The 288,358-nt window shown below is 38.0% G+C and overlaps 2 protein-coding genes across 8 annotated transcripts in view; both read left to right on the top strand.

The window, feature by feature from the left end:
* ATP9B (ATPase phospholipid transporting 9B (putative)) overlaps positions 1–69,287 on the top strand; it is a 162,260-nt gene extending 92,973 nt beyond the window's left edge. Inside the window, exons 12-30 of one of the 2 annotated variants that reach the window (XM_081324421.1) lie at positions 6,843–7,003; positions 17,870–18,012; positions 29,146–29,258; positions 32,455–32,703; positions 44,662–44,823; positions 45,109–45,201; positions 48,188–48,271; positions 49,282–49,452; positions 51,460–51,558; positions 52,792–52,881; positions 55,400–55,544; positions 56,439–56,503; positions 59,547–59,702; positions 59,832–59,896; positions 60,008–60,116; positions 61,403–61,460; positions 62,828–63,031; positions 64,942–64,997; positions 68,727–69,287. In XM_081324421.1, coding sequence (XP_081180547.1) covers positions 6,843–7,003; positions 17,870–18,012; positions 29,146–29,258; positions 32,455–32,703; positions 44,662–44,823; positions 45,109–45,201; positions 48,188–48,271; positions 49,282–49,452; positions 51,460–51,558; positions 52,792–52,881; positions 55,400–55,544; positions 56,439–56,503; positions 59,547–59,702; positions 59,832–59,896; positions 60,008–60,116; positions 61,403–61,460; positions 62,828–63,031; positions 64,942–64,997; positions 68,727–68,810 — 2,307 coding nt within the window. In that variant the 3' untranslated portion in view covers positions 68,811–69,287. Of the gene's footprint in view, positions 1–6,842; positions 7,004–17,869; positions 18,013–29,145; positions 29,259–32,454; positions 32,704–44,661; positions 44,824–45,108; positions 45,202–48,187; positions 48,272–49,281; positions 49,453–51,459; positions 51,559–52,791; positions 52,882–55,399; positions 55,545–56,438; positions 56,504–59,546; positions 59,703–59,831; positions 59,897–60,007; positions 60,117–61,402; positions 61,461–62,827; positions 63,032–64,941; positions 66,324–68,726 lie in introns of those variants that run through there. The other variant, XM_081324422.1, reaches the window with a different exon arrangement.
* Positions 69,288–88,475: 19,188 nt separating this feature from the next.
* NFATC1 (nuclear factor of activated T cells 1) lies at positions 88,476–219,148 on the top strand. Of its 6 annotated transcripts, none has more exons than XM_081324038.1 (10): positions 88,476–88,928; positions 109,769–110,870; positions 122,299–122,458; positions 155,568–155,770; positions 159,862–160,034; positions 160,754–160,894; positions 175,450–175,505; positions 177,029–177,161; positions 192,227–192,907; positions 217,326–219,148. In XM_081324038.1, exons 1-10 carry the CDS (start codon positions 88,910–88,912, stop codon positions 217,370–217,372), a joined length of 2,715 nt encoding a protein of 904 aa, XP_081180164.1. In that variant the 5' UTR covers positions 88,476–88,909; the 3' UTR covers positions 217,373–219,148. The 6 variants fall into 6 exon arrangements, with proteins under 6 accessions (XP_081180164.1, XP_081180163.1, XP_081180165.1 ...); XM_081324037.1 differs by having other exon boundaries at positions 215,412–219,148; XM_081324039.1 differs by lacking the exon at positions 88,476–88,928 and adding an exon at positions 102,391–102,822 and having other exon boundaries at positions 192,227–192,606.
* The last annotated feature ends 69,210 nt before the right edge of the window (positions 219,149–288,358 follow it).

Raw genomic sequence — 288,358 nt, 5'->3', positions numbered from 1 at the left:
ATATGTGATTGTTGCCATTAGTACCATTTTAGATTATAGAGGCAATTATTGTGCTCATTATTCTACAACACCCCCTTTATAAAACTATTCTGTTTTGTACAAATTTTCCCCAAGAGATTAAAAATGTCCAGTTTCAAATTTCATTTTGTCATCACAGTTGTTTCAAACAACACAAAAAGTATAGTAAAAATTTAAAAAAAATATTCTACAGATATTGAAGTTAGTACTAGGATTAAATTTGAATTAAATTTAATTTTGATGAAGTAATTTGCTTGTTTTTGATAATTTAATACAGTATCACATGTTTTTGTAACCATTACAAAATTCCTTTTTAGTATGAAATATTTGGACAAATAACAACTTTTACAAAGTTAGACAAGATGGTATGGTTGCTGTTTGGCAGATCAGAAAACCTTCTGTGTACATAATAGAAATGATAAAACTATTAACATATGTGAATGGAAGAAGTGTTAGTATACATAACCAGTCATGTTAGCTAAGCAAATAAGTATCTCTAAAACCTTTTACATTAATTTTAAAGAGCACATAGACTTATTGAATGAGCTCCAAATTTGCATCCAAATCTATCTCCATCAATTAGGGAAGTTTTTATCCTTTTAGCTATCTGCATATGTGTACTCAGGGACTATGCATAACATTTGGGTCCATAAATGCCATTTCTCAAAGGAAACTTTGTATTCTTTTCTGTCAGGTTTTCTGTCTTGGCTTTTACAGTCATTCAGAGCTACAATGCATCGAGAAAAGTGTGAGGTACTGGTTATGCATATTGCAAGACAGTGATTCTTTATTGTATTACAAAAAAACCCCAACTCTAGAAGGCCAGATTAAATCATTCCTTTCACTTTTTAATGGGATTTGGATGAATAGAGTAAAATATGCACTTTGCATTCATTGATAGCATCTTTAGGTTGAGGTAATTGAATCTTTTTTCCCTGACTGAATGAATAATGACTTCATCTGATCCTCAGTGAGGCCTGAAACTTAGACTGCCTTTGTCAATGCAAAAAGATCAGGGCTTTGAAACATGCTCTACTTCCCTGGCTTAATTTTTCTTCATTTTAATCCAGAAACCTATTTTTCTCAATAATTCAAGCATAAACTATGTAGTAGTCGAAGCAGCGGAAATTGTAAGATATTTGTTCTCGTTGTGCTTGCTTTTTAAATGTAGTTGATAAATCAGCCACTGTGGTCTTCAGCTGCTTCACAGCTTCACTGTGGTCTTCAGTTCTCTGGGGAAGAGACTGCCCATAAACAAGAATGAATTCTGAACTTCCCAGAAGTATTTCAATGCTATTCTTATACATTTTTTTCTCCTTTTGGACTATTATGTCTTCTTGCTTTTTTTAAGAAACTAAATTTTCTCTGGTATTTCTGTGTGATATTATCTTGGCTATCTTATTGTAAAAGTGTCATTTAGAACTACATACTCAAAGCATCAATTGGTGTGTATTAGTGAATTAGTATGAGTTTATGATTTTTGAAGTAGAAGTATTTGAAATTTTTTACTTTTGTAAATCCTTTTTTAAAAGGTATTGATTCAACACCAGATATATTAATTCTAGATTATCTAGACCCGTACCAATCGGGTTTCAGGCCCGGGCACAGCACGGAGACGGCATTGGTCGCGCTGGTGAATGATCTCTGGAGGGCTCGGGACAGAGGGCATTCCTCTGTTCTAGTCCTATTAGACCTCTCGGCGGCTTTCGATACCATCGACCATGGTATCTTGCTGCGGCGTCTCAGGGGACTGGGAGTGGGAGGCACAGTTTTACAGTGGTTCTCCTCCTATCTCTTGGGACGTTCGCAGTCGGTGTTGGCAGGGGGGCAGAGGTCGACCGCGAGGTCTCTCATTTGTGGAGTTCCTCAGGGGTCGGTCCTCTCGCCTCTCCTGTTCAACATCTACATGAAGCCGCTGGGTGAGATCATTCGTGGCTTTGGAGTTGGGTATCATCAGTACGCTGATGATACCCAACTTTTCTTTTCGACCCCAAACCACCCCAGTGATGCCCTCAACGTGATGTCCCGTTGCCTGGAGGTGGTTCGGGTCTGGATGGGGAGGAACAGACTTCAACTCAACCCCGACAAGACTGAGTGGCTTTGCATACCTTCATCCCGGGTTTATTCGGACATTCCACCTCTGGCTATGGGGGGTGAACTATTACCCCCCGTAGATAGGGCTCGCAACTTGGGAGTCCTCCTAGATTCACGGCTCACCTTAGAAGACCATATAGGAGCTGTGACTAGGGGGGCCTTCGCCCAGGTTCGCCTGGTGCGCCAGTTGCGGCCCTATCTTAGCCGGGATGATTTGTGCACAGTCACTCATGCGCTCGTGTCCTCTCGCCTGGACTACTGCAACGCTCTCTACATGGGGCTGCCCTTGAGGACCACCCGGAAGCTCCAACTGGTACAGAATGCAGCCGCGAGAGTGGTGTTGGGAGTTTCCCAATACTCCCACGTTACACCTCTGCTCCGTGAGCTGCATTGGTTGCCAGTTGTCTTCCGGGTGAGATTCAAGGTACTGGTAACGGTGTTTAAAGCCCTTCATGGCATGGGGCCGGAGTACCTCAGGGAACATCTGCTGCCGGCATCAAGCTCCCTGCGCCCTGTGCGTTCCCACAGAGAGGGCCTCCTCAGGGTGCCACCGATCAGAGAATGTCGATTGGTGGCCCCCAGGGGGAGATCCTTCTCTGTGGGCGCTCCGGAGCTGTGGAATCAGCTACCGGTAGAGCTCCGGATGGCGCCCGATCTTCGCTCCTTTCGTCGCGATCTCAAGACATTCCTGTTTGTACAAGCTGGCCTAGCCTGATGGGGATCGGTGGGGTTGTTTTATCTTTGGTCTTTTAATTTTATCTTGGGGTTTTTAGAATTGTACTTCTATTGTTTTTAACTAGGGCAACTGTTTAATCTCTTTTTAATGTTTGTATTTGTTATTTTATTCTGCCCTGTGAACCGCCCTGAGTCCTCAGGGAGAAGGGCGGTATATAAATGTTATTAAATTAAATTAAATTAAATTAATTCAAGCGAAGATAGTTCAACGGAATCTAATTAATTACATTTGAAACTAATCTATTACACGTATTTCACCATATGCTGTTTTAGTATAACCCAAACATGAATCAGTATATTTTATTGAAATCATTTAACTCTTACATTAATTATGTTTTCTATAATAATCCAAGTGGATACGGAAAGTAATAAAATCTGCTAGGATTGAGTTAGGTAAATTTGTGGGGGAGTGGGTTGCAATTTTTGACATTGAATGAAGTTTAAGGTTGGAACCAGGAATAAAAACAATCACTAGAAATATGTTTGTATCTCCTTCATGTGGCTTGGGAACCATGAAAGAATAGCAGAAGCAAAGGCAAGCAACTTCAATCTGAACTAATTGCATAGGGAATCATATTATAATTACTTTTATTACAAGAAAACTGCAATCCATATGTAAGTTGGATTGTGCTTCAGTTTCTTGACTCTCATCTAATGCACTGGTAGGAATAGGATACAATTAAAAATACCCACTGCTTTACCCAAATTAGTTGAAAAAAAGAATAAAGCTGGTATTCACCTGCATGTCAGCACAACCACATTCCAAAGCAATCTCTCTCTAGAAACTTAATGTAGATACAGTATCCCATAACTCATGCTATAATGTGAAAAGGATAACCATATAATTGGTCTTTCAAATATGTTTCCATATTTTTTATGAAAGATAAATCTCAAATTGCTCTAATATTTAACCCTACATCTATTTAAATACTTATGGAAGTATAAGATCTTAGTACCCTGTACTCACTAATATATAAAATATTAGTATAATATATACAGTATTTAAAATTGTATTTTCAGGGACTTTTAAACTTAGGAATTCAATTAAAAATCATATTATGTATATAAAACAAACTTAAAAATGGTGAAATCATGCCAATAATCTTATCTATGATTCTTGGTTAAATACACAGCCATAATTTTTAATAAATGAAAAGTCTCAAACTTTATAAAGACATGAAGCCACATGATGTTATTATCTCTCAGATATGTATGTATGTATGTTTGTTAAGTATTTATTAAGTCTTTTGAATACCTTGCTGGTTAAATCTTCTTTCCTGTTTCAGCCTAACCCAAGGCTATCCGCAGGCTATAGTCACAACTTACGACAGTTCATTTGAATAATTTGAATAATATATATATATATATATATATATATATATATATATATATATATATATATATATATATATATATATATGGATCTTTGGTTATTCGGGGGTTTTCCCCGCGTAGAACTAAAGGTGTAGGGGCGACGTTTCGACGGAATCCCATCCGTCATCATCAGGCTGGAGGCTTCTGCTTCCTTCTTCTGGGAGAAGCATGTGGCTGTTTGTTCCTCTTTTTTAAACTGCCAGAGGGGGTGTGTTCTGTGGGTGGAGGTTGCTCTGATTGGGTGGGGGAGTAAGTGTGTTCTGATTGGGTGGGAGTGTGTTTTGAATGGTGGGTGTGTTCTGATTGGGTGGGGGTGTGTTTTGAGTGGATGGGCTGGTCTCAGCTGCCAGCCTTAGACCTGAGCTGGTGAGTTGTGCTGCTTTTGTTCGGCTTCGTGTTTGTGGTGGTCCTGTGGCTTAGAGGTGAAAACAACTGCCTAATGTGTAATCAGCCCAGGTTCGAATCTCGGAAGGGTATGGCTGACTGATGAAAACTAATAAGTTTGAAATGCATATCAGTCTCCCTTAATTCTTTGTTAGCAATTTAAAATTTACACACACACACACACACACACACACACACACACACATATATATATATATATATATACATATATACATATATATATATATATATATATATATATATATATATATATATATATATATATATATATATATATATATATATATATATATGTATGTATGTATTTGAAATCTGCAAAAATAAAAACGAACTGGGATATAAGAAAAAATTCTTTATTGCTGAGCTTTCGTCAACAAGCTGTTGACATCATCAGAGCAAGGGCTGAATGATAAGGGAGTCAGTACATACACTTATATGGTAATAATAATGGTCAAATTGTGGACTGTGGGTGTGGCCTACTCGTGACAAGCTTGCTCGTGTATAATCACAGTGGTTCCGGCTTTGTCTGACCGAGACCAGCTTTTCCAACAAAGCCGGAACCACTGTGATTATACACAAATGAGCTTGTCATGAGTAGGCCACACCCACATTCCACAATTTGACCGTTATTATGCTCAGTGGGTTAGGACGCTGAGTTTGTCGATCAGAAGGTCGGCAGTTTGGCAGGTCGAATCCTGAGTGCCGCATAACAAAGTGAGCGCCTGTTACTCGTCCCAGCTTCTGCCAACCTAGCAGTTCGAAAGCACGTAAAATTGCAAGTAGAAAAATAGGGACCACTACGGTGGGAAGGTAACAGCGTTCCGTGCCTTTGGCGTCTAGTCATGCCGGCCACATGACCACGGAGACGTCCTCAGACTAGCGCTGGCTCTTCAGCTTTGAAACGGAGATGAGCACTGACCCCTAGAGTCGGAAATGACTAGCACACGTGTGGGGGAACCTTTACCTTTTTTATTACCATATAAGTGTATGTACTGACTCCCTTATCATTCAGCCATTGCTCTGATGATGTCAACAGCTTATTGACGAAAGCTCAGCAATAAAGAAGAATTTTTTATTATATCCCGGAGTTCATAAAATAAAATAAAAACAATGAACTCTGGGATATAAGAGAAAATTCTTCTTTATTGCTGAGCTTTCGTCAACAAGCTGTTGACATCATCAGAGCAAGGGCTGAATGATAAGGGAGTCAGTACATACACTTGTATGGCAGTTATAACCACCACAAACACGGAGCCGAACAAAAGCAGCACAACTCACCAGTTCAGGTCTAAGGCTGGCAGCTGAGACCAGCCCATCCACTCAAAACACACCCCCACCCAATCAGAACACAGCCCCCACTCAAAACACACCCCACCCAATCAGAACACAGCTAACCCCCCACCCAATCAGAGCACACCTCCACCCACAGAACACACCCCCTCTGGCAGTTTAAAAAAGAGGAACAAACAGCCACTACCACACACTTCTCCCAGAAGAACGAAGCTGAAGCCACCAGCCTGAGGATGACGGATGGGATTTCGTCGAAACGTTGCTCTTACACCTTCAATTCTACGTGGGGGAAAAACCCGAATGACCAGAGATCTACATATATATATTTACACAAATATAAAATTTACACAAATATGAGCTGTCACCGGTGTGACTACTGCCTGTCGATGGCCTTCAGGATAGGCTGACACAGGAAATAAAAGATTTGTCCCATGTTTGGGGCCTAGCAAGGTAATCTAAAAAAATAGTTAACAAGCATTTGACATATATCTCCCCTTGCTTCTCAGCTAACAGAGCGAGAGAGATCCTGTGGCTTAGAGGTGAAAACAACTGCCTAATGTGTAATCAGCCCAGGTCCGAATCTCGGAAGGGTATGGCTGACTGATGAAAACTAATAAGTTTGAAATGCATATCAGTCTCCCTTAATTCTTTGTTAGCAATTTAAAATTTACACAAATATGAGCTGTCACCGGTGACTACTGCCACTAGCATTGATGATATTATTCTAGTCAGGTAATGAAACATCTGCAAGAAAACAGCCAAACTCAAAGAGCATCAATAGCTCCATAGTTCAACCTTGAGCTACACATATTCTTCTCTATTCTTGTAATTGTTTATATTTAGATATTTCAAATAAACACAAAATGTAAAAATGATTTAGCTATTTAGCAATATAGTTATTAAATATATATATTGCTTCCTTTTAGGTTGGTTTGCTGGATCTTGAACTGAATCAACTGACCAAATCACTATTCTTGGCTCTAGTTGCACTTTCACTTGTTATGGTAACCTTGCATGGATTTGTGGGACCATGGTACCGCAATCTTTTTCGGTTTCTTCTCCTTTTTTCTTATATAATCCCAATCAGGTATGTATAAAATGAAATAAAATATAGATATAACTTTTAAAAAATGTAGTTACAATTCTTATTGTGAATAAAATTGATCTAAAGAGGATGCTATAGAACAGAGGTTTTCAACCTTATCACAGATTGTACCACTTTTAGGACATGACAATATTTGAGTACCACCAGTGCTTAGCAAGGTGTCAAAAACTTGATGACTAAAAAAACCCGGGGGGGGGGAATTTGGGGTTTTACTGATTAGATTAATTTGTTGTTATAGAAATGGCTAGTTTATAATATTACGGAAAAGTAAAAAAGTTGAGGTTCAATGTTAATGCTTCCTTCTACTGCAATAGAGGAAGTCTGTTCTTTTTCTCTTCTCCCCCTCACTTTTCCCCCCTTTTCCCTCCCCACTGTGTTCTACTATTTGCTTTTGTATTTTTGTATTTTATTCTATATAATAAAATATTACAAAGTGTAGGAAAAAAGGGAAAAAGTACCAGTTTTAATTTCTTTGGTGGCTGTTCCTTTGTTGAATCACTGTCCCTTTGCACTGACAAATGTATGATGAATTTATCCATGTTTATTAATATGCATCACTACCAGCTAGCTCAGGGGTCTTCAAACTTGCCACTTTTAAGACCTGTGGACTTCAACTTCCAGAATTCCTCAGCCATCATGGCTGGATGAGGAATTCTGGGAGTTGAAGTCCACAGGTCTTAAAGTTGCTAAGTTTGTAGACCCCTGAGCTACCTGGTTGGCCCTTCTTAGCTCTCCTTCCACAGTGTAATAAGAATGCACATACACACCCAATCCCTTCCCTTTGCACAGGAATCAAGTGCAAAGCAAGAGAGGTTCACAAAATAAATACATAAACTCCAGGGGGGGGGAGTTTCTTTAAGCTGCCTCAGGGGTGTCACATTTCACAATGTTGCAACCCAGACTGAAAGGCTCCGGCAATTGCAAAAAGCTTTAGTTTTAAAAAAAACCTGTTTACCTTCAAAGAAAACTTTCTAAAAGCCATAGACAGACTCAAGATAAAGGGGTAAAACTAATTACATTTGTTTAAAGGGATTAAACCTATGGAAGTCAACACTTTGGACTCATTGCTAGCCTAAAATATAGACTAAAATATTCCAATAACCAAAGCACACAAAGGAGCCTCTGAATTACAAAACACTGTAAAAACTGTACAAAAATCCTTTTGGTAACCCAATCAAGCTACCAGCTGATCCAGAACTAAATAAACCCACCTCCTTTCCAACATGCCGGTTTTTCATTTCATCAGCGCTGTTTGCATTCTCCTGGCTAGAGAAAACGAATCAGGGGACCTTTTCTTCCAGCAACAGCTGCTGCTTCTCTGTCTTTGTTTCATCCCTGCCGGCTGACCTCTCCTTCTCTTTCCCTGTTGTCTTTTTTTTCCCTTTCCTGCCCAAACCACCTCCTTTTATAGCCTCTCCTCTGCTTCCCTGCTTTTTCCTCAGTTCACCTCCAGCTCCATGCTGCTTCCGGAAGCACCAATCAGCTGGAGCCAATCAGCTGGAGCCCTGCCGGCTCCTGGGGCTTCTGCCGAGCCCAGACAGTCCTGCAGCTGCAGTTGCCTCTCTCTCAGGCTTGGCTTCCTTCGGCTCATTCCCCTCCCTTGCTGCATTGGGCTAGCAGTCGCGTACCACTTGCCACATGGCAAAGTACCACAAGTGGTACGCGTGCCACCAGTTGAAAAGCCCTGCTATAGAAGATATACTATGTACTCTGTTAAAGGATCATTGTATAAAACTCCATGCTGTTGTATCTTTTATTTATTTTGCTGGAATAGTTAATCTATACTGTGCAATATATTTAGTTGCATTAATGTATTTTATATAACATAATCTTACTAGAAAATAAAATTTCTGGAAAGGTGTATATTTGGAAGATTTTATTTTAATTAGATACCTTAAATTTTATTGAATTAAGAATGTCTGTGCTTTACTTTCAGTTATGTTTAAAAATGTTAAAAAAGGAATAAAAGATATTATAATTAAAATCTTACTCTTTTCAAAAATAGTGTTATTTTATTAGGCAATGGTGCTTAATTTTGAATCTTTTTGACTGTTCAGTTTTCTGCATAATATGACCTAAAATATTATGTTTTCCACATAGTCCCAAAACTAGAAAAAGAGCACCCAATTAAACAGTTGTGTCAAAAACATTATATTGTTCATTTATTTATTGAAGAAAATGATCCAAAGCTACATATTTGTGTGTGGCAAAAGTGAACCTTTGCTTTCATTAACTGGTGTGCCTTCATTGGACAGCAATAACTGCAACTAAAGCTTTCTGATAATTAAATTAAATATTTAATTTCCCATCTTTATTATTTTTATAAATAACTCAAGGTAGCAAATAAACCTGTACTCCCACCTCCTCCTATGTTCTCCAGAACACCAAATTTGTGAGTTGCATTGGGCTGATCCAAGGTCACCCAGTCGGCTTTAATGCCTAAGGCAGTACTAGAACTCAGTCTCCTGATGTCTAGCTTAGTGTCTCTACCACTATACCAATTTGGCTCTCTACATATTTGATCAATCCTGCACATAACCTTAGAGGAATTTGGCTCAATCTTACAGAACAGCTTCAACACAGAACTGCTACAGTATCTTCCACAACACTTTTATAGGATTAAGGACAGGACTTTGATTTAGCAATCCAAAACATTAGTTTTCTTCTGCTTTAATCATTCTTTAATCATACAGCTTGTGTATTTGAGCTCATTATCTTGTTGCATGACCCACTTTCTCTTGCGCTTCAGTTCACAGACAGATACCTTGACATTTTCCTGTAAAATTTGTTGGTACAGTTCAGATCTTGTAGTTCCATCAATGAAGCAAGCTGTCCTGGTCCACAGGCAACGAACCAACTCCAAACTATGATACTCCCACCACTGTGTTTTATAGATGGAATAAAGTTCTTATGCTGGGATGAAGTGTTTGCCTTTCCCCAGTATAACATTTTTCAGTCTGTTTTGGTCTCATCCATTCACAGAACATTCTTCCAATAGTCTTCTGGTTTATCCACATGGTTTTTTGCAAACTGTAGGCAGGTAGCAGTGTTATTTTTAGAGTAGTGGTTTTCTCCTTACAATTCTGCTTTATTGTTCAGTGTTCTTCTGATGGTGGTGTCATGAGTGTGATATTCAACAGGCCTTTACTTCCTTAGATCAGGGGTCCCCAACCCCCAGTCCATGGATCAGTACTGGGCCACAGCATGCCAAACAAGCAAAGCCTAATCCGCAGGATGCAGGCAGCACATAAAACCACACCCCATCCGGTCCGTGGAAAAAAATCTCTCCACGTAACCAGTCCCTGGTACCCAAAAGGTTGGGGACCTCTGCCTTAGATATTACCAGAGGTTTCTTTGAGACCTTCCAGAGTATGACATGCCTTGCTCTTGATGTGATCTTGATTGGTCAACTCTAACAGTAGCGTTGAATTACCTCCATTTGTAAATGATCTGCTTGATAGTGGACTGATGGGGTACAATTTTTTTTGAAAACTTTTTGTAACCTTGTCTGGCCTGGTAAGCATTAACAACTGTTTTTCAGACTGCCCTCAAAAATCTCCTTTGTTCCATCCATAATACATTATCACATACAGTAATTGTGTGATAAAAATTAATCTTTGATAGTTGAATAATCTGAATTCCACTTTTTAAATTGAGTGCAGGACTTCTCACATTCACACCTAATTATCATCCCATTGATTAAAATGTTCCCTTCAAATGAACTGATAATCCTACATACATACACCTTACATACAAATGCAGTAGGTAGCTTTGGAATGTTTTCCTAAATAAGTAAATGAACAAGTATGTTTTTGATTCAATTGTTTAACTGAGCTACCTTTATCTAATTTTAGGACTTGTGTAGAGGACGGATCATGTTTTGGTCATATTTATGCAGAAAATTGAACATTCAAAAGGGTTCACCAACTTTTAAGCACCATTATATATTAAATAGAAATAGAGAAATTACTATATTAAATACCTGCTTTTTATTTGTTTTATATTTTAATTGTTGGTTTGATGTGAAGGTAGTGATCAGTACATCTAATATTGTAAAAAACAAATAATAGATTTTTACAATTATAATTAAAGCAACCATATTGTCAGCAATCAAAACAATAAGGCATTTTGCTCTGTGCACAGGAAATACAGCTTCTTAAAATATGAATCACAGCTTCTTGAAGTCTGTTATCCTCATTAGTTCTTGAGAAGAATTATAGCATCTTTCTGATCGTTTGAGATTATGGAATAATCTCTGATGTGTTTTAAACTCTCAAAGAAAAGATGGAGTGTAAATGAAACTAATTGATAACAAAAAAGCAATATTCAGCATGTAGGAGTCTTTAAATTTTGTTTTGCCATGCATAAAGACTTTCTTATAGTCCGAAGAAAAGACTGCAAATTCTTTAATAGCTATTGTTATTTAAACGATCATGAATTTCATTGCATTGCATGAAAGTAAACAATTTTATTTTATTTTATTTCATTTTATTGTAAATAAATTGTAAGGAGCTTTCATATTGTGCACTTCATTGCTAGCAAACATTATTTTGTCTCTTTTTGAGATCTACATATAAATTCTGGATCTACATATAAATAAACTCTTAGGGCACACAAATATAGTATTTTGAATTTTGAAATGTAAGACTTTCTTTACTCACTAGAATATATCTGATGAGAGAGGGCACGTATAGGATAATTCTCTTAACACTACAGGCAAGAAAATGGATGTAGTACAACAGATTTCAGCTTAATACTGTATGCTGTCCATTTCCTAAACATTAACAAAAACAACTTATATGGAATTGAAGTAGCATACAGAAATTTAATGCCAAGGGAGGAGAACTTTATAAACTGAAGATTCCCTGAGTAAACTTCATTATTTTCATGTGCAATGAGACCTTTTTGTGATGGCATGGTACAATGGACTATTGGAGAGAAAACAGTATCAGTTATAACAGTCTATTTTGGAATGGATAAGTGTTCAAGTGCTGTTGTTTCTTTGTCATCCTAACCTTGTTCCAACCATCCTGTGTCTTAATACATAAATACTACTACAACAATGTATAAGATTCAGAAGGACCATAGTGAAAACTATAGGTAAATTTGTATGAATGTGCTGGACTTTGGAAAGGGAGCTCAGTAGTGACCTAGATTCAAGTTGCCACCATGCCACGGACGTGCTCATTGGGTGGCTTTGGGCCCGCCATTTTCTCTCAGAATAAACTAATAGGCAGGCTTGTTGTGACAAAATAAGAAACGATCTCTGTGCAAAACAGGCTTGAGGTCTAAGAAAAAGATACAGTCTAAATCAAGAACAAATAAATGTCAGCGTGCTTAAGAAAGTGGTGGATTTTGGGGGGTGTTTGGGCTTAAGTGTACGTATGCAATTGATTAGCTCTGAATTAAATAAATAAATAAGGACACAATTGACTTTGAATGTGTAAGAGTTTGTGTGGTTTTTCATGTACGTGCCTTTGATATTTATGTGTCTTCAATGTTTTAGATCATTTCAACTCCTCTGCCCATTTTTCAGTACACCCAGGCAATTGTTTATATACTCAGGCATTTCTTTACATAACCCCACCTACATTTTGAGCACTGTCATTCACATGCCCCTAAAAGCAAGTCTAGTTTTTAATGGAGGGAAAGTTATGCATCCTTTCTCTAGTCCTAAAGCTAAAAGGATAAGAGCCAAGACTATGAGAGGTTCACCTTTTCTTGGCTTGCTCCACTTGGGAAGAAAGAGCAAAAACAGTTGCTGCAGCAGCAGGTACATTATCCTAACTTACATATGTGACAGATTCATTATTTATTTAGAGTATTCTAAAATGCTCAGTAACTGTTTAATGCATATTTTATTATATATTGTTAACAAAACAAGTGAATAGAGTGCTTCTGTTTGAGGGTTCATATTAATAAATTTAAAAAGGAACTTGATATTTTAACTTTAAGGACCTAGGTCCTCAGTGAGTTTAGAATCTGCTTGATTTCCCTTTAACCTAGGATGGCAATGTTCTGATTATATTTTTCAAGATATATTTATGGTGCATGGCTTTTTTGAGATTGTATCTTACTAGGTAACCTATAGTTGGCATTATTTCATAGATGCTTATTTTAGCTTCATGAATATTTATCAAAATCAAGTTTTGTCTACATTAGAATCTGAAAAATTACTGCTGTTGGGGAATATTTAAGATTTTTGAGTGATTATCAGTTATTGCTACACTAATGTAAAGCTAAACCACATGATCATATGAAGTTGGCAGTTGTTTATATGTAATCAAACATCTACAATTCATCAAATATTGGGCAGCAGCAAGTAAAATGTGAGCAATAAGGCAAGCTTAGTTAGAGATAAATGGTTTTTTATACTTCCCCTGTAATTCTTTTGCTACTACAGGTCAAAAATTCTCCCATGGAATTTTATTTGGGCTAAAGGCAGCTGGAAATTATTGTGCATGACACTACAAAACTATTCTAAGTAAATCATTGGGTGAAAGGATACTATTAACCCATCAGGAGATCAGCATTCTACAAAGCTGGCAAGGTAGTGACTAACAGGATAACATAACATTATTGTAGGGTCTTTCCAAATGACTTTTTTAGCACAGCTAATTGCACAGTTGTTGCGCATGATCCTGACATGTTTCTCAAGGTTGCGCTTTTTCAGTGATCTCTCATTTTCTCAGTTTGCAAGTTACAGTACTTCATGCTAAGAAAACAATATTTTTCCTCATCTAGTTTAGTTGTAACAACTCTGAAGAGTGACATTAGAGTCAGACAATTGTGAGAAATTTATAACAAGCATGATAGTTTACATTCTCATAGCATGTTCCTGATTTACATGATGTGGAACCTTTCTGTACTAAGAACTCCAAGTTCTGTTCATTGGGAAATGATTAGCATAGGGTCATTTATTAATTAGCATTCCAAGTTATCATTGGTGACAATTTCTATAACTTAAAAAGAAAATTTGATCAAGGTTTACATTCAAGAGTCGTTATTTAAAGAATTTCAAGATTACTATTCTCACTGAGAACTGTGAAATACCTTCTTGAAGGCAACAGATTTAGAATTTTATGAACAAGTTGCAAATTGTTGATTTCTGATTTATTGAACCCGGGAAGGAAATATGAGAGAGAGAATATTTGGATGCTTTGGACTACAGATTTCCTTCAGTTGGAGGTAGATGGTATGAATTGTAAAAAGACAGTGGTAGAAAATCAAGATAAACCAGTAAAAATTACAATAAATGTTTTGTTTTTATTGCCAAAAATTAGTAAAACTCTTTATTGCTTTGCTGTTGGAAAGGTTTTAGGTTTCCATTCTGAGATTATAAACACTCTATTTTTATACACTAAAGAATAAATATTGAATAATCTTGAAAAAATATTTAAAACATTTGAGAATAGTTCAAAATATTTTTATAACTTTTTCAGACTTTTGAACAGTTTTTTTTAAATTCCATATAGAAGGAAAGTATGTACTGTAGTAGCCCTAATTCTTTTTACTTAAACGTTTATATTCTATGTGAACATTAGTCACAAAATTTTTACTGATGAGGTTTTTTTTCAATATTTTCAGGATTGTACCTGCGGGAGATTGATTATTTATTTATTTATCAGATTTTTATCCTGCCTTTATTACTGTATAAAAATACCTCCCACATCATTCATGGATAGGTTACTTATTTGATTAAAGAAATTAAATTTACCAAACCCTCTACTACTCCAAACTTCTCTTTTAGATCTTGGGAACAGTTCGCATAAGATGTCCAAGTTGTATGAGCAACATTGTTGTTTTGCAGAATGAATCTTAAGAAACAGTGGTTTACATTACATATACTCTCCTTTCAGTTGATTACCCACAGTGTACAAAATATATACACTATTTAACTATGAGACATAACAATAATGCCTGAAATTCTTAATGATTGCTTTTGCTAGCCTGAAATTTCAATCGGTCTGTATTTGGAGATGTCTGGATTGTTTTCTCCAATCAGTTCCTATCCAAAACACAGAAGAAGTTTTGAAGACTGAGAAGAGTGTAGGTAGAAAGAGATTGCTTTCCTGTTATGTATATTTCAGCGTCAGTGCAGTAAATTATATGGATTCTGGGATTATATAATGACAGCTTCATAAACAAATTATTTGGAAGGGAAGTTTTGAACTAAAAGACATAAAGATAGACTTTTGCCCAAATGTATTAATACCTATCTCTCTCTGTACTATGATTGAGTACAATCTCATATAAATCAATAAGTAACCAATACATGGATAGCAATAAAGGACATAGTTGGTAACTCAATTTCAAGTCATAACTGCTCTTTCCCACTGTGTCAACATGAGCTCTCAAGGACAGAGCGAAATCAAAGATTACTTACAACCTGCTGATTGATGCTGAAGCCATGCACCAGCTTGAGCACACCAAACCACCATACTATCAGAAATGTCTAAATTAAATTTCAACTGGGTAGGCCACTCTAGAAAGATAGGTTTGGTATTTGAGACAAGCACCATATTCTGGATCACTATGTTCAACTCCAAGACCTGTTCTCATAGCTTTGGCAACTCTAAATTCCAGCTATTCCTACCTAATGCCAGGTTGCCCTGCAATAAACTTCTCTCATCTATTACTTGATTGCAGAGAAGAGCGTTGATCTTATTTGCATCACTAAAACCTGGTTGGGCCTGTGGGAGGGTCCCTCTCAGAAATGTGCCCTCCAGGTTATAGGTGTAGCACAAATCTACAAATTTGTGTAACCACAAATCCATAGCAGGGATACCAGAGTGGCTCTTCTAATATGGAGTCTTAGATAGCCTTTAAAAGCGCTTTCCCAGAGATTGAAAGGTATGAGACCCTCTGTGAGATTGAACCATATAAATCAGTTGGGACTGTTGTTTGTTTATCTTTCTCTTTGCAGTGTAGTGGCATCCTGCCCAAGCTCCTCAATTATGTGGCTAAGTTTGCAGCGGGGTTCCCCAAGCTAATATTCCTGGAGGACTTCAGCTTGACTTGTTTGGACCCACAGTTAGAGATGGCTTAGAAGTTTATGGCCAACATACAAATATGGACACAATCCAACCTCTTGAGTATTCAGCCCACAGTGGAGACCACACATTAAATCTAGTCTTGTAGCATTGGGATCAAGAATCAGAATGTATTAACTTCAGTCCCTTGCCATGGACAGCTGATAGCTTCTTGGCTCTGAAGTTTTCCATGTCCACCCCCACACACACACTGCAGGAAAAGGAGGCTTCTTCAATTAGCCTGCCTGGGCAACTGGTGGACCCAATTGAATATCAGAAGGAATTTGAAGTTTGGTTAAGACTTTGGTTGCAACTTGAAATGAGCATGTGACAAGTGCAAACAAAGAAGCAAGTTCACTTTTCCACTCATATTCTGTCTGCAGATAGCCAACTGGCATCCCTATTTAGTGTCCAGGCCCCTTCTGAGTAAGGAGGGGCCAAGGCAACCTTGCAAGGCTGCTCTAAAGAATATTCTTATGTCTGTCAAAGTTGTTCAAGTTGAATGTTAACTAAGTAACCTCTATAGAGGTTGTCTGGGAAGAGTTTGAGCCAATTACTCCTGAGAAAATAGACAAGATCCTTGGGGCTGTGTGTTTTGCCAGCTATGTTCTGTACCCATGACCCTTCCCACTTCCTGGGAAGTGGCATACAGTTGGGTTGGAACAATAATTAATGCCTCATTGTGAGAGTGAGTGGAGTTACTTGCCTTTAAGAAAGCAGTGATATGCCCTCTCCTTGTGAGGCTATCCTTGGACTTGACCATGTTGGACAACCTTTGCTCAGTCTCCAACCTTTCCACTTTAGAGGTGATTGTTGAGAAGGTGGTAGGCACTCAGTTCCAGTCCCTGGATGAAGTGGATTATATGGATCCTTTTCATTCAAGGTTCAGGCCAGATTACACGACTGACAAAGCATTGGATGATTTTGTGGGTGACATGTAGAGGGCTCAAGATGAGGGTGATGCATTCATCCTAGTCCTCCTAGAGCCCTCAGCGACAATCTGTATAATCAGCCATGGTATTTTTTTAGACCTGCTTCAGGTTTGGGAGTTGGAAAGTATTATTTTGCAACCATATTAAAAAAGAACTCACTTTAGAATATAAAATATAAAGTGCTTACAGTGAGTGTTTTTCCCATGACAAGTTATGACTTATCATAAGAGAATAATATGTCATTACAGAAGTCTACGATTAAGGTGCCAAGTATAAATAAAGGTAAAGGTTCCCCCGCACATGTGTGCTAGTCGTTTCCAACTCTAGGGGCCGGTGCTCATCTCCGTTTCAAAGCTGAAGAGCCAGCGCTTGTCCGAGGACGTCTCCATGGTCATGTGGCTGGCATGACTAGACGCCAAAGGTGCACGGAACGCTGTTACCTTCCCAATGTAGTGGTCCCTATTTTTCTACTTGCATCTTTACGTGCTTTCAAACTGCTAGGTTAGCAGAAGCTGGAACGAGTACCAGGCGCTCACTCTGCTACGCGGCACTTGGGATTCAACCCGCCAAACTGCCGACCATCTGATCGACAAGCTCAGCGTCCTAACCCACTGAGCCACCGCGTAAATTTAATTAATTATGACAGGACATACTTAACAATAAAGGATGGAATAGGTGAAAATAATATTGCTGATTTCAAAGGAAAAAAAATAAGGCATGGTTTATAGTCATTCTTAGTGATGAAATTCCAGTTTCTAAGAACATCTGTGTATTCTTTATTTATATAAATTAAATTGCAGATTTCATTGCACTATGTCCTTTTTGTTTGTTTTCTATATTCCAATTAAAGTTATAAAATTCAGGAGATTCTGTTTTCTTTCCAGTTTACGTGTAAATCTAGACATGGGCAAAGCAGCATATGGTTGGATGATTATGAAGGATGGTAATATACCTGGAACAGTTGTCAGGACAAGTACCATACCTGAAGAATTGGGACGCCTAGTATATCTACTGACAGATAAAACAGGTACATCTTGGAACTGTATTTTATGGATGAGTTTTATTCAGAAAATATACTAGTGTCAGTATATATTAACCAGTATATCTTGATTAGGTAAAGGTAAAGGTTCCCCCGCACATGCCTGCTAGTTGTTTCCAACTCTAGGGGCCGGTGCTCATCTCCATTTCAAAGCCGAAGAACCAGCGTTTGTCCGAGGACGTCTCCGTGGTCATGTGGCCGGCATGACTAGACGCCAAAGGCGCACGGAACGCTGTTTGATTAGGTGCTTCAATCTAATTGTCAAATTAGTTCCTCTTAATACTACTGTTTTTGGTACATTTAGGTGATTAACTGTGTAAAAAGCACAATATGGAATTTAACCAACCAGAATGTCTCTGTAGATGAAAAACTGCAGTATGTGTGCAAATTACAACACTGTGCTCAAAATGAAAGTAATGTGTAGGATTTTAAGCCAAAATTTCTAAGGCTGTTAGTTATCACTATTCTGTATCTAAACTGGTAGAAATAAATAGGAGAGATGAGAAAAGTTGCAATGGATATTGTTAAATATTGGATCTATTAGTATTTCCACATAGTTTCAAAGATACTTGAAGTATGCCATAGCATATCTAATTTCCCCATTAAAAGCTGGTTGCTTAATTTCAAAAGCTATGAATTCTTTCAAGCATTTCTATGAATGGTCTCTTGATAAGTTTATACCACATACCATGTGGGGGCTTGACTATATTGGAAATTTTACAAGAATAAAGTAAAAGCTTACAAATATCTTAGTATAGCTCTAGTTTCTCTTGAAATGATTAAGAATTATTTGTAAAGTCTAAAGTGCATTACATTACTAACATAATTGCAGGTAGTCCTTTGTATGATTGTAAATTGGGTTTGTGTTTCATCAATAAGCTTTTTGACAAGAAGCGTCCATCACTGTGGCTCTCTCATTTACCACAGCAGAATAGAAAATGAAGTATCCCAATGATTGCATTATAGTTTCCTTATTGTGGGACAAGAAAGCAATGTGGTATAATTAGGTTTGATTGGAGTGCATGTTTCCGGTAAGATCTGAAATTAATGATGTTGCTATAGTGACACATCTGCGGCCACCAGTGCGTGAAACATAAAGTAATTCATTCGACAAGAGAAGACATCTGTTAACCGCAAGGATGCAGAGCATATTGACACTGACCAGAAATACTAGACGTTATGTGATAAATGAACAAATGATGCTTAAACAGGAGGACAGATAATTTGTACTTAATCTGCTGGGAGAACTTTAATCTTCTCACTGGCTGCATTTGACAATACCATTGTTTAAAGAACAATGCTGCAGAGAACTCATAAATTTTAAAACTTAACTCAGGGTGCAGCCTATTAAAGCAATACATTAATTCCTTTGTTAGAGAGTTTTTATCTTCATGTAGAACAAAGCCATTACTAAAAACACCCACTAAAACAACAGGTTCTTTAGGACTCACATTTTAATTATAGCATCCATTACCCAAAGTGCCAGGTTGTTTGGACTTGAATCACATATAAGTTTGACAGAAAGGCGTCATCCATTATTGGGGGGAATGCTGTTTCCAGTGTTTTCCAAGGGCAGCTGAGCATGACATTTCAGTCTCTCTAGGGCATGAAAGTTCCTACAACAAAGAAAAAACAAAGATACTTGGCAATATTTATTTAATGTTTTTGACATCTAGAGTGTGATACTCCAACTTCCCTGCCCTTCCTGACAGCAACCATAGTATTCAATTATAACAAATAAAAACCATCTTCCAAGCACAGTTATTTACTAATGCATATGCGTGCATTTGAGTGCTGTAATTAACATTTTAGCGGCTGTGTGGACCAAATGAGATACTTAACACATGTAATAGTTGAACAGATGCATAGAGTAATGGAATTCATAATCTACTGGGGAAGCCCTGTAATAAGAAATAATGTGTTAACACTGGAGGTTTGCGTTTAAAATTTATCTACAGTTAACATATGTTAAGCATTGCATGGCAAAAAAGGGAATGTCCTTTCATGAAATTAATGCAGATGGTGAGTTTAGTATTTTGGATATCCAAGTAACAGTATTTGCTTATAATTACCTATAATTTGGAATATGTTTGTAATAACCTTCTATTTATGCATAAGAAGAAAATAGGAATCCGGGGTAAAGTCTTCTTTGTCATAATATGCCAATTGTAAAACTGTCATAGAAGAGGTCTGATTGGGCCATTGTATTTTTTGTTTAATTTTAATTTAAAATTTCTCATGGCTTCTGAGAGATTTTTAATGTCTTAGTTCTACCCATTGTCATTAAGTAGTATGTATGTATTTATATATTTATTAGATTTTTATCCCACCTTTATTGTTTCATAAGTAACATTCCTCCTGTTTTCTCCACAATTCGTGAGGTAAGAGAGAATGATTGGCCCAAAGTCACCCAGCTGGCTTTCCTGGCTAAGGCAGGACTAGAACTCAAGGTATCCCAATTTCTAACTTGGTGCCTTAACCCCTACACCAAACTAGCTCTCATTTTTTTGTTCAGTTTTCTGAAATTGTACCCTAATTTTAGAGTTTGAAACTATTGTATAGTCAGTGTTTATTCTTGGGCAAAGGAGAACTCAGAAATTTTAAAATATGTTTCTTATTTTTTTTTAATAAATACATGTTTATTATAATTTCTTCAGCTTATTATCTAGATCAGTGTCAGGTTTCTTCATATATGCTAAACCATATTTTTGTGGACTCTGGCATGCCTTCTGGTGCAAACACTATCAATCCCTTTATCCTGTTCATCTTTCTTTAGTATTGGATAATGTTGCATATGTTGCCATATTCATCTTGATACTTCCTCCAGGGAGCCCAGAATATGTAAAATGTTAGAAGAACATCTTCTGAGGAAGATTCAGCATGCCCCCAAGACTTAGACTTGAAATTCTAGACCTTTGCAAGACTATTTACCTGTTAACTATCTTTCTCATTTCATGAGGTATCTAAGGCCACATGACAATGGATTTATCAATGTCAAAAGTATGGCCATATGAGGATCTATTTTGTCAGTATTGCTTTAAGTCCCAAACTTATTCTAATAAAGAGAGGCATGTTAGGACCAAGATCTACTGGCCCTTCTGGCAATTCTTCCACTTTGATACAATGAAATGGTACACAGAGGTCCTTCAGGACTCATTAAAAATCCTTACAAATATTTATTAAAGATTCTTATACCAATTGCATCCTCCATTTGGGTGCCATTAAAATGTTTCTTTATATGAATTGGATGAGTGTTTATGTTTCCACATATGGAATGATCAAATGACTAATGCACTTTGCAAGGAACTTCAGTTTTCTTCATTTTTCACTACATTTCAGAGCTGGGAAAATGTTATAATAATCAAATAAAAAGCTGAGTCAATTTTACCTTTTAAATTAGTCATAACAAATTTCAGACCTAATTTTAGGCTACCAGATTTCCCCATCAGGCCATAGAAATCTCAAGGAAACCTAGAACATTCCTGAAATATTTAATCATATGTTACAGGCTTGCCACAAAAACGCTTTATCCTTCTTTTAGTATAGCAACCATGGATTTGGGAGAAAAATTACATTTCCTAGCCACTTCCAATTCAGAATTCCATTCTATCTTACTTTCATCAGATCCAGGCCTTCCAACATTTCTATATTTTTTTTACTTTTGTGTTTAATGATATAATTGCAGGGAAAACTATTTAATGCTATAGAGAACATGTTTGATAAATAGCAGTCTAGAAATATCTCTTATTAAAGTTTCTGGAGTTCACAAAACTAAAACATTAGTAGAATTCTGAAAACCTGTTTTAAAATGAAGCAGAAAATTCAATTATAACAGTTTGTTTTGTCCAAGCATATGTGATAAAAGAGCTCTGTTTTGGAGTCTAGAAGCTGGTGTTTATAACTTTTCCTCTATGTTGAGAAAATCTACATACATTTGCCTCAAGGTGGCAAGATATCAAAGGCCCATTTTTGTCACCACAGGAACAGTGTTGGGAAGTTATTCTGAGGTGTTTTTCTTCACAGGCGAACTATATTTTGTTACTTGAATTATCTAGCAAAAGACTCCTAATCTCTGATTTATTTTTGGTTCCTTTTACCAACTAAATTTATCACTGCTAGCAGTAGGCAAAATGCTTCAAATGCAAAAACATTTTCTGCTCAAAACAGCTGGCTCAAATGAGTTATCCCAACCATTATGGAAGTGCCCGAAGCAGCTCTATTTCAGGTGCAATTCTGAGCTTGAATTGGCTCCTAATGGTTGGAATGACCCATTTTGAAACTGACGGTACTATTTCAAACTTGAAATGTGTATGTTTCAGGCTCAAGTAACATTTCAAATTTATTTTGCACATCCTTAATTTCTGCCTTCCACCCTCCTACCAAGAAATTTTTGGCATTCACACCTGTTGGTGAAATTTGTTTTAAGAGGTAGGTTGACTGGTTGGATTAAACCATTTATAGGCTGCCCCACTCCCAGTGACTCTCAATGACATATGAAGATGTCTCACGCCTTATTTTCTAATGAATTGTTTGAAATTGTGGTTTATTAAACTATATTTTTCAGTACATGATGACTTTTTCACTTCAGCTTGAAGAGCTTACAAATTATTTACTTTGCACTCTGCCCCAGCACATGATATAACATACTAATTATTGTTTTTGCTTTTAATTAAGTTGAAACTTTTTTCCCCATTTATTTTCTTTTATCCAATGGATGATAACAAGTGCACTTTTTATACTTCTTTTTGCAAATGCTAAGCTTTATCTGAGTAGGTTACCATTTTTGTTAAAGTGAATTAAGATGACCAGGGTTAACATTTGTTAACATGTATCCCACTGATTGTTGCTGCCCTGTTGTTGCACATTGGAGGAAAAAATCTTTTCTTCATTTTATTACCTTTTCATAAGGGAAATAGGTCCCTGCCAGAACAGTATATGTAAGATATATATTTCCTTTTGTTCACCTTTCAACATTTTTCAGATTTTACCTTTTACAGGTAATCCTTGACTTATGACCACAATTGCACCTGAACTTCCATCACTAAGCAATGCAATTGTAAAGTGGCTCTCATCCAATTTTATGACCTTTTTTGCCTCAGTCATTAAACAATTTACCGCTGTTGTTAAACAAATCACATAGTCGTTAAGCAAATCTGGCTTCTCTCATTGTCTTTGCTCTTTAGAAGCCTACTAGGAAGGTTGCTAATGGTGATCATGTGCCCCTGGGATGTTGCAACTGTTGTAAATTTGTGCCAGTTGCCAAGCACTCAGATTTTGATGATATGACTGTAGGGACACTGTGACTGTCCTAAGCGCAAGAACCAGGTGTAAGACACTTTTTCAGTGTCATTGTAAATTTGAATGATTATTAAACTAATCAAGAACTATCTGTATATGACTGGAGGAGTATTTCCTTTGCCCGTTGAAACATATTACAAGATCCTATACTGTTTAATGTAATTAATCCTAGTACTACTGCTACAGGTTTACTTCAGTGTAGGGACAGTCATGAAATCAGCAAAGGTAAATGAAATATGAGCAACCACAGTCCTATAGACCTGGATTGGATCTCTAGCCATAAGCAACCACAGGAGGCAAGAGAGGTAAATGGCAAAATGTGCATTGCAATTTATTATGCAAATCACCTGACTGGAGAAGACATTAGTAAAAAGAAGTCATTTGCATTCTGACTTTGCAACGCACATTTTGTCATTTTTTTTTCTGTCACTGAGTAGCCAGATACCAGATACATATTTCCCCAGCTTTTATTGACCTGTTTTGACCAGATACTTTTACACGCAAAAGATGTTGGAACACAGCTTTTATAAATTCCGTGATATAAAAATAAAAGCTGTAGAATCATATATTCCATAATAGATCTTTTTATTTTAACAAAACTATTTTCATTAGTATTAAAATCCAAGTCAAATTTTCACAGAGTCTCAATTATAACCCATAACTGTTTCAAATTGAGGATAATTCAATATATGGGCAAATAGCAGAAAAATAAAGTCCTTTATATAAGAATTTATTAATCATTAACAGATTAGGTGAAGACTAGAATACTGATAAACCTTGACATCATCATCATCATAATGCATTTTTATAGTTCCTGACTCTGAGATATTGGTTTTTGGAAGAATACCATTTATTGATATATTATGGGTAAAATCTGTCTGATTGCCTTTAACCAGATTGGAAATTCTTAATATAGTAAGAATTCTACCAAATTCTTACTATATTAATATGTATAGTATATGGAGATGAAGAAAAATAAATAAAAACTTATTTGTAACTTTTATTTTCAACTAATTTCAAGTAATTATGACATATATTCCTCCTTCCCTATTGCAGCTGTTCCATTTCATCTGCAACCCAACCAGAAGAAATACTGTGTGGGTTGGTATTTGCCCTGCTCTTTGAAGCATAAACATAAGAAATATTTTTCTTCTTGAAGTTTATACTATTTTCCCCAAACTACAACAGACATTGAATGAATTAATTCTCAAAAATGTTAACATTTGTGATAGAAAGGGAGTGGAAAGGATTCTTGAGTTAAGACAATTAGTTCTTGGCACTGATGATTTTCCTAAAGGAAATCAATCCTGAGTGTTCTTTGGAAGGACAGATGCTGAAGCTGAAGCTCAAATACTTTGGCTAACAAATGAGAAGAGAGGACTTGTTGGAAAAGGCCTTGATATTGGGAAAGATTGAAGGCCAAAGAAAAAGGAGACGGCAGAGGATGAGATGGTTATATTGAGTTATTGACACAATAAACATGAATTTGGGCAAACTCTGGGAGACAGTGGAGGGTGGGGGCCCTGGCATGCCACGGTCCATGGGGTTGTGAAGAGTTGGACACAGCATAGTTGCTCAACAACAACAACTAATAATTTAAAAAAGAAAGACTCAAGCAGAGTTAGCTCAGTTGACATATCCATTCCCATGGACAAAAAAAAATGTTTGTCCTAGAATTAGAAAAAGTAGATTAGGCAATTGTGTTAGACTGTACTTTTAGATATCTATATGTTTTTTAATTTAATTTTTAATTTTAATCCCATTTATATCCCGCCCTTCTCCGAAGACTCAGGGCGGCTTACAATTTAAGCACAAACCAATGTGCTTAGCAATAGCCTTCATTCTATGTATATGCCTGCTTATTAGGGCTTTTGGGCCCCCCCAAGCGGCATTATTACAAAGTCAGCTTATTGCCCCCAACAATCTGGGTCCTCATTTTACCTACCTCGGAAGGATGGAAGGCTGAGTCAACTTTGAGCCTGGTGGGATGCGAACCTGCACTAATTGCAGGCAGCTGGTGTTACTTAAGGAGGCATTAGCCCACTGCGCCACCAAGGCTCCTTTATATACTGCTCAAAAAAATAAAGGGAACACAAGATAAGACATCCTACTATTAAATACATTACATTGTGTTGTTTAAGTGTTCCCTTTATTTTTTTGAGCAGTATAGTTTGGCTTTTTCTTAATAGTCCTTTTCAGTGAGTTTCATTATTTTATATGAAATTAAATAATATTACTACCGTATACGCAATCTGCTCTGCCTATTGATACTTCTTTCTTTAAGCATATGAGCCCAACTGTGTCCTGTTCTATCCAAACACAAGGATAATTATGCCCAATTAAAAGAATAAAAGCCCCAAGTAAAACAGATGTTGGAACTGTTACATCAGGAAGATATCCATTGGAACTTTGGGGTGGGAACTGACCTTGGAAAAAGTCTAGGTTTACCAGAAATTTAAAAAAAAGAGAGAGATGGTATGTGAGCCAGAGCTGCTGTTTTTGCCTTCTGCAACCCTAAAATAATAATATTTTCCCTTTGATTTAATATACAGCTCTCCCTTGATTTTAAATACTGTTTTAAATGTTAAAGTTTGTTCCACTGAGAAATTCAGCCCATTTCTGAAAAGTATATTTGAATTCAAGCGCATTCTGTGTTTTTAACCTGTAATCTTGTTTCAGTTCTGAAATCTTCATATCCCTGTTTAAATCACCTAATGAGACACCATTTATGCTTTCTAAGGAGTTTGGATGTACAAGTTGTTAGAACAGGTCTATTTAATGATAATAAGTTCACATATCTAAAAATCGTATGGCAACTATAAAGTTAATAGTGTATTTGAGGGAGTGGTAAAAAAGAGAGTAATTTTGATATCCCCATTGTCCAAAAAAAAAAGGCTTTACCCTTTTCTGAGTCTTAATTATTATGTATATAAACTTGCTTGACTGAATTAACAAATGAATCTTTCCACTGATGACTTCTTGACTCTGCCTTATCATCACACCCTATATCATCCACTCTTCAATTAAAGCTTTCTTGGAATCAAGGATGTCACTGTTGACAGTGGTGAACATAATGTCACTCCTTGACTGACACCCTGTAGTTTCTTACAGATCAGAAGTAATCACTAAAAACATACTATTTGTGTTGATTTTGAAATTCAAGGTTTGGCGCCAATTAACAGGCTAAATTTGTTGAAATGGGAAGTACCGTAGTTATAATTTTCAGTTGTCTGCTAGAGGTAGCATGCTATCTGCTTTACCACATGATTTTTTAAAAAACATGTTTCCCCTAGTAGTACATTTTTTTCTAAAGCAGTATAGTTTATAACTAAAGAACTTTTTTTCTGCAATTCTTGTTAATATTCACATGACACAATTAATATTGACAGTATTGAAAGGCTAGAAATGAGGTGCATAAGCATGTTTAAACAAAAAAATATGTCCCATTTTAAATAAGAGCCTGTAGAGTGGCATGAAGTCAGTAGAAAAGTAGAAAAAATAGTTGAAAAAGCTTCTATTAGAGGCCATTCCTTAAATAGAAGGAATGCTTGCCATCATGCCATGTCATATCATGTTACATGCCAGTCGTTAAAACTGAATGTCTTAACGTTTCAAACATTTGCAAATCCTTTCAATAAAATATTAGTACTATCTTACATTCCTTAGAGGATTACAGTATAGCTGCAATGAACAAAGTAAAACTGTTCTATTTCCTTCTGTATAGATCAGTTAAACTGAAAAAAGATAAAAGTTTTAAAGTAAGGAAAATAGAAGTTTGAGCAATAAAGGTTAAAGTATTTTTTTAAAAAAAATGTATTAACTGTGAATTGCTAATTTAATAAAATAGGTATATATATTGATCTAGAGTCATGATTTACTACTGGGAGAGTAGAAGGTATGATCATATTTCCTACTATATCCTACTATTCTTGTAGACTTATTGTAACAACTAGAGTACCGTACCAAAATAGTATTAGTGGCTAGGTTTTGGTCTGGTGTAGCATGTTGGCTCTTATATTCTATCAGGGACACTCTAGTAACAGAAACAAGAAAAATAATTGTCCTGACTAGGTGATTTTACATTCAGAATTGAAGTAGACATTATCAGTATTGCTTATCATATTTTAGCAATGTGCAAAATGTTTTGAATGTGGTCTGTATTACATTCAAAATGCCCCTCTTTGTGTGCAAATAAATTTTAAAATATGAAATAGTAAGAAACAGACTTCTATGATCATTTGGGTAGAGTTGATCATTTGAAATCACTTAAATTTAAGTTTAAAACATTCTTTAGCTCCAGGCACTTCCAGAATTATTGAAACAGTCCATTTTAGCCTCCAGCCATTTCAAATTTTAAATGATTCAAGTTAAAAATATATTGCACATCCTTATGTACTTAGTAATATCTTGATTCTCCAAACACTTACTCAGCAAATGAAGTCAGAATTTGGATGCAACGGGCAGAATTTTAGTTTTGCATTTCAAATCAGGACAAATTGTGCTATGTGCATCAGTTTATATAATTAAAATTATGCAATAGAAATATTTTTATATATTTATATCAGCTTTCATTATATGCATATATATAGTTAGCATTTGGGCATTGTTGATGTTGGTTCGTGTCATTTGTATAATTTTATTTAATGGAAATTCAGAGGGGAGATTTTCCTTTTTATTGAAATGTGATTCACAAACACTATCAAGTAACACAAATCAAGGATGCATAGAAAAAATAATAAATAAAAAAGAACTATTACACATAAGCATTCATATTTACCATATATCTAAAAATTGCCAGTAGAAGATCTTTTGCAATTAAAATAAAATACAAAGTCCAAACTAACTAATAGAATTGTGATTACTCCCTCTGGAGCTTCATTTAACTTTATGATATTTTCTAACATGGCAAATGAACATGCCTTGTTAAGCCACCTTTCATTTGTTAAATATCTACAATGTTAAGCAATTTTTTAACTGCTACAATTAAATAAGTTCCTTGTTTTTAAGCTTGAGGTTTGATCCCATGAATAAGTACAGTAACCACATCTCTGGGAAGCATTTAATTCTTTGTTTAGTAATGATGCTTATCTCCCCAATTTCATGCCCAAAGAGTATCACTTTGTCTCATGACCACCACAAATGAAGTAAATTTATAAAAAGCTGTTTCATTTCTGGAGATTCGGGGTTAAAAGGCAATAGCCAAATCGGTTGTTAAATTGTGATTTTATTTTAGTCTGTGTTATCAATAGTATGCCAAGTTGCATATTATTCCTGCGGCATTCTAAAAAGCAAAAATAGTATCTCTACAATCATCTTTATTTACAAGAATGCTTCTGGGTTCTGTGCAAGCATTCATTATTTGGAAGTATGCTTACCTGGAAAGAAAAAAAGGGGCATGCTGGATTGGTAGAAAGTAAACAATCTGGTTGGGATTAATTTTATATTCCTGTGTGCTGATAAGTTGAGTGTTTTGTGACTAGTCATACCCATTATGGCAACTATTTGGGGAGAACCCCAGGATCAACTTTCAAAACTTCCCTACTTGCCCAAAGGAATTCTGTGGTATATTAGTATAGTACATATGGTCAGAAATGTACAAATCATTAGAGATCTTTGCTTTTTAGTGTAAACCCTTTGAGAATGCTAGCATTTGATTCTATATTCCAAAAATGACTGTAATTCCACAATCTTTTATATATATTTGGATTATGCAGTATATCTTAAATACAAAGTAGGTCAAATGGATTTATTATAACTTACAACACAAATAATATTTTCATCATGAAACTTATAGTTTGCATCTATTCAATGTTTGTACTGCAGGTACACTGACCCAGAATGAGATGATATTTAAGCGCCTCCACCTAGGTACTGTTTCATATGGAACAGACACAATGGATGAAATTCAAATTCATATTATCAATTCATATTCCCAGGTATTTAGTTTTCATTCTTACTTTCCTTACTTACTATAAGTTATGTTTTTTTAAAAAGCCCAATACAAGAAAAGCTAGAGTGCAGGTAGACCTCGACTTACAAATTTGTTTAGCAACCATTTGAAGTTACAGTGGCATTGAAAAAAAGTGACTTACCACCAATCCTTGCACTTGCAACTGGCATAGCACAAAATTCAGGTGCTTGGCAACTGGCATGCATTTATGACAACTGCAGCATTCTGTACGTGGGCACATGTGACCTTCCCAGATGGTTTCTGACAAGCAGAGTTAAACAGGGAAGCCAGATTCACTTAACAAATGCAACAAAATTTGACACAACTCACTTAACAGCCGCCTTTCCTAGCAATGTAAATTCTGGTTCCAACTGTTGCAAGACAAGGACTACCTTGTACTGTAAAATAATCTCAGTGCAATTCATATTTATTTATTTTGTAAATTATATTTTTGATTACATGATGAAAAATATTTCAAATCCATGTGAAATTACCTACATGAAAGACTTAACTTGTATTAGTTCTCAGAGATAAAATTTCAGGTTCAGATTTGAATAGTTAAAGGATACAAGAATAACAAAGTTGCCTCAGAGAGAATAGGACTGCATAAGAATTACAAAATCATTTTGTCTGTTTTCAGTATAAAGATCTGCAAAGAGGCTGTGCCTCTTGGAAAACAACCAGTGGCAACAGCTCGTATATTTGTACCTCATCACATTTTTTTGTCAGTCTGAACTGATATGCTATTAATCAAAGGTCATCAAATGGAGTTTATACAGTCAACTTTGCTTCAAATGGAGTTTATATAGTCAACTTTGCCTCAGTATATTCTTGCATCTGAGTGGCATGAAATGTTCAATAAGCCCTGCACTTGTGTAACTTAAATGTCTGCTATTTCCCTGGACAAGATAGAAGCCAAGCAATAAAGTGAAGCAGGGCATAGGAGATTTCTCCAAAAGAATGCATCATATCATATGGCAACATGGATGGAGCTTATTCATTGTAAGATTTGCTTCATCCTCATAGTCTATGTGTCCATCATGTGCTACCATTTATCAAAGTATAGCAAACAACATTGTTTCAAGATATCTTTTTCTTGAAATAAGTTATATGTAAATGTAAAACTTTTTTGTAAAAATATTAATATATTTTCAGCGTGAATCTGATACCAAATAACTATATACCCACTTAACAATAAATGCAGTATGGGATATAAAGTATAATCCGCTACATAGATTATTGCCATGAGTCCGTACAGCAACTGTGTTAAATATACTAGTGTAACTTCCATGATAAGTGGTATAGTTGGAAAACAGATATATATACAAAAACACCTTTTACTCATAATAATACTGGCAAGTGTGTGAAAAAGCTAAGATACTATGTTTTACGCAGCATACTGAATTAACTTTCAAAATATTTAAACTAAAGACCTCTCAGCTTATCGCCTATGATTTTCATCACAACTGTAATTTATCAGCTACATGATAAGTTTTATTAGTTTTAATGATGTCTACCACACATTGCCTCTTGTTCTGCTTATTTTACTGAACTACAGCTTCCAGAATTAAAACAAAAAACAAATGTTGCCCAATGCACAAGCTTATATACATAAGGATATTAATAAGCCAAAATTATTAAAAAATAATTATGAATGAGTTAACATTTGCATTCTGTTCAACACATCTACATGTGAAAGACCAGTTGAGCTGTAATATGATTAGTAATATGATTCAATATTTTTAACACTTTTATATAATAATTTCCCCCATCTTTTTTAGATCACAATGTATCAGTTACAAAACTATGCAAGTATAAGTGACGAAGAGAAGTCACATTAATGGGGAATTAAGTACAAAATCTATTTAATTTATACAATACATTCCCATTATAAGCCTAGCACTTTGAAGTGAGAATACCACAACAGTGATACTAAATAGTAAAGCATTTTAAAAGGAGAGATAATTTTTTGCACTTAAGTAAATTATTTTATTAAATATCCCAATAATAAATTCATTTTTACAATTTGTTATAAATTAGGGGAAAATAATGTTCCATAAAAATAAATAGCTGTTTAATAGTTGCTTCAAAAGCAACTGTTGTGCATTTATTTACTTAAGCAATAACTATTAATGCAGCCAGTTATACAGTGGTTCTTGTATGGTATTGATTTTTCTCCCTTGTATGTGTTCAGTTTTATTAAGATGACAATAGTCAAGTAGGTCCCCTCTACTGAAGCACACAAATCTATTATAACCTGATTATATTTCCCCACTGGAAGCATTTTGTGACAGAGGGCATAATCTTTAATGGAATTTGTGTGAAATTAAATTACACAAGCATCAATAAACATAACATAATTCAGAAGGAGTATTTCTGCTTAATTTATTAGTAGTTGCAATGGCATCAGAGCTAGTAGATGGCAAAGGCAAAGGTTTAAAGCAACAGCTGAACAAAAGTGCCAGATGATGGGAAACTTAAATCTTTTATTAGACTGCACTGTAATTTGAGGGGTAAAATATTCTCAGTACCGTGTTCAGTATATGAAATTTTTAAAAATGCTTGCTTGCCAAACAGGATTTCAGTGTTATTACCCTACAGAAAATCTAAAGTTAGTTTTGATAATACTGGTGAGAGGACAGAGATTGTTTTGCAGTGTTAACCCAATATAATTCTTTTCCTAATATATAAGGCACATGTATTAAGGCACATGTTGAGAGTAACTTAAAGCTACAAGCTTTTGTAGATTTTCAACATAACTCCTAAAGGCACCTATGCCTGACTCATCTTTTGCTTCTTGGCTTCCTATTGTTCTTGAGCTGTGGTGACATATATTAGGAAAAGTAACATGAAAAGTTTCCCTTAAGAAAAACTCCAGATTATTCCAAGAATGTCTTTACATTAAAACAATTCACCTACCTATTTTATATATTCACATTAATTCAAACATGGTAAAAGTATTGTGTTCTTTCCCAAATCACGTATGAAAGGAAGCATATGGTTTTATCATGTTTCTTATTTGCACAGTCCTTTATAAGTGAAACACATAATTAAAGAAGGGAACATTTGTCACAAAATTTAAAATTAACAAAATATAAAACTTTATAATCCAGTTATTCCAGTCCGAAGGGAAATAAATTGGTAGTTTTGTTTTATCTGAATATTCTATTTATATTTCAAAGATGCATACACAGTCTAGTGGAAACAATACCAGCTCAACACCCTCCAGAAAGATGCAGCCCTCTGCACCTAAAGTTCGAAAAACGGTCAGCAATCGAATACATGAAGCAGTAAAAGCTATTGCATTGTGTCACAATGTTACACCTGTGTATGAATCCGGAACAGGAGTGACTGGAGAAACAGAATATGCAGAGGTAGATCAGGATTTCAGTGATGAAAATAGAACTTACCAAGCTTCAAGCCCTGATGAGGTAAGGCTGCCAAAATTTTAATTTGCACAATTGTCAAATGAATACAGCAACTGTTCTTAGAGTTTACAAGAAAACAAGGTTTTCTGATATGGCAGAATTAACAAATCATTTGAAGATGTGTTTTGTTTTGGGCAGTACTGTTCAAAGCAATGACATACTTCTGAAGGCTCATTGCAGCCACGCAAAATACTTTCCCAAATTATTGTGTTTGATCATATTTTCACATAAGTTCGTTCTGCTGGAGCCGATTGTTTAATTCACAGGGAATTATGCCAGTTATATACATTACATTTACTTGTGTCTATTCCATGTATTTGATTTATAATCATTTTTCACTTTTGTGGAATAAGCCCATATCAGGGATATTTCAGACATCTTTTCAAATATACCTTTTTATGTTGGGCTTCATAAGCCATTATTTATTTAATTATTTATTACCTTTAGCAAAGTGAAAATGTTCTGATCTGAAGATAGTCATTTCAGTGTCCCAAGCTTGAAACAAAACATGTGTTCTAAAAGTTTTCTTCAAACCATGAAACAGTATCAAGGCACATAAGTAGCAAAACTGTGGGCTGTTGCTTTGCTACTTGTATTTAGAACATTTTTTTTTTTGCCAAAGTTTTCCTGTCTTGCTAACTTAGACTAGATGGGCTGTTGTGGGAATACAATTTAAGAGGAAAGAAGCTATTTAATATAAGGTCTGATAGAAGAAGAATGCTTACAGCAGCATGGCCGAGTTATTTAGTGACTATGTGTATGCTCTATATCTTGTTGTAATACTAGTATTATTCATAATTAAAAGTACTAGAGACCTTGGGGATTTGTTAAAAAAAATTTAAGTCAGCCAAACAAAAACATCAGAAGAGAACAATGTTTTTGCTATGTATTTCTTTCCAGATTGCCAAGATTTAAAAAAAAAGTCAGTAAAGCCAAGGAGGTTTTTTTTCAAATTGAAAATATTGAGAAAAACTTGTAGGGACACATATTAATAAAATGAATGCTAAAAAGTTGTTAAATTTTGGGTTGGGTATTACAGGGGGATTAATCAAATTACAGAAACCTCTGCTTTTTGTTTTCTATGAGAACTGTTCTGATAATAGCTGTTATTCTAATGGATTTTTAGCTTTTGAGGCCATAATTGTATTCTTACTGTTTCTAGTGGACATTTATTTTAATGTTTTCATTAACTATATTTTACACAATTTGAAGGGTAGATAAGGCTGACTACCAGCCAGCCACTGTTACGGACCTGGGTGGGGGGGAAAAGGAACCAGCAACTGATTCTTAGTTTCCATTGTTAAATATAGCCAGAATGCTTAAAATGCTTCAAGAAACAGAACACCCAAAGCTTTGAGTGGCATTCTTTGTTCTAGTGATGAACCAAAACATATTTTTCTGCTTTTTGCACAGCTCTAATTAATCCCTCTTAACACCTGTGTTTTAATTTATTGCTTTTACCTGACTTTTTACATTGTTTTTGGATGTATAAACAGTTTTGTAGTCTTTGTAATCTACTATATTTTATTGGTCTTTGCAAGGCTTAATGTCTGAAAACTGATTTGAGGGAACTGGATCATAAAGTGGGCAAAAAGAAATGAAAGAGCAGATCAGTAGAGTGAGGTCTCCTGAATCTGGAAACTGAAAGAATACAGGAAAACCTTGATTTGTGGGTTTCTGGTTTAAGTCATGGCTGATTGAAAACATCTCACAAATGAGCAGAGATGACAATCAGTGTATAGAATGAAAGATGAGTGATGAGTGATTAGACCGGTCCTTCCAAATTCTCTAGAAAAGGGGAGAACAGGAGTTGACAATGAGTGCTCCTCTTGAAGCGATCTCCCATGAGTTTAAGCACCAAGAGCCAAGGGAAATGACATCTTTGTTGTTAGCAGTGGCAAAGTCGGTTGGCGACCCCCAAGGGGAGAGCCTTCTCTGTGGGAGCGCCAGCCCTATGGAACCAGCTCCCCCCTGAGCTTCGGATGGCCCCAGATCTCCAGTCCTTTCGCCGCGGCCTCAAAACACTCCTTTTCCACCTGGCTGACCTGGACTGACAGGGATTTTAATTATGTTTTTAATTTTTAACTCTTAATTTTTAATTTATTTTAATTTTAATTTTTATTTATTCTACAGGGGCCTTTAATTTTAATTTTTATTTAACTTCTGTATTTATTGTACATTATTGTTGTTAGCCGCCCTGAGTCCTTCGCAAGATAGGGTGGCATATAAGTCCCAATAATAAATAAATAAATAAAGTCATTAAATCCAAAGAAGGTAAAATCAGGTGTCAAATTAAGCTTGCCATTTTGAAAGTATGCCCTATAAAGTAGCTAAACTGAACATTTCCAAATCTGATTAGAAAATGAGTTCGGCTGGCACTCTGTTTAAAGCAGGGGTCTTCAAACTTGGCCCTTTTATGACTTGTGGACTTCAACTCCCAGAATTCCTCAGCCAGCGTGTCTGGCTGAGGAATTCTGGGAGTTGAAGTCCACAAGTCATAAAAGGGCCAAGTTTGAAGACCCCTGGTTTAAAGTCTTTTTAAACAGACACGTAAGCATTTAATATTGGCAATTGGCAAAAAGCAAAACAAAAAATTAATTTAAGAAAGTTTTACTGGGGAGACCCGAGACATTTGGAATCTTGGTTATCTTTGCTATAAGATTTAAAAACAAGCATATAATTAAATAATATACTCGAGGGAAATGACTGAAACAGAACTGAACCCATATTAGGAACTGAGGCTTGATGATGGTTGCAAATGGATGCTAGAGACAATTAAAGTTCCAGGCAGAAAGGAGTTAAAATGGTCAAGCTAGTTATAATCATTTCTTATTTAAAAGAGTTTTTGTAATAACTGAAATAATAGTAACTAAAATATTAGAAATGATACAGATTTCAATCAATAATTTTTTAGAAAATTGTGATATTTTTTTAAAAAAAAAACTTTTACCTGATAAATATATTACTGTGTTTGAAGAGATGGAAGACAACAAAATTGGTATTACCAAATTGGAAATGCAAAAGATGCATCAAGGAATGAATTTGGCATTGGAACAGTTGCAAAAAGAAATTTTGGAGGATGCCTCTTTATGTAAAGAAAGATTTGAACATGGAACAGATAAGACAAGATATCCTGGAGGATCCCTCTATGGGATTTACAATGTAGGCTGGTGAAAGCTTTGAAGATTCCACTTAAATGCCAAAGATGGATAAGAGATCAAATACTGTGATGCTGTTGAAATTATTTAAATGTTAAGGTTATGAGAAGCAAAAAGAACTATAAAGTTGGACTATTTGATTAAGGATAAATTATTCATTTGATATTTTTGGTAACTTTTTTGCAGAACAAGGACAGAAAAGATTACAATTTCTGGTTTGCATACAGATAAAAATTAAGTTATGGGGGGAAGATTTTTTTTATTTGTAACTTTACAAGAGGGTGAAAGCATATTAGCTTATGCTCAGCAAGATAAAGGTTAAAAGCCACTTTATTATTCTCTTTGTTAGCTTTTTCTTTTCTCTTATACTTTTTCTTTTCCTTTTGTTCTCTTTTTGCACCTTCTAATTTTTTTTTATTTATATCTTTTCTAGCTTAGTTTGTATTAGTTTTACAAGCTTATTAAAAACTTCAAGAAAATTATAGTTAAAAAAGACAGGCCTTGATTTGTCCTTACCATGCTTTGAGATTTTTAGGCAAACAAATTTTGGATTGTATATCTAATGACAGCACTTTATTTTCTTTCTGCCAAAACTTGGACTATTTAAAATGCAGTCAACCCAGCTTTTGTTCAATCCCTCCACTTACCCCTGGTTTTCTACTATTTAGCAAAATAGCTTCATTCTGTTCGGACAGGCATTTGTAGCTAATCTTGCCTGAACAGTCAATCAGGATTTAGATTGCTTAGTTGTGGACTAATCAGCATTATTTTGTAATCCATAAAATTAGTCTTCTAAATGTTTTTATAAATTTAACTTTTTCTAATGATTTTTCAAATTTTGTTAAAAAAAGGAAAAAGTTGCAGAAATTTTTAAAAGAGCCTGCAAGTCATTGCAGGAGTTGTTTTTTTAAAAAACTAAATTTAAAAGAACATGTCTTCATCTAACTTTTTAAAAAGGGCTATATTGATGCAATGCCTGCAAATTACTGGAGCCTAAGGAAAATAATGTAAATGGTTCATTATTTAGCTTTCTTGCAGTTTGGTTGACAGATGATGCTGGTGTTTCCCAGTCACACACTTACTATTTTAAAAGTAATTTTATTGAATAAAGCTGTGAATATTGGACCCTGGAGCTTTATTTAGCAAAACAGCTCAACTGATATTTTCTTTTTCACTGTATAAGTGACCTATCAAAATATGTTTAGTTAATAAACAACCTTTTAGCAAACTACTTTTATGCATTCAACCTTGAGTAATAAAATATCTTCAGTTTTATTTACTGTGGTATGTAATAATATTCTTAGAGTTTATAACATATAGAGTAATTTGCAGGATACGTTCACAGCAAACTCTAAGAAAGATACAGTTTATAATACAGCTGTTTCTTCCATTCCTAGAATCTATAACTCTAGCTATTCAAATGCACCCTAATCGTTTAAGAAACTTAACACCAAGGCATCATTATAATGTATATAGCTACTGTAGCTTCAGATTAGTAACTTATTCTGTATTCATCGCATGAGTTCTACTTATACCAGTCTCATTGTTTCTTATGGTAAGTGATCAATATTTCATTTTCTGAAAAAAATCGAGTTTCATTTGTCTATTCCTAATGCCCTCAATAGGATAGCAAAGAAAGCAAACATGTTGAGGACTCAAATAGCATCAGCAGAGTCAGTTCTATAGTGCAGGGCTTTTCAACCTTTTCACCCATTGTACCACTTTTAGGACAAGGCAATGTCCGAGTACCACCAGTCGCCCAGCAAGGTGTCAAAAACTTGACCCCCCCCTCCAAAAAAGGAAAAAAATGATAAAGTACAGGTAGTCCTCGACTTACAATTCACTTACTGACTGTTCAAAGTTACGACGGCACTGAAAAAGTGACTTATGACCATTTTTCACACTAATGACTGTTGCAGCATCCCCAGGGTCATGTGATTTACATTCGGATGCTTGGCAATCAATTCATATTTATGATGGTCACATTGTTCCAGGGTCATGTGATCGCCTTTTGCAACCTTCTGACAAGCAGTTAGTGGGGAAACCAGATTCACTTAACAATCATATTATTAATTTAATTTCTCTCTCTTTCTCTCCCCTCTCTCTTTCTTTCTCTCTCCCCCTCCCTCTTTCTTTCTCTCCTCTCTCTCCCTCTTTCTCTCTCTCCCTTTCTTTCCCTCTCCCTCTTTCTCTCTCTCCCTCTCTCTATTTCTCTCTTTCCCTCTCTCTATTTTTCCCTCTTTCTCTCTCCCTCTATTTCCCTCTCTTTCTTTCTCCTTCTCTCTCTCCCTCTTTCTCTCTTTTTCTCCCTCCCTATTTCTTTCTCCTCTCTCTCCCTCTCTTTCTCTCTCTCTCCCTCTCTCTATTTCTCTCTTTCTCTCCCTCTATTTCTTTCTCTCCCTCCGTCTTCTTTCCTTCCTTTCTTCCTTCCCTCCCTCTTTGTCCTTTCCTCCTTCCCTCTCTCCCATTGTCATTTCTTTCCTTCCTTCCTTCCAAATCCATTTTTACCAAGGAACCTGATGGCCACTTAACTCTTTATGAAGCACCAGAGGAAAGTTGGGGAAGATCTGTCAATGATACTTGGAGGTTGCTAGCTCATTTAATAAGCTTTATTCCAGCAACAGAAACACCTCGTATTCACTCAGAGTCAATCCATGCACGCCAACAATGCTGCTGTGGACCGTGGGGCAGGAAGGTGCCCTTCACATGGGAGACGTGGCCGGAGTCCGGGTGGGGGGAGACCCGGGGCTGAGGCGCACTCAGGGAAGCACACGCTAGCAACTCAAAACCAGCTGCTCTTGGGGGACAGAGGCACAAAGCCAGCCAGACAGGGCTCGGAGTGGTTGACCGTCCCGGACTACAGCTGCGCTTCCACCTTTCCCAGGGCAGTCCCCACAGCAGAGCACAGCGCAGGGCACCAGCATGCCCCACTGCCACAGAAGCGGCCCACCGGAGCAGCCCCAACTCCTTCACCCCCAACAGGCCCTTGTCCCAGAGCCTCCCGCTGCTGGAAACCTACGGCAGCGGCATAGCAGGGCTTGCGAAAAGCGGGGCAGGTGGTGGTGGCTGCTCCTGGCGCCAACTAAGGGCAAGCAGGGCAAGGCCGCTCCCTCTCGAAAGCCAGGATTTCGCTGAGGAAATCAGAATAATTGTACACTGGGCATAGCTATTATGAATGATTATTTCTTACAGTAATTTGTAAAAAAATGCCCTCCATCTTATTATTAAATATTAATGTAATGCAGAGGAAAAATTAAATGAAGAGCAACTAGGCTAAAAAGGAACATTAAGGCCTTTATTTAGTTATAGAAATGAATATGTTTAGAATAAATTACTTGGATGTTGAGACAGAAGGAAGAATTCATTTAAAGAACAGTACATTAGGTCTTTGAGGCTTCCCCAGCCTTACAAAATACTGCAACTTTTTGAGTGTGTCTCAACTGCTGCATCTATTTTAGGAGCAAGATATGTATTGAGTTTGCCACCTTTAATGGAAAAAAAACCTAGAGTAAAATTATTGAGTATGGCAGATTTAGTAGTTTTTTACATACCTTGTTATTTAAAGCAGGATAGAAAAGAAAAACAAAGATTTTGTTAGAGATAGAAGGTATATATAATTATGGCTAGTTATGAAAAAAAGAGATTGATTTGTTTGAAAATGGAATAATGGAATGGCTTAACTATTTCGCTGATTTTATTCAACTTTCTGTCAAGCATACCGGATCTTGTAAGTTTGTCCTTTTTTGTGTAGAAGCCTAAAACAGAAATATCATGGAATAATCAGTTTAGATTTGGAGCAGGGTTGACTGCTTTTGGGGCAGCAATCTTGGTCAGATTGGTCAGAAGGTGAATTGGTGTTCTCTTTTTTTTCAGGATGTATTGAGGCTAAGACTTAACAACGGCTACTATTTATGCCATGCTTTTCTTGAATCACAGAGGCACTAAACCTATGGTCCAAACTCATATTAGTTCTGGAACAGCAGTGGGATTAATGCATGTGATAATATCAGTGGGAAGGAATGTTTTATCTGCTTCTCTTTCTAATATTTCCTCTCATAACTGAATAATTAAGTAAAATAAGTAAACAAGTAAAAGGGAGAAGGGCAAGACAACTGAAGGCTGCACCAGCTTTGATAGTTAGAATGATCAAAATGGTACCTGTGAGCACTGAAGTGCTTGTCTCTAGTGTCTGTGGAGCAAGACTGATTCAGGTCACAATAGACTTGGGGGAAACCCTTCAGTCTGCCTGAAGGTAGTAATTCACAGCAAAAGAATTAAGATCTGATTTACATGTGCAACAGATGAGAAAGCAAAATCCTGAATTAGCTCTGTCATTCAGAAGAATTACATTTCTTAATTCTCTATGTATCATCCCTGTGCAAAAAATCCTAAGTCTTAAACCAGGCAAAGGAATTAAAGCTTTTATCTCTTTAGTGGAAGAGATATATCTGCTTCCAAAATGGTCTCTCTCCTCCCTGCCCTATGCCTATGCAGATCCTAGGTAGATTTAATGGTTCGGAAACCTGTAGAAGAGAGCAAGCTGGTGTTTAGCATTGAAAATAAATACTTCTCTTGTTGAATCAAAGAACTAGAGCAAAGGCGGAAAAGATGCTTCTAGAATCAGTCCAAATGTTTCAGTGGTAGTACAGTATTCAAAATAAACTAGACTATGGTCCTATTTCATGCTCATGAATTCTGTGAGCAAGAGAAAAAATGTGAGATACAAGGTTATATGTTTATATAGCCATTGCTCACATGATACAGTTAAATAGACTTGGAGTAGGATGCTGTGGAAACGTTCAGACCCAGTCTATTGTTCTGAAAACTAGCCCCAAAGGAGTAGTTGGAACCTGAAATAGACAATTCGGAGCCAAACTCAGTCAACCATGTCAGGAATTCAGAACTCTCTTTGCATTCAAAGCAGGAAAAAGGGGCCTGTCTGATTTATATGTTTTGTGCTATCAGTCCACACAGAAGAAGTTACAGGAAAGAGATGGCAAAAGGGTGGAGTCACAACTCCATACCTACTTTATCCGAGAGGCCATTTCTTTTTTAATTACTGAAAAAAAGAGACATTTTGTCTCCTAATCTCCTCCATCTGGGAAGATTCCAGAAATGGCTGTTATACAACTGACTGAGTTGTCTATGAACTGCCCTGCTAGCAGGAGAGTTGATTACCTCAAGGAGTAGCTAACTGTTGGGTTATCTCGTCAGAATTATAATATATTTTCAGTTTTAAGTATTTTTATATTTTTTAATATATTTTGTTAAGTGTTGAGTACTTAATTTTAGAATAACCTAATAACTACAAAAATCAGGTGATTTAGTTCCTTGATTTTTCTGTGCACACAGGTATAGCTATCTAAAATGAGGTTGTGCTATAAACTGCCAACTCAACCAGCATGTGAAGCCAAGCATAAACTAAATAATAAACAGATGTGAGTCACCAAATATAGAACATTCAAGTCCTCCGTTGCAAAGGGGCACAAATGAGATGATAGGGTATTAACGGAAAGATGCAATTTACAGGTCAGAATGTAATAGTAACCTTTCACAGTGAAAATTGAAAATTAACCTTTGGAGTATTGGATCATTTGCAACTAATATAGTAGGCTTCTTAAACTTTAAAAAGCATTGTTCTTGTGGATTCAAAAATGACATTGTAAACTATATTTATTTTGCTGTCTTCCTCCTATAGCAATCTTTTAACAAAATTGTAATTTAGAGATACTATATTAATGCAGTTCTGTGAAAAAGCATTTGCCTCCTTTTGGATATTGCATGAATATTATCAGAACTTAATGTATTACTGGTGTAAAGAGGGATCTGAGTGAACAATAACACCATAAATGGATTTATTTCATACCCAGATTCATCCAAATAGCAATATGCCAATATTATTAAATTTATTTACCTCCCATCTCATGAATCAGGGCAACTCTGAATGGCTTATAGTATCATAAAAAATATACAAATACAAAGATAATTATAAAAACAAATTAAAATTACAAAAAAATAAAACTAAAAATGTTGAAGCAAAGGAATGGAGATGCCTTCTCTATTAATGTGCCAGTCACTCCAGCCAGTAGCTTCTCCTTCAAGACCCAGTGCCAGTCATCAAGCCAGGTTTTAAGGCTTTTCCTAAAGGCTAAAAGTGGGGTAGGGGCAGATCTTATCTTCTGCAGCAAGATATTCCCAAGGTCAGGGGCCATAGCAGAAAAGCCTCCTCTGGATCCCACCTGCAGAAATTCCTTGGCTGAGGGAATTGATAGTAGGCCTCTTTTGCCAGCACAAATAAGCCAAAATTATTACCTCCGGGGGTCAGTACTTGCAATCAGATATTTTCCTGTTGCCATTGATCAGACTTTCACATCATTGTATGGAAATTTGGTTTATTCCTCCATGTAATAGAGGAATTCAATTTCAATTCAATACCTTCTGAAGGTTTTCTAGCATAGACTGCTCTTTTTAGACCCTTCCACAATTGTTGTTCAGGTCTGTGTCTGGAATGTAGCTTGGCTGTTGCAAAATACTGTAATCATTTACTGTACTTGTAGACTTGGCTTTTCTTTCTGTGTGAGCAGTTTGCATTTTAGCTTCAGCTGACAAAGAGTTTATATTTCACAGCTACCTGTCCATCTTTCCAAGAAGGACAGTTTTGTTTATGAAGTAAATTAAATAAGCACCAAACATTGATATCACTTTTTTTACTCAAATTTCCTTTATTGTATTAATAGGATCTTATGCAGCTCCAGAGTCACCTTAAAGGGAAGACGGACAGCATAAAAATTTAATTAATTAATAAATACAAATATATATGTTTTGCTTATTATCTAAAAGCTTTTCAATTACAGTCAGGTTTTTATTATCTAATTTTATCTGCCTTGAACTCTTCATTTGGATCAAATTAATGAGCATGTTTGCATATTCAGTTTTAATTTGTCTGAACCAGAATGCTGTTCTATGCTAGATATGCAGTCAGATAGACAATATGGTGGCAGACCTGAGCAATACATTTCTGATTTTTTTTTCATGCCAGTATATACATAGCTAGTGCATCCTAGTACTGGATCAATATAGTATTAAATTCTGTATCTCCTCAAACGTTGTCTCGGCCAAAAGAATATATCAGATTTTACTGTCCTACTTTGGAATAATGCTTTGAATATACAGGAAAAAAATCTAATATCAGAGCACTCTCATTGCCAGTATTTGGGTTATACTACCTAAGGAAAATGTCAGTAGTAAGAATTATGATTGAATAGCAAAATTATACAAAGTATGGCAAAAATGATATTTTCATTTTTACGGTATTAGAATTTAAATGAAGCTAAATACTGGAGAAGTGCTTTGAAAAAAGGCAGTTGCAAATTCTTTAGTTTCCACAAAATTAAATTGTGGGATATAGTCTTATATTCTTACTTAGTGAAGTCTGCCAAATTGAACTTCTTTAAAAGGGAATTATACAAATTTGTAATGATAAGATTACTAATGGTTACTGAGTTTTCCCCCTAGTTAATTATTTGTTTGCTGAGATTTATGTGCTGTTCCAGTGCAACAGGACTCTGAAGAGCTTACATTTTCTTCTTAAAATAAAAGGATTAAAATACCAAAAAAGCATAATAAAATGAAAAACAGTAATCAAAATGGCAATACAAAAGTTACTAAAACAGAGATTAAGCTTATGAGAACAAAGTGTCCAACCACAGCCAAGTAATTTTTACTGGATCTCTTCCTAGGGCTTTTTTTTTTAAAAACAACAACCTTGTTTTAATGGCTTTCCTGAAACATTTAACATTGTAGGAGTGAGTTTGATTTTGAGTAGTAAGCTATTTCAAAAAATGAGAGGCTACAAAACTGAAGATTTGACTTAGAGTAGAGGTGTCCAACCTTGGCAACTTTTAAGACTTGTGGACTTCAACATGCTGTTTGGGGAATTCTGGGAGTTGAAGTCCACAAGTTTAAAAGTTATCAAGGTTAAGCACCTCTAATCTCGAGTGTTAGTGAAATGCAACAAACAAATAATAGGTAAAGGTAAAGGTTCCCCCGCACATGCGTGCTAGTCATTTCCGACTCTAGGGGCCGGTGCTCATCTCCGTTTCAAAGCCGAAGAGCCGGCGCTTGTCCGAGGACGTCTCCGTGGTCATGTGGCCGGCATGACTAGCACGGAACGCTGTTACCTTCCCACCGTAGTGGTCCCTATTTTTCTACTTGCATTTTTACGTGCTTTCGAACTGCTAGGTGGGCAGAAGCTGGGACGAGTAACAGGCGCTCACACTGCTACGCGGCACTCGGGATTTGATCCACCAAACTGCCGACCTTCTGATCGACAAGCTCAGTGTCCTAACCCACTGAGCCACCGCGTATACATACAATAAGAACACTAATACATTACAATGATTAAAATAGATTAAAGAGAGAATAAATATATAAAAAGGAAACAAGGGGGGGGAAAGGAAGGGGAGATAAAAATAGTTGTTTAAGGATTGAATTTTATAGTGATATAAAATGGTCACTGGTGATGAAAGCAATATATTGTCTCTCACATCAGGGATAGTTTTTTGCTGTTATACATCAGTTGACAAAATGTACTTTGTCTAATAGTTGCTTCTGTCCAATCCAAATTGGGAATCATACAAAACAGCTATACAAAACACAATAGTTATTGATTGTACTGAATCTACCATCATTTTATATTGTATTTCTTTTTGCTTGTTGATATTTTTTGCACTGAATTTTATTGTGTTCATCTTGATTTACACGGGGTACAATTGACCATAGTCACTATTGTATTTTGATCTAGGTAGCTTTGGTTCAGTGGACAGAAAGTGTTGGTCTTACTTTGGTGAATAGGGATTTGACTTCAATGCAACTGAAAGCCCCCAGTGGACAGATTCTGACATACTATATTTTGCAAATTTTCCCTTTCACATCTGAGAGCAAGAGAATGGGTATCATAGTGAGGGTATGTATTGTTCATATTTTTTTTCCTGATTGGAATCCTGGTGAAAATATCTGATCTTGAAAATGTATATATGTGTAATATAAGCACTGGAAGAAAACATAAATGTGCTCCAAACTATTTTCAGAGTAGATTTTGTTTTCATCAATTTTCATAGTATGAATGGATTCATTTTCTAATTTTCATAGATTCTATATTCTATAAATAAAAGGAATAAATATTGTACATGTGGTTTTAGGTCTGCATTTGTTTCTTTTGAACTTATGTTATTGCTTTACTTATTTTTAGGATGAATCTACAGGTGAAATCATGTTTTATATGAAAGGTGCAGATGTTGCAATGTCTTCTATTGTTCAGTATAATGATTGGCTAGAAGAGGAGGTAAGAAATACTCCTAACAGTTGCTTCAATTTTGGAAAAAGCAAGTGTTTTACTTTACTATTAAAATGTATAACAGTGGAATTTATGAATAGAAACTGAATAATAATCTTTTCTAATCCAGTAATATCTAATTTTGTCTACATCAAATTAAAAAAACAAACGAGTAATGAATTTGGGAAATTTTCATCTAAATGTTCATCTAATAATTGAAAAGGAGACAAAAGATAAAAACCAATTTAATGAGTAATGTAAAATGTTTTTTCTGAAAGCAGTATTTATTAGAAAGCAAGGATATTACGTTAACTCTAAACAGTCATAAACATGCTCTCATATATGCTCAATCTGTTTTTGCTGACTTTTACCTTGGATAGAAGAAATGTAACTGAAAAATATATTTAAATTATGTATGAAAGCATATGTTTTTACAAAATAAGTGCATTATACTATATTGCTATACTGTACACCAGCAGTTGTCTTTATTTGACCTTACATACAGATAATATGGTAATGTGATAATCACACAATGCATGTTCATAATGGTATTGGCAATATAAATCAATAGTCGCTTCAGGCAGTTTGATTTAATCAGGGTCATGAATAAATTAAATTCCCTGAAGACCTAATAAAGTGTCATAAAAATTACTTTTGGTGATAATGATGTACAATTAATTGTAAAATACTTGTTTAATTTATTTAGCATTAGGAGGTCAAATCAATACACATTTTGCATTAGCATGACAGAATTTTGCTTTTTTAAAAAACTAATGGATCTTTTTAATTTTATTATTTTAATAGAGAACAATAAGCTTATTTTCCAACTGCTTTTATGATACAGTGTAGACATTTTCTGTGATAAATGTACATGTCAGCCTGAAAAAATAATTTTGAAACTATACTTTTTTAAAAAAGGAACAGATACTCACAGATGGTGATAGAATAGGGACTTTGGAAATCAAGTGATCCGATAAGTCAGGAAAAGAACCAAGGAGAAAAACAATATTTGCTCCAATCTGTGTTTATTGCATTGTTCCAGTATATTTATGTGAGATATTGCCTTCAAGGAAAGTGATTAATTTCTAAAAGTTAATAAGAAACCTCACTTCTTATTTACTCAAGGAAGAGTGCAGGATCCAAAAAAAGAGAAAGTGAGCATTAGAAATGTCTTAATTCATTTAATAGGGCCTGCCTATTAAATTCCATAAGGATTTTTTTTATTTATAGATGTGTTTCATAAATAATGTTAAAGCATTTTTTATCCTACACTTAGGACAAAATCTACAAGTAATTTAATAAAAATTCTAATGAAGAAAACAATGAAGCATATTTTTTAAAAAACCAGGAGAACAAAATTTGGAATAAGAGCAAAATTGGTGGAATGAAAATACTTTTTAGGAACTGTTTAAAACCCATGGTTCAAAGAGCATGGTAAAATTTTTAGCAGAAGAAATTCCCATCATTAGGGCATCAGTAAAATGACTGTCCTTTATACTCACGGCCTTGTTGATCTGAGCGGTATGCCTGATTAAGCTTTCTGCAGCTTAATGTAGGACACTGAGAAGTTTAAATAGGAAAAAGTTTTTTGTCATGTAACTTGGATCCAAATATTCCCATGGTTAATTGAGTTGAATTTGCCGGATTCCCACAAGCATATTGGCATAGAATTTTATGCTGACATTTTTGGACTTTAAAGGAACATTTAGAGAACCTTACAGTATTCTAGACTGGAGTTCTAATTGGTTTCTCTGCTAGATCTTATTTCAGAAACCAGGCTAAGCTTGTGAAAGGTCCTTCTAGCCAAATAAGTCACCTGTGTTCCAAAAGATGATACAGATTTCCATATGCTTTAGATTACGCAGGGAGAATGTAGACATTCCTCAGACTGATTGCAAATTTGTAACCAGACAACAGTTTTTATGCCAACAGTACATTCACCTCCAACTATTTTAAGCTTCAGTTAGTTTGCCTACATCATTTTCAAATGATAGATTGATAGAGACAAGAAAAACCTACTTGTCATCTGTAATACAGCCCAAATCTCCATGTAAGTTCCCTCTGTAATTTCCTGTATTATTAAAGGTCATGGACAAAAACCAGCACAGGCACTTCAGAGGCCAAGTGGCCATGGGATAAAAGAATCCCTCAGCACTACTTTTTTTAATTAGCCCTTCAAAAATAACCAGAGCTAATTTAATTTCCACTTGAAGGATGCAGAGAGCATAGGGAATGGCCTTGAAGGACAGGACGAAGAGCTACTACCAAGACCACGTGAGGTGTGAGCCCATTCCCAGAAACTAGTTTGAGTAAAGGTCTCAGGAGACCCCTCCCTAGTTCATACAAAGATAAAGGGAGGGGAGCACATTCAGACTTACAAGGTTCTGTTACTATAGATGTTACAGTAATTGTTATCTACAGTACATGGCATTGGTTCCTTAATCTGGTATAGAGATGACAAAGGGTCAAAGAAACATATAAGGCAAAACTGTTAATTCAAATATCAGGAGGTGGCAGGCGTCAACCATCAGGGAGGACGTAATTTCACAAGAAGTTAAGAACTTTAGATAATACATTCTTAATTGAGAAAGAATTCCAGCAACCGCTCTTTTTCAAGAGCAAGTCCCTTTTGAAGAATCAGTATTTTAAACCACCCTGTGCCTTTTTCTTTTGCCCACCAAATCTAATATTAAGATGCTTGGCTCCCTCTTTTGAGCAGGAGGTCCAGTTTCAAAGTTTCCTTTATCTTGTCAGTTATCAAATCTATTGTGATATTGCCTTTCTCTGGCAGTATGAGAACGAACTCCCACAATAGGAGAGTTACGGGGGCAGTTTAAGTAATCTTACTGTTGACAATATGTAGCTGGCTTGATGTCTCAAAAATAAAAGCGTGGTTGTGGATGAATGTACAACTTAATGTAAATTGACTTGATAACTTTTTTTCTTTTTGTATCAGCATGATTCATAACTATTTTATAATTATTTGCAATTTTAGTGTGGTAACATGGCAAGAGAAGGTCTGCGCACTTTGGTTGTTGCCAAAAAATCCTTAACAGAAGAACAATATCAGGATTTTGAGGTAAAAAAAAGTTGAAAGACAAATATTATACTGAGCTCCAGTAATGGCAAAAAAAATCCTATTTAATTCACATATCTAATTTCTCTTTACTGTAGACAATGATAGGTGAGCTCCACCATCACTGACTTCATCATTGCCTTAATTTCTACACCTTTCTTTTTCTGTTTTTCCTCACTTTCCTCTGCTTCATCTGAATCTTTTTCTCTTATTACTATGTTCATAAGTGTTTCCATTTAAGGGGGTGGAGATTTTTTTTATAAACACTTCATTCTTTCTAAAAGTTATCCATGCTATAGTAGAAAACATATCCTGCTCTGTATCCAGTTAAGTCTATAACAAGGTTTCAGTTTCACTCTTATATATTTTGTTGTCATTCTGTTCTCCATTTCTAATATTCCAAGCAATGTTATGATTAATCTACAAAGATATCATATAAGCAACACCTGAATTAACTCACGTGCCTAAACTCCACAAAACTTGCTTTTGCTTATCATTCATATTGACTAGTAGTGATACAAGCATGGCCCTCTTTTCTGATTGCAGCGAAGTTTGTAAATTAGAAGAGAATTGTCCCAGAAGACTTTATGTTTCCCTGTGACCTGTGACTTTTCCAGTTGCACCAAACTATAATTTTCTATAAAACCCTCCTTTCATGTTAATTATGTGCCAGGTTTTCAGGAATGCAGTAGTAAATCCTGAAATATTATTACATCTTCTCATGTGTGAAACTTCAGTCCAGATAGTGTGGTTTCTTTGATTCTATCAACTTCAAAAACCGAGATCAAATCTTGAATTTTACAGGTATAAACCATTTGGATATTTACATTTGTTTCTGTCTTTGGTATTATTTATGTTTGTTTACTTCTGTATGCACATCATAGGTGAAATTTGAATTTCAGATTCTAAAGTGAATCTGTGAATCAAATAACACGCTAGGGCTTGCATTTTGGACAACACAAAAATCTTTCTTATCTACTTGAGGCTACAAATTACATTTTGTTTTGTCTTAGAGTCGATATAACCAAGCAAAATTAAGTATACATGACAGAATGCTCAAGGTGGCTGCGGTTGTAGAGAGTCTAGAAAGAGAAATGGAATTATTGTGTCTCACTGGAGTTGAAGATCAATTACAGGCTGATGTTAGGCCAACACTAGAGATGCTACGAAATGCTGGAATAAAGGTACTAATATTTTTTTTTATTCTTCAGATATATATATATATATACAGTATATATATATATATATATATATATATATATATATATATATATATATATATATATATGCAAATTATTCAAATTGCTAATAAAGAATTTTGGGTGGCTGAGATGGCCATTTCGAACTCTTTATGTTCTCATCAGTCAGTCATACCCTTTACCTGAGATTCGAACCTGGGCTGATTGTATATTAGGCAGTTGTTTTTTTTAACTTGCTGAGCCACAGGTTCTTTCTCTCTTTTTATTAGCTAGAAGGCAAGGCTAAATATATGTTAAGTATTTGTCAAGGCTTTGTGAAAGCACCTTGCTAATTAACTCTTTCATTCCTGCTTTGGCCTGTCTCAAGGCTTATCCACAGGATATAGTCAACTATGACAGCTCATTATTTGTGCAAATTATTCAAATTGCTAATAAAGAATTTTGGGAGGCTGAGATGGCCATTTTGAACTCTTTATGTTCTCATCAGTCAGTCATACCCTTTATCTGAGATTCGAACCTGGGCTGATTGTATATTAGGCAGTTGTTTTTTTAACTTGCTGAGCCACAGGTTCTTTCTCTCTTTTTATTAGCTAGAAGGCAAGGCTAAATATATGTTAAGTATTTGTCAAGGCTTTGTGAAAGCACCTTGCTAATTAACTCTTTCATTCCTGCTTTGGCCTGTCTCAAGGCTTATCCACAGGATATAGTCAACTATGACAGCTCATTATTTGTGCAAATTATTCAAATTGCTAATAAAGAATTTTGGGAGGCTGAGACGGCCATTTCGAACTCTTTATGTTCTCATCAGTCAGCAGGAATGAAAGAGTTAATTAGCAAGGTGCTTTCACAAAGCCTTGACAAATACTTAACACATATATATATATATATATATATATATATATATATATATATATATATATATATATATATATATATGTTTGCGTGTGTGTGTGTGTGTTCTCTTAAGAATCCAATCTGTTTCATATGATAAACTTAAGCAACTAGGAATGTGTCACTGCTGGTCTAACTCCTATAGGTAAAAGGAACAGAGAGAGAGAGCATGACAGAAAGTTGATTTTTTTGTAGAATGCATTTGAATATATTAACTAGAGACAATTACTTTGCCTTATGTAAAAAAGTACAGAAAATTCATTTGCATTTTGATTTTATCAGCTCTATACAACAATACTTACTAAGAGGGACCATAACAATTTTTCTAAGAATACATCCACATATATATCTATTTACACTCTACTGATGTAAATTATATAACTGAATACCTTAGTATTTCATATGCACAGAAGCTGAGATGGAGCAGATCATATTATTAAACACATTAGGATTTGCCTTCCAGGGCGTTAAATTTCAGGGGATTTTTTTACATGTCTTATCTTACTTTTTCTTTAATGGATTTATGCCTTTTGGAGGACATTTAAATCTCTATTCACTATCCAGAGTTCCTTTGGTAGATGGACAGCCATATGAATTTGTTTATAAAAAACAACCTATTGGAACAATAATATTAGTTTATAACTTAGTTATTTCAAGGTTTAATTGGATAATATACATTTCAGATATTTGAATGCTTGTCATGAATAATAGTAATATGAATTACTATGATTTATAACAGGATTCAGAAAATAAAATCTTACAAGAAACTAATTATATGGAAACATATATTTGTGGAAAGAAAGTGTGAAAATATATTTTATTCCTTTTAACTGTATCTGTCCAGTTAATAGATGACCTGAGGAGCTACCATATTTGAATAGATAGAATGAGTTTAAATGCTGATACTTCCTATTATTAAATACTCGCTTTTCCCTCCATAGACCCCTACAGCTAGACTCTGCATCTATTTGATGTAAAGCAAAGCAAAAGCAGTAATTTAAATCTTTACATTTTTTTTCCTTAAGTTAATTTGAGAAAGATACGTGCACAGTTTTTAATATAATAAATGATTAACAGTTAAATTCTAAAATTATCTCATAGGTATGGATGCTAACAGGAGATAAATTGGAGACTGCAACTTGTATTGCAAAAAGTTCCCATTTAGTGTCTAGGACACAAGATATTCATATTTTCAGACCCGTAAGTAGAACTGTTGATATATTTTCCCATCATTCTTAGCTGCTATTGTCTTCTTTCCTAGAACTGAAAGATGTGTTGGTTTTCTGCACATTTGTTACATAAGATCAAAGAATTAAATGCAGAACAACATTAATTGCCAAACACCCAAATGTAACCACAAGGCACTGCAACAAGCATAATTTTGTGCACAAGCCATAAGTTCATTCTTTTAGCACCATCATAATTTCAAATAGTCACTGAATGAGTTCATAAATTGAAGACTACATGTGTAACACAGTTGTGCAGATAGTAAGACAAAATGGGCATGCATGTGGAGGTCAAAGGAAGAGTGCATACTATGCACACACTTCCCTGTAGCATCTTCTGACATGACTTATCCTGCTCATGTTGGTTGGGGTATGAAAAATCAAGGCTAAACCCAGTAGGAGTTCACATAATGAGTTGCAGATATTCATTTGGACTAAGCATCTAAAGGAGAAGTTTTAAGCAGCACTTAAAGTTCACAAATCCCCCCATTTTTATGATCCCATAAACACTTCCCCCTCCTCCCCTGTTCATTCAACCAAATTTTCAAACACATGTTTTTGGCTTTTTTTTGTGGAAAAGAATAAGGGAGGCTATTAAATATCCAGTAAATTTGTTCACTCTTTAAATATTTTGTTGTTAATATAAAATATCTATTTCATGTGTATTTCTCAGTGTTAAGGGGATTTGAAATGATTAAATTGAGAATATAATTTTAGCTACATGAGGCTTGAAATTATTTTGGCATAAGCATGTTGTGCTTCTGTGTTAAAGCTTGCCTTTCACACACTTGTCTTTTCCCCCAAATGCATCTTTCTTCAAGTCTTGAGGACTTGATTTCTGGATGGTCATTGCCAGAACTTTCTTTGGGGTGGGAGAGATAATCAGAATTTTCAAGTTTCTGATCTACAACACATTCTTTCTTTTTGAAGAACTCTACTTTAAAACTCTTTTGTAAATGTAATGTATATGAAACCAAGTGGGAGAAAATGTAAGCCTCCCAGTGCAATATAACTTTGATGCTGCAAAGGTTGTTGTTTCTTAATGAATTTTTATTTAAATCAACAAGTTGTCTTCCACCTTTTACAGCTTCTACGGTATTGGACTGAAATTCCATTTTCATAACAATTTATGTATCTATACACATCCATTTAAAAGTTGCCCTAACTCTGTTTTACCTTTTATTCATTCATTCATTCATTTATTTAGGTAACCAACCGTGGAGAAGCTCATTTGGAATTAAATGCATTCAGAAGGAAACATGAATGTGCTTTAGTAATATCTGGTGACTCTCTAGAGGTAATGGCCTAGCTTTCATCACTTGCTGATAATGTTGTTTGTGCAGGTAGGTAGGTTGATAGGTTTTCCAAAGGAGTCCCAAGCAGTGCCTTTGGTGAATCACATGAGTCACATTTGTTTTAAATCAAGTATTCTAAACTTCTGCGTATCTTTTCTTTACAATATTATCGTGTGGGTTTCCGTGATATATACAAGGGGTCTGAACAGAGAAGAAACACTGAAGTTTTGTGTGCTTGATACATGTATTCTGTGAACAAACTCATCCAATGTTCAGTGTACTACTATGGGAAATAATTGACCCTTTAGATGCAGTCACCAGTTGTACCATCTGTAACCATGCGTAACCTCAACCAGATTCTTTCTACAATGGATGTTTAGTCCTTCACATCACAACTCAAGAATTTTGGCCCATCCCTCAATAGCAAACTGCTACGAGTCCGTACCATTTAACTTTTTCTTTCATGAACTACTTATTTCAGGTTTGCCACCATTTTAGGGTTCTTTGAATTGTCTAAGTCAAAGTTTACTCTGTTCTTCTTTGTATATTCTCTTACGGACATTTGTATGTTTGCAATCATGACTCACTTGTACTTCATTTTAACTGATTCTTTCATCAGTAATGGCTCCTTGCTCAGGTCCTAGTGCAGCTAACCATTCCCAAACTATGACATTGCTTTCTCCATTTTTAACAGTTTGTATGGGCTTCTTATTATGCAGTAGTGTTTGGTTTCTATCAGATAGAACAATAGCCGTGCAACCCCCAAATTTCCATTTTTGATTCATCTGCTCATAGAACATTCCTCCCAAAGTCTGAAAGATCATCTAGGTGCTTTTTGGTAATCTTGAACTGAGCATCAATATTCTTTTTAGTGAACAATATCTTCTTGTTTGCTGCTATTAAGTTCCCCAACAAGAACTCGTCTTAAATTTTCTATCCCTAACTTTACCGAGCTTCAGCTGGCTGTGCGATTCAAACTCCACAGAACCCTCCTAGAGATTCAGGGCAGAATGCAAAATAAGAATCTAGATTACAACTGGATTGCAGCCATATTAAACAATAGATTGCATTCTGTCAGCATGAGGATACAGTTCCCTCTTATTTTTTATATATATGACAGCTGAAAAATTAATGACATCTCTTCCCTGAGAACAGCTGGCTCTCAGCAGCTACTCCATACTGAATTCCATTTTTTCCCAAATGCTTTTTTGATGATGGGATCACAAACACTGACTTTATCCAAGGTGAGAGGTGGGGATTACCTAAATTAAGCAGCAGCCAGTTCTAAAAGCAATTTATCATGTTAACCTTTGCGGCTGAAAAGGAGTAAGCCAAATATTTGGGCTAGAGAAAGCATATACAAAACAGACTTTCTCACAATTCTTGCACATCTCCAAATACCAATCAGGAAATAAAAGCATATTTAACAATTTTCAGTTTTAATTGAAGTAAATTCCAAGAGAATTTACTCTCCTAGCCGTTTTCAGACTGGAATGCATGGTTAGCCAAGAGACCTACAGAGCTGTGTGACAAGGTATCCTACTAGTAGCAGAAATGTCCATCATCTCCTAAAGAACAGCTCAAAAACATCACCAAAGAAAATTTGAAAAAAATTCTCAAACACAGTCATTTTAGCAGAAGAAATATAAGAAATTTTTAGCCGAGGAAAGGATATCAAGGAACATCTATTTAGCTGCTACTGTGTTTCCCCGAAAATAAGACCCAGACTTTTTTTTTCTCTCCAAAAGAGGCACCAGGTCCTATTTTCGGGGGATGTCTTCTTCCATAGTCTCACCTCGTGATGGTGGCACTGACAGCCTTGCCCAGCAAGCCTACTTCTGCAGCCACTTGCTGCCACTCGCGTGCATCATCCCCTGCCTCCATTTCACTGTCAAGCGCCTTCAGGAGATGCCTCTGCAGCTGAGAATAAAGCTCTGGATTGATGCGCATGGCTCTCTCTAGCCTCCATTTCGTCCTCAGAGGACTTCCAGAAAGGCCTCTACAGCTGAGAACCAAGCTCCGGATTGACATGTGCGGCACCCCCAGCCTGCATTTCGCTTATATTACGGTAGTCCCACCCCCAAAAATCAAGTTAGGGCTCATTTTTGGGGTAGGGCTTATTTTCGGGAAAACACGGTAAAAATTGTCACTGATAGCACATAAGGTATAACAGGTTTCAGCATAGTAACGTAGAATACTGACCTTGTATTTCATTCTTTCTAGTGAAAACAAGGAAATGGGAAAGTTGGAGGGGCAGCAACTATTGTAGTAAGACACAAAACAAGTGCTCAATCTGACCATAAAGTTTTCCTCAGTAGAGGAAATATGTGTCAGCCATTTTATTTTGGTCATTGATTAGCAAAACAATACACAAGAGTCACAACACTGATTAAAGTAAAACCAGATATAAAGTCATATGCCGCAAATAAATATTGTAAGCTACAAGCAAATACAAGTAAAATACAAATTGTAAGTTAATGAATTTGGGATGTAAAAATTAATATAGTAATCTTTTCATAGGTGTGTTTGAAGTACTACGAACATGAATTTGTAGAACTAGCATGTCAGTGTCCAGCTGTAGTTTGTTGCCGGTGCTCTCCCACCCAAAAAGCTCACATTGTAAAATTGTTGCAGCATCACACAGGAAAGCGCACATGTGCAATAGGTTTGTATCAGTTTTGGTTTCCTTTGGATTGTAAAAGTCATCAATTATTTGGCCTCCTAGTCACAATAATGAAAAATAAATGAATCTTTTAAAAAGATTGCCACAGTATCGTGTAAAAATAACATGATGATATGGCAGTCCTTTAAGAAAATGCTAAACATAATAAAGGAACATTTTTTTCACTTTGTTTTCTCAAGATTTTTGCTAAAGCAAATCAAGTACAATTAAATCTCAGAACAATGACCAGACAGAGTTTAAAATTGTCAGCCAGTATTTTTTACTGGACTATACATAGCGGTGGATTTGAAGGCCAAAAGTTACTTTTTTTCCTACATTTTGTAACATCTCCTTTGTAGTTAATAGGGCAGCTTTGGATATATCTCCCAAGTCATGGGGAAATAGTGATAATAAGAAGCAATAGCATATTTACTTTTTTTGCTTTCCACAGAGGGCCTTCTCTGTGGGTGCCCCGGCACTTTGGAACCAACTGCCGGTTGAGCTCCGGATGGCATCGGACCTCCGATCCTTCCGTCGCGGGTTGAAGACCCACTTGTTTGAGTTAGCTGGTCTGGCCTGAAGGGGAATTTGGGTTTTTAATTGGTTTTATTATTTCATTATTGTTATATTTTAATTGGGCATAGTTTAATTTTCTTTTAATTTTTGTATACCTATTTATATATGCCCTGTGAACCGCCCTGAGTCCCTAGGGAGAAGGGCGGTATAGAAATCCAATAAAACTAAACTAAACTAAACTAAATTGAAAAAATAAAAACCATTTTTAATTTAAAATGTAATTCAAATACCTTTATAGTAATACAAGGTGAAATGAAATGCAGCTAGTAAATATGAAACATTGCCAAACCAAACTTAAATATTCTGCACATGTTTTTTCAGGCGATGGAGGAAATGATGTCAGTATGATCCAGGCAGCAGATTGTGGAATTGGAATTGAAGGAAAGGTATATTTTCAAATTAGATTAAATGAGTAATTAATAATAATATTTTAGGATTAACAGATTCAAGTTATAAGACAGCGTAATTTGTGATAATTATGCAAACATACTTCTTGTATGTAATAGATCTTTGCATTCATTACCTCTTTCTTTTGGTCTCTAAAGTAAGCCATATGGTTTTTATAGATGTGCATAAAGTTATAAAACTTGAATTTCTTTCTTCAGACCTCACTACTTTATTATCACTATATACTGGTATGATTGCTGCCCCTCCCTGAATTCCTGTTTCTGACCATACAAAACTCCAGAATTCTCAGACTACTTTCTAAATAATTTTATTTAATTTGCTTAATGTGACTGACCTTTTTCTCACAGTTATTTTATATTTTTGTTTTATTCTTCTCTGGCTTTATTCTTCATGTTTACAAATGTCTTGTGAAGCCTTTTGCCAAACCAACCATATGGCCTCAGGCTACACTTCGAAAATGTCACTTATATAGTAAGGATTCCCTGTGTCTACTTTGTTTAGGTGAGCAGCCCATAATTGATTTGTACGTTCAGTAGACAGATCAGATACAGCAGCTCCTCAAGATTTCAACCCTCTCTCTGGAAAAAAGATTTTATACACCTAGCATGCCCCTGGAAGATTGCAAGGGGTGAGACATAAGTTGACATGTGTTGAATCCTTAAATCCTTCTGTTAAATAGTGCCCAGGAGTTTGCCCTTAAATTTGTTTGGCCCGGATCCTACTGGCTTTTCAAAAGTCCTTAATTTTCATGACGTACAGGCTGAAACTCTTCCCAGATTACGGAACAGGATCCTGATGATGATGATGTTATCCATTCAATGGAGTCTGACTCCTGACAATTCTGTGGGCCAAGTCTCTTCAGATCTTGCACTAATTTGAGTTCCTCTGTGTTCTTGCTGGTGTCAGCTTTGATGGTGAACAGGATCCTACCTCAGCCAATTCAGATGACCCTGTCTAGCCAGAGTCCAATTCAAGAAGGACCCAAGTGATTTTATCCATCCTTAGAATAATATTTTGTGAAGGAATTCCAACTAGCCTTAGGGATAGGGAAGGAATGACTGGACCTTTTGGGACACACTTTCACCCTAGGATGAAGATGACTCTTTGCTTCATACTGTGATGGACCCTCTCGTGGTGGTTGCTGTGCAAGAGGAGGGGAGGGCAGTTTCCAGCTCCATCTAGTTCTGCTTTGCCATATCTGCCCATTGACCCTGTCAAGTGGTTATGTCCAGGGGAGGGCCTGTGTGGAGGGTAGCAAAGGAGTGATTCCTTCTTTGTTGCTCTTGAATTGCCTGAACTGTCTTTCACAGAGAAGGGGGAAGTGATTTTGACAGGGGAGGTGGTGTAAAGGAATATAAATTTGGCCTTGAAAATGGGGGGAAGACTGAGCAATAATTATGGGGGATTTTCAGAAAAGATGACTCATTCCTGAGAAAGAGGAAAGCATAAAAATAACTCAAAATAACTCTGTAATAATGTGTTTGGTATAATACGGGTCATGGACAAACTCTTGACAGGCTTTCAAGATTCTGTTATTCTACTTTGCAACAATGAAGAGCATTTCTAGAATTCCTGTCATGTCTGTTTCTTGACACTGCCTATCTCAGAGGACTGACATATTCAGAACAGCCCTTCAGACATTCCTCTGGTTGGGACTCAGTCACTCTAAATAGGATTTCTGAATAGCATTCTGCAAACAGGATAAAAACAGAAACTAGTTGCATTTTGTTGCCTTCTCGTCATAGTGTAGTCCTGATCATATATCAGTTAAAGTGGACAGATTCCTTATTTTTCTCAAACCATGACCTCTTTTGGAGGAGTATCCTTTGTCATTTCATCTGCGAGAGTTCTGCTTTCTGACTGGGCAAGACAAAAACTGACATGCATGTTTTACTGTTTGTTGTAGACCTAAAAGACATGGGCTAAGTTTGTTGGGTCTAATCCAGGGGGCCTAGAAGATCAGCCTTTAATAGTGAGAATTGTTCAGCCCCCAAAGAGATGATACCCTCTAATGACAAAAGCTGATTACTATGGCTAGGAGATTGTGACTCAGATCATCTGCTATCCAGGCTACTAGGTATCTTCCTCAGTTCAATTTCTGCCTGTACCCAGCACCCAAAATACAGCAACCCCCAGGTCTAAATAGATGCTACATCGTTTGGTGAAATGTTAAGCCAATCCTGCAGAATATAAACAAGTGGAGCTTTTGATTTTATCAACTTGAGAATGTACTTTGGGAAACATTTGACCCATTTCATCAAGAAACAACTTAACAACAACAACAACGATGCTTATAAATCAGTGAGGATGAAAATTTCAGCTTCTATACTTGGTGCTACTATAACACTTTTCAACAGATGCAGGATGCAGTACATGGTCATTGTCTATTCCTTTTAGTATGCATTTTTAGGGAAAGCGGCACTGTCCAAATACATGATCTACAGAGAGAAAAATGTTATTCTTTCTAACTGAGCTTCTTCAAGTGATCTATAAATTCAAGTAACTTGTTCTTCTCTTCCTCAAAAGTAATATTTGGGTTTGGATTTTCATTTTGGCAAAAGCTGATGGAGATACAGAATTCATACCAGTATATAGGGCAATTCTGAAAATGCCCAATTTCTGCCAAAAAAAAAATCTTAGTTCTAGAACATGGGCGTCCAACCTTTTGATTTGCCTGGGCTGCCTTGAGTGAAGAGGAAGTGTCTGGGCCATATATAAAATATATAATACAGTTTTATAATATAAAATCACATAATAATGTGCAGTTTACAACCTTGTGAGCTGAATTACTAGCTCTCCAAAGCCACATGTGGACCCTGGGCTGCAGGTTGGACATACCAGTTGTAGAACATTTTGAAAGTTGTCCTCCAAGTTAATCTAAGCATTTTGAGAATATCAAGCTTAGTAAATTACCAATTCTTCCACTGTTGCTCAAATTTCTCTTTGTTTACATGTTTATACATATCCAAAGTGCTACACTATATTTACATTGATCATTTTATCATTTTACTTTTTATTTAGGAAGGGAAACAAGCTTCCTTGGCTGCTGATTTTTCTATAACACAATTTAAACACATTGGTAGACTGCTGATGGTGCATGGTCGAAACAGTTACAAAAGATCAGCAGCTCTAGGTCAATTTGTCATGCACAGAGGCCTTATTATTTCAACTATGCAGGTACCTATTTTTTTATTGTTGTTTATGTGGAAAACAATTTATAGAACCTTTTTTTCTAACTTTGATAACGGCTTCCACAATATTATATGATGTATAATAATCTCCGTGTAACTGCTTATATTTTTCTAGGCTGTGTTTTCATCTGTCTTCTATTTTGCATCTGTTCCCCTATATCAGGGTTTCCTAATGGTGGGGTAAGTAGCAATCACAATGCTTCAAACACTATTTCACAGAGAAGCAGTTTATCTAAAGACTCTGGCTTTAAACAATATTCAACTAGTTTAACATTGTTTTTCCTCTATAAGGTATGCAACCATATACACTATGTTTCCAGTCTTCTCTTTAGTGTTGGATCAAGATGTAAAACCAGAAATGGCACTATTGTATCCTGAGCTTTACAAAGATCTTACCAAGGTGAGAGCATTGCAATCATGCATGTAGCCAGCATTTTTTGAAGTACAAAACTGGAGACAGGACACAAGGCAAAAAAGAACAACTCCTTATTCCTGATGAAAAGTCTGCAAAGATTGGGTGGTTTAATGTGTGGCTTGTGCAGATTTAATAAATAACCTATGTGACTGATAAAAATTGCTTTTATCTTTTGTATATTTCCCCCCAAAAAAGTTCATTTTTAATTTCATGTTCCACAAATATGATTCTTTTAGTGCCTAAAATAAAATGTACTCAATCCGCTTAATCATAATAGTAAAGTTGGAAGGGACCTTGGAGGTCATCCAGTCCAACCCCCTGCTCAGGCAGGAAACCCTACATCATTTCGGACAAATGGCTGTCCAGTCTCTTCTTAAAAACTTCCAGTGTTGGAGCATCCACAGCTTCTGGAGGCAGGTTGTTCCACTGGTTAATTGTTCTGTCAGGAAGTTTCTCCTTAGTTCTAGGTTGCTTCTCTCCTTGATTAGTTTCCATCCATTGCTTCTTGTACTGCCTTCGGGTGCTTTGGAGAATAGCTTGACTCCCTCTTCTTTGTGACAACCCCTGAGATATTGGAACACTGCTATCATGTCACCCCTAGTCCTTCTCTTCATTAAACTAGACATACCCAATTCCAGCAGCTGTTCCTTATATGTTTTAGCTTCCAGACCTCTAATCATCTTTGTTGCTCTTCTCTGTACTCTTTCCAGAGTCTCAACATCTTTTTTACATCGTCTTTTTGGTTTTTTACTTCTTTACTTAGTCTTTTTGGTTATTGTTATTTTGTTAAATCACTAAAATAATGCTGCAGTGTAGTGTAAATGACTTACCCAGTATATTATAAAGCCAGATCCCATGTGAGTTTATCTCAGCCATTCTTTTAAATATGCATGGGCATTCATACATCATGAGGTAATACTGTCTCAAAGGTTTGCTGAACTCTGGACTAATACACTTAATCTAGAATTATCTTAAGATTAGCTTTCAACAACAAATATCTTGATTTTGGACTATATCTACAAAACTGAGAACATTAGTTGTCATGTCCCTGGCAATGACGAGCTTGATAAATAATTCTAAAGAAGTCAAATGTTTGCAACTCCTTTGTATTATTTTGGGTTTCTTGTATTATTGTATTATAGTTGTTGAGTTCTTAACAACTGGGAAGATTCTTAACGGGCCAACATGAAGATTGTTTCTCCTTTTATTTAACATGTCAGATGCCTTTTTCTGCAGTTGTAAAGTAACCTAGTCTTTGTCTTTTATTCTAGGGACGATCCTTATCATTTAAGACCTTCCTCATCTGGGTTTTAATCAGTATTTATCAAGGTGAGTTGTGCTTCGTATTTTCTGAACTAACAAACAGTATTATTTGAGTTTCACAATTACATTTTTTCATTTACATTTTTATTTTAACATTTCATTCACATTATTTTCAATGGCTGTTTAAAATCTGATACTGAAATAACATAAAACCTCTTCTTAATACCATATAGGTCAGACATGTCAAACACAAGGCCCGGGGGCCGGATCCGGCCCGTGAAATGGTTTCATGCGGCCCGCAAAGCCATCCTGGAAACAGTGAGGGAACGGCCCCCACTGCCTTGGCCCTGGCCCTGGCCCAGAGACCCTCCTCCTGCCAGAGACCCTCAGATCTGTCCCACTCCTGCCCAGGCCCCCATAGGCACCCTTGATGTGAACGATGTAGTGCTGGCCATGCCCACCCAGTAGGCCATACACACTCTAGCCACGCCCACCCAGCAGGCCACCCCTACCCAGGCCACACCCACCCGGCCCCTTGAGGGCAACCGCATTGCTGATGCGGCCCTCAATGAAATTGAGTTTGACACCCCTGATATAGGTCATTTGTATGTTTTTTGTTTGATGCAGGCCACTTTTTTAAAAAAAATTCCATTTATATCCCGCCCTTCTCCGAAGACTCAGGGCGGCTTACAAGCTTAGCAGTAGCCTTCATTCTATGTATATGCCTGCTTATAGTTTAAAATGAAGGAGTTTTTTTTTAATAAATTCCTTTCATGCATTCCCATCACTGCATGAAAAACTGAGTGTAGACATGCTTGGGCATTAGATCATGTCCCCTGAGTCCACATGGATAGTTGAATATCATAAAGGTGTTTTATGTGGTTTCTGCATTGTGTTCATATGTATAAATCTCCTTTTGAATGTATGAATGTCAGGGATATACTCAGCATCATAATGTGAGATCATGGGGGTTGGAAATATTTGAATGGATTTAATCAAATTCTAACTAACACAACCAGAAAAAATAGACACTTGAATTTCATATACTGCACAATAGTTTTGCACTCTAGAAATTATTTCAGGAAGTTTACATTGTAGTATTAGTTAAGAATATACTTTCTTTTTTTAACATATTTATTTTCATTTATCAACAAGAATAAAATGCAAAACAGAAAAACAAACATCCAATACTAACAATGAAAAAAAATCTTTCTTTTTAAGTTCACAAATAAATGAAAGCATGTTGTACCCCTAAAGTAACTTATTTCTATGATAGATGCTGGGAATGCATCTAGGTCTTAACATTTACAACACTGTTCTCAAAATGATTGCAAATCGCTTTTTACAGTGAAATAATGCAAAGTTGCAGTTGTAGGGCACATGCATGTGTACAGTGAGTTGGTAATAAAAATGCGTATGTCCATGTTTTTTAGGTGGCATTTTGATGTATGGAGCCCTTCTGCTTTTTGAATCTGAATTTGTCCATGTTGTTGCCATTTCCTTCACGGCATTGATCCTGACTGAACTCTTGATGGTTGCTTTCACTATACGCACCTGGCATTGGTTAATGATCGTGGCTGAAATCTTCAGTCTTTGCTGCTATGTAGCTTCTCTTGCATTCCTTAATGAATATTTTGGTGAGTAGCTCCCACATGTATAATATTTTTTAAAAAAATATGCATGTTGGAAAGCCTAATAAGTGCATCTAAAACATAAAGAGTAATTTGACACAGGTCTTTTAGGAAATTCTTTTCAATAGTACTGAATTTTATCAGCTATAGTGCTGAATTGCTATAGCTGTACAAAATTTATTAAAATAAATTTATTTAATAAAGATCTTAAATGTTATTTCAGAGGCTTACATACATACTAGGATCCTATCCCTTCAAGAGGTGAATTCAGACTTCTGCTGGGCTAACACATTTTCTAACACAATATAGATTTTAAAAATAATGTTCATTTATGCCGTATTTTTACTAAACATACATCTATCAATCTTTGGATGCTACTAATCTCTTTCTATCTTTAAGATCTTTCTAATAATTCCTTTATGATTTTATTTTCTCTTACTTTCCTGCCCTTCTATGAATCTGTCCTTTTGTTCTTCTGCCTGATTGGAGCAGGTATAGGCAGAGTGTCTTTTGGAGCTTTCTTAGGTAGGTATCATTGCTATTTCCTTAATGATAAGATGCCACTTAGGAAATCTTACCCAAAAGAAAAGGCAGCTTGAAGACGTTTGAGTTTGTGTGTATATATGATTTTTTTTTCTCTTGGTCTCTATACATACACATGTACACAAAGCTGAAGTACAGTATTGGGCCTGTCAAAAAGCCAAGAAAAAATGACTCAGTTTGAATCAATTTTCAATCTGTAATTAAAATTTTGATGGATCATCCATACTACTAGTAGTCCTTGACTAAGAGCCACAAATGAGCCCAAAATTTCCATTGCTACGCAGAACGTTTCTTAAGTGAGTTTTGCCCTATTTAAAACCTTTCTTGCCACAGTTGTTAAGTGAATCATTGCAGTTATTAAATTAGCAACGTGGTAGTTAAGTGAATCTGGCTTCTTCTTTAACTTTGCTTGTCAGAAGGTAGCAAAAGGTGATCATATGACCCTGGGACACTGCAACCGTCATAAATACATGCCAGTTTCCAAGCATCTGAATTTTGATCATATGACCATGGGGGAATGCTGCAACAGTTAGAACTAGGAAAAAATGGTCGTAAGCCATTTTTTTCAGTGCTGCTGTAACATTGAATGGTCACTAAATGAATGATTACCTGTACTTGATTTGATAAAATTATAGCCTTAAGAAATATATTCTGTGCCTCTGTGATGGTTATTGTATAACAAAAATGTTTTCTCTATTACTTTTAAAATAAAAATAAATATGAGGTAATCGTATTCAGTCTCTGAGCTACCAAACTGAACAAAAACAAAGATGCATTTATGTGTTATTTCTTATAAGTATATTGAATACATTTCTATTGTAATATACAAGAATAACATTTAGTGAAAAAGGACGCATGAAGAGATGTACATAATTAAAACATTATTAATTCAAAATTAATTTTTATTTAGCTAATAAATAAAATCAAAGCCACCTTTGATTTTGAAGAGCTGCCTCTGTTCTTTAGTGTATTTGCCTTTGAACAATGATAGAGTTATGTTTTCAGATTTGTCTTGATGGTTGTGTCATTCGGACTGCGGTGAAAACGAATGATGAAAAACATGTTTAGAAAAGTCACGTAACAACATACTTTGTTGTAAAATTAATCATGTCCTGGCATATATTTCATAATAAATGGTTTTGTGTTGAATCAAATGTCTCTCCTGCATATCCATGTACATTTCTTGGCAACACTGTCCTCTTTCTCTTTCTCTTTCTCTTCTCCTGATTTTGATCTATTGTAAGATTCTCTGCTAGTCTGCCATCCAAGCACAGTATCTAACCCTGAAGTCCTTCCTAAAACATGTCACAATGCGTCAGTGTCACTTGCCCTTTTTCCCCTGTATAACTGATGTCCTTTTTTTATTCCCATAGATGTTGCCTTTATCACAACAGTGACCTTCCTATGGAAAGTGTCAGCCATCACCGTAGTAAGCTGTCTTCCACTTTATATTCTGAAGTATTTAAAACGTAAATTTTCTCCTCCAAATTATTCCAAACTTACCTCGTAAATGTGACTGAACACCTGTGTTTTCCATCAGTACGACTTTAGCTAGAGATTGCTTCAAGCGTACTCATTCTACTTAAGTCTGTGATAGATTAAACAAACGAGGGAAATGATCACAAGAAATATGGAGCAAAACAGCACAAAGAAGATGAATACTTCTGTTAAGTATTACAGCAAACTTGATTGACATAACTATTGAGTACAAAAACTTCCATTTTGTATGTGGCTTTTTAACAGTTTGAGTTAACAGTGCTTCTGAATTATATAATTGCTACTATAAAGGGTTTATTCCTACTGCACTATTTTTCTGATCATGAATAGAAGATGTTGTTTCCTATAAATCTAGGCCTTCCTAATTTCTTTTGTAGAAATATTCACTCCCGTGTAAAGTATATCATGCCTAGAAACTGTAAAGCTCATTGTCTATACTTGCTGCTATATGTAACTCTGATATATGCACTGTATGAATTATGTACAGCTGTCTGTGTAGCACAGTATTTGTTTGGGATCAGTGGTCCTCTTTTTTATATATTCTCCGTTACTAGCTGCATTAAGGAATCTGAATGGCTGAGAAATCGACAGCAGCCTTTTAACTGCAAATGGAGACCGGGTTGCACAAAATACTATGAAAATAAACTTCTGTACATAATTACATTACATCTACCGTTCTGTACAGACCACTGTAAAATTAATGCTCAGCAAATGTTTTACAGGCTCCCTATCTGCTTCATAATTGTAAAACTGCACTCTAGAAGTGTCAGCACATTACTAGACTTTTCCCGTATAGAGGTTAATTTTGTATGAAAAGTTCAGCAACAGTGCGTCTGCAGCCTTCATTTATTTTACTGGCAGGATATACTAAAGCCATTTTGAATGATTGAAGGTTATTGCAGTGGCCATGCCTTAGAGATCAAGTCCAAACAATGAAATAGTGAGCAACTATGAATACAGAAATTTCCTCCCTCCCGATACCAAAAGAGAGCTGATTCATGTCTGTTCCTCCCAGGGGTACAAGCTGATTATTTTGGTTTATATGAATGAGGGCCCCCACACTCCATGTGAGTATAGGCTGCATCTAGAGCTTTGAACCAGACTAGTAAATGCACATTGTAATCTGTTTACGTAAGGTAACTCAGGTAAAAAAAGAATGACATGGGCCTAATAGTGGTAGAAAATCTTATCATCTTCCAGAATATGATTTGTGTACTTTTGAGTTTCTACAAAACAAGAATAAAGTAAAATGACTCTCCTTAGTCTAATGTAATCTTAATAGTTGTCTAATCATACGTACTGTATTGTTATCTAGAACACCTTCCTTTCATGATATTATTTTCTTTTTTCAAAAGCTACATGTACATAGCGATTCCATATAACCTGATACTTCTGAAATAAAGATATAAATTAGTTATTATATCATTTTTGTTAGCCCGATTCACAACAAAATTCACTGTATTTTCATCTTGTACAACCATAATCTTATGCCACAGTTAATTTAAAAGGATGTTGAACTGAAACACTCCCAGAAGAAGACTGTTGTTGAACTACTTGAGTTCTGATCTCCTTTGTTTTGAAGATATTTAATAGTTAATCTTGCTTTTAAAATGTTTCGAGCCATTCTTCATTATAAAAGCAATAAAAATTTCCTTTCTACCAAATATTTTTGGAAGTTTGTCAAATAAAATACGTTGGATAGCATTTATTTTATACCCTTTAATAGCCCTTTAATGGGTTAGAGAACAATCATTTAATTGCAACGCCCACTAGATGTCACTGGGAATTTGGGTGGGGTGGGGTGTTTGCTGGCACACTGCTTTTTACCCTGTGCTTTAACTATTACTGAAAAATGGAAACTGAAACACCCCTTGCTGTTTTAAAACCCTGATAAATAATTAGATACAAATCATTAGCCCTCAACGAACAAAATATTTTTAGCAATGCTATATGCAGTCTCAATATTATCTGAATGTTTCAATAACAGTAAATTCCCATGATGATGATGCTATCCATTCAGTTGTGTCTTATTCTCAGTGATTCTGTGGACCAGCTCTCTCTGCGCATTATCCACTCTTGTATAGCTTCTTTATGTTATGCTCTGGTTGGTATTGGCTTTGAAAGTTCCTTCTTCCAAACTTTACTCCGTTTTTTAAAAAATTCTCCCAAGTTCCAGCTTCCTCTGTTCACTTCAGGACACAGTTTGAACAAGAAAGATGCCACATTTCTTTCTCTGTCTTGAATCAATCAGTATTATCCTACGGGGTTTACACAGTGGCTTCCTGATTTGTGTACAGCAACTGTGCCAGCTTGACCAGATGTGTTGGCAATCCCAGAACATTTAGGGTTCTCCACAGCTTATCATGATAAGATTCAATGGAAGGCTTTCTTGTAGTCAATAAAGCAGATGTACATATTCTTTTGATGTTCTTGAAATATTTCCATGATCTATTGTAGATTTGCAGTACATAGACAGTGCCATGACCCTTTCTGATGCCAGCTTGAACATCTGGTAATGCCCTTTCAGTGGTCGGTGCCAAATGTTGTATGATCTTACGGAGAATCTTGCTAGCGTGAGGGATGAGGGTAATTATGTGGTAATTGGAGCAATGTTGGAATCGTCCTTTTTTGGCAATGGAATGAACACTGTTTCCAATCCTGTGGCCATGTGTTCATTTCCCACATTTTCTGGCACAAGGATGTGATGGTTGTGGGTGGTACAGGCCTTAACAATTCTGTGGGGATGGTATCGACACCTGGGGTCTTGTTGTTTGGCAATTGGCTCATTACCCAATTCCCATACTAATATACACAGTTCAACATTGGCAAAATAGTTGTTACCCAGAAAAATAAAATACATTTTTGGTGGAGTAAAATCCATGAAATCAGTCCCAATTGGATGGATGTAAAAGTTTTATTCAAGTATTAAGTAGTTTTACTCAAGTACACAAATATTCAAAAATATTTATGTATATTTATATAAATGGGTGGGTGGGTGTAAGACACCTATCACAAAACTTTTCTTCTCCAGTTCTTACCTTTCACAAAAGATAAAATCCAATTCTACAGAATAATTGTAAATGAAATCATATTTAAGCTGTACTTTCCAAAAAGCTAACGAACAAACAACTATATCTCATGAAATAAAATTGGAAAAAGGCGGAACCTTTTCTACAGCTCTTGTACTTAAGGTTACCTAGCTGCCAACAACCTAACCTAGGTGCTTATCATGTAATTTTCCAAGCATATTATAAAAGACTGGTGGAAGCTGCAGGATTACAGTGGCCAATTTATGCCATGATTTCACTATATCTAAGAGTGTAAACCATGGATAAATGTCAACAACCTCAAGATTTCAGTTTTAACAGCTATGATGATTATGCTATTTTTGTGTGAATAAAATCAGACTGTGCAGGACGTAATTTAACATTCTGTGTTCACCATAATTTCTTCCTTCTACCTGCAATGCCATTTTTGCTTTTCTCAAACGCCTGTTCTCTATGCAGATGCCGGTGTAAGAAAAGCTGAAGAATCAGACCCTGCTACCTGCAATGAGCTTTGTTTTAACAGCATTCTAGGCTGATATTACTATTATTATTATAACTCAGTTGAAAAGAAAATAATAATAAAAAAACCCTTCAATGTGCTTTCCCCCCTGCAGGGAAGAAAATCAGCAGCGGGGAATCTGAGAGGAAACAGTCCCAGCATTATATGTAAACAAACAGGAGGGTACAATATCTTTTAAGGCTATTGAAGATGCCTAAGAATTTCTCTGATAAACAAAACAGCCAGAGCTACATGATTCCCAACCAGTATTAACAACCTAACAGATGCCCTCAGCAGGGTTCACAGCTGTTAACTGTGCGAGTAGGATTTTGCTCAGCCAATTGTGGGTGAAAAGCTTCTCCTTCAGATGCAGAGCTACAGTCAAAGGCCTATTTGCCACTCCATCAGCTGAAAGCCATAGATTTGATGAGTGCCTTCCACAGCAGAGTCAGCACAGTCAGATGCCGGGCTCAGAAAACATTCATGAACTGTTCTACAGTCACATGTCTTTCCCTTCTGCTGTTACTTCTCTTCCAATGTAGGGTATTCAGCTATCTTCACTTTGTCTGTCTGTCTGTCTGTCTGTCTCTATCCATCTATCTAAAATTTATAAAGCTTCCCATCTTACTGTGTAGCTCTGGGCGAATAAAACTCTAGAATAAAACAAGCAATTAAAACACAAATAACCGTTGAAAACAATATAAAATACAGGTAGTCCTCAGCTTAACAACAGTTTGTTTAATGACCATTCAAGAATACAACAGCACTGGGAAAAGTGACTAATGTCCATTTTTCACACTTACCACCGCTGCAGTGTCCCCATGGTCATGTGATCAAAATTCAGACCCTTGGCAACTGACTCATGACAGTTGCAATATTCTGGGGTCATGTGATCCCCTTTTGTGACCACCTGACAAGCAAAGTTAGTGGGGATTCACTTAACAACCATGTTACTAACTGAACAACTGCAGTGATTCACTTAACAACTGTGGCAAGAAATGGGGCAAAACTCAAAAATATTTAGCAGAAATTTTGGGCTCAATTGGGATCGTAAGTCGAGGACTACCTGTATAAATGAGATCACAGGAGAATGCACCAACATTTCACATGAAATATAACTTATCTCCTGGACTCCCTATAATCATAGAATTCCCTGCTTGGAAAAAGAAAAACACGTTTTAAGAGCTTTCCAGAAGGACGTTTCATCTACATTTGCACTTGCCAAACTTACTTTGTACGTTGAGCTTGCTCTGTACGCTGAGCTTGTCGATCTGAAGGTCGGCAGTTTGGCGGGTCAAATCCCGAGTGCCACGTAACAGAGTGAGCGCCTGTTACTCGTCCCAGCTTCTGCCAACCTAGCAGTTCGAAAGCAGGTAAAAATGCAAGTAGAAAAATAGGGACCACTACGGTGGGAAGGTAACAGCGTTCCGTGTGCCTTTGGCGTCTAGTCATGCTGGCCACATGACCACGGAGACGTCCTCAGACAAGCGCTGGCTCTTCGGCTTTGAAACGGAGATGAGCACCGGCCCCTAGAGTCGGAAACGACTAGCACACATGTGCGGGGGAACCTTTACCTTTACCTTTAAGGAAATGCAATCACATATATTGAGAAGAAGGGGGAGATGAGAAAGCAAAATTTTACTAAATGAAAACTTCTTAATTTAAATTGTCAGAGAACCTCAGGTGGTTCTTCAAATGACTTTCTATCTAGATAAGCCTTTTTCTGCATGCCAGCACTGATACTTTTTTCATAAATAAAAGATTAGGGCTGGAAACTGGCTGGAAAGATTAGGGCTGCCCATGTTGGCTGGGAATGCAAATTCTGAACAGACATAATAGTTAAAGAGACAAAAATGGAGACTTCTATGGTAGAGCAAGTTCAAAGGGAAATAGTCTGCAGTTTGCATGAAAATAAAGCATTATAATTGGTTGTGGATATAATTTAAATGTCTCTGTCCTAATGTTCAGAAGTTAGTGCCTCAAATTCTAAATTGCCAGTAAAATTATCTGTCAAGTCTCAACTTTGATCTGTTTTAACTATCAGAATATATTAAGTTGGCCAAGCCAGGTAAGAAATAGTGGTAGACAAAATGCTCTGTTTCCTTAGGCATATTTCCTTGAAATCCAAAAGATATTTCATTCTATTCTCCTAAACACTTTATAGCAGGGGTATCAATCTGCCGGCCCACGGGCCAGATGCATCATGCTAAACCTGCACCCACCCTACTGCTGGCAATGGAAAAAAAAAGTTGTGATACATTGCGACATGTCACGTGACATTGCGAGTTTGACACCCCTGCTTTATAGAGTAGATCAGTGTTTCATTTCATTTCATTTCTCTCTTAGTGAAATGAAAACAAAGAAAAACAACTGATACCACAATTCTAGACAGATCACTTAATATAATAAGTCTTGGTTTTCATTAACATCAGTAAAGCTGTGCTGCACAATTCTTTGTCCGAATAAAATGCAATGCTCAGAGAAAACAAAGCAGTCTTAAGAAAAATCACATTACTTGAGATAAATATGAAGTAACATACATCTGATATGAAGTAACTAACATCTAATATGCATGAATTAGACAGGAACTCAAGTAACTTCAAAGAGGTATAACAAGGAAAGGGAGAAGAAACAAAAAAGGAAGAAGACATAAGATTATCCAGAATTAGGAAAGATTGAAGCCCACGGGAAGCAGCGATCTTGGGGATGTAAGCTGTGGTGATTTAAAAGATTGCGGGATAAATTGTGAAGGTATTGAGAAAGCAAATGAATCGGTGAGAGACTTCAGAAAATAATTAGACCAGCAAAGAATGGATGGAAAGAGAGATTAGAAGAGCAAATGTGGTAAGAGGAAATTCATCAGAATGGGACAGTTCCAAGATGAAAGGGAAAGGTGGGCGAGAAAAGACAACCAAGTTGGGTAGTAAATAATTTTGGAGACAATTAGATGTCAGTACTGTTGCCAACATTACTGGCAATGAATCACCGATTTCAGGTAATGCTCGTCAAGATGTAAGGCATATTGGATGTGAAAGTGGAAATTCAGGGGTGACAGCAGCGCAAAAAAAGATCCCTTAGGAATAGCATTATTAGGCATGATAATTATGCTTCCTATTAATCACTGGAAACACCCAGAACTTGCACAGATACATGTAACAGTACATGAACTGACGTCCACTTATAGAACTGCGAATCCCTCTTTTGTTGGGAAGTAAAATATCAAGTGGAGCATACTATATATATTATAAATTGCCACCTGGTTCAAGGAACACAAGGTTCGATTGACATATTTTTATGGTAAGATCCTTTCAGCTTACCTAGTTGCCATGAAAATCCAGCTACAAATTAGCTTGCACCCATTAAATCTTAATGCTTTCACCCCATTGATACAGCTATCACGAACTCTTGCTTGTCCCAGCAGCTGTGACAATATCTCTGTTTCATCTGATGAACAGAATTAATACCAGGGAAGGTCCATGTGCAGCTGAAAACAGGGAAAAATAATTCCACAGTGCTTATATAATACATAATAAGGAATAAAATGTTTTCCTTGAATACTGTACAATAATCATAGTATTCAATTTGAATTTAATTTAAAATGAATTTGTTCCAAATATCTGAAACTTTGAAGACCAGAACAGTCAAATATTTTCAAGCTAAAGACCTAAAGATCCCAGACCTTTATTCACAAAACAGGAGCTAAAATTGATTTGATTCAATTTAAGTATTTTATCATTAGATCAGCAGAAAACTGTATTACCACCATCTGTGCAATTGATAGTTCACCTTTTTGCCTTGACTGGGCTCAAAATATATTGTATGTTTGCTATCTGAGTGATAGACCACCATCAGATCCCTGGCTCTAGGCTAGACAAGGGAGTCAAAAAGACACCTTGGTAAGCATCTTCCTAGGGTTGTTACAAAAATCTCACAGCTGTGTCCGTGTGGTTTTCAGGAATCAAACTCAACTTTAGAAACATAGGATCTTCAATCTTATTTTTATCCCAATTTTTATAATGTCTCTAAAGCAGGGCTTTTTTTGTCATAGAATGCTCAGAACGGAGTTCCGGCACCTTTTCTGGATGGAACCTTGTAGGTAGGCAAGGAGGGTTGTATGACATGTGTGAGTTCCGGCACCTTTTTCTTTTACAAAAAAAGCACTGCTCTATATCTCTGAAATAATATTCATTTCAAAACAGTATGCACATATCCAGAGAGATGGGATTTCAAAATGGCGTATTATAATCATTTCAACTGGAAGGCATCTTCACTGGAAAACGGAAGGAAAGGCTGATTGTCCTAGCCTGCAGTTCTCTAATAGTTTGGCAGGAGGGCTCCATTTTAGAAGGCCTAATCCTAAACCATGCCCCTCAATGCTCTGGACCCAAGGGAGACTTCTGTCTAATTAGTCGACCACTGCATTTGGTATACAGTGGTAAATAGCACACAGGAGAGGGCTAGAAATTATGGAGAATGGAAAACAATAATATGCTATTAAAGGCTTTGTGATCCAGTGCAAGCCTCCTCTTCCACTTTTCTCTGCTTTACTGGCTGATGAATCATCTGCCCAGCTGCTTTCCCCTTGATAGTCTTGTACATAGCTTCTTGACTCAAGTATAGTCTCAGCCTCAGGAGAGTCTGTATCAGTATCTTTTATAAAAGGAAGGACAGCAAGAAATTTCCATAAGAATAGTCATCACAACATGGGATAGGAGAGGAGCTACAGCACTATGTCTTCATTCCAATTTTTTTTTTAACTTTGCATTTTGAGAAATCATTTTGGAGAATTTTCAACATAGTTTTATTTCCAAGGCCGCAATGTATGGTATCTGCCAAAGTAGGAATTAGTCGAGCTCATGACAAGATTCAATTAAAAATGAAAACAAAGATTCTTCTCGATAATATAAAGCTGCCTAAGTTTTGATGTTTTTACTTCTGACCCTTCAGTTTTTGTTAGTGGTAGATGAAGGTGCAAAACGGCTCACTCAAACACATTTTATTGCTAAATAGTAGCTAAAAGTGAAACCTATGGCTAATCCTGTGCGCTACATGATTCAAATAGTAGTTCAGTTTAGGTTTCAAGTATTGGTTTGGAGGTTTATGACCACTTATGACTATTTAAATTGCACTGAAAACATTCAGCAACATTCAGAATAAGTTACTAGTCCTTTTTAGGACTAAGCTCCTTTTTCTTCTAAGTTCTTTCAACTCAACTAGCTGGTAAGCTCTAGTGCAGGCAAATTCACTGGCAAAATTATATCAGAAAATGCCCAGTATGTTCCCGGGCCTAACATCCATGCACATAAATGCTCAACTCACTGTTGAGTCATCAACTCTTCACACATTTGAATGCATTGGAGACACATACAAATTTTTAAGCAGATGGAATAACTTTCCATTTTGTTTTCAGTGATATATAATGTTTACGCTGAGGTTATGTAATTAGTTTCTTTCTAAAACATCTTGTATCTGAAACAGGAGAATAAGAACATGCTTAATGTCTTCTCCGTCATTTTCATAAATGGTTGTAATCAGTAATGTGGCCTTTAGTTTTCATCTATTATATTATGCTAATGGAGCCAACTTATTGTAGTAATTTAAGTATTAAACTAGGACCAAGAGACCCAGGTTTGAGTTCTACCTTAGAAACACAAGGCAGCTGGGTGACTTTTAAGTCAGTCATCTGCCTCCACCTTAGAACAGGAAGTCAAAGTATATCTTACTGGCTGGAGAATTCTGGGAACTGAAGTCCATACATCTTCAACTTTGAAAAACTACTGCTGATCTATAACTTGCAGACAAGAAGACTTCATCTTGAAGGGATTGATTTGGGCTGGGAATAATGATTTTAATACTAGAGCAAAGTTGTAGCAAGTTTCCTCTAGGTCCCAAGCTATTTACTAATGATAATCAGAAAATGCAAGAAATAGTGAAACAATATGAATAATGCAAGATGTTTTGCTGCACAGTAGAAAATATTAGACAAGTGTAGAGGAAAACACTCATTGTTTTCTAAGCTGGTTATATGTACAGAATTTTAAAATGTTGCAATAGCTTCCAGGTGAATACATCTAACCAAATACACATATATGGTAGTTTATGTAGTTGTTCTATTACCCTTTTGTCGAATATGCTATTCAACTTTTTGTCCTTGTTCTTGTCTTACCATATGTAACCCAGAAGAGGGTGCTATACACAAGGAAATGATTTCAATTTTTTTTTTAAAAAAAGACAGCAGAGCAATTTCTGTTTTCAAGATCTTGGCACCACAGAAGTATCACCAGTTTGTTTTACTCGCAATATCCTTATGCTCAGAGGACTTTGTAAGTTAAAATAAATATGCATAAAACTGCACAAGACACATTAAAATAAAAAGAAGTTATGGGTGGACACTTCTCTACGGAATTTTGTTTTTAACTGTGTGGCATCACCTGTTTCAAACAGAAAGAAGAACTTTAAAATTGGTACTTTAAATGCTCCTGGTGTGTTTAGTATCTACATGTGCTTAAATCTAAAGCTGATTTGGAATTTTGCAAGATGGATGACAGTCAGAAGGTCGGTTTCTAAGTTCCAAAGTGAATTTTATTTTCCTCACCAATTTGCTCAAATAAAGAGTTATCCAAGATATGTTGCCAGTGTTGCTAAAATATATAAAAGTCAACGTTGTTTGCTCAAGAAACCAAGCCTGGGATTGCTGGCTTCTATAGTTTGTAGGAGGAAAAAAAAGGTTTTTTTAAATCAACTGCATCTTTGTGCTGCTTTTTATTGAAATAAATACATCATGTACAAGAGTATACAAGAAATAAGAAAAATGAAGTTATCTTTTTAAAAAATGTATATTTCAAAGTTTCTGTCCATGAAGATGTTTATGTAAGTAAAGGAAATCTATGTTTAGTATAGCTCAGCAATAGAATCAGATTTGAATAAAAGGATCCTTAATTGCACACATTTTGCATTGCTCTTTCTTGTTATCTCTATATATTTCTATTTCAGTAAACAGAATTTCTCTCATTTGCAAATATATCCCCTCCCCAATACTTGTAATTATTTTGTGGTCACAAGGTGGTGGCTAACAACTGAAACTGAATTAATTTTTTAACATGTGCCAGTTACTCAAGTGGGATATAAATTTGTGTCTGCATCTATAAGTATGTTCTTCTGTTTATGTGTGTTCTGGACATAAAGCAAATGATAATTTTGAGGGATGAACAAAGCAGTGCAACATGTGTGCTTTGCTTATGTTTTATTTCTAATAAATCTTTGGAATCTGTATCTTTGCAGCTGGCTTCCTTGCAAGGAAGTGTCTACATATCAGAGATTTGAATCTACATGTCAGCCTGATGTTGCAGTAATAACCTAGAGGGTTCTGATTAATTAAAAAAAGGAGCTAGAAATAAGCTTCTTTCAGTTCATCCCTTGAGTCTCCTCAATGCGACTGTGGTGCTCCTTGCCAGACAGCGGATCATATATTGACTAGCTGCCAATTGAGAGCTTAAACAGGAGGAAAAGCAGATTTTCTCCAACTAACAAATACTGTGCTTAATTGGATAAATGGCCTAGATATTAATATATAGAACACCATATCAACTAGTGTGCTTCAAAATGAAACCTATAACTTATATATAACTTCTTTACTTTACCAAATTGACTACACATTTCTATCATACATGTACCATGGTATTATGTGCTCGTTTTATATATTTTTACTACTGTTACCCATGTATTCTATGCCATACACTAAATATATAATAAATAAATTGGTCCTAAATGAGTTAACCTGCCCATCTGGTAGGCATAACAGGTTTTAGTTCCACTTTGCAATTCTGGTTGAAGAGATGGTTGTTCAGTTGATATGGTCACAATTTCATCATTTGAAGTTTTATTTCGATTTAGCGCCCACCTCACTCCAGGCCAAGTCAGAGCGGCTCTCAATACACAAAAAACACAGCATTGAATAAAACAAGATGGAAACTGGTTGCCCTAAACAAGAACGTGTTCAGCAAGGGCTTCCCTCCTTCTCATCCCAAGTTTTGGGAGAACAACTAGGTCTTCAAGACCTTAGGGAGCTCCAATAGAGTGGCAGCCACAGAGATTTCGGAGGCAGGGGGAGATCTCCTTTCAGATGCCAGGTGCTACTGGGAAAGATGTTGTGCTGCTTTGCATAAAGTCAAGAACTGCTCATGATACTCAGAGGAAAGTTTTGAACCCAAGGAAATTGGAGACCTACTGTTAGTGGGGGAAAAACATTACTACAAATGGCAAAAGATAAAGAGTCATGTTATTAAGAGGGATCTTTTCAGTGGTGGGATTCAACCGGTTCGCACCGGTTCAGTAGAACCGGTAGCTAAATTTTGTTGAGTTTGGAGAACTGGCTGAACCCATGCTGGTTCTTGAAGTCCGTTCTAGGCCTCAGAGGCCTGGAGGTCTCCCAGCCCTAGAACAACCTGCCGGAAGTGCGTTGACGTCACTTCTGGAAGTCTGTTCTAGGCCTCGGAGGCCTGGAGGAGGCCTTCCAGGCCTAGAACAGCCCACAGGAAGTGCATTGATGTCACTTCCGGAAGTCCATTCTAGGCCTCGGAGGCACAGGCCTACATCCACACAGAGAAGCGGGTGTTAAGGTAGTTGAATCCCACCACTGGATCTTTCCTTGAACTTTTGGCAGAAACTGATTTAATGCTCAGATATATGCTCTATCATCCTGTGTCCTACCTCTCTGATGGTTTTCAATGCCCACTTTTCTTTGCATCCACAAACGCCTATTCCAAACCCATGCTTAAATGTGTGGGCAAGCAAGCATCCACAAGAAAATTGCACTCCTTAGGCAGGAGGGCATAGAAGTATTGTGAATCTAAAGTGTGAAAAAATTAAGGATGTTGTCAGACAGCCTAAAAGGAGAGAGATTAGGAATGTCTCTATTGCTGTCTTCTCCGTTTTAAATCCTTGCAGCAGAGCCACAAAATCCCCCCTCTCTTTTTTTCGCTCTGAATCATCTGGGGTGGGAGGGTAGTTAAAGGAGCTTCCCTTATTCCCCCAACCATTCTATAAGACTCAGACATGTCAAACTCGCGACGTCGCGTGACGTTGCGCAACGTATCAGGACGGTTTTGCCATTGCCGGCAGTGGAGTGGGCGCAGCTTCCGCATGACCCATCCGGCCCACGGGCTGGCAGTTTTACACCCCTGCTATAAGTTATGTACAAAAACAAAAAATTCAAGTAGGCCTGGGGGCATCCAAATGGCGATGGGTCAACAAAATTAAGATGGTAAGAGTCAATTACACAATTGCTTCTTTACTTTTTCAAACTCCTACCCCCAGGACATCCCAGTCCAGTTCTATCCATTCACTGCCCTAATTGTTTAAACCAGTTGGATATCGTTCTGGCCTATAAAATGTATTTAGATGTTTTTAATTTCACATTACTTTAAAAAAAATTCCAATGCCTTGAAAAAAAAATTATGTTCAGATAGCTCTGCGTCGAAGTATTGAATATTTTTATTTGATGTCCTGTTTGTGGTACAGTAGATAATGAATACACGTAGAGAGTTAAATTGATTGGAAATGATTTAAGATGACTTGTAAAAATTCAACGGTTTACCTTCCGTGAAGCACAAAATTATAGCATTCTTTCAAAATTGATATAGAGATACATTGTTAATATATGTAAATTTTTATCAAGGGCCAATGCTGTTCAGTCTTTTAGGGATACCTAACAACCTCCTTGGTATTTTATTTCATCGGCATTCCACCTTATTTCCAGGCAATCCAGGATAATATATGTAGTATTCCCTCTTCCAATTTTTCTCTAGAAGAATCCTATGAAGTACTTTGGGCTAGAGGAGTAAATGGTCCAGGCTAGCCTGCGGTTAAGATCCATTTCCTTGTTATAGCTTAAGTCTAAATATCAGCCCCTGCAGAACAATGGGGTATCAATGGGGAAAACCTACAGAAGGGGCTGAGACTGGGCTGGGGGAATGGAACAAACTACACATGGAACAGACAAATGGGGATGGGGGGAATCCTTCAAATCTCTCTTTGTATGCGAAGACTTGCTTTGTTTCAAACTTTTAAACTGAACTGCTGGTCCAGACATAGAGATGACATCATAATAGGATGGGGATAGCTGATAAATTTCAGGAATGCTCCAGACTGTGAAAGGATTTGGGTACCCTTGGGAGATAGTGTGCTGGAATTTACTATTACACAATGGAAAATTATGTCTTAAAGGAAAGCTGATAGTGCATTTAAATGGAAAGTTAATGAAATGGGGAAGAGGGAGAACTAATCGACCGATGGAGTGAGCCATGATAAAAAGTGCAGGAATAACTATGAAGAAAATGGAATAGATGTAATAACATGCAGGGATAAAACAAATGCTTAAACTGGTTCAGGTTCAAGTCCTATGGAATATATGCTGAATTTAATTGAAAGTAACAGGACTGCAGATTGTAGGAGAGAGCACTCCTTCATGGAACAATGTCAAAAAACAATTAGGAATATTTCTTGGGGTAGATTTTCTGGAGATGAGTGACTTTGGTTCTTAAATGAATGAAAATAACTTTAAAAAAAAGTCAGATTAAAAAGTACCGGTAATCTTCAATTTAAGACGACAACTGAGCCCAAAATTTGAAAGCGAGATATTTGTTAAGTGAGTTTTATCCCATTTTACAACCTTTCTTGCCACATTTGTTAAGTGAATCATTGCAGTTGTTAAGTTAGTAACAAATGAATGAGGCTTCCCCATTGACTTTACTTGTCAGAAGGTCGCAAAAGGTGACTCAAGAAACAGCAACAGTCATAAATACAAGTCAGTTGCTAAGCGTCTGAATTTTGATCACGTGACCACAGGGATGCTGGCATGGTCGTGAGTGTGAAAAATGGTCATTGAGTCACTTTTTCAGTGTCACTGTAACTTTGAATGGTCATTAAACGAACTCTTGTAAGTTGAGGACTACCTGTATGTTATTTTACGAATGAACTCAAATGTTGGATTATTATTATTTGTTAAATTTATTTTCTGCCTATCTCAACATGAGGCCATTCTAGGTGGCTTACAACAATAAGAAGGAAGAAATGAAAAAACAGGAATATCTGAAATGGTATAGGGTTTCCTACCTGAGCAGGGGGTTAGACTAGAAGATCTCCAAGGTCTCTTCCAACTATTATTACTATTACTATTATTACTGTTATTAACAGGTAGTCCTTGACTTAGAACTGTTTGTTTAGTGACCATTTGAAGTTACAACGGCATTGAAAAAAGTGATTTATGACCAGTTTTTCACACTTGCAACCATTGCAGAAACACCATGGTCACGTGATCAAAATTCAGATGCTTGGCAACTGGCATGTATTTATGACAGCTGACATGGTGATGACATGGGATCACCGTCTGTAACCTTCCCAGCTGGCTTCCGATAATCAAAGTCAATGGGAAAAGCCAGATTCAGTTAATAACTATGTGATTCACTGAACAACTGAAGTGACTTACTTAACAACTGTAGCAAAGAAGGTTGTAAAAATGGGGCACAACTCACTTAGCAATGGTTTTGCTTAGCAACGCAAAATTTGCTCTCCACCGTGATCGTAAGTCGAGGACTACCTGTAAGATAATAAAACAATAAAATAAACAGTGCAACAATGAAAAAGATTAAACAAGGAAAGAAATTATAAGTTGGCATTAAGTACTGTATATCTGGATCCTGTACTGAAGTTTCCTTCTGCAATGCTGAAGTCTAGCTAGACATTATGAAGAAGCTTTTATGTTCTACAAATGCAAGTCCTCTAACTAAGCCTCTGAGATATGCTTTGAGTCCTGCTGGGCAGTCCTTCAGATGGCCCTGGTTAGGCCTGAGGGATGTTAAACTGCAGCAGCTCCCTTCTGGGACTCTCCACTCTAGAAAAGTAGAGTCCCACCGGTTCCACCTAATGTCTTTTAAGCTACCTCTGCTACCAGTGGCTTTGGCATCTTTCTGTTGAGAAGTAAAATTGGGTGGAACTGTTTGGATTTCTGCCTCCTAATCCCAGAGAGATGGTTGAAACTCTTTTGGGAAAAGGGCCCACAGAAAGTGAGACTATCTGATCAACACAGATACAAACATGGAGGAATTTGTGTAAAGCACACTAAGCTTTATTCCTCTGAACTACCAGAGTTGTACTGTAGCTTAGGACAGGGGTCTCCAAACTTGGCAACTTTAAGCCTGTTGGGCAATTCTGGGAGTTGAAGTCTTAAAGGTGCCAAGTTTTGGAGACACCCCCCCCCCTCTGGCTTAGGGAATCTTTCTGGACCCATTGCTGTTTGGGGAAGAGCAAATGGTTGCAGTACTACAGTAGGCACCAAGATGGATTTTGTATGTCAACTACTATCCAAACTCAGTGCAGGAGGCATATCCTAAATAATAACAACAACAACAACAAAATACTAAATTTATATGCTGCCCAATTTTCAGCAACTCAAGGGGGTTTACAAATTGTAAACCAAAGCAAGAAATGATACAAAAACACAAAACAGCAAAAAAACTGAACAAACATGGCAGAGAAAACAAAACTAGATGGGAACAAAGAAAAAAAGAAGGAAAACGGATGTCAATCATCCTCACCAAATACCTTCAGGGCTCTTTGAAATACTAGTAGAGTGAGGACTGTTCAAATCTGTTAGGCATATGGTGATAGCCTACATAGTTGGGTTGAAAATATATAAACTATGATGTTGTGACTTTAAGATGTTAATTGGCCAATGGGTGTGTAAGTGTGCTCATGGCCATAAGAGGGAGCTAGGAACGTAGCTTCTTTCTCTCTGAATTCACTGCTCTCTCTACTATTACTGTTTTGCTGTACTGTTGGTTTACTACTGTGATAAACCTGAACTGTGTTTTTGACCTGTGGACGGGTAAGAAGACTTTGTATTTGGAATACTCCTTGGACTGTTACTATTGTGTATGACCTGGACTGTTTTCTTTTTGACTGTGCATTTTTGTTTTTAAAGGTAAAGGTTCCCCCGCACATGTGTGCTAGTCGTTTCCGACTCTAGGGGCCGGTGCTCATCTCCGTTTCAAAGCCGAAGAGCCAGCGCTTGTCTGAGGACGTCTCCGTGGTCATGTGGCCAGCATGACTAGACGCCAAAGGCGCACGGAACGCTGTTACCTTCCCACTATAGTGGTCCCTATTTTTCTACTTGCATTTTTACGTGCTTTCGAACTGCTAGGTTGGCAGAAGCTGGGACGAGTAACAGGCGCTCACTCTGCTACGCGGCACTTGGGATTTGACCCGCCAAACTGCCGACCTTCCGATCGACAAGTTCAGGGTCCTAACCCACTGAGCCACCGCGTCCCTTCTTTTTGTTTTTACACCACCTCAAAAGTAAAATACTTTCTGTTTTCACAACTCACTGTACTCTTGTGGTTACTGTGTGACTCTTACTGCTCTCAGTACCCTTTCTTGTCTGTGCAACTCTTTGCTAGCACAAGGAGACCTCTGCACAATTTCCTAACAAAATCTTAGGGGGAACCTCATAATTACATCTAAGGTGGACTGTACTAATGCGCTCTATAGGCTTTTCTCACAATATGTCCCATCTCCCTCTCCCTCTCTCATCTACTATCTATCTATCTATCTATCTATCTATCTATCTATCTATCTATCTATCTATCTATCATCTACCTATCATCATCTGTCTCTCTCACTTTCTGTCATGTCCCTGTGATATTGTCCCCAGCCAGGCTTAAGTTGGCGTTAGCTGTAACAGTATTAGAATGGCACTTCTCACTTATTCTGACACTTTCCAAGTGGTGCAGTCACACATTACTTTGTATAATTATACCAATAACATGGTTTCATTCTGATTCAAATGTAGATGGCATTTCACTGCAGCAGCAGAGATTGGTCCAAGGTGAACTGGAGACCTTCCAGAACTCTGCTAAATATGGGCATAGCTACCTATATTACAGCTGAACAGATACACAAGCCATTTAAAGTCCACAATGGCCCTTCCTAATTAGCCTCTTCCCAAGATCAGTGTTGCTGGCGAACACTAGTGATCCGGGTGGGATAGACAGACGCCCTCCTCACCTTTGGAATGTTCTTCTAAGAAGCAAGTAGTTGATTCCATTTCCAGCTGCTCTTCTGATAAATCAACTCTCAGTTTGGCTCCTGGCAGTTACTTTAGAATTAACATACGATGACTGCTTTAGCATTGTATTTTGCTTGAACAGTTGTAATTTAAAGCAGTTTGCATGTAACTTTGTTGGTGTTATTTTATTCCATTGGTTTCAAAGGCAGTTATGAAATGGATTAAATAATATATAATAAATTAAAGCATCCCCATTTTCCATAATGACTCAAAGCTACTGCTTCAATATGCTGTCTAACTTGACTCTCCATTTGCTCAACTGTTCATTAAAAAGCCTGGATGGGAACAAAAATCAAAAGGGGGGGAAGCCCCAACAAATCTTCTGATCTTTACAAAGTATTCTCGAAACCCACAGATATAGACAGTGAATGGTTGTTTGAAAATAGTGGCTGCTTTATGAAACTACAGTTGAAGCATAGAAAGTGCCATAAACATTGCTTTAACCTATAATCTGATTTCTTTGGTTTGGGCTTAGTTCAACAAATGAACTCAGTCACTGGCTGGTAAAGCATAGTAGTTTATTAAAAAAAATCTCATTTTAAACAAACCACGGGTTAACGCTGGTGTACTCCATCTTTGAAAAATGCCATAGTCTTTCCTTTAAGGTTGCAACAAACTTTTAACAAATCAGCACTTAATACAAAACATTCTTCAGAGACCAGATACCACTATCCTGTTGTGCAAATACATTGTTTTTGTCACATATCTTGTCATTCTGGTCCAACAAGGCCCAGTCTCGCCTTGAGGCGAGTTGAGCAGCAAACAAATTTAATAATAATAAAATAATAACAATTCTAAAATCTTATGTGTGTGAGATTCCAAAAACCTTTGGGAGTCTGGGAGTACTGCTTATTGAATTTTCTCTGGTTTTCTATAGCACATGTTTTACCCTTGCTTTCTTAATAGAAAGTGGAGTTTTGATGAGCAAAGTTCTGTATGCTGGTTATGTCTATTTTAATTTCAGGTCACATTCAGCATTCAGCCTCTTCTCAATTTGGATTTGAGAATGACAAATAATGAAAATCTATCTCCAGTAGATTTTTATTCTACTGTACCAAAGATGAAAGGGGTATACAGATGTTCTGTACAGCAGAGATCACATCCAAAATACTTTATAAAATAGTCCCTATTTACAAAGGTGGTGGCCATAAACATTCATTGACCCTTTTTTATATTACTATATATAAAAGTGGGAAATTGATCACTTTTGTAGTTCCCACTTTTGACTATTTTAACATATGCAGGTCAGGGACAGTCTATACAGTAATGCAAGGTTTTGTTTTTTTTAAAAGTATTTTTGGAGCAAACCATTCCAGAATGCAGAGGTATCTATTCCAGAAGAGAGGTCTATTGAAAGTTGCATCTGACCCTTACATGATGAAAACAGCGGTGGGATGGTCATACCAAATTAAAGTAAGCCCAACTGTATCCATAACAATAATGTGTGGGACTTAGCAAGCTGATTCTGTATGTGCGTGTGTCACTGCGTTGTGTATGTGCGCGGGGTCTGTGGTTGTTTTTAAACGATTACATGTCTGCTGGTGCAAATCCAGGACAGGCCTGTGTATGTGTGTTGTTTCAATTAAGGTTGCAGCCAGAAGTAGCTGGCATCTGGAAGCGAAGGGAGCGCGCGGGGGGGGGGGGTAGATTCTACCCCCGAGCGACTGAAACAACAGCCCGACTAAAAATAGCGTTGTTTTCTGTCCTGCCGCTCCTTGCAACTTCGTTCGTCATCGCCGATCCCTAAAATAAAAAGTTCGGTCCGCAGCCTCTCCTGGTAGCCCATGTAAACAAACTTGGGGTGTGTGTGTGTGGAAGCAGAAGGGAGTCCCCTCGGCTTGGCTACGGCAGCCACCAGTCGAGCCAGAGTCGGGGCCGCCGGGGCCCAGCGAGCAGGCAAGAACATCTGGCGGTGGGGCCAGCGGCGCGCCGCAGCGAGGCGGCCAAGGTTAGTTGGCTGCAGTTCTTGCAAACTCCCTCGGCCTTGGAGCCCGGCCACGGTCGTCCCGGCAACGGCATTAAACAGGAGGCAACAGACCGGGGATTCCGTCATTCCGGCGCAGAAGGAGGCAGCAAAGAAAGCACTGAGAGCAGACAGGAAAGGAGGGAGTCGCTTCTGTCCCCGCGCGGCAAGCGATCCAAACCGGCCGGCGGCTCCCAGCCGCGGCCTCGTCCCCACCTTGCAGCCCGGCCTTGGGGAGGGAGGAGGACGGGGGGGGGTGTTTGTAGAGACGGCGAACGGCATGGGCTCATCTTGCCCACGCCGAGCAGTGCCTCCTGCTGGGGTTGCCCGGCTGGCATCCAGCTGGCTGTCTTCCCGCACCCTTGTGGGGATGCGAGCGCAAATTCGTGTTGGAAGACGCGTGCTTGCAAAGATATAGCGCCGTGGCCTTTTCCCACGCAAAAAGAAGCCAGGGCACGCCCGGCAACTTAAGAGGCGCTTGGACGAGGAGTTTAGAAAGGGGGAAGAGAGGGCGTGTGCACCCTTGCTGCCTATTTTTTGCAGCCTCGTTTCAAAATGGGGGTGGGGGAGAAATAGGATGGGCTCAACAGGCTCGACGGCGCGCTGATTGCAAGCCGCCCTCGAAGGACGCGGATCCCGAGAAGAACCGACTGCAACAGCAAGGGCGTGCGTAGACAGACACACGAGCGAGCACCGGCACGTTGGCAGAGCGATCTGCGCGGCCACTGTGCGCGCAACCTGTTACCTTCGGGTTTGTGAACCTGGCTCGCGAAACGCGGAAAGTCTCTGCATTCTTAGAAGTGCGGTAACCCCTTCACGCAAACAGGTCGCCTTTGGATGGCCGCCAGCTCTGCGCATTTAAGTCTTCTGACGGGGATTCAAAGAAAAATGAGCGGTCCTCGATGAAATCCAAAGCCTCACCCCAGGCGTAGTTTTAATCACGGGAGCGCGAATGTAATTGGGAATAAATCTTTCATCCATCTCTCCATCCGTAATAAAAGCATCTTTTTGCGAGCAGTTCAAGTGTGCTCTATTTGTTTCTTGTTCGCGAAACTAGAGAGGATGGAAATGTTGTGTAAATGTGTAATAAGTCTGGGTCCGCAGCTTTGGAGTGGTAATGATGGCAACTGGGCTATCCCGGCAGTGCAGGTGGCCAAGATTATGAACACACAGGCGGGTATAATAGTTTCTGCACAGGAAAAATACGGACAAGGAGGGGAGTGACTCGGTGTGCATTTCAATTGTGCGGCCCTTCCTAACTTGCACATACGTTTTTTGAACGTCCGGACTTACGTCTGCTGACTAATCCGCCGACAGTCAACAAATCCCTATTCTCTTTTGTAACTAAATTAATTGCTTTCTCTCCTCTTTACGTCTTAACAATTCAATGAATTGTCATTTTACTGCTCAAGAGTCAAACGCGTATAGTCAGTCGCCGGTTCCTCTACCTGGGAAATGTGGCGTATCATGTAATCTTGCACACGGAACGGGAAGTCCCCGAACTCTAAAAGAAACCAAAAACTAAATAGACAATTAGCGTTAAGCACCCACCCACCCCCATTTAAATCCTTGCTCATGTTTTACCCGCTCTCCGCCTACCCACAGGGAAACATTTTCACGCTTCCCCGAAGTCCTGAAAGTTAGCCGAGCAGAAACAGAAGATACTGGAAAGGGTGAAGCTACTTCCGACAGGCACACACTGGGAGAAGCTGCCTAAGAAGAGGACGGGGTGGGAGGGGGGGGGGAGGAAGAGAAACTGCTGGGAGACAGAAAAGCAGTATTGGTGGATCGTAGGAAGGACTCCGGGACGGTGCGTGGAAAGCTCACAGAACTACAACTCCCAGTGGCTCTTGCCAAGATTTTCTGGAGTTGCAACAAAATCAGGGCCACAGTTAAACCTGAGCCCTGAACTACCGGGGGCTTTAACCGAAGCAGTTCGGAAAATAAGCTAGAGATGGAACTATTAATTTTTATTGGATGCATTTTGTACTGTAGCCGTACCGCTGCCCAATGTGCTCTGCACAGGACCTAATGGCGATGGCGCGTCCTGTAGTTGGCTTTAACCACACAGTTGCCCACAGTTAATGCCCATTTAACTGTTAGGAGCGACAAAAAAAAAGAATTCGGAATCTGTTTGATACAGTGGAGACGAAGGCACTCAATTCACGAGTGGCCCAGATAATGAGTACAGCGCAAGCTTTCGCATTTCAAAGAAACCTATTCCAAGCGACTGTGATAGGACCCCGTTTTCTTCCCCATTTTCTATTAGTTCCTTCAAACCTGCACACGCCGAGAAACGCACACACGTTCGCCTTCTTCCTCTTCTCAACTGCAGGGGCGCTAAACTTTGCACAACAGCGCGCGCACGTGGCTGCCACGGCATGAACTCCTTGCAAGTTCAGCGCTGTGGCTACTTTCCTCTGTCCTCCGGAACTTTGTTTGGGCAAGGAAACGTCGCCCCCGCTACGATTTCCATTCCGTTCGGACAACCCTGGAAGCCGATGCCCGAGGTGACACCTTTTTCCGCAGAGCAGAAGTAAACGAAAATCCGACTTCCCTTTTCGTTGATTTGGCTTGCTTTCCTCTCCCCCTCCTTCCCAAGAAAAAGGCAGCTTCTGTTTTGGAACTCCAAGCGGCGGAGCCGGGTGGACATTAATTGATATTTTCACCGCCCAGATCTTCCTTTTGCCAACAGGAAAGGAGCCGCGAGCCTCCTTTTGACAATTGGGGAAAAGAAAAAAAAAACTTGATACAGTATATATAACGCGTGCACCGGGAGACACGCTAAAATAGAAGTGTGTGTGTGTGTGTGTGTGTGTGTGTATGGGGGTGGGGGGGGAAACTGACAGTCACTAACAGCGACTGCAGGCTCTACTGTCAATTTCATCAGGGAGGGGGCGGGCAGTGCCTTTACGTCGGGAAAAGCTGCAAATTTAAAATTCCGATCTCCCCGCTTCGATCGCACTGCTTTCAAAAGATTTACAGAACAAGAAGAATGTCAATTACATCTAATTGGTCGGGACCCTCCCACTCTCAATATTTCTACAGAAATGGGACTTTCCTTCCTTTTGCTTGCCGATTGGCGCTCTTTACCAAATTTCCAGAGAATTCGACTTTTCCTTTTTTTAAAGCCCCCCCCCATAATTTCAGCACGCGTAAGCTCCCAAACCTTCTTCCACCCCTGCCTCCCTCCCGTATTTACTGAAACGAAGGGAGTCCCCTATCCCTCCCTTGCTCACGTCATCCTCAAACCCCTTTTGCGGCTCTCGAAAAAGCCGTGTCAACTTCCTTCAGCACAGAAGCCGGGTTGCTAGGGTTGGGGGGGTATGGGACTCCTCTTTCGGCCTTCCCGCTCGGCTTCCACCCCCCCCCTCCCCTTCCCGGTCGCTGGCTCCTTTGCAAAAGCAACGCAGAGTCGCTCCCGGGAGCTGTGACATCACGCTGCGCTGGGCGGGGAGAGGGACTGGGAGGGGGGAAAGGAGGTGATGTGTGGGGGGGTGTTTTCCAGCTTTAAAAAGGCAACCAGCGACGGGTTGCCGTGCGTCAGAGAAAGACTTCAAAAGAGATTCTGCAAACTTGCCTGAGCAAAGAAAGCCCCGGCCTCGAATAAAGCGGCCGCAGAAAGGGAAGAAGAGCGCGCCAGACTTAAACTTCCTCGAGCCGGCGGGGCGGGCGCGCGCGCGGGCGCGGGCGCGCTCGCGCTCCCTCCCTTCTCCCGGGAGCAGGAGCCCTCGCGCTCGCCTTGCGACCCCTCCCTCCCTCGCGCGCCGCCTCTCCTGCCCGGGCCCGCTTCGGGACGCCGCCTCCCCCCCCCCCCGGGAGGGGGGAAAAAAGGAAAACCCGCTGCCTCAGAGCCGAGCTAAAAACTTCATTCCGAAAAAAGTCCTCCAATAAGCAGCAGCTGCCGTCACCGCCGCCTGGCCTTTCCAATGCTGTGGTGACGGGGCAGCGCCAACCTCAACTCTGCCCTTTCTGTCCTGAGAGAGGCGCCGGGTGGCTGGCATAGCGAGCGGGACGTTGGACCGAGAGAGAGAGAGAGAAGAGAGGCCACATCTACCTCTTCTGCCTTCCCCGCCATCGCCTTGGGCAAAGCGGATGCCCCGGCGGTGATCCGGTTAACTCCGAGCCGCTTCGCGCCTCCAAGAGCCTGCCGACGGGGGCGGGGGTGACAGAGAACTCGAGCTCCGCTTGCCAAAGCCGTCTCAGCCGCAGAATGAAATCGGCCGAGGAAGGTAAAAGTCGCGCTCGGCGGGAGCCTGCTCGGCTTTGCTCTCTCCGGCCGGCCGTTTCCCCCCCCCCCCTCTTCTTTTGACTGACGTTTGCTCACCCCGCTTCTGAGCGCAGGCTGAGGAGAGCCGCGACGGGAAACCCGGGCGGGCGGGCGCGCGAAAGCCGACGGGCGGGACTGGCTGGCCGGGTCGTGGCGCTGGTGGCCGTGCCTGGGGAGGAGGGAAGCGGCGGTGTCCCCCTGGTGTTTCCCCAGAGCCGCCCTGAGGGTTCGCCCGCTGCGACGCCTTGCCAATAGGTGTCTCCTCCTCCCCGCGGATTTTGGCCCCGAGGATTGGCCAGTCCGGAATCCCTCGACGAGGAGACACTTACTCTCCCTTGCTCTTTTGGGGAGTGGTGGGGGTGGGTCCTTGGGGTGGGCGACATTGCCCTCGGCTGGGTGAGGCGCGGGTAGGTGGCTTGGATACGCGACCGAAACCGGTTGAAAGCCCCGTCCGGAGGGCAGATAGTGCGGCAGCCCTGGGAAACCAAAGGAATCTCAGTGGGAGTTTTCAAGTGTTGCAGCTGCCGGCCTGCCCGGGTCCTTCTTGTACGTGTCAATGCCTTACACCAGCGTTTCCCAACCTTAGGAACTTGAAGATGCGTGGACTTCAACTCCCAGAATTCCCCAGCCAGCTATGCTGGCTGGGGAATTCTGGGAGTTGAAGTCCACGCATCTTCAAGTTCCTAAGGTTGGGAAACGCTGCCTTACACAGAGTTAACAATGTGCAGAATTCATCCCAGTCCATCCAATTACTTGTAACCGCTAAATGTTATAACATTCTATAGCGCAGGCTGGGTTATGATGAAAAATGCCTTTAAAAAGAAAAAAAAAAGCTTTGATAGAGCACACCCTATAATTTAAACCGCTTGTCGAGTTTACAAAAAAAAATGAATAAATTCTCTTTTAGAGTGGAGGAACAGTTGGAAACTTCAAAAATGGCACCCTCTCGTAGTGACTGCTTTATTGCTTGGGTTATCTTAAAAATGTGTTTTGTTTACTAAGCAGTGTTTCAGCCATTTCAACTGTAAAGCCTACTTTTCTGGTGTGACAGCTTATTGTATGTCTTTGTGAAAAGGGTTTTTATTATTATCATTAACAGTTGCACAGAAGCAAAGGCAATCTCTCTTGCTAGGTTTTATTACAGCGATTCAGATATAAGTGGTTTGTAAACAAAGACGCTTCTGTCTATAAACAAGACAGATGGGAATAAGTGGATTCAAGCAGATGGGCAGCCCAATCATATTCATCTTTACTCTTCTGAAATCAGCCTCAGATGCAAGTATGTAAGAACAGAGTTTGTATCCTAACAACACTGCGTACACATGATAATATTGATACTATCTCTTTGGAGAATCAGTTTTTATTAGAATTTTGAATTTAATAGAAGTATAAACATTTAAGAAAAATAAAAAGAGAAGTCAGGAAGAAAGAAAAGAAAGAAAAAGAACATAAATGTAGAATTATGACCTGGTCTTTTTTCTATCAAGTAGTATCATTTTGATATCATCTCGATTGGCTGTGAATACCTATCCTTTCATACCATGATAAGTTGAAAAATTCAATATCCCTTCCTGTGATACAGAAAGTGTATAATAAACATTAAATGACAACATTTTGCATTCTTGCATTGAAAGATAAGCCAAAACCAGAATGCACTACTCCAACCCCAGTCTTTTGGTCACCAGGGACCGGTTCCTTGGAGAGAGGTTTTTCTGCGGATTGGATGGTGCATGGTTTTGTGTACTGCCTTCATCTTGTGGATGAGGCTTTGCTTGTTTGTGTGGACTGGTTGCTGGCATGCCGCGGATCGGTACTGGTCCATGGACCGGGAGTTGGGGACCCCTGCACTACTCCATTACCAGAATTAGTACTAGTTACTGAGACATATGAAGAAGTTTTAATGATCCTACTTAAAACTTACCCAAAAGTTTTGTATTGCTTACAATAAGCAGTGTGTGTGGAACTAGACAGGCCTGAGGTCAGATGCATCTTTTCAAATGATCTTAAGACGTACAGAAAAGCCGTATCTTCATTCTTCAGAGAATTTCTTCTATTTGGAAAAAAACAAATGCTTTGAGTGGCCTCTAGATGAGAAAATGGATTATAAACTATATAAATACGAGTTGATTTACAAATACTTAAATATTAGTGTGTTCATTGCACAAAGTCATGAAATCCCTTCCTTGTGGATTTCCCAGATAAAACATTGCACTCTAGACATTTGAAGGCAAGCCAAAATCCCACAAATAATGTGATCCTATGCATATTTTGTAGGGAGAACTTTGTGAATCCACTTGAAGTCATTCTTGAAGTGTTGAGGTTCTTTTTAAACCTTGGCATGGCAGTTTCCCATGTTGATTGAGCATGTATGTGTGTGTCAAGGACCCACATACCAGGGCTGCCCAAGCAAAGCCCCTTTCAAATGTCTTCACAGCCTAATACTTATTCTAAAAGACTTCTCATGGAGAAAGACAGATACTATCCAGAAGACGGAGATGCAGCCCTGGCTGAAATCCAAGATAACTTCTTAGGAAAAAAAATAGTTGGATTCCATTGCAAGTCTCTTGATCAAAGTGGTACTGTCAAATAGGCAGCATTACAGGTACAGGTTTCTTGCACCAATATTTTTTGCTATCTGGATTGTTTCCTCCATAATTAGATTTAATTATTTATGCAGAAACCCACTGTTATCTACCTAGTTTGATTACTGATTGTACTCTGAATTGGAAAACGTCCAAAGGCCTCCTTTCGAACTAATTCATGCCTTTATGCAGTCCGTAGCAGAACATTCTTGTTGGGTCTGACTTCAGCCATTGCATTGATGGCTGTGGACATTGATGTCCGCCAATCCTAACTGAAAACATCAAGGAACTTAAGCAAAACGAGGCACTTCCTCAAAAGAAGAAATCAAGCCTGAAGGCCCAGCGCAATGTGGGCCTCTGGGAGGAAAAGCAGATATTTAGCTACTAGATTCCATGTGCTTCAGAGACATTTGTGGATGAGGATGTGTGGATAGGCCTATGACTCCTAACTTCTTGGAAACAATGAGGTTTTCTGTCATATTTTGGGTTGGTAATAAAAACTAAAGCAGGAGTTAATGAGGCTGCCCTGTATTCCTTTAGAGAAGTCTCATGCCTTTTTTTAGGCTTTTTAAAAAGATACCTTAAAAAACTTTACAGGTCCATATAGCTCATATTTATTCTTTCTTGCTCACAAACAGGCACCTAGATCAGAAGATTGCATATAGAATATTTCTATGTTTTGATTTTATTTCACTTAGGCCCCATCCCATTTGATGACCTTGCCACTTCTGAGTGGCTTCCATGGGGCAGTCCACCCTATCGGACCAGATGCATAAGAAGCCTTTCTTAGAAGTCACATATTCCAAGATCAGATCTTTTCTGCTGCAACAGTCTAGTCTTATCTTACTATGTGGTTCAACTAGCATTGGCTGATTTCTTTTGGATGCCACATTAGGATTTTTTTTAGCTCACTCAGACTTTTCTTTGTGGGATTTCTCTTTCATTTAGGTAATCATTAACATATTTTGACAATTTCTGACATTTTAAAATTATTGTTTTATCTGTTTCATTGTATTTTATGACAGCCGTCATTATCTGGATTCAAAATTGGGGCATAGGTCTAAAAATGTAATTCATTAATTGAATGTGAAGCTAGAAATTAATGATTTCTACATTATAAAAGCCTACTGTCTCTATGCAAAGACCACACAATCCTCTATAGAATTCATATAGAAAATTTTCAGAAGATAAAAACAGACGGAGAACATTTTCATTTTGACTTAAAGAGGCTTGTTGAAATTTAAGTCATAAGGCAAAACTCAAAAAGGAGCAGCAGAAAGAAAGGGGGACTGCAGATACTGACAATTACTTTTTTTTTTTAACAAGTTAGACAGTTGTGTGTAATATGTATTTGGCATTCCGTGGGCAGTTTTCATTGTGGAAGATCAATAATAGCAGAAAGAATGCTACTATAATTAAGCCTTACTAAGGTCCTGAACTTGAGAGAAAATTAAAAACAGATAAAGTACAACATTACACATCTGCTTGAAACGATTTATGTTTTATGTTTTATAGGCACCACATTTCCAGTTGTTTAGTGGACTTTTTAACCATTGGTTTATCTTCCTAAGCTTTAAAGGAAACAATCCAATGCATTATCTAAAATGGAAAAGCCCAAATGAGCCCAAAACAGTTCTGAGCAAATTTGATGGAACTGTGGGAGATGTGCAGTTTCCAGACTCAGGAAGAATCAGTTGGTGCCAAAGAAATATCAGTTGGATATATTTAATGGTAAAGTTCTATTTTGGTTTGTAAGTCATATGAATGTGTTCCATAAAAAATAGTTCTCAAATGCATATACTGTATATACCTGTGGAATAGACCAGACAGCAAGATTAACATTTGGTTTGGACTATAATGCCATAATTGTAACATTTTTTTCATTAATCATGCGGGTTAAGGTTGATGGGAATTATCCAAAACTCCTAGAGGGCATCGGGTTGTCTGTGTGGTCTGAACTGTATTCTCTCTTGCATACAAAAATGGTAAGCCAGAACTTCCTATACTTTATATAGGTGAACTTCTTGTACTACATTTCCACTTTGATAAACATTATATCATTTTGATAATGATATTGTAATAATAACAATAACTGACAGCAGATGCCACCTTTGTACAGAAGCTGAAGAAACAGTGGACCGTTTAGTTAGCAAGAAGATAACCCAGACTGATTACAAACAATGGCATAACAAAGTAGCAACAATGATGTATTGGAATATCTGTAAGAAATGCCATTTGCCTGCAAGCAAGAACTGGTGAGACATAAAATAGACAAAGTAATAGAAAATGAAGACACTTAAGTGCTTTGGGACTTTAGAATTCCAACAGACAAGCACCTGCCACATAACACCCCAGACTTAGCAGGTGGCAGTACCTGGAGATAACAGAATAGAAGAGAAAGAATCACAAAATGCAAAGACCTGCAAATGGAAGTAGAACGACTGTGGCAAAAGAAAGTAAAGATAGTACCAATAGTGCAGGTGCCTTGGATGCAATCTCAAAACATTGGAGCACTGCTTAAGTACCAATGCTTCAGCATTGACAAAATCACCATTAGTTGCAAAAGGCAACATTGCTTGAAACAACTTACACCCTGCAACAATACCTTTAACACCATCAAATAACAACATCTGCCTATCCCAGGTCCTTGGGAAGGACTCAATAGGTAGATAGCTAAATCCAGTATAAACATCTGGCTGACTGCAACCAACTGTAATAAGACCTGAATAACAAAGTACAAATATAATTAAAAAGTTTGTCAGGAGATAAATGAGTTTAACAAATTAAGTAAGTAAGTAAATAAAATGAAATGAAGTTGCTAATTAACAATATCCCCAAACCTGAGATTGCCTTAGTAGAATCTGTGGCCTTTCCCAAATGGGCCTCAAAAACAAAAGGAAAAGAAAGTAAGGTTCACTGAGCCAGAATGTTCATAGTTCGTAAATATTCCTAGCTAAAGGCTGCCCACAAAATTTCTGAGCGTGAGAGCGTTGGGGATCGATAGTATTTGCTGAGAGTCTTCCATCCAATTTTCCACACCCTCAGCATTTTGAGGAAGTTTGCTAGGTTAGTTTTACACTATTGATGACTTATAAGATGGCTGGTGATTAAGGTGCCACCAGATTTTAATTTATACACTAGAGACAGATTCCTTGTGTGTACAATCACACTTGGCCAATAAACATATTCTAATTCTATTCTGCTCTACTATATTCTGAAATGGCTTAAAATTATCAGCTACCTTTATGGCTTCATACCCATTACTAGATTTTTCCAGTTGATACACATTTATTTGGTCAGATATTCCTATCCCACTTTTTATCCAAGAACTGAAGGCAACTTGCATGGGGATCTTCCTTTATTTTATCCCCATAACAAATATGAAGGTAGTTGGATTTAACTTTGGTTATAGTCCAACAGTAACTCACTATGCTGGCTCAATTTTCCTCAGAAAGCCAACTTGTGAATCACTAATCTGATTCATTTACATTTGATCAGGCTATTCTCAGGTGTCTAATCATGAGCTCGTGAGCATACTGGATTTCCCCCCCCCCCCAGTGTGTTTTAGAATGCAGAACTTTATATACGTGCATGTGAGCAAGAGCCAGCTAAAAGGTATCTATTAAAATATTAGGCAAATAAGTCTTTCAACATTAGACATGCAACATCTCATTCCTCAGCACCTTTTTCCTTCAGGACATAGACACACACACACCCAGTAATCAGTATAATATTGTTCCAGTTTACGTTAATTTTCAACCATTGTATCAGATATTTTACTACTAGTTCCCACTAGCAACAATTCTTCCTATATTCACTGATCTTAAAATACTTCCAGCTTTGGGGACCAGGTCTCAATTGGTGTTCTGTGATGCACTGCTTCCTTCCTCCACTAAGTATAAATCCCAAAGTCAACATTTCGTTTTTCTCTTTATCCTATCCAATCTAACAGTGGTTTCCAAGCCACAAGAAATTTAGTCAGACTGTTGTCTCTAGCTAGCTCCATCAATGTCAAAATCCCTTTTTCCGTTGTAGGTACCGGTATATGCTCCTCTTTCCATCTTTGTGCATAGAATATTCTTGCAGCCAACGTCATGTATAAAAATGAAGTCCCATGTTTCCATTTCACTTTTGTATTCACCATCCTTAAAAGCTTCATGTATCAATTTTACATCCACTTTCAAAAATTGGATACATATCTGATTCCAAAAGTTCTTTAGCCCTCTTATGTATTCACCAAAGATAAAAAATACCTTTGTACCACCCTTCAGTGGGACTTCCAGGTTGGATTTCAAACAAATAAAAACCAACTCCAAGATAAATTATACATAGTGTTACTAATACATTACTAAATAAATAACTCTTGCTCGATACTAAAAGAATTCAACAATGTGACAGCAGTCATCTTTCTCATAGGAGGCATTCTAGAAATAAACATCACACGTTTTACACAGGTAGTCTTTGACTTACAACTAGTTGTTTAATGAGCATTCAAAATTATAACAGCACTGGAAAAAATGACACGACCTTTTTTCACACTTAGGATTGTTGCAACACCCCCATGATCACGTGATCAAAATTCGGACAGTTGGCAACTGGCTCATGGATGGTGGTTGCAGTGTCAGGGGGGCATGTGATCACTTCTTGCAACTTTCTGACAAACAAAAAGTCAGTGGAGAAGCCGCAATCACTTGACAGCCGTGTTACTAACTTAACAACTGCAGTGATTCACTTAACAGCTGTGAGAGTAAAAATTGTAAAATGGAGCAAAACTCACAACTGTCTTGCTTAGCAAAAAAATGTTGGGCTCAGTTGTGGTTGTGAGTTAAAGACTACCTGTACTAGTCACTCACTTTACTTTTGATCCTAGAAGCACAGATTAGCTCAACAAAGATTACTTCAGTGATCGGCAAGTTGAAATAGGAATACTTTAAAACGGGTTCCCAACCACCAGTCCGCGGCATGCCAGAAACTGGGCCACGCAAACAAGTGAAGCCCCATCCACAGGATGCAGGCAGCACACAAAACCACGCCCCCTCCGGTCTGCAGAAAAACTTCTCTCCATGGAACCGATCCCTGGTTTGGGCGGGGGGGGGGGCACTGCTGTTAAAGTTCCTGCTGTTTTTCTAAACTTTCTAGAAGGGGTTCACATTGTGCGCCAAGAGGGGGGAAATTATTTAAATGCATGAATTGCAATTATGCCAATTAATTAAACAAATTTAATTACATTTAAATAAAGTTTAATTTATTAATCTTTCCTACTGTTCCCAGCTTGCTGCACATTTTTAAAGTTCTTTAAAAAATATTCCTATCCCAATTTCACATTGCTTTAAAGATAGACATTGTATGCACGTATTGATCAAAAGCTGGGGTAGTTCTTTTAGTACTGATGACTACTAACTTTAGGTGTCATTGCTACAGACAGCCAAGTTCCCCTTAGTGTCTGTAAACTGGAGACTGCAAATTTCCTCATAAAAATCTGATCAATACAGTCTCACCTGGATTATTTTTCCTAGTATATTGTACCTAGAGAACCATATCATGGCATCCCAAATTATTTTAAAATAAATAAGCAGAAAGAAACTGTTTTTACCACAATGATATAAGAACTATTGAGGTTGGGGCAGATTTTTCTTTGTTATTAAAGCCTGGTTGCATGTCATTTATGCTTAAGTGATTTATGAATTAGGTCCATCCATGCCCAGTGCTGAGTTTCAAAAATGTTTTTTAGTAATCCCGTTGATTCATCCAATTGGATTATAAATAAGATGTTTTGTTAAGTATTGTAGTCTGCTGCCATCATTTGGGGAAAACCTTCCATTAAATGTTCACATAGGGTTTTTCAGTCTGAGATCTAAAGCTCATGGCTATAACTAACGTTAAATTAATATATGGTGGGCATCTTTTGGCTTCAACAGTTTTTGTATATCTAACTTCCAGATCAGGGGTGTCAAACTGCCGGCCCATGGGCCAGATGCATTATAAAGAAACTGCACCCACCCCATTGCCGGCAATGGCGAAAAAGCTCCAATACATTGCGTGACGTCATGTGACGTCACGAGTTTGACAAGTCTGTTCTAGATGGATTGTGGCCTATAATGTCAAATTTACACCTGATATAAAAAATATCCTGCTTTTTATATGTGTGTATTTCACTTAAGGGAGCAGAAGGATGAATGATTAAAAATAGCAATTCCTTACTTAGACCTGTTTGTATGGGTTCATTTGTAAGCATTTTTATCAACTCAAAAATATGAGATCAGAAGTATGTAACCCGCAACCCCAAATGTTTGCAATCTAAGTTCTTTCTTGAATCTTTTGGTCTTGTTTGCACCATAGCAATGCTAGGATGAATCTTGATGAACCCATAAGTCTTCCTGAGGCCTTCTGCAAGAAAGCAGATTATTTTCCAGTTCAGCTGCTTCTCCAGCCATGAATAACATTGCACACTGGTGGTGGGAACTCTGTCTATGCCAGGGATCCTCAGATTCCTCCCTTCTGGAGTGAAGTCACCATCTTTTATCCATAATTGTTGGTTGCCTTAAAGTATGGCATTGGCTTCATTTCAAAACAAGGGCAGAATAATAAAGATAGAGGAACAATGGCTGGAGAACACCATTTTTATGCTCTCTCATTGGCCAGCTAGAGGCAGTACTGATCTACTCATGAGAAGCAATCATGAGGTACTTTGTAGGAGAATGAGGAAGATGCTGGACGGGTGAGAATGGATGGTATGTAGAAATATAAATAAATATATTTTTCAAGAAGATAAAACAAATCTGCTAAGAATAACGGAAGCCATTGTGATAAGAGCCAGCATTTCCCAACATATTCATATTTATATTTATATTCATTATTTGTACTACTAAATGGGAAACCAGGAAGAGCTGTTTGATGGAGTAGAATAACTATTGCAGAAAATGTGTAAGGCAGTATAGCATTTCTGAAATGGAAATTGAGAGGAGAATGAGAATAATGACTTTCACGGAATAATGATATTTTCCTGATGATGGGCTTTTCAGGTCTCAGACTGGAAATGGGATTCCCATAGTCTACAGAGAAATACCATTTCCATCATTAAAAACATTTCTTTGAAATATAGCCTTAGTAATCTAGGAGCTCCACAGTCCTAGTTTCTGGAATGGTGAGGTCATTTGCATGTGGCAGACTTTAAAACTATTTTTGCAAACACAAAAGCATTATGTCTCCAAACACAGAATTAAAACCTTGTCTGTTACAAGCTTTATTTTTAATTAGCATCAAAACACTGAAATGACTGCTTCTAGTTAAAAACACATGTAAATACATCCCAAAACCAGTTACTAAGCACTGTTCTACTAGACAACTTTTGTGAAACAAGTTAATAATAAATGTATACTGTTACACCCTATTTGTGCATGTCAAAGAAAATGAATTTGTGTGTGTGTGTGTGTGAGAGAGAGAGAGAGAGAGACAGAGAAGGAGAAAAAGAAATTAGAAATGTTCTTTTCTGCGCCCTAGTTGTGCATATCAAAGAAAATGAATTTGAAGTGTTCTGTTTCTGAATTTGGGGAGTTAAAACTAAAATCATACCATCATACATATTACTTGATTTTTTGAATAAAGCTTCAGCCCAATTACATTTCGAGCTCCCTGGGACCAAGCCTCACTGATCTCAGTGGGATTTATTTCTATGTAAACACATATAGAATTGTAGCATAATAAAAGAAAATGAACTTCAGGTCTGTCTTAGCTCTTTGGTTTAATTATCCTGAATTTTCATCTCAAAGTTATCATGCTTTTTAATGTAATGATCTGACTTAGTGCATTGGAATCTGTATTATTGATACATAACACACATGAACATTTCCTATTGAGCTTTCCTTTTATGAAGTTTTATAGCCATTATTATTATTAGGGATGCGGTGGCTCAGTGGGTTAGGATGCTGAGCTTGTCGATCAGATGGTCGGCAGTTTGGCGGGTCAAATCCCGAGTGCCACGTAACAGAGTGAGCGCCTGTTACTCGTCCCCGCTTCTGCCAACCTAGCAGTTCGAAAGCATGTAAAAAATGCAAGTAGAAAAATAGGGACCACTACGGTGGGAAGGTAACAGCGTTCCGTGCGCCTTTGGTGTCTAGTCATGTTGGCCACATGACCACGGAGACGTCCTCGGACAAGCGCCGGCTCTTCAGCTTTGAAACAGAGATGAGCACCGGCCCCTAGAGTTGGAAACGACTAGCAAGCATGTGCAGGGGGAACCTTTACCTTTACCTTTTTATAGCCATTATAGTGAGTGGTATTGCAACTGAGTAACATATGGTAATAATGATAATTACCGGTACTACGTTTCTGCCATTTTCTTCCTAAACGACTTGGATATTTTTTTACCCCCACCCTCATCTCTCATGAATACACCTGGTTCTTGCATTTATGGCAGTATCTAATTAATCTTAAACAGGGCCAAACCTAATCTGAAGGCTGTAAGCTTGCCTGGAAAATCAGAGTGAATGTCACTGGCAAACCACTTCTTTATTGGTGCCAGTCTAGACATCAGGAGTTGATACCTGAGTTTTCTGATCAGTGTGATCTAAGAAATTGGAAACCTTCAGCAGTTGGAATTTTGTCTGCTGGGGAAGTGAAATACAAACCTTATCATTAATTCTCCAAGTGAGATTTTTTTTCACACTTTTCAGCCACTTCATTATTTCACCTCCTACTTAACCTCTGTATATCTTGAAAGATGACTATTTATGACATAATATAATTTTTACCCTTTGTAGGAAGTTGGGCAATTACGTTTGTAGTTTTCAAAGTCCTCATTTCCTTGTGTTTGATAGCAACAGAAAAAGATTCCAGAAAATTAAGGGAAATGGGGAAAGATATTTTCAACAAATATAGAGATGGACCAAAATTAAATACCCACTAGAAACCACCACACAAGATTTTCAAGCTGTGTTAAAAATTTTAGGCAACATTTTTGAAAGTCCATAGCAATACACTTAAAAGTGAATTTGATGCATTAATGTTAACCTAATCGTGGCAAATTTTCCAATTTGTTTAGTAAGTAGAGACTAGCAAAACTGGGGAAATGCAAACTCTGAGGATGAAGGATCTCTGTTTCAGGTGAACATTGAAGAGAGGGAGGGCCAGTTCCAGTTTGGAGTTTGTTTGGTTTTTTGCTTTCCTTCTAGAGAAGGGTTTGGCTTATCAGGTAGAATAACCTGGGAAGACTTGGGACAAGCTGAAGGAAATAGCTATTTTACATGCATGTGGAGCTAGCATTATGAATCAACAGCAAACATGCATGAGCTGTTATTGTTATCTTTGGACTTACTTTGTTCTACCTACCTTGTAATTATCTCACCCTGATCAGGAATTCAGCCTGCCATGCATCCTGGGTCTGGGCTAGCTAGAGAAGTCTAAAGAAGAGAAGAAAGCTGGTTCCAGTTTTCTCCTGGGTGATGGTGAAAAAAAGGACTGGCTGCCTCCCACTTCTGTACTCACCATGTTGTCATTTCATCTTTAGTTTCTAGGTATAATCATGTAAAATTAGGATAAATCTCTCTAGATATAAATGCATATTGTTTCATTTCAAAACCATGATAGGGTAGGTATGTGTCTCTTCATTTGGCTGAGTGAATCCACTGAGTTCTGCCCCAAATTCAGATCAGTAAGCACCACTGTTGACATATTTAGGTATTATCATATGTGCACATATATTACAGTGTTGACAGCAGGATTAAAGTTCCCTGTTAAGCAAGGTGAAGCCCACAGTCTCAAGTGGTGAATCTTTGATGAGAGAAATAAAGGTAAGAAGTGCCTCACTGAATGTCTAGGACAGTCAGGTGTCTTAATATTTAGAATACTATTGTGTTTGCTGCCAGCACACTGCTATTACTTCAAGGTTCCTCAAACAATGACAGAAAAGAATGTTTTTGTTTGAAGACATCCTATTGCTGAAGGATGATCATCTGAGAAAGGCTAGTGTAATAACTGGGACTAATTAATATAGCAACCTCTTTAAAGAAATACAAATAATGTTTTGTTTGATTATATCTTATCTCCTAATACTGGGTTGCTTGACAATCTACAAGCAGAGATTGAGACAACGTATGTGAGTTCTAACAAAGTTAAGTTGGTTAAAAGTTCTTAAAATTGCAATCCCCTGAATAAAAAAGTGTGTGTTTGTATGCGTCTTAGTCTTTGTTGATTCCTGGCACCACCTGGACTATTCCCTGCAGTTTTCTTGGCAAGGTTTCGGAAATAGTTTGCCATTGCAACTTTCCTAGGGCTGAGAGAAAGTGTCTGGCCCAAGCTGGCTTTGTGCCTAAGACTGGACTAGAATTTACAGCCTCCTGGTTTTTACCTTGGCGCCTTAAACCACTACATCCATCGGGCTTCCTCGAATAAAAATCGGACAGCAATAATAAATTATTGTTTAATTTATAATTTCAATTTAATTATAATTGTTAATTTATAAATAATTAAACCCAACACCGGGCTGATAAAAAAAAATCTGATTCCAAATTTCTCATTGCCTTTTTCCATGTATTATATTTCTACTTCCTCACGGCCCTGGCATTCCACTACTAACCAGGTATAACCCCCGGGCAAAGCTGTTGCCCTTTTTCTAATTAGCCCAAGCCAGCCGCCATTTCACTCCAGCTAACGGTAAGGCCGGCTTTGCCCAGAGGTCCCCTTAGCTAGGTGGCCCAGCCCGGGTGGGAGCGAGGCCAGGGCCAAACCCCTTCGGGCTGTAACTCGAGCGGCGAGGGGTTATTTTAAAATGAGGAACCAGAGAGGCTTGCCGAGCAGAGCAACTAGATTGTTGATGTTTCCGGGTGTAGATAAACAAAGGGAGGAGGAGGAGGATCTCACAGACAGGCAGCGATAGCGAGATAAGGGAGCCAGGCGCGCTCGTCAAAGGTCACGTTCCACCGACCCGGGGAGGCTGCCTGGGCGTCCTGGGACCTGCCAGTCACAGACGCGGCCGGAGTGGAGTGCCCGACCGCGGAGAAGCCGGCGCGACCCCCGAGGCCGCGAGTTCCCTTGCCGGGTTAGCCAGCAGCAACGCTCCCTCTGCAACAGGTGTCTGCGGGACTCGTGGGGGGAGGCGGCGGACATTCCGGCCCCTTTGCAGCCCCGGGAGAGGAGGAGGAGGCGGCGGCGGGGCGCACTCGTGCCCTGCCGGGTCTCTGCCTTGTCGAGCCATGAGCGGCCTGGAGGAAGACCCAGAGTTTGACTTCGATTTCCTCTTCGAGTTTAACCAGAGCAACGAGGCTGCCGGCGGCAAAGGTTGGTGACGAGGCAGCGGCGGCGGCGGCGGCGGCCGTCCTCCAGGGATGGGACGGGCCCGGCGCGGGGAGAGGGGAGGGCGGCGAAGAGCGTTTATTTGCAGCGCGTTAAATATAGCGGTTCTTCTGGGACGGGAAAGAGCCGTCTCCACAATAGGCTGAGCCTGGGGAACTGGAGGGAGGGAGCTCGAAGCGCCGCCCGTTGCTGGGCTTGAGGCGTCTCGCTCGCTTTGCCTTCGACGGCTTCCCCCCCCCCCTCTCCCCGGCCGCTCCTCCTTCAAAGCCAGCGGAGCCCAGTCCTAGGGAGTAGCTGGGATTTGGGGATGTTTCTCCTCACTACTTCCTAAAGGACGAACAGAAGCAGAATCTTTTCTCACGAAAGGCTTGGGGGGGGAGAGTCGCGGCTTTTTCCCCCGTGGGGAGATGGGCTGGAAATGAAGTTGAACCCTCTGCCCTTGTGCTGTCTCGGCTTGGTATTGACGCCCGGCTTTGAGGGTTCCCCTTTTTAAAAAATGCCCGACCTCCCCCGCAAAAAAGACAATTCCACCATGTTACAGTTTCACTTGAAGCGGAAACTGGCAGAACTCTTGCCAACTCCGCCCGGTGGAAACAAAACAAAACCAAAGACAGTTGTTCTCTGTTCCATCAAGGAACTTCTAAAACAAACAAAAAAGACAAGAGGCAGGTCTACTACTGAAGTGTCACGGTGGACTTGTGAAAAAAACAACAACAAAAAGCATTACTGTTTCATTGGAGAACTTTTAAGAAAGGACCAGTCCTTCGTGTCACTGCTCCATGGTGGAAATTGTTTTCTAAAAGCCAATTTTTTTTTATCCTCCTGCTTGGGAACTTGTGAAAAATGCAGGACAGCAAGCAAGGGGGTAGGGGTGGGTGTCAGGTTCCCCATAACTACCCACCTAGGACTTGTGGATCAGCCTTGAAGTTCTGTAGGATAAAAATTGTTAGAAGCATGTTGTGTTCCTGGACCTGTGTCCTAAGTCAGGTGGCTTGCCAAATTTGCAAAAAAAGAGAGTAGGGGGTGGAAATGTCATGCAGGGACCAGAGATAAGCAACTTGTTATTCCTGCATTGGCTTTCAACAAGGGAAGAAATGTATGTATGTATGTATGTATGTGTGTACGTACGTATGTACGTACGTATGTATGTATATAATTAATTTGTTTGCTGCCCATCTCACCACAAGGTGACCCTAATATATAGATTATAAATATCTCCTCAGGTTGCCTGTTTAATCCAGGATGTGATGAAATTCAATTCACATAAGTGGCTATATAAACTATGGTTTGAAAATATTTCTTTTGTGAAGCTGTAATTCTTTGATATGTACACTAGTACCTGGATCCACCAAGCCTCTGGATTCCAGTCCTCATGTAGCCTTTGTATATTACTAGTAGCTGTGCAGTGGCATTAGTGTAATTGGATACAGAAAAACAATCTTGAAAACTTTCCCATTTATATAACGTATGTATATATATAACCCAGTATGTTTCCTTCCTAACCCAGACTGCATCAGGCATTTAGACAGTATGAAATTTCCATATTATAATGCAGCTGTTGCAAAGAAGGTGTACAGTTGTATGGATCTAATTCGTATAACTTGCAGATTCTCTGTTGTGAGTCACAACTCCTAAGAGGCACAAGTAACTTGGATGGGGTCTTTTAAATGCTGCCTTGGCTACAGTAATTGAGCAGGAACTTTTCAATATTACTACTCCAATGAAACTTTTTTTTTTAACCTCGAGGGTTGCCCAAATTCACTTTCAGGAGTTGTGGAATCACATACTTGGAGAATGAGTGATAATAACCAAATCAGTACGGTATATTATCGGTGCAATCAGGCTGGAAAGTAATTGAACAACATACATAGCTGTGACAATGAAATAGATAATGGCTTGTATTATGGCTAAAGGTAAAAGGTAAAGGTTCCCCCGCACAGGCGTGCTAGTCGTTTCCGACTCTAGGGGCCGGTGCTCATCTCCGTTTCAAAGCCGAAGAGCCAGCGCTTGTCCGAGGACGTCTCCGTGGTCATGTGGCCGGCATGACTAGACGCCAAAGGCGCACGGAACGCTGTTACCTTCCCACCGTAGTGGTCCCTATTTTTCTACTTGCATTTTTACGTGCTTTCGAACTGCTAGGTGGGCAGAAGCTGGGACAAGTAACAGGCGCTCACTCTGTTACGTGGCGCTCGGGATTCGACCCGCCAAACTGCCGACCTTCTGATCGACAGGCTCAGCGTCCTAACCCACTGAGCCACCGCGTCCCGTATTATGGCTACCCTATTGTAAATGAAATAGATTTTGAGTCAGGTTTCCCACGTCTGCTTTACTAGGACCCTATTCAGATGTTTCAAATCCTCCAAATATTAAGTGTGAATGGAGTTGTCTGTCCCAAGTTCATCTGCCAAATACTGCTGCTTTCTACCAGCTAGGAAGGCATGGAGTAGAAAAGTGGAGATAATCCCAATTCTATTAGGTCACAGGTTTCTCATTATTTTATTCCAACTATTTTAGTGTATTTAAAAACACAGAAAAGTGCACTTGTTATTACCCATAATATACACAGTTTTGCATAAAATATTATATGACATTAAAATATTATACGAATGGTACAGGAATTGAATGTACATATATTAATTGCACCCCCATACACACTCTGTAAAATGCTACAGTGCAAAAGTACTGTATAGGCTTGTTTGTATTCCACTTTCTTCACTATACCTTCTTCGATGGATACATCTTTCCTAATTATTTGTCCATTGTACCTACTTTTAATTAGAGAAGACTCCATGCTGTTCATCCAAACACTGTTCTTCTTGTGTTAATTCCTCTATAATAGATTTAACATAGGGTATCTTGCCTTCTCATAGGAAAGTAACATTATCCACTAAGGAACAGAGGTATAGTGTGTAAATTGAGGGTGCCAAACTGTGAGTCTGATCTGCTCCTGGAAACAATTTCAGGAGTTGGTAAGCATGTGGAAAAGGCTGAAAGTGCTCTTCCATGTATGAATTTTGCTTCCATTTTTTCTCATAATGACTGATATTCTGTGTGGGTTTTTGGTTGAGGGTAATTTTTGAGTCATTTCCTGCTTTCTGTGCAGGTCAAAATATTCTATGTACACAAACTATAAGCAATTAGGCCTCAGTATTTTAGAATACAATGGTTTTAGATAGAACGCCAAGCTGGAAAGAGAAAAAGCCCTGTTTTATTTGTGCTGCTCCACACCTGGATGTTAATGGCCATCTTTTGGTTAAATAATAGGCGTATAATAGGTGTTGAATGTACTAATGGTGTTTAACGTGAAAAAAAGAAGAAGCCCCAAACGTCACAGAGCTACTTCTGTAGCAGCTGGAGTAATATTGTATATCCTTTGTCAACATTGTCATTTAACTAGCAGAGGAACATTGGAGTTCAGTTGGGAATAGAGCCATGATCATTAATGGAGCTTTTCCGGATCTCAGTGTATATGTTAGGGGAGTGACATCGCCTGGAGCATTTGCCTCCGGGGCAGAGGAAGGAAGCAAACATTATATGTAGAGGAAATGAGAGGACGCATTGCCTTTTTGCTTCAATCACTGAAGAATTCTTAAAAAGCAACCAAAGCTAAAGGCGTGTTGAAACTTGAGGTAGGGCTGATAACAACAAAAAAAAAAATACAAGCGAATGGTTGGAACAGTGGAAATGGCAGCTTGTAGTTTGTAATGGATTCATAGCCTTTTATGAATACCTGGAATTGTTATTGTGTATATTCAAGCATACAGTATCACACGCACATGGAAAAGAAAGGATAGAAAATGTAATTACAATAGGTCCAAGAACTAGCCATTGTGAGTCTGTGTTGAGGAGTTGCTCAGTGGAATAATGCACCTTTTCACAAGGATCATGGGAAATTGTGTACGCCCTTAGAAAGAATAACAGCAGGGTTCAGAGAAAAACTGCAGCATGTTGAATTTTTTGCTCATTCTCCCTCCTTTTATTGGTTGGCAATGTAGCTCAGCCGTACAGAATTGCACAATATGAGTGTGTTTATTTATTACAGCAAAGGCGAGAGGACAATTTAATATGGAAAAGAAGGGTGAAATTAGATTATATGCTGTGTTAAAGCATAATTGATTTCCACTTAGTTTAGTATATTAAAAACACACAATCACTCAGATTCAGCTCAGCAGGTGAAATTTAGCAAATGTTAAAAAAGGTGCTTCAACATTCAGATCAGTATTTAAAAGCACTTCCCTCTCCTGTGTATTTTGTAAATTGGAGTCAATTTCTTGTAGTAAATAACTCATTTAATATTTTTTTTAAAAGATGGATGCAATTTTTGGCAGGTAAGAAAAGATAGCTTGATTGAGCAGAGCATTAGTTTGACTTACAGTAGCAAAAGAATAAAGGGGAGATGGGGTTGTGATGGTTGTTTTATTCTATAGAATCTGTTAAACTTTCCTGTGGAAGTCTTTTCTTCTCATCAGTTGTAGACTGTACGCAGGATTGGCCACTTTTCTGGTGTTTGGAAGCCTGCTGCATTTTGAACCAACTATAATTTCCAGGTGGTAGTTATAATTCCACAATACAGCACAGTGATAGCTTTATAAAGAGCACATTGCAGTAATTCAGTCAGAGGTGAGCAGGGCATGAATAACTGTCTGAAGGGCCTCTTGATCAAGGAAAGGGTAACTGGTGCACAAGATGAACCTGTGTGCAAAGGCCCTCCTGGCCACAACTGCCATGCACTCACAGCTACTGTTCTATGAGCAGTAGCTGTGAGTCCAGAAAGACCCCCAGTTGCATACCAGTCTTGAATCATGAAACTGTCATCTTTTCCACAGCCTTCCCCAAAAAGGGAAGATTGGAGATTGGCTGATAGCAGCACTGACCTTTTGAGAAAGGTTTTCCTTCAAAGTTGGTGGGAGCACCCCCTCTTTCAAAGAGGATGATACCACTATATGGATTCACCCCATGGTCACCTTAATAACCCAGGAGGGTCCATGTTCTAACAAACAGATGGTCAGGCTAACAGAATTGAAAACTTTGTCCTTTTCCTTAAGTGTAATAAAAATCAAACAAAGTCTAGATCAGGGGTGTCAAACTCAATTTCATTGAGGGCCCCATCAGCATTGCGGTTGCCCTCAGGGGGCCGGGTGGGTATGGCCAGGGTGGGCGTGGCCTACTGGGTGGGCGTGGCCAGAGTGCGTATGGCCTACTGGGTGAGCATGGCCAGCTCTACATCGTTCGCATCAAGGGTGCCTATGGGGGCCTGGGCAGGAGTGGGACAGATCTGAGAGTCTCTGGCAGAAGGAGGGTCTCTGGGCCAGGGCCAAGGCAGTGGGGGCCGTTCCCTCACTGCTTCCAGGATGGCTTCGCGGGCCACATGAAACCACTTCGTGGGCCGGATCTGGCCCCCGGGCCTTGTGTTTGACATGTCTGGTCTAGACAGTACCACAAAAATTCTGCGGTTAACTCACTTGAATTTGACCAGTCAGAATCCAATTCCAAGCAAATCTGAAAGATTTTGTCTGCCAGATAGCATGAATAGTTCTTGCCACAGCTCTGGAAATGTTCTTGATGTCCTTAGTGCCACGACATAGGCCCTAATATGGGCTCTTATTCATGTTTATCAGTTATAACAATGTAGTTAGAATATAGACTCTGATGGGCACAATAAGAGGTATCTGTGGGTGCATTGGTGCCCATTGGATGCTATGAGGATCCTAGCTGTAAAGGTAGGCCTGCAGACTTCTTCTGCAGTACCACAGTACATTGAAAAAACTTCAAATTACAGAAGCCTACAAAGAGTATGCATCATTACAATCTAGCCATTTCTAGAGAGGGTAGCTCTGTTTACTTGTACCAAATTTATAATCAAAATATATCAGCGTAAACCTATTGGCATTTAAACTGCTGCAGTTTTCTGTTCTTCATACTTTTAAACCATAATTTCTAAAAAGATTGTTTGTAATGCTTCCTGTATGTCACATAATTTATGATACTGTAGAGGAGGTTGAAGATGCCTTTGAATGTTTTGAGGGTACCAAGAAAGGTTACTTGGATAGTTTCCATTCTTTCTGCTCAGTTCAAAAGGAGTCTCCAAAGAGCAGCTTGTATCCTTGCTGTGGGGTGCAAGGTGAATCACTGCATTCTTCTTTATACCAGAAATGCTAAAGAAAGTGCACAATTCACACTGACTTTCATGCAGTAACATCCAAAGGTGTGTTCGCTCTACAGATTTCTGCTTGTTCTACTATTCTGTACTAACAGCCTCCATGTTTTGTTTATGTGGTTGAAGGAGAACAATTTATTATTTTATATTGGAGAGTGATCATACCGTATTCACTGCATTCAGTTTATTTCTGTTTACGTTGGTAATAAATTAAGTGTACTTTATGTCCTGGCCACTGGCCCTGGTCTGATTCTGGCACACCATTTAAAGGTTAAATACTTCACTCTGCTCAAAAATAACTTGATAGTCCTGTTATAAAGAATGTCATTGCAAATTCTGACTTGAAAAAGGTAAATGGAGTCTAAGAACTCAAGTGCTAGTTAATTTCCAAGCTTATTTCACTGTCTTTGTCTAGAAGTTCAAGGCTGCATACATAGCTTTCCCTTCTCCAATTTGTGTGAGTTGTTGTTTTTTTTGCAACAATTCTGTGAGGTAGGTGGAGCCGAAAGAAGGTGACTGGTCCCAAATCTTTAATGAGCTTCCACAGTTGAGAGTGGACGTAAACCCAGAACCTAGAACTCTTTGGCCCTAGTTCATTCTTGAATAGCTAAATGACACTAGCTCTTTGCCTTTTCTGAAATAGTTAAGGTAGGCTTTGATTCCAGAGAAAGCTGGAATCATGACAGGAATTCAGTTTACTAATAAATTAATTTGTTTGTGTGTATGTGAGCAACATCTCATGTCACTTTTTGTTTTTTGTTTATCTTTTTACAGAACATTATAACTATGCATCTTCAAATATAAATTCAACTTTGCCTCTAAATGTGGCACATTCTTCACTGCCAACTCCATGTCACGGCCTTCAAACATCTATTCCAGTCATTCCAAATGTCTCATCAGCTAATCATCTTTCAGGTTATGGAGGGCATGCTGACAATAGCACTGCTGGATATTATTTGCCTCCAAGTGTCAGACCTAATGGAGTGCCAGCATTAGAAAGTCCTAGAATTGAAATAACCACCTACTTAGGACTGCATCAAAACAACAATCAGTTCTTCCATGAAGCTGAGATTGATGAATCCACCCAAAACACAAAGAGATCGCCTTCTACCGCTACTTTGAATTTACCAAACATTGAGGCTTACAGGGACCCATCTTGTCTGAGCCCTGCCAGTAGCCTGTCTTCCAGAAGTTGTAATTCAGAAGCATCTTCCTATGAATCAAATTATTCCTATCCTTATACTTCGCCCCAGACATCTCCTTGGCAATCGCCCTGCGTATCGCCCAAGACCAGTGAAACTGAGGAGAGGTATCAGCGAAGTTTAGTTCCCTGCACACTCCTTAATTCACCCCGACATTCTCCTTCCACGTCTCCCAGAACAAGTATTACTGAAGAAAACTGGCTGAGCTCTCGCAGCTCTAGACCATCATCTCCCTGTAATAAGAGAAAATACAGTTTGAATGGCAGACAGACTTCCTACTCTCCACATCACTCCCCAACTCCTTCTCCCCAGAATTCTCCAAGGGTTAGTGTGACTGATGAGACATGGTTGGGAAACACTAACCAATATACCAGCTCAGCCATTGTCGCAGCAATCAATGCCCTCACTACTGACAGCACAATAGATATGAATGATGGAATTCCTATCAAGTCTAGGAAAACCGCAATAGATCACACTCCCTCCGTGGCACTCAAGACTGAGCCTAGTGGAGATGATCAGGGGACCATATCACCGATTACCGATTTATCACCAGAAGAGTTTCCTGGGTTCCAGCACATCAGGAAAGGAAGCTTCTGTGATCAGTATCTTTCAGTTCCGCAGCATCCTTGTCAGTGGCCCAAATCAAAGCCTTTGTCCCCAACATCATACATGAGGTACAGTTTCTTTAGATGTAATCTTTAAAAGAAAAGTCTATTTTCTATTTTGCTTTACCTCCTCCCAATAATGTCTTTGTTTTTAGTACATCAAATAGTTAGTCATAGACATCTAGAATCATTTTTATAGCGCTATGTTTTTGCTTTTGTTACATGGTATTATTCATTTTCACTTTGGTTGGTAAATTCAAACCAATTTCAGTAGATTCTTAGGTATCCATTTGTTTCCCATCTGGGTAGTATTTTTAAAAATCCTAAATCAAAACAGTTACTTTTACAAACTTGAAAATAGATTGTGAATGCTTGATTACAGGGGAATGTATCATGCAATGTAAAATAGAATTACAGTAATATTGCAGGTTTACTTTTAGCTTGTTTTATTTCCTATTATTTTTAGCTTGTTTTGTTTCCTATTATAGCAGTTTAAAAGCACTGGTTTGTATGGGTTTTGTTGGTATTTGTTTTTTTATAGTATGTTGGGTGATTTTGTTTCAAAAATGTCCTCTATCTATCTATCTATCCATCTATCCATCTATCCATCTATCCATCTAATATATTTAACTTACCTAGAGGCAATTCTAAGCAGCTTACAATCAATAAACACCAATATAAAACATTAAAACAATAAATAGTAGCATTAAACTTGATTTAAAATTGACAGAGATGGGGAGGAAGGGCACAAGATGCACACAGGGAGGAGATGGGGTTTACCTAATCTATTTACTGTCTCCAGCATGACATGCCAGGCCAATTGACAGAGCCAGGCCTTCAGGCTCTTCCAGAAGACTCGAATGTGGGTACAGATCTCACCTTGGGGAGGAGAAGAGGCACAATGTTCCAGAGGGTGGGAGCCATGGCAGAAAAAGCTATTCTCCTGGATCCTGCCAGCCAGAGTTTCTTGACCAATGGGGCCTGCAGCATGCCTCTTTTGCTGGCACAGATGGGGAGGAGTAATCCCATTGAGGTGAAACAGTGCCTCAGATAACCTGGATCCATGCCATGAAGGGCTTTAAAGGTAAAAACTAATACCTTGAATTAGACCTAAAGCAAACTGGCAACTGTTGTAGTTCATGAAACAATGGTGTAATACGGGCCACCCTATGGACTCCAAGAACTATCTGCGCAGCTGCATTCTGCGTCAGCTGTAACTTCTGAGTACTCTCCAAGGATACTTCCATGTAGAGTATATTGCAATAGTCCAAGCATGAGATGACCCTGGCTTGATTGACTGAGTGCAGGGACTCCTGATCCAGGAAAGGGCACAACTGTTGCATAACCCAACATTGCGCAAAGGCTCCCCCATCCACGACTGCCCCCTGTTCTTAAGCAAGTGCCACAAGTCCAGGAGAACCCCCCCAAGTTGCAGACTGATATGCCTGGGGCAGTGCAACCCCATCCAAAACTAAAGATGTTAATGTACCAGATCCCAAAGCTCCACATACCCAAAGCCACTTGGTCTTACCAGGGTTCAGCAGAAGTCTGTTGTCCCCTATCCAGATCCCCACAGCCTCCAGGCATCAAAAGAGGGCAGTGACAGCATCACTTGGGTCACTGGTGATTCTTTCAAAATAATTTTATTTGACTTCTTTGTTTTATAGTATAGGTTTTATATATAGTCATTAAAATAAAATAGTTCTAGCCAGCGGTCCTACATCGAGTTGTCTACATGGTGTGGTCAAAAGAATGAAGAAGGTTATGATGGTACAGTTGAAGCTCCACCTGCTTTTTTATGTGCAATGCCACCACCTTGACTTTTTTGACCCATACCCATTGGTCACTCCTGTCTACATTCAAAAAAGTCATAGCATAAAAGTACAGTAGGAAGAAATGAAAAGAGAAGAGGTGAAAGAGGCACCAAGTTCTAAATCTGAAATGAAAATGGTTCAAGGAGGGGAGAAACCCAATAAAAATTAGTCTTTCTGCAGAGCTCACAGAATCCTGCTTTCCATCTCCTGTAGTGTAATGGAAGTAATAATATAATAATAGAAAGATAACATGCAAAATAAAATTAAAATTAAAACACAGATCTTAAGGTTATGTTGCTCTGTTTGTTATTAGACTGTCTTGTCTTGCTTTTTGGTGTTGTTTGTGTATATAATGGCCAACTCCCCAAAGACATATTAAACTAACAACATGCATACACACAGCTGTAACTTCTATTCCATGAAGCTCATGTCTAATGTCTACTATTCAGACATTGTTTTGCTATTTTGCAAGCTGGGAAGCCTTAGCAGCATTTTGGACTTTTTGTTTTTTTGCATGTGATAATATGGGCCAATGGTCCTTTGTTATATGCAAAGTCATCATGCTGTTCTGTATTTTTGAAGACTAGTCAAGAGTCCAAATAGCAGTCACATGTTGTAAATTCTCTTGTACACTTGAGAGAAAAGGAGTGGTAGAAATGTTTGAAAGTAAACAAAAGTAATTATGGCTTTGAAGTAGCCCAATTTTTCTGATACCCCCAGTGATGAGTTAATTGCTTTCAATGCCCTGAAAAGTTTTGGTCCAAAAGCAGGATTTGTTGAAGTATTCTCTCTTTTCTCCAGTGGCAGTCAAAGCATTGGTGCTGGAGATTTGATTTTCTATAGAAAAACTGTACAAGAGAAAATATTAAGAAACCTTTCTTTTTTCTGTGATTCTGGCCTTTAGTATGAAGCAGTAACTTTTCAGCAATTGTCTTGCATAAATATAAATGGGTTAGTGTTTGCTCAATTACCTTTATGCAGGACTGCCATATTCATCCACCTTTCTATTTGCTCTAATCTTATGTCCCTTCTTACATCCATCAGTCTAAGTTCCTATAAGCAAATTATAATTTGATTAAATATGTATGTATATACGTACGTATGTCTGCATTGCTTTTGGGTGTCCAGAGGGTGAAGATCAAAAAAGTAAAAACGGTTGGTACAGTTAAACCCTTTGCAGACATACAGTATGTCTTTAATGTGTGTTGTGAATATGTAAAAAAGAGCTGGGCCTTTGATCGTGTTGATGTATCCATGATCTTAAGGTTTCTGCACGCTCACTCCAGATGCCCTTATGCAGCAGAGCTAAGACATGATAATACCATGTAAAGTGGGTGATGCTAAGGTTTCCATGGGACGTAGAGTTTTATATTTTTGTAAGGGCTGGTTCCTTTTTTCAGGTGCATAAATCCTGCTTGAAGATTTATATATTTCTGTTTTTTGCTTTTTTCTGTGGAAAAAAAGCAGGAGATTACACATTTGTGTTTTGGTGAATTGTTACTAATTTATAGAGGTGTGGTTACTAGGTTTTAAGGCATCAGAAAGGGAATGTATCCAACCCATGTTTAATGTATCAGACCATGCAATCTATTTTTGTCTCATCCTTTTGAAGTATATGTGGGTCTGTCCAAAACTGCCATGTGATCTGTTTAAGGTAGGTGTAAACATTCAGAACGTAACTTTTCAAATAAGTGAACAATATTGGATTTATAAATAAAATTTTCTTCCTGCAAATCCTCTAGTACCAGCTTCTTCTCAGGCTTTATTCTACTAGGACTTCCTAGGTGCAGAGTATGTGGGCAATAATATATAATATGTGTATCAAGATGATGGTATCTGTAGTGTCATAATGTGAGGAAATGTGTATCTCTTAACATTTGCTTAGGTTATAAAACTTAAAATGGGGTTTAAAGAAAGTTTTAAGCCACTTCTCACAAAGTTACTTTAGTTGGAAAAAAAATAAAGTATTTTAAACATCAGGAAAAATCCTATGATGATTAAACATATAAATCTTTTATCATTCACTAATTTACAGAAACATGTTTTTCTTTTGTTGTTTTAATACCGCATGGAATTAAAATGAAAACAGTAATACCCAGAGTGATAATGATAATAAATGCATTCCACTATTATGCATATAATAATTTTCCACTGTTTTGCTTTTGTTTAAAAAATGTGTTTCCTGATTTCTTTTTCCCCCCAATATGTTTCCTTGTGCTCTCATTAACTTGTGCTCCAGAACATCTGGAAGCTACTGTAAAAGTCTGATTTTTACCAATCTGATGCCCTGGACCTAGTTTCCTGTAACCCATGAATGCTTTCATTTGTGTAGGTAAAAAAGCTGAATTGAGATGTCAGCACAGTCTTAAGATGCTTGCTTAAAATTTAGTCTTTTAAATATCCTAGCAAAAAGTAGCCATTTGTCATAGTATATTTGGAATCATTCCCTGCTCCTGGATTATTTTAAGTGTCTGTTCTGTTTCAAAGTCTAGGTTGAGTTCCAACAAATAATACAGATTCCGATATCCACCCTGTCATGAGGTTTATTTGCCAAAACTATTATATTACCTCCTTTGTCTTTTCCAGAAAAAAATACCTAAAAAGGATTATTGGAAAATTCCTAAATTAATAGTGTTTTTTTTTTAACATAGATCCAGTGATGATATGGACAATTAAGTTAGCCAATACTTTCTGACAACAGCTATCTACATTCAAAGACAGATCACTGTTGAATCTTAAGATTATAGAATATTACAAATATGTCATTCCAAAGAACTTATTGAAATTAGTGCTACTTGCACTTTACAGTATTCATGGTTAAGTGACATACAGGCATTTATTTATCCCTTATATAATGGGAGGAGAACAGTTTTATGGGAGCCAAAAATCAGCAACTCAGCCAACTAACTCATTTTATCATGAAAGCTTATTCCTCTGTATAACATATGTTAGTCAGAAAAGGCGCTACCAGGTTTCTGCTGATTACTTTTAATTCCTTAAGTAATCTGGTGAGTATATCTATAATCAGTTTTACAAGAGAAAGTTATTTTTTTAAAAAACTAGACAAACTACAGGGTTGCAATGTTGCAAGCAAGTTCAAATGTTAGTTACAACAGAATGTTTTCTGAGATCCTAACTGAGCACAACTATGGTTTAAAAAAAAAGTTCCATGGTCACTCTGTAGTCCCTCAGTTACGTGAAAGTGGCTTCAGTATTATGACCTGGGAAGACTACCAACTGCAGTCAATCAATCCAATCTGAAAAACTTAAGAGAAGGAACTTCCACCTAATTCTTCAGAGCCATAATAATCTGTGGATTCTCATTGCACATTTGGCATTTATATTCTGGTTCTGGATAAATCCCAAACATCTGGGTGCTGTTTTTGCACAAAGAGCCACAGTTAAAGCCTTATGTGTAGATGTATTTTCTGTGCATTTAATGTTCTGCTCTGTTTGCAATCAGGTAGCCTTTTATCTTGCATGCCAAGTTTTAGCATGTAGAAAACGTTTACAGCAGAACCAGGAGTTCATAAGGGAAGTATTGATACAAGCAGATTAATAGCCATGTGAATCATGCTGCTCCCAGCAAAATGGAATAACTTATCTAACCTTCTCCATCTATGATGGAAAATACTCTAGAGGCAAATGATTACAGTTTTGTGAAGCAAAAGAGAAGCTAAAATATTTCAATAAGCTGTTCTTAGCTTTTGTTTAAGTGCCTTTGACAACAGGATTGTTCAGTGTAAGAGAAGTAAGTATGTGAGTTTTATATGCCATAGTACTCTTAGTACAAACTATGTAATGCAGAATTATAATGACAATATTACTTATAAACACCAGTCCTTAGAATTGCATGGTCTTTCTTCTCTTCTTCTTTTGATTCAATAGAAGATTGAAAATGAAAATACCTACCTTCCCTATAATTTTCAATCTTCTATTGAATCAAAAGGCAGAGAGCATCATTTACAGCAGGGGTCTTCAAACTTGGCACACTGGCTGGGGAATTCTGGGAGTTGAAGTCCACAAGTCATAAAAGGGCAAAGTTTAAAGACCCCCTGATTTACAGTTTGGAAAGCCAAACATCAAGTTCACAATGATAATGTTGATGAATCTCAAGTTTAACTAACAGAAATAAGCAAAGAAGACCACCATTAGATTTTATTTATTTATTTTATTTTTTAAACTGGACCTGGAAATTTACTTTGAATACCAGAGCTGAGCTCTGGTCTTTGATCTGGAATTATGTGAGGTGATCAACATGTATGCATGTAAGGAAGGGCAAAGTTCTAGATTCAAAGGGGTAAAATGTGACTTGGGATACACATGGCCATGCATGTGGCACCAGCCAAAAGCAATTTAAAGCAGCTGCATTTTTCCTTGACTTACATGTGATGTACCAACCTAGGAAAGATGCATTTGGTTAAAAGAAGAAAAACATTTAACTTAAGTCTAAATAATGTAAATCAACATACTCTCTATAAATCTTCATATCTTTGTTCTTAAAAACCATCCTTGCTCCACTATATTCCTAACCCTTGCAGAAAGCTATTCTTTTCGCCTTCATCTCTCTTTGAAGATCTCATCAGCTGCATCCAACCACAACATTCTCAAGTTTCCCCTTTCTCACTCTTCCTTCCACAATTATTTTGTAATTCAATTCTCTATTACCAAACCATCACAACATACTTTTTTATGTTGGTCAGTTGTTTGTGTATTCAGTCCACATATTTTCAGCATCCATTCATTCTGGACCCCATTGTTTTGTTTTTCACCGCAGACACTCCTGAAGTAATCTTATTCCCGCTGCATTCAATTTACTTTTATCTTTTTTCCTGAGATAGCCAGTTCAAGCTTCCATGTAATGAAATAGCTAGAAACTATTGTTCCTTCCCTTATATAATTTAGCATGTGGGTGGAATTTTGTCACTGTTACTGTTAAATAACTGGGACTTGAAATCTGGGACTTGCCTGTCTTTTGCAAACAGTCCAGATAAATATAAATTTTACTCTTTATTTAGAGCCACTGGTAGAAGTATTTCAAACTCTTTTAAGTCACGCTGGGTCATGTTCTTATCAACCAATCATGGATTATAATTGGGTCTGAAGCAGCCCCTGAAGACTTCTGTTGAAAATGATGGGTTTTTTTTACAAGTTGGTTCTTAACATATAGTACTCTATGGAATATATTCCTCAGATTTTTCTCTTGAAGAATCTGATGTGTAGTATATAAGCATCGAGGTTACTTTTATTATTGTATTTGCCATTAAAATATATTATAATCTTGGTGCTTTTTAAACTTCCAGGAGGGCTGTGTAACTCATGAATTTCTTCGCAGCGTTAATTTGTAGTTGAGAACCACAAGATTTATTTCCATGAGAATAGGTATAAATGCAGTTGTAGTAATAACCATTCATTTACAATATTTTTATTGAATATTAAGAAGCCTGATTTTTTCTGGGGACCTATTGATCTATTGATGTATATGCTCAGCCTTATATTCCTTTCTTAATGCAAGGGCTGGAAAGGAAATAATACAGTAAAGGAAAGAATAAACTGAAATGTCAGTGAGAAGGTACAAGCTATATTTTTCTTATCCATTGAAGAAATGAGGAGATACCTCTCTCTCCCCATATTGTTGAGAACAAGATAAATTTATTCCAGAATCCAGAGACTCCTTTTGCAGTTACACAATGTATGGTAATTTAGAAACAGGTGCTGATGCATTCAATGGTACTTATAAGAAGACCAGTGTGGAAACTAGTAAAATACACTTATATGGATCTTCATATTAGATTGATATTTATTTCAGATAGGGTTATGGCCATCTAGGCATTTTACATTGTTTATGGAGTGGTTTAGAGGTGCTGACGCTTCTGTGAATATTGCTTCTCTTTCTGCATAGTATTGGGGGATCAGCTGTTCAAACATTCTTATTTACCATGAGAAGATGAACTGACCGGTATGTTTTTACCAAAATCTCTGATATGTTACTGGTCAGAAGCAAAGGATGTGTTTTCTTTTTATATTCAGTTGCATCATCTACAACAAATATGGTACCGTATTGGTACTGAATCACATTAATGTGCTCAACGTAGATTTTTTTTCCAGAATGTTTTCACTTTTCAAGGTTGCAATAAATTGGCCATATGTCTGTTCTCTCTATACTTTAAACACATGGATTGGAGAGGACATTTAGCTGCTCTTTAGCTCAAAAGTTCTTCTGCTACATTTCTCATTAGATGATAAACAGTCAGCAGAATAGCCTGATCCCATAGGATAAAATGTGCACCTTATCTGCCAGAAGGTTCAACAATGAGAACTACTTTCATGTGCCTGAAATAATCACAGTGAAGTTATTTTATTGTTTGTCATGGCATACAAGAAATTGCTTGTGACTCCCCCCCCCATTTTGCTATCTTATCAGTTTATTCTACTGTCATTGTGTTATTGGCATTTTTTGATTATTGCAGTAGTGGCTATCTTTGTTCTGTTTAATTTGAAGTTCTTTACATCTATTTATCTTTGTGTCTTCTCCTTCTGTCCTGTAAGAAAACTTCTAATATCATAAATAGTTGGGTGGTGATCAACACGATTTGTAATGTATCTTGCAGCTTTTTCTTAGTAAACAGCATCTGAATGACCTACCCAGCTGAATTACCGTAAATGAAAATCTTCCAAGGTTCCAGAACAACTAGAAAACCCACATTTTCCTTAGCAAAAGTCAGCAGGACACTTCAGTCGGTCTCAATACAGGATGCTACAATTACATTTGCTTCACGCATATACTATATTTTAGATGTATTCTTAAAATACCTTATTGGACTGGGCTTGGGTTTCATCCTCAAAGGAAAAAAAAAGTCTGTCAGAAGCACACACCTTTCAAACTCAAATGCTGCACAACCATAATACTTAGAGGAGAAAGTCATTTAGGGTCAGCTGATAGTCCTCTAAAAGATTTGTAGGAAATGAGTGAAGTTGTCTGACTCCCAAATGTTTGACAATACCAACAATAAAGTGACATTATGTCTTATCCTAAATTACAGTACTGAAACCAGGAAAGCTTCATACAAACCAAAGTGGATATTTGTGCAGAAGAACTGAACTCTATTCACTTCTCAAATTCAGATCTAATCTCCAGTTCTTGGACTCATTCTAGTCATTTCATTCTAACTGAATGTCTTCTGCATTAGTCTCCAGATGATGCATTTCAGCTTTCTTATGAAAGCAAAGATGGGCAAGTCTGCCCTTCCCTGAAGGATACTTGTTAAAACCAATGAAGTTTAACTTAGTCATGTTGGGCCCAATTAATTCCAGTGGAGCTACTCCAAATATGATTACCAATTTAGTGTTGTTATTCATGCTTACATTAGAATTTTAATTAAATGTGAACTGTGTGGCTGCTTTCTACAAAATCAGCAATTCTCCTTTTAATCAAGGTCTCTGGTATGGTTCAGAGATCTAAACAGAGATAATGAAGTGTATGTGTGTATAGACATAAACTCACATGTATACACAGATTTGTGAGGTTAGTTTCTATTTTTATTATTTTTTTCTCTTTAAAATTTAAAGCACTTGGACCATTTTGTTGATTGATGGATTAGTGCTTTTAAGAAAGAAATACCATCCACATGTCATAATCTGATATATATTTTGTCCTCTGAGGGGGGGAGGTGGGGGGGAGGAGAAAACCCTTCTTATGTATGAACTGGCTAAAGAAGAGAAGCATCTGTTTCATAATATATAGTGATCATCACCAGGAGATATACAGCTGCTTTATATTATATAAATTATTGTGTAGTCGAGCGGGATCTCCAGATAATTATCCAGGAATGCTTAAAATGACGGCATATGTAACAAAGCATTGCATGAACTGGACTGAATCTTTGTAATTTTCCAGTTATGCTTAAAGAAGTCTAAATCAGTCACCTATATGCAGGCTACTAAATACCACATTCCCATGGGCCATGGGAAGAATGCAATCATGAAATTCATTGAAAAAGGAAAGACTCTGAAAAAGATTTCATTGTAGACAGCCACCATTGAAATCAGAAATTTGAAGAACAAGAAGGCTTGTATGCTATACGCATAAAACCTTTGACCTATAAAACCTGAAAAAGCTGGGTGGGGGATCTTATTATTGCAAGAAATGCTGATTCTAATAGAAGATTGCTTTTTTCTTAAATTCTTCTTAGAGTATAAGTCAAAGTATTTCTGTGATGAGGGACCAAGCTTTCTTAGTTGTGGCTTCTTGGTTATGGAACATATTTTCCACTCCATTTGGTCGGTATCCTTTCTGATATTGCTTAGTTTAGACATGGCTACCTATGCAGATTTTGAACAAAACTGAAGATATTTTAACTATGGAGCCTGTTCTCCCCATATTGAATAAGAAGATGCTCAAATGACCATGAATCCATCTTCTTCCAATCTTGACATAGTATGCTAATGGATAGACATTTGTTTGCATTTGAATGAATGCACGTAGAAACATCATTCAGACCTGGATTAATGTAGCAAGCTTGGGAGCAGCATAAGGAAGATTGACCTGTGCTTAGAACAGCCACTGAAAAAAATCCAACTAATATTCTATAGTGTTTTGTGGTGTGTATTCACTGTTAGCCACAGATTAAGGGGGGGATCCTCTGTGAAAGCTTGTTAGTCTTGTAATACTGTGTGGTATCTTGAAAATCGTATAAAACTAAAATGAAGAATCTGTGGCCCTTCAGAAGTTCGTGAATTACAGCTACCAACATTCTTCACGATGAAGTTTTTGTTTGGTTAAAACCACTGGGTATTCTAGGTCAGCTATAACTGGAAAACTGAAGACTCTTACCCATCCACCCAACCGATAGTTTTATTAAGATACTCACACAAATGAGTAGAGAATTATCGTTAACTGAAGTCAGTCAGTATTTGGTTTCCCTAAGAGAAGGGAGCACAAGTTTGTTCAGGCAAATTAAAATTAAAATTGACTTACAATTTAATTTAAACCATTTGATTTTATTCTCATTGTATTTAACATTATTCCTTTATATTACATAAAATATTGTAATTGGGCAAGCCAGATCCAACCTTTGTGTCTTCTGTCTGACCCTCAGCCTGCAAGTTGTACATTCTTGCCTGGTAAAATGATAGTGTTAATGGAAAGAGACCTTTCGTTGAGTCAATTTGTGGGGCTGATTGGAATTTTCAAAAATTGTTAGTAAAAGATTTTTTATTGCTGACAAGTTTGTTCAAAAGGTGAAGCTTATTGAATACAAATTGAAGGAACTGAAGTACTGATATTCCCCAAAGGCTATTTCTGCACAAAATTGAATTTTAGGTGGGGGGTATTTTTCCACATCTTACAATCCACCTTTATCTATTATGATTAATGGGTTGATGTCTTAATGTATTGTATTTTTAATTCTTTTTAAGCGAAGCTTAAAATGTTTTCCATTTTGTTTAAGCATCTGATAGCATTTGGGCCTATCTAATCTGTGTCATCCATAAATCTTCATAAAATAACCATTACCTTTTAAATTACTTATGTCATACCATTATCTCCATTGATGAAATTTTAAATGTAAGATGGTGACGGATGATCTGCTAAAAGTGGCCTCTAAAGTAATAGTGCCAGATTCTTGTGGTTTATGATAGCAGAACTGTTGTTAATATTTAATTCCTGCTGTTCTCTATTATAGCCCATCTCTGCCTGCCTTGGATTGGCAGTTGCCATCTCACTCAGGACCTTATGAACTCCAGATTGAAGTGCAGCCGAAGTCCCATCACCGAGCCCATTATGAGACGGAAGGCAGTCGAGGAGCTGTCAAGGCGTCTGCTGGGGGACATCCAGTGGTGCAGGTAATAGCATTATTCTTGGCAGCATGTGTATTTTTTTAAAAAAACCAACATCCTTAATAAGGCAAGTAAAATGACCTTATATTGAATGTAAGTATGTACTCTGTTTTGGTGGATGGAAAAAGTCTTTTATTTGTTCGACCAAGAGCAGCTCAGTGGGTATTTCGTACTTCATGATAGGTATGCCAGTTGCTCCTGGAATTCTTCAGAATAGGTATTATATGAAAGGTCTAACTAAATGCCCAGCCTCGGTTGGTGCCAGTTCAATGCAGAATCTGGTGTTTCCTTGTTGTTGTCTGTTGAATTAGTCTACTACCTAAAGGGAACGGAAAGTATTGTTATGGAGGAGGTAACAGTTTTCATCTGAGGCTTGGGGTACCAAGAAACTAGCCAAGGAACTCATCACCCCTTATAATTCAATGTAAGTAAACTAGTCTATAATGTTTCTTTATTGACATAACTAATAACCCAAGATGAACTATGAAGTAAGGCATCAGGCTAGAAACCAGGAGACCATGAATTCTAGTCCTACCTTAGACATGAAAGACCAGCTAGGTGACTTTGGGCCATCCTTACAGGGTTGTTGTTGTGAGGAAAAGGAAGGAGGACAAAAGAGTATTAAGTATATTCACCGCCTAATTAAAAAAAACAATAATAAAGGCAGGATAAATGTATACATACATACATACATACATAGGGAGAGGCAGTTCTTTATATTAGATTTCCTCATATTCCTAACTGTAGATTCATTTCTACCTGTTTCTGCATTGTTTGTAAATTTTCTCACACATACACACACAGAGGGGCATTCTTCCTGCTTCTACATTGTACACATTTGAATACATTCTTTTGCATATGTGCTATTTGCAAGTGATATCCTGATCCATTTTGTATTTTCTCAAATATGTGCCTTTTTATTACAATATTTTCAGTATACAGATTTCTGTATCCATGCTTTGAATTGCAAAGCATAATATTCCACATAAACTTTTGAAAAGTACGCATTTCTCTGTATAAATGCATTTTGACTTCCTTGAAGGGCATAAAGACAAGAATTGGGGCAGATCATAAAAAACAGAATTGAACCAAAAAATGTCTCCTCCATCCCAATTTCTATGGTGATATCCTCCTGATAGAATTTCCTCCTCATAAATATCCATTGGACATTGAATTTCATTATATTTTTAGTATAAAATACTTTGAAATAAATATAATTTATTATTTTGCTCCCTTTGGTTTTAAATTGAGAGTTGCATTTTTGAACATTGTTATTATTCATGTTGCAAGCTTCATCATCTGAAAGCAATTGAAAATTCTAAATTCAAGGGCGACATCAGCAAAACTTGGGCCAGTCTTTTTGCAGTTTGATTTTACTAATATATTAGCATGAAGTACTCTTAGCATGGTTCACTATTAACAACTGCTGTCTCTTCCTGTCTCACAGTATTGCTCTTTATTTCAGGGCTTTTCAACCTTTTCACCCACTGTACCACTTTTAGGATATGGCAACATCCAAGTACCACCAGTCGCCTAGCAAGGTGTTAAAAACTTGGTGACCAAAAAAAAGGGAAAAAAGTGATGAAGTACAGGTAGTCCTCGACTTACAACAGTTCGCTTAGTGACTGTTTGAAATTACAATGGCACTGAAAAAAGTGCCCACCAAGCCAGAGCCGAGCAAGACACCTGCCTGCCTACCCGGCGGCGCTCTTCCTCCTGTCCGAGGTTTTCATTGTTGTGAGCATTTCTGTTGAGGATTGGCGGTGGGGGAGGGTGTTTGGTTTTTATTCCCCCTGTCTGCTGGGTGGTTGCAGCAGGATTTGGTCACTTCACATAACCCTGGGACACTGTGACCGTCATAAATATGAATCAGTTGCCAAGCATCTGAATGTAAATCACAAGACCCTGGAGATGCTTTAACATTCCAGCTGATCGGTGCTTCTTCTGGGCTCAGAAGCACCGGGATCAGCGCCGAGCTGCAGCTGGAGCCTGGCGCTGATCCTGGTGCTTCCACTCAGCCCTGAAGAAGCGCTGATCCTGGCGCTTCCACTGAGCCCTGACAGCCCTGCAGCTCCAGCCATCTCTCGCTCAGGCATGTGCAGGGCTGCCACTGGTTCAGCTCATTCCCCTCCGCCGCCACTTTTCTAGGATGGTCACGTACCACCTGCCAGGTGCCAATGTACCACAGGTGGTACCCGTACCGTTGGTTGAAAAGCCGTGCTTTATTTTACATGTGATATTTAAAGTGAAATTTATACAGTGCGCTAGTTCCTTAGGATATATTTCGGTAGCTGCCTAAAATGTGTGAGGAGATAGACTGTAGATGGGAGGCATGAATTCACAATAGCCAATTTGTCATTTAAAATTTCCACTCAGTGATTGGAAAAAAACAAAATGCAGTGCCAACATTTAATTGAGTTAAATGTATCCAGGAACCACCACCACCCCCTCCCCGCAGTCTCTTTCTACGGTGTACGGAAATAAAATAAAACATGATGCATGTTGTATTTAGATAGAATTGTGGAAAAGAAAAAAGGGAAATGCCGGAAGGAAAAAAAGGAAAGCAAAATTCTGATCAGTGGAATGATGCCGAACTTCCTCCTGTTTTTCATTCCAAGCGACAGATGACGTGCTTGTTTTGTGTGAAATATAACAGGATTTTGAAGGGTTCCCTTCCCACCCACCCACTATACTTTTTGCCTATTTGGGCAGGCTTGTCCTCTACTAGTGCATACAGGTAGTCCTTGACTTATGAACACAATTGAGCCCAAACTTTATGTTGCTAGGTGAGACATTTGTTAAGTGAGTTTTGACCCATTTTATGATCTTTCTTGTCTCAGTTGTTAAGTGAATCACTGCAGTTGATAAATTAGTAACCCGGTTGATAAGTGAATCTGGCTTCCCCATTGACTTTGCTTGTCAGAAGGTCACAAAAAGGTGATCACATGATCTTGGGACACTGCATTTGTCATAAATACGTGTCAGTTGCCAAGCATCTGAATCTTGATCACATGATCATGGGGATGTTGCAAAGGTCATAACTGAAAACCGGTCATAAGTCACGTTTTTCAGTGCTGTTGTAACTTTGAACTGTCACTAAACGAACTTTTGCAAGACGAGGACTACCTGTAGTGTCTGATCATTCACACCCTCTAGAGATGTGCCAGGCCAGGGGTAACCCAGTAGGCCCAGCTTACATGTAAAATTAAGCCCGTCAAGAAATACGAACATGCAGACCTTTGTAATGCATGCCATCATGGGCATTTTCTGAAAGAAAGAAAAAAAGGAAATCTGTAAACTGTCATTAAAGAACAAAATACCCCAGAAGAGGTGGTACCAAGACAGGGGCTGGGCAAAGAGCTTAGCAGAACACAACAAATACAATGCTTTTCCTTCTGAAATATTATTAAAATAGTCTGTAGAGTTAGAAAGAAACAGTTGGACAAAGAAATTCCAATCGTAGTAGTGGTGATAATATTTGAGCTCCCCACAACCGGGCTACAAGAAGAAAACAATCTAATCATGAAAATAGATCAGGGCTGTATCATCATGGGTGAGTCTATGACCATTTCCTACATTCATTTTATGAGTGAGTATAAAAAAAAATCATCAGAAATGTACCTTAACACAGGTGTGGGGAGGCATTAAACATTACATCTCCTGTTAAAATACCCTCTCTTGTCTTGTTCCATATTACAACAGTCCCTATTTGTTTCCATAATTAATTTCTGTGTTGGTTCTATAGTTTTGAAGCTGGACATTATTCTCCTTCATCACTCTTACTCAATGTACAGTAGTAAAATTCTGAACATATTCTGGCTGAGCATACATGCCTAAATATCTCCCTTTTAGGTGAAATAGTAGGGATGTTCAGTATTCTTGCTGCCATATCAGATGGTTGCTGTATCATTATAACTACTTAAGTGGCTCATTAATTCTCACTTTGTTCTTAGTTCAACTCATTGTCCCCCAGCAGTGCTCTGATGGCTATCACCTGTTTACATGGGAGCACCTTTGGTACATCGTTCTTCAGAGTGAAAGTACAAGAAGTCACCTACACATTTTTTTGGTAGTTTCATACTCCTACATGTTTGCTCTTCGCTTGTTTGAGTGTTTGGCTACCATAGCAGCCTCCAGTTATCACACGGATTTCTAAATGCTTGAAGAGTGAGATGAGCTGACACACCTAGAAAGTGCTAAAAACGTTTGAGAAGAGTGGCTAATCAAAGGTGGTGGTTAATTGGTTTGGTGAGGTAATGCTTGGCAGAGTACTTCATGCCTTGTCCTAAAAGCAGTGTTACTAAACATAATCCTCTTCAGATATTCAGTACTTTCCTCCGTGTTATTTCAAAGGAGGAAAAAGATTCTTCTGTTCTGGGAATTTAAGATTTGGGGTTTCAAATCCTGCCTTCCCACCAACATACTGTACAGCCTGAGGCGACTCATTTCATTTCTCTGTTGATATGAATGTAGAAAATATTTTCATGTTCATGTACTGTGAGGTTTGTCAGCACAAGAGCACTGAGGCTTTGTACACAGGAAACAGAAGAGGAAGGAAAGGTAATCAAGGGTTAGAGCCAAAGAAAATCTTTCATTTCTTCGGTGCCTAAAGAAAATTGTTTCTCAGTTTGTAGGCTCTTATTCTTAATATGGCACATTGAATGGCATGTCCACAACACTCTGTACAGAAAGGAAGGGAGAGCAACGTGGCAATAGCCGTGGGTCTTGACCAGGGGGTCTCCAGAGTTGGCAACTGTTAAAAGTTGTGGACTTAAACTCCCAGAAATTTCTCAGCCAGCTATGCTGCCACAGTACGTGCCACACTCACTGCCGAGATTAGCAGCAAGTGAATTGTTTGTACTTTTGTCAATGCCCAACCGGATAAGCTATTAACCTATAAGGAAGAAGTGGTCTTCCTCACACAAATAATTACCTTTGAAATGGAGAGGTCAGCTTGGATTCAGATGTAGAGCAGACAGAATTGGAAGTGGGGAGATAGACCGAGCTGCAAACAGGATAACCAAAAATCTTGAAGGAGGTCAGGGATAGGTTGCCAGGGGATGTGGAGGTCAAAATTGTCAAGATAATGATTTGATTTGAGATTGATGCCCCACTCCTTTTAGGAATGCTATGCATATGACACATATAAAAATGGGCTGGGCTTTGATCACATGGATGTGGCCACCATCTTAATTGTTTATGTCTTCCTCCACCAAATATCCCTGTCTTTAATTATGATTATAGTATCTCTATTCCATTTCCTTACGTAACATTTGGGAAACATGAATAAAGCCATTGTCATTGTCATCAACCATTCAGTCATGTCCGACCCTCTACCACTCTATGTATCTTTACTCTCCATGCCCCTGTATCTCCAACTGCTTCCTTCAGATCTGCCCATGATCATCCCGAAGTCATCCTTTACAGCCTTTTTCCATTGATCACTCCCATGAAATCCTAATTCATAAAATGCAGAAAGGGCATGAGTTAATTTTTAGATAGAACCCACGTTATCTCCTCACCACAAAAGCCACCACAAAAAGGCTTTAGAAAGTGACAAAAATTCATACACAAATATATACTAATTCTGATAAGTCAGTAAACTATTAAAAATACTTTCTCTATTTCTATTTATAGGTGATTTAATTTTAAAGAAACTCATAAAGTAGCAACTGAGAAAACTAGCTATATAGCCTAATTGTAAAAGATTAAAATATATGAAGATTTGTCAATGCTTGCCATTAATAGTTTCCTAGGCATCCTACATGTTTGTTAAATATTTGGACGGAATAATCTTATTTGAGGGTACATAAGGAATTTCTCTTACAATGTGTTTTGCAAGCTATTTAATATTAAAGGGCATTAGACAAGAAGGGAATTAACTCTTGGTGAATTGAAAATATACAAAAGAGTCACTGGATTGCACATATGCCAGGCTGTCCATCATAATGTATGTCTTTTACAGACCTCTTAAGTGGCCTGTTAAAGAATCAAATTTATCTTTTCCTTGGATAAACTTGGCATCAATTCATCTGTGTTCACATGTTGCCAAGCACATAGCAGAAGGAAAAGTGATTAGTGTATACCTCCTCATTTTTGTGCATCTAGTCAGCATAACTCAATAATGAATTCAGTGAGCTCTTTCAGTATATAAGGGAATTTAAGTGACATCCTCCAAGATCAAATTTCTTTTGCCCCAGAAGCAATGTGATCTTTTTCTTTAAGGTGTTCAGCAAATTCTAAAGAAATTTGTCACTGTCCCACTGATCATGGCCCATAGTTTTAGGATTTGGGATATAGTGTTTTTCTCTGCTTGTGAAAATGTAATCCTAGTAACAAGCTAATCAGTGTTTAATGAGGCTCATTTCAACTTCATTTTGTTAAGTTTTTGCTGTAAGGTCAGAGATGGGCAATGATGGCAACTTTACGAACCATGGATTTCAACTCCCAGAATTCCTCAGCCAGCGTGTGTTACATAGATGATAGTAAAAATGAAAATCTTTTAGAAGCTTTATACTGAATGTTATATTCTTTTAGTGAAGTTTTTTTTTTAAAAAAGAAACTTGCAACAAAAATTGGCCTTTTTAAATTATTTTTTTAGAACACTAGGTTGAAAACTCTTGCTGGTTAAACAGAGTTTAGTAAATCTAGTGAAAAAGATTTGACACTGTAGCAGACAGAAAAAAAGGAAATGGGTCTTTTGCAACTTCTTTGAAGGAGGAGGAAGAGTGTGGAACTTCATGAAGGTGCCATTAGGGAAAGGATCTGTACCTTTCATGGTAAAACTTAGTCCATCCTTCAAAGAATATGGTTGAGGATGATCTTGTGTGCAAGCCAGTGATAATCAAGAAGTTCTGTACATCTGCTCGTAAGGAATTGCTTTGCTTAATTGAAAATGCAGCTGGTGTAAGAAATATAATCACAGGTGAGTATAGTATAGAAGCATAATGCACAATGATTTCATACTGTACATCACAATCTCAAACACAGATATCTTTAAAAAAAGACTTAATGAAAAGAACCCATTGTTCCAATCTTATCCCAAAATGATGGGTTTCCATCATACACTTCTCGTAACTTGCAGTTGAAAGAAAGCGTTACCTTTCCAGCCAGGGGGAAATTTAAGTCTTTCTTATACTAAGAATACAAAGAAATTGGCAAGCACCTGTTAGTCAGGTTGCAGTTAATAACGTCCAGCCACAGAATTGTATTGCAGCCCAGACAAGGAGCCTATATTTAATAGCTCTTTTTCAGACAGATGGTACTTCTTAAGAATAAATTCAAGCTGAATGGCTCTCACACATCTTGCATCTGGTTAGTTAAAGCTCACCGCCAAGTAGCAGACAGATAATCAAACTTGGAAAGGAGAATAACTTGGCAGATGTTTTAATGAATATTATTGCTGTCATAAATCTAATAAAAGAAGTATGGCTGTGTACCTTTTGGGGTGAGAAGTTTTAATACCTCACATAAAGCTGTCCTCCTAGTATTGTTACACAACCACATTACTTGAAGGTAGCTTTCTACCCTTCCTTAAGCATTTTTTTCAGGAAATCCTGACAATACTGTCAGGGCTGAAGATTGTCGTTAAATATCTGTGTAGACGAGAGATTTGAGGGTAATGTTGATCATCACCTCTGCTATGGGGCATGCCTCAGGGCTCTGGTTTCTTTCCCCTCATATTTAACATAAGCCACTGGGAGAGGTCATCCGATGGCATGGGTTTCAGTATCATTTAGCATGCTTGCTGATGGTGCCCAATTACACATCTCTACCCAATTTAATAATAATAATAATAATAATAATAATAATAATAATAATAATAATAATAATTTTGGAAGGGACCTTAGAGGTCATCTAGTCCAACCCCCTGCTCAGGCAGGAAACCCTATACCATTTTGGACAAATGGCTGTCCAGTCTCTTCTTAAAAATTTTCAGTGTTAGAGCATTCACAGCTTCTGGAGGCAGGTTGTTCCACTGGTTAATTGTTTTAACTGTCAGGAAGTTTCTCCTTAGTTCTAGATTGCTTCTCTCCTTGATTAGTTTCCATCCGTTGCTCCTTGTCTTGCCTTTGAGAATAGCTTGACTCCCTCTTCTTTGTGGCAGCCCCTGAGATATTGGAACACTGCTAGCATGTCCCCCCTTGTTCTTCTCTTCATTAAACTAGACATACCCAATTCCAGCCACCGTTCCTTATATGTTTTAATCTCCAGTCCCCCAATCATTTTTGTTGCTCTTCTCTGTACTCTTTCTAGAGTCTCAACATCTTTTTTACATCTTGGTGACCAAAACTGGATGCAGTATTCCAAGTGTGGCCTTACCAAGGCATTGTAAAGTGGTATTAATACTTCACGTGATCTTGATTCTATTCCCCTGTTTTATTTTTAGTTTTATTTTTTATTTTAATCCCATTTATATCCCGCCCTTCTCTGAAGACTCAGGGCGGCTTACAATTTAAGCACAAACCAATGTGCTTAGCAATAGCCTTCATTCTATGTATATGCCTGCTTATTAGGGCTTTCACACACACCCCAAGCGGCATTATTACAAAGTCAGCTTAATTGCCCCCAACAATCTGTGTCCTCATTTTACCTACCTCGGAAGGATGGAAGGCTGAGTCAACCTTGAGCCTGGTGGGATGCGAACCTGCACTAATTGCAGGCAGCTGGGGTTACTTAAGGAGGCATTAGCCCACTGTGCCACCAAGGCTCCTAATGCACCCTAGCACTGTGTTGGGTTTTTTGGCAGCTGCAGCACACTGCTGGCTCATATTTAAGTGATTGTCCACTAGGACTCCAAGATCCCGCTCACAGTTACTACTATTGAGCAAGGTACCCCCTATACTATACCTGTACATTTGGTTTTCCTTGCCTAAATGTAGAACCTTACTTTTTTCACCATTGAATTTCATTTTGTTAGGTAGCGCCCAGTGTTCAAGTCTGTCCAGATTCTCCTGTATCTTAAGCCTGTCTTCTGGAGTGTTGACTATTCCTGCCAGCTTGGTGTTGTCTGCAAAGTTGATGAGTTCCCCATTTATCCCTTCGTCCAAATCGTTGATGAAGATGTTAAAGAGCACTGGGCCCAGAACAGAGCCCTGGGGCACCCCACTACATACTTCCCTCCATGTAGATGCGGTTCCATTGAGGACCACACGCTGAGTACAGCCGGTCAGCCAGTTACGAATCCATCTCGTGGTGATTCTGTCTAACACACATTTTTCTATCTTATCAAGTAGAAGGTTGTGATCCACTTTATCAAATGCCTTACTGAAGTCCAAGTAAATTATATCCACAGCATTCCTCTGATCCACTAATTTTGTCGCTTGGTCAAAGAATGCAATAAGATTTGTCTGGCATGATCTGTTTTTGACAAACCCATGTTGGCTTTTAGTAATGACTTTGTTTGGGCAATTTTGGGCAACTGAGTTCAGGACCTGGAGGAAGTAAAGTGGTGGGAGAAAGGAAGCAGCTGTGACTCAACCCTAGCATGGTGGAATAGTTATGGGTTTGTTAGTTATAGATTTGAGCAGTTATGACCTGAAAAAGGCTGGTGGTCTCCAGCAAAGCCATAGGAAGAATAAGCTAGAATGAACAGAACAAGCCAGTCACATATTTGGCATGTGTAATTTTTATCCAAGCTTCAAAAGACACAACTTTATTATTCATCTTTAGTACAATCCTTTTTCTGTTTCTCTCGCTGTTAGACATTTTATCACCAAAATAAATTTTTACCAAACTGGCTCATCTGTTCCTTGATTATTATTTTTTTGCATTTTAATCAGGATTTATTTATTTTCCTCTTGAGTAAGTTGGTGGAGACACAGTATGGATGTCTGGGAAAAACATGGGATTGACAGGATATAGTTAGAATTGGATAGGAATTGGGAGGATGTTTGCTATGCCTATTTTAAATTTAACAGATATTCAGAAATGTTGGAAGAGAAACTTACTTTTGCTACAGTGTATATACCTTGACCAGTAAGAAAGGTTTCACCTGCTTATTGTTGTGTGAGGTGCTACTCTTAAAGGTATACCAGCAGGACTGCCAAAAAAAAAAGCTGGCAACTCTAAAAGATTGAGAATATCTCTTTGTGAGAGCCAAAGTGGTGGGTGTAAGGTTTGGGCATGTTTCAGAGCCATTTATTATATTGCAATAACTAATAGTATTACTAGGTAGGGTGGGGCTGGTAGGAGAACATGGGAGTGACTGATGGAAATGGGAAGTGTACATTACTATGCATGCAAGCACAAATACCACAAAATGGCATTGGACAAATAGAGCCGTGGATATATACAGAAGAGTGTGGATCAGATCCATGATTTCCCATGTTTGCTTCATTCGGTTTGGTACTTAGAGACTTTTTCATTGGATTTCATCAGTGTGGTGTTGTTTTTTACCCTAATATGCCACTCTAGGAAATTTCATGAATAAAAACCCTGGTGGCAAAGTTAGACATATGAGATAATCATCGGTGCTACAGATACATGGGTGTGATCTTTGTTTGATCAAATGGCTCTCGCTGGTACTCAGTTTTCATATGAGTTTCACATATGGTTGCAGAAAATAGAGCAACTTTGTATTTTGAAGGGGATTGATAATACAAAGTAGTAAAAAAACAAAGTTGACCTGTAATACCTGGCAACCTTGTGAGGAATGGAGAGACCAAAACAGGTTGGAACAGCTACAAAAAAAGATACAGTCAAGAGACTCAGTTTGTCTGTAGTGGCAAGAGCTTGGAGCATTGTTTTCCAACCTTACCAACTTTAAGATGTATCAACTTAAATACCCAGAATTCCCTGGTTCGCATGCTGGCTGGGGAATTCTGGGGATTGAACCCCACATGTCTTAAAAGTTGTCAAGGTTAAGAAATACTGGCTTGGAGGTTCTGAATATGGGATTTTCCTGTATCAGAACAGCTGAAAGAAGAGTATAACTATATACTATGTCAAGTCCCCTCTGTGTTTTAGGACATCTAGATGTGAGATAGGCTACAAATATACTCATGGTTGTCAGCAACAACATCAACAAGAAGAAGATTAGGAGATCTACTGATACCTGCCCATGATTTTCTGTTCAAAAAGACATCTAACCTACCCAATGCCTGGACTGATAGGCAGGAGAGAGTCACAATGATCACTTCCAAAAAATATTTACTGTATCACCTACTTGAATGGCAATTTTTGCATTCCAGATTCCCTAGACCAGGGGTGTCAAACTCAATTTCATTGAGGGCCGCATCATCATTGCGGTTGCCCTCAGGGGGCCGGGTGGGTATGGCCTGGGTGGGCGTGGTCTACTGGGTGGGTGTGGCTAGAGTGCGTATAGCGGCTATACACACTCTAGCCACACCCACCCAGTAGGCCACGCCCACCCAGGCCATACCCACCCGGCTCCCTGAGGGCAACCGCAATGATGATGCGGCCCTCAATGAAATTGAGTTTGACACCCCTGGTATAGCCTACTGGGTGGGCGTGGCCAACTCTACATTGTTCGCATCAAGGGTGCCTATGGGGGCCTGGGCAGGAGTGGGACAGATCTGAGGGTCTCTGGTAGAAGGAGGGTCTCTGGGCCAGGGCCAAGGCAGTGGGGGCCGTTCCCTCACTGTTTCCAGGATGGCTTCGCGGGCCGCATGAAACCACTTTGCGGGCCGGATCCAGCCCCCGGGCCTTGTGTTTGACATGTCTGCCCTAGACCAAAATTGTTCTCCTTAAAATTGGTGTAAGAGAAGTATTCTAGATTATAATTTGTTCTTTTTCCATTATGCCACAATTACTAAATCATGTATTAAGAAAAATATACATGGATGAAAACTGCTGCTCTTAAATAGTTCTCTGGGAAGTCAATAGTACATTCATTAGTAAGCCCTACAAGTAGAATTGCTAATGAAGTATCATTATCACCACTTACATACATTAAAGTTGTATTTTAAAGGTTGAAACGTCAGATTACGTAAGGTTATTTTATTATATTTTACTATATTTGTGTCTTCAAATTTTTGACTCCTGGCAAATGCCTATACTAGCCCCTGCAGTTTTCTTTTCCAGAAGTGGTTTGCCATTGCCTTCTTCCTAGGGCTGAAAGACACTGACTGGCCCAAAGTGACCCAGCTTGCTTTGTGATGGGTAACAGTAAGAATGTTACCAAAAACCTTTTTCTTTGTGCAATATTGGAATGAGGTACTTTACTGCACTAAGACAGATGGAGTAAATCAAAGATTGCAATATTTACTTACACTTTTCTGAATGGAATTGTCATACTTAAAAGGCAATACATCTGGTTTTTAATTTCCTCATTGTTTTCATGGTTTCCTTTTGTTTATTTGATTGTAAATATCAGGGTCTCCAAGGATACAGCTACAAAATTCATCAAGCCACAGGTATGCACTGAACTTTTAGCTGTTGCCAAATCTCATCGAAAGGAGGAGCGGCAGCAAGACAGATTTCACATAGTTTTGTGACTATTTCCCTTGATAACTGGCATGTCTAAAATTCAGAAGACAGGAAGGGGTATGATCGGGAAGAAAGAAAAAAGGGGACTTTTTACTATCCTATGGTATCTTATGTATAACCTCACTCTGAAAAGTGGGGTTATTCTTTCTCTTTCTTGGTGAAATGAGAATTTATGGGCTTTAGTTATTAGCACAAGTCATAATGTCTCTGCACAGCCTGAAAAGCCAGTGGCCTTCAGGGGCCACTAAACAGCCATTTGTTGTTCTTGTCCTAGTTTGACCTTGTAGCCATCTGTTCATCATCTCTGGGATATCTCTTCATCCTTAAACATGCATGGCTGTGCATGTTGAACGGTACCCACATGTTTCTTGAATTGTGCTGATTCTAATTTGCAACTGGGAAAAAGAAAGAATTCAGGTAGCTGCTGATAGATTTTGCAGTGGTAGAGCAGTATAAAATAAATCCACAGAAATTCCTTTGCTGTTGCTTTAATTTTTAAAAATACCTTGACTGGGCATGATTATTGTTAGTTCTGATCTCAGAGATCTTCACTTTCTAAATGTTCCATCATTGTTACTCATATAATTAGTCCTGCAAGATTTGGATGGCAGTTGTATGCATAATTCCAGGTTACTTATGTCTGAGTAATTCTCAACATTATTAGTTAGTGTAATGGCCCTGAATTTGAACTTCAGTAATAAAAAGTGTTGAACTCCAAAACTACTTGCAGGAGCATTTCATGGAAGAAGAATTCTATGTTTTCTTGAACATTAAAGAAAATAGATTTTCAGAGACTATATAAATTGTCATTCTTGTGCACGTCATCAAAACATAAAAAGTATTACTTCCCCTTCTAATTATCTTGGAGCAAATTTAACATGAAAATTTTGATTCTTTTACTATGCTGATGAAGATTAATTTGGTAAAAGTTCTTCTGTTGTTTATTTATAAGATACCGTGTACATTTATTTATTTATATCCTGGCTTTATTATTTTTATAAATAATCCAATCCAGTGAACACATATTCCTTCCTCCGTGTACTTTCCCCACAACAACAACCCTGTGAGGTAAGTTGGGCTGAGAGAGATCTTTCTTGCCTAAGGCAGGATGCCTCCAGGCAGCTTCTAGCCTGGAGCTTTAACCACTAGGCCAAACTGGCTATCATATTGATAGCAATAGCACTTAGGCTTATATACTGCTCCATAGTGCTTTACAGCCCTCTCTGAGCAGTTTACAATGTCAGCATATTGCCCCCAACAATCCGGGTCCTCATTTTACTGACCTCAGAAGAATGGTAGGCTGAGTCAACCTTGAGCCAGTCAGGATCAAACTCCTGGCTGTGGGCAGAGTTAGCTTGCAATACTGCATTCTAACCACTGTATTAATCAGTATGAGGAGTTACAAAATATTTTTTCTAAATATTGCTAAGAACTTTTTCAGCATTATAATGTTAATCCATATAAGCAATTAGGCACGTTTCAGAGACCATTAGTTGTGCTGAGTCCAGTGAGATTTACAATTTTTATGTCATCTAATCAACTACTTAAAAGTACTTCCCTTTAACATCTGTAGCATTTACCGTTAATTAGGAGTGTAGCCTTAGAGCAGTTGTGAATCAGATTACTTATTCTGGGCATTTCTGATGTACTTGTTATCAAAATAATGGTACTTGCATAAAAATGAAGCAAAATTAATTTTCTTTGGTCCTAGGACATTAAAAAATAATTCTGTTTATGCATTAGTTTAAGACCATGGCAACCCACCTACTGTGATGATTTATAATTTATATTTTCCATTAGTTATGAGACTAGCAAGTTTTTAAGTTCATAACTATATTGATATACCATCAGTAATAACAGTACATTTTTCCATTTTAGTTCATTGTTCTCTACATCCATAAAGTGAGAATAGAACATGAAGAGTTCAACCTGTTAGCTGAACTTCTACTAAGGATAATGGTTCATCGTTTCTCTTTCCATAAAACAGAGATTGAGATCTTGCTGATAAGAAAAGATAAAGCATTATAATATCTACTATATAAATAAATATAGATCAAACTTCCTGCATATTGACATTGCAATGAAAACCACTGTGCATTCTTCACTTGCTTTAGAAATAAGTTAGGAAGAGTTTTCCATTTAAAGAACATAGTAATAACTGATCATATCATACCTTCTGCACTTATTGACACGTGGGGAAACTGCTACAGGCGTTGACATATTTTATAGATTTTTAGACATTATTGTTCTAAAACTTTATCTAAAAGAGACTTTCCCAAGATAGACTTCTCTAACATTCTCTATAAGGAATATCTTCAACCATATGTTTTGTTTATGTAGAATTGATCTATCCAATTGGTTTATCCTGGGGTGCTAAAACTGCCTCCCTCCAATAAGAGAAGGAGAATATTTTATTTATTTTTATTAATCCAATTTATATGACTGCCAATCTTATGAAAAGTGATTCTGAGTGATGTACAATGATCCAGTAAAAATTTACCTTCAGAGATATAAATAGCACCTTCCCTTACAGTCTTTTGCAAAGTAGTACAATTTGAACTTTTTTACAGGACTAAAAATGTGAAGAAGTAATAGAAAGTGCTGTTACTATTCTGAATTTTTGCAGGTTATGGCATATTTTACTATGTGGTTATATCAGATTCCTAAACTGGTAGGAGTCCTTAGTAAAAAAAAAAGTCTTTAGTCATTATGATCATTATCAATGCTGTACAATAAATGCTTTCTTAATATTCATAACAACAGTAGGATATTATAGGTAGAAATATTTCTAATCTTACTAGCAAATAGCTTTGCAGGATGTTTACATTGCCAGAGTCCCAAAAATAAACTAGGCAGATAAAAGTACTAGCAGGGTTTATTGCTCCTTACTGCGGTTTTTGTAAGAGGATTTGTTAATGACAAGCTTGCATCTTTTTAAATCCAATGCTATGATAGTAGTTAGCATAAGGGTTTTTCCCCCAAAGATCTCTGTCACAGCTATTCAGATTTTTTTTTTAGAACTGGTCCACTTTAAAACCATGTAAGACTTGCTCCTCTTCCATATTCAGCTGATACATTTCCTCTGTCCCTCTTTCCTACCCACAATTTTTTTTCATTCCCTAAATGTACTTTAGAAAGTCTTTCAGTCCTTTGAACAGATTTTGAGGGTCTACAAGAGGAAACAAGTGAGAAAGAGGGATTGCCAGTTCTACTGCTAAAAGAATTTTTGTACATTGCTGGACATGATTTTGACTCCATGTCACATGTTGGACCAACATTATATGACTAATTCTGCTAGAAAGAGAAATTGCAGACAGGAAGCTTTGTTCATGGGCTGGGCCACAATCTGAGATTCTTTTAAATATTATGCTAGCTTTACAAAATACAATCATTTCCACATGGAGTTTGCCACAATTAAATTGAGTCTTCACTGCAGTTGCTGCAGTAGCATGTAATACAGTAGCATTATCCCAGTTCAATCTGGAGTAAGCAGAAAGCATAGAGATTGGATGAATAAACCCACTAAATCACTCAGCCTTGATGACAGATATGCAACTTGATATCTGCCACTAGTTATGGAGACCTTTTTTGGAGTAGGGTGAGGCGCCTTTGAGCCAGTGTTGACCCCAGGCATGGACTATCCTCTGCAGTTCTTTTGGTAAAATGAAGTATTTTGCCATAACCTCATTCCTGTGGTTGGGAGACAATGACTGGCCCATAGTTATGCAGCTGGCTTCATGCTTAAGATGGGACTAGATTTCACAATCTCCTGGCTTCTGCTCTGGTACCTCACCACTTCACCAAATAGGCATTAGTTAATGGACTCCCAAATCCCTGGCCTTTGCTAACTGGCTTTACAGGAGTGTAGTCCTAAATAGGACAGGCTCTAGGTTATTGATCCTTGATTCAGGCAATACTGGGGATGGACAGTGGTCCATTGAAGCCAGTAACTCTCATTATTTTCTGCAGGACCTTACCGAATATGCGTAGATGTTTAATATTCTATGCAACAATGTATTCTTACTTTCAAGAAAGAAACACCATAAGCAGAATAGCTTAGAAATACAAATATACGTTTATTTTACTCTTTAGTTAAAGCTTCTGGGAAATATACAAAAAAAATCAGAATCTGATGCGTCTGATTAAAATCAAGCATAGCTCTCAGAAACTTACGCCTTTTAATAAAATGTTAGTTGGAAAAAGGGCCATGTCTTTTTCTGATTTTTTTTTAGTACTATAGACTAATATGTCTCCCTTCCGTAGGAAATATGCAAAGAAGCTAAAAATATATAATAATAGTTACATTTTATTGTTTTATTTTTTATTTTATGATGCAATTACATGGAATGTGAGAGGAATGTGAGGACTGTTGCACCAAGATAGCAAAAGTATTAATAAATAAAATAGTATAACAGATATTTCATTTCGCTCAAGTCATAAGCATAGTCTTTTTTCTTCTTCTGGACTTTTTATTTGAAAATTGTGAGCTCTGCAAAACAAAGTAGCAGTAGAATGAATAAATTGCAAAAGAAATTATGGCTATCTGAAGCCGTCTGATAAAGCTGACAATACAAAGTGGGAAGCAGTTTTTGTTGGTTTGAATTCCAGCTAAGTTTGCAAAGCAAATTTTGATGATTAGGATCTGTGGCTAATATGGTTGCTGTGGAAATCATTCCAGTCTTTCAGCCATTGTGCTGTTTTTCTTCTTCATGTTGCTTAACTGGTTTGTTAAAAATAAAAAGAATCACAAATAGGATTGATCCTGATAATAGAATATCAATTTCATTTTTCCCCCCAGGAAAAATATTCTATAGCTGAATCATAATTTTGAAACTTTGTTTTAAAGGCTTTCCTACAACAATCTTCTGGACTTCACTGCATTATCTTTTGTTTGAAACAGCTTCATAAAACTGCTGTCACCTTTTCAGATCTATATACTCTTCAGAGTGAGTTTCATGCTATAGATGGCATACCAAATATTCAGATAGTACGGGAAAGATGCCACTATAGTCATCTACGTATAGGCTATGTTTTCCATACACTGCTGCTATGAATCCAATATTTATTTGCAAGTGTATGTCTCCCATGTGGCAATTGCAGTCTGCAGAATGCATTGGTATACAATTGGCAAGCATTTCTATGCGATTATTAGCCTTAAATGCTATTTTTCGTTTAATGTTTCTTCAATAATTGGTAATATGTTTAGGATGTATAGTCCCTTATCTCATCTTACTGTGGTTCAATTCAGTCTTTCTGCTTTCTTGGCCATGCTAATTGGAAATTCTGAGCAGTATACTCCTCATCTATTGCAAAGATATCTGGGGAGACAGATTTGCTTAGGATATTGGCAGCACTCAACTTTGAATATAATCCGTGGCAATACTCCTGGTTGGAACGCTTGTATTAGTCTCCTTAGAAATAGTTTTTGGGGATTATCTAAATAATTTTTAACATGACTTCAAGTTTTGTAATTCTGCTAGAGAATATGAAAACTGCTTAAGAGGTCAGGTTTTAGATTGAATGGAATAGCTGTTTCTTTTACTCTCAACTAGTTGGGAATAATATAAACATGGGTTCTGAGCTCATATAGATACAGGAAAGAGAAATGAGCTGTTTTGGCCCAAATAATGTTTTTGGATGCTAGATGTTTTTTAGAAATTTGAAAGGAAAGTGGTGACATTGAGGTAGGCTGTAGTTCAATAAATAAATATGTTACAAAAAGCCAGTGACTTCAGTCCTGCAACACCAGATGTTCAATGGAAGCTTCAAAGATTTTACTGCGTCATATTTTTTGTCTTTTTCTAGAAGTCTCCGAGGATGTCTTGTTAATTATTCTAATATAACCAAAATTTCCATTGAAAAATGATTGATGATGCTGTGACTTGATTCTGTGTACTCTTTGCTACCTGGAAATGAGATATATATCTTAAGAAAAAACTGAACAGATTTCATTATTGTGTTTTGACTATATAATAGCTCTACCATAAATCAATTACTTAGTTTTCAATCAGTGGGATAGGATAATTAAGGTGGTATTGATTTGTATTCCCCAACTTTTACATAGAAATAACCATTCTGTTCAGAAATATAAAGGCTAATTTATATATCATAAGATTCTGTAAATATATAACTTATACAAAAAATTCTAACTTGAATCCTTAAAATTACATTTTTAAAGAAGAGTTATCAAATTCCAGTAACTTCAGCATTTTGCACTTCTAATACACAACGTGGTTCGTCTGATGTTTTCTTCTCCACTCATTTTCAGGTATTGAAACATTATCATCATTAAAAATATTATGGTTATGATGTGGTATTTCCCAGTACTTACTTTTATCCAAATATTTACAGAAATGAAGCTTTTAAATATAGCTTCTAATGTTATCTACTCAAAGGACTGCCTCTTTTAAAATAAGCTAAGCTTCCTGTTCACAGGAAGACCTTTGAATGTGTTAATGTAGTTATAAAACTTTGTCTTAATAATAATTATTCAACGTACTGTTTTATGATCACCCATTCTTGTCTAATTTTCATCACATCAGGACTGCTTCTTGCCTTCCCTCCCCCTATGCAGACTCTTGATGATTTCAAAATACACCTCCTTTATCTTTACCATTTTTACAAAATCTTGCCAGCCGATATACAGTGGCTATGAACTTTAGAACCCCATATTCTGTAAGCTTGATTTTGTATGGGGATTTGGATAAACATCTCAGTTCTCTCAAACAGCCAATCTTGATCATTAAGCATTGGGGACAACAAAAGAAACTGGATGCAGCTTGCTACCATATGAGGAGTAGATGATCTAAAAAGAGACACCTGACACCTGCTCAGCCCTTCTAATTTTCACATCTCCTCTTACAAGGAAAAAAACACACCATGAAGTTGACTGTTGATTTTTGTGGTCACTCTTGTCTAGTTCATATTTCCCCCACCCCAATTGATGCGACTGGCATTACTAGGTGTTTCAAATTGATCTGCTCTTATCCTCCGGTGACCCAGGGGACACAGCGCCTATATGTGAATTGCTCATTGATGATTACATAATTATCTCAAAGGTTTTGCCCATCTGGATTCAACCTGCAGAAGAACTGCTACTTCTAGGAAGCGTTGCCAAAGAAAGGGTCTTCTAATGTCTTTAAGACCAAGCTATATTTTTTTTTAGTACAGGGAGTGCAGAATTATTAGGCAAGTTGTATTTTTGAGGATTAATTTTATTATTGAACAACAACCATGTTCTCAATGAACCCAAAAAACTCATTAATATCAAAGCTGAATATTTTTGGAAGTAGTTTTTAGTTTGTTTTTAGTTATAGCTATTTTAGGGGGATATCTGTGTGTGCAGGTGACTATTACTGTGCATAATTATTAGGCAACTTAACAAAAAACAAATATATACCCATTTCAATTATTTATTTTTACCAGTGAAACCAATATAACAACTCAACATTCACAAATATACATTTCTGACATTCAAACACATAACAAAAACAAATCAGTGACCAATATAGCCACCTTTCTTTGCAAGGACACTCAAAAGCCTGCCATCCATGGATTCTGTCAGTGTTTTGATCTGTTCACCATCAACATTGCGTGCAGCAGCAACCACAGCCTCCCAGACACTGTTCAGAGAGGTGTACTGTTTTCCCTCCTTGTAAATCTCACATTTGATGATGGACCACAGGTTCTCAATGGGGTTCAGATCAGGTGAACAAGGAGGCCATGTCATTAGATTTCCTTCTTTTATACCCTTTCTTGCCAGCCACGCTGTGGAGTACTTGGACGCGTGTGATGGAGCATTGTCCTGCATGAAAATCATGTTTTTCTTGAAGGATGCGGACTTCTTCCTGTACCACTGCTTGAAGAAGGTGTCTTCCAGAAACTGGCAGTAGGACTGGGAGTTGAGCTTGACTCCATCCTCAACCCGAAAAGGCCCCACAAGCTCATCTTTGATGATACCAGCCCAAACCAGTACTCCACCTCCACCTTGCTGGCGTCTGAGTCGGACTGGAGCTCTCTGCCCTTTACCAATCCAGCCACGGGCCCATCCATCTGGCCCATCAAGACTCACTCTCATTTCATCAGTCCATAAAACCTTAGAAAAATCAGTCTTGAGATATTTCTTGGCCCAGTCTTGACGTTTCAGCTTGTGTGTCTTGTTCAGTGGTGGTCGTCTTTCAGCCTTTCTTACCTTGGCCATGTCTCTGAGTATTGCACACCTTGTGCTTTTGGGCACTCCAGTGATGTTGCAGCTCTGAAATATGGACACACTGGTGGCAAGTGGCATCTTGGCAGCTGCACGCTTGACTTTTCTCAGTTCATGGGCAGTTATTTTGCGCCTTGGGTTCTCCACACGCTTCTTGCGACCCTGTTGACTATTTTGAATGAAACGCTTGATTGTTCGATGATCACGCTTCAGAAGCTTTGCAATTTTAAGAGTGCTGCATCCCTCTGCAAGATATCTCACTATTTTTGACTTTTCTGAGCCTGTCAAGTCCTTCTTTTGACCCATTTTGCCAAAGGAAAGGAAGTTGCCTAATAATTATGCACACCTGATACAGGGTGTTGATGTCATTAGACCACACCCCTTCTCATTACAGAGATGCACATCACCTAATATGCTTAATTGGTAGTAGGCTTTCGAGCCTATACAGCTTGGAGTAAGACAACATGCATAAAGAGGATGATGTGGTCAAAATACTCATTTGCCTAATAATTCTGCACTCCCTGTATAAACTTTCAGAGAAGACTAATTTCTTGAAGAAGCCAGTTCATTATTTTCTTCCCATTATCATCTTCCCTATGCGTGAAACAAAGAAAGGGCACTGTTGGCACCTCACACTGACTTTTTTCATCAGGAAGCATTGACTTGACAGTGGAATCTTTGGGGTTCTGTTCAAAAAAGCACTTTTATATTATGCTTGTGTTTTATCCTAGATCAAGATAAATATCTTCCATTCAGCTTTTTTAGACGCACGATGCTCAAGACTCTAGCTCAGGGGTCTGTGGACTAGTACCGGTCTGTGGCATGCCAGCAACCAGTCTGCACAAAAAAGCAAAGCCCCATCCGTGAGATGCAGGCAGCACACAAAACCACGCATCTTCCAGTCCGTGGAAAAACCTGTCTCCACGGGACCTGTCCCTGGTGCCCAAAAGGTTGGGGACCTCTGCTCTAGCTCATCCACTGTGGATGCCTTTCCTCCTAAAAATTGCCTAAATAATATTGAGGTTCGAAATGGAACCGTAACACTCATTATTAAGGAGGATGATCTGGATGACACCGATAAGCACTTTTCTTAGGCATAACTAGTTTCCCTTTTTGGGAGGCTTAATCAGATAGCCTCCAGAAAAGGAAAAATCATGGGAGATAACCACACACAATTGAAAGGCATTAGCATAGGGTATTGTGAAAGGGATGACTGAATTGGAGAAAATGAAAAGTGGATTAGGCAGTAAACTATGAACTTGCCTTGAGTGTCAGAGAAACTTCTCATTGCCAATTGCTGGAGAAGCTGAGCTGAAAGTTATTACTGTATTCGTGTTTGATTGTGGGTTTCCTGAAGACATGTGGTTGGGCTCTGTGAAGAATGCTAGAGTAGGCAACCCTGTGGTCTAAGCCAGCAGAGCCTTTCATATGTCCCTCTATTAGTAGCTATTTAAGTAGTGACGAGCTGTACACAATTAAGAGAAAGTTTCTCTGATGAAATCAGCACAGAATTATGTTTTGAACATACTGAAACTCAAAATATGGGTGTGATCTTAGGGATCTTAACTGGGTGTAAAATTTGTTCTGAAATCAGGTGGGATAGGGCTTAAATTAAAAGAAAAGCAATCTTTATGGAGACTAGTTATTATGTAGGTTAAAGAAATGTGTTGTTGTTTTTTAAAAGCAAATGTTGCCTTCTTTAGCCAGTGTAGGGGCTTTGCCAAGTCCCATCCAACTTACAAATCGTGAAAAAAATAAAAATAACTTGAGTCTTATTCTCAGTACATGTTCTAGCATGCTTAGGAAGCCCAGTTCCACATTCCCTGGTCATGAAAAGTGGGTCTGGTGTAATACAGCGCTGTAAAGAGCATTTTATTCTGGAAGGTTGCCCAAATACCTGTTAAGCCAGTTATTGAATGCAAAACATCTCTATTACTCGAGATTAATAGTTCCTTATGGCACACTGGCATTAAGATTATTGTCTTATAGGTATGAACAATCTGCCTGGAGGCATATCATCATATGCATACATTTTTATTTACTGCACTGTTTGGATGCAAAGCACACATGTGTTTGAAAACTTTGCAATGTTGGATATAAAACTTCTGCAATTTTTATTTTAAATAGCTTAGTTTGTGCAGCTGTTCGCCTTCACTTCCTAGTAATCCTATTTCTGAATATTGCTATAAAAATAACACTTCCCTAAGTATCTTTTAATTTCAAGATAATTCATCAATTGATTCTTGAACCTAATTTCAAGATTTATATCTGTGGTTATTCTTGCAGGGATACAATCTGGGCCTAGCAGATAAACTGTAGTATTAAGTGTTTTCATTTGGCAGAGGCTAATCGTTTCATATTTTTCTTAAATTATGGATGGAAGGCAGTTGGAGAAGAGATTTTGATTCAGAGGATATTCATTACCTTCCAGAAGTGCCTCTGAACTTTCCAGATATGGACATAAATGGCCCAAACGTCTACATAGACCCCATGAAATGATCGAGGTTTGTGCTGATTATGCAGTTCCTGTTCATTTCAAGAGTGCTTACGCTCAGTGTCAAACTTCATTTGAGACTCAGGAAGCTTATAAAGTCATGATTGTTCTGATAAGTTAGAAGTTTTCTTCAAATCCCAATTCAGCAGGTATGGTTTACAGATTTATTCTCAATTAATGGTTTTGTTTGTGTGTTAGTAACTGTAAAGAATTTGCTACATCTAGGGGCTAAATCCTCATTTTCCCAGATGGCAGACTAAGGAAAAGAGTTTTGTGATTTATCAACGACACATATTTACTGTCTAGACAGAAATAGCTTCCAGCTTTTCTGAGCTGCTTCAATAATGTCACTAGAGGCTTTCCCCCAGCTATGGCTCAGTCAAATTGAATAAGCTTCTGTATTGTTACTACCGAGTCCTCTGTGTGTACTTTGTTTACAAAGTAAATGATATGATAACCCTGGATCAATGTAAGTGTATTGTAAAGTGTGCTGTGTTAATTTAAAATAGTGCTTTGTTAGCATCATTTGGAGTATGAGTCATAGTTATTATTATAGTGTCATCTGTGTGCATAGTTATTAGTGTCATCTGTGTGCATGACACTCTAAAAAGTATAAGGACAGATCTCTCTTTCCCCTACATGATTTGGGCAAATTGTGGCCATTTCTGCTTTTTGCCTGATAAAGCAACTAGTTCAAACAGCATATTTGTGAGACAGAAAGAAGTTTCTTAATTCTTTAATTTGTTTTGAGGGTATTTTCATCACTAGGGATGGGTAAAGACACTGGCTTTCTCTGAGTAAAGTTGAGGACACCTTTTGAAGTTCTAAGATGGCTTAGGACATTTTTAATTATTTCTTTTACCACAAAAAGAATAAAAGTGATAAAAGTCAGGCAGAGGATACACAACATGTTCCTGATATGTTTATTATGTATCTCTTTTACTAAAATGGTCAAATAAATTATCAGTGTTAGGGAAGGGATCATTAGCTGCCTTCTCAAAGTAGCAATAACCCATTGGGGCTTCCTGTGTTTCTTTAGGTACTCAATTTTTTAAAAGTTTTATGTTTTTCATTAGGTTGCCTTATCACCATTCAGTAATGTGCAGAATGCTCACCTTTCTTGAAGAAGCTCAAATTAAGATCAATCAAATTTAGCTGTTGCTGTCACTAGTAATATTTGTTGGCAAAGGTATGATACAGCTATATGTTGTAAAATACCATAGGATCATTTAGAGGGTAACTGTGATTCTTCAGGTCTTGCTCTAATATTGCAGAATATTCTCTGTCAGCAGCATTTAGTCACAGAAAGACTGATAGTGGCACCTTAGTCTTGGGGCCATGTTAGAGAAAGAAAAGGATAAAAATAGAATACGTGACACATGCTTCCCGTACTCCCAGCCAGGAACAGAACTGACTCTTCCAGAGCATGTGTGGAAAATATGTGAGAGTGTGTGTATGCATATATAGTTCTCTTTCCTACTAAACACAAAGGCAACCGATATACAAACATAAAACCAATCCTGTAACAGTGGAGAAAATTACAATATTCACTATTGGGAAAAATATTTTTCCTAGCAGTTTGCATAAATAGTTCCTAAATGATTTCCTAATATATTCCTAACAATGTAGAATGCTAATTTCACCTTTCCAGTCACATAGTGGTCTTGTATATTTGATATAACTGTTCCATTTTGAGGTTTTATGTGCTTAAGAGGAGAAAGGAGGGACAATTATTTCTGTAAAGTGTGGTAGGAACTTGAGAAATTTAGGAAGTTGGAAATCTTCCTTGGACGGAGGTCTTAGTAAGCAAAACCCATCTGAAAACGATGGCTTCCTACTTTAAAAACACGATACCACTAGATCTAACCCAGTTATGAAATGGGTATGTAATCTAAAATTAAACACATAAATATGTTGTTTTAAAATATTAATTCTTATATCATGTTTTATTTCATAGTATGGTAGTAGGTGTGTAACATAATAATAGAAAATATTATGTAATCAATGGAGCTGGAAAAAAAGAAAAGAAATAAATAAAATAAAATAAATGGTATCTCTCATATTGGCCATGTTGAGTGCAAATAATGGGAGTGCAAATATTAGATTCAGCAAATTTTGGGGGGGAAGGTTGGGGAAAAGCGATCTATATGCTTTTCCCAGGTTAGTGTCAAAAGTAAATGCATTTTGAGATAGGTATTTGATATGTTTGTAGTGAGAACAAGTTTTTATATTGTGACACACAAATAGGTGGCTTTGATAACAGTTTAATTCTTTTTCTGGGCCTACTTCTGGGCTTGATGTAAGTGGCTAACTAAGCACATAATACATTTATCGGCAAACATCTGGCTTGAATAAGTAGCCGAAATAATTGCAAGATCTGTTTTCAAATTGAAAAGAAAGGGGATGAGAAGATGTGTGGCAATAAATGTCAGAGAAATATGAACTCATGCACTGACCACAGGCTTCTTGGTCAAGAACTGTAGAGCTGAAAAGCTAACAGGCCAGTCTTCTGCTCTGCTACACAAAGGGAGCACCAGAACTTTGAAGCATATGCTAGCATTTGCTCTAGATGAGCAAGATTCCTGCTCATCACTTGGACTCAGAGCTGGAATAAGAACAGCCATGGATGTACTGTACTGTACTGGTGTTCTAGGAAAGGTCTTACTGTCTATGACATAAAAAACCTTTTTAGCCTTTCAGGCAGAACTACAAGTTTTAAAACCAAGCCTATCATAGATGGACATTGAACAATGCCATAGTTCTAAATGGTAACTATTTTATCTATGTTCCGGTGTTCTGCCATCACTACCTGTGTTAATGAAGGTATACCACTTAGCAAGTGGGTATAATAATGAGTAATGATATTGTTTAATTAATTTTGAATCATCTGATATTTTTCCAAGTGAAATAAAATGCAGAAATAGTAAGAGGAGGTGATTTTTGTCAAAAATGTTCTTTTTAAAATTTGCAACTGTCAAGAGTCTTGTCTTCCACGTGACATCATTATAGATCTTTATTGGAAACTGAACCTCACATCTTAGAAGTATTGCTCATAACTCGCTAGGAAATGCTATAAATCATAGGAAAGATATCAATATTAGCATTTAGTAAAATGAAACATTTTTTCCTCTCCTCTTGTGGCACTTGAACCCTTGAATTTTGCTGAGAACAATTAGAAAAGGAGGCCCACTCATCCTGGTTATATCAAATTGGGGTGGATATGGACCATTGAACTTGTCTGTTATTGAAGCTTTAGTTCAAAAAGGGTTTTGTAATGCAGCATTATGATTGACTACAAGCCATCTTTCTGAGTAGTTCATAAGAATTCATTTAAATAATACTGCTTTCCATTTCCCCCTACTGTATATTAATACCTGTTTTTATATGATGCTGGCAGCTCAGCAGCTGGTACACAAATAATTTCAAGACGATGTAACAAATCTAGTTATTAAAATTTACACATGTATTTAAAACCCAGTTTTCCTGTGCTAATGTAAATAAGCTACAAGGGAAACTGCTATCCCAAGCTGCACACCAGTTTAAGGCTTTCTGTTTATGCCTAATGAGTTTTGCATTGACTCCATGTAGTGATTTCTGCATTTAAGAGATCTATTAGTACAAGGGTGGGCAACTATGGCAACTTAACACCTGTGGACTTCAACTCCCAGAATTCCTGAGCCAGCATAGCTCAGGATTTAAAGTCCATAGGTCATAGTTGAAGTCCACAGGTCATAAAGTGCCATAGTTGCCTACCCTTGTACTAGTATAAAAATCTTGTTATTGGCCAAGCTAGAGCCAATTGGAGTCATAGTGGAAGTTACAGTCAAAACCTTGAGGGCACCCAGCTGATTGGCTTTGTAACACAACTTAGGTTAATGAAGCATTGCCCATGCCCCCAACTCTGCATTACTCGTACAGTGAATGGCCCCCTTTGCCTTCCTTATTCTTTGCTTTCAATCTGTAATGGCAGCTCCTTCCAGCATTGCAAATAAAGATTTGCCAATATTCCGAAGGCTCTTTGGTTAGTGCTTCATAGACAAGAGAAAAAACAACCTACAGTCTCCTTCCATATTCTCATGTTTCCTAACATTTGGTGGGGTTGAAACTGCCTAGTGCAATGGTTCATTTAGAGAATGTAACAACAGAATGATGTGTTGGCTCAGGAACCTTCTCACCACGCCCTTATCCCTCCTGCAGCCTCCCTAATTAGAAAAACACTCCATGCAATAGTGTTTGGACACTGATACAGAAGACCTTTGTTTAATTATTCCCCACCCCCTTTTTTAAAAAAGGTAACATTGGCTTGTTATAGTTCTGCACCTGTGACTTGGATAATTATGGATCAAATAAGCTTATGGAGGTTGTACAGTTAATAATCTGATTGTACCTTTAACTAGAAAAAGTCACTTTAGCTGCCCTTATATCTGTGGATTACTGCAAGATATTAGAATTTACAATTTATACAGATGTAAATTTTGCATAAACGTAAAACAGTTGGGTTAATATTCTTTTTTGAAAAATAACCCAGTTTGTTGAATGTATAGTTGCAATATCAGTAGACTCCAAAATTAAAAATTCCATTAAATATCTAGGAGACTATTGTTATTAAAAAGAATATTACCTCAAGATAAATATATTTTATGAGGGATTCCACTCTTAATCCCCATTGTATACTTCATACAGAGATGTTAATGAGGTCTCTCTACCAAGTTAAAAACCCTCAATTTAGCAAGTTAAGATCACATTACGATTATAGTGGGCTTTTATTTTAGTATCTATATTCTTTTGAACAAGACCTTCTATGAATATTCTCTTTACACTTCTGAAATCATAGAAATTTTTAAAATCCAGGTATACTAAACTGAGATCTTTGTCTCCAGTCTGGAAAACTGCCAGGCAGATTTGGTAATAGATAGGTCAGTGATTACATTTTGATCTGGAATCAATGAGAAATTGATTGCTGTGGAATATGTCACATTTGAAATTAATAGGGAAAAATATATATTGGATGCTTGATGTAAACAAGGAAACGAGTTTGAATCATTGGATTTCTGTTGGCTCCTTGAAAGACCTTGAGAGATTGAGTTTTGAATATGACTCTTTATAATGTTAATTTGGCAATATATACAACTGAAACATGTTGTAGCCTGAATTCTTTAGCAACATCCAAAGTTCCCATAGAAGCAAATATCTCAAGATTGAAATGTGGAGTTCTTGATGCTCCCTGAGCTTGGTTGTTTGCTTGCAGATGTTTCATCACACAATCAGATAATATCAGCAGTGCAAGGCATCTGCAATATTAGGATCCTTAAAAGAATCACAACAATTCAATTTTATAAAAAATTAAATGAACATGTAGTACTTGTTACGACTATAATGGAGCCTGTGCATCAAGGTAATTAGTGACAGTAATAAAACAGTGGTTTTATTTTACATTATTTTACAACATTATTTTACAACCTTTTTTATGATAATCATTAAGCAAACCAATGGAAGTAAATGCCAGTTTTCAGCAAAACCAATATAAAACACAGAATGCTGCCAATGGTCATAAATGTGGCCCACTTGTTGACCACCCTAATATTGAATAGGAGTGAATTCCTGGAACTGAAAGTTTATACCGTTGATGTAGTATACTTAGATTTCAGTAAGGCATTTGATAAAGTAGACCAAAACCTACTTCTTGGTAAGCTAGAAAGAGGCGGAATAGACAACCTTACCACCAAATGGATTTGTAGCTGGCTGATAAACTATACTCAATGAGTAGTCCTCACTGGTACTACATCCACAAGGACAGAAGTAAGCAGTGGGGTATCACAAGGCACCGTCTTTGGCCCAGTACTCTTCAATATCTTCATAAATAACTTAGATGAGGGAATAGAAGTGGAACTCGTCAAATTTGCAGATGACACTAAGCTGGCAGGAATAGCCAACGCCAGAAGACGAGCTTAGGATCCAAAAAGATCTTGACAAATTTGAACAATGGGCCCTATCCAATGAAATGAATTTTAATGAGGGGAAAAGCAAATTTTTACATTTAGGCAGGAAAAATAAAAAAAATCATTAGAAGAGACCTGGCTCAAAAACAGTAACTGTGAGAGGGACCTTGGAGTCCTAGTGGATGATCACTTGAATATGAGCCAGCAGTGTGCAGCAGCAGCCAAAAAAGCTAATACAATCCTGGGTTGTATAAACAGACGCATAGAATCAAGATCACGTGACGTATTAGTAAAAAGGTAGAGGTAAAGATTCCCCCGCACATGCGTGCTAGTCGTTTCCGACTCTAGGGGCCGGTGCTCATCTCCGTTTCAAAGCCGAAGAGCCAGCACTTGTCCGAGGACGTCTCTGTGGTCATGTGGCCGGCATGACTAGACGCCAAAGGCGCACAGACGCTGTTACCTTCCCACCGTAGTGGTCCCTATTTTTCTACTTGCATTTTTAGGTGCTTTCGAACTGCTAGGTTGGCAGAAGCTGGGACGAGTAACAGGCGCTCACTCTGCTACGCGGCACTCGGGATTCGACCAACCAAACTGCCGACCATCTGATCGACAAGCTCAGCGTCTTAACCCACTGAGCCACTGTTTTATAAAACCCTAGTAAGACCAGGCCTGGAATACTGCAACCAATTTTGTTCACCATACTACAAAAAAGGTGTTGAGACTTTGGGGGGGGGGAAATTCAGAGAAGAGCATCCCACCAGGCTCAAGGTTGACTCAGCCTTCCATCCTTCCGAGGTAGGTAAAATGAGGACCCAGATTGTTGGGGGCAATAAGCTGACTTTGTAATAATGCCGCTTGGGGGTGTGTGTGAAAGCCCTAATAAGCAGGCATATACATAGAATGAAGGCTACTGCTAAGCTTGTAAGCCGCCCTGAGTCTTCGGAGAAGGGCGGGATATAAATGGAATTGAAATAAATAAATAAAAAAAGGCCTGGAGACTAAAACATGTGAAGTATGGCTGCAGGAATTGGGTTTGGCTAGTCTAAAGAAAAGAAGAAATAGGATGACATGATAGCAGTATTCCAGTATTTGAGAGGTTGCCACAAAGAAGAGGGGGTCAAATTATTCTCCAAAGCACCAGGACAAGAAACAATGGTTGAAACTGATCAAAAAGAGAAGCAACCTGGAATTAAGGAGAAACTTCCTAACAGTGAGGACAATTAACCAGTGGAACAGCTTGCCTTTAGAAATTGTGGGCACTCCATCACTAGAAATTTTTAAGAAGAGACTGGACAGTCACTTATCTGAAACGGTATACGGTCTCCTGCTTGAGCAGGGGCTGGACTAGAAGATCTCCATGGTCCCTTCCAGCTCTATTCTATTCTATACTTCCAGAAGATACCAATGTTGTAATCAGCAGCCAGACTCATGAGGATTCAGAAAATGGCTTTATATACAACTATCTATGAGCTTCTTCAGAATTAGGGAAGAGACCTACCTATCAGTTCACAGAAAGGCACTAAAAATTAAAAGGAAAGATGAGGAAGTTTCTTCTCTAATGTATTATGATGTATTGGTTGTAAATAGGAAATAGTTCAGTTGCCAGAATTATTTGTAAACCTGTCCTTTTCTACTTAATAAGTTTTGGTAAAGAGACACTGAGAATCATGCTTGCAATAGGAATTACTTTTGGTTTTAGGCGGATGCCAAAGAAGTGACTCCCTGGTTGGAGAAACCTGCTTCAGAGAGTAAAAGCTCATCCATCCTTTTTCCTATTAAGCCCAGATAAGAAAGAGGCAGAACCAAACACAACGCAAGCTTGTCTATTGATTGACTCCCGTTCTATGTTTTAAGCTAGTTTCCCTCTTGAGATGTCATTCTACAAATGTGCTGGGATCGTAACTCTTAAACTTAAATCTTGCTTATAGAAACGGCAGGAGTTTCAGTCCAAGGACTTCTGGAAAACACCTGGTTGGGGAAGGCATCTCTAAGCTGCTGTCGTAGTCATACCTGGGAATAGGTCCCGTTGAATTAAGTAGGAGTAGTCACATATCTAACGGACGCGGTGTGGCTCAGTGGGTTAGGACACTGAGTTTCTCGATCAGAAGGTCGGCAGTTTGGCGGGTCGAATCCCGAGTGCCATGTAACAGAGTGAGCGCCTGTTACTCGTCCCAGCTTCTGCCAACCTAACAGTTCAAAAGCACGTAAAAATGCAAGTAGAAAAACAGGGACCACTATGGTGGGAAGGTAACAGCGTTCCGTGCGCCTTTGGCATCTAGTCATGCCGGCCACATGACCACGGAGACGTCCTCGGACAAGCGCTGGCTCTTCGGCTTTGAAATGGAGATGAGCACCGGCCCCTAGAGTTGGAAACGACTAGCACGCATGTGTGGGGGAACCTTTACCTTACCTTACCTAGTCACATATCTGGCATTACCAGGTCCAGCAAAGATGTTGTTATATTCTTTGGGCTTTCTGCACTGACAGTGTTTGGTTGCATTCTGGCTTTTCAAACCAATGGAAGATGTGGGTACGTAAGGAAGACTTCCTAGGACTGTGTTTTCCCCATACACCATCCCATCCAAAGGTGGCTGATATACCTCTGGAAGCTAGATGCCTTTGTTTCACTATAACTTCACTTTTGTGATATTTTGCTGGCTCAGGCATTTTGTGAATGTAAGTGAAAATAGTGCCAGTTGTGCCAGCTTTAATGGGCTTCTGCATGCAAGGGAAGGCTTCTTTTGGCAGATCTTAGCTGTGTGGATATCAGGTGCTCCTCTCATATGGCTTGCCAAGAGGTAGCCAGACACTAGCGCAGATTGAACTACTTTGCTGAGGTTTCCCTCTTCCCTGTCTCGTCCAATCTCTTATTTTCATTTGCTATGTTTAAGCATACCATATGTTATTGCTATGAGGCTCTAGCTGGTGCTTTTCTCTTTCTTTAAAGTTGCAGTTGAAAAAGGTAAGCAACAGCTGTATAAGCTCAGTTAAAATGGTGTCTCTGATTATTACACAGAATATGCAGTATGCAAAAAGCCTGAAAGGGGCTTAAAATAGCAGCTTTAAAAATAGTCAGGTAATGCAAAGAAGTCTTCAGTATTGGACCCTATAGGACCTAATTGCTTGGATACCTAAAAATGTGGCGCAAACTTAGAATTATCTGCACCTGCCTGTCTCCTTTATGCAAATTCCTTGATATATTATGTTGCTTGTTATTCGTTTGGTCACTGATAGTTAAAACCCTGCAAGATCGAATTACTGCAATGCCTGAACCTGGGCTTTTCTAGATAAAATACTGATTCTGTTGTTTTAAACTTGATTTTTCTTTCTTTCTGCCTTTTCCATTAAAAAGTCTTCTATGACATTACTGGCAATTTGAAGCAGCACTGTTAAAAGCTTCAATGAAATGCTCTAGGACAGGTTATGTAAAATAATGAGACATTCCCTAAGCACACCTCTCTCCAAGTAGCTCTCGACTTACGACCACAATTTCTGTTGTTAAGTGAGACAGATGTTAGGTGAGTTTGCCCCATTTTGCAACCTTTCTTGTCACAGTTGTTAAGTAATCACTGCAGTTGTTAAGTTAGTAACATGGTTGTTAAATGAATTTGGCTTCTACATTCACTTTGCTTGTCGGAAGGTCGCAAAAGGGGATCACATGACTCCGGGACACTGCAGCTGTCATAAATATGAGCCAGTTGCCAAATGTCTGAATCTTGATCACGTGACCAGGGGGATGCTGCAACCATTGTCAGTGTGAAAACAATAGTCACTTTTTTCAGTGTCGTAACTTCAAATGGTCACTAAACAAATGGTTATAAGTCGAAAACTACCTGTATTGGTCCAATATTATATTACAAAGAAAAAGAAAAGAAAATGAATGCATCCGTAGGTGGGGAGAGATTAAAACTTAACTCTATCACTGGTTTTCTCCTTCAATTTGACTGCTTTTTGTATAAAACATTAATAAATTCATAGTTGTTGATGTACATGGTGCTCAGCAAGAACTCTATATTCTCTTCCCAGCTGCATGGTTACTTAGAAAGTGAACCACTCACACTACAGCTGTTCATCGGGACTGCAGATGACCGTCTGCTGCGGCCCCATGCCTTCTACCAAGTTCATCGGATTACAGGGAAGACTGTTTCCACAACCAGCCATGAAACCATATTTTCCAACACCAAAGTCTTGGAAATTCCACTTTTACCTGAAAACAACATGAAAGCAATGTAAGACCTACCTCCTTTTTATGTTCTGTCTTATAATTTTATTAAATTTTACATGTAAAAGACAACATAAATTAACAATCAAAAGAAAAGGTGTAAAAAGTAAGAACAGAATAAGAATAGAAGTACAAAAAGATATAAAGAGAAAGAAAGGAGAACAAAAACATAAACAAAGAATGACTTCCAACTTCCAAGAATATAAGGCGCTCTTAAGATTCGGCTCTCTGATATGATGTCCATTTTCCTCAAAAAAAAGGAAAGAGGAAAAAAATGTTTTTAAATTTTATAAATCTTCAAATGCATATGTCAAAATTTGATTTTTCTCATCTCCTGCAAAAAGTTCACAAAGGACTTCTAATTATAGATCAATTCCTTTGGTGTTTTTTCCTCTTACAAGGGCTGTTAACCTAGCCATCATTGCCAGTTCTTTTATCTTTATTAACCATTCCTCTATCTTAGGTAGCGTAGGATCTTTCCAATGCTGAGCATTTAAAAGTTGTGCTGCTGTTGTCATAAATAATAATAAAACACCACGTGGTTTTTCCAATGTTTTATCCATAAGCCTTCACAAAAAAAGTTTTTGATCTGAGTTGTACATTAATTTTTTGAAGATTTTTTGAATTATATTACTAATTTTACTCCAATATTGCTTAGCTTTTTTTTCAAATCTACCAAAGTTGGTAGAAGATTCTTATTTGAGTTTTACATCTACAGCTACTATTCCTGTAGACATTTTAGCCAATTTATCTGGGGATAAGTACCATCTACACATCATTTTGTAAAAATTCTCTTTGAGGTTAATTCAGTCCCTTCATCCACATGGTTGTTTTTTTTTAATCCCATTTATATCCCGCCCTTCTCCGAAGACTCAGGGCGGCTTACAATCTAAAGCACAAATCAATGTGCTTAGCAATAGCCTTCATTCTGTGTATATGCCTGCTTATTATTAGGGCTTTCGCCCTCCCCCCACCCAAGCGGCATTATTACAAAGTCAGCTTATTGTCCCCAACAATCTGGGTCCTCATTTTACCTACCTCGGATGGATGGAAGGCTGAGTCAACCTTGAGCCTGGTGGGACTCGAACCTGCACCAGGCAGCTGGTGTTACTTAAGGAGGCATTAGCCCACTGCTCCACCAAGGCTCTTTTCAGTTTTCCCACTGATCAATTGAGAAACCTCTATTTTTATGTCAAGGCACTTGATAGGGTTCTGTTTATCTTATTTTTAAAATTAAATTAATAATTTTACATTTTTTCCAGCTGCAGAATTTTGTCCAGAATCTTTTTACTGTTTTTTCAGTGTTGAATAAAATGTGTAAATATTTTATTCGACACTTAATAAACACTGGTTGTTGTTCGTTCTCTCCCTCTCTGTCTGTCTGTCTGTCTCTCTCTCTCTCTCACACACACAAACACACACACACCCCAACACCAACATGCTTCCTTGCCATTTAAAATCAGCATATCGGTTACAGAGCTGTAAATATCTCCTACCTCAGCTCCTGTTTTAGGTACTTAACTTGACACCATCTTATTCCCGCAATCTATTCTGCAGGAAACACGTTTGCTAGCACTCTCACAAAGAAAAGAGAGACTGAATATTTTTCTGTTAAAAGAAAAATTAACCAAAGGTGGGGATGGGTAGGTTTGAAGCTGCAACTAAATGAGACACAGGTATTAGGGGAAATATATACAAAATTTTCTTGTGGAATTTTTAACCTTCAGACCGTATTAAGAATGAAGAACTCATCTATTTAATTCATAAAGAATGGTTCTGCCCAAGTGAATTATGTACAAATAGAGCCAAAATGGAAATAAATACAAACATTTCAAATAAATAATTGCATAGGTTATGATAATTTTCCTAGACCCAAATTATCTCACTTGAAAAAGGGCAATGTGGCAGATAGTTATACAATCAAGACCTCGCTCCTTTTTTCTGTTGCCATTGTGCCCTCGGGTATTGTTAAAAATTGGTTTGGGTGAATTTAGTGTGTATTTTAAATAACATCTGCAAATGTTTTGTAATATTAAATGGCATATGGAGCTGGAGGGCAGGGAGCTAGAATAATAGCAAGGCACATTGTCACAGAAAGTGATCAAGAAAAAAAACCTCTAGGTACTTATAAAGTGATACCACATGGAAGCTGTAATCAGAAACATATTTATCTGGCAATCAGACCCAATAAAATGGAAAAACTTGGTTTTGAAAATTGACATACAATTTTAAAATGAACAAAGCAAGCAAATAAATCTGAATTAACATGCCTAAGATTGCATTTTATTTATTTATTTATTTTTTATTGAAAAGTTTTAGAATACATTTTAAAAACATAAACTCCCTCCCTCCCCCTCCCCCCCACTTACCCTCCCTTGCCCTCCCCCCCCCCCGACTTCCCAGAGCTGAATACAGGGTATTAACTTTTACAATCTTAAGCTAAAATATGATAACTAACTAAAAAAACACATTAAATTCTATCACACTTTAACTCCCCTTAAAGATAACTAAGTAACTAACTAATAATGAATACCTAATAATACCCTAAGATTGCATTTTATGAGTGGCAAGAAAATGGCTAAATTTGAACAAACTATTGACACTCTTACAAAGCAAAAATGTGTATGATAGCATTTAGATATGAACTGTCTAAAGAAGATAATGCATATTAATAAAAAATCCCTTGTAGCTTCACTGCAGGATCAGCTTCTTAAACTTAATTATTATGTATCATTATCAAAATTTCATTGCCTGAAACTCTTTCACTGTGCATTAACCAGTTTAGCCTAGTATCCATGTAATGATATATAAATAGTACTGCAGTTTGGTGGAATGTCAAAATTAATGAAGTGTGTGATCCAAACAACTTGGATGAATAAAGCTTTTGTTACAGACATATTTATACTGGTTCTGTAAGGTTGTAGCTGTCTCAGGAATTGCAGTTACAACCAATCAAAGCCTTGAAAGAAAAATTAATCATGAACTACAGTAGCTTCTTATTAGTCCATTTCTCATCCTCTTACCTGAAAATGGTAATACTCAAAATCTGAGACAGGAAACACCTCAGTGCCTAAAACATGAATGTGTCTGGTCTTAACCACTGTGGTAACAGCTCCATAGGGCAAATTAGTATTTGCTGTTACATTGGTAATTTAGAATAAACAATGTTAAAAAGGAATTGGTAGAGAAGATGGCTATGCTTGGAATGGACAGCTGTAAAAGGAAATGAAGCCGCCAGAAACCATGGTGGCTAGACACCACCAAAGCCAACATGGGCAAGAGCATAAAACAACTGAAAGAAGTTTTACAAGATCAGAAAATATGGAGAACGGGCCCATAGAATCACCAAGAATCAGACACAATTGAATGGATATCATTATAAAGTGTTGCATTATAAATCCATGATGCATCTGGCACCAAAGTTCTTGCTAGCTCACTTATAGCATCTCAGACTGTGCAACATCCTGACTTCATTAGCAGTCTTGATTCACCATTAGGAGTGATGATGCTTGGCTGTGTTTCAAATCTGACTGACTTGTTTGCTACCGCAGCAACTCATCAAATAGAGCATTTTTTTCCTTTTCTTTTTTTTCCTGAAAACCAAGACAGAGACAGCTCTGACCATTCTTGATATTTTATAGCAGAAGACTTGTGCCAAATTCTAGTTAAAACTGCTTGTGGGACTGGCTTTATTCCACCAAACCGAATGGCAAGGAGTCAATTTGTATAAATGTAGCATATGGCCAGTCGTCCTCTGCATTATTGAAATGTAGTTGCTGTTTTCTTGTCTGGCAGGCATATGACAGTCCTACAATATTTTTATTAGGGAAGATTCACCTATATAATTTCTTTGTAATAAAATTGATAAAAGTACAGGCCCTTGAGAGAAGAATATACTTAACAGACATGATGTGAAGTCTTCAAGGATTTTCTGGGCAAATACATAATCTACCCAAGATATGCAATAATTACCTCCATTCCTAATTTGAGATAAACCATAATTTTCCCTTTCATTAGTATCATCCCTGGTTTAGATGATTGTCATTCTGGAAGTGCACAAAATTTAAAACGGATTGTTTGTTGTTGTTTTTTGAATAGCATTGACTGTGCTGGAATACTGAAACTTAGAAATTCAGACATTGAACTGAGAAAAGGAGAAACTGACATTGGGAGGAAAAATACACGAGTTCGGCTGGTCTTCCGTGTTCATATCCCTCAACCTAATGGGAGAACCCTTTCTTTGCAAGTGTCTTCCAACCCTATTGAATGTTGTAAGTATCCTTTCTTTCTCAGTGTGTTCATGTTTGGAGTTCAAATGGAAGTTCTTCTGTTGCTCTAAATTCCAGAAAAAGTGGCATCTTGTATTCAGAATATTGAATTTCTCTTGGGAAGAGTTAATGGCAAAAATAAACACACTTTACTGTTCCTCCAAAGATATCTTGTAATTGGACTAAGGCACAAGTAACTCAGCATTTGTCTCCTCAAACCAAATCTTACTAAAAATTTACAAATGTTGTTTGCCTAAAGTAGAATACTTAAACTTAGGTATGTTTTTTTATTTATTTAATTCCATTTATATCCCGCCCTTCTCCAAAGACTCAGGGCGGCTTACAAGCTTAGCAGTAGCCTTCATTCTATGTATATGCCTGCTTATTAGGGCTTTCACACACACCCAAGCGGCATTATTACAAAGTCAGCTTAATTGCCCCCAACAATCTGGGTCCTCATTTTACCTACCTCGGAAGGATGGAAGGCTGAGTCAACCTTGAGCCTGGTGGGATGCGAACCTGCACTAATTGCAGGCAGCTGGTGTTACTTAAGGAGGCATTAGCCCACTGCTCCACCAAGGCTCTTTTTAAAAATGTGTTAGTATAGATTCACATTATTATTATTATTATTATTATTATTATTATTATTATTATTATTATTATTATTATTATTATTATTATTATTATTATTATTAATTATTATTATTATTTATTTTCATCAGCCCAAAGATCTGCTCAGGAACTGCCTCTGGTTGAAAAGCAAAGCATTGATAGCTACCATGTGATGGGCGGGAAGAAAATGATTCTGAGCGGACACAACTTTCTTCAAGACTCTAAAGTGATATTTGTGGAGAAGGCTCCAGGTACTTAAAATACTATCAGTGTTTATGCTTAAGTTTCCAGTGTAAATATATATGTAGCTGCAGTGTTACACTGGAATAAAGATTTTTTTTAATCACACTCTCCTATATTGTTATCTAGTTCAAGTATTTTGTGACACTAGCAGAAAGATCTTGAACATGTGCATTTGGAATTAAATCTCATTCTGTTTCTGTTTTTCTGAAATACATAAAACAAAAATAATTTGTTACTATAACTATTCTGGAGGAACAAGCATATGTTTGTATCTTGAGTACAATTGTAAGGAAGATTGCAATAAGTCTAACTCACTGCTTTTGCTGCTTTGTTCTAAATCTGTAAAATCCAGATTTGGATGCTGAGGAATTTTTACAGAATCAAATTCTTTTTTAAATTTTAAGAACCTAATATTGTACAGATATTATGCAATGATAGATAGGACTGGTTTAAACAGCAAAATTATATACTGTATTAAATCCAATTATACAATTCCAGTCTCTGCAGAGAAAGTATATATTAGAGCCACAAAAATAGAATCATTATTTGTGCATTTGTAGCTATTGCAAATAAAATATACTTTATGAATAAATTGAAGTCTCAATTGCCAGGTTAAAGTACGGTAATTGAAAAACCAAGAACCTCACTTAGCCAGGAATATAAGGAGAGCCAGCAGGAGATACAGAAAATTATCCTTAGAATTAAAGTGTGTGTGTGCTTTTGTGATATGGGGAGGGAAGAATTTTGTCAACCATTATAGAAAGCAAAACAGATTTAATAAACGCACCAGAATACAAAATCACATATAATCTATCCCTATAAAGATTGTGTTCATTCTGTTATAAAGCTTATGTGCTCTCTATGTAATTATACATTCTTTTATATAATTTAATAAACATATATTTGGAAAATTCATAACAAACCACCTTATTGTGTAGATTATCTACAAACAAACTCCTGATTAGAAAGAATTTCCATCCTAGACTCTGTAAATATTTTCATTCAAATTCTCTTTTTTTAAGTAGAGAATACGGATTTGTTTCTTGTGTTACATATAATTTTGTTTTTTATTCTATTCTTATTCATTTTAATCTATGGAAATCTGTAAAACTACTTAAATAGTTAGCAAAGTCCACTGATGACAGCAAGTAAATCTCAAAAATTATTTTTCCCTCAACAGTAAAAAAGAAAATCAATATTATTATAATTTTAATCAGAATAGAGCTGTAAGGGACCTTGGAGGTCTTCTGGTCCAATCCCCTGCTCAAGCAGGAGACCGCTATGTCAGGGGTCTTCAAACCTGGCCCTTTTATGACTTGTGGACTTCAACTCCCAGAATTCCACAGCCAGCGTGCCTGGCTGAGGAATTCTGGGAGTTGAAGTCCACAAGTCATAAAAGGGCCAAGTTTGAAGACCCCTGCCCTATACCATTTCAGACAGGTGGATGTCCAGTCTTTTCTTAAAAACCTCCGGTGATGAAGCACCTACAACTTCCGAAGGCAAGCTGTTTCACTGGTTAATTGTCCTCACTGGTTAATTGTCCTCACTGTTAGGAAGTTAGACAAAATGTTACTAAATACTCATTTGAGATGGCTAAGCTACACCAAAAGGCTGGCTAGAAGTGGAGGGCGTTCTCTGTGGGTGCGCCGGATTTATGGAACCATCTTACAGCCGAGCTCCGGATGGCGCCTGACCTCCACTCCTTCCGGCGCGATCTCAAAACCTATCTTTTTGAACAAGCTGGCCTGGCCTGATGGGATGGGGTTGGGTTTTATAAATCTGTTTTAACTTTTTAATGTGTACTAATTTATTCATAGGCATTGTTTGTTTAATCGCTTTTAATTTTTGTATCTTGTTTTTAATATGTATTGCCCTGTTCACCGCCCTGAGTCCTTCGGGAGAAGGGCGGTATACAAATTAAATTAATAAATAAATAAATATATTTCCAGGGACAAATTACACCAATTTTTGCCTGGCTTTTTCTAATCTGAATTTCCTCTTCTGAGAGGCTCTATTTTCATTTCCAAGGATCTGAAAACACCTGACGCTTTTCAGGATCATCTCAGTCTGCTATTTTAGAACCAAACTGTTAGAAGAATTGGGAGTTGAGTAAAGATAATGCAGGCAAAGAGGAGCTTTAAAAAAGGGCTGATAGATAAATGGGGTAGTGGGGTGTATAAAAAGCCCGGGTCAATGAAGGCAACAATGAAAGAGGAGGAGCATTTTTTTTTAAGCTTTCTTGTTTTGGAAACAGTTTCAATGGTGCTGGCACAAATGAGGCATTCTACAGCTGTTTGCTGAACCCCCCTGAACTTTAAGCTGTCTGCTGAAATGCTCAAACTCTTCACTTCTCCCAGTCTTTCTAAGAAGGCTTTGATAATTAGGACCATTTCACCCTCAGCATTCACTGAGTTCCAAAGTGATTGCAGTACCACACTGAAGCCCGATTGTCCTTAACTGTGCGGTCTGTTAGAAGGACATGCCTTTTCCTGAGTAAGGCAGCCTTTTCTACTGTCAGATGGAGCTACAGTATTTGGAGATGCAAGCTGACTGAGGCAGACCAATGCCCCCTCATGCTTTTTTACATTATTTTTTCACCCAAGTGCAGATAATTAATAAAGATAACTCAAGAGGGCATCTTCAGTTGTCAAGTCGACAGAGAGAGTTAAGTGGAAAAGAAGAGCAGAAAAGGGCAGACTGAAACGGGTCTGGACATTTCCAGATTCTTCTCTATCTATTTAATCAGGGAGTGTAACAGGTTGATTGGAAGAAAAGCATTGGAGCAGCATTTTGATAGAGCAAATCATATTTATTTCTTTGATTGATAGTTAAAAGCTACCCGCCAGTTTGTCAAAAATACTAAGAACACTGTGGTCTGCAATAGCTATGTTTGGGACTACAAATCTCCACCCAGCATAGTTATAGGGGATGGAGTTCTGGAAGTATAGTTTCATGAAAACTTTAAAGGTTTCTTTATTAAGAATATTTGACCCAGATCATGAGGTGTTCCTACAGAATATTTCCATCAGATAATAAAAATAATGGCCTAGTGTATAATCTGATAGCTAACCATATCATATTGTAGTTTAAACTACAGTAATTGGTAGCGATCCAATTCAGCTAAACAAAATTGTGGTTTCTGTTGTATAATCTAAATAATGAACCAGTTATAATATGTATAACAATGTAATTCTATATTTCAGTATTTCTACCTATTAAAAATAAGCCAAAATTCTTTAATGGGACAGGTTGCTATGCATAGGAAATAATACAGTTTAATGCATCATTTTTAAATCTTGAGATGTCTGACAAATAGGCCAGGCTTTTCTTTCTTTTGTGGGTTTAGTAATGGCATTGCTAATGACTTCTTTTTAAAGTGATTAAGTTACATTTGATGTGTATTTGTATCCAGGGCTTTTTTTCTCATAGAACGCCCAGAACAGAATTCCAGCACCTTTTTTGGATGGAACCTTGTAGGGTAGGCAAGGCGGGTTGTATGACGTGTATGAGTTCCGGCACCTTTTTTTTGTTACAAAAAAGCACTGTATCTAAGTTGTAGTTTTTTTTAATGAATGTGATTTCTAAAAATGATACTAATTGGTATGCAGACCACCCTAGTTATTTGTAATTGGCTGAACATTATTTTGTGCTGAAGTCTTGAACTATGCCTGCCGTTTTGGGCTATCTTTCAGCTGCTGTGATCTCCTGAGAAATGGCATTATTCTTGCATAGAAAGAGAAAAGGGAAGGGTTGGCCTGCCTTAACAATGACTCATATGAAAGGGAATCCCTGAAGAACGATCAAGTCCATTCTTGAACTTGAAGTCAACAGCAGAAACGTGCTTTCAGTTTAACTCCTTGAACACAGTTTTTTGGCAGAGGAGTAGGAGATCAAGGAACGTTAACATTACCTATGGTGTTCTGTGTCTCTTGCTTGAAATGGAATGACTAGGCAATAGTATTTGTTGCTTAATTTTTTTTAGCTAAAATGGGTATCAGAATAAAGGGACATATGACACAAAGGGGCTCATCCAAATTAATTAAACCAAATTAATTTGTAAGCGATGGTGGTGGAGGAAGATTGCTATCTGCAAGAGGCGCAGCTTTTCTTCAGAAGCATGCTGTCATCTCCTGAGACACGCTATAGTCTTGTTGAAAGAATTATGGTGTTGATATTTATTGCTTGTGCATGGAGCTATTTTTCCAGGGATGAAATTCAATATTAAATACGAATTCAAGAACATGATCGCCCAGTTGTAAAGAGAGCAAATGAGAAAGTGTCCATTCTGTTCTAAAGGTTCAGCTTTCTTAAAATGTTATTTTATTTCCAGCAATGATTTCAGCAGCTAATTGGAATCCCATGAGTTTTTGTTTGGTGCTATTGTTCAGCTTACATCACTATTTTAATTTGGAGTAAATTTGTGTGACTTTCAGCAGAAATAAAGAGTTGATTTGTGAGGGAAAGCTTCTTGTAATATTAATCTAATTTATTTTCCAATTTAAGTACCCACAACTATAAACTACTAAAACTCGTGTGGCTGCTTGTAATCTTCAGTTGGCAAAATTGGAATGGGTAGGGCAGAATTACTGAATAAAGATAACTTGGTCATTCTCTGTTTAAGGATCACTGAAAAGGATGAAATGATAGGTTATGGGTGGTCTAGCATTTGCTAAGAACAATCTTACAGAATCAGTTCATGCAGTGAAAAGCACTTACTTTCTAGTCTCCTGGCACTGTTTATGCCCTTCTCAGAACCTGTTTCAGTTTCTCCGAATTTTTTTAAAGTGTGGTGCCTAGAATTGGACGTAGAACTCATGTCGGAATCTGACTAAAGCAGAATAAAGTAGACCTATTGCTTCTTTTAATTTTAAAATGATTCTTCTTGTTGATCCAACCTAAAGTTGTATTTGCCTTTTTTGCAGCTGTGTCATGCTACTGACTCATAGGGAGTTTGTAATGAAATACTATTGCAAAATATTATTACCAAGCCAGGTATCCCCCATCCTGTACTTGCACATCTGATTTTTGTTTCCTAAGGGAATAACTTGCATCATATTACTTTCAGGCCATTTCTTTAGCAAGATCATTTTTAATTTTATTATTGTCTCGTAAAATATTAAGTTTCCTACCATACTTTGTGTCATCAGCAGATTTTATAAGCATTTCCTCCATTAACAAAATACTGAAGAATGGAGAGCAGAGTATTTAATGCTGTGGCATGCTCTCAATAGCTGTCTTCAGTTTGAAGCTGTATTGATGAGCACACTTTGAGTGCAGTTTTTGAGCCAGCTGTGTGTATCCATTTAATTGTCATGCCATTCAGCCCACACTTAATTAGTTTGCTAATCAGAATATCATGGAGTACTGTTTAAAATGCTTTGCTGAAATCAAGATATATTATGTCTATAGCATTCCCACAATGGAGTTACTCAATCAAAAATTAATTATTAGATTAGTCTGGCAAGAATTGTTCTTGACAAATCCATAGAGATTAATTACCACATAATTTTCAAAATACTTACAAATCAATCTGCTTATGATTGATTGTAGACTCATCACAGATAGCAGTGCCAAATTGACTGGTTTACAGTTCTCTGAATCCTCTTTTTTCCTTTTTTGAAGGCATCTCTTTTTGAAAACAGTACTGTATGAAGATTTATTGAACTTTGTTGTTTTCTTGCAGATGTTTTATTACTAGGCTAAGTATCATTACCAGTGCATCAAACATATCAAATATATTTATCAATTGAACCAATTTTATGGTAGGACTGTGTTAATTCTCCTTCAATACGTGTCCAGTGAATTTTGTTTTTCCCATTTGCTCTTTATTTAAAGTACGTAAAGTACTTTATTTAGCCCAGGGGTGTCAAACTCAATTTCATTGAGGGGCGCATCAGCATTGCGGTTGCCCTCAGGGGGCCGGGTGGGTATGGCCAGGGTGGGCGTGGCCTACTGGCTGGGCATGGCCAGAGTGCGTATGGCCTGGGTGGGTGTGGCCAGCTCTACATCGTTCGCATCAACGGTGCCTATGGGGGCCTGGGCAGGAGTGGGACAGATCTGAGGGTCTCTGGCAGAAGGAGGGTCTCTGGGCCAGGGCCAAGGCAGTGGGGGCCGTTCCCTCACTGTTTTCAGGATGGCTTCGCGGGCCACATGAAACCACTTCGCGGGCCGGATCTGGCCCCCGGGCCTTGTGTTTGACATGTCTGATTTAGCCCAAATGATTCCTTGAATAAACTTTATCTTCAGATTTGCAATCTAAAATGAAACAATATTGAAAGAAACAAGATGTCAAGTATTATTTATGTATTTATTATTATACTCTCTGTCATACACATGGCTATCCATCAGCCACAAGGAAGTGTTGGGGTTTTTCTGTTGCTTTCTTTCCTTCTTCTGTATCAATAATTTACTTACCTGAGATGAATGATAATAAACATCTTGATGGACTCAAGCATTCCATAAATCAAATAAATATATCCCTCCTCACTTTTTGGAATGGGATGCTAATAGGAACAAGATCTGCCACAGGATCAGATCCATGGATAAAGCATTTCTAATTTGCCTTTAACTAGTGTATATTTTATACTCAATGAGACACACGTTTTCATAGAAAATTAAGGCAGTAGGTGGTTAGAATAATGCCATTCCTGTATTCTGCTTTTGGCACCGCTTTCTGTAGCTCTACTGAGAGAATAAAGGAAAACAGCATTTTGCTTCTACAGTTTAAATTACATGGGTTAAGATTTAGAAAACTAATGATGATTTTAAAACGTTCTTAAAAATAAAGTACCGTATATACTTGAGTATAAGCCGACTCGAGTATAAGCCGAGACCCCCAATTTCACCCCCCAAAACTGGAAAAAGTTATTGACTCGAGTATAAGCCGATCCGCCGTTCTGCAAGCCTCCGCCGCCAGCAGAGGCTCGATCCGCCATTTTGCAAGCCTGAATACACAGGAATACCCTGTGTGGCCGCGGGTCTCGGGGAAGCCCTGGCTGTCCGCTTCCTCGCTCCACGCTGCCATTTGGGGCCCGCGCGTTCCCCGGGCAAATCGCGGCGCCCAGCAGGCGAGGAAACACGCCCGCTCCAGTCGCCCCCCCTTCCCTCAGGAGACACGAAGCAAGTGACCGCCCGGAGCTTACCGAGGACTTGCGCACGGCCAAGGCTTCGGTGCTTCCAGGATCGCGCGCACCTCTCCCAAGCCGCCGCCGTCCGGAGACCTGCCGAAGTTTGGGGAGGTTTGGGGAGGTGCGCGCGATCCCGGAAGCACCAAAGCCTCGGCCGCGCACAAGTCCTCGGTAAGTTTTTTTGTTGACTGGAGTATAAGCCGAAGTGGAATTTTTCAGCCCAAAAAGTGGGCTGAAAAATTCGGCTTATACTCAAGTATATACGGTACATTTAGGTCCCTCAGTCAATATAATGGTATTTGGGTACAGATTGAGCAACAGTAGAGAATTTTCTTCTTTAGTGCTGCATTAGAAGGCTGAAAATTTGGCATCTCTTTTGATGAGATGAGATGTGGAGACCAGTGAGCAGACTTTTGGCTGCCCTCCATTTGGTAAAAGATCTTACGTTCCCAGAGATCTTTCCATTGGTCTTTCCATTGCCAGTAGCAGTCACAGTTTAAGGGGCAATTGGCCCAAAAAGAATCAAGTTTCAGACTGGTAGTGAAGCTGTAGTTCACATAATAAACCAAGTGGCAGAATAATCCCTTGAACACATACTTTATGCATAATGTTGTTTTCTGTGTCTGGCTCTCCAACTGAGGCCACCACACCCTTTTCATTTGCTGTTGTTTCAATTTCTGGGTTAACCCACTCACTACTGGCCTAAAAGCTGCCAAGAAACTGCGGATTGCATACTTCAGAATACATGGAAGATGATGATGATGAAGAAGAAGATGGCATTAAGATGAAAGACACGTGTCTTCATCCCAGCATGGCCTGGGGTGAAAAATGGTATCTGGCTTACTAAAAACAGATATCTTTAACAGGATGTTTCATCAGATGATGGAACCATTTTCTCGGTAGAGTCCATTCACTCCTGGGCAGGCCCAGTGTTGTGACTTAGCTTGTAAGAAATTGATTTCAGATTCTGCTAAATTTGCAGCACGTAAAAAGAGTAATATAACATGGGATGCTTTCCATACAGATGATACTATCATTACTCACCATATGGGAGCCTTTCCTAACACAGTGTGTGATAGTTGAGGATTATGGAAGGAACAACCTGAAGTATCTGGAAGGCTAAAGGGCAATGCAGTATTTTCTTAGATATGTTAAGATCAGTTATTATACTAAATAGCTGTATTACTGAATCAGTTTTGGGGTAAAAGGATACTTTTTAAAGCAAAAGGTAAGTATAATCTGAATTTTAAATGCAAACCCGGATGAATATTGGGCAGTGCTAAATGACTGCTTCTAAGGAAAAGTAGTATATTTCCCAAAAGATCATTGTGAATGAGATTTCAAGCTTTTTTTTGTTATTAAACACTACACTCAAATAGTTTGGATTACAGAAGACTTCCCTTCTTTGATTTTTTTTTCTCTTTAAATTGTATTTCTGTCTCGCTTTTCCTCCAGGAAACTCAATTTTTCTCTGTTATCCTCACAATTATGTTGTAAAGTAGGTTAGATTAAGAGTGAATGACTGCATCAAATAATTTAGTTGTACAAAATCTGAGTTTGATCTTGCAACCAGAGCTTTGGAGTCCATGATCTTTCTTCAGCATAACCGCATCAGAATAGTCTAGAAATTGTGAGATTTCAAATAACATGGGAGTTAAGAGAGAAGGCAGGCAAACTGTACTTTTTATTTGTGATAGATGAAGGAAATTTCAACTAGACAGCCTCAGGTAAAGAATCACCGAAGCTTCCCCAACTTAATCCCTTTCAGATACTTCTAAGAATTCCTACTCTGCATAGCCATTGCTATCCTCTTATATGGCGGTGCTATTTTCTGCAGTTGCTTCGCAAACATATTTTATTCAAGGAAGCAGGTGATCTAGCCACCTTTATCTCTTGAGAAATTATGGTATTTCAGAGCACAGGTATCCCACACACTTGTTGCCATGGCTTTAAGCTTGGCTTCCCATCTTCCCATCAGCTAACTTGAGAACTAGCCTTTCCTTTAGGATTTAATCACAAGACCACAGCTCATAAAGAAGTAAGATCTGAAGAGTTAAAAAGAGGCAGCTACCATTTAGAAGCCAGGTAAGGCCAAAAGCCTTGGAAAGTAGCTGCCTGTTTTTTAAAGTCACACACACAGTTTTCACACATATGCAGCTGTGATCTGTGGTGCTAAAGCAATGTTGGGCAGAATCCAGACATGAGAGATTAAGAATGGCTATCACTATCTGTGGCAAATTTGATGGGGTTGCTAACTGATACTGTGGGGATGGTAGAATATGTATGGCAACTGCCAGTAAAGGTGTGGTTAATGATCATCCCATTATCATGATTGGCTTCTTCCTAGCTTCTCATAATGCCAACACTGATGTGTAAACTCAAACTACTGATCTCTGGATAATTTTTTCTTCTTCACTCTTGACACTAATTAAACAAGCTTTGCGTGCAAAGACTTTGTGACCTCTGAAGCCTAATACCTTATCCACAATCATTTTAAGATGACTTTGGAACATGTGCTCTATTGCATGAGAATTAGATGTGCAAGAGCAGAATTCAATTCTCAGCTCCAATTAAATAACAGAAACATTTGTAGGCAAATTAGTTCTTTAATTGGAGACTGATTAAATGCAACGCTAGTGATGCAATATTTAAAATACATCAGAAACCAGGTTGCTGAAGCACATTTAAACATATTTAAATATAAAAATATAAATGTCTATGGAGATTCCCAATCATCCAGGTCACAATTGTCCCAAAGGTGCTTTTTCAAAAGGCAACTGGCCTTTCTTGGCTTTTTTTCCCTTTGAAAACATGAGAAGTGAAGAACTGAAGAAGTCTTGGATGAGAAGTGAAATGTTTTCAAAGGGGGGGGGGGGGAACCAAGAAATTCCAGTTGCCTTTTGGAAAAAGAGCACCTTTGGGACACAAAATATAAAGTTTACATGGCAGGACATTCTTAGTAGCATTCTTGGTTAGGTCAGATACACCCAACCTAGGTTCTTTACAATGTATTGGATTATGACTTTCATGAATTGCAGCCAAGTCATAGTAATATGGTTATAGTTCCATGCATACCTGAGGGGGGGGGATCAGATTGATGAAGGTTGGCAAATGTACCCCCTTATTAAATTAATCAGCTTTGTCTATCTGAACATAGTCAACTCCTTAGGGAAGATATTTGTGTATTGAATCATCCTTCCAGCCAAACTCAGACAGATTCAAAAGTGCATTTAATTCTATAATTCTGTTTAAAGTCAAAAGCTACTAACACATTGCATGAAATTCTTGCATTTACACTCTGAAGAAAAGAAAACCAGATATTGCAATTCTGTGAGTATTATCTAGCTATCTGGGTTTCAGTTCCAAGTTTGTTTATAGGGAGACTTTTCCAAGTTGTGGCTTAACCTTAAATAGGACCATCAAACATACAATATGTTTGCAGCTTATATGCAGTTTATGATACAGCGTATTATGAGTAATATAAGTAAAGCTTAATCGTTCATTAAGAATTCAACATATTTCTAGTTATATTTCTTCCATATTACTATTGAGATTTTAATAAATAAGAAAAAATACTGAATGGAATGCTGCTTAATAGAACACTGCCTAGAAATAACCAGGGTGATGAGATTTACAAAGCACCTTTTAGTTCTTTTGCTGTTATGTTAGAACAAGCCTCCAGTGGCTTTTTATGTGGAAATCTTCTCAATGGGTGTGGTGGGGAAGCCGTTTCTGTGACTCAGTGCAGGGAATTCCCTGATGATTTTAGGATTATTATTTTTTTTACTTCTGCCAAGTTTCCTTTTTTAACTGCAGAGAATGGTGGATACAGAGTGAATTACAAAGACCTATTCAGAGCTGAGACATTCCAGTCTGGAACTTTGCTTTTATTTTTAGCCATTAAAGCCACTCTACAAAGTAATGAAATAGGGGTGCAAAATGCCCTGCCACCAATCTCAGTACCAAAAAACTTTTTTCCCCCTTTGCTTGAAAAACAGCCCATATCCCTGAATAATGACTGAATCACTTCTATCCTATAGGAATATTTTTATCCGCCTCCTAATGAAAAAAATTGTGTTGGCGTTTGGTTTTGCTGGGAAACAATTCCTATTAGACGTGAGGACGCACACACAAAAGCCAGAACTCTTCTCGGCAATGCACAGAAGTGCGTGTTAGAAGGAGTTAATTGTGGCTTTTTCTGGTAGGCTGCCAACATGAAAGCCACTCCAGAACTTTAGATTCTAAACACCCTCCCTTAAGCTCTTTGGATTTGTATGCAAACAAAGCCCACTTAGGGGAAAAAACTGGGGACTTCAGCACAGGAAGTGAACGTGAGAAGCCACTCTTTAATCTCTCTAATTAATTGTATTTCAGACCCTGTTAAAACGAAAGGAAAGCTTCGGTTTATATTTGTGAATTTAACTTGTTCTGGGATTTTCCCCCACCTTGCCTTCAGCTGTATAAACAGGAAGGCTGTGCCTCTGTTTAGTTAGCCTGTTTCCCTTAGGTAAGAGAAGAAGCTAATGAACAGCTTCAGAAGTGTCAGGACTGAATCTGTATTCCCTGGATGGACATAACCTTAGGACTGACTCTCCTGTGCAGAATCTGGCATTAATTTGAGCAGTTGGACACAAACAATAGGCAAGGAACCCTTTTTTTTTCTTTTCTTTTTTAAAAGACATCTTACTTTGCTAACATGCTTTTGTTTAGAAGTAAGTTGTGCATTTGCCATTTCAACTTCTGGACCCAAATCTTAAATTAACACAAAGAAACCTTAAATCATTGTGCGTCAGATTAATTAAATATTTGACTCCAGCCATACGGAAAATAAAATGACAGAATTCGCCAAAATCTCTCTCTCTCTCTTGCCCCCAACCTGCCTGCGGGGTTTTTTTTTGTTTTGTTTTTTGGAGGGTAAAATAGGTGAGGAGAAGAGATGAAAGATTTGCTACTTTTTGCTTTATTGGCATTATATATATATATATAATAAGCAACATTTGAGAAGAAACCCTTCAGTAAGTTCAGTTCAAACAGAGAATGCCTGAAATGTGTCTGTTTCAGCTTTATGTTATGTCTGTAATTTGAATTATTTGCATTTTGGAAAGGTATAAATTGCTCTGGTGTACTTTCGTTGGATTTTAGCCAGGTAGGGAGTTGCCTTCGGCTGTGAGTCAGCCAGGCTGATGCAGATGTGGCAGCTTTACAATGGAAAATTTTGTGGTGTATCACTCCTCACTCTTCCAGCACATTTTGACAAGAGATACTTGGATAGGATAGCTGGCAAATGCTGTACTGACATAAAATGTTTTTCCCCAGGATAAGCAAGTCTTTTTAGCATTCTGAGATCCCTAAAAATTATTTTATCAAGTCCTGTATCTTTTCTCAAAAATAAACAGATTGATCTTATACACTTACCAAACATGTTTACTGTAGAGATGTTGGTGTAATGATGTAGGATTTCTCTTTTGGAGTTGATCCCAGTCTGTGGGTGTAGAGATTTCCCTTTTGGTTCACCAGACGTAATGTGAGGAATTGTCTTATTTTCCTTTCCTTTCCTTTCCTTTCCTTTCCTTTCCTTTCCTTTCCTTTCCTTTCCTTTCCTTTCCTTTCCTTTCCTTTCCTTTCCTTTCCTTTCCTTTCCTTTCCTTTCCCTTCCCTTCCCTTCCCTTCCCTTCCCTTCCCTTTCCACAATTTTTGTGGTTAAAGGCCCTGGATTAGGAATGGGAGATAAGTTCTAATCCTCCTTAGGCATGAAAAACAGCTGGATGATTTTGGGCCAGCCATTGTCTCCCAGTCCCAGAAAGTACTGGCAACTCACTTCAGAAATGTTGCCAAGAAACTGCATGAAACTGTCCATATAGGCACCAACTGACTCAAAGCACCATAACTGATTTATTTTGCTTTTGTTAAATGAAATTTATTCTTATTAAGTAATTTATTTTCACCCTCCTTTTCTGTAATAGAGAAAGCCTGGAGATTCTCAGGGGAATTTCATAATACAGCAGCAGTAATGCTTGCTTCTTTCAGATTGCCAAGCAGTATCATTCCTACTTTTGGACTTTTTAAAAAACGTATGCTATTCTTAAAATGTACTTTCCTGAACGCCCATATACGCTTTACCAACCTGAAAGCAGAACAGAGCAATTCCTCTTTGCAGAACAGATTAAATATACCAAATATTAAAAGTTCTGTTGCTCATTTATAAAAGTGACAAAGATAGGTGGATATCAGTTTAGATTATTCTACCCAGAGTATTTTTTTATTCAGCCTTACTGATGGAACCTTGGGACAGAAAGATTTCCCCCAGTTTTAATCATCCTAATAACCTGGAGAAATCAATTAAGATGTGCAGTCATGACTGGCCACGGTTATCCTATAATTTTTATGGTTGGGTAGGCATTTGACCTGGCTTGAATCCACAATGTAATGACCACAATATAATGTGGGAAGAAAGAATTAAGAATTCAGTCTTGAGCCAGAAAAGAGCATGGTTGGAATATACTTTTGCTCAGCATTATACCCATTTAGCGTCTCCAAGACATTCTATTAAAATCAAAAGCCTGAGAATACATTCGACTTTCCACTGGTCAAATCTCTTTAGCACAATTGGCCTCAATCAAACTTTGAGATTTCATCATTAGCCCAAGAAGCTATAATAATAACGTATCTTTCATGTGGAACTTCTGACATTACAGAATCAGTTGGTGGTTCATGTAAGGCCAACACGGACACTTCATGTTACCTACTCAATAACCTCACTCTTATCCTCTATATATAACAGGGGTCTCCAAACTTGGCAACTGCAAGATTGGTGGACTTCAATTCCTTGAATTTCTCAGACAGCCATGATGGCTGGGGAATTCTAGGAGTTGAAGTCCACCAGTCTTGCAGTTGCCAAGTTTGGAGACCCCTACTCTATGTCCTGCAAAAAGTTTCCATTAGACACAATATAAGCTACAGTTTTAGTTGAACGCTGGTATGAAGGAATAGATAAAACCAAACAAACCACTGCATTACATTATATTTTATAAAATATACATTTTTTTAAAAAAAAATAAAAGCTAGCAGGTGATAATTACTTTGCAGTAGACTACTTACCACAAATGGAAAGAGACCCTACTTTTTTCTTTTATGAAGGTTTTCACAAATTAAGCAGCTCTAACCAATTAGGCAAAAGCAAAGAGCATTCACTGGTGACTGAACCAGGTCATTGGCTGTGGAAGCAGAATCAGTGGATAAGTCCTGTCCTTCCCTTCTCTTCCTCAAACTTTTTAAAATAGAAGTATTTATTTCTTTATTCACTATAAAACTGAACTCATCTCACATAACATATCTGCATAATAAAGATATTTTAAAGGGGGAGCCCTCCCTCCTATCTGTGTGATTTATAAAGCACTAAGCACATTAATTTGGATCTTTCATGTCCTTATCTTTAGATGGTCATCATGTGTGGGAAATGGAAGCCAAAACTGACAAAGAGTTGTGTAAGCCAGTAAGTGTCTCTTTTTAAAAATCATTCATTTATGAAATGTAGATGCCTCCCTATTTGTTCTGATACTCAGTGAATCACAAATTCAACGATGAAGATACAATAGGAAATAAACATATCAAAACTCAGGAAAAAACAGCAGTCATGTCTAAAAATAAAACATACATATAAGGACCCATCCCCCATCCTAACCTGGTTCTGGAAACAGAGCCAAGTTTTAAGGGCTCATTTAAATAGGGCCAGAGCAAAGACCATTACGAGTAGAACAATTGTGGTTGGAATGATTAATTTGGATGGCTTAAAAAGGACTCCATACTATATAAATGTGTGGAAGACAGCCTATCAATACACTTACTTCTGGAATGTATGGAGGTGGCATGCCTTCAAATACTAGGTGTAAGTTTTCTTGTATCCACTATGAAAATCTAAATACTAAGCTAAGAGTTCCTCCATTCTGTTGATGTGCTTTCCTCCTGCTCTTGAGAAGGAATTTTTAAAAACTACTGTTCTCACAGTCTACTATTTCCCTCATCTCTGCAGTGAGGCTGGTATTGATCCTGTCCTATTTTCTGTAGTGGGAGGAGGCAGGGGCATCAGAGTGGAGAAACCAGCATGCTTGGCATTCTCTGGGCAATGGAAATATGTGGATTGACATTAAACTCACTTCCATCCTTTTTTAAAGACCATTATACCAGAACTGCCACCACCAAAGTAGCCAGATGTATTGAGATTCTGCTGTCACAAGATAGATGGGATGATATAGGGGAGAAGAGGGGTGGATGAAAGAGGGACCCCAAAGTTATCTGGTTCTAGAGCATCAAGCAAAAATGAGAGAATCACCATTTCAGTACTGAGGAGCAGTGCAGGAGTTGCAATCACAACTCTGGAACTGTATTACCAAGGGCCCTGCCTACAGTATGGCTCATAATTGCTATTGGATTTGGGGGGAAAAAGCCTTTAAGATCCTTTCCGTGTTCACCTTCTTTACTTTTCTGCACAAATTCTGTGAGAATTGGCAAGCTCATGGAAGTCCTACATTTGGTCTTCTACAAAGCCTTGTATTATGTATTCTGAAAAAAGCATAAGAAAAAGGAAAGGAGATGATGGCAGAAGAGCTGCAAAGTGCACCCTGGCAGCCATAGTAAATATGGTCATGGAGTTTCCAGCGTCCTCAGTCTGATAGGAGGTTGGGTCCTATATTGAGTAGGAGCTCAACAGGTTTCCAAACCAATTTAATGTCTGCAAAAGGGTCTTCTTTGTTTTTCCCATGGATTACTTGATCCAACTTTAGCCTGTCTCAGCAGAAAGCCAGCTGCATGATAGGAATTCTCTTAGGAGGATACTGAATGTCCTCAAGAAATGTTAATGATGATAATGATTAGAGGGCTAATCTTACATTCCAGTGTTCTTAAAGCAGGTAATTTACCTTTTTCAGTGCCAGCCAAGGCATTTGTTTGTTTTATTCTTGTGAACCAAATGTTCTTTAACTGTGCTTCACTGTTAACCTACTTCTATCCTTTTTTTAGACTTTATTAGTTGTTGAGATTCCACCATTCCGCAATCAGAGAATTACAAGTCCTGTCCAAGTCAATTTCTATGTTTGTAATGGAAAGAGAAAGAGAAGCCAGTACCAACTTTTCACCTATCTTCCTGCTAATGGTAACAACTGATTTCTAATTTTAAGTGGCATGAAATAAATTTTGTGTGTTTTATTTTAAAATATACAGCAAAGTTTAAAATTGAAGATAAAATCCAAACATTCAGTGGCATAATAGAATCAAGAAAAGTGTCTTGCTGTACAAATTGTGGAATAGCCTTGGAAAATGTTTCCGTCCCATCTTTGCGGTAGACATATGAAAAAGCTTAATACAAGTTCTGTCTCCTTGCAGATACATACATCTACTAACATCCAATATTTGTTACTAACATCCAATATTTGTTAGTCTCATTAAATAAGATTCTGATAATACTCCGGTATGATAGACTCTTAACTGTTATCAATCCGTGACCTTCGAAGTTGGAACTTTGGGGACTTGAGAATATACAAAAAAGACAGTTTTCCCATGCCTGCTTTTAAAAAAAACAAGACATCAATCAAGTTGCCCAGAGGAAAAAACGGGATAGTTATATGAACATGCTGCCTTGTATCAGTTATTGGCAGGAAGTATATTCAGCACCCTAAGAAGAAAAGAAGTTAATTAAAGTATATGGGTGAATTAAGACAAACTTCAAGTTGGGGCTGTACACCGCTCATAAGCTGCTGGTTACTGATCCTGGTCTAAGAGTTCAATGCAGTGTTCCCCCAAAGCTGTAGAGACCATAAAAGTAAATGTCTCCAGAGTTTAGTGATTGGTTACATGAAAAACTCTTCTAAGTCATTATCCCACAAACCAAGTTGTCAGCTATTTAGGTGACAACTCGGAATCCATTGTCTCAGGGATGAGGGCAACAATATTTTAAACAGAATTGCACATGTGATTCATGCAGCACTGTTCTTTTTGTTCCTGCCTTAAGCCATTCAAAAAACCCTTTATGCATTTTTAAGATAATCTGTAGTTTGAGAATCCAAACAGTGCAACCCTTCAATCTTACTCCCCTCTTAGGAAAGGGTCGATTCGTAGGACTTTATGAACTGTGTCAGTGCATAATTTCATGAAGACAGACCACTTCCTTTATCTTTGGTTTTTTTCCTCCCCTTTTTGAAACCAACAATGTGTGACACTTGGCAATAGAGGTGACTGTTCATGTGCTATGTTGGCACCATTTTTCTCTTCCTTTCACCCAATATGGTAGAAGCAGAACAGGAAGCACAAGGCCATAATAGGCAGTGTTCATTGTGCATCAAATGTGAAGTGTGCTCTTTTACTGAATTTAAAAAAAAGACTATGAATCCATTATCTTGCAGTCTTTCTCTCCCATCTCTATTCCAATCCAGCCCCAAATTAATAACATTATAGAGAATATTACAATATTCTTGAGAGAATGGAGTAATTTTGATCCTTTGCATTGCCAGTATGTATCTCACTAACCATTTTCCTTAAAAGAATGACTTCCTTGATGATAAAATTATTCTCTAAATTTCTTTTAAATTATCATGGCCCATGTTTTAAAAAGGACATCTTGTTTTACAAACAAACAAATATTCCATACAGAACTTCAGTAAAGAGGAATAGAGTTTGTGGCAACATCTCAAAGAAAAGCCTAAAATGCCTTTCATCTTTAAAATCACATGCAGTTTTTAATTTAATCTAATTCCACTTCTAATCCTACTAACCAAAATAGTACATCTTTTAATTCCCCAGTATATGGATGCTAAATAAGATAATATATCATAGAGTAAATCTGTAGTTTGAGAATCCAAAGAGTGCAACCCTTCAATCTTACTCCCCTCTTAGGGAATGGTCTTGGATTTGCTTCAGAGGACACAGCTTATGGCTGTAGACATAACACAGTGAAGGAAAAGAGAACATGAAGATAGCAATCATCATCATATCTGTAGTGGCCTACTAATAGCAGGATGATACTGAGATGGTTGAATTACACCCAAATAACTTTTGGTATGTGAATATAACTGTGATATGTGATTGCAGATTTTGAAAGTGAAATGAAAAAATGGGTGCAAACTTGAGCTGATTTAGGTAGCAGATTTCTGATGGTTGGTTAGAATCACATGGAGACATAGGGTATGATTTTAATAGAATAGATTTTCTAGAGTCTATCCTAGAAAAGTAGTGGTTGAGTCTTTCTATTCCTTTGTGTCACTTCCCCCTCCACACACATACAATGATAGAAGAATATAATAGCAGCTTCACTTAGAACAACGGTCCCCAACATTTCCACCTTGGTGGCCCAGTGCGGGGGGGGGAAGGAGGCGTGTGAGTGGCAGGTGCACATGCATGCACACGGCTCTATTGTTGTGAGCAGCAGGCGCGCAAGCCCTTCACTTGCGCAAGTGGAGCTTCGCAAGGCAGCACAAGTGCCCTCCGTTCAAACACCCACCACTCACACAAGTGGAGCTTCATGCATGCACGCTTGCCCATCAGTCACATGACCCGGTTTGAAACAGGCCGCGGCCTGGTAGTGGGCCATGGCCCAGGGGTTGAGGACCTCTGGCTTAGAAGCACTGTTCTGTAGGGGGGGGAATCTACAGTATAATATTGGACACCAAAACTTTATTTTCAAATACTAGTGAGCTTTTTAAAATATCTTTTTCCACTCAACATGTCTGTTTTCTGGAGGAACAGTACGAATTCTTCCTTTGCCATCTATCCATATAATGCACTCCTTTCCATTGATCTATGCCTAAACCACAAAGTCCCTTTCAGATGTGCTGCTGGATTTCTTTATCACAGAATTCCTTGTTGAAATCGTTGTTGGCCAAAGTGGCAAGGAATTCTGAGAGTTTATACCACACTTCTACAGGGATAGTTTAGCAAAGCTGATGCACACCTGGGAAGCCTCATTATAGGGGTCTCTTTTTTGCTCCATCATGGTGGTAATAGTACTGTTACTATATGTAGTAGAAGCCTCTCCATTGCCATTACTCTGCTGGCATTAATTCAAAATAACAAAGAGTAGATTCAGTCCCACATCTATAGATCTGGATGAATAGCTGAAGAGTAGAACTACAAAGTTAATTTCTCCAGATTGGCTAGAAGAACAGGCAACAATATCCCTTCTTAATGTTTGATTTTAATGCCAATCATTTTGATAGAAATTTCTACTATAATAATGAGTCATACTAGATCATTCACTTTTACAATTTCACCAATGCGAAGGTAGGTTGGTTTCTCATTTTTAAAATGTCTTTTGCAACCAACATCTGTTTTAAAACTCATTTAAGGCCAAGTAAAACCACTCATTCTGCTTCAAACCCTGTGCCAGCGACATGATTGACAGTGAGAAGAGCGCCAGATATATTTTTCCAGATAACAATACTTTCTTTTTCAGTTGTTTGTAATCTTGTCTGTCAGTATTCATTTTTACTAAATACTGAGAGTCTCATTCTTCCATTTGATATTCTGGTCTTATGCCAGTGTTATACTATTTACCACCAGACCACCTCAATGATGGTTATAAAAATTCATGAAGTGACGCATGAAGTATCAAAGCAATTGACCCAAGATACAGCAAATTTTATAACCGTTTTATACTAAAGAACAAAGTTACAATTATTACAGTTAAAACCTCAAAGGAGATTAGCAAAAGTCATGTTAAAAATGAAGCAAGTGCTGCCTATCTGAAGTTTTGAGGTACAGTCCACCTTACTTGAGTTTAGGCAATCTCAGCTAGTCATATATTTGTATACAAAATGTGATGTGTGAATGCCAGTAAATAAACCCAACTAGAAACAATTACCATTGCTGTATATGTGTGTAATTTTCTCACCTGCTGTGTATGTAATTTTCTCACCTTTGTTCCTACTTAATTTTTTCCATATGATCCCATTTAATTATAATGTCTATGGAGATTCTCAGTCATCTGAGTCATGGTTGTCCCAAAGGTACTTTTTCAAAAAGCGACCAGACTTTGTTTTTAATATTGAGAATAACTCCCAATCTAGTTGAATAGTAGAAAAAATATTATTTATATATTTGGAATGAAAGGTTTCATTTATTAATTTTGATATAATACTATTCCCAAAGGCTCAGTTGCCTCCACTGTAGGTTGAAAAGGGAGTGGAAGGTAGTGGCTGAATCAAAGAGATGGTAACACCTGAAGGTCATTCTCTACTATCATGATTGAGCTGTATTTCAACTATTGAGTCCCTGCATAATGATATATTATTTCAGAAGAGCTGAAGATTGAAAGAACACCTAGTTGTTTCTACCCCATGGCCTGATACAGCCTGCTGACACTGATTTCAGTTGAAAACTACTGAAAGACTGTTTAGATTTAGCATTTTGTTGTTTGGATAATCTAATTTCCCACTGAGATTTCTACTCTTAAAAAAATATAAAATGATATGCAACCATAAATTTGAACTTCAGCTAATAACATCCCTCTCCATAAGCTTAAATAATCATGTCATTTGGCATGTCATCCTTTGTGAAACTGAAATATCAACTACATTTAGCATATGTGGGCCTGTAAAACTAAAAGGGGATCTCATTTACAAAGCTGAACCTGACCTTTCAATTTTTCAGAGGTAACTTTCTGCATCGCAGAAAGTAAGTCATGTGATTCTGAGGATGCTTCTGAAAATAGTGATCAGAAGTCAGTTTTGTCAGTGTTGGGCTCGACTTCCTGTTTTGTAACTATAATTATCTCTTGACTATTTGCAGTAATAGTTCTCTAGTAATGACATTTAAGAGACTTTTTCGCATCCTGCCTCCACCCACTGTATTTCATTTTCTAAACCAGCACATTTTGGTAGCCTAAAGTAAGGCAGCCTTTCCAACTGATACTTCCAGATTCATTGGATTGTACTTCCCATAATTCCCATGTGGGTGGACTGGGAACTACAATGAGATGTAGACAAAGCATTTCTGGAAGTTTCAGGATTGGGTAAACTGAATTAGAGAAAAATAATTAATCTACAATACAGTGTACTTTGCTCTCTTTGTTGTAATAACCATCTCCATTTTTACTATTAACCTCCTGACAATGTTCATGCAGAGTTGAGCAAATTCTTTAAAATTGCTTGGTCAGCAGAATTTGCTGTCAAAGGGCAGGAGGATAATCTTACAATCTTATTGTAAAGGCAATAAGTCTGTGGGGCAACTGGATATCTAACTTAGATTGTTTTACAAGGTAATAGCTATTAACAAGGAGGCAATAGAGTCAAAAATGATCAGAGAAACCAACTAAAACTAAAAGTTGCTGAATAAGGTAGATTACCTTGCAGCAGGATGAAACATTTGACCCAAACTAATTCTGTAAGATACACTTTGTAAGTATACAATATGAAGTAAATATAGTTCAGCTTTTCAGTGAAACAATGACTTCATTTACTGTCAGGGGCACAAAATCAGAAACCAGAATAGAGCTCAAAAGTACTATGAGTTTATCTCATGCTACCTATGCACAAGAATTTGATCTACTAAGAGTCAAGGCAAATTGGCAGTAGATAAGAGTCAGCAGAATTCACAGGGTCTGGACTTAGGTCTCTTAGGAGAGCTTAGCAACTCCAAACTGATAATGCATTTGACCCTATCCTCTGACTCAATGTGGCCATTTCCTACATTTATGCACTATTAACAGTGGGTTGATTAACATGTAACAAATGGCTGAATTCATAAGTGGCGCTGAGCCAGAAAATCATAGTTTACAAAATGCAATTCACACAAAGTAAACCCAAGCCATTATATTATCTTTAACACTTTGCAAATTAGGAACATAAAGAAGAGTGACAAAATCATAATGTAGCGCAGAAAACTAGTGGAATGAACAGTTTTTACTATCTACCTAATCAAATGTAGAATGAATTTATCATAATTGCTTCATAGGGAAATCCTCAGTCAAAATAAGTGCTACTAGATGCCTAGCCTTTATGGCTGGTGGTTATATGTATGGATTTTTATAAATTTATATGTAAGTATATGAATAATTCAAAAGAAAGTTAAATCCTTGTGTTCAGTGTGGCTGCTACTCAATAAGTATTCTAAGAATTGCTGGTTTAAGAATTTGGCTAGTCATGAGATGGTCAACTGATGTCCAAGATTATTTTAATAAAGTAATTTTATTAACTGGGATTGACATGGATTTCATAGAAAAGTGGACTTCTGCTTGCTTGGAAATATTTTTAATATTCTTTTATCATTCCTTAATTATATTTTATAATGTGATTACATTTCTATCCTGCTTTGAGAACTCAAGACTGCATGCATTTATGTAATAGCCCCACAACACCTATCACTGGATGAGGTAGTAAGGCTGAGAGAGAGTAATTGATCCACAGTCATCCAGTGAGTTGAGTAATTTACTGGAACTTGAACCTTGGTCTCTGGGGTCCAAATCCAAGACCTTAACCAAACAATAAGGATATTTTATGATATATGTTAAATGTGTCTGTATATGCCCGTGTTTACTCAATCAAACATGACAGCAGTATTGAAGTGTTAACATTGACACTTTCAGTTATGTGAATTAAAGGATACTGAGCCTGCGTAAAGACCTGTTAACAGTTACATTTACTTTAGATCAGAGGCGTCCAATCTTGGAAACTTTAAGACTTGTGGTCTTCAACTCCCAGAATTCCCCAGCCAGTTGAAGTCCACTGATGTTAAGGTTGCCAAGGTTGGACATCCCTGTTTTAGATTAAGGTTATTATTAAGTATTGTCCAGGTGCTTGAGACCACGTAGTATTAAGACATTTTTTTATGTGTTTACAGTGTTCTAAAATCAGATAGTATCACTAGTGTCATGATCAACAATTCAGAGTGTCTAGGATTACTTGAACAGAAATGATTTGCAATTGACTTTCATTTTTTTTCTTAAATGAAGATTGCAGATGTGTGGCTCCTAAAATGTGTCTGTAGTCTGTTCATGTATTTTTTACATATGGAAGATGACATGTCTGGCATGTAAATTATGCAGGGGATTTTTATTTGATGTAATAAGTTCTGCCAATTGTACTACTTTGGAAGGTAGCAGGGTTTAAGCACAGGCTATACATTTATAATTTAATATAGTTTAAGTACTACTGTCACTGGTAATCTGCACAGATGTAAAGGTTGGCAGAATGTTATATAAAAATTTATAGATTGCTTTGAATTAGATTTGGCTAAAAATGATTCACTTTTGCTGATTGCCAGGTGACATTTAAATGATACAAACAGGAGATTTTTGTTGTTGTTGTTGACTGATTCCCCCTTTTAAAAAATGAATGTTTTGGTTATGGTTGTGTGATAAATTTTGCAATGATACGTACAGCAGATGTTCTGTGCTAAAGATATTTTTATTGGTTCTATTTCTATATTACTCTTTGTTGTAGATTCATTGGATCTTGAGAGCCAAAGTGTAGGTAATATTCTTTATATAATTGGGATGATAGGATTTCCAACTTAGGTAGGTCTGAGCATAAGTAAATTTGTCGTACTTCCCAAAATTCTTCAAGCAGCACAGCCAGTATTGAGAATTCTGGAAGTTAAAGTCTGCATATCTCGAGAACACCATGATTAAGAAAGCTGCTATAAGGAGATGTGAAGTAAGATATTACTACAGTCAAATTAAAATGCTTGATTGTGAATATAACATTATTGGTTCCTTTGTGATTAAGTGATTATCTTTTTATAATATCAATTTTTTTTAAAGTCTATATATAAAAAAGTCTACATGAGATAAAAGAGGCTTCTGATTAGTAATTTGCTGGCCTTGGCATTTTTAGTTGTTTCTCCGGGGGGGTGGGGTGTATTTTTGGTAAAAGGTAAAATCTTTCAGGAATCATGTGAATTAATAAAAAAACCTGGCTGTCACTTTGTTATTGGTAGGAAATGCATGACATACTGAATACTGCACAGTTTCGATTAATGACTGAAACTGTGTAGTTCAATTGGAAAAATAGTCCAGTATTTTCATCAGTTCAAGATTCTAGTTGCTTGGTTAAACAGTCTTTTTAATAGATTTCTATTACTGCCTGTAACAAAATTCAGTTTATAGATGGTTTCATGTCGAGAATCAATTGGCCAGTGATCACTTTCCACTGTTATTCTATCTTGAGTTGGTCCAAGACAAAGAAAGATGATGATTTTCAGCTGAAAGTGATTTTTACCATAATTAATCGTAAGGTGAAGAGAAAGTCATTTGGTGCTTTTTCCTCATTCTCCTATAGATTTGGCTAAATAAGAGGCTTGCATGTGAGCAACAAAGGCATTTGAGGCAATGTTTGTCTTTATGGCAATCTGGCTAATTTTCTTAGATATTTTGGCAACCCACTCTAAATCAAGTTCTTCATATTATTCAGGAGATAAATGGTAAAGAACAGCATAATATAGTAAACAGCCTTATAGCATCTACAAAAATTATAAAGCAGGTGATAAGACTCTCCCGTCCATTATTATGAGACAAAAAAGAGAATGTAAACATGTAAAAGGTTTATTAATAGGCAAGAAGCAAAGCTCATCTGTAAAAGGCTACTGATGCTTCTAGAAATTAAGTCAAACCTAGTGGAGATCATATCTAGGATTTGGAGAGGCATTCTGAACATTCCACATGTAAACGTTCTGCTGGAATTTGGGGAAACCATTTTTCAGAATTTACAATGACAACCATTCCTTGGAGACTACTGTACATTTTGGTACAGGTAAACTTTCATTGTGACTTCCTGTCTTCATAAAGGAAATAGAGATCTTAGAAAAGAAAGCATTAATAAAAATCAATTCAAAATGGTAGACTCCTCATCAGATTTTTTTATTTCTACCAATAATACAAGAGAAATTCCAGAGTACGGGGGGGGGGGGAAACATCTGTATTTAAGAAAGAATCTTAACCCTTTAAGTTATTATTCTATAGCTCTGGTATCCGTAGATTTGATTGCTCTGTACTGGATCACTTTGTGGTCTTACAACATCTTGTTGAGAAATCTTCCTAGCAACTACAATGCCATCTTTTTGTGAGTTTCATTGATCTAAGAGCAACTTTTGATTCTATTTCAGGAATTTTCTATGAGAGAAAGTCAGATCCTCAATGGACATAATGGGGATGCTTTTTTCATATAAAATAATCATAGGGCATGACTTGGCTCCAGCTTTGTTTAATTTTTATATGAATACTTCAGCAATTTCAGTGGAATTTGAAGACTTCCCTGACCCTAAATGGCTGATGTACATATGCCTCTCTTATCATACGTCGATGATTCTGTTCTGCTATCCCTATGCAATTAGGATTGCTGTGACTGCTAAAGGGCTTTTTGCAATACTGTTTATTAATAATAAGCTATTAATAAATGGATAGTGGGTCAGAAGCACATTAAGCGGTTATACCAATATAAATATTTTGGTATCCATTTCCACTATAATTTGAATTGGAGTATACCCAGGTCACCATGATTATCATTAGCCAGAAACATATTAAGTGCTTTCTTGCAATTTTACAACTACAAAGGAGATTAGTCAGTATTTCAGGTTTTTCATTCAAATATTTTATCCTAACTTTATGGGGCTTCCTTGTGGGTGCAGGGTATCACAAAGAGCTGGAAAGAATGCAGTCTATTTCTCTAAGAACAATTATGGGATTTCCTAAGTGTGTATCTTATTCTGTCTTGTGTTATAGATACATTCAGTATGTTAAGCTAATTTCATCCATTTTAAGAATGAGAGTCCCACTGTAAAGTGTACAGCATTTCATGCTTGGCCAATAAAAAATAGTTTGTCATATTATTTATCAGTTCATTTATCATATGGAAACTTATATGAATGTATTTTATCCTTTTTATCATTATTATTTAAGTTTAACATTAGCTTAGCATTTTTCTGTTGTGCATTTCACATTTCATTATATTCCCAAAACACAGACATGTAAATTATTTGATGAGTTTGATTATCATTTTCTATATCAGTATCTGTGTCAGACAAGTGAGATGTTGAATTGTATTGGATTGCAGATACAAACAATAGAGAAGGTATCATTTGTTAAAATTACAGGAGTCTGTCCATACTCCCCACAGTTTGATTACAAAACATGACATGTAATGGTATCAGGAATGAATGAAGAATGAAAATCAGACATTGACATTCTCTTCTTTAGTCAATGTCTGGTCTTCATTCTTCATTCACTTCTGATACCATTACGTGTCATGTTTTTCTAAACAAAAAAAAAAGTTTAATTTCCATAGAACAATTAAGGAGGTTGTGTTTGAGATACAGTGGGAAGAACCTAACAAAACAATATACTGTAAACACTAGGGTGATACGTATTTCCATGCTTGGAAATCTTCCTTAAGAGAATATAAAATGTAGGTTCCATTTATCCCTTGCATTGTTACATGAATAATGTCTTACAATAAAAAAATGCATCAGTTCTTCTAAGATCTATTAACAATCTAATGCACATTTTGGCTTCATTAATTGCTCATAAAGAACCTGAATTAATTGCTCTGAAAGAACCTCTGTTTCCATGCCTCAATGTCCTGTCTCTTTGGTAATTTTTGAAGAGCTGAACATTTTAACGGCAACTGAGAAGCCCTTCATAACTAAATCATTTAGGAAGAAATAATAATTGTAAAAGCTCAGAATAAATGACTTCAAAAGATAATGATGCTTTATAAAGATTCTAATAGAAGATAAATTGAGGCAAGATATAATACTTTAGTATCAATTTTAAGTAAAGATAAGTTCTTATTTCCTCTAGCATGGCCAGTTGATGAGAATGGCTATTTCCGGTGACAATTCTTGATGCAATAAGCTAACTAGACTTTACTACTTTTGGTGTCTTTCATCTTCCTAAAATATATGTCTTATTTTTCACTCATCTTAACAACCATGAACCAAAAGAGGACCTATGTATTGTAGAAAAAACAAAAAGTGGATTTAAAACTCATATTTAAAAGAAACCTCCCACTTGTTCTCCTTCAATGAAAATGTTTTAAGTTCTTCATTAAGATTTTATGAACTCATCTTTTATAGTTGACAACTTTTCATTTCAAACATTATAACTGCCATTTCTCTCCCCATATCCAAGTATGCATAGAAGTGTATTGCCTTTATCAACTGGTCTTGCTGTGGGGTCTTCATATGGGGTCCTCTCAGTAAGAACAACAATTTATAGTTGATGGTGCTTCAAACATGTGATTCTGGTATTAAATTGACTGATAATGTGATACAAGAGCCTTGGTGGAGCAGTGGGCTAATGCCTCCTTAAGTAACACCAGCTGCCTGCAATTAGTGCAGGTTCGCATCCCACCAGGCTCAAGGTTGACTCAGCCTTCCATCCTTCCGAGGTAGGTAAAATGAGGACCCAGATTGTTGGGGGCAATTAAGCTGACTTTGTATAATAATGCCGCTTGGGTGTGTGTGAAAGCCCTAATAAGCAGGCATATACATAGAATGAAGGCTACTGCTAAGCTTGTAAACCGCCCTGAGTCTTTGGAGAAGGGCGGGATATAAATGGAATTTAAAAAAATGGTTTAGCCTAAAACCATCATAGTTATTGTGTATTAAATCTTAGCTAATTAATTTGATAGGCTAAATATTACTATTAATTCCTAAAATTAGGGCAGTATATTAAAATCTAACAGAGTTCAGGATAATATAAAAATTATAGAAAGTCTGGAGCAAATCTGATCTCCCATTTGTCATTTTAAAACTTTTGAACAAAAATTCATTAATCGATGGTCTTTATAAAAAAGTTGGTATATAGCAGTGATGGCGAAACTTTTAGAGACCGAGTGCCCAAACTACAACCCAAAACCCACTTATGTGCCGGGTGGGTGTGGCCCATTGGGTGAGCATGGCCCATTGGGTGGGCGTGGCTGCGATGGTAACAGCAGACTGGGTGGGACTAAAAAGTTCAATCAATCAATTCCAACTTTGCGAGATCTTTTTTTTTCTCCATGAGAAGTTGAAATTGATTGAACCTTTTTTTTTTTGCACACGGCGGCGGAGGCCTAAAGCGAAACAGTTTTATAAAACCCAGCTGAAGGCCTAGGACTGGGGCAATGGTGTGCATGCCCACAGAGAGGGCTCTGCGTGCCACCTGTGGCACACGTGCCATAGGTTCGCCACCACAGGTATATAGCATCATTATTCACCATTTTATTGAGATTATGCTTCTAAAAAAACCTTTTTCAGTCATTTCAGCAAAGTATTCCCAAATTCAGGTGTCCTGAATTTAATTTTCCATCATCTTAGCTAATGAGGTAAATGATCATACTAGTTGAGGATGATAGGAATCATATTATATCCAGGAGACAATTTGTTAGCTATTACTAAGTTTGAATAATGATCATTTTTGATAAAATAAAACAATACCACTGAAAATAAATAAGTAGATATGTCTTAATAATTAGTTACTGAAGTGCCAATCTGATGTAGTGGTTAAGGCATCAGGCTAGAAACCAGGAGACCGTGAGTTCTAGTCCTGCCTTAGGCACAGAGCCAGTTGGGTAACTTTCAATTAGTCACTCCCTCTCAGCCCCAGGAAGAAGAAAATAGGAAACCACTACCAAATCTTGCAAAAAAAAACAAAAACTATACGGAGTTATCCAGACAGTCGCCAGCAGCCAAGACTGACTTGAAGGCCCTTGAATAAATAAATTACTATATCACTTATAGTAATATTTATCTCACCTTGAAGGTAAAATCTGATGTTAATCTGCTGATATTATTCTAAATATTACGTGTACAGCTGTGTTTTTTTTAAAAAAATTTCAAAATATATCCGCTTAAGGTTAATATAAAGATTCCAGTGAGAAAAATATTTACATAATAGTTAGAACATCTGGGTATAAGCCAGATCTCAGCCTATGATGCAATGAAATATCAATGAATTAACTAGATAATCAGATCTTATATTCTCAAGAATTATGTAGCAAAATCAGAAAGCTAGAGGCATTTACTACATAATTCCAGTTTCAAACTTAGCATCCCTTGATAAAACCCAGAAAACCTGTAGATCTTCTCAAATGTCCTTCTAAATCTCTAAAAGCAATGGCAGCACCTATTTGATGGGTTGTGTGTTTGTTTGTGTGTGTGTGTTTTTGTGTGGATTTAAATTACTTTTTGCTAAACTGGGTATATGCAAAACTTATATAGATTTATAGTGACACTTCTGATATTATATCCATGACTTATTGCTTGAGAACAGGTGCTTTTTAATTAGATTCAGAGATTCCTCTGATTCTTGTGTCAGCTACCAGGCAGAAAGAAGCAATCGTTACTGAAAACTTGCCTGATGTATGGTATCTATTAGGAGGATGGTCCACTCTTTGGTTCTAATTAACCAAAGGAGAAGGAAGGAAGAATGAAGAATGGTTATCTTAAAAGATGGAAGGAAGAATGATCATCAGTTATCACCTGACTAACAGTCTGAACAGTCACACAGGTTACCTGGAAACCAAGTTCCTTGGCATCTCCCTAAAACTGAAAATCCTTTTTTTTTTACCAAGTGTAGTTTTCACATTGGATCTTCAGATATATTGAGAAGAATTGGCTAGATTTTATAGGAATTTTGGTGATTGAACTAAAGCTGATATGTCCTCAGTGTTCATCGGGACATAGTTTACTCATTTTATTTTTAATATTCTTTCTATGAATCAGCAGACTGGTTCATATATAATCATTCTCCTGTCATCCTCAGCAAGCATGGCCATTCACCTTTCTATTGGTAAATGTCTATGGAGATTCTGGGTCATTCAGGTCATGGTTGTCCCAAAAGTGCTTTTTCAAGAAGCAACTGGACTTCCTTTTTTCATTGAAGATGTTTCACTTCTCATCCAAGAAGCTTCTTCGGCTCTAATTAGATGGCGGGGAATGGAAGGATTTATATTCCTTGCAAATAGCTGGTCATTTGCATTCTTTTAGAGAGTCGTTGAGGCCACTGGAGGTTTATTACCCTAAGGATACAGATAAACCTCCAGTTACCTCAATGACTCTCTAAAAGAATGCAAACAACCATCTGTCTGCAAGGAATATAAATCTTTTCATTTTCCACCATCCAGTCAGAACTGAACAAGTTTTTTGGATGAGAAGCAAAACGTCTTCAAAAAAAAAGTCCAGTTGCCACTTCAAAAAGCACCTTTGGGACTTTATTGATAATGAAGGCGCTTGCTGGTTGTTGTTTTCACATAACTATCTTCTAAATGTTTATTGGGTGGGGAAGCCATTGTTACATTTAGCCACAGTCTTTTTCATTATCGTTAATGTTGATTTCAATTAACCTGTGTCACTTATTTTTAAATATACAAGATTTCGCATTCACACCAAATTATATACAAATTAATTCTTTGTTAATGATTTTTTCTTCTTCAGTGATAATTAACTGCTAACTCTAAGCCCAAAACCTAACTCGTATCTTACTCGCAAACAAAGTATCTGTGAAAATGCTATTTAAATCACATTTCTGTTTATAAATTGTGTTTGAAGAAAATATTAAATATGTCTGGGAACTAATACAACTGATAAATTTAGCTTAGTCCCAAAGTAGTCTTCTGAATTCAATAAATGTGACTTGGAAACTTACCTTCATGAAATATCTCTATACTGTCACAGGGATTATAAAAATTATATATAGACACTATTATTATTTTTAAGGTAGTTCAATTTTTGTTTCTAGAAATAAAAGCTTTATGACGGAATTGTATGCTTTTTCTTAAGCTTGTCGTTCTCTCTGAAGTTTTGTTTTTGTGAACTCTGAAAGCCCCTTCGCAGACTCCCTATGCTTGAATTTACCCATTGTGCAGACATCTATCAAATGGGCCATCAGTAGCAGTCGACAAGCAGTAGTACATCCAAGTTTTAAAAAATTCCTTTGATTACTACAGATCCATAGAGCCCTTGGGTCCAGGGCTTCTACTGTAGCACAGCTATTTGCAAATAGATTTTTATAGCACATTAGAGCTGGCGGAGAGTCCAAAAAAAATAGCCTTTTCCAGTATTAGAACCAGCTGTGGCTTTCTTGCTTGGATGAGTCATTCGTATTTTGGCGAGGGAGGGGGAGAGAACTAGCAAAGGACACACAGAGTCTTATTCAAGACTTTGTTTGTTTTTGCAAAGAGTATCCTAGCCACAAGCCAACTTGATCATATTAACTCTAGGTTTATTCAAAGCACTTTCTTTTTCTTTCAACAGTTCCAATTATAAAAACAGAACCCACTGATGATTACGAGTCTGCTCAAACCTGTGGACCAAGGAGCCATGGATTAAGCCCTCTCTCCAAACCGTATTACAGCCAGCAGATCATGATGCCTCCTGATCCTGGCTCGTGCCTTGTAACTGGCTTTGCTTCCTGTCAGCAGAGAAACACTGTGATGTCATCATCTCCCAGCTCTAGTCCTAAGCTGCATGATCTGTCCTCTCCTGCTTATAAGTGCATCACCAACCCAGGCCATAATCATCTAGGACTTCAGCAGACGGCTGGAGGTGTCCCCACCATACAGGAAGTGCCAAGGTCTATTGTTGTGCACCCAAGCTCTCCTGATCAGTCATCTCACATCATGCTGCAGCCGCAGGTGAGTCAACATCTGAGCAGTACCTGTTCCCTTGGTAATCAACAAACACTCTATCCCAACAGTCCTTCCTCTCCAGTTCCATCTGTAACCCAAGAGTCAACCTATTTGCAGTCCTGCAGTCCAACTCACTCAACTGTAATGGGCCAACAGCAGCTGCCGAACATTCAAAGAAATGAAACTCCAGCAAATCAGCCACTGTCATTGACCGACTTGCATGAGGACAGTAATCATAATTTGGCCCCTATGCCCGTAATGATCAAGCAAGAACCTGAAGAATTGGACCAGTTATACCTGGATGATGGTAAGTTTGTAGATGTAGAGGTTTGTGTTCAGCCATTTTGTGTTGAGCCATTGAGTTATTGTAGCCTCGTGGAATATTCAGGAAAGGGGAAGCTGACAACTAACAGCCTTGTGGAATGGCACAGAAGTCTGCTTGGATGACATATGTATAGAAAGATGTATTTACTGTTGTCAACATTAATGAAAGTCCATAAGCTAAACATTAAGCACTATTAGTCATTGTTAAAGTATGTGCATGTCCAAGAACTACAATATAATAACATTAACCATTATTGGTCTTGGCTTAAGCTATAGCCAAGAGCAAGTAGAATGACATTGAAAGCTAACCATCATATAGCAGCTTGAAATGGATAAGCCTACAAGTTAGAATTAAATGATGAAAAGTCTAAGAATACCTACATTAAAAAAGGCACAAACATTATTTTCCTTCTCTAGCATCTAAAGTTAAAGCTGTTTCCATTGCTACATGAAAAAAATCTTTGTTTTGAATTATAAATCATAGATAATTCTGTACCTACATCTACCTATTTCATACATATATATTCTCCATGCACCACTGCATTGCTAAAATGCTACACTGAGTTTGTCCAGCTTCCAAAGATAGAATCATTTCAAGCAAGATGAAATCTGGAATTTTATTGCATTACTTCACTGAATTGTGATGCGGTGTTTAAAGTCTTGAATGTTGCGATGTTTGACCCAAGGCAATGAAAGAAGTCCTTCCAAAAGACAAAGAAATGCCTTTGAATAGACTTAATTTTTTTCAATCAATATAATACTTAAAATTCTCTTGTAATAGAAATCAACCACAAGATAGCCTGTTTGGTTTAATGGAAACCAAACATTAAGGCATCATGCTAGAAACCAGGAGACTGAGAATTCTAGTCCTGCCTTAGGCATGAAAGCCAGCTGGGTGATTTTGGGCCAGTCACTTTCTCTCAGCCCATAACGTAACTCTAAGGTGACAAGCCAATTGGATAATTCCTTTTGCAACTAGTGGATCAACTCTCAAGTGATTGGAAAAAAGCAGATTGTGCACTTGCAGGAAAACACTAGGAAGGAAAAAGAAAAAATAGTCACAATTTGTTTCTATGTGTTTTTACAAAAGCATTTGTAATATTTCACTCTAACTCTAGGCAGCATGACTAAACCTAAATTCTCATTTTAAAAATTGAAATGTGAAGCTTGACTAGCAATTGCATTTTCTTGTTCCAGGGATTGCAATATAGTTTTTTAAAGTATCCCACTAATATTTGCTATAATTCTGAAAAGAAATTCAAAAGGTATTCATCACATCCAAAATGGCACATGACTCCCCAGTTGCTTTTAGTATAATATTTATGTGGATAAATATTGCCTGTACAAAATATTAAATTAAACAATTAGAAAAATTCAGGAAAGCCCTTTTTATATTCTTATGTCAAGCAGGATGTCTCCATGCCAGAGCATCTGAAATGTATCTTTAATCTAGTTACCTCTGCTGGTTTATTTATGTCAGTGTTTTCCGTGGTATTGTTGAGTCACTCATGCACATATTTTTAATTTTTTGCCAAATACAGACAAGCACCTGCCATAGTACATCCCAGTTTTAACCATTGTCAATAAGAAAGACAAAAAAGTCTGATAATGGACGCAGTAGTACCTGGAAACAGCAGGATAAAAGAGAAAAAATTGGAGAAAATCACAAAATGCAATGATCTGCAAATAGAAGTAGAATAACTATGGCAAAAGAAAGCAAAAATAGCACCAATTGTAGTAGGGGCCTTGGGTGCAATCCCCAAAAGTCTGGAGCTCCACTTGAACACACATCAGCGTTGACAAAATCATCCTCCGTCAAATATAAAAGGCAGCTTAACTTGAAACAGCTTACATCATGCAATGATACCTTTAACATCAAATAACAACATCTGTGTATACCAGGTCCTTAAGAAGGAATTGATGGCTGAATAAAAATGCCAAATTGAGTCTAAACATCTGGCTGATTATGCAAACAACCATAATAATAATTTCAATCAAAATAATTTCAAAAAAAAACAATTTTAATCAAAATCGAAAGATTATGGCATAAACTGGCTATCATGATCCCAGTGGTTATTAGCACACTGGGTGCTATACCAAACAATCTTGGACAGTGCATTGACAAAATCTCTGTCAATTACAAAAGGTCACACTGCTTGGATCCACAGATATACTACACCAATACAACATCCTAGGTTCTTGGAAAAAAATGTGTTATAAAGGACAACGCCAACTAAAAAACTGGCAGCTATGATTTCACAGTTTGGGGCTAATTAATAATAATAATAATAATAATAATATAATAATAATAATAATAATAATAATAATAATAATAATAATAATAATAATAATAATAATAATAATAATATCATCATCATCGTAGTAGTAGTAGTAGTAGTAAGTGCCTTGTGTGCAATTCCAAAAGAACTGGAGCTCCATTTGAACACTATTGGCATTGACAAGTTCGCCATCAGTCAATTGCAAAAGGCGGCTGTATGGAAACAGCTTCCATTCTCCGACAATATCCATAACACCATCAAACATCCAGATCTGCCTATCCCAGGTCCCTGGTAAGGACTCGATAGATAGACAAAAATGCCAAACCCAGTCTGAACATCTGGCTGACTATGTGAATAATAATAATAATAATAACAACAATAATAATAATCAACAATAATAAACAATAATCTAGAAACAGAAAAAGTGACCATATAAATGAATATACCACTACATCCCTTTTAAAATAATACAGAAGAGGGAAGGCTATTTTAGCTCACAAAATCCCTGTTCCTAAAGCTGAATATGTTTGGTTTTTATCAGAATGTCACTTTTCAAAAGTGTGTAGCTCTCAGAATAAGTTGGCATTTAAGATTATTTTGAAAATGATAGTATTTGCCATTTCAGCATCAAAGGGAGGCCATTTGGATTATTAATCTTATTAATGTTCTTTTGGTGTATTTTGATTCCTACTGCACAATGCCATTCAGTTGTGAAGTTATTTCCTACCATTAAGGACATCAAAGAAATTAGCAAGGGTTATCAATAAATGTTATCTCTATAAGCGACAAGGGAACACGTCAGCACTAACAGGAAGAGAAACTGGAAACTAACTGATGAGCCAACTTTTCTACACAGGGAGATACTATTAATCAGTGTTTTCTTGAATATGTTGATAACAATTCATGTTTTACAGAAAAACAATGAACAAATAATAGTAATTCTTTAAAACGTGAAGTGTTAACATTAGGTTGACATTTCAAACACAATCTATTGGTTTCTGTAATGTGAAATCGATTGTGCCTTTAGGGTTGTGGGAAACTGCAAATGAAGACTTTGAAGAAGTAATCTTGAACACTTTAGGTAAAAATCTGAAACAAAAAGGAGTAGTATAGGTTCCAATTATCTTAAGGGGTGGTTCAACCTTTGACAAAGTTTGCATGCTTAGTTATAGTTACATTTGAATAAACATAATGGTCTACCCATCATCTAAACCGCAGATTATTATTTACAAACCATAATGGCTGAAATCAAATATGGTAAATCATATCATAATCTGATTTAGCATAATGTGTGACTCAATTTAGCATATCCCTATAGTGCTGTTGTTTGGCATGGGGAAGGTAACATCGGATTGGAACTCATAAAATATTTGGCATTTGCTATGGAAAGGTCAAACTGCACATTCTCTAGAATGGCCTGTTGCCTTCCGGATTGATCCTCTTCCTGTTCTCCAGTAAGCATGGAATGGTGAGAATTATAGTCTGATCCATTTGGAGAGCAACAGGTTTGATGAGACTGCTCCACAAGAATCCTTCTCTGGAAACAAGCAGAGAAAAATTGGATCATCAGAACGATCTGTAACTGTACAAAAAAATTCTCCGTGCTTTGACTTTGCTAGAGATAATTCAGTGTTATCCTACTGGGAAAATACAGGTTTCATTCCCAGAGTGAAATTTCAATATTAAAATAACCGTAGTTAGCTTGATAACAACAAAAGACAACAAAAATGTTTATTCATCATGGTTGCTTTCACCAGTTAAACTTATCAGTGAATAAAAGGAGGTAGGGTCAGTTGCCAGGGGATAGAAGGGGGACAAAAAATCAAAATGGTGGTCACAACTGCACAAGAAAGCCCCACTCCTTTTCTACATGTGTTGCATGTAAAAACGGAACAAGACTTCAACTCATGTTCATGGCCATTGTTTGTTTATCTTACTCCTGCTGGTTACCTTGAGAGTGGTGCTATAGGAAAGAAACTCTTTGGTAAAATAGGGGCAAATTCAAAGTATAGTCACAAGCTAACTAGGATGATAAATCGCAGTGGGTATGAAGATATCTCACAATGTGTTAGATGATTTTGAAAGAGGAAGATAATTAGATTCACCTTCAGTTAGTGCAAATTGACAGAACTTTTAGGTTTAGAAAGTTGAAAATCCTGTCAACCATAACTCTGCTGAAGACTTAACAGATTTATTAAACTACAGTGAAAGATTATGTCCTTGGTAATCTGTAAAGTCTTGCAGTGTCACTTTTGCACCTGAAAAATCAGCTAGAATTACCCTGAAACTGCTTTAGGAAACTGAATTTAGAAACTCAAATTGTTTTTCCACTGCACATATATTTACTCCCTCTTCTTTCTAAAGGAAGGCTTAACTTAATCAACTTATATAGAAATGTTGTCCAGAGCTATGCACCATGCGTCTTCAAACTGGTGCCTTCTGGAAGTGTTGAGAATACAAGTCTCTGATTTTTCCAATCAGCATAGTCAATAGGCTTGCGAAGCCTGGCACATCATAAGAAAGAGGTCCTTGGATTTGGAGTACTGGTTGGTAAAGGGTAGATGTCACTCATCAGTAGATTTATTCATTGTCAGTCAATTCTTGCTGTCTGCAATTATGAGGGTCTGTAATTGTCTCTATGTACTTGAGAGTTTTATAGCCCTTTGTCCTAGAATACATACATAACATTTGTGTTGTTATTAACAATAAAAGTGGGGGGAAATTAGGCATGTTAAACACTCATACAGGTATGTAAAAAGGCTGGAAGGAGTGGGGGGAAGAACCTGGTAAAGGCAAAGTGTTACTGAAAGCTGCAACTTGGCCAACTATTTTTAAAGTTTTCTCTTAAAAATAAATGCTTGGAATTGTGAAGGCTATCCACTACCCAAGAATTGCTTATACTTCCCAACTGTTAGAAATCTCCCTTGGCTATATTTCTCCTGTTTAAGCCTGTGCTTTTTGCACCATATGTGTAGGAAGAGATGGAGTGTTATACACACATACACACACACAGTTATACACATGGTTTAGTCATGTAGTTTATTTGAACAGGAACTGTACCAGACAGAATTCTTCTTCTGTTGAAATATATCCTTTTCATGCACCTCAGCTTTGTGATTAGAATGATTGGCTCTCCAAGCATTAAGTTTAGTCTACTGGTGCCGTAATTAGCCCTTTCCTAAAACCTTGGTGGGTGCTCACTAATTTCCAGTAGTACAGATGTCATTAGAAAAACGTACAGGTCTTCTGCGAGGTCCAGTAATACTGTCAACACACACTGGACTAGATTTCAAACTTCCCTTATTGCTCCCTCCCTGCGCTTCCTTTTATTTGGCCTAGCTTAGCAGCTTCAGAGAAGAAACAAAAGCCTTTTCTAGTGGAAAGTTTTAGTAAAACTGGCTGTGTGCCCAGATTGAAGACCCCTCCTCATTTTATAATGGTGATTGAAAGCACATATACTCCTGTGGTAAAACATGCTGGATCACTAAGCCTGGAGGTGGACATTCATTTTGATGGGTAGGCAAGAAAATTTTCAAATATTTAATTAGGGTCAAACCTTTAATGAACCTTAATGTCTACATTTGAGTGGTAGGCCTTTAAATGACATTCATGAAGTTATGATTTTCCTTTCTTTCTGTTGCAATAAGCTGTAGGAAGTACCCTTTCAGTGATACCTCCCAAAGAGACATTTCAGGTAGGAAATATTTAGGGTCGTCCTAAGATGTTTCAACAGCTACATGCCTCTCTAGGTTCCCTGGGCTGGAAAGTTTGAGATTTCATTGAGAATTCATCATATTTTATATAAGTGTATTATTATAAGTGTATTCTATATCATTTGCTTTAGAATATCAGTAGTCCTCAACATGCATTTAGTGTGCTTTCAAAGTTACAATTTTGATTTGAATGTAAAATAGGTTGAGTTTAAATAAGTACACAAGAAGCTCCCAAGTGTTCGAGTCCTCCAAGGATTGGTTAAACAGACTTAAATGAAAAGATAGGGAGGCAATTTGAAATATTACAACAGAGCAAGTTGCATACATTTGTAACTGATTCAATATGGAAGGAGAAGAAAGATTATTGTAAGATAATGCCAAATCATCATGCTTGAATACTAGGATAAATGGTGACTTTAACTATCTTTTCAAATTCTGGGAGTTGCCATTGCAATCTCTAGAATGCACCAGGTTAAGGAAGATTAAAATGGCAACTAAACACCAAATAAAGAAGTTATCTAACTGGTGAAAAAAGTTTTGTCAGTGTAATTCTAAGCAATTGTCTTCAACTTGAAGACTGTAAAGAGAAGTAATGGGGAACAATGGCCATAAATGTTGTTTGTTTATGTGTAGCTGTAGAAGAATGTTAGGTGAATGCCTACACAAAGAATCTAATTTCATTGTCACACTTGGCTAGAATTCTACTAGAATACACCTTAAAATCTTTAGACATTGACAGGGAATCCCCATTAGAATAGTCAAAATAGAATGTGTTGGCTGAGAACACTGATAAGCATCACACTAAAACTGAGGGTCCAAAGTTGCTGAGTTTGTGTAAAAGGACTAAAACCTTCTGTCTTCCTCTTGTCCTGATGTTCAAGTATAGTTAAGTATTGTTACTGATATGAGTAACAAGCAAAACTAAGAGCAGAAAAGAAATAAATAAGTGTCTTGTGATTTTTTTTGCTGCGTTGTAGAAGTGATTTGAAAAGAAACATTTAATGTGCATTAAGGGGCAGCATTCAATCCAACAAATATGCTGATCTTTGTGACATTATGTGCAACTGCTTCCTTTAGCCCAAATATCTCTCACACAGAAAAAAATGAAAGACAGTTGAGAGTCATTTCCCATTTCAGACATTTGCTTCCTTTCATCATGCCATTCTAGATAGGAAGGATGTTTAAAATGACCATAATATTGCTTAGTAGATAAGATCGTGTTGCACATAAGTTTCAGAATTTTTGTTTATTTATAAGCCTGGGATGTTGCCAAAGAAAACATATATTATCCAGAAACTTACAGAGCTTTCCTGAAAAAGCTTTGTTCAGATGCTTGCATTCATCACTGAAATATGATATTCATTTGAAATATTTCTGGGGAGTGTCACTTGAGAGTTGCATAGTGTTGGCAGGTCAGTCCACAGCCACTGTGGGAGCTATATAAACTCTCATTGCTCTAATGACCTGGTTTGTCTTGACAGAACTGCTTCTGGATAAGTTATTTTTCTGAAAAATAACTTCTGAAAGTCAGCCAGCAGCCATGTTGGGGCCAATGAAGGGCCTTGGTCTTCAAACTTTTGGCCATCCTTACTCATGGTGCTCTTTTTTCAGTCATAGCCAGATGCAAAAATATTGTTGTATAGAAAACAGTTTGGTATATTGTGGATGGATACAGACCCGATTTTTATTTAGGAGCACATCTCATAAATGAGGACCCAGATTGTTGGGGGCAATTAAGCTGACTTTGTAATAATGCCGCTTGGGGGGGGCGAAAGCCCTAATAAGCAGGCATATACATAGAATGAAGGCTACTGCTAAGCTTGTAAGCCGCCCTGAGTCTTCGGAGAAGGGCGGGATATAAATGGAATTAAAATAAAAAAAATAAAAAATAAATAAAATATCAGAAAGCTCTTTGGCAATTTTAAGGCATATAGACTAGCTGATCTATTCATTTTGGACTGGGGAACTCTTTACCGCTGGAGAAACCAGCAAGAGAAATGATTACTAGGAAACACATGATTTGTGCCTGTAGAGGAAGACAGTCTATGGTGTGGCGTAAATTAGGAGAGGATTTGCAAGATAACACAGTGGTTTTTTGGGAATCAAGACAGAAGATACAGAAAAGAAGAGGGGAGAACCAAAGATGGCCATATTAGAGGGTAGAGATATAAAAAGTCCAAGTAACTAGAAAGGCAAGAGCAGAGCTTCAGAAGTTTGTTATTGTATGTTATTGTTTTCTTGTTTTCACTATATTTGAAGTGTTTATGAATAGTAAATATGTTCAGCTTTTAAAACATAAAGCTTCTTTGTCAGAAATTAAATGACCAGTTCTCCAAGTTCCCAATAAGACCCTAGAGTAATTCTATTATTGGAATTAGCCTTGATGACTTAATATTTCCTAGGAAATATTTTGCTCAGTATCAAATCTCCCATCTGGTTTAATGCAAATTGCACTAGGCCTGTGATAATAGCCTAAAATGCAGGATTATTATGTTTACTGAACATAGTACTGACTGTCTAAGCCCAGCATTGCTTTTAGAGATCTCCAATGCAGCACAGAAGATTGTTTTTCTTAGACATACTTGACAACTGTTGATTTTGATTTTTGTTTTTTTAAGAAAATGGACACATTCTTAGTTTGTTTCTGAAAGATTAGTCTGCTCATTGTAATCCATGAGATTGCTGTCATTATGGTCTTTTCTTTGTAAAGGATAATGTCCATGATGTCACCGAAAAGACAGATCTCGCAGAGGTATCATATAAAATATTTTTCTTTTGTCTGAAAAACGGGAAAATATATACATTTGTAGATTTCATTGGAAAAGTTATAAGGGAAAATTAAGCTGGTGGTCTCTGTCAAACAGGATGAGGCATAATATGTTTGCATCATTACATCTGGATCCTGCCTTTTTGCGTAGTTTTTCAAATAACATACAGGAGTATGTTTCCAGTTTCCTCTTCCTAGCATTGATTTGACTATAATCTACTTAGATTTAGCAAATTGCTACATCATATGGTTTTGTATCATCATCCACATGTAGCCACTTGGAGTTCTCATCTGTCAGCTCAGGTTAAGGAATCATCAATAACTGTACATTGATGATACCTAATTGTGCATCGCTACATGGTGATGTTGAAGGTCTTCTTCCACTCTTGTCAATGCGATGAACATCTTCAGACATCTATTGAATATAATACACAATAAAGAGAAGATTAGGCAAGAATATTCATTTCTGCAGCACTGATACAGACAAATCTAGCTTCTGAATGCTCAGGAATCTTAGGGGTTAGGGTTAGGGTTAGGCTCTTCGTTTGGCTGGCAGGAGGGAGAGGAGAACAGCCTCTTTCCGTTCTGTGATCCTTGCCTCCTCAATGAGGAGTTTATTTTAGTAATACAGCAAGAGGAACATGGCAGGTAGTTACTCCTTCCAAGCTACATACTTCCCCCTCATCTTGAGGATGGGAGGAAATCATGTTTCCAGAGATGTGAGGAAAAGGCATTTCTGAAAGGCTGCTAACTCTCATGACAAATGTGTTGGGATCTAGTCTATTTTGTTTTTCTGGTTGTTTTTTTAAAAAATGACTTTTAAAAATATTTTGATAGTTGATTGTTTCGATGAAAGGCAAGATATAATAATATGCTTCTTAGTTTCTCTGGCTAGATCCAAGAACTGAACCACATAAGACATATAGATTGGACATGTGGATTAATTAGATACTATTGAGTTATATTACTGTGAGAGATAAAGATTAAGGAATGTATAGAGGTTAATTGGAGTAATGAATGTGTGTGTATTCAAAAAATACAAAAATTATAAATATATACAAACATTTTAGCATATTCATAGTTGCTGTTGCATAAATGGGAAAACCCGGGGCTAACATAACAGAAACTGAAACTACATAGTTTTTTAAAATATTTTTAAAACTAATTTGAGAAACACCTGTGTAAAGTAATTTTCAGACAGTATTCTGGTTCAGAGTGTTTATTTTAACCTGGAAAAAGAACAAAAACTGATTGCCTTAACTATGGTACCTAATAGTGGGTAGGTATATGAGATTAAAAAAGGGACGCGGTGGCTCAGTGGGTTAGGACGCTGAGCTTGTCGATCGGAAGGTCGGCAGTTTGGCGGGTCGAATCCCGAGTGCCGCGTAACAGAGTGAGCACCTGTTACTTGTCCCAGCTTCTGCCAACCTAGCAGTTCGAAAGCACGTAAAAATGCAAGTAGAAAAATAGGGACCACTACAGTGGGAAGGTAACAGCGTTCCGTGCGCCTTTGGCGTCTAGTCATGCCGGCCACATGACCACAGAGACGTCCTCGGACAAGTGCTGGCTCTTCGGCTTTGAAACGGAGATGAGCACCGGCCCCTAGAGTCGGAAACGACTAGCACGCATGTGCGGGGGAACCTTTACCTTTTATATGAGATTAAAAATATCAAAAAATAATTTTGTCTGTCAGCTTTTTCAATCCAGCCATTTGAGGATTAGCAAAAATTTGCAAATTCATTCTCTTGTGAAAAAATTGTCTGCAAAAAATGGCTCGCTCGCTCTCTGCCAAAAATAAAAATAGGAATATATTATCCAGTTTTCTACTCTCAACGAGAAATAAAATACTGCTGCAAACTTCCACTTTATCTTATCTGCAGCCTTCTTAGATATTTGATAGCTAAGAATGTACCACATGATGTGCTACGTTACATATAGAACATTATTATTTATTTAATTAGTTAAATAAATTAGTCACTTAAATTAGTTAATTAGTTTTGTTCCTTCAAGGAAGTATTGACGCCTAACAACTGCCTGAACTACTATGAGTACTTGGTAAGGTTTCAGAAGTGGTTTGCCATTGCCTCCTTCCTAGGGCTGAGAGAGACTGGCTGAGGGTCACCCAACTGGCTTTGTGGCTAAGGAAGGACTAGAATTTACAGTCTCTAGCCTGATCCCTTAATCATGACACCAAAATGGCTCTCCTTGAATACGATATACCACTGCATAGTATCCATACATAATTACAGATCTTTAATATTATGCTAAATGTATTTCCACCCCCCTCCCCAAGATCAAATTCTGTACCATGCTATTTATCCAGCAGAAAAATCCAGCTAAATTGAATACACTAATTAATATAGATTCTTTGAGTCAAATAATCATTTAGTTCTTAGGAGAATATATGACTTCTTAATTTCTGGTGCTATGTTCTGGTTGGAGAGAGGGGGCATAGCCAAGGACAAACCTCCCTCCCTACCTCTCACCATTCTCTAATTAATAAAGGATGATGCCACAACAAAAATATTTTAAAGCACTAACATCAGGCACTGTTAAAATATGGCTCATTTGTACTATTTTAAACTCTTGATCCTGAATAAAATTTAATTCGATTGTGAAGATTTCTTGAAACTCTGGCTTTGGTTGCATTAGCATACCTCTGTTGATTAAGACTAAGCACTTGTGGTGGCCCTATCTTCCTTTAAAGCGAAGATTGTAGTGTATTTCATGACACGTTTCTTTGCTGGCGTATGAGAAATATTTTTGGATTATTGTGAATTTTACTTTTTCCCGGTTAGAAAAAAACTAGTAGCCTCCTTCATATCTTCTGTTGAAACTCCTTTGAAGACAATCTGCAGTGCCACAAGCTTGCAAACCAAGCTTAGTCTGATCCTCTTTTCCTAATGTCCATTTCTTTGATCTTCCTGGCTGGTTGAGGAATTCTGGGAGTTGAAGTCCACAAGTCTTAATGTTGCCATGTTTGGAAACCCCTGTTCTACTGCATGACAGCTCTTTTTAAATACAGAGACTAGAACTGAATTTGGAGACACAGTTGCTCTATCTTTTTTGCCTATTGATTTTATGATTTGAGGCAAGAGATCACATCTGAGTATGTTTGTATTCCTGTCAGCAATAAAAGAAAACAACTATCATCAGTATGGCAGCTCAACCTTATGATTGTTGTCCTGGGCTTGTCCTCAAATCTAGAAACCGAGAGGCAGAACAGGTTGAAAATAGCACTGTGACATTTCCTGGTCCTTTGTTATTTCTTTTCTCATAACCCAAACTTTTCCCTAATGAAAATATTCAAAACACTTTCAAAAAGACAGTCAGAGTAAAGAAAGGGACAACAGCTTTCACATCTGAGTCACTTATGCTTCCTTATCGGTCCTTTGGAGACATTAGCTAATCAACATATGATAGGCTGTACAATAGAACAAGTGCTTTGAGGCTTTCCCTGTTTTCCTAGCCAGCTTGGAAACTTCTTATTCCCATGGTCATTATAGAGAGCTTGCTTTTGTTGCTCTCAGCATAGAGGCTATCGTCGACAACAAGCTATATGTATGCATGTGTTATCTCTTCTCTGAATAATGCATTCTACCTCCTTCTCTTCCTGCCCCCCCCCTTCTTTTTTTCTCTTTTTTCCCCCCACCCCAGTTGTGAAAATTTTCACTTTGGGATGCTTCTCTATCAGGCTGAAGCAGCTGCTGTTGTTTTAGATATGGCAGGAAGTAGGTACCGGAAAACACTTAGTGTTCACAGCCCTTAAAAAAATCAAGAAATTCTGCTGATTTACTCAAGCCTTTGGCTCCATTCAAAGCCAGTGACCAAGACAAGGCTTTCCATCAGACAACTGTGTCTGGGCTGTAAATGTCAGAACTGAGGTTTTTGCCATCACCTTCTTGCAAGGTCCTCCAGAGATATTTGATACGTCTGTATAAATCATGAAATACTTGGCTTTGAGAAAAAAATAGTTCCACTTCAGCTAACATTGCAGAAGTGGGACTGACACGTGTGCATTCAGCACAAGCAAAGGCATCTGGTTACAGAGTTTTAAGCCAGCTGAGGAAAGCCCCCCCTGCCTTAAAAAAAATAAAGTTCTCAGAGGACAAGAACTTCTCTACAGTCTCTCCATTTTATCACTTTTTAGGACCAAAATTACATAAAAAAGTAGATTGTCTCCAATGCTTCTTTGCTGGAACACCACAAATGCATTTAACTGGGCACTGAAAAGAAGCTGATTTGAATATACAGAACATTTACAGAACTTTCTCATTGTTCATTTAAAGTTAGGGTAAGGATGGAATAACTTAATTCTTAATGCCTGCCTGAGAATATAGCAATTGGCTGTAATTTTGAAATCAGCCAATTTAAAAAGAAATGCATTTGACGTTGGGTGCTGGTATAAAATTCTCAACTCTGTTCATCACACTTGTGTGATACCACAGTGCTGTTAGATAAGAAATGGGCCTTATCACCGTTAGGAATTAGGAACCCAAACTGCAGAAAAACCCTTTATAAATTTGAACTCGATCTCTCCTGAAATTAATAGCAGTGGTGTAACAGCACTACCAGTTAGCAAATTGCCTCACTAGTTAACATCTGTAAATGTTTATTTGGGGGGGGAAGGGAATTACCGATTAAAATATTTCTTTTAATTATAGTCTCCAGATGAAATTGGTTAAGAGATGAAATTGGTCATTGCATGAGCAGGCCCCAGAGTCGGCCAGAGGCTGGGAGAGCACTGCTGCTTTTGGCTTGGCTCCCTCTTTTATAATGTCAAACTCAGAACACTCTTTATGTACTCTTATTATTTTTTTTCCCCCTGCAGCGGTCCTTGCCAGCAAGCTGTAAACTACTGTATATCACTCAGATTTAAGAACCTCAACTTTAAAACAAATTAAACACTTGTTGACATTGTAATAAAAATCAGAACTGAACTGAAGGGCTCACTAAAACTACACTAAAATTATTTCATAGATTTAAGATTGCTTTCTAGGATTCCCAGGCTCCCAGTGCTACAGAGTTATTTCGGTAAATGGTTGGAAGAAATCATTAAAGGGGTCTAAAAGTGATCTAATCCAGTGAGTAAAAGGTTAAAGCCTCCTTGGAGAAAGTGATTGTCCACTCTTCATCTGGCCTGCTAACAATCTGCCCTGTTTTCACCGGATAGAATCTCTTTAAAGAGAAATTCAAAGTAATCTGTGTTTGTGAAAGAGGGATTTCAAGTACCCTCTGTCCAAATTGGGCTCTTTTTGATGTGAGAAGGGCAATGAGTGAAAGTTTGGCCCAGATTCCACTTCAAGCAGGTAGCGGTAAGACTTTTGCTTTTATCCAATTTTTTCTCTCACTTCCATCTCCATACTTAGCTGTAACCTTTAATGTCCCTTTTATATCTTTTCCCCTTCCTTTACAAAGTAGAATCTTCTTCATTCCAGTTGAATTTAATGCCAGGTTTCCATTCCTCTTGGATTATTATTTTTCCCAAAATAGGTTGGAATGAAAGTATTTCATAGAAACTACTTTTGATAACAGTTTGCTAAATGGGGAGTTTAAAAAAAAGATAGTGGAGGAGTTTTACTTTAGTTTGAGCAAAAAATGAGCATGTATGATAATTAATAAGATATTTTTGAAAATCATCCTTCAAAAATAATGATACTGTTTTTGAATTGGCAAAGCCAAAAGCCTAAACATTTAAAAGTAAGTTGCTCTTTGTTTTCCTAGGGGAGAAAGTTGAAACCATACAAATTTCTCTGTATTTCAAAAGGTACCTTGAGTTATTTCAAGTTCTACTATAGTGACTGGTGCCACTGAGAAGACATGTTGCTATTTACATTTTAAATCAGCATTGTGTGTAGTGGTAATATTGATATTGTCTTAAGCTACAGTAAATGCATATTTCTTTCCTTCTTGCTGTTGTCCAGTCTCTGCCATTGTTATGAAGTAATCTGGAAAATATGTTGCTCTTACAGGGTGAAATATTAAAAAAAATAAGGAAAGAAACCTACACCCCGTGATTGGCAGGCAAATCATGGTATATGTGTACCGTGCAATCTTTTATGCTGTAATTCACAACTTCCAGAGAAACTGACATTCAATAAAATAGTTCCAAGATTACTCAAATGAAACACGACATTTTCTCCAGAAAGATCTTTACATATCTAAATGGAAAGAAAGAAAGAAATATTTAAAATGGTTATTTAAGCATATATTAATAAATAAAGGGAGATGGGCGGTTTAAAAAACATGATAAAAAGTAAAATATACTCAGAATTTTAAGATAATTCAGTATCATAGAATGCATATGATATACTAATGGAAGTCCCTTAACAAAATGCAAGATACATAGAGACTATTCAAAGAAATACATAGATATCTATGCAAAATATTGATAATGAAAGAGGCCCATTAGGTGAAACATAGGTGCCGATTATGAAAGTATAATGAAATAATCTTTTTTAGCAGTCTACATACTAACAATTCATAAAAGAATATTAAATGCAATAGAAAAACTTAGGTTTCTTGTAACTGCATATTACTAAGTATTAGTTACTTCTCAGTCAAATCTACAGGGTACATATGTATTCAGACTAATTGATTTATGTAAAAATAAATGAGAATACTAGTTGTTGCAAGGATTGGTATAATCTGACACACACAACCTTAATTAACAGGTCAAAAGGAAAAATTGAATAAGTGCAGAGGATTTTAAGACCACAGAGATCTGCATTCACAGAACTAAGTAAAACCTTAATTCATTGGAAAGGTCCAGTTTTCATAAAGAAGTACCAGAGGTATTTACACCAAATACAAACTAATTTATCATGTATTTAGGTGATATTACACCACCAATAATATTTAAATTCTAATAACAATTTTGTATTAGGACCAAAGAGTCTATGGCACCATAAATCAGACAGAACCAGCTGAGGTGACAAGTTGCCTCAACTGTATGTATACACAGGAGCAGAAGCACCTGAATCTCTATCTTATTAATCTTTTCATACTTTGGAAAATACCATTCTGTCATTTTACACATAGTCTTTGGAACTAAAGTCCTATTGGTTTAAAGGGAACTTTACAAACAATAGATATGTATAGCAAATGTAATAATATTAGGATTCAGGAAATACTTTTGAATAGCAGATAGTGCCGAGGACGTATATTCTACAGTGTGGAGACACTGCCCACCATTTCAACTAAAATGACAGCCCCGCACCTAGAATTAATTAAAAGTAGGAAACATGAGTGAGAAGGAATTATCTGAAGCATCCTTTCTTCATAATGCAGCTCCTCTTACTTAACAAAACTGAAACAAAGGTTAACATTACTCTATGTGAGCAGGCTGCTACTGTGGTTGAAGAAAGAGTTTATTGAGAAAAAAAAGTATGTACAGCAAGCAGGCTGCAGCCACTCATTCTACATGCATATGCTTTGTGTGTGTCCCGTTTGAACTTGCATACAATTAGACAGTATATTGCTGACATCTGGCCTTGAGAAGATGTCGTTTGTTCATAGCAAAAATGAGTTTTACCATACATGAGATTAGAAATCTGTAAACATTGTGAGCTTGGACTGATGGGTACACAGTGTGTGCTGACAAGTGATATGTCTAAGTTACATGCAACAAGGTTTGGAGTGAATCTATCATTGGTACCAGATGTTTGCAATAAGATGACGTGTCCTTAGCCATAATTTGAGCTGTACTTAATTCCATCTGGTTTTAATTTTTACCACAGAATGTCAATTATTTAAAAATCCAACAATTCTAAGAAACCTTAAATTCTACTTTCAAAATAGTTTTGTATCAAACACAGAACGCCTACTGGCATAATGTTTGTCAAACAGTTGGAAGCAAGAGGGGAAAAGAATTGTGTTTTTTGTGCCTATACAGGTGTGTTCCATTTTCACAATTCAGTATATGAGGTTTGCTATTCTTCCTTTATGTGAAAACCAAAAGTTTATAGTTTACTGCATCTCAAACATTGATTCAGACTTGGGTTGCAGAATTGTGGGGTGGGATGCAGTGGTCCAATACCTTTGGCCTTTGGAAGCATCACTTCAGACCCAGATGAAGAAAAGGCAGCTGAGATGAACTGACTGTTGCTGAAGCCCAGATTAAATTGGAGGACAAAAATCAGCTGCAAGAGAAAATTCTTCTGCTTTAGTGGGTTTTTCATATAATTTAGGACCCTGATAGCTCCAAATTCTCAATCACAAATCAAGTCGGTCACTGCAAATCTTCTCAAAGGCAGGAAGCTATGCGAAAAGTAGTCTTAAAGTCTTGTCTAGCTACGCAGTGCACAACAATGCACTATAGCTGTACACATAGCAGCTGTCTGGGCAGCTATGAAACAAGTAGTCACCAGAGGACAGACTCAGATGATGGGCTTCCATCTTAACCTTGTGCTATTTTAATCACACAAAAACTTCGATGGCTGAACAGAAATAACCTGATCATGATTAAAAAAAAAAACAAGTGCAGCAAAAGAATCAAAGCACAAAGGTCCCCAAAGCCCCAAAACAAAAAGTATTTTTATATCATGTTGAAATTCTCATCTGAGATCTATTCCATAATCCTCCTATTCCACAATTGGGATATATGAAGTTTATCTAGGGAGAAAAGGGGTTATTTCAATTAGGAAAATTCTTCCATTATTAATGAGTAATGAACTGCACTCACAGGTGGGATGATCTTGTTTTATTAAAGCCTGTTATTTGTCATCACTTCCTTCACTCGCATTGTGATAATGGCATAATTGAGATTAAATATATAAAAACAAATTAATGTAAAGTCAGAATGCCTGGAGTAGTACGAGGTCAGGTTCTTTAAGGGAAAGTGTGGTTATATTTTCCACTGTTCTGTAATCCTATTTTATTCTTGATTCATTGTTTCATTTTGTTTTGTTTTGAATTTTGAAGCTTTTAGGTTAATCCCCCATGCAGTATGTTGCATCCTCCTTACCTCAGGGGCTAAATATTGCTTGCTTCTCAAAAGGGCTTTTCATCCATGAAAGAGATGTTCCCAACATCAATACACTTTTGTGATGATGTAATGTTCCTCTTTACATTTTCTTGTGTAAGAGAAGAGTGCTGAGTTTTCATTTGTGGTGAACGGGCAGCCAGACTATACTTTTTGCAGTATGGTTAGAGACGTTGTTTGTGCTGATCAAAAATGCCTTGCATAAAGGTAAAGGTGCCCCTACTGTTTTTACTTTGCTAGTCATAGACTATTTTAAGGGGTGGTCTACATCTCCGTTTCTTTAAGCAATTGATTCAGCGCTGTCCAAAGATGTTGCCATGGTCATGTGGCCAGCATGACATCAAGCCACAGCGCAGGGTGTACAGTGAAACACAGAACCTTGCCACCGAAGCCGTATCTAATTATCTATTTGCGTCTATATGCTTTCGAACCATGAGGTTGGCAGGAGCTGAGGCAAGTAATGGGATCTCAGCTCCTTATGCAGAGGTATGACTCCATCCGTAGGAGCATAGGCCTTCTTCAGCATCTTTTAAGCCACTGAGCCACCGTGCCTCATGATTTGCATAACATGAGCCAAATTCAACATGCGTTTGACATCGGAGATCAGAGTGGGAGATTTATTTAAATTAAAATCATGGGACCCCCTCCAAAAGTACATTCTAATGGGATAGACCAGGGGTCTACCCCATTGTGTAACATTATGGCAACTTTATGGCCTGTGGACTTCAACTCCCAGAATTCCTGAATGCTGAACAATGTTTCCTCTGCTAAAAATTATCACTTGTGAAAATATCTTTCACTTTTATTGTTATTTAGCATTTATTTTTAATTCTATCCGCTTTGTTTTATAACATTGCACTTCTGTCGTTAGTAATGAATGCAATTTTATAACTCTCTGATTCTATTTATTCATATCTATTTGGGTTCTTTTATTGACATTAGGCCTACTTAATTGAGAAATCGAACAATCATCAACAGACTTTATAAAAGGCCTAGCAAAGTATTAAAATCAAAATACAAGTAATGATTGATCTCTGTGTTTTACTATGTCAAATCCTTGTTTACGTGGTTGTTATTTTTATAATCTGAGAATAGGTCAACATTGTAAAAATCAAAGAGGATTTTATTTATATGGGAGTTGTTTTAAAATATATTATGAACCTTTGAAAGCCATGGATACCCAGCTGGCATAAACAAAAGTATATAAGTATAGCCAAACATTGTATTGATATTAAATGCATGTAAAGATGGTAACATTATTCTTTCCCCTGATAAAAGCTGAGCATTTTATTATATATTATTGAAATGGAAACGATCTAGTGAAGGCTTCTTCTGTATTTTAACTATCTTTGGGGCATATCATAATTTTTAAAAATAGTTGATAGCTATATTTTTAAAAATTGCCTCTGTAAGATTAAAAAACAAAGCAATTAGAATATTTCTAGTTAGAAGCAAGAAAGAAACAAGTATCCATCTGTTCCCCAGGTTTTCAAGATTCTTTGGGAACAATGTTGGCCATGGCATTGTCATTAGACCATTTGCATACACATTCTCCTCAGCCCCCATCTTATATTGTTGTGCCATTATCAGTAGCCTGAGTCCTTGCTATCCCGTGGGATGTTTAACTTTAGTAATTTCCATGTTGTATCAGATAATCAGATGGAATTTAAAAATACCTGTTGATTAAAGTTGCTTAATAATGTTGTTTAATGCCTACTTGGTAGAGAACAGGGGACCTGCAGGAAACAATTTGCGAACACATGTTCTGCACTGAGTTTGAAATAGAGTGTAATATGCATCTAAACTGGCTGTTTCTAAATATTTTGCCACACAACCATTTTGTCCTTAATATGGGATTTAGCTAAACCACAATGACTTGACGTAGAAATGAGGCTACTATGCATCCCACTCTTTAAACATCTCTTCATTAATTGTCAATCAAAAGATAGAAGCTCTTAAAACTTTAACTGAATATTATACTAATATAGCATAGCATAACAACGTTAACATAACAACAACATAACACAGCATGTGATATCATTCCTAGAGTTCTCAAGCTGTATTATTAATTTAAGCATTGCTAAATTCTTTTGAAATCAAACTAGGGGGAAAAATCTAGCATTAGGTTTTTCAATAGGAACATTAATCTTGAGTTATAAAATTCCAGGTTCATCTTTTTTTGTAGTCCATATTTTAAACTCTTTTACAAATTTATATGACACAGTCCTTAATTTACACACTCATTATGTAAAGCCATAGCAAGTCTGAACTTGTATTTTTTTTCCTTATTAAATCATGCACCACCATAGATCTACAGTTTTATATCTCCTTTGGTTTGAAATCAATTTCATTGCCATAAATCTGGTTCAGATTATTTTAGGAAAACCTGGGCCTTTTAAGTGAAAATGATAGATAGATAGATAGATAGATAGATAGATAGATAGATAGATAGATAGATAGATAGATAGATAGATAGATAGATAGATAGATAGATAGATAATATAATTTTATATATATATATATAGCATAATTTAGCAATATTACAATTAATAAAAAGTTTAATAGGTTTCCATTGGGATCAAGATGATATATACATGAGGTTTTATATCATTAGAAATAACACAGTGCATTTGAAACTTTATTGTGTTATATTTTTTTTCAATATTAAGTAAAAGACATTTAAAAACCCTCTTTGTGAACTGTAGTGTAACAGCTTGCCACATCCTGTTGCAGTGGCTTCTTATATGTTGAGCAACAGAAAAGTTCCTTTTTGAGGCTTTTGACAGGTAATGTGACCACATGATAAAGTGCTTCTCTTTCATTCTTGTGACTTTTTTGTGCTCATTCTTAAACTTTATGCTCACTTTAAAAAAAATGATGTCAGTGGAAAAGTGAGCATGACTATGGAAACTTCCACATTGTAAAATGCTTTGGGCAACTGTGGGTGTTAACTTGATAATTTCATCAGATAATACATATTTTTAAAAAGTATGCAAAGCATTACTAGGAAGAACTGCTCACCTATAGGAATATTCTAGGGTGCAATAGGAATATTCTACGCTACAATGTTATATCCCCTTACTTAAAATAAGGTCCATTGAATTAATTTGTGCTTATTGCTGAGTTTACACATACATACTGTATATGGTTGCATCATAACTACTACATATTAAATGTGTCATAAATGTACGGTATGATTTTCAACTTTTCACTTATCTTCCTTAGCTCATTTTAAAAATCAACATCGACCTAATTAACCTACATAGAAAAATATCTTATTCCCCAAAAGATATAATTATCACATTTGTCTCCAAGTGGGAACAGAAGTCATCAATGGAAGAATGTAGTATGTAGGAAGGTTTATGAGCCAAATAGGCACTAGAACCTTATATTTCTAGTAGTTTGGAATCCATTGTTTCAGAAATAAAATAATCCTGTATTTAAAAATAAAGTAACCAAAATAAATATCAGATAAATGGGTCAGGACTCATATTCTACATTCCATAAATGGTGGCATTAATAAAATAAATAAAGACAATGATGTCTTTTCCTGTGGTTTTGGATCCACTGAAAATGTACCAGAAAACAGACATTAACATTAAATACTTCATTTTCAACTTGACATGAATTACAATCCTACACACGTCCTTACGTGGGAATAACTCAGTTGGATTTAGTTCCTAAAAACTCTCCACAAAATTTCACATGAAATTTCTTTTCTGTTTCAGACACTTCCTGAGGGAATGAATTTAAAAACCACATTTTTATCGATGCTTGTGTATTGTCCTATCAGTTGCCCTCAGAGCACTGGTGCATAGTTTGCATCAACAGGGATTTCTTCTCAAAGCAATTTTATCCTCATTTACCTGGAACTAAGCTGTAATGGATGCAGGAAACCCTGCTTCCAAGTAGACATGGATAAGATGGTTCTGTTCCTAGTAACAGCTAAATAATTGATTGGCTAGGGTTCATAAATCAAAGCTTCATCACATATAGGAAGATAATTCTTACTTTTTTAATTTGTTTGGCATGGAACCTTACAGATTTCTCCTTGTGGGAGGAGCCCACAGTGCCTCAGTTTGTGGAATGGCAGTAGTAGCATGTAGTGGATATAAACGTCAATTCCTTCCATGTGGAATTGGGCTTAAACGATTTCTGTAGGAGCAGGTAGAATGAGCCATACACCAATAGGATTTCATAGCAGGCAAGATAATGGAACAAGCACTGGAAATAAAATATTTCCTCCCAGCTGCCTTTACTGGTGAAGGACACTGTGATCCATCCTTACAGTTTCCAATTCTATTCCAGGAGTGTTAAAGACGAATATTAACTGCTGGTTAGTTTGTGGCACCTGCCCCTAATGTAACTAGCACCATGGAGAAGGAATTGACTCTCCTGACAGACATATGGACTTTTCAGATTTGATGGAGAAAGATTTTGAAAGATATCTGTATCATATGCCAGATTTATGTTTTCTTAAGTAAGCCTAATTGATGAAATATTCCTTTTGTTATGAACAGGAACCTTCTCATTGTAAATAAACGAGGCTAGGCTAAAAGTCAATTTAGTGCATCTGCATTGCATATTCATTCTCATATTACTGGTGTTGGTATAATGTTTTGGAAAATTGATTGTGAACAGTCAGGGATTTTCCTGGTTTTGTTCAGTTTTCCCCTAATTCACTTCTGTTAGCAACTGTGTTTACTATAGCATACTTACCTACTAAACTACTCCTTTCTTTCCAGCTCTTCTGCGTCTTTGGAGTACTGATGACACATGGACTGGACCTGTACATAATGCAGGCGGTTATGTTTGTGTTTGCATAAAACATAGTCTCTATTAACATTTCTCAAAGGTCCAGCATATTCCATGTATGTGTGTGTGAGAGAGAAAGAGAGAGAGACAGAGAGAATCTATGGGGTTTTTTTCATTACATTGTCTGCCATGTTATAATTTTGTCACATTATAATTTTCTAAGGTATCAGATCTTGGTCAGATGTGCGGATACACCACTATTGGGAGTCTAGTTTTGACACAAGCTGATCCAATGTTTAAGAGGTGGATGGCAGAGCCAAGACCAGGCTAAGAATCAGACTAGGTGGAGATGCAGGAAACACACTTCAAGTCATATATTGGGTCTAATAAGGCAGCTTGTGTGGCCAGTCAGATCCACCAGTTGTTCAAATTAAGCTGTGGAACAGCAGAACTAATCAGGCACAGCTCATTTCTCCAGTCATCCAGCCCAGCTTAGTTTAGAGCTGGAGTATCTTTTTGGAGGTTACTATGCATGCAGGTTACTATAAATTTTGCTGCAAACTGCTTTGTTGGTGTAAAGCTGTGTTACTCAACCATGGCAACTTTAAGATGTGTGGATGTCAGCTCCCTAGCTTGGGAATTCTGGGTCATCTTAAATTTGTCAAGGTTGAGAAACTCCTTGAGTAAGTAAGTAGGTAAGACACCTCTGGTGCAAGGCTTTTGAGGAGTTTATAAATAAAATGGCAGGTTCCTTTCCTCAGTATCTGTTCTTTCATTGGCAGTCTGGGTTTTGTGATTTAAGTCCTTTCTATGAAAAATACTAAACCGATCTCACATGCTTTTAAGGAAGGTTCAACAGTGCAAATCTGCAGTCTGTGTGGATTCCTCTTGCATAAACACATGGAATTATCTGGACAGGAACGATCAACAGCTTTCAAGCAAAGGGAAATATGGGCTTTCCCAGGATGGTTCCATGACGTGGGCATGTGTTTCCCCTTCCCTGGGATGTTAGGAAAGCTACAAAGTGGTGACAACAGTACTGATGACATTTTGCCTATCTCAGTGTCAATCAAGTCATGGCAGGGGCCGCCAAGAGATGAAAAAAGAGGGATGTTGTGCAGGTCACTGTTGATGGCCTTTGCCAGGTTCAGTCATTTCCTGTTCATTTGCCAAAAATCACAAGTGCTAAATGGACATAACCAGAGTGTGGGAAACTACGCAGCCCAAGAGGAGAAAAAGATCCACAAGCAACAATAATATTGTGTTATCGATCCATGCAGGTTATGCTGTTATTACTACTTTCTCTCAAAGTATTCTTTAGATAGAAATACTCCGGATGGATTTTTTTTTAGCGTATGCACGTGTGCAGTTGATCATTAAGAAAAATTTATGCATTTTGTAAATACCATTTTTGACAAAGCAAAAACATCACTTTCAGTTCCTTCCTTGCCTCCCTCTTTCATCAGTTCTACTGTGGAAATATCAGCCTATGGAATCCCACTTAAAGAATCTTAGAATATTCAAGGATTCAGGACTGCACCCTATAGTTTTCGATACTATGCTTGCAAACTTGGCAGTTTATTTGCAGCACATGAGTGTTTATATAGAAAGTGTGATACAATATTTGTGTTCAGAAACATCCCTAATATTTTTTTTTCTGTAAACAATAATGTAATGAATGCATTATAGCCAAGACCCAAGTCTTTTTCTTATGGGATCCCTGATTTTGCATACAAGTTAGCATGACTGTTTGGGTTAATGTTATCACTTATGTCACTTATCACTTGATATCTGTTGCTTGCTTCTGCCAGTTAGTCTGAAATGCCCTTGGATAGCACAAGAGAGTGCTGGAAGAGTGTAACCAAATGATCTCTAATTCTGTTTTCTCTCTCTCTCTTTTGCAGTAAATGAGATAATAAAGAATGATCTTTCCAGCACCCATGTCCACTAACAAATGGTCAGCTAGAAGTTTAGCTGAGATATCCACATCAAATCATTGGAAGATAATCCCGGGTACCATTCTAGTCTTCCGTTTTGTTGACTCGTTTGGAGCTGACAATTACCTCTTCTCTTTGTCTATGCATATATATAAAGGAACTGGTTGACTTCAGCTAAGAAATGCCTCCTTTTAAAAATCATCTCAAGGAAAATGGAGGAAATGAATACAGTGTGGAGTATTTTTATGGTTAAAATAGGAAACGTGATAAAACTGATAACCAATCTCAAAAACTGATTTTGTTTCTTTTGGGCTCTACTGGACAACAACCCTGGAAGTGCCTTATTTTATTAGTTTGTGGCATCAGGGAATTGTATTGGCAGTGTTGAAGTCGTTGCCATCCAAAGTATTTCTCGGCACAGAAATTGTCAATTGGTATAGATAGAGAAACCCTATTGAAAGAAAAACTGATGTGTCTGAATTCCAGGTTTTTTTTTTTCCAGTTTTCTCTCTTGAACTGTATTTGACATCCTGCTGCCTTATTCCTGGTGCATTTTTAAACCAAAATTCTCATCTCAGCTGTACATTTTCAGCCAGTCTCATTTCTTTCCTTAGGTATTGTAGAACAGTTAGTAATACTAGCTTGTCAATATATTGACTTCTCTTTGGTTTCAGCATAGCACAAGGTAACTGAGCAGCACAAAATATTAAGGTTGATGGACAAAAAACATTTGAAGAAATCTAACTTTTGCTCAACTGATTGATGTATATGCATGTAGCGACCTAGCATATACGCATGCATATTGTGCGTATGTGTGTGTGTGTGTGTGTACACATACACAAACATAATATGTTTAGTATATTTAGCTGCCTTTTGAAAGTTTTGAATTTAGCAATAATTTCTGCTTCTAGGAATGCAGTCCAGATCCCAAGAAATGCCATTTTTGTTTTTGTGAAGTTGTTTTGTTTTAGGCAGTTCTGATTATTTTTTTTGTCTCACGCTGATAAGCAAGCACTTTAGACAGTGGAGAAGGATGTGTATCAAATATGCATAAATTCCCAAATGACAAAGAATGGGTTAAAGCAATTGTAAATACCGCTACTGAAGAATGTAAAATATTTGTTCAGTTATAAGATGATTATTCCACTGAAGCCTTATAACTCTCTGCTAAATGTACAAGAAATATTACCAAAAACAAATGTTTTAATATGCAACCCTGTATATTATGATTTTGGAATACAGTAGTTTCATGTTAATAGATACAAATAAACTTAAGCAAGTAATATAGTGTTTAACATTGTATTTTGTACAACCCTGTTACATTTAGCTAGTATATTCATTCACATAAACAGAAAAAGCATGGCTTCATTTTTAAAGCATCTTAACATTAATATTGTGCCTTAGGAAATACGTGTGACCACAGGAATAGAAGTGGCAACTTAAGTGCACTGTACAGTTAATGGAAACTGAACCGGTTTCACAAAAAGGTGAAACAGTCCTAACTATTTAGAAATATTACATAATCTGTACAATTATGTCTTACTTCCTTTTTTAGAAAAAAAGCCATATTTGTAACATTTGCACATTACTGTGAAAGTATAAGGATATAATATGGCTGTATGTAAATATTATGTTAGTTGGCTGATTTTGCAACTGTTTAGCAAACCATTTATCTTGTACTTAGCTTTGAGGGGGATGCATGCATAACTTCTAAATGTGATATCATGTATAGCTACAGCTAAACTTGTAGCTGGAAAAAAAATCCAATAAAGCACAACTTTCTGCAGAAAGCTACTTCTGGGGTGCTCTATTTTATTTCTGGGTCAGAATGTTTAATGAATGAATGATGTTGTTACATGTTACATTGATTTTTTTATTGTATCCTGCCTTTATTATTTTCACAAATAACATATCTAGCAGAAAACATATCCAACACATCTTCCTCCTCCTATTTTCCCCACACAACAACAACCCTGTGAGGTGAGAGGCTGGATGAAAGTGACTGGCCCAAGGTCACCAAGCTGGTTTTCATGGCTGAGGTGGAATTAGAACTCATAATCTCCTGCTTTCTAGCCTGGTGCCTTAACCACTAGGATCTAGATCAAACTGCCTACAGGAACACCTGCTGCCGGCACCAACTTCCCATCGTCCTGTGCGCTCCCACAGGGAGGGCCTTCTTAGGGTACCGCTGGTGAAGGATTGCCGGCGGGTGACTCCCAGAGAGAGGGCCTTCTCTGTGGGTGCGCCTGCCCTTTGGAACCAACTTCTGATGGAACTTAGGACTGCCCCCGACCTCCGCTCATTCCGCCGGGACCTGAAAACGTGGCTCTTTGAGCTGTCGGGCCTAGACTGAGGGGTTTTAATTGGGTTTTAATGTTTTAACTTTTAAAATTTTAGGCTTTAAATTTAATTAATTGTTTTAAATTTTTTAACTTTTGTATGGTATGATTTTATTTGCCCTGTAAACCGCCCTGAGTCCTACAGGAATAGGGCGGTATATAAGTTAAAATAATAAATAAATAAATAATAACCATTTGTTAAAGTGACCGTTCAAAGTTACAACAGCACTGAAAACAGCGACATATGACCAGTTTTCATACTTACAATCATTGCAGCATCCCCATGGTCACATGATCAAAATTCAGGCACTTGGCAACTGGCATATACTGTATTTATGATAGTTGAATTATCCCAGGGTCATGTGATTGCTATTTGTAAGCTTCCAGCTGACTTCTCATGAACAAAGCCAGAATCTCTTAACAACTGCAGTGATTTGCTTAACAACTGTGGCAAAAAGGTCATAAAATGAGGCACAACTCACTTTAACTGCCTCACATAGCAACAGAAATTTTGGGCTCACTTATGATTGTAAGTTGACTAGCTGTGTTTAGCTCTCTAAATGACTTATTTTCTCCATACTGCAGGCACTTCTATTTTTTTTAATTATTTTCAGTCCACTAAAAAAATCATTTAAAAAGTCATACAGAACTATTTCCACATAACTTCTATTAATTCATTAACAACAACAAAAAACCTTGTACAGAGCTACAAAGCTTTGGAAATAGCTTGCCAACAGAACTGGTTTATTTTCATGTTTCTACATTTAAAATATGTAATTGCCAAGAAATAAATGGATATTGTAATTCTCAGATGTTCCATTCTTACTTTTTTAAAAAGGTAAATTGATTGCCAAAAAACTTTTGATTCGGATACAATAGTATGTTGGGTGAGGTCCCGACCACACAAGCACAATGTTTGATTTTCAACAAAAATCACACCATAGTGTTTGATTTTCAACAAAATCAAATACCTTGTTCACACAATGTCAGACTTCTTTCTTTGCCATTGTTTTTTATTTACTTCTTTTAAGCTACTTTGCAGATTCATTACTTCCAAGTCTCATTCTAAAACACAATGCATCTCTTGTATATGCATTTATGAATAAAAATTGGTATCTGAAATTCTGCTCTATTGGGAATTTTGCATTTAATTTCTGGTTAGTTTGAAGACTGAATGAATACCATATGAAACACAATGAGGTGGGAACAAGGTCAAAGATTGAACAGTGCTGTGAAAATAATACATGCATATGGGATAAACTCTACTGGCCAGTTTCTTACTTTATTCTACTGCCTCCATTAGTGCCCAGTTACTTATTTCTCAAGACTGAACTACCAAATTTGGGCTGCAAAAATCCACATAACCACTACTGTAGATAGGAGGAAATTAATACAAACAATGCTAACACTTTGCTGCCTTCTTATGGCCTTGTGGGTTTTTGCAGGCCACCTTATTTGAGAAAAGCAAAATGCACTAACTTCTCAAATTTTGTATCTAGCAGAAGTTGTAGATTGTTTCCACATTGGCATTTTATACTAGAGACCAGCATCTTGCCTGTCCAGGACCACAAATTTCCTTTTTTGATTTTTCCCCCCAGAATTAATGAACCAGTCATTTTCTCTGACCCCACAGCCAAAATGTCCTATTTTGAGGCAGGTAACTTATTAAATCTGTAGCATTAAACCTAAACAATTGAAATTAAAAATAATTTCCCCAAGGGGAATAATAGGAAGTTTATTTTAAACACTGGCATGCTGATATGCACAATATGTTTTCACACTCACTGTGCTCCCCAAATCTTAAAATGTGGTCTTCAAAAAACTGGCTATCTGTTTTGATTTGTTCCCCACCCCCAAAATGATTTCATAACCTGCAGAAACGTGTATCACCCAGCACCAATTGCAACATGGTACACATGTTCAAGTCACTCCCACCTTTTTTAGTGTTTTTCACATCCTGAATAATGCCTTGTAAGGAGAACAAAAATCCTAGTTTTGATCCTATTGCTAAGAGATAAATATACATTCAGCCAGTACAAATACACAGCTGGACAGACTAGCTGTTCCTCAGAAGTTCATGCAACACAAAAGTGAGCAATAAGGACAAACTAGTGATAGAAAATGCTGTTAGTTGAGCAGCTACATTCAGACATTTTTCATGATCAGGGCTTTCAGGCTTTGTAGATTTAACTTCATTGTTCCTCTATCATTCTAGGACAAAAATGTCCCAATTCCCTTGAAATTCTGCTAATGATCTCTGAGTTTTACAGCCCTTCAGTGCAGCCAGTCCCATTAATAAAATTATGTCAAGATCCAGCTGACAAAAATTCATTACATAAGCTATATTCTGCACGATCGGGGAATGTAATATCAGTGGGAAAAGGAATACACTCAAGAGCATATTGTGAAATACCCAGATAGCTCTTTTACATAAAGTAGAATACATAGCAAAAATAAGGTCCTAAATTCAGTTGGAGTGCCTCAGATAACAGGGCTGTGAAAACCTTGAGGTTTTGGAGAACTATTACCAGAGTACACAGCATCAATAATGAATGGCACCATAACAATTTTAAATATATTATTACTGTTAGTTTAAATATTTGACGTGTCTCCTGAATGTAACTATATTGGAACAGAGGTTTTTTTTTTAGGATTTGAATTACTTTAATCAACACTGACTAATTAACATTCTAGTTGAAGATACAAACTAAGCCTTAAAATATACTGTGTATATATATATATATATATATATATATATATATATATATATATATATATATATATATATATATATATATATATATATATATATATATATATATATATATATATATATATATATATATATATATATATATATATATATATATATATATATATATATATATATATATATATATATATATATATATATATATATATATATATATATATATATATATATATATATATAGCCACTACTAAAGTGGGTAAAACCAGGTGGGCTGACGTTGTGCTACCCTTGGGCCACAAGTCTTATATTTCTCAAGTTTGCTTATATACAGTAAGTAATAACATATTGGAGTTTAAGTAATGTATATATAATTCCATATTGAATTGTTAGCATCTATAACGGGTGTCCAACCTTGGCAACTTTGCTGGCTGGGAAATTCTGGGAATTGAAGTCCACAAGTCTTAACGTTGACAAGATTAGACATCCCGGATCTATAATAATATATTATACTATCATTTTTTTTTCAAAGGATACACATGGGAAAAGAAATTCTTTAAAGAAACATTGAAATACAAACCAGTCCTTTCTAATGCCTTCTAAGAACTATTTCCATCATTTAACAGAACATCATTGATTGAAGACTCATACTATATTTTTTTTACAAAATATTTCCATTTATTTTACCTGTTGGGTACTAATGTATAAGAACAGATATAAAGTTTTACATGTATGAGACAATGTTAAATAAGTACGATCCAAGCTGAAATGTCCCTTATGCCTAACATACTTATTCTCTCAAAGAAAAGCTGAACAATTGAGCAAGAAAGAAAGAAGAGTATTTTTAAGACCCAATCATTAGTGGTGATATTTTCATTTTATACAATCAAACAATATATGGGACTGGTTAAAAAATCTAAATTATTTGTCTTTAACAAAGGGTAGCTACCTATAGGTCTGGTAATTGACCTAAAACCTTAACATTTCCCTTTCCGTTTTCCACACACCCTGTATCACAAGATTTAGGAATAATAAACATTCCATCCATTTTTGGCTGACGCACTTCAACACAGGAATTGAGTTACAGCATAACTGCAAAATTTAATGTTAAATCATTTTTCTAAAGGTGACAAAGAACAAAGAGGGATGGTTATTTATCATATCAACCTGAAGTTTTATTTCCCTAATGTAGCTGATCTATTTGGATCAAAATTAAAGCCATCCTATATCCAGATTTAGTTTTTGTACTTTTGTACGTCCAGATGGAGCCTGGAGATCCTTGGAATAGCACCAGATTTGTCACTGACTTCCCTATATGTTTACGTGAAACATTATTTGGTCCTAATTTTCATATGCATCATGGTCTTTAAAAAAAATAGCATTATTGTTGCATTTTGTAACCAGCATGCAAAATTTATAACACTGTAATTCTTACACAAGCTAGGTTTGTGCACAGAAGAAATAGTTGTTGGAATAGCATTGTAAATTTGAAAGAAATAAATATAAAATACCTCCAATTCTTTGAATGTTTTCCCCTCTGCGAGTGGGAATTAGTTGCTCAATTTGCTTCATAATTTAGTTAAGAATTTCTTTAGGTAAGATTTGTCAATTTGTTACAAGAAGAATATGGTGGCTGCAGCTGTTGCTTTTTTCTTACTTCTTTGCAGCCCTGGTTGTCCACAATTTTGAAAAAGCCCCATGCAAGATAACAGGCTATTTCCTTATGATATCTCCCCATTGATTCTAAATGGAAGGTGTGAAGAGGCTCCAGATGCATGGAGATAAAATGATACAATGACAAAAGGGATATTGAAGTGTAAGAGGAAGAATAGATAAGGGTAAGAAAGAGTGGGGGTTCCTGCTTCTTGCAATTTTAAACGTAAGATAAACCTAAGAATCTATAATAAAGTCACCAAAATAAGGGAAGGGAATGGTGGAAGAAAATTTTGCTTCACTATTATTTGTAGTATCTTCCTGCTCTTGCATCAATTGGCAAGCTGAAATTCAGAGCACTATGTCATCCTTTAATGTACATTTTCAAGATCACGTAATAAGGAGTGTTCCATTTGGACATATATAAGAACAAAACAAATCACTGTTTTGTTCATATATATGATTGTCCAGACTGATTGTCCAGACTGTATAAAATTAGGACATACAATTTTTATATTTGAAACTGCACATGCATAAAAAAGCAATATTTGAAACTGACATGATCCTTGACCAATGGTCGTGCTTGCCAGAACTTTAGGGGAGTTGGAGAGCCATGAAATCCACTGACTGTCCAGTGCCTTTTAAATAAAAGTGTCAGAAGTAATATATTCATACTTATCCTTTCTGAAACACATGACAGTTTACTGCAGAGTAAATGAACACAGATATGTAAAGCTTGCTACTCATGCATACTGGTGATGTTCAGGCTCCAAGATCGATTCTTACATTGAATGAAAATGGATTTTGTATATATTATACACACGCACACACACGTTTGTGTCACTGTTTTTTCAGTGAACCCTTCCTCCCTCCCTCCCTCCCTCCCTCCCTCCCTCCCTCCCTTCCTTCCTTCTTTCCTTCCTTCCTTCCTTTCTATGCCACTCTTTCTTCCATAAGAGCAATACGCTTGTATTCTTACAAGATCTCTTGTAGTTGAGACAGCGGATGATTATTACAGGTTAATTGTATCAAACAAGGGATTGTTGCAAAATGAGTTTTATAAGATTAATACTGAAAATGCAAGTCAAGCATTTTCTCATTAAGAGGAATTCTCATCTCATCCCCGTTCCCAGCCCTTCCACCACCTCTGAAGTTAAATCATAAGAATAGCAGTGGTAAAGCTCTCAGTTTGCCAATGTGGGGCTGTCACTGGTCAGCTGGACTGAGGGATGGTTGGCTTATGGAGAAGGCAGACTGTTTGACAGTCACAGATTAGGGTGGTGGAGGTGGTAGTGGTTGAAATATATCTATCGGTTTCTATTCTTTTTAGACGTATGTGAAACGACAGAAAGTTGTTTTGATGTAATGATCCGGGCCCTGAGATGACCTATGTCCTTAACAAAATGAGTCAGGTCAAACCACTCCTGCAGGAGAAAGAGCCTCTTCATCTCTTCTCCCAGTGCTGGCCAAAGAACTTCCAGGCTGGGCAGCCTTGGGACTGTCCACAACCTACTCTGAAGTGGCCCACCTAAGTAGAAAGGCTTTAACACAAATTGAGAGGACCCTGGATTAATAGCCCAGGAGCAGCTCATCAACTATTTTGATGTGCATGGAGTAAGAACTCTTCCAGGTCACCCAAAGCCCCTGAGCAGCTGCTGGAATTTGGGCTTCACCTAGAGTCACAATATGGTTATAATTTCAAAAGAGCATGTTACATTTCGTCAGTCTGGCTGAGAAAGGTAAGCCAAACATTTGAAACTGCACACTTTCCTATCACAGCTGCAATGAGAAGATTAGAAGTTTTCACATCTTTTTAAATGTGGAGCATGAATTATAAAATTAAGTTATTTCAACTATCGTAGAATAATTAAAATTAAACTTACCCATGGTTGAGTCACAGTGCTAAGCTGGTGCTAAACTGTGATTAACAGGAAAATGGATGCAGTTAGGGGAAGGAAAGGCATGTGTCAGTAGCTCCCAGCAGTTTATCATAATCATGATTTTAGGATGTATCACTATTTGTCCCACAATTATGACCAATTATAAATTATGTACTATTACATTATCAGCATTCAAAATGAAAACAGGAACATGGAATGCATTTCTTTATTATATACTACATATTGGCAGACTGCTAGATGTGAGGTTTTGGAGTTTGGAAATATTTTGATTTTGTTTCAGAATCATAATATTTCAGTCATTTAATTAGCATTTTATTATTTAGTCTGTTGATTGGTATTGAGAGCTGTTGCTGTATTTTACTGCTGGAAAAATACTTCACTGAATACTGCACTAGAAACAATGAAAAAGAAAAAAGAAAAAAATCTGCACTAGAAACAATGAAAAATGCATGTGTTGGAAGCAAAAGGGCATTATACAGCTAGGAAAAGCTGCAATAAGCAAAATAATCAAAGGGCTTGTTTACTTTAGGAATAAGATTGAGTAAGAAGGATGATTAGAGACAGGGAAAAACAATGAATGCAAACGTGTTTTTTTTCTATTTTTCCTAAGTTTAGAACTGGGCCACCCAACGAAACTGAAGTATGATACCTGGAAAGAAACTTTTGACAAAGTACAAGTTTGACCAAACTGAACAAGTCAAAGACTAAGGTTATGAGAGAGGCAGTCTGGTGTAGTAGTTAAGGCATCAGGCTAAATACCGGGATGCCATGAGCTCTGATACTTCTCTAGGCACAAAGCCAGCTGGGTGATCTTGGGCTAGTGCTAGTCATTGTCTCTCAGCCTTAGAGGGAGATTATAAATTGTGCCATAGGATAGAACAGGGGTCTGCAACCTTGACAACTTTAAGACTTGTGGACTTCAGCTCCCAGAATTCCACAAGTATTAAAGTTGTCAAGGTTGCAGACCCCTGGGATAGAAGATTCTCTACTGGTCAGTGCAGTGCATTCAATTAACCAATGGCATAAACTAGTATCTTATATTTATATTTCCTGTTCTTCTTTGTCCTAGCCTGCCCGGCTGCCCTTTTAAGACACCCCCCCCCCTTTTTACAAGTGGATAAAGTTCCAAATCTGAAGGCTAGCCAATGCTGTGGTTACTCTATTTCCCAGCTTTGTCGGAAAGGATGAATGCTATTTTCTTTTCCTTGCAACTAGCAAGTTTGGAGTGTTGCTAATAGAGTATGTACTTCAAACCCTCAGTATCAGCGTTTCTTAAAGGCAGACCACCATCAATACCTGAAGCCACTTTGGACAGCACAAATGAGATTTGTTGTCAGAGCTGAGTAAGTAGGAGTCAAATGTGTACTGAAGTCAGACTCGCTAAGGATGGAACAATCAAAGCTATCAAAGCACACCACATAATGGCACAAGACAAGAGGTCTAGCTAATATTGTTCTAATATCATCCTAACCACAAGGGCTATTCAGATGTGGTTCTCAGAGACATTTAAATTAGCAAGGAGTGCTTGCCATTAATCATTCATAATAGCTTCTGGGAGGCACAGCTCATTTAAACATTTCACATTTTTATTACTTATGTATGTGGGGCAGCAATTAAAGTTGTCGCGGTCACATAATGAAGACTAATGAAACCAAGAGATAGATTGACTTTCATTTGCTGTCAGTCTGAATAATCCCTCTTTGTTTAGGTGTGTAGAGGAGCTGCTGAACATATCAAAGATAAACTCACAATAACTTCATGAACTTTAGGACTGTTTTAGCCTATGGGTAATGTAGCTCCACACCTTTGTGTACGTTGCCTTCCAATTGTGTTGGGATCAACATCAGCCAGCACGGTGTTGTGATCGCAGTCCATCCAGAGATGTGCTGTTCTACATTTCTAACATCGTAAACTGATTGGCAGAAATGATTGGCAGCCTCAGATCAGCTCATGTGGAATGTAGATGATCCTTCAGTAAAGCCACATGATCCAGGGTCAGTCTCCTCGCATGATAGCAACCACAAATGACAACATCTGATACAAAACTTTGCTGCCTGAGACTCTGAGGAGCCACTGCCAGTTAGAGTAGAAAACAGTAGGTTAAAGGGAATAGCCTAGAAGTCAAAGGAAGCCTCTGCTTCTGTAAAACCATGGAAATAGCTTTCAAGTGGATTCATTTTAAACTGGAAAGATCAAATTTAATACAAGGGCCAGAGCACATTTTAATTTTAACCATTAATTATGTCATATTTTTATTTCTTAATTCAACTTAATCTGCAACAGTGTTTTGATGTTCTTTTTTTATGGACAGTGAGCAAAATATTACTTTTGAGGAAGTGTACATGTGCACTTAAAGGAAAATAACCCAGCTCTGTAGACCATAATCACAGTTTTGGTCTTGTCAAGTACAGTATGTGCAGAGATTTGATCTTATATAAACCATAGTCAAAGCTAACAACTCAATGCCAGACTCCACTCCTACAACTGTTTCCTCCACTCTTCTCATTCTTGAATAGTGGTAGGCTTTAGACACAGTTTCTTAGGAAGCCTCACGTGAGTTCCTTTTTCCATGATCCTCTTTGACATAATCGCAGTAAACTCACAGAAACTGCAAGGAAAGAACGGAATCCAAAATCAGATGTATTTTCTTATACAGAAACAATACAATTAAGAACCCTCAGCCCTACATTCCATCATCCGTGTCCATGGGAATGCACTGCAATAAAGCTGTTTCCTTAAGGCAATACTGGGCTAGAAATCATGTGGCAGCTCCACAGTCCAAGCCTCCATGTGCTTTTTTGTTTCTAAATTGCACTAATCAGCTGTTGGGATGGGTTTGTAGTTCTGATGGAGTAGAACAGGGGTCTCCAAACTTGGCAATTTTAAGATTTGAAGACTTCAACTCCCAAAATTTCCCAGCCATGAAGTCCACAAGCCTTAAAGTTGCCAAATTTGGAGCCTCCTGGGGTGGAGTGAAATTTTGACACCATATCCATAGCTGAAATCATACGCGCCATGAAACTTTTATTTGCCTTGTCTTAGTAGTAGTAGCAATTAATTTGCTTAGGTCTGGAAACTAAGGAGAGTTAAGTCTGGGCAATAGGACAGGGCCTACGAAAGAATTCCATCTATTTAAGTTGTTTGTGTGGGGGGGAATCCCATTTATCAAATATTGGCAACCCCCCTGCATAGATGCATCTATGAGTCACCAGAACTTCCACTCAATTCAATGGACTCTTTACTTTTTCTCTGTAAACCAAAAAAGCCTCTGTGGTTGGCAGCAGCTCTGTGAGCAATTTATCATTAATTCTTTCCATCCTTCAGAATTACAGATTCCAAATGTGGAGCAAAAATGACTCTCAGGTTGGCTAGCAATAATAAAGACACTTTATATTGGATGTGGGTATGTGTATCATTTATAAACATCTCCTGATTCTCTTAATATTGATACACCAACAATAGACAAAACAGTAGAAAAGAACCATTGACAGCAAACCAATGAAACACCAGAAGAGAAAGTAAAGACAAAGAGAGGCATATTCAAGCATTTTATGTCACTAGACTATTAAGGATACCAAGTACCCTCTAAAATGCAGCTTTAATAATGATGACAATGTTATCCATTCAGTCATGTCCGACTCTTGGTGATGCTATGGGCCAGGTCTCTCCACATCTTCTGATCTTGCGCTTCTTTGGTGGTCTGGTTTCCTTTTACCGCTAAGTCTTTCAAACATAATTGCTTTCTCCAAATGCATTTCCCCACATGACATGGCCAAAATAAGTGAGACGCGGTTTTGTGGATTTTGCCTTGCTATAATGTGTCTGGTGTTGTGAGCTCCAGTACTTGTTTGTTGATCCCCTTTGCTGTCCCAAGAATATGCAGGAGCCTTCTCCAGCAGCACAGCTCAAACGAGTTGATTTTCTTCCTGTTTTGGTTTTTTAAGGTCCAACTTTCACAACCACTGGTAGCCATGGGGAACATAATAGAGCGGAGTAACCTACGTTTGGTTGCCAGGCTGATGTCCTGTGCAACCCAGTGCAATCCAATGTTTTATTCCTGGGCTGCATTCACCGCTTTGAGCAATCTGCATTTCTGGGAAAGTAAATTTTTCCACACATTTGATCTCTTCACCATCAATTTCTATTTTGATGTTTCCATTCCATGCTTTAATAATACATTAGTAAATCATCGAAGATATAAAAATGTGTTAGAAGAACAATTTAAAAAATCTTCCTCTGGCCAAGACACTTTCAATGTTTACCCATCATCAAACATTTAGTTAGCCACACCTCACTTTGTTCTTTGGCCCATGGTGCTTCCAAAAATCAGCATATAAATATCCATGGCAGCGCACTGCAAATGTGGTACAGGGATAGTTAAGGCAGGGATTTAAATATAATGTAATTTACAGCTTACTAGAAAACCATTACAAATCTTTAATGTATCTTTTGTCAATAAAATGAAATTCCACTTTTCCCTTCCTTCTATTTCTCAGGAGAGGTCCTTTTTTGCCCTCTACTCATAAAACAAAGAAGGGACACAGTGGCTCAGTGGGTTAGGACGCTGAGCTTGTCGATCGGAAGGTCAGCAGTTTGGCGGGTTGAATCCCGAGTGCCGCGTAACAGAGTGAGCACCTGTTACTCATCCCAGCTTCTGCCAACCTAGCAGTTCGAAAGCACGTAAAAATGCAAGTAGAAAAATAGGGACCACTACAGTGGGAAGGTAACAGCATTCCGTGAACCTTTGGCGTCTAGTCATGCTGGCCACATGACCACGGAGACGTCCTCGGACAAGCGCTGGCTCTTCGGCTTTGAAACGGAGATGAGTCGAAAACGACTAGCACGCATGTGCAGGGGAACCTTTACCTTTACTTTACCATAAGAGGGGGAAAAACACTTATAGTATATTTTTATACTTTCATGCAATGATGAGAAAAGCCACAGCTGGGCCAGAAATGCTCTCCTTCGGCAGATTGATTGCAAGGAGAAGCTGGGAATTCCAATGAGGACAAAATGGAAATTGAATTAACTAGCCAAATTCACTGTAGAGAGAGAAAGGAAATTAGGTCTCCTTTCTTTAAATCTGTAGAAGACGTGACAAGTCTGCCTAGTAATCAGACTTCAGTCTGCTTCTCTCCTGTGGTGGCCGCAGTCATGATTTTGAGAGACACAATGTCAAAAGCATTGAGACTGATTTTAGACTTCTGTAACAGCTGAAACAGGATTGCCTTTCTTTGTACATACTCAATGTGCTTAATCACCTTTTCGTGAAGCGCAGGACTCAGACTCTGTCCATTTAGTCTTTTCTGAAGTGGGACAGAGTTGCATTTTCCCGTTTTGATGTAGAGCCACGTCAGATCTGCTTTTTATAAAATAAGTGCATAATAATGTGAAGACCGCTAAATTTTACTTCATTCAAGATGCAAAAACAATTCTGCATAATTGTGGGGTGACGTTTTCACTGCTAGTGATGAGATAGGAACTACTAGGATATACATTTTGGAGGGGGGGGAAAAGGCATTAGTTAACATAAAATTAGTCACTCTGCAGTAGCCTTAATTAAAATGAAAAAGCTGCCTCATGAAGTGGGCAGGAAAAGTTAACAATTATTGCCATTTGGGAAGCCCCACTAAGGTCAACAAGTGTAGCATACCTACTGCTAAGTCTCAGAATATCTTTACTACATTTCATTTGCATCAGCATCAGTTTCACATTTCACTTTTTCCCTTCCCCACTTCCTCTTCTTCCTCCTTTCTGCCTTACAGAGAACTATTTTTTAAAAAAATGGAAAACACCTACCACCCACAGAATGCACTTAATATACTTTTCAGTAATTTCCCCCAGCCTTTCCCACTCTCTAAGATACTTCTGTAACCACTTTAAGTGAATAGAGAAATTCACTTCCGTTCCCTTACTGCAGGACTTTATCATTAAGCGTGTGTGAAATTCAGTTTTTCCCAAGCTTGTACCTATATGTTGAACTATAAACTCCACAATATCTATATTACCAGCTCTAGCTCTGGGGTCCAATATCTTTTGTCAGTTCTTCAAATGACTGTTGTTGACTAATTGTTGCCTCTGTAGTTTTTACCATCATGGAGGTAATCTACACTTCATATCCTGAATTATAACATCTATCCTATTGCAATTCTATGGCGCCATATTATGGTGATTTTATCATAGTTCTGCCTTTATTTAATATTTTATTTCTGTTGTATTGTCCACATATTTATTTATTTATTTGTGTGTGTGTATCCATATATATCTATATCTATATCTTTAACTATATCTATATCTCCAGATAGATAGATAGATAGATAGATAGATAGATAGATAGATAGATAGATAGATAGATAGATAGATAGATAGATAGATATAGATATAGATATTTCTGATGCTTTGCTTAAACTCATACATTTGTGTATGCATGTACAAAGTGTTCTATCAGTATTGTATATCAGTGATTGTATGACCTCTGTAAATGCCATATGCTAAATAAGTAAATAAAAGCTGTAGCTTTTAAGGCCCCAAAAATACTAGATGGGACAATTGAAAGAGAAATACTTTTTCCTATGAGATGTTCAGAAATGCTGGCCACGGTGCCCCTGACACCCCTAAATTCCAATCTGAGTTATACTTGATTGGTTGTAATCCATTCCCTTTGTGGGAATAGACATGTCAGCCATGCTTGCAATATAAATTGCATACAATTCTGTTGGAAGTGAGCTCGTTTCAAAACCTAGGCTGCCTTTCACAACTCTTCTTGCCTTACATATGGATCCTGCTTCCTTCTCCACTCAAATCATGTTGCAGTTCCTGAGCATCATCTTATTGTCAAATTACTGGTGCCGTTTCCCACTTCCGAGGCAAACTGTGGCTCAAACAAAGCAGCAGCCATAGGGAGTTGTGCAGGGCTCTCTCTACAGCAGGGACGTCCAACCTTGGCAACTTAAAGACTTGCTGGCTGGCAAATTCTGGGAGTTGAAGTCCACAAGTCTTAAAGTTGTCAAAGATTGGACACCCTGGCTGGACAGAGTTGGAAGCTTTTAATTTAATTTAATTTAATAATTTGATTTCTATACCACCCTTCTCCTGAAGGACTCAGGGCAGTGAACAGGGCAATACACAATAAAAATTGAATACAAAAATTAAAAAGCCATTAAACATCATGCCCATAAAATCAATACATATTAAAGTTAAAACTAGTTTTAAAAACCCAACCCCATCCCGTCAGACCAGACCAGCTTGTTCAAAAAAGAATGTTTTGAGATCGCGCTGGAAGGAGCGAAGGTCGGGGGCCATCCGGAGCTCAACCGGTAAGCGGTTCCAAAGGTCTGGCGCGCCCACAGAGAACGCTCTCCCCCTGGGGGTCACCAATCGGCATTCTTTGATCGGCGGCACCCTGAGGAGGCCCTCTCTGTGGGAGCGCACTGGACGGAGGGAAGTTGACGCCGGCCGCAGGTGTTGCCGTAGGTAATCCGGACCCATGCCATGAAGGGCTTTGTAAGTCATAACTAACACCTTGAACCTCACCCGGAGAGCAACCGGTAGCCAATGCAGCTCACGGAGCAAAGGTGTAACATGGGAGTATCGGGAAACTCCCAAGACAACTCGCGCGGCTGCATTCTGCACCAGTTGGAGTCTCCGGGTGGACCTCAAGGGCAGCCCCATGTAGAGAGCATTACAGTAGTCTAGACGAGAGGTCACGAGCGCATGAGTGACTGTGCGCAAGGCATCCCGGTGAACTGAGGAACATAGAATGAGAAAGGCTCAAAAGTTCTTTCATTCAATCTTCTACGATAACTGTGTGAGATGAGATTAAACTCATGCCTTCCAAATTCATTTTCCTCTCATCAAGGAATGCTGGAATTTGGCCCACAACTATGAAACTCACTGTGTGACCCAGATGTCATGGTTTCAGCTTATCCCAGCCTTCTTCAACCCGATGCCATCCAGATGTGCTGAATGCAACACACAACCCAGACATAACGCAGCTTGCAGCTCCTGTAGTTGGAGTTCATTGTTGATGAATTGCAGAACATTGGGAAAACACCAAATGGGAACAATTGCTCTCTTGCAAGATGGTGTAATGTTATTTTCCAGGTAAAGACAAGTTAATAACCTGGTTGTTAAGTGGCTTCCCCTTGACTTTGCTTGTCAGAAAGATTGCAAAAAGTGATCACATGAATCCAGGATACTGCAGCCGTCATAAATATGAGTCGGTTGCCAAGAATCTGAATTTTGATCACTTAAACATGGGGATGCTGCAATGGGCATAAGTGTGAAAAACAGTCGTAAGTCACTTTGATCGGTGGCACTGTGACTTTGAACGTGAAATGCAAGTCAAGGACTACCTGTATCTACATAATTTTTTTTAAAAAAAATTGAGTGACAGCAGCAAAAAGAAATATTACCTTCACAAGACTTGCTAGAGTTGCTATTATGAGGTGGAGCTTTAGAGTGAAAATGACACCTTGAAGAATGGACATGGAGCCGGAGCTTATTCTTTCAGACAAAAATGATAGTTCAGTAATAGTTTTTGTACTTTACCTGTACAAAGTCTCAGGTGTCCCAACATCGCCAAGTGAAATGTACTTCAGGGAATCCTTAAGAAAGATTTCCAGGCATGATCAACAATCATCAGGAAGTGGGTCATTTGACTACACATATTGATTCATTCGCCTATGCTTTTCCATTGTAGCATGATTGCTTTTGTTCCTATAAGGTTTTGGCATTGACATTTTTAGTCTCTATTGCGCCTGCCTCTTGTTCATTCTCTTTCACAGAAGATGATGCTGTGGAAGAAAGCGGCAACAACTTTAGAACAGAAGAGAGTGACTGGGCATTGTATTGGGGAAAGGAACAACTCTCCTCAGGCTCAGAGTCAATTCTACAGCCTCGCTGTCAAAAATGGAGATTAAACTTTAACAATACAAAGAAAGTAATTCTAAAAACCACAGGGAACTTTTGTCCAATGGGGAATCTAACAGATGCTCTTCAAATAACAGTAACATCTTTAATTGGCAGACGTGGCCGATGACCAGTGATACCATCTTGCATCATAAAGGTAAAGGTAAAGGTTCCCCCGCACATGCGTGCTAGTCGTTTCCAACTCTAGGGGCCGGTGCTCATCTCCATTTCAAAGCCAAAGAGCCAGCGCTTGTCCGAGGACGTCTCCGTGGTCATGTGGCCAGCATGACTAGATGCCAAAGGCGCACGGAACGCTGTTACCTTCCCACCATAGTGGTCCCCATTTTTCTACTTGCATTTTTACGTGCTTTCGAACTGCTAGATTGGCAGGAGCTGGGACGAGTAACAGGCGCTCACTCTGTTACGCGGCACTCGGGATTCAACCCACCAAACTGCTGACCTTCCAATCGACAAGCTCAGCGTCCTAACCCACTGAGCCACCACGTCCCTCTTGCACCATAAGACTTTAAAATGGGATGTATTTTTATCATGTTGTCTGTAACCTTGGGGTTCCACAAAAACTTGATGAGGTTCTGTGAACTATTAAGGGAAAGGAAGAACTTGAATGCAGGTTCCAAGCACATCCATAGCATTTTTTTTTCTAAGATGCAGCAGAAAGGGGTGGGACTTGTCAGCTGACATTCATATGAAGGCTTATTATTTTGCCTCTTGATCAGAACTTCCAGGATTTTTTTTAACCAACAAGTTCTACCACCTGAAAGAGTAAAATGTCAACAAAGCTGATTAGAATATGTTCAAAAATATTTTTTAAGAAATGAATTTCTTTATGGCATCTCCCTTGCTACCGTTTACTTTCTGAAGTAGGTCATTGCTATAAATTTACAGAAGTACAGTGATCAAGAAAAGCTGGATTTTAGAATAAGGATAGCTTCCAACTTTCAGTCTTAAACCTAAGGATGCTTATCCAGAAGTGATCAAATCAAATCTTTATTAGGTCATAGATACAATAAATATCTAGAAGTGAGTCTGATGCCTTTACAGGGACTCATCTGTCAACTGTCCTTATATGCAAGATGATGGGTGTCAGCTCAACCTAAATCTCTTGAATTCACCTACCGTAACTAAGTGTGTACACAACTCAAGCTTTAGGAATGCAGCATTTACTATGTCAGTCCTTGTTTTTGTTTTTCTTATGTCCAAATGTATTTAATTATGCTGGCTTATTTGGGTTGCTAGACAGACAAAGTTTACTGGTGAGTCACCTTAGATCAATTTTAGGGATGAGGAGAAATAGAACATAGCCTTTCGCAAGAGATAAACTGTTTCATATTCAGAGGCACCAGAACTGTATAATTCTCTTACAAGTAAGCAAGAAAGTGAGAGGTGTGCAGTTCAGGTAAAACAAGGGAGAGAACAAAAAGACTGGCACATGAGCAGTAATAATAAAGAGAATATGTATAAACAGGATTGGCTCGGAATACAGCGACTCATAAATATAACACTGCTTCTGATCTGAGGTTCTTGCAAATACTTTGGCAAAGTACAAAGCTATATTGAAATCCATATGGATGACAAAGTAAAGTTGTAAAGGTTATTTATCTTTCTGTAGATTTTAAGAGCAATCATGGCAACAGGTAAGTACTGTCTAAGGTTGAAATCAAATAAAGGTTGATGCCTAGAAGGTACATCAAAGAGCCATCAACTTTTTAATGACTATTGTAGTGAATGGGCACCTGCTCCTATTTATTCAATTAGGGTATGGCAGGTTATTTCCTCCCCGACATAGACTCAATATTCCATAGCCTGGGATATATATGTGGGCCAGGTTGGTACATCTGCAACCTATCAGCCAATACATAGAGTCCCAATTTCCCAGGTAAGAGAGTTCATCTTAACTGCAAAATCCAAGCTAAAGGAATGGGGGTGAACACACTTGTCTGAACTTGTCCAACAGGTTCTCCTCAGCCCTGCCCTTGCTGGAAAAAAAAAGTGTATATGAGACTAAGGGGAGGGAAAGAGCTAAGAGATAAGGAAAAGGGCAGATCACTTGTGAGGGGAGTAAGGTATGGAAGAGGGAATGGAGGTACTCATTAAGCAAGGTGGAGATTGGCAGCAGCCATGTGGTTTTGTTAAATTAGCTTTTGATGGAAGTACATAGCCAAGCAAGGCTGAGACTGGAGGAACCGTGGCAAGAATGGACCTAATCTTCCCTGGAACTAAAGGTGAGAAAGGATGTAATATCAAAGCCAAGAACATCTTCAGGATTTCAGAAGCAAAGAAAAGGCCTGCTTGAGTGGAGCAGAAATTAAATCAACAGAGTGGACTGTCTGGGCCCTCAGGCAGGGCAGAGATAAGTGTCTCTGAGCTGAAGGTGTGATAAGGCGCCAATATTTCTAGGGAGTGCACAGGACCGAAGAGGAAGTTTTCCTAAAACCTTGATGAGGGTTGCAATCTCTGGGAATTAGGGATTAGTCAGAACAAGCTACCCTGAAGAAGTAAATTGGGAAAATTCCTTTTCTCCCAGGTTAAGGAAATATTCTAAATCAAGATTTGCCTGAATTTAGATTTCTTTGTTTGAAGGAATGATGTTCTCCCTTATGAATTTGGATGGTCTGAATCTATCTGTTAATTACTTCAAGAGTTTCATCTGGATTGTTTCTTTGTCTTTAACCATTTTATATGTCTCGCTCCATCTATGATATTTAAACCTCAGTTCCTTTCCATCTGGATCTGTGTCCAATTTCCCTGTAGCATTTTATGGGAGATTGATGTTTAAAGTGTTGTTTGTAATCTTATCAGTACCAAATGTTTTATTTCATCCAATTGTAATTTGGGAGGAACTGAGTACCTAAAGTTGAAAGGAATCCTATTGTCCTACTTTAACACTGATTTTCAAATCATTAAATCATTTTATTTTTATCCCCTCAAAAGGAGATGCGGCTGAAATGTTCTGACAGATGGAAATGTTGTCAATGCACATATTTTATAAGTGCCATCCAAGATTTTTTGGTATGTTACCCAGTGTGCCTAACCACTGGCACTACCACATTATGGTTTATGCCATAATCTTTCAGTTTCAATTTTCAGATCTTGGTACTTTGTGATCTTCTCCAATTTTTGTTTTCTTTTTTACTATATTCTGGTGTTGCCATGGCAATCATCCACCCTTTCTTCTTTTCAATCAGTTAAATCTGGTGTGTCATGGCCTCAGACCTCATTAGTTTTTATTCAGAAATCCCATACTTTAACCTGCTCAATTTTACTACTTTGTCAGTTCTATGTTCCCACCAATTTTGAATTATTGGCACATGATAACTTTTCAAATGTTCCAGTGAATCATTTGGCAACTGTGTTATGCTGTTGTTTGTAATCAGTTTGTGCAATCTTCTTACACAAGCTAGTATATAATTTACTGTTTCTTTAGCTTCGTTGTAAAATCTGGACTTTGAATGATTTGATTTTTTCAATTCTGACCTCTATTACATTAGTTCAAATAGCTTGCTCTTCAGCAGCCAAAATCAAGCCTTCAGTTACTTTTTAAATATTCTTGTCATAAGCCATTGCCAGTTTTACCTTTATCCACTTTCCCCTTGAACTTTTGTAGAAACTGACCATGTAATGCTTTTCCTTATCAATATTCTGTTTTTGTTTTTATTACAATATTTTGATACCCATGCTTACTTTTCTGCACATACAGTAACTTCTAAATTTTAACTTGCATCAATGCTTGTTCTTAACTGTCTTTTACGTAATCAGGCAATGCATAATTTAATAATAATTTGTTGTCCAATCTCTTCTTAAAAACTTCCAGTGTTGGAGCATTCACAACTTCTGGAGGCAGGTTGTTCCACTGGTTAATTGTTCTAACTGTCAGGAAATTTCTCCTTAGTTCTAGGTTGCTTCTCTCCTTGATTAGTTTCCATCCATTGTTTCTTGTCCTGCCTTCAGGTGCTTTGGAGAATAGCTTGACTCCCTCTTCTTTGTGGCAACCCCTGAGATACTGGAACACTGCTATCATGGTCAATCTTTTTCAACAGATTATTAGACTTGTGTAGGTAATTTATAGTTAAGGTTCAAGACTGATAGAAACTTTATAATTCAAGTTATAATGAAGGACCTAAGATTTATTAAGGTAGCATCTAAATATATACACAGTTCTGAGTAGGGTGATACATTTTTTTGTAAAATTTGGGTGTTCGGGTCTGATAAATTCAATATTTTTAAAAATCAGCAAAGTCCTAAAGATATCGCTCTGAAGCCTATAATCATGTCTGTTATAACAATGGATTTCATTTTCCTTTTTTTAATACAAATTTTATTGATTTTCTGATATTACATTCACATATTTGAAAAGCAACGTGGTGGCTGGGTAGTAGTAATTCAATTACATGCAGATATCATTAGTACAGATTTCAAATTGCTATCATAAGTATTTCCTCTCTTTTTCCCTTCATATATACTATATATTTATAAATTAAAAGAAAAGTTTTATCCTATCCATCACATAGAAAATAACTTTCTTACATATATCCATAGTTTTTAGTTTAAACATATTCTAATTGTTTCAACATACAATCTTTTAGACAATCAATGACCTAACAGATTTCTCAATTTTAATTTCCACTAACATTTAGATTTAATATTTTGATATTTATCATTCCCAAGATTTTTAGTATACTCCCAATTCATCTATCACCATTTCTCACAAAATCTAACATTCAAAATATACATCCCGTTTACTTAACTTCTTACCCTCTATGTCAACAAGCTAAGGATACAGTATGATATCCTTCCTTTTTGCTAATTTTCAGTTGTTGTTTTTTTAAGTAGTAATCAAAATTTCTTTTTATTTCAATATTTAATGCTTCCTCTCTTCCTCTTTATATCTGCTATCTCTTGCTTAAACTGATAATTTTTGTTTTTAACATTCCTTATAGACCTATTTATTACTTTCAACAATAAGTTTTTAGCTTATCTACATTATTCACCTTTACATGACCTTTATGCACAAATCAATATTCAAATTAGCTATTAGTATTTATACTGCTAAATTTTAATAACCAAATTTTTTCTTTATCTCAGTTCATAACAATGTCTTGTGTTCAACATACACATCTTATTTATTTAAGTACATTCTGTTTCAGATTTCAATAAGATGATCAAAACTCCATTCTTCTTGAGTCTTATTCTAGCTTTTTTCCTTTGCCAAATCATCTTCCATGTCCTTGTTTTTGGGTCATAGAACCAATCTCATTGCAATATCATGTATATTAATTGATATTGGCAAAACCATCCAATCGGCATTTTTTGAGAGGACTTGTATGTCTAGTGGGTCGTCTCTTTATTCTTCCATATCGATGTAGTTGTTCTGAACAGTTCTCATCCAACTGTTCTTTTTCTAGATCCTCTAGTTCCTTCTGAGTTGTATAAGAAACCTTTTCCTTTTTCCAGGTTGTCAATGTCTTTTCTGGATTTTCAAATATCAATTGCAGTGTATGCCACTCAGCATACACAATGAACAGCTCAGCAGGAGGCTGAATGAGCAGATCAGCAGGGGGTTGGACAGCTCCGGGCTATAACCGCTCATGCGGGAAAAGCCTGAATGGCTCAAGCTGTTGACAGCCCCAGGCATGGTCAGCCCTGGCGGGAAGCCAGGATTCAAACCCATTGGCCACCTGCACTGGCGGGAAGCCCAGGTTTGAACTGATTGGATGTCATCCACCTGGGCAGGTACAAATAGACGCCAGGTATCCCCTGTTTCCCCAGTTCGTTCTGTTCCTGAATAAACGCATCATTACCCAGCTCTGTGTCCGTCTCTCTGTGAAGCACGCGACTTTACACCAATATTTGTTTAATAGTAGATTCTTCTGTCATGGTACTTGAATGTTTCATTTTTTCTATTGTATTTTGTATAGATGGTTCTTTAATTGTGATCAAACTTTGGGCTTTCATATCTGGGCTGTCTTCTTGTTCCTTCACATAGCCTCTTAGTATGTCATTGGTTGTGGTAAGAATTTGGATTAGTGTTTTCAACATAGTGAGAGTTTGTTGATCTTCATCTACAAATAAATATTGTTCCTGGTCTTCTTCCATATTGGTATTTTAAAATAAAGGCTTTACACTTAGAAAATCCAAAATAAAGGTTTTTTTTCTAGATAGGGAACACAAAGCCTTTCACAGCTGTTGTTTCAAAGTTATCAAGGTTATGTATCTTATCTATTTCCCTGGGCAGTCAGCCAGGCCCCTTTTAAAGTTGTCTTAATCTTTTCAGTTTTTCTTTCTTTTTTTCATAAGAAAGAATCCAGATTTCCAACAGAAGTAGACAATGAACAATAGGAAATAAACAATCTTTCAACCCACATGCTTTGAGAAATAAAGTTCCAATTGGGATTCAGTTACTTTTTCAATGTTTAAAACGCCCCTGGGTATTTAGTCGCCCGCTCTTTCTGGAGGGAGGGCTGAAATCCCCCTTCCCTCACCGCAGGGGGGAAATGCTTAGCAGCTTAAGGAGGTATAGAAAGTAATTAGGGTGTAAAAGAGGTAGATCTCACCCAGTCTGATCCACGCTGCTTTAAGAGTTGCCTGCTGGAAAATGTGACTTTGGCTGTTCACATCCTAGGGACCAGCCATAATGGCTGGTCCTTTTGTCTGCTGGTTTGGAGGGATCGCCAGGTCCAACGGGAGAGTTGCGGCTCTCCTGCATTCCAGCGAGCGCCCCTCCTTGCTGGTCTCCTCTTCAGGGCAACTTTTGGCCCTTTTCAGGGCCTCCCAGCGATGCGAAACTGGACGGGGGAGAGAGAGCAAGTCTCTCAGCCATCCATAGCGGCTGCGCGACAAACTGGAAGCCTGGATTTCATTTTCCATAAGTGTTCAACTTCAATCTGCAACTCTCAAGATTGCATCATTTTTTCCAATTGTTTTTCCTCAGTCCTAGCATCACCTGGGCTAGCAACATCAGTGAACCAGGCTTTCTTCCATTCAATAACTGTTATATCAGGTATGCTACAAATAAAATGCCTGTCTGTTTGGGTCATAATTCCCATGAAATCTTAACCTGCTCATTGTCCCAAACCTTTTCCACTTGAGGGCCCTGATAGTTTTTATCACATTCAAATCCAAACCTTGGGCAAAGTTTCCAATGAATAATTCTGCCCATTCAGTCTTGACACTGCTTGTGGTCAGTTTGTGAAATTTTGACTCAGCAACTGATCAGAATGATTACTTGTTTCATCTTTTTTACTATACTATTTACTTTTTAAAGGTAAAAGGTAAAGCTTCCCCTGCACATGCGTACTAATCATTTCCGACTCTAGGGGCTGGTGCTCATCTCCGTTTCAAAGCCAAAGAGCCAGCGCTTGTCCGAGGACGTCTCCATGGTCATGTGGCCGGCATGACTAAATGCCAAAGGCACATGCAATGCTGTTACCTTCCCACCGTAGTGGTCCCTATTTTTCTACTTGCATTTTCTACGTGCTTTCGAACTGCTAGGTTGGCAGAAGCTGGGACGAGTAACAGGCACTCACTCTGTTATGCGGCACTCGGGATTTCACCCACCAAACTGCCGACCTTCTGATCGACAAGCTCAGCATCCTAACCCACTGAGCCACCGCGTCCCTTATTTACTTTTTACTATGCTATTATTATTTCCCATATGCTAAATAAATAAAATAAATATTTATGTATTAAATATTACAAGTAACCCTCAACTTATGTCCACAACTGAGCCCAAAATTTCTGTTCCTAAGTGAAACATTTGTTAAGTGGAGCAGTGGGCTAATGCCTCCTTAAGTAACACCAGCTGCCTGCAATTAGTGCAGGTTCGAGTCCCACCAGGCTCAAGGTTGACTCAGCCTTCCATCCTTCCGAGGTAGGTAAAATGAGGACCCAGATTGTTGGGGGCAATAAGCTGACTTTGTAAAAATGCCGCTTGGGGGGGGGCGAAAGCCCTAATAAGCAGGCATATATATGGAATGAAGGCTATTGCTAAGCACATTGATTTGTGCTTCTTAGATTGTAAGCCGCCCTGAGTCTTCAGAGAAGGGCGGGATATAAATGGGATTTTTTTTTTAAAAAAAGTGAGTTTTGCCCCATTTTAGGACTTTTGCCACATTTGTTAAGTGAATCACTGCAGTTGTTGGTAACATGGTTTGTTAACTGAATCTGGCTGCCCTGTTGACACAGCAACGGTGTTAAGTATGAACCAGTTGCCAAGCATCTGAATTTTGATTACATGATCATGGGGATGCTGCAAAGGTCGTAACTGTGAAAAACGCCCATAAGTCACTTTTTTCAGTGCCGTTGTAACTTTGAACGGTCACTAAACAAACTGCTGTAAGTCGAGGATTATCTGTATTGTATCAGTTCACAGGCAAGTAAGTTGCTAAAACTGTGAGCACCCCATCTTTTCAAGAGAAAGGACAAGGGATTTTTTTCCTCCAAAAAAGTTGAGGATGGAAGGTATTACATAACCCATAATGAGAAATTGCTCCAAGGAAAAAGTAAGGCTGGGGTCAAGAGCACAGACAATAATGTTGAGACCACGTCTCTGGATATTCACAACTGTTATCCATAGACACTGTATTTTTTGTCTCACTGTCTTTTCTAGTGAAGAAAAAGAAGCGAAAAAGCCCAGTATGAGAATTATTGCATTCCCACTGAGGGCCTGAGTTCCTGAACAGGTTTGAAAAATAGTTCTTCATTTCTAGAACCAAAACAAACAAACAAACCCTCTTGCAATCAATCACTGACCTATTTATGATCTGTTGATCCAGGAATCGTTCTCATACTTACTTTTATAACCCATTGCTACCTAAAACGTGTTTCATTTTATTTTATACTCAGCTCTGTATTCAATGAAAATGACATTCAAATACATCGGTGCCCAGAGAACCCTCCGGGATGAGTCATCCGCAGCTAGCAACAACATTTTAAACCATTCCTGCTCTTCTCCCTCTGGATATATGGACAGACAATTCTGCAAAGGAGTTTCCTCTCCTTCATGCCAGGATTTTTCCTTCTCTCTGCTCCTGAAAGCATTCCCCATTCCAGCTGCAGGAATGTCTCTTGAAGCAGAATTTACTGCAAGGGCCCTTGTGCTTTCAAGGAGTAGGAAAACAAACACAGCTGCTGAAGTGAAGCAAAAGCCATGAACTGGCCCTTCCAGCCAGTTAGTCATCATCACTAGCTGAGGTTTTCCTTTGTACTACAATTAATTAGCTAGTTTAACCACTTTTGCAGACTGACTTGTCAGCTGCTCAGAGAGCCCGTTCTTCCCCTTGTTACTGCATAGTCCTCATCTCTTTCATTCCTCGCCTCAAACTCATTCATGCTCCCAATGGGATCATTTGAACTGAAAGAAGACATAGCTAAAAAAGAATTTCAGACACCCCCCCCCAAAAAAAAATGCAGCATGGCATTTTATCTATTTTCCTTGCCATATTCTGGACATTCTCAAGAACGGCTGAAAATTTTTCATAAGTGTACAAAAAAGAGGGCAACTCTTAAGAAGAAGAAAAAGCAGATTGGTGACATATTTCAGGCATGGCTATTTGCAAATATGCTTCAGCATGATATATTATGCAAAAGAAAAAAAAACCAGAATCTTTGGTGGCAATTCAAGAGACAAGTTTCTTCCCATGTACAGTACTTATTCTTATTTCGATTCTCACTGAGATCCCTTCTTATCAACTGTTACAAGGATTCCATGGAAGCTGACATAGATCATAACAAATGAAAGGATTACACATTTTACAAATGTGCAAAGATAATTTTATATTCTCTGATTAAAAGAAAGCAGCTTGATATACTTAACACACAGTTTATGAGAGCAAAGAATAATGAATCAGGTTTTATAACTAGAAGGGAACTGAGATTTATTGATAGGAAATATAGGATAGGCAAATCTTAGCACCTAACTAGCTACATGTCATCAAATGTCAAAAAAACATTTGCTTTATGTGAGTCTAGACTTCCCATTTGCCTGGGAAATCAGGCAAAAGGAAGTGAATTTGGATTAGCAATCTCTTAGACAAAAGAGAGACAAAATAACAAGGGGGAGGACATCAAGTAAACCCTCTCAGCTCTCTATCTGCATCCCATTTCCTCTCTCTGGAAAATTATGAGTTTATTTATTTATTTATTTATGGGACTTATATGCCGCCCTATCTCCTGAAGGACTCAGGGCAGCTAACAACAATAAAAACAACAATACAAAAATTAAAAAAGAATTAAATAACAGCCCCAAAATAAATTAACTACACAGTTAAAAATTAAAACATATTTAAAAACTCATCGTCAATCCAGGTCAGCCTGATGGAAGAGGAAAGTTTTGAGGTCGCGGCGAAAGGACCGGAGGTCCGGGGCCATCCGAAGATCAAGGGGGAGTTGGTTCCAAAGGGCTGGTGTTCCCACAGAGAAGGCCCTCCCCCTGGGGGTCGCCAGCCGACATTGTCTGGCTGACGGCACCCTGAGGAGGCCCTCTCTGTGTGAGCGCACTGGGCGATGGGAAGTCGTCCCCAGCAGCAGATGGTCCTGCAACTATCCCGGGCCTAAGCCATGTAGGGCTTTAAAGGTAAGTACCAGCACCTTAAATCTCACCCGGAAGACAACTGGTAGCCAATGCAGCTCACGCAGGAGGGGTGTAATATGGGAGTATCGGGATGCTCCCATCACTACCCGCGCGGCCGCATTCTGCACCAGCTGAAGCCTCTGGGTGGTCTTCAAGGGCAGCCCCATGTAGAGAGCATTGCATTAATCTATCCGAGAGGTAACGAGTGCATGCAAGACCGTACGTAGGGCATCTCGGTCCAGATAGGGGCACAACTGGTGCACCAGGTAAACCTGGGCAAATGCCCCCCTGGCCACGACTCCAATATGATCTTCAAAACTGAGTCGTGAGTCCAGGAGGAAGCCTAAATTGCGCGCCCTATCAACGGGAGGCAACACCTCTCCTCCCATAACCAAAGACAATGGACAAGTCAAGATGCCGGTACGTAAAGCCACTCAGTCTTGGCCGGGTTGAGCTGGAGCCTGTTCTTCCCCATCCAAATCCGTACCACTTCCAGGCAACGGGACATCACATCGAGGGCATCACTGGCTTGGTTCGGGGTGGAGATAAAGAGCTGGGTATCATTGGCATATTGATGATACCTCACCCCAAAACCACGGATGATCTCACCCAGCGGCTTCATATAGATGTTGAACAGGAGGGGCGAGAGTACCGACCCCTGAGGCACCCCACAACTAAGGGGCCTAGGGGTTGACCTCTGCCCTCCTGTCAACACCGTCTGCGAGCGGCCTGAGAGGTAGGAGGAGAACCACCATAAAACGGTGCCTCCCACTCCCAACCCCGCAAGACGTTGCAGCAAGATACCATGGTCAATGGTATCAAAAGCCGCTGAGAGATCTAAAAGGACCAGGACAGAGGAATAACCCCTGTCTCGGGCCCGCCAGAGATCATCCACCAGTGCGACCAATGCCGTCTCTGAGTTGTAGGGATAAGGATTACGCGAAGACAGCAGGTTCAGCTTAGCGGTTTATTGAGGTACACCAAGGCAAAAACAGTGAGGTCACAGCTCCCTTATATAGTCCGCTGAATGTTGGTTCTGCCAATCCCTGGCCCCGCTGCGTTCCCGCTCGAAGGCTAGGCCAATCGTCTGCGTTAGTTTCTGACAGCTCGGGTCCGCGTGTGGAGCTGTCAACGTTGCGCCTGCGTGTTGGCTGCCGGCAATTTGACAGCTGTCAAATTGCCGCGTGCTGAACTGTCAAGGGAGATTTACCTCACGAACCTTTTCCAACTTGCTGTAACATAACTAATTAATAAGTCATTAACATGTGAACACTTATAACAATAAACTGATGAATACATATCACCCCTTACCCCTCCCCTGAACTGGTGCCATTCCTCCCCCTCCGTTGTTGTGTTTTGCCCCCCCATTCGAAATCTCGTAAATATGCTGGCGGTTGTCTTCTTCGGCTGGAGCGTCTTGGGGATCCGACGTTCTCTTGTTCCCCTTCCCCTGGTGCTGGTTGGTAGAATGCGGGAAGTTGTCGGGTTTCAGTTTGCATTTGTGGTGATGTGTGGGGCGGGGTGGGTGGTGGAATGTTTTGGGGTTGTCGTTTCCGCAATTGATCTAAATGTCTGCGGATGTGTTCGTTGAATTGTGTTTGTATAATGTAAGAAAGTGGCCCTGTTTGGTCGATTATGGTGCCTTGCAGCCATTTTGGTCCTGACGCGTAGTTACGGGCCCATACGGTTTGTCCGATGGAAAAAGTTCTTGATGGGAGGGGATGTTCGTTTTCAATGTTGCCTCTGTCTGGGTGCATTCTATCTAAGCGGGTGATCAGTCTTCTTCCCCATCGTAGTTCTGCTGGTGATTTCCCGGTGGTGGTGCAAGGTGTGGTGTGCTGGGCGAGAAGGTATTGGGAGAGTCTGCGATGCCAGTTGCCTTGAACAATTTTTCTGAGGGCGTCCTTGGTGGTTCTTACCATGACTTCAGCCATCCCGTTGGAGGAGGGGTGGAAGGGAGCTGATGTTACGTGTTTAATAGAGTTGCCCCTCGTGAATATCTGAAATTCGCGGGATGTAAATTGGGGTCCATTGTCAGTGACAAGGGTGTCAGGGAGGCCGTGTGTAGCAAAAAACCCCCGTAAAGCCTGAATTGTGTTAATAGAGGTGGTGCTGTGGATTGGGGCAATTTCAAGCCATTTTGAGTAACTATCTACCGCTATAAGGAATGTCTGCCCCTGGAACGGTCCGGCAAAATCCAGATGGACCCTGGACCATGGGTTCTTTGTTGCCTCCCATCTGTGTGGTGTGCTTTGCGGTGGGGCTGATCTTGTTAGCTGGCAAGGGTAACAGCCTGCGACATAATTTTCTATGTTGGCATCTATGTCCGGCCACCAAACATAGCTTCTAGCTAGGGCTTTCATTTTTACAATCCCTGGGTGGCCCTCATGCAGTGTTATTAATGTCCTTTCTCTGTGCTTTTGGGGAACTACCACCCTGTTTCCCCATAGAAGGCACCCTAAGTGTGCTGAAAGTTCGTGTCGTCTGGCATAGTATGGTTTAAATTCCTCCCCTAGGCATGAGGTTGGCCATCCTGCGGAGACCCATTGGTATATTCTGCTGCATATTCTGTTGGTGGCTGTGGCTGTAGAAATGTCCTTAGCTGTCAGGGGGGTGTCTGGCAGTTCGGAGATCGCCAGGATCCGCCCTGCCGGAGCTGGGTCTGGGTCAGATTCAGGCAGGGGAAGTCTGCTGAGCCCGTCGGCGTGCCCTAATTCTTTCCCCGGTTTATGGACTAATTGGAATGAATAAGCTGACAAGAAGGTTGACCAACGTAATGTTCTGGGTGAAAGTATTTGCGGGGTTAGTTTGTTCCACGTGAATATGCCCAGAAGGGGTTTGTGATCGGTGAATATGGTAAACGTTCTACCGTATAGGTAGTCGTGGAACTTTTTGACCCCCGCAACGATGGCTAGTGCCTCTCTATCAATTTGGGCATAATTTCTTTCTGCCTTTGTTAGGGTTCTTGAATAGAATGCTATGGGTTTTTGTTCTCCTGAGTCCGAAAGGTGACTTAATACTGACCCAATACCGTATGGAGATGCATCGCAGGTGATGCAGAGGGGAAGGTCCTCCCTGAATAGTGTTACTGTAGAACTATGGCACAGGGCGTTTTTGAGTTTTATGAAACTGGCATCGTGTTCCGATGTCCATAGCCAGGGGCGTCCCTTATCTAAGAGGTGGTGCAATGGTTCGGCTAGGGTAGCTTTATGTGGTAGAAATGCGTGATAAAAGTTCAAGAGTCCTAAGAACGCTTGTAACTCTTGCTTATTTTTTGGTGTTGGGGCTGATTTGATAGCTTTAATTTTAGCATCAGTGGGGTGTACCCCTTGGGCATCAATTTTATACCCTAAAAATTCTGTTGAGGGGACTCCTATCTGGCATTTTTGTTTGTGAAGTTTGAGACCTGCTGTTCTGAATCTTGTCAGAACAGCTGACAGGCGCTCTGCTAAATTTTCTTCGTTTTCGCCTGCGATTAGGACATCATAAAAATAGGGGCATACCCCAGGAATTCCTTTTAAAGTTTTTTCCATTATTTCTTGGAAGATTCCTGGGGCTGCCGAAATGCCAAATTGTAAGCGCTTGACTTTAAAAGCCCCGCGGTGAGTTACAATCGTTTGCGCATCTGCGGTTTCAGGAGTTACTGGAAGCTGCAAATACGCTTGCGCCAAATCAAGTTTGGCAAAGATGGCGCCGGACCTGATCGAAGAGAGGACGTCTTTCACCGCGGGGACCGGGTAAGCATGTGCGTTAAGTGCCCGGTTTAGAGTAGCTTTATAATCGGCACATAAGCGAATTTGGCCATTAGGTTTTATAGGTGTAACTATAGGGGTTTCCCAGGACCCACCGTCGGTGGGTTCTAGGACTCCTATTTTGACGAGGCGGTCCAGCTCGTCCTCAATTTTTTGTTTGAGGGCGAACGGAACCCTACGGGCTCGTATTCTAATGGGATGTATGTCCGGCTTTAGCTTAAGGCTGATGGGGGGCCCTGTGTAAGTTCCAAGGGAACCGTCAAAGACGTCTGCAAATTGTTTGCAGACGTCTTCGAGGTTTGCGGCCTGTACCCTGTTGATGCCCGTTAGTTGTATGCCTAGTGACCTGAACCAGTCTAGGCCGATTAGGTTCGACCTGTTTTCTTGTGTCACTAGGACCTTGAGGGGGCCTCGGAATTTTTTAAATTCCACTAGAATTTCTGCTTGGCCCTTCAGGGGTATTGGGGACTTCTGGTAATCTGCTAGGTTCACCTGGGGAGGTTTTAAGGGAATTTGCCTCCTGTTTTTCCTGCAAATTTCCTTGAAGGTCTGCCCTGAGATGAGGGTGACGGCTGAGCCGGAGTCAACCTCTAGTTCACAAGGTACCCCTTGTAGTTTGGCTTTAATTTTTACTTTAGGGGTTAACTTGTGGCTGCCCCCCCCTCCTTCCGTTTTGTTAATAGCCTGTACTAGGTGGCTTGGGGCCCTGGTTTTTTCCCAGCTCCGGGGTGTCATACCTGGGGACGTTGTTTCAACTTCGTGAAGCTCCCCACGGTTGCGGCTTCTACATGCGGGTTTGATGTGCCCCAATTTTCCGCAGTTGTGGCACCGGGCGTTTCTAAATCTGCAGGAGGACCTGATGTGGTTCCCTCCGCAGCTGGCGCAAGTGACTCGGGGCTCTCGGCTGATGTTCTTGGGTCTTGCCCCTTCCTTGTTGTCTGTTTTTTGGCTTTGGAGCTTTTCGAATCGACGGTGGATGGCATCCACGTCGGTGAAATCTTCTATATCGCCTTGGTCTCTGGGGGCTGTTTCCCCTTGATTCGCGGCCCTGGTTTGGTTTTGTTGAGCCTTGGCAAAGTCTTCAGAGTGGGTGTCTTCATATGCCTGAATCTCTCTAGTGACTTCAGCTAGATTCAGGGCCGGTTTTGCCATTATTTTCCTTTGGAGGTGCTCGTCTCGGAGGCCGATGACCAGTTGGTCCCTTATCTGGTCCTCCAGGTCCGGAAAGTGACACCATCTGGCGGCCTGTCTTACTCCCGATACGAAGTCTGCTGCCGTTTCCCCGGGTCTTTGGCGACGCCTCGCGAACTGGACCCTCCAGTAGATTTCGGAATGGGTCGGCATGTAGTGCTTGCTGAGCTTCTCTGTTAGCTCCGCGTAGGTCACCTGCGCGACCGGCTCTGGGCTGCATAGGCCGACGGCCACGTCGTATACCGCGGTTCCGCTGAGGTACAAGAGTGCGGCCGCCTTAGCCCGGTCGTCGGTTATCTTGCTGACCAGCAGGTAGCCTTCAATTTGGCCAAGGTGCGATTCCCAGCGCTCGGGAAATCGAGTATCGAACTCGCGTATCTGGCCGAAAGCTGCCATGCTGTCTCGGTTCTCCTTCGGTTTGCTTGATGTGGAAGTTACAACTTCCCGTGACTTAGCTCAGAGCCTCCAGAAGGAACCCTTCCTAAGCTCAGTGACTTCAGCTTAGCAAGCCGATCCCACCTTCGTCGCCAGTGAGTTGTAGGGATAAGGATTACGCGAAGACAGCAGGTTCAGCTTAGCGGTTTATTGAGGTACACCAAGGCAAAAACAGTGGGGTCACAGCTCCCTTATATAGTCCGCTGAATGTTGGTTCTGCCAATCCCTGGCCCCGCTGCGTTCCCGCTCGAAGGCTAGGCCAATCGTCTGCGTTAGTTTCTGACAGCTCGGGTCCGCGTGTGGAGCTGTCAACGTTGCGCCTGCGTGTTGGCTGCCGGCAATTTGACAGCTGTCAAATTGCCGCGTGCTGAGCTGTCAAGGGAGATTTACCTCACGAACCTTTTCCAACTTGCTGTAACATAACTAATTAATAAGTCATTAACATGTGAACACTTATAACAATAAACTGATGAATACATATCAGTCTCCGTGCTGTATCCGGGCCTGAAACCCGATTGGTATGGATCCAGATACTCAGTTTCCTCCAGGACCAAAGGGAGCTGCCATGCCACCACGCTCTCAACAACCTTCGCAAGAAAGCGAAGGTTGGAGACAGAACGAAAGTTGTTTAAAATAGCTGGATCCAAGGCAGGTTTCTTGAGGAGGGGCCTTACCACCAGTTGCTGAAGAGTAACTGGATTTGGACTTCCAACTGATGAGAGGAAAATGGAAGGCCAGCACATAAATGGCATGTGACTCAATTGTTGCAGCAGTTATGAATGCTGACCTTGGAGTGGGCTCTACTGAATGCACTGGATGCATTGGAGGCCTGATCTATTGAAGATATACAGGCTGGGTTATCTCCACATTCTTCCTCCTTTGGGGCCTTGTGGAAGAAGACCTTCTGGATATTGACACCTTCCACACAAGATAGCAGAATTCTAGGTTGATCTGCAACATGGTGGATACTAAAATCAAAGCCCTCGCCTCTCTTTATGCATTACACAATGAGAAGGGGTGCAGGTCAGTCAGAGTCACATCTGTCATTTTGAGGTCATTGGTAGCCAGATGCTTAAACGAAAATTCCTTGGTTGTGAGTGAGAGAAAGAGGATATTGTCACAAGCAGGATATTGTGAGTGATATTTAATTTTAATATGAATGAATGAATGAATGAATGAATGAATGAATGAATGAATGAATGAATGAATGAATGAATTGGGGAAGAGTCTCATCGTCCATCTCCATTGCAAGGGAACAATAACTTAGAGACCAGCACTGACTCAAGGCAGGTATCTAGATTAGTTTTTCCCTTTGAAATCTCCATTGGCCGTGACTAGAAATCATACTGTATTTTTTTCAGGATATCATGAGACATTTAAATTCAAATCTTGCAATCCATAAATAAAACTTGAGAGTTTTCACGTCGACTGGATAAATCGGGGGGAACTTTTGTTTCTACCTCATAGTTGATGGATTATTTTTCAAATCGTCTTTCTGCAGTTGGGCCGGGAGGAGGAACACATAAACATATTTATTTCAGGCAAAGTGGGAGGCAATGCGGGTTGCAAGTGGTGAAATATGCTTAGTTCATTTTCAACATCTAATATTACAAAGAAGCAGACCAAATGCTGCCCTGAAAGAAAGGCTGCTCTAGACTGTAACGTCACCGCCTTCTCTGTTTTTGTTTTCACCAGAGATTTTCTCCAGCTTTCCTTTTCAGTTTTATATAAACTCTGGGGTCCTGCTGGATGAAAGCAACCTCTGTTTCACAGTCCAGTTGTGGCTTTTGGATATTACAGCACACTCCCTGCCTCTCCCCACTACACACACTCTCACACACACAGTCTTAAATTACTTCATGATTATCCAGTGCGCACATCACAGCCCAGAATCCTCCCAGGGCTTGTGTGGGTAAAGGAAGCTGAGAGTTGCTGAAGAAAGCCGAATTAAAATTTAAAATGGTGACTTGGGCCTTGTCTGGTCTTTATGATCCTGTATAAAGTGAATTGCTGCTTAGTCACCCAATTGGTTGGCAAGATTGGTTGGATTAGGAAATACATAAAAGTTCAGACAGTAGGAGTTTGTCTAGACATCCTATTTTGAATCCTACATAGGGTGGTGTGTTTCTGTGACACCTCCTGAAAAACACTCATGTTTCAGTAATATTTTTAAAGATCATACCTAGAGGTGTGTTTTCAGCACCAAGTTACATTTTAAGGTAAAGTTTTTATTTACCCAGGTTGTCCCTGGCAGGTGACTCCAAAGGGAATGTAGCTCACTGTCCCACTTCACTTTCTCTTACTCTCCCCCCAAAACTTTGGCAACAAGAAGATTCCCTGAGGGAAGACTTAGAGGCACTTAGGGAAATTCAGCAAGGATCGGCACTTGTATTTTATTTCAGCTGCTATATTCAATTAATGTACAGTTCTTTTTCTTCTTGCAGCATTAGAGACAGCCATGAACCTTTCCAAAAAGGAGAAATGAGAAAGAAATAATAATGAGCTTGTCACCAAACTGTTCTTTTTAAATAGTTCATAAAAGTTACACCTGGAAATATGAAGAAGAGGGAAAATCCAGACCAAAATGTTGCAGTGAAGGCAGAAGCAACAACCTGCCAAAGAAAATGCACTCAGTAGGCTGATTTTTAACTTCTGTAACATTTTTATCCTTTGTTTTCCTCCTCTTTCCTTTTACACGAAAAGAAAAGGAGCGTTTCCAACTTCAGACTTCTGCCCATACACTTTTTGTTAAATTGGGGGTGGGGGGTGGGGGGAATGAATGCCAGGAACTTTACTGACATTATTTGGGAGCCACCAGCATTTTCAAGGATGACAGAACACATGAAAGTGAATTATGCAATGATTTTTTTTTCAAAACCAAATCAATTACATTTCTTGTATGAGAAAAAATGAACGAAAAAAGCCATTCTTGATAGGCCTTTCAGTGATGGCGGACTGAAACTTTTGGCATGTCTTATTGTACCTGATGCCTGTCACGTGACACCTACAAAGCAGGCTTTTAACATAAACCCAGAGTAATCTGATTTAGTTCATAATTGTATAACTTTTAAATAAGTAAATCAAGTTCAAAGGACTCTGCCAACTGTTAACAGCTGCCACTTAGGAAGTCACACAATGAGGTCTCATCTCTACAAAATTTGTTGTAGAATAATATACTGTAATGGAATTCCTCCACTTAACACTCAAGTGAAACTTTTCAAACCTAAATCATATGCTCTCGTTCTATAAATGAAGAACAGATGAAGGGAAAATTTCATTGTTTTCAAAGTGCCAGGTCTCTAGGATTCATAGCGAGCTTTTCTTCATTAGTTTTTATTATTACCCTAAAATATTAGAAGCTCCATAGCAGGTCTATATTAATTTTGCTAATAAGAACCAGTTTGGTGTAGTGGTTAAAAGCACCATCCTAGAAAACCGGAGACTGTGAGTTATAGTCCTGCCATAGGCATGAAAGGCAGCTGGGTGTCTTTGGACCACTCACTCTCACTCATCCTAGCTGGCTCATAAGGTTGTTGTTGTGAGGAAAATAGAAGGAGGAAGGAGTGTTATTTGTGTTCACCTCCTTACATGTAGAAAACAATAATGATGGGATAAAAATACATAAATAAGAATAAAATAAAAATAAGTAAAAATAAAAAGGTACTAAGAATATGGACAATGCTACATTTATACTACTGTTAAATGGTTAAAAATCAAAGGCTTCCTTAATTTTTGCCTCTATGGCTAATTTATAATTTCATAATAAACAATCCTTATTGTCTTAGTAAAAATGCTCCTTGAGGAGCTATTAATAGACTTGTAAACAATAAAAGAGAGTATTATAAAGAGCTCATAACTTGTAAACATCTTTGTTTCCTCTCTCTTTATTTTATTTTTATTTTATTTTATTTTTTATTTTATTATTTTATTTTATTTATTTTATTATTTTATTTATTTAATTTATATGCTACCTATCTCGCTGTTGAAGTGACTCTGGGTGGATTTATATTATTTTATATATATTCTAAAGGTTAATCCATTTTTCCTCACAATGCCCCTATATCTGCAATAACTGCCTAGTCAGTAGATTTTCAGCAGTGAGGTTCGCTTACCATGTCATCACTTCAGTGTATGCATTTCTCTCAGGGGTCAGATAAAACAATCAAGCATTTAAAAAGTTGCTGTGCTATAGTTTATTTTATTAAAAATATTACCAAGAAAAGTTACATCAATTCTCACACACATGGTCTTCAAAAATCAAATTGAATTGCTGGAAAAGCACTTGACTATTCTGTAAATCAGAACATGCTTAACACAATGGTGTAAGCCTAGCTCAAGGGTAGGCAACCTTGGCTCTTTTATGATTTGTGGACTTCAACTCCCAAAATTCCTGAGCCAGCAATTCTGGGAGTTGAAGTCCACGAGTCATAAAAGATCCAAGGTTGCCTATCCATGGCCTAGCTATTACAGTGTGCAAACCATTTGGCTTATGACTTGTAGGCATGTGCCAAATCTCATGAGTGTTCAATGTTCTTGTTTGAATCTCACAAATTTTGAAACAATATTATACAAGATCTGCTGGTAAGATTTATCTTAAAATTCAGACAATTTTTAACACTTGTTATCTTGACTAGTAATGCCCACCACATGTCTTCTCTGATCCTGAGTGCTGGTTAGTGGAAAAAAATACAGCACCAGCGGCAAGGAGATGCTATAAAAATTGAGGGATGCACCCAAACAGGTTGTGTTACATAGCAGAAGCGATGTCGTTTAGGGCAAAATATTCAGAAGCTGCAAGTGAATGAGAAAAGGCTCTGAAAAGGATTCAGAAGAAATCTTGGCTACAGGGCCTCAAAGTAACAACACTGGAGGAGCCAATGTCGTAACTCAGCCTTTATCTCAGTGTCTTCCAGTAGAGCAAATGTTAGCTGAGAAAATATAGGGTAGAAGCATCGGAGGTGTTTTGTTTCTTTTCAGTGATCCTTCATTCAGTTGGATAATTTTATTAGTCACCTTCTCCCCTCCCCTTTTGTTTGTTCATTCATTGTTAGCCTTCCTATGCATATCAATCTAGGCCTCCCATAATTCAGCTTGCTTTTTCACGGAATATCCAGTCCCTAACGGTGACGTAGAAAGCTGCATTCTCATGGTCTCGTTAATCAGGTTTACTACCCTGTTATGCTAGCTCACACAATCTAAAAATAGAATGACATCTGCCTTTTCAAAAATGAAACTTCTCCATAAATAGTTCCAATTTCACTTTGAACCAGCATGACAAACATCATGTGATTTTGCAATGCATGATGCTAATTCAATCCGGTATTGAAGCACCAATGACTAGACAATTTTTAGTTTAACAAATACACTAAAATCTAATTGTTGGGGGCAATTAAGCTGACTTTGTAATAATGCCACTTGGGGGGTGTATGAAAGCCCTAATAAGCAGGCATATACATAGAATGAAGGCTACTGCTAAGCTTGTAAGCCGCCCTGAGTCTTCGGAGAAGGGCGGGATATAAATGAAATTAAAATAAAATAAATAAAATAAAAATAATATAAACTGAGTCTGGATATGAAAATAGATGTTTACAAAGGAAGATACTGCATTTGTATCATAAACAGTGAGCCAAGCCACTTGACAGCAAGATAGACGGCATATAAATTTAAAAAATAAACTGCACTTTAATTAAAATCAGAGTTAGCTAGAGAATCAAAGAATCCTTTTGTGCCATCACTCTGCTAAACATCTAATTTCCATTGTACTGTCTTATATCTAGGGATATTTACTCATGTAATAAGGCTGTTACTAGTATCCTTCTCATCTTTCCTACTAACTTCTCCTATTGGTATCTTATGATTATATTACTTTGTTGTTTGAATGTACATTGAGAGCTTATGCACTGGAGACAAATTCCTTGTGTGTCACACTTGGCCAATAAAAAAGAAAGAAGAAAGAAAAGAAGACCAGGGGCTAACAATGAATAAACAAAGGAAAAAAAAGAGAAGAAAGGAAAACTAATACAATAAAATGTAGCTCTCAACCCAGAAGTTACACCCCTCTGTGTTATGTATAATGTGGTTGTTTTGAGTTTGGCTTAGCACTAGGTGAGGGGACATTAAGTTTATCATAAATAGTTTCTTGGGTTCACATGTCAAATTAAGCCATAATGTGTCAGTATGCTTTTTTATGACCCCGTAATTCCTTAATTTGGGGTAGAGTCAGGGTGACTGAATGGAGCCAAGCATTTATTGGCCAGATGCCCTTCCTGACGCCTACGTGGAATTCTCAGCAGATATTTTCTCTTTGCATCCTGAGAGAGAGAAAAACATCTGACACTACCTAGGATTGAACTCTCAACCTTCTGAGTGGGAGGTGAGCATCTTCATCACTTCTCACGCTGCTCTGTCAATGTGCTTTTATTTCGACTTAATATGATTTTTAAAAAATACGTTTTACTGATTTTTAACATAATCACCTTAATATTTGGTAAACAGTGTGTTGTCTGAGTTAGTATTTAAAAAAACAATGACAATTTCTATAGTCCATATTATGGCTTTGCTTGATTTTCCCTTCCATCCAATAATATTCTCTTTTGCCAAGCTTAAATTAATACAGTTCTTATTATTTGAATAAATGACAATTAAATATAAACATTTTGCTCATGTTTCTGCAAATAATAACCATGTCAATATAAAATTTCTTTTCTGATTAATCATCTTGGATGCCTCGCCATAGATCCTGTTTACAAAGTTCTTATTTAAGTTTGTTTTCCCCACAATATTCAAAGCATTCTTACTGGTTAGGTTTTTCTCAAAATTAGTTACAGTTAAGTATTTAAATCTTTTTTCTCATACAAGCCATCCCAACGTTTTTACATTTCTCATAACTTTAAAAAAAGAAAAAAGAAAAAAAAGAAAAACAGATAAAACATTTCTTTTATATAAACCATCCCAGCATTTTATATTTCTCATATCAAACAACCAAACACAAAAGAAAGAAAAATTATGTTACTTGAGAGGTTCATCCCTCTTAAACTAATCTTCATTTATATGCAAATTCTTTCTATTTCTTTAACCGACCAAATCAATTTACGGAGGATGCTATTTCTTCCATTCTCCATCTGAGCTTGAAGCACTTAGAGGAAAGAAATACTCACGTGTGTTTGTTGTTTGTCAACTTTAGTTCAGCATTTAATACAATCATTCCTCAGCATCTAGTAGACAAACTGGGCTTTTTAGGCTTAAACTCTCCTTTGTGCAACTGGATTCTTGATTTTCTTACCAACAGGCCCCAATATGTTCGAGTTGGAACAAATACTTCTAACACCATTTTCTTGAGCACAGGTTCTCCTCAGGGTTGCGTTCTAAGTCCTCTGCTGTTCACCCTATTGACCCATGACTGTTGTGCTAGGTTTGCCACCAACCATGTTGTTAAGTTCGCAGATGATACAACAGTAGTGGGTCTTATTCATGATGCTTATCAGAAGGAGGTTGAAGGGTTGGTGAACTGGTGTAAGGAGAACAGCCTAGTTTTAAATACCAGAAAAACCAAAGAGATCATTGTTGATTTCAAAAAAGGCAGGTACAGCCACACTTCTCTGTGCATTGATGATTCACCTGTGGAAATGATTACCAGCATCAAATTCCTGGGTGTTCAGTTAACAAGTAGGCTAGCTTGGTCGCTCAACAGTGAGACACTGATGAAGCAGGCACATGAGAAAAGCACATCTTCCTTCCCCTATCCTTACCACTTTCTACAGGGGGACGATCGAGAGCATTCTATCATACAGCATCACAGTCTGGTTTGGAAGCACACTGCTTCAGACGGAAAGGTGGTGCAGAGAGTGGGGAGGATGGCTGAAAAGATCATTGGCAGTTCCCTCCCTCCCATCCAGGACATAGCACAGAAGCATTGCTTGAGCAGGGTCCGTAAGATTGTCTGAGACACTACCCATCCTCTTCACAACCTGTTTTCCTTGTTACCTTCTGGGAGGAGATTCCATGATATCTGAAGCAGAACGTCCAGATTCAGCCACAGTTTCGTTCCATACAGTATAAACCTGGTGAACTCTCAAGCTTCCTCCTTCCATTATATATTCAAGATGGACAATGTTTAATATTCATAAGTTATGTATATGTAGGGGTGTAGGTTTATATATATGTTGTATAGAGTATGTATATGTTGTATATAGTATGTTTAAGTGTGTGTCATGTATGTGTTCACTTTGAGAGTGGGCAACTAAATTTCATTTTTGATGTGTGTCGTTGTGCCCACAGTAAAAAATAACAATAAAGGTTATCTTATCTAACCATATTCAAACAAAGGTTTAATTTTTAAATATTCCCTCTGGTAAATCCCATCATCTAGTTTCTTAATTCTCACTTTAGCCTCTTTTCTTTTTGCCAAACATCTTTCCTGATCAATATGCTTTGCTGAATCAAAGAATCTTCCCATAATCTTGAAAATGTTGTTTCAGGTATAAAAGGCAAAACAGGTAAGATGTTTTTATAGGAAGGTTTCACCCCTTCATATTCATTGAGTCTTTTCCTTTCTTTCTTTCTTGATTTTATTTATCATTTTTTGTCTCTCAAGTTCTTGTAGTTCTCCTGACAGAATCCATTTTGTCAGATCTTTTTTCTCAAACTTACTTTGTGATCTTAGAGTGTAGGTTAGGTTTTTTCCTTCTGTGTTAAGTCATACATTCTTCTGTTGTTAAATTCCATCTTAAAATCTATCTCCTCTGTCTTGTATTCAGTTGCCTGTTTTTTCTGCTCACTCTCTATTTTTATTTTCTGAGAATTTTTGTATTGTAATGTTAAATTAGAGATGTGTCCAATTATATTTTCAAAGTTATTTTTGATTTCCTCATGGTTTGAGATCATTGTTGTTTTAATTAGTTGCAACATAGCATAGATCTCCTTCTGAAAAGTTTTTTTTTCTTGATATATTCTTTCTGCAGATCTCTGGGTTTTCATGATAGCCAAAAGTCAGGGTTTTCCTTTCTCTGCAGACAGCTTTAAAATCAGAGTTGAGTTAGTATTTGTAATCCAGAAAGTTAAAAAAAATTAGAATTTATAGTTCTCACTTTGTAGACAGCCCAAAATGTTTTCTTTTTTTTCTTTTGTCATAGCTGTTCTCTGTTATTAAGACATTGAAGGTCATCAAGAAGCAGTTATCTCTTCCTGGGCTTTGCCAATCCCTGTTTTTCATCCCTGCTGACATCTAGTGGTGGATATTTTTATCCACCACTAGATGTCAGCACCAGTTCATTTTTTTCCATTGTTCAGTAACAGACAATTGTTTACTTCATTTTCATGATTTAAAAAGAAAATCTTAACAGATTCCAACGATTTCAAACTTATCCAAGTTAAGTCTTATAATCCTTTCATTTCAATATATACTGCTCAAAAAAATAAAGGGAATACTTAAATAACACAATGTACTGTATTTAATAGTAGGATGTCTTATTTTGTGTTCCCTTTATTTTTTGAGCAGTATATTTCTGTTCCCCCTGAACAGTTTAATTTGCTGCTTCCATCTGTAGGAGGGTGGGGCCAAGATCCCCCTCCTTCTCACTTTCGGAGGCTTTTTGCTTTTGGGGGGGGTTCTTTTTTTCCCCCACAGGGAATCAACTTTGAAGTAGAAGAGAGAAAATCACTGTTCTTACCGAGTTCCAAACACATTGTTTACAGTCAGCTTAAAATAGTGCTTTTGGGCTTCAGCTGCTTGTAGCTTGGGCTAGACTCTGACGTTAGCTAGCCTTTCTCCTGCCAGTTCTGGAGGGCTTTTCCCAAACCGATCAGATCAACCGCCCTCTCTCCACAATCAGCAGGACTTCCTTCCTTTTTTGTTGCCTCTACAGGGCAGCTTCAGGCCCATTTAGGGTCCCCTAGCAGGCAGAAATCAGCCGTAGGGTACGGAGCCCTACAATCCAACAGCTGCTGCACTACTGCACAAAACCAGAAGCCTTGACTTAATATGATTTTTAATTCCTGCTTAAAGTTAGCTGTTGATAAACATGGTTAATTGTAGCTTATTCAAACCATGACTAATAAACTGTTACTTTACATAGTATTAATCCAGTTAATATGTGCATCATCTGCCTTGCAGTCATTTATTAGAGACTTCTAGCTCAATTAATTATTTATTCTACTTGTTGCCTTTTTACAAATCAATCCATATCCAAGTCCCCACTAAAAGAATAAAATGTTTTTTGCTAGATGGTAGGCATGTGTACTCTATACTCACATGTGGATGTGTTTAGCTTAAATAGTCTGGTCATTTGGCATCATGATGCAAAATAATTGCAAGCAAACCAGCCCTTTCTTAGTTCAGGGAGGCTGCCAGTTGGCAGCATTTGATTAAAATTATTTCAAGAAAATGCAATAAGAAATTATGGAATATCATCCAAGTTGCACATGAGCAGACAAACACCTTTCCACTTCCAAATTGCTTTCAGGCATTCTATTTTGTACTGCAAGGATAATAGCCTGTAAAACAAGAGCTCACTTTTGCTGAAAAGAACAAAACACTCCACAAAAGTCCTGGGAGAAGCACATCAAATATCCTTAACTCCTGGCTAAAATCTGCTCGTTATTATTATTACTATTATTACTCATATTATTGTCTGGGGAAACAGTGCTACAGTTTATCAAACAAGTCAGGATTTAATGCTTAAGGACAATTTTGGCCTCCTTTTCAAAGGTTTTGACCATCCATAATTTACACAGACAATAGTAGAAGTGATAGTAGTGGTAGTGGTGGTAATAGTAATAGTAGTAGTAGTTTAAGTTCTCAGCACCTTTGAAAATCTAGTCAAAATTTGGATAAATCTACCTCTTTCATGGGGAGCCTCAACGATATTTCTTTCTAGTAATTGAAGCTAAGTCTTTGAATCCTTCCAAAATTATACATAGAGACACATCTGAAAAAAGGCAATGGTAAGTAAAACCGTGGATATATCAGTAAAGTCACTGAGAACTGAACCTGACTTGAGGGAGACGTATAGTTCATAAAAAAATTACTCAACTACTAGATTTTCCCAAGTTGTATCCATCTAATGAACACACATAGAACTATCGTTGATAGAAACAAACAGACCAACATCAACAAATGGGTGACTTCTAGTACTGAAGAGGACATTGGATGATCCTAAGGATCTAAATATCATTTTAACTCATCTCCTGGCAACTTTTCTGTATAGGGACCCCCCCCACTTCTCAGAAAACTAAAGTAAAATTTTTCTGTACTTGAAAAAGATAAATCAGTTCACACTTACGGTACTTATAGGTGCCTATAAGCCTGCAGGTAGTCTTTTATTCATATCAATGGATATTGAGTACATCATCATAAATTTATTTATTTATTCATTCATATTTCTTAACCACCCATCTCCCTTCCTTAAATGCCAAAATAAGAAGATAACATCTTGAGCAATGCAGTATAATTTAATATGTCATTCTTGTTCAACTCAAGGGAGAAAAACATGAAACGGGCAGGGGAAGAGCAAAGAATAACAAGCCATCTTGTGGAAAATTGCTGGTCTTTTCCTGGCCATTGCCCAATTCCCTCCCTTATTCTTTCTATATGACAAATGCTGTCAGAATGACTATATAGTCACTGTCTTCAAACAATTCCAAGCACCAGAGTTCTCTTACTGTGCTTCTGAAGAAATAGGAGAGCCAGCTACTTTTAAGAATTGGTCTTGGGCTTCCATTTAACGATAGCTAAAGCTATATATAGTGATCATTTTTTCCCATTAATCTGTGACTGGGCACTCTCACTGTCACTTTCAGTATTATTTCTTTCACTATTATAACCCAGGGGACACGTGTTCATGTTGCCTGGAACATGCTAGAAGAAGGTGACATGCCTCTAAATTTCTTTCATGGCTGCTTTGCTTTCCATTGGTCTTATGGGCTATTTACCATGAGGCCTTCTAGCCAAAGCCAGAGACTATGAATGGAGAAAAGTGGAATTTCTGCAACTACATCATTGTGGCCAATCCTAATTGGTCAATCCTTATAGCAAGAAGATTGAGCCTCATTAATCCCTCTTGCCCAGGCTCAAAAATCAAGACTAAATCCATAAAGACTCATATATAATCAGAGAATCAGAGTGTGATCAAACTAACTGACTTGTCTTGCATTCTACAATCAGTTACTGTACTTTTCTCCCTATGATAAATAGGAGCATTTAAAAAGAAAAAGGCAGTGATTCTTGCTTCAGGCTGAATCCCTAAATATGTACACAGAACACTGCTCTAATGATATGCTAGTAATTTAAGGACTCATCAACATGCACTCCAACAAGCTAGCCTGCACATTAAATCGTAACCAAAATAGCACTTACTTATTCTTACCATGAGATAGCAGAAAATTGAAAACAACTATACAGACTCCTCCAAGCAGTGGGGCCTCATCCAGAGAAAGTTAATCATTCCAAAACCTTTCCAAAATCAATGGGATGTTAGCAAGACCAAGGTACAGGTGTTGGTCCCACTGACATGAGTGGGACAATTGCACAAGTCACACATAATTAACCTTCTTTGGAGACAAGCCTAAGAGTGAACAATTGCATTTGGAATTTTAAATAAGACAGTATTGATTAAGGAAGGCACGAAACAATCAGAAGCATTTTAGGGAGTAAATCAGAAATATTGCTCTAATGTTACATATGCTATACATTCATTAGTTCCACATGGTAGGATCAAGAGCCAAAGAAATGAGAAAATATATTATTTGGTAAATTTAGTGTGCAGATTTTTCTTTCATCTTTACCTTTTTATCTTAATTTAATTTAATTTAAAGACAACAGAGCAGTTGATTTTTCTTCTTTCTTAGTATTGTCAGTGAAACAGTTATTATAGCCAAGATTAGAAAAGAATATTAAAAATGTATATGTGCGTTGCAGATAGCAGGGTTTTCGGGGGGGGGGGGGTAGATGAGCAAACTGGTCATTTCCAAAGAAAAAATGGAGTTGAACTTTGACTTGCTTCATTCAAGCATGCCAATAGCATAAAGCTGGTGGAATTGTAGTTCGTTCCAGGTTGTTTCTCCCTGTTCTAGGATCTCTGGTAGTGATCTTTTCAATTCCTATATCTGATTTTTCTTTAACTGAAAATATAAGAGCTGGAACAGTTTGCTACTGCTTTGCTGCTTGATTATATTTCTTCTCCAGTACAATGATGGAATTGCAAAGAATAAAGAACAACTGGATTTGTCTCTTTTACTTTGCATAGCATCTAGTTTTCATGATGACACTCACCAAGCTATGTATTCCTAAATGATCAGAGTTCTCGCTCGTTTTTGTTCTGGTTTTTAACATTGTGATCTATTGTGCTTTATATTAAATAGTATACATCACAATCTATCGATATAGGGTTTTAATGACTTTGTAAAAAAGTTACATAAAGCATGGATGAAACTCCCAGCACCAATAATAAACATGAAGCCTATAATAGATGAAATGTGCATCTCCTTTTGTGAATCAGAAAGATAAACAATTTTAAGTTGATTCCATCAAGGCATTACCTTGGCGGGGGAGAAAAAAAAACTCACCGAGTTTTATCCACAAATTTAAATGCAAGCCAAAATTTAAGACTTCCAAAGTACAGAAGAAGGAAAGCTTCTCTGGGGATACCACAACAGTTTTTCTGGACTGCAGATGAAGGATTAAGTGTCTTTTTTCCCATGGAAGGTAATGAATAATATTTAATAATGTCCTGATGTTGGTTCTGGCAACTTTCCGTATATACCCAGGCTATTTAGATGGCAAAAAATGTACTTGTTTATGTACACCTTGGCTAGTACTCCATAGCTGATGCATAGTTTTATTAGTTTATGAAAGTTGTATAATTTCACAGCCTTTGTTCTTCTGCAAAATAATTGATCCGTTATCTAATGACGCCCCCTCCCCCCCCTCTAAAAGCAGAATTATTTCTCATACATCAAGCTCAGTAAAACTTCTCAACCGGTAACTATTTTTGGTCGTTTAAGCTACATTTTCCACTGTCTATATTCAAGTTTTTTTTAAAATGTGGTAAACTATGAATCTATATACAAATTCTGTAGAAGAAAACACATAGCAGAGCAATCAGCTGCAGTGTACTAAAGGGTGGAGCACATGACCAAAATAGTAATATTGTGTTCTATTAGTCTTTCTCTATATATCTGATTAAAAAAAGCAAAAGAAAAACCATGTTTCAAAGTCATTCATATGAAATTACTTTAAATAAACAAAAGGCAATGAGTGTATTGTGCACTAGGGTGTGGTGTAAACCACATATTAGACCATTGTCGGATTCTTTCTAAGAATTTAAAACATTTTGTTTGATAAAATTTTTGTACACATTACTCATGACAGTTGTGCTCCAAAATAGTATAACTGTGTCATCAGTGCACTGATTAAACTACAGGACAGCTTCTGTAATGGCTTCTGATCATTCTATCACAGCTATATAATTTAGAAATATTACAGTTTTATTTTATGGTGGCAATTTGAATTCTACCATAAAGAAAATCAACTTAACAATGAAAGAAGAAAATATTATCGCATGAAATAATGCATCACTTATAGTATGCAAACAGTCCTAAGAGAACAATCTGTGAAAGTAATTGAGAAAGGCAAATTTTACAGAAGGAAATGTTTTAAATGAAAATGCCAGGAGTGAAAACTGCGACTGCACCTAAGGTAAACCATTAAGGAGCTACCATAAAGAAGAGGGATGGGGGGGGGGGTTCAACCTATGTTCCAAAGCACCACAAGGCAAGAAAACAAACAATGGAACTAATCAAGGAGAGAAGCAATCTGAAATGAAATGAACCTTTATTGTCAAAGTACAACTATGTGTACATTGAGATTAGCTGAGCCTCCCTTTGTGCTCCCACCCCCCAACACACAGTGACAACAAACCCTCTATCTTACTACACCATGTGAACCAACTACACCACACACCGGCCTCCCAAGTCAATTCTGCATAAAATTCACAAAAGTTATTTCTCATTCAAAAGCCTAACAGCCCACGGATAAAAGCTGTTTTTCAGCCTGTTGGTGCAGCTGGCTATACTCCTATATCTCCTACCGGATGGTAGGAGAGTAAAGAGATACCGTCCAGGGTGTGAGTCATCCCTGAGAATTTTCCTCACTCTTCCAAGGCAACACGCCCTGGCGATGTCATCCAGTGGTGTCAGGTGCTGTACTCACCACCCTCTGTAATACTTTCCTATCCGTGGCTGTCAGACCAGCATACCAAACCACAATACCATACGAGAGGACGCTCTCTATAGTAGACCAGTAAAAGACGGTCATTAGCCATTGTTCTACCCTGTTCTTCTGCAAGACCGTGAGAAAGTGAAGCCTCTGTTGGGCCTTTCTAGCCACCTGGGTTGTATTAACTTTCCAGGTCAGATCTTCACAGATGTAGACTCCCAGAAATTTAAAGGAGGAAACTCTCTCCACACAGTCCTCCCCGATGAAAAGTGGGGCAGGTTCCTTATTTTTTTTCCAGAAGTCTAGCACCATCTCTTTCGTCTTGCCGATGTTCAGGTGCAAGTTGTTGTTACTACACCATATGGATAGTTTTTGTACCTCCGCCCTGTATGCTGTCTCATCCCCACCTGTAATGAGACCCACCACAGTTGTATCATCTGCAAACTTAATTATCGCAGTGGATAGGTCAGATGATACACAGTCATATGTGTATAAAGAGTATAGGTAGGGGCTAAGCACACAGCTCTGTGGCGAGCCGGTGCAAAGCTTCAGGGGGGTGGACAAAGCAGACCCGACCCTCACTGTTTGTAACCAGTCCCTGAGAAACTCTTGAATCCAATCGCAGATGGCGGGGGAGAATTTCAAGTCAGTCAGCTTCTCGATGAGAATGCTCGGCAAAATGGTGTTGAAAGCCAAGCTATAGTCAACAAAAAGCATCCTGACATAACTTCCAGGTTTCTCAAGATGACTTGCTACAGAGTGTAAAGCAGTAGCTATGGCATCGTCTGTTGACCTATTTCCCCTATAGGCAAATTGATGTTTATCAAAATCCAGTGGGAGGCATGTCCTGAGATGTTGGAGAACCAATCTTTTGAAGCATTTCATGACTACAGACGTTAATGCAATAGGTCTGTAGTCAATAGGTCTGTAGTCAATCTGGAACTAAGGAGAAATTTCATAACGATGAGAACAATTAACCAATAGAATCCCTTGCCTTCAGAAGTTGTGAGTGCCCCATCACTAGAGGCTTTTAAGATGAGACTGGACAGCCACTTGTCTGTAACGGTAAAAGATGTGCTGCTTGAGCACAAGGTTAGACTAGATGAACTCCAAGATCCCTTCCAACTCTGTTATTTATTCTAGTCTAGTCTATTCCTCTAGCTCTTCCTCTTGCTTCGAGGATTCTCTCAACCATTCCCAGCTTGTGTTTATATTTTTGGGGGGGCTGGAAATTACACATTACCACTTTTATTTCCTAAGTATTTCCTACATGGAAATATGGATCCCTCTAGGTTTCCTTGAAAATAAAAAATGGTTACCCATTTTGCTAATGGAACTCTCGGCAGCTAACAAAGATTTAAAAATACAATATAGAAACATTTGTGCCATAAAAAGTGGTATGAGGGGAACTGCTTATCGGTGAGACAACTTCCCATCTCATTTTTTAAACGAGTAAATGGACAAAAAGGCCAATGGAGGAAAAAGCTGCCTGTAGGCTCCTTGGTATGCATGGATACTATATTGCCTATCCTTCTAGAGGACTTCAGGAGAAACCACGGTGACATCACCTGTAACATGATTCTATTCTGTTTCCATAATTTACCTCAGTTGTGTAAAAATGTTAAGAAGTAGGAGATTTCACTTGCACTACAGATATCCTTGCTATGTTCTACCCTATATAGGTTCTACAGCTGTAAGTTTTACAGCAGGTGTACAAAGAAGTGTGAACTTTGGTTACATGATCCGGTAAGATACCTTTGGTGATTCTAGAGTTCCAAAATTCAGAACAAATGTGATAAAAAATATGTGCCCATTTTTGGTGTTTATGACATTTTCAGGGGCAGAATAGATGCCTTAAAACACACATTGCAGAACATCCCTTAAAACTCCTGCACATCCCCCCCCAACCCCAGACTCTAGTTCAGAGGTGTACAATCTTGGCAACTTTAAGACTTGTGGACTTCAACTCCCAGAATTCCCCAGCCACCCTTGCTCTAGTTCAGAGGTCCCCAACCTTTTGGGCACCAGGGACCAGTCCCGGGGAGAGAGGTTTTTCAGCAGACCCGAGGATGCATGGTTTTGTGTACTGCCTGCATCTCCTGGATGAGGCTTTGCTTGTTTGTGTGGACTGTTTGCTGGCATGCTGCAGCCCGGTACTGGTCCTGCTCTAGTTCAACCCATGTTTGGTGAGTAGCATTCAATATGTCCCTTCATATGCCCTACAAGTTAATTAAAGCTTTGCCCATGCTCGATAGCAATGGAGAATAACCTTGTGTGGTTTTGTTGCAAAGTCTTTTCTTGATGTCTAGGTTGAATCTAGTACCTTTTGTACATATAAACCATAAATTACAGTGTGCTTACATGAAATCCATTTGCCAGGAGATACTTATTTTGGGATGGATTCTATTTTATCCACATCAAATTGCCACCCACCAGCAGAAACTGAGTGGACCATCAAAATAAACCAACTTTCAAGTTGTATATTTATTTGTAATATTAATCTTTGTAAATAGGGGGATTTTCAAAGCCCAATAAACTAAATTATTTTTAAATAAATACATTCTTATGCATGGGATGCAATACAAATATGAATATTAATTTTCATATTTGACAGCTGTGTAAACAATTTGCCCAGCCCAGCTGTTTACTTCTTGGAAATCATCTCCTTTAATTACTTTTGCATGTAGTCCTAGGTCTTCAGGTGAGTTAGTACAGCTGCATTCTGAGTCAGACAACCAAGTTGTTATTGTTGTAGTTGTTGTTCTGAAGAATCTGCCAAAATATGATTCAAGATTTCTGTACTCACACTGAAGCATTTGGTTAATTTCCAAGATTTGTTCTGGAACAGATTATATCCAGATTATCAAAATCAGTATTATCCAATATCCATAGAATAGATTTAGCATAATAAAAATGTTGAAATTAGGAATATCCACCCACTCTGCTTAATGCAGATCTACTGAGTCATTTCTAGAGGAAAGTGTGAGAACTCTCTGCAAGTGGATAGTGTACAACTTTTAGGTTTGATTGTTTGACTATCAGTCTTTAACAATTATGGCTGTAAAAATTGGACCATAAGAAAAGTTGAACGCCAAAGAATTGAGGCCTTTGAACTGTGGTGCTGGAGAAGACTCCTGCGAGTCCCTTGGACTGCAAGGCGATCAAACCGGTCAGTCCTAGAGGAGATCAACCCTGACTGCTCTTTAGAAGGCCAGATCCTGAAGTTGAAACTCAAATACTTTGGCCACCTAATGAGAATGGAGGACTCACTGGAGAAGAGCCTAATGCTGGGAAAGATTGAGGGCAAGAGAAGAAAGGGGCGACAGAGAATGAGGTGGCTGGATGGAGTCACTGAAGCAGTAGGCATGAGCCTAAATGGACTCCAGAAGATGGTAGAGGACAGGAAGGCCTGGAGGAACGTTGTCCATGGGGTCGCGATGGGTCGGACACGACTTCGCAACTAACAACAACAACAACTTTAATAATTATTGTACTGTGGGATTATAAACAAAGGAAATCAATCATTCAAAAGCAAACCAGCCATACAGGACTATATTTCTTACATTCAAAATTTGATAGAAAACGTAATTAACTTTATTGATGAAAAACACACTGGAAAAATGTGATCTGCAGCAAAATGTTATAATGGGAAATATATTCCTTCATTTGTCTGTGTTCACTTCCATATCGCCCCATTTTACAGTCCTTGACTTACAACCACAATTGAGCCCAAAATTTATGTTGCTAAGTGAGAAATTTGCTATGTGAACTTTGCTCCATTTTACGACTTTTATTGCCACATTTGTTAGGTAAATCAATGCAGTCGTTAAATTAGTAACACAGTTGTTAAGTGAATCTGGCTTTCCCATTGACTTTGCTTGTCAGAAGGTCACAAAAGGTGACCACACAATCTCGGAACACTGCAACTGTCATAAACATGAACCAGTTGTCAAGCATCAGAATGTAAATCACATGACCATGGGGATGCTGCAATGGTCATAAGTAGGAAAAATGGTCATAAGTCACTTTTTTCAGTACCGTTGTAACTTTGAACAATCACTAAATGAACTGTTGTAAGTTGAGTAATATCTGTACTATCAATATCCCTGCCAAATAGGAGGTAAGCATATCCTTACAGTTAAAACAACTATATTGTTTTTCTTTTGTTCAGTTGTGTCTAGTGGTGGGATTCAGCCAGTTGGCAGAACCGGTAGCTAATTTTTTGTTGCCCAGGCCCAGAATGGACTTCTGGAAGTGGCATCCACACAGAGAACCGGTTGTTCATATATTTGAATCCCACCACTGGTTGTGTCTGATTTTTGGAGACTGACTAAGCCAAGTACTTGCAGTTTTGTTGGCAAGGTTTTTCAAAAGTGTTTGCTATTGCCTCTTTCTTAGGGCTGAAAGAAAGTGAATGGTCTAAGGTCAACCAGCTATCTTTGCACCTAAGACAGGACTAGAACTCCCAGTCTCCCAGTTTCTAGCCTGATGCCTTAACCACTGCTCCAGACTGGCTCCATAATTAAAATAATTATTGATTTTATGATTTATAATTGTAATTTTATTATTATGTATTTAAATTATTTATTTATGCATAATTAATCATAAAATATAATGAAGCATAGAATAATTTACAGATTATACAATTCAACAATTGAAATGGTTGATCCAGACAAGCTTCCCAAATTCTCTTGACCATTGCTTAAAGCAGGGGTCTTCAAACGTGGCCCTTTTATGACTTGTGGACTTCAACTCCCAGAATTCCTCAGCCAGGCAAGCTCCCAGGCAAGCTGGCTGAGAAATTCTGGGAGTTGAAGTCCACAAGTCATAAAAGGGCCACGTTTGAAGACCCCTGCCTTAGAGGAACTGAAAATGTACAAGAAATGTAGAATAAATGATTGTATAAAATAAATGTATATTGAAAGATCCTTGATGGGAAACGCTCAGCCATTTATTTTATTTCCTTTTGATGTGAAGAGATTTGTGTTGTTCCAGGACTGGCAATGACTTACAATGAGGCATTGGGGCATTATTTTTTTGCAGTTCTTCATCAACTACAGGGAGATTCATTGTGACTGGCTCCCTGGTCTAGCATGGAGGGCAGGTTCTGTGTCTCTTCTGTCTAACAATGCCATCTGGTTACACCCTGGGTTTGTGCCCTTTGTAGCAGTACCCACCTGTAGTCCAGCATCCCTAAAATCACATGTGAGATGGGCAGCAATGATTTACAACAATGTAAATCAAATAAATAAATAAATCCCTCCAGAGATCTGGATGGCCCTGAACCCATTACCTCTCCTTAATCCTTGGAAGACCTGGGTGTCCCTCCTGGCATTTGGTCTTGGACAGGGTGGCAACAACGGCAACTTTACAACCTGTGGACTTCAATACCCACAATTCCCGAGCCAGCAGGTCCACACAGCTCATAAAGTTGCCATTGTTATTCATCTCTAATCTAGGAGGTTAGGCAAACTCTGCTGGTAATATGTTCTTCTTGATCTGGAGGTTGCATTTGAATCCTGGGCATCATGGGTTTTATTTTCTTGCTGTGGTTTTGATTTCTGTACACTGCCCAGAGCCACTGCTATGAGATGTATGGCTCCATAAATGGTATGTATGTATCTATTTATAATAAATACATCTGAACATACCAGGTACTACTGCCCTGATAGCATCTAGATTTCTCAGGATTTAGTACTGTTGAAGGAACATTGAGCAGAACTGAATTAAAAATTAGAAATAGTATATAATTTTTGTATTAAAAAAATAATCTTCAGCCTGTTTAGTTTTGGTGCTCTCTCCCATCTTTCTTTTTTCCCCTCACTCGCCTAGTTGATATTTGAAATAGCAAGTGGGAAAGCTTTGTTTCTTTTACTCTTTCCCCTTCCTTTCAGATTGCATCTGATGACGAGAGCTGCAGCTCACCAAAACATATCCCTTTTAACAGCAGTGGGATTCAAATATGTGAGCAACTGGTTCTCTGTGTGGATGCCGCTTCCGGAAGTCCGTTCTGGGCCTAACAAAAAATTAGCTACTGGTTCTGCCGAAGTGGTGTGAACCAGCTGAATCCCATCACTGCCTTTTAATAATTTTTAAAGGACACTGGCAAACGTCTCCTGGTATTTTCATTACTGCAGATCAGAGTCTCCAAACTTGGCAACTTTAAGCCTTGTGGACTTCAACTCCCAGAATTTCCCAGAAATGGAATTCTGGGAGTTGAAGTCCACAAGTCTTAAAGCTGCCATGTTTGGAGACCCCTGCTGTAGATTAAAACAACTTTGCTCCCACAATTTCATCTCTCTATTACCTTATATAAATTGTTCTAGTCTGTGTTTGCAATGGTAATTAGTTCAAAATAGGTATAAGCAAACAGAAGAGAAAAATTAATGGAAATTCATGTAATTTCCCCATTTTGAGGAACATTTCATTAGAGATAATGGACGATATCTGACCTAGTACACCTTACTGTTACAACATCCAATGAAACTCTTACTATTGGGCAGTGCTGGGCTTCAGCTTTAGTGATTGCAGCCTAAAACAACGTCATGATTGATGCTGCAACAGTTTCAAGGAAGGAAAACTTTCCTGCTTTCAGTTGGTTCTCTTAAGTTTTACTAAACGAAAGGGGGCAACTCTTTATGTATGCTCAGAACTGTCTCATTGACTAATATGAATAGGGAGGGCCACAAATGCATCATAGCCAGTGGTGTGCTGGTAAATGTTTAACAACTGTCTCTGCCAGCTCCATTTATGTCCCTGTGCTGGGCTGCTAGTTTCCAAATAGCTGATCAGTGAGTTCAGCATTGTGGCTCAGCTCTGCTTTCAGCCGACTCACAAAATTGCAGAAGATTTAGCAACCAGCTCTCACAAGCCGATACAAGCTGGCTCCAGCACATCCCTGATCATAGCACAGATAAAATGTTTAGTTGGAACAAGTGTATGTTTCCAAACTAGTAGAGTTCTTAAACCATGTATGAAGAGTTCTACTACCTTATTGCTGCTTTAAAAAAAATCCAATCTCTCTTTCTTTACGAGAACATAAAACTAATATCACCATTCATACCCGAGAATGAAAGATGGAATATTAAGATGGGTCATATAACGTTCAAGTAGTCTCATTGTTACCAGCTGCCTTCCTTGTGACCCTTTCAATTTACAGAATTTTATAATAGTCTGCTTCACATGTAACTCAAAATCAAATCTCCACAATAAATTCACTAGGCCGACACTACATAATCTCTCTAGGCTTGGCACACAGCTGCTGAAGCTTGTATAAGATTCTTGGTAGTGAAGTGATAGCTTCAAGACTTTGCCTATGGGGAATCAACAAATGTCTGATGGGTTTTTCAGTGTTAAAATATTTCAAAGCAAATTGTGCTAGAAAATCCTCAAAACCATTGGTATTTTTGAGTTGGTTCATATCCTCATGATGTCCATGACTTTCAGACCATTGCCTTGCTTTCCACATGTACATTTAACTGTATGAAGTTCAACAAAGACAATGAGTTCATTCTGAATTTACCCAGCCTTAAGTGGTTATATCAATGGACATTTTACAGATGGGTTTGGATCTGCAGTCACAGGAAAGAAAACTTCATAGTAGGAGGAGCTGCATTCAATGAATTAAAAGTGCCTGAGTGGAATTTGAGGGACAATCTATCTCCCATGGTTCCTGCCCACATTTTTTGGTCATAATTTCTCATTATGTTTTTGATGTACTTATACTACTACGATTGTAGTTTTCTTTTAAAAAAAGTAGGAGAAAAATCATTTGCTTTTCATTGACCGAAGGGCAACAACTAACCTGAGCTCTCTGAAGCCTTCCAAAAAAAATTTCTGCTAGAAAAGGATTTAAAGGCTGGGTGGATGTGGGGCTGCCTGAACTTGAATCAGCTGCCATTAATAATCTTTAGACTGACTTTAATTGCGAGTTCTATTGACCTCTTTTATAAAAAGTGCTGAGGGATATAGGTAGAATGTGCTCGTGTGATTTCACATTTTTGAGGTTGGGAACAAGGCCCACAGTTCCATATGATACTGTGAGAAAAAGTGGTTAACCAGCTCATGCTCTGCAGGTTAAAAAAAAAGAAAGGAAAAAAAGAAATACAGGAGTGTAAATAAAGGCAAACACACAAAGGCAGTTCAGAATATAACATAAGGAAGAATTCTGGCTTGAGTGATCTCAGAGTAAGTTCTTTAAAGGACAGAATTCTTATAGAAGCTACAGTGGGCCCCGAAATTGAATGAACAATAGCAGGAGGGAGGGAGCACACCACAATTAATGGCAGGTCTTGGCAAAGACAATTATATCAGGAGAATAGACCACCTACAAAGCCAAATGAACGAAATAAAATTTGCCACGTCTTCTATTCATTGTTGCCTAGTTGGAACTTCAGAATTTTTCTTTGATTTAAATACCAACAAGATTTCTTTTGTTTTGCTTTCCTATCCATAGGACATTATTCACTTTTATTTTGCTTGATTTAAAACAGCATTTTTCAACTTTGGCAACTTTAAGATGGGAAGACTTCAACCCTCATTATTCCCTATCCAGCATGCTGGCTGGGGAATTCTGGAGGTTAAAGTCCACACTTCTTAAAAGTTCCCAAATTTGAAAAACACTGATTTAAGAGATCAGTGCTTACCATTTAATTATTTTATTTATTTATTAAATTTGTTTGGTGCCATCATGTCACAAGGCGACTCTGGGCAGTTTGTTGATGGCATTGATAAAAGTAGTTAATAGCTTTGCAAAACTCAGGCTCTTTGGCTCTTCCAATTCTGCACAACCTATTTTAAAAACAACCTGCAGTTTTCCATGTTGGCTTTCCTACTTGCAGATCACTTCTAACCTTAAATGCAATGTATATTTGCAAGTGTAGAGCTTGTAAGGAATAATGTCAAGCAATCAGTGCTCATCCTGTCTCCTTACTGCCTGGCCCACAGATAACTGTCCTAACCCTAAGTTACATTCCATATATATATGCATATATATATATATATATATATATATATATATATATATATATATATATATATATATATATATATATATATATATATATATATATATATATATATATATATATATATATATATATATATATATATATATATATATATATATATATATATATATATATATATATATTCCATATATATATATTCCATATATATATATAACAACAACCCTCTTTCTTCCCCACTGCATGCAAAAATAAAACCAACTAAATTGCTAGCATTCCCACAAGCACACCCCTAATCTGTTCATGATATGTGTCTTTGGCTGTGTTTATCTGATGGTGTCTGAGCCAGAAAGCAAGAATTTATACACATTTCAGTAAGATATCTTTAACACAAATTCTTGGAATCTGCAAGAGAAATATTCAACCTTCAGTTACAGCGAGTTCATTTAAGGTAGAGTTTCTCTGAATGAACTGATATGCTACTTCCCACATTTCTTGTCACCTGGGCCATATTACTATTAAACCAGATTGCCAAAGAACACAGAGGCTTGACACCATCAAAGCTGACACCAGCCAGCACATAGAACAACTCAAAGTACTGTAATATCAGAAGAGGTGGAGAGACCTGGCCTGTGGAATCGCCAAGAGTTGGACATGACACAATGGATAGTATCATCATCAAGATAAGCTATCAATGAACTCCACTTGTATTTCTTGGTTGTTTATGTCTAATCTCCTTTCCATTATTCCAGGGGTCTTCAAACTTGGCCCTTTTATGACTTGTGGACTTCAACTCCCAGAATTCCTCAGACAGCATGCCTGGCTGAGGAATTCTGGGAGTTGAAGTCCACAAATCATAAAAGGGACAAGTATGAAGAGCCCTGCATTATTCCATTATTTTCACAGTTTTGCTACAATCTCTCATAGATGGTTTACAAAACAAAAAGTCCCTTGAGATTGTTATAAGGAGAAGCTCAACAACAGAAGGTCATTATAAAAAATGTAAATGTATTTCCTGGCCACCACATCATTATTAATAGTTTAAATTTATTATAGCCACCCACTCCAGAAGACTCAGTCAGAACTTTGCTTGAATTCCAGGTCCTTATAACTTGTCATAAACCACTAGCACTTCTGTACCAGGCACTTTCCCACCACCTGTGACCAAAGCAACATGTTCATATAGCAGATGGACTGTGTTTGTGGTGGAAGGGAAATTAAAGATGATACATTCTAATTAATTTGACCTCACATCTGAGATCCTATTGATGCCTTCAAATGTACAGAAGGTTTCTCCTGGCATGTGAAGTCTCAATTTCTCATAGTTTCAGGCCAAAATGGCACTTCGTTTTATCAAACCAGCAAAAACAAAAACCCTGATCCATCACAAATCCAGTTTTGCTCCATGTAGAATGCAGTAAGTTATCAATTTCAGCAAAAATCCACTTAAAGTGTTTTGCTAGTCATTTATTTTATTCATTGAACAAACTTCTAACTTGTAAAAATCAAAGCAACTCTTTGGCAACTTGCAATAGCTTGTATAAATTTTAAAAAAAATTATTAAAATTTAAACAATCAAGACTAGATTAAAATCAGTCCTAAACCGCATTGAGAGGCTGTTCTGGAAATAACACCTTCTAGCTTCAGCTCCCCCCCTCCGCCCGCCTGCAAATCTCTTGAAACTATGGAATTATATATAATTTCTCCCTCGCAGATCTAATTGGTTGGGTTGCCAGTAGTTGGAAAAGGTGGTCCCATAAGTTCCCTGGTACCCAGCTATAGAGGGCACCATAAGTAAAAACTAACAATTTAAATTGTGCTTGGAAGCCAATCAGTAGCCAGTGCAAGCCTACAAAATTACTATTAATTGTCCCAGCAACGATAGCTAGTAAGTACAAAAAAATGTGTGTTCTGGAACAACAGCCATTTTCAGGTACTGTTCAAAGGCAGCTCCAGCTAAAGCATACTGCAGTAGTCTGCAATATATATAGTACTGGATTGAAGTGGCTGACAATTCTGCAAACTTTTCAATCAAGGTGAGACAAAAGGGTGTTTCTAGCATATCCACGTAGACTCCCAAACCCTCAGGGGGAGCCTGGAGTGACTCCAAACGTTGGCACCAAATTGACATTTTTAGTGTAATAAAGAAGCGAAATAATTATACCAGGAGTAAAAATCTGAATTTTATTTTATTAATTATGTTTAATTACACCTAAATTAAATCAAATTTAGTTTTTGTTCTGGCCTGCAGCATTTCTATGTCCTGGGCAACTAATTGTTTAATGTGTCTCAGCCATACCATCCGAAGGTCACATTCAGCCTTCAGCTCAAAACAATTTGTGCACTGCTGCCATTAAAGTCTATTATATACTAGACTTTATTATTAAATAATAATATTAAATGATAATAATTTTTCAAAAATATTGGGCAGGACTGGTAGGCAGCCTGAGGTCCAGCAACAATTTGCAGGGAATATTAGTTCATTATAGGTAGATGATCCTGAATCAAAATACAGGAAAAATGCTTAGCCAAAAATAACCAAAAGCAGGATTCAGGGCTTGTCCAGGGTTCAAGACAAAGGTTCCAGTAGAGCTAGCAAACTTCAGAGGCTTCAGTGGAAAACGTCCTCCAAATTCCGGCAGATGTTGAGTTCTCCAGCATTGATTTCAAGGATGCAGAACAGCAAATAATTCATGCAGCACAATCCATATCTATCAATAAAAAATTCATTATATGGGCAATGAGTAAATTATTCCTGGCTTAATTCTGAGACATTGGTGGGAAGAGCTCAGGAATCTCCAATGGCTTCAACCACTTTCTCATAGAAGGTTTGTTTTTAGAGTTTGTACAGGAAATATTCTGTAAAGTATTTTGACTTGGTCCCTTCTTGTTTTCCTTCTCCTCCACCCCCAGTTCATTTTAAAAAAAACCCACTGACAACACCAACCATCAATAGAGGCAACTGAGGATCAATTATTAATTCGTGAAATAGTTTGAAATTGGTCTCCAGTTCCAGAGTGCAGTTACATTAAATATTAGTGTGTGGGGGTTTTTTTAAGCTACCGGTACCTAAGCAATGGGAGAGAGGTTTGAAGAATCAAATCTTCATTGTATCAAAAATGGAAAATTACTGTCTAGGCATGAAAGGCCAGAATCTCTGGAGGCAATTATTTTTCCTTTTTCCCCCCTTGCGGTTTCTCTTACGATGGGTTTTATCAGAAGAAACCTATCACTGTCACGCCATATGAAAATTGGATCAGAGGAGATGGAACTGAGAAATAAGTGCACCAGGGCCAATGACTTGCAATCCCATACCCAGAATATTTACTATACCTGTTTCAGATTAATCAAAAGAGATGTTTGCTTCACATATCATTTAATGGCATGTTGTTGGTTGAATTGCTTCCTCTTCTCCTCTGTCTCTCATAGATGAAAATGAAAATACCATGTTCTTAAAACTTTAGAAAGCTTGCAGACAGCAAGAACTCTCTTTAGACCAGGGGTTTCCAACCTTGGCAACTTCTAAGACTTGTGGCTGGCTGGGGAATTCTGGGAGTTGAAGTCCACAAGTCTTAAAGTTGCCAAGGTTGGGCCCCTCTGCTTTACACTATGTATTCTGACTAGGCATTTTCATAGCATAATGAGATTATGAATACATACCACAAAGAGGAACTTACTCTTAATGCTGGTCTTAAGGAGGACTCTCTGGTATCCTTCTGAATGGGAACTAGCTCTTGCAAACAGATTAAAGGGGAAATTGCAGACAAAAAGGATTATTTCCAATTGTTCCAATTGGTTACATAAACAGTGTTTGCTACAGGTAGAGGAGATGTGTATCTTGGGACTGTTCCAGCAACAAGCCCTACTCAAAGTTAAGCAGATGGCAGCCATTGCCAACATTATTCTTCATGATTTATTTTATTAATTGACTATGGATAGCTCTTTTGATTCTTTTAATCAAAAGACTAGATAAAAGTTCTATCATCTGGTGTCTTGCTATATATTTTAGTCATAAACTATCAGAATTCCCAGCTAGGGCACCAGGTGAGAAAGATTGATGTAAATACTGGAAAAATAAATCCAGGGCTAGTGATTTGATCAAACAAGTTCAGGCATCCTGCCTATTTAGGTGTAGGAGTATATTGTTTATATCCAGCTGCTACTTTTTTTTTAATGGTGGCCAGAAAAAAAATGGTTTTGCTGACTATTATATTGTTAACAAGGGATGCGGTGGCTCAGTGGGTTAGAACGCTGAGCCTGTCGATCAGAAGGTCGGCAGTTTGGCGGGTCGAATCCCGAGTGCGACGTAACAGAGTGAGCGCCTGTTACTCGTCCCAGCTTCTGCCAACCTAGCAGTTCGAAAGCATGTAAAAATGCAAGTAGAAAAATAGGGACCAATACGGTGGGAAAGTAACAGCGTTCCGTGCGCCTTTGGCGTCTAGTCATGCTGGCCACATGACCACGGAGACGTCTTCGGACAAGCACTGACTTTTTGGCTTTGAAACGGAGATGAGCACCGGCCCCTAGAGTCGGAAACGACTAGCACACATGTGCGGGGGAACCTTTACCTTTACCTTTATATTGTTGACTGTTATACTGAATGAGTGATACCGAATTCATAAGGCTGGCTTTATACAATAAGTTAAATTAAAAAGGAGTTGGTTAGTTTATGCCCCCAATGGGTTATAAGAATCTAATTACTGTAGTGTCTTAGTTTATGAGCAAAATGGAGGCAACTGAATTAACTGACTTAAACTATAGTTTAATTAACCATCAGTGTATTGTTTTCAGTTTAAGAGAAGTAGTTGATTAAGCATGTTATCCAGAAGATGCTTATTGTTTTCCTGCAGTCATTTAACTGAAAAGGAAGAATATTCTTGCTAAACTTCAGCTTCTCTTTCTATCTGAACAGAACATAAAGCAAGCTAAAACGTATAGCTGCTTGAGTGTAGGGGTTTTGTTTTTTTACACTTTTGTGTGGTAACATAAGAGAGAAGTGACTGCTAAGTGGGTGTTACATATTTGGAGAATAATTATTCTTAGTGCAGCAAAGAAAAAATATAAAGCAGCTTTGTGTGCATGTCTTCCTCTGATGTATAGTTGCCTTGAGGTTTCAAGTCATTTATCCTAAAGTACTTGCAGGCCCTCTAGTGGTCACAAAATGCCAGTGCAAATGTTTGATTAATAATAATAGACCATATTACTATATTCCGTAGTAATCTGAATTTGAAAGAAACATGTGCAAAACCCAACTTGCTTTACCAACTCCAGATGAACTTAACCTTGGAAACTCTTTCCCATCATTTTATTTCTGTAACCCACTTTTGTCATCCAGCCAGAAGCCATGTTCTAAAACAAGGCCAGGAAATCTAACATATTTATAAGGTAAAAGTAAAGGTTCCCCCGCACATGCGTGCTAGTCGTTTCCAACTCTAGGGGCCAGTGCTCATCTCCGTTTCAAAGCCGAAGAGCCAGCGTTTGTCTGAGGACATCTCCGTGGTCATGGGGCGGGCATGACTGGTCGCCAAAGGTGCACAGAACGCTGTTACCTTCCCACCGTATTTCTCTACTTGCATTTTTACGTGCTTTCGAACTGCTAAGTTGGCAGAAGCTGGGACGAGTAACAGGAGCTCACTCTGTTACGCGGCACTCAGGATTGGACCCGCCAAACTGCCGACCTGATCGACAAGCTCAGCGTCCTAACCCACTGAGCCACCGCGTCCCCTAACATATTTATATCAACTGAATAAATATAGATTACAGTTAACTACCTGTAAAAGGAGGTACCCCATTTATAAAATTGATCTACCTGAAAATAACAGCCACTGTCTCATACATTCAATCCGAAGGAACCTGGTAGTACCTTTTCTGACTAACAAATTTTATTGAAAAGTATAAAGTTGCATCTCACTTCCTCAGATGCAGAGAGTGAGTAGACTAGACTAGACTATATTGTAAGTTTGCCCAGAGTCACTGTATTGGGGAGATATGGGGCATAGAAATTTAATAAATACTAGTGCAGTAGACTTTCATGCTGCCATTTATTGGGCAATCTTAGGCTTCAAGGTTTAGTGACTATGGTCTAAAGAACAGATTTCCTGATGCATTGACTGTATCTGTGACTGGCAGCTTCAGAGGCATGGTGGTTTCCTACCTGTGCCACAGTTGCTGGTGGAACTTCAGGAAATCTGTTGTCTAGACCAGTCACTAAACCTTGAAACCCAACATTGCCCAAGAGGGGTTGGACTGATATACATTTCTGTGCCTATGGATACAGATTTAATAGATATACCAATGTAGTCACTCTGTGCATCTGAGCAAATGAGTTGCAATTCACAAAAGATGTGCTTTCTTAATCAAATCTATTAGCTGAAAAAGGTGCTACCAGACCCTGATTTTTTGCTACTGTAAACAAGACTGTCTCTCCTTCTACAATTTCCTACAAATACACCTGTGCCTTCCTTTCCTTCTTCCAGCAGAAATAGCAAAGGAAGAAGAAAAGAAAAGGGCTGAAGAAGGGATATGGGCAAGGGGTGGCTGCAATGGAGAGAAGCTGTAAAAGAAACAGGAGGACAAAATTGGACTGAGATAAGGGGAAGGAACAATTGGACAGGCAAAGAGAGAAAAGGCCTGTGCTGATGTAACAACAAAGCTTAAATTCATCGAGCTCACCAAATCAATTGTAATCTTCAAAAGTGTCAGCCCTTCTCCATAGCTTTGTAGCTTGGCACTTGTGTCTCTTTTCAACAATTTTTTCTAGTCACAACACCTTTAATTTCACAACATATGGACAGACCTCACCATGTTTCAACTGGAAAATTGTGACCATCCTAGACTAAGGCAAGTCCAAAACTGCTAGGGAATTTCTATAAGCCCAACACTCTGACAGATTAACCATCAAAAGACACATAGACAATATCTACACCAGGGGTATCAAACTGCTAGCCCGCAGGCCCGGATGCATCATGCCGAGACCGTGCCCACCCCAGCTCCAGCAATGGGGAAAAAGTCGAGATATGTTGCGACACGTCATGTTTGACGAGTTTGACACCCCTGATCTATATAGTACTGTATACAAAAGAGATTATCAACAAGCCAAAAAGGGAACAAAAAGATCAAAACAACTCCCCAGCAGCAATCCGCACCCAGATGAGCATAGAATAACTCCAAGATTAACCTCAGACCAACAATCAAGTAGACAATACCCCAATCAAGGAACTGCCAAACAAGCTAACCGTAAACAGCCCAACCAAAAACCACCAAGACTGCTCCCACCAACACTGACAGGGCAAGTCATGAGAATATAAACTGAGAGCAAACCCCACTCCTTTCTAGCACTTATAATGTTACCTAGTTTGGGTAATGAAACATCTGCAAGAAACAGCCAAGCTCAGAAAACATCAGGGACCCCTCATTTTTCTATTCTTTACAGCTACAGTAAGTTGATCATTTTGCTATCTGGTAAATGTTTGCTTTTAAAAAAATGATTCTTGTACGGCAACATTCAGGAAGAATGCTTTCCTTTCATTAGTGACTATGATTTTTTCTAGTTAGCATGTAGAAAGATAAGTATTTGCATAGCGTATATCTGAAAGACAAACAAAACTTTAGCTGTTCAAACAACTTTGCTTGCTAAGTTATGGGAAAAATTAATTCACAGGTCTGATACAAAGTTCTTAGAGATGATAGATGGCAGGTTTGCAATGGCAGGTGATTCATTAAGGCAGCCTGCTGGATCTGACTGGCTACGATGCGATTTTCCCCAGCCTCATGCCTTTCAAAGGTGCCAGATTGCAATCCCATAATTTTTGGTCCCCCAATCATTTGTTATTATCTTTATGAAGAAATATTTCTGCAGTGTAAATTGGGTGTCATTAAAAGGCCTTTGTCCTTTTAATCTTTGCTGTCTTTCCTCTGGAATCTGAAATTGGGCTCAGGAGTTCCTATTTATTTAGATTTATTTATATCCCAACTTTATTATTTATACAAATAACTCAAGGCAGAGCACGTATCCAATACACCTTCCTCCTATTTTCCCCACAACAACAACTCTGCAAAGTAATTGGATGAGAGAAAATACTGGCACAAGGTCACGCAGTTGACTTTCAGGGCTGAGGTGGGATTTGAACTCACTGTCTCCCACTTACTTGCCTAAACCCTTAACCACTAGACCAAACTGGCTCCTCTCTTAGAAGCCTCCATGTTTGTTTTTTAGAATAACTAGTGGACTATACCACAGGTCTGCAACCTGTGGCTCCGGAGCCGCAGGCGGCTCTTTCAGCCGTCTCCTGCAGCTCCCAGTCCTCTGCCATGTGCAGTCCAAAAAAAAAAAGTGGGACTAAAAAAGTTCAACCAATCAATTCAAATATGCAGGGTAGGTGCATATCTCGCCTTGGCTCCACTTTTCAGTCAAACCCTGTTCTGCACATGCGCGCATGTACGCACATGTGCACACATTTTTTGAGGCTCCCAGTTTTTCCTTTTGTGAGGGAACCGGTTCCGAGTGGCTCTTTCACTGTTTCAGGTTGCTGACCCCTGGACTATACTATCAGCCTAGCCTGGTGCTATATGTATATTTTATCTCTTTCCATACATGTACACATGAGCCTATATACTATATCACTTTATATGTAAATTACTTGTATTAATGGGTTGTTAGTCACTGGTGAAAAAGCTACATGGAAAACATTTGTGCTTTCTTTGTTCATTTCTCTCTAAGGCTTGCAAATTCTTCCTGCTAATAGCCCTTAAGACACAACAGGCAATAAACCCACAGATAAAATCCATAACAGTTTGAAAAACAGATAATGAAACCATCAATTAACAGCAAAAATAAAAGAAAGGCTGCAAAGGCTTGTAGCCCATAAAATCTAAAAATACAATGGGTAAAATGACTTAAAAATATACTATAAATATATAGCAAATCAGAAGTTGTTGTGTATCGTGGAAAGTATAATGAAATAGACACTTGTGCTGACTTCCTTGGAAAGCATATATATCACTGGTTGCTCCTGAAAAGGCTTATTTCTAAACAGTCAGCTATCATACCATATAAATATAAGCATGTTATAAGATTGCTGCACTACTTAAGTTATTTCAGCCAAGCAATCATTTGCTTTACCTTGATACCCAAAGTGGTAAAAGAGGAAGTAAAGAAGAATCATTTGTTCTGTAGTTTTAACCCACCAATGAATAGTGAAATAGGAAACTGTCTCATATTTAATTCAGTATTTTAGGGCACAACCTGAAACTCCCAGATATTTTTTGCTGAATTATCTCTCCTCACATCCCTCATTTACGCCAGGGATTGGCAAATTACATCCCTTGGGCCAAAACCAGCTTGCCACCTGTTTTTATACAGCACCCCCCCCCCAAAAGCTAAAGACAAATGAGCCTTGGTGGAGCAGTGGGCTAATGCCTCCTTAAGTAACACCAGCTGCCTGCAATTAGTGCAGGTTCACATCCCACCAGGCTCAAGGTTGACTCAGCCTTCCATCCTTCCGAGGTAGGTAAAATGAGGACCCAGATTGTTGGGGGCAATAAGCTGACTTTGTAATAATGCCGCTTGGGGGGGAAGCCCTAATAAGCAGGCATATACATAGAATGAAGGCTATTGCTAAGCACATTGGTTTGTGCTTAAATTGTAAGCCGCCCTGAGTCTTCGGAGTAGGGCGGGATATAAATGGGATTAAAATAAATAAAAAATAAATGGGCGGCTGGCAAATCATTGGGCCTGAGCCTCAGATGAGCTCCCAGGGTGAAAGGACCGAGGCGCAGGAGTAATCTCCTTCTTGGGCCAACTCAGTCCAAGAATTGATGCAGTCCTTGGCCTGCAGACTTTCCAGATGAACCCAGGGAGGCGAAGTAGGAGAGTCTGGCCCTTTACAAGAAAAAAAAATTGCTGAGCCCCGAGTTATTCTATGGGGCTTGTAGTTCAGCATCATCTGGAAGGCTACATATTTACACTCTTTCTCTCTGGTAAAAGATGCCACAGGCTGCCTACCTGAGATTCTAAACCAGGGCTCTTCCAACTTAGCCCTTTTATGGCTTGTGGACTTCAACTTCCAGAATTCCTCAGCCAGCATGCCTGGCTGAGGAATTCTGGGAGTTGAAGTCCATAAGTCATAAAAGGGGCAAGTTGGAAGACCCCTGTTCTAAACTTTGTAACAATTATTTGGGCTTCAAAGAATCCTGTCATAGATCCACCCCTTGACCTCTCCAGGTGCAAGTTCAGAGGAGGAAGGTGCACTTGAGTCTACAGGGGAAAGCATGGAGCCGAGTATTGGTCAGGATTGGGGTTCAGAGAGTGCTAACCTGATGGAGCAACCTCAGCTGGATGAGTGACAGGCTGAACGAGGCATCCCACTACTGCAGCAAGTTGGCCAGGAGGCTCCAGGCAAGGACTGGGTGCAGCTGCTGCCCATTAGCAATGAGGGAGACATGTAGAGCAGGCACAACGCCCATCAGCTAGACTACTCATAAGGAGGCAACCTTGCCTCTCATGAAGGGTTGCACTGGTGTTGCCTACTTAATCCCACCCTGAGGACTTGAATGTTGCTGAAGCAACATGCCCAGTTCTACACCTAGTGTGCTTGTGCCGTGTACCCTGACCTGTTTGACTTGTGGACTCTTTCCTGGACTTTGTGTGGGCCCATTATACTTGATTATCCAGTGATTTTGCTTGGAATCCAGACCTGTGGAATGGGGGTCCTTTCTGAGGAACATTTGGGGATTTAAATAAATATCTATGGAATTTTTGCCATATATGTGGGTGTGGGGGGAGGAGAGGAGGGCAATATAAGTCTTTTCTAAATCTACATAGGGATGCCAGAGTAGAATATGTAGCTGCCCTTACTAATCTTTGAAGTGCTCCTTATTTGCCACCGATGTGCAGCCAACTGGTCCACCTGCCTCCAACCATTACAAAGTTAACATAGCCCTGAAGAATAAACCACAGGCACGCCTTGTCTCCAAGGGTGCCTTGTCTCAGAGAAACAAAAACAGCTAAATTAAACATGCTTTCTATAGTATGGACAGTCTGACTTTGAATGCTGATGGATTTGGCCATTAGGGATCAAGATTAGATGTGTGTTTTGCAGTTGAATTTCTCCACCATTTAAAACTTGACTTCAATCTCTTGTAGACTGAAAAATTAGCCTTTACAAAGACTTTAATATAATCATAATAGTAAAGTTGGAAGGGACCTTGGAGGCCATCCAGTCCAACCCCCTGCTCAGGCAGGAAACCCTATACCATTTCAGACAAATGGCTGTCCAGTCTCTTCTTAAAAACTTCCAGTGTTGGAGCATCCACAACTTCTGGAGGGAGGTTGTTCCACTGATTAATTGTTCTAACTGTCAGAAAATTTCTCCTTAGTTCTAGGTTGCTTCTTGTCCTGCCTTCAGTCACTTTGGAGAATAGCTTGACTCCCTCTTCTTTTTGGCAGCCTCTGAGATATTGGAACACTGCTATCATGTCACCCCCTCGTCCTTCTCTTCATTAAACTAGACATACCCAATTCCAGCAGCCGTTCCTTATATGTTTAGCCTCCAGTCCCCTAATCATCTTTGTATATAACCCTTTTTACCCATAGGCTTCATGTATCTCTTTAAAAAAAATCACATTGCAAAAGGCAGGTGAAGTAAAAGAAAGGTTAAGAATTTTTTTTCCCACTTTTTAATAATTAGAGCTGCTGTTTTTATAAATTAAAAGGAAGTGTTCCTTCCAGTCAATTTTTTAAAAGCAAGTGTTTATAAACTTGTTCGCCATGTTGGCTGGGGAATTCTGGGAGTTGAAGTCCACACATTTTAAAGTTACCAAATTTGAAAACCCCTTTTTTAAAGGTTCTAAAACTCATTCAGATTCCTGATTTAACGTGGCTAAATGCGCCCAAGTTAGGGTATGAACTTAAAAACTTTTGTTCTCAAGAGCCGTATTAGGTGATTTTATTATAAAGCAACATATTCAGGTCCAATTCTTGGCCATTTAATAAAGTTTTGTGACTGCAAAAACAAATAAGCTCTTGTTAAAGATGAAAAAATTGCTCCCTCTGTTTTCTTCCTGCAGCTTAAAGCTTATGGAGGAAGTGCAGTTCAGAATGATATGATATAAAAAGGGAAAAAAAGTGGTGAGTTCTTTTGCCTTCTTATCCCCTCTTTCCCCCCCCCATGGCCCATTCCAAATCAAAATTACCTTCCTGCTTTGAGGAAATTACATAGATCCACCCACAGACGTCTCGTATAATCTTCAGTTAAATGTTTAGAATCACTTAAAGTCACTGTTACAGACAATTTCTCCTATACTACACAGCGATCACTGATATATGTGAATATTTCCCACAAGAGATTGTTGTGGTTTGCTGGGCAGTATTTTAAGATGAATTATTAGCCCGTCTTTATAGCACAAAGAAAATACAAATGCAGATTGTTGCAGTGCTTATGTTTGTTGTAGCCATCTAGCTATTTTAGTCATAAATTGTCTAATAATTGTATGGTGTCTAGGCTATGATAAACAGTGCTGCCACACTTAAGTTGGCTGCATTGTTTTAAAAATAAGAGGGACAGCAGAGCTAGCAAAACACATTTTCCAGATAATAATAAAAATTAGGATTAAGAATTCAAAACTGCAGCTATATTAACTTTATTAATTTGCCATATACAGTATAATAACTTCCTCAAGTGTATGATCATTACTGTTGAGATCCATAATAATAATCAAAAATTATTTTTAAGGCTAATACTAGAGGTTATCAAACATTTACTGGCCTATTTTCTAGATTTCAAGTCGCTGCAGAATTGTAGGGTCTAGCAAAAGTTTTCAAGGAAAGTATTTGGCAAGCATTAAAAAAAAGTGAAGGAGAGATCTGATATTATATTAGCCACAATATGATTAATTGATGGACTACAACAGCCGACATTACTTTTAGAAGAAAAACTGGAGTATCCTTAGAAACAGTTTGGTCTAGAAATGCCAAGGCTGATCAAATTAACAGCTTGAATAAGATGTCTATAAAAAATGGGTATAAATTATACAAAAAACACATCGTGTGCAGTACCAACATTAAAAAGAGATTTATTTTATGTTGCTGAAAACACTGTGTTTTCTTAATTTCCAAAAGAGATGGATCTGATTCACACAATCAGAAAGTCATGCTGAATATGGAATTTTGGGTATCCTGGTGCACCTATTTAATCCAACATGTATAAATTAGGCTTTGATTTTCCTTTTGTTACAAACATAATCACTTTCTGTAAGTGGCTGGATGTGGTTTCCCTTTCTAATAGAGCAGCAATCCTAAGCCTTTTTATTGAGGGGATACAGAAGTGCAGAAATATCGCCTACCTA

The sequence above is a fragment of the Vipera berus genome (assembly GCF_964194415.1).
Source record: "Vipera berus genome assembly, chromosome: 3".
In the NCBI taxonomy this organism is placed as follows: Eukaryota; Metazoa; Chordata; class Lepidosauria; order Squamata; family Viperidae; genus Vipera; species Vipera berus.
This window is presented reverse-complemented; position numbering and strand designations above follow the sequence as displayed.

Coding starts and splice junctions, on each gene's coding strand:
- NFATC1 (XM_081324035.1), top strand. CDS start 102,738: ATGAGCGGCCTGGAGGAAGACCCAGAGTTTGACTTCGATTTCCTCTTC. Junction 160,895..175,449: donor ATTTGTGGAGAAGGCTCCAG/GTACTTAAAATA, acceptor CCTTATCTTTAG/ATGGTCATCATGTGTGGGAA. Junction 175,506..177,028: donor ACAAAGAGTTGTGTAAGCCA/GTAAGTGTCTCT, acceptor TCCTTTTTTTAG/ACTTTATTAGTTGTTGAGAT.